At 43.8% G+C, this 288,358-nt stretch overlaps 6 protein-coding genes across 23 annotated transcripts in view; 3 read left to right on the top strand and 3 right to left on the bottom strand.

Moving 5' to 3' along the window:
• PPP1R13B (protein phosphatase 1 regulatory subunit 13B) overlaps window positions 1-59,895 on the top strand; it is a 115,661-nt gene extending 55,766 nt beyond the window's left edge. For 2 of the 7 annotated variants that reach the window (XM_014596436.3, XM_059723268.1), the window contains exons 4-18: window positions 6,172-6,239; window positions 32,578-32,679; window positions 33,680-33,854; window positions 34,757-34,953; window positions 37,299-37,463; window positions 38,236-38,416; window positions 42,297-42,410; window positions 44,528-44,697; window positions 45,630-46,131; window positions 47,568-48,334; window positions 50,938-51,075; window positions 51,162-51,295; window positions 55,645-55,811; window positions 56,831-57,030; window positions 58,391-59,895. In XM_014596436.3, the coding sequence (XP_014451922.1) occupies window positions 6,172-6,239; window positions 32,578-32,679; window positions 33,680-33,854; window positions 34,757-34,953; window positions 37,299-37,463; window positions 38,236-38,416; window positions 42,297-42,410; window positions 44,528-44,697; window positions 45,630-46,131; window positions 47,568-48,334; window positions 50,938-51,075; window positions 51,162-51,295; window positions 55,645-55,811; window positions 56,831-57,030; window positions 58,391-58,432 (3,122 nt within the window). In that variant the 3' untranslated portion in view covers window positions 58,433-59,895. Of the gene's footprint in view, window positions 1-6,171; window positions 6,240-23,793; window positions 24,205-32,577; window positions 32,680-33,679; window positions 33,855-34,756; window positions 34,954-37,298; window positions 37,464-38,235; window positions 38,417-42,296; window positions 42,411-44,527; window positions 44,698-45,629; window positions 46,132-47,567; window positions 48,335-50,937; window positions 51,076-51,161; window positions 51,296-55,644; window positions 55,812-56,830; window positions 57,031-58,390 lie in introns of those variants that run through there. The other 5 variants (XM_059723269.1, XM_014596440.3, XM_059723271.1 and 2 more) reach the window with 5 other exon arrangements.
• Window positions 59,896-60,506: 611 nt separating this feature from the next.
• ZFYVE21 (zinc finger FYVE-type containing 21) lies at window positions 60,507-90,995 on the bottom strand. Of its 2 annotated transcripts, XM_006258003.3 has the most exons (8): window positions 90,817-90,995; window positions 80,449-80,499; window positions 73,587-73,755; window positions 71,635-71,710; window positions 69,696-69,787; window positions 68,923-68,976; window positions 63,186-63,328; window positions 60,507-61,289 (listed from the first exon to the last, which is right to left on the bottom strand). In XM_006258003.3, the coding sequence occupies exons 1-8, from the start codon at window positions 90,946-90,948 to the stop codon at window positions 61,254-61,256; spliced, it is 753 nt and encodes a 250-aa protein (XP_006258065.1). In that variant the 5' UTR covers window positions 90,949-90,995; the 3' UTR covers window positions 60,507-61,253. The 2 variants fall into 2 exon arrangements, with proteins under 2 accessions (XP_006258065.1, XP_006258066.1); XM_006258004.3 differs by lacking the exon at window positions 68,923-68,976 and having other exon boundaries at window positions 90,817-90,993.
• Window positions 90,996-91,601: 606 nt separating this feature from the next.
• XRCC3 (X-ray repair cross complementing 3) lies at window positions 91,602-124,360 on the top strand. Its single transcript, XM_006258002.4, has 9 exons — window positions 91,602-92,146; window positions 92,232-92,352; window positions 92,538-92,606; window positions 93,263-93,400; window positions 94,347-94,559; window positions 114,309-114,463; window positions 118,558-118,770; window positions 121,144-121,190; window positions 123,995-124,360. The coding sequence occupies exons 3-9, from the start codon at window positions 92,552-92,554 to the stop codon at window positions 124,230-124,232; spliced, it is 1,059 nt and encodes a 352-aa protein (XP_006258064.1). The 5' UTR covers window positions 91,602-92,146; window positions 92,232-92,352; window positions 92,538-92,551; the 3' UTR covers window positions 124,233-124,360.
• Window positions 124,361-127,410: 3,050 nt separating this feature from the next.
• On the bottom strand, window positions 127,411-202,023 carry KLC1 (kinesin light chain 1). Of its 9 annotated transcripts, none has more exons than XM_059723260.1 (16): window positions 202,004-202,023; window positions 173,868-174,129; window positions 165,709-165,939; window positions 164,746-164,824; window positions 163,308-163,533; window positions 162,635-162,722; window positions 161,773-161,874; window positions 157,555-157,728; window positions 157,271-157,370; window positions 156,309-156,358; window positions 156,134-156,201; window positions 153,366-153,474; window positions 145,464-145,625; window positions 140,930-141,060; window positions 135,449-135,515; window positions 127,411-134,041 (listed from the first exon to the last, which is right to left on the bottom strand). In XM_059723260.1, exons 2-16 carry the CDS (start codon window positions 174,126-174,128, stop codon window positions 133,976-133,978), a joined length of 1,914 nt encoding a protein of 637 aa, XP_059579243.1. In that variant the 5' UTR covers window position 174,129; window positions 202,004-202,023; the 3' UTR covers window positions 127,411-133,975. The 9 variants fall into 9 exon arrangements, with proteins under 9 accessions (XP_059579243.1, XP_059579245.1, XP_059579242.1 ...); XM_059723262.1 differs by lacking the exon at window positions 202,004-202,023 and adding an exon at window positions 196,079-196,194 and having other exon boundaries at window positions 145,491-145,625; XM_059723259.1 differs by lacking the exon at window positions 202,004-202,023 and adding an exon at window positions 196,079-196,193.
• A 15,000-nt stretch (window positions 202,024-217,023) lies between these two features.
• On the bottom strand, window positions 217,024-231,926 carry LOC102561745 (cytochrome c oxidase assembly factor 8). Of its 2 annotated transcripts, none has more exons than XM_006258012.4 (5): window positions 231,772-231,926; window positions 230,042-230,239; window positions 228,636-228,699; window positions 225,731-225,821; window positions 217,024-219,266 (listed from the first exon to the last, which is right to left on the bottom strand). In XM_006258012.4, the coding sequence occupies exons 1-5, from the start codon at window positions 231,880-231,882 to the stop codon at window positions 219,161-219,163; spliced, it is 570 nt and encodes a 189-aa protein (XP_006258074.3). In that variant the 5' UTR covers window positions 231,883-231,926; the 3' UTR covers window positions 217,024-219,160. The 2 variants fall into 2 exon arrangements, with proteins under 2 accessions (XP_006258074.3, XP_014451965.1); XM_014596479.3 differs by lacking the exon at window positions 231,772-231,926 and adding an exon at window positions 231,492-231,761.
• A 43-nt stretch (window positions 231,927-231,969) lies between these two features.
• On the top strand, window positions 231,970-236,879 carry BAG5 (BAG cochaperone 5). Of its 2 annotated transcripts, none has more exons than XM_006258000.4 (2): window positions 231,970-232,115; window positions 232,387-236,879. In XM_006258000.4, the coding sequence occupies exon 2, from the start codon at window positions 232,415-232,417 to the stop codon at window positions 233,765-233,767; it is 1,353 nt and encodes a 450-aa protein (XP_006258062.2). In that variant the 5' UTR covers window positions 231,970-232,115; window positions 232,387-232,414; the 3' UTR covers window positions 233,768-236,879. The 2 variants fall into 2 exon arrangements, with proteins under 2 accessions (XP_006258062.2, XP_019337096.1); XM_019481551.2 differs by having other exon boundaries at window positions 231,970-232,119.
• Window positions 236,880-288,358: the final 51,479 nt, after the last annotated feature.

Raw genomic sequence — 288,358 nt, 5'->3', positions numbered from 1 at the left:
CAGCATATAAAGTTGTGTCTGAAGTGATCTGTGCCTTTTGTGTGCTGTCTCTCTTGGAGCAGCAGCGTCTGAAAGGCTCTGGCTTGCTAGCTTGTCTCTTGCTAGCTAGTCTCTCTTTTTGTAAATTTTATATCCAATCCTTTCCTACTTACCCTTGCCAACAATCCCGATTGTTATCCCTATCCATTCCTTTCAACTTATTCTTCCCCCACAATCCTCTTATTTGTTCTTGTTAATCTGCCTTGATTCTTCCCCCCCACCAAAAGAAATCTGTGTTTTCCCTGACAGTGTGTCATCACCAGGGATCCTGGTTTTCTCAGATTAAAAATTGCAAATTCTCTGATTTTGAAAACCCAAAATACATGATAAAAATTAAGGCCCCCCAGCTTCCCCCTCCAGTGCTGCTGGTGCCCCACCATCCCCTCCACAGTGTCAGCAGTCCTCCTGATGCCCCTCACAACATCCCCTCAGACCCACAGACATCCAGACACTGACACCCACCCCAGCAGGTAAGCGTGTGGGGGGAACGGGCAGGGCAGGGTGTGGGAAAGGGAAGGTGTTGGCGGCGTAGATCAAGAAGTGGGGGAGTGTGCCCCTGTGCCCACCCCCATGAGCAGAGCCAGGGGGTGAGGGCAAGGGTGCGACTCTGTGGGCCACACACATGCCGGCTGGCCGGACAGGAGGGTTGCACATGGTGGCCACCACCGCAACTCTGCCACTGTACCCTGCGCTACCATCCCAAGAACACCTGCATGGTTTTGTGGGCAAGTGGCACAGGGCGTGGCAGCAGCAGCAGTGCAGTGGCAATCACCGTGTGTGGGCCACACACATGCCGCCCAGCTGGGGGGTGAAAAGGGGGGCTTGCATGCAGGGGAATGCCCTGCACCTGGCTGCATGGCTCTGCAGTGGTGTGGGGTGGTGGTGGCTACATGCAGGGTTGTGGGGGCTTTGTGGGCAAGCACTGCCACCACAGAGCCCTTCGCCCCTGGATCCTAGAGGTAAGTGGGGCTTGGGGGCTGTGGGGCAAGGCTGGGGAAGATGGTTGGGGGCTGAGGGAGTGGGGGGTGCTGCCGGCCCCAGGCGGCACATCTCAGCTGGGAGCAGGGCCAGGGGATGAGGACAGGGTGCCCCTTTGTGGGGGGGCTTTGCGGGCAAGCGATGCAGGGCGCAGTGTGGTGGTGCCCACCACGTGCGGGCCACACACATGCTGTCCAGGCGCCTGCCCAGGGAAGGGGGAGAGGGAGGCTGGCATGCGGCCGGAGCACAGCTCTGTGGCTGGCTCTGCAGTCACAGCGAGGGATGGGGGCGTGGGGGATGGGGCTGGCTTACACACGGCGGCTGCTGCTGCTTACCTGGAGGCCTGTGATGGTGGTGATGGCCACTGCCTACAAAACCTCCTGCTGCTGCCACGGTGTCAGCGAGAGGTTTTGTAGGCAGCAGCAGTCACTGCTGGCATGGGCGCCTGCTGCTGCTTACCCGTGGGGCTGCCTGTGCCAGTAGTGACTGCTGCTGTATACAAAACCTCTTGCTGCCGCTGTGGAGCCACGGCTGGAGCTGTGCGACTGGTGGCAGCGGTGCAGCACAGGGTGGTGGTAGCTAGATGGCACGCAGCCATTCCCATCCCCACCACCACCCCAAAGTGTGCCACTGCCACCAGCCGCACAGTTCTGGGCCTGGCTCCGTGGTGGCAGTGGGAGGTTTTGTATGCAGCGGCAGTCACCGCTGGCCCACGCGGCCCCACAGGTAAGTGTCAATGGCTGCCCATGCCAGCAGTGACTGCCGCTGCCTACAAAATCTCCCACTGCCACTGCGGAGCCATGCTCAGAGCTGTGGGGCACGGGGTGGTGGTGGGGATGACTGCGTGCCACCTGGCCACCACCATGCTGCCGCTGCCGCCCAGCAGCTGGCCACACAGCTCCCGGCATGTCTCTGCAACAGCAACGGGAGGTTTTGTAGGCAGCGGCTGTCACCGCTGTCACGGGTCTCCAGGTAAGCGGCAGCGGCCACCACGTGCAAGCCCAAGCCCCCCTCCCCAACCCCCGGTGCCCTCATCCCTCGCCGTGGAGCATAGAGGTAAGTGGGGCTGCGGGGCACATTCCCAAGGTGAGAAAGGTCACCCAGAGCATTGGGGAGATGCTTGCTCTGGATGGCCAGCCCTTCTCCTTTATTGAGCTTCCAGGGTACAGGTGGTTCATAGCGCTCGTGGTCCCATCTTACCAAGTGCCCACATGCACCACCTTTAGCAGGGCAGTGGTGCCCTCCCTGTATGAGGCATGCAAGGATTACTTGAAAGAGGAGCTGCACAAGGCAGGTCCACAGACAGTTTTGCACTTCACCTTGAACATCTGGAACAGCCGGGGTGAAGATCGTGCTCCCTCTCCCTCACAGAGCACTGGTGCGATCAGTCAGGGTGTCGGTGGGCTCTCCTTCAAGCAGAGGTGATGAGCGAGTCCCATAGCAAGGGAGATCATGGTGGCCATGAACCGCATGGTGCAGGGGTGGCTCGTTGGGCAGGGCAAGTTCACCCATGGGTTCATGGTCACCATCAATGGGGCCAATACAGGTTTCCCTCGCCAACCATGGTTTTGCCAACCACGGTTTTGACTATCTGCAGTTAATATTCTGTATACCATTTTGCCTACCACAGTATACAGTTCTGAGTAACCATGATTTTCTGTAGTTACTCATATGTGGAGGGAGGAAAAAAAATTGTGGGGGCACACTCCCTGTCCAGGTGGGAGAGTCTGCAGGGGAAGGGGCGGGAGGAGGGGAAAGGGCCAGGGGGAGGAAGGGCTGCAGCAGTGAAGCACATATGCTGAACCCAGGTGCAGCCTGCCCATGCCCCATTCAAAGATCAGGCGCCCACGTGCCCCCTCCACTCCTTGGCTCCATGACACACCGCTGCCTCTGGAGGAGCTGCTGGGCTCCAATTGTCCCATGACCTGGCCCAGCCTGGCTGGGGGCCCATTCACAGTGAATCAGGCCCTGGCTGGGCTGACTCGTAGGCCAGTCTGAGCCCAGTGGCACCTCCAGAGGTGGCACAGTGGGCCTCCGATCTTTGCACAGGGGTGAGCCACAGCTGGGCTCAGTTTCTGCTCCTTGCGTCCGCACCTCACTGCTGCCTTGCTGCCGGAACTGCCCTATCCACGGTGGCAGGGAACAACAGGCCCACTTGCTGCTGTGCCCTGCTGCCCTGCTTCCCTCCTCAAATTTGAATTGGCTGAATCGAATTGGGACAGTGATTTGAATCACTGAATCGAATCACTGTCCCTCCGAATGGGCCGAATCTGAAGAGACTACTCGCTGTTTTGCACAGACCTACTGGATATACCAAGAGGGGCAAGTGGGGAGATTCTTGTTTCCTTTGGAATTTAAAAAAAACAAACCCAACACCCAATTGCTTCTCCTACAGCATCTACTAAACTGATGCATGTGTGCCTTGGTGCCCCTACTAGCTCTGCCCCTGGCCATACCTCTGGAAACATCTTTCCCTCCCTCCTTCCCCCCCAGTTTATTCTGCCTTCTCAAAAACAAGCATCTTATTTGGTGTGTGGTATCTGAGAAAATGTGGTAATTTCCTCCTTCCTGCTGAGATAGTCCACATTCCAGTCTGATGAAATGTAAAGACTATTTTCAAGTAACTCAGCCTTTTGACTCAGTCTTAGTCTTGCTGCACCCTCCCCTGCTCCCCAGTCCTTCCTAATCTCAGGATGTCTAGCAATTTCTACTCTGGATGTTTATATATATATAGTAGATAGGATTTTGCTGGTCAATTAATCAGTTAGATTGAGTGGTGGGCAGCGCCCAGAATAAGCAGGAAAAATAGGGGTAATTCATGGTAACTATCTCCTCTTTCCTAAAGGTCGACTGCTTTTGAAGTGACATAATTCAGGAACTGTTCAAGAGTGTTATAGGAAAACATTTTGATGGGGGATATGAAGGTAGGGACAGGGAATAAAATCTGTTACAAAATATCCACAGTAGAGCTCTCTGTTAACTCATGTAGCTAGATTAAAAAAAAAAAAATGGTGAGTGACAGTTTCTATCATACAGCCCTGCTATTCTGCTTGCTTCTTTCTAAAAGTCTTTACATTGAGTAGTGTTGTATTAAATTGAGACCAGTTTTAAGGGACTGGTGTAAGTGAGAGAATCTTATTTATCCAGTCATCATAGGATCGATCATGGTTAATTTGCAAAAATACTTTCAGGCTATAATTGTACATACAGGGTTTGTGGTGGTCAAATGATGTGAAGGGATTGTTAAGTGAGAGACACATTCACATGCTCAGTTCTCTCAAGTCATTCAACAAATTTGGCCATTTGTGAAAACTGGGTTTTTAGTTTTGATTAACCTTCTATCAGTCCCCTTTGAATTTATTTTAATTGTTCAATTTGTTTATTTTTTTGCTAATCAGTTTAACAATGGTGGGCACTTAGAGCATAATAGTGGTTTAGGAAAAGTTGAAAAGGTTTCAAGGCTAGATTAACTTGTTTATCATATTTGCAAAGGAATGTTATATGTATCCTTGAGGCATTGATGTCTTGATCCTTTGTGATGATAAAACTGCTATGATGCTGTTAACAGAGAGAATAATATCTGTGGTGCCAAAGCCAATTTCAATACAGTTGTTTTCTTTACCAAAATTATATCTGCAGCTTCACAGGAACTAGGGGTTTGTCAGTGTATCTCCTTGAAGTTTCACAGGGGTGTGGAGTGGTCACAGGTCATTTCCATCACCAGACAAAGCATGTTGGAGTAATAATACATAAAGATTTCAGCACATGCAGATTTATTTATGCATTTTAAATGTTTGGCAATCCTCTATGATTAAAAGTGCAATGTCCATTTAAGATGTACAAGATCAGGGTGGCCAGTCTGTGATAAGAAGTGGCATAGGCAGTGTCTGGGTGGCACATGACAGATCAAGGGAGGGACAGACAGCACAGTGGCTTATAAGGCAGGGAGCCAAAAGCAGAGCAGGAGACGGGGTTGGAGAAAGGGGATCAAAGTGGCACTTGGGGACAGTGGAAGGCTAATCTGCAGCACACCTGCCATAAAGGTTGCCCCCCTCTGTACTAACATATGATTTAGACCCTAGGGTTTTGTACGTGGAAAACATTCTTGTTCTCTCTAAATTAGGTGTGCAAAGCTTTTAATGTAATTACTGCAAGATGAATCGGGTTTTATAGTAAGAGACTATACAAGGCATTTAGGAAATGGTTTCCAAGATGTATTTGCAAAGTCAGCAACAGTTAATGCTCCTTGTGAACACAGAAATACATGACTTTCATAGTCAAACTGTGGCAACTTGGTGCACAGTTCATTACCTTTTGCAAACACTATTTCCTGGATGTTTGAATTGTAAAAATGCAGACACATGGATACAGATTTTAAGAAGAGGGCTCTGAAATCTGCATTTTCTATTTTTGCTTACTCCACCAACAGAGGGTAACATAATGAAAATATGGATTAATGTAGGTGGGACTGATGGGACTAGTACTTACAGGGAAACTTTATGTAATTACAATCAGATAGGATAGTTCAGTGTTTAAAATGATCATAGACCCAGCTGCTTTTATGTGTTGTCACTATGATTTTATAAATCTCTTATCAAAATACTACTTGAGCTTCTGAACTTCTTTTGGAATGTGTAGTATTTTATTGAAAACATTATCTTCTCCCACCATCTCTGAAACAGGGAAAAAATCTTTAATAGGCTATCAACTCCAATTGCTTTTGAATTGTTTTACTAAATGACTGAAGCAAGTGTGGGTAACCTGCGGTTCATGGCCCAGGCCTAGCCTGCAGAACCATTTGATCAAGCCCACGATTATGGGGCTTTAGTGGTGTTTGGAGGCAAGGTGCTTCTGCAGCAGTCACTTTCTTTTGCTGTTGCAGGAGACCCTGTGGTGCTGCAAGGTGAAGTGGCAGCTGTTGTCCACCCCTGACCCAAACCGGGTCCTTCTGACCCACAGCCAAAAAATGTTGCTGGCTACTGGACTAAAGTATTGTGAATATTCAAAAGAACAAATAACTTCATACAAATCAATTTTTTAAAATGTTTGTAAATTGTTCCTGATACTTTAATAGTTCCTACCATGAAAGCATTCTGAATTAAAAAAAAAAAAAGGAAAAAAACCTCACTAGTAAGATTGATACTTTATTTCTAGGTGGACGTCAGACCCAAAATCAAAGAAATGGAATAAATATACCGGTGGAGAAACGTACAGAAAATGGGGTATGTAACATATGATGAAGTGTTTTAATGCAGATCATCATTTAATTGTTGGATATTCTTTTAAAAGTTGATATCAAGATCATCTACTATTATTGGGATTGGTAGAATCCTAAAAATACTGGTGCTTCACATTTTTGACAGCAGGTCTAAGATTACAGTTCAAACCCTAGATTCAGAGAATAGTTTATCCTTCTGCCTGTATCCATTTCCTTTCTCCCTCAAACTGTTTGGTGGGGTATCATCCATATTGCATGTACATCAGACACTATCCCATCCATATCTCTCTTCTTACATGGGTTACTTCTCTGCTACTGGTTCCTGACCTGGCAAGTCCCTTTACATGATGGTTAACATGGAAACGTATCTATGGATTAGGAGGTTTTGAGACAGTAGTTAAGTAGGTTGAGATTCCCTTCCAGTCACCTCTATTTATATTGTGTTAATCTTGTAACAGCTGCTTGGATTTTTTATGTCTGTTCTTAACTCTGTAAAATTTTTGAAGTATTTTTCTACTCTAAAAGAATGTGTGTACTGTGAAGATTGCCAGTTCAGCGCGTTTCAATTATTACTAGCTTAAATTTGCTGCCTTTTACCCACGTTACTTAGCACCTGGCATCTAAAACTGCACTTGTGCATGTTTATACAGACACGTATTTATCCTGTTTTTTTGTTAGTTTTTATTCAGACATGTACTAAAGCCTTATTCTCATAGGTGCGTTGCATATTGAGGGTCCCCACGAGGGCTTGGTGGAAGGAAGTTTTTCTTGATGCACACAACCATTTTATTGTAGAGTTACAGGACACTTACTGCTAATACTTCAAGCATTGGCTCTGCCTTCCCTGCTTAAATTTCCTTGGTGATGGTTCAGAGAGAGCACAGCACTGTGGTGAGCAAAGAACATACAAGCCCTTGATAGCTTCCCCAAAGCAGCGCATCGCTATGATTAATTTTCACTCGGAACCTCTGTGTCTTTGAAATTTGGGGGTGGCAAACATGACTGGTGATGTAATTGCCTCTTCTGTCTAGTTTCACAGTGAATGGAAGTGCAGCTCTGTGCCTAATTTGATACAGTTTAACATTTCTAACTCAGGCCCCATAGTATTATTTAAGTAATTGTCTCCATTGTTACGGCTGATTTAAGCTTTGTTAAAAAATAAACACGTAAATAAGTCAACCTTAAAAAAGAAATCAAACTCCAACTTATAAACACAAACTGACTGTGTAGGAACTGCAACTGAAATTCCACTCAGATTTACAAACCTGACATTTTGTGATTTAATTTGAGATTTTCCATTCATAAACATTTCAACAGTTGGCATTAAGCAATTCAACTAGTAATTGTCACGGTGCCTATGAAAATAGACGCAAATGGTAATTACATGAATAATACAGGTTCTGAAGAGCATAGAGCACTATGACTGTGACAAGTTTGAAACTGGTGGGGGAGGGGGAAAGAGGTAGTTTTAGGATCAAGGGTTTAATCAGCTTACTCTTACGTAATGCATTAGGCTTATTCATTGTTACTGGAATGTCGAGTATTACACTGGCTACAGATGGACACCGAAGACGCTTACAAAATTTGGAGTTAGCAAATATTCTGTAATCAGGTATATATTTTACTGAATGCTTATAATGTTAAGAATAAGGAAATACTGATTTTTCAAAATAATGTTATTGGGGTAAAGCTGAAAGAGTGACTAGATTGAATGCTACGTAGGAAAAATTAAAAAATGTTTTTCTTAAAGTTTAAATCAATGCTTTTTGAAATGACAGTAAATCAGTTTTATTATCATTCAATATCGGTTTATGGTAACAGCAGCTTGTCATCTATAGTGGGTTTTATGTTCTTTGAAACTGTTTGCATAATCTCCACTTTTTGAATTTGAAATGGTGATTTTTAAAGTTACAGGCTTAAAAGTATACTCTTGATTCTGTCATTTCATTTTTAGAATAGATTTTAGGGTAGGTCTCTTCAAAAGGTCAGACATTCATTGTTGTAAAAGAAATACTTTATCCATATGTCTTTCTGTCTGAGAAACAAAGTATATTTAAAAAAAAAGGAAGTTTAAGTTGCCACATTCACAGGTACTGAAGAAAGCGTGGCTTTCCATGGGTTAGGTTTTATTTTCAGTCTTGCAAACCCTACTCTTTGGAGGGAATTGTTAATGAACCCGTGACCCAATTTCTTTCCACTCTTATGAAGAAGGCATCCTGTTGGAAGAAAGGATTTGTGTAACCAGACTTTTTGCCTTGACTTGGGGACATGAGGTAGCTTCTTCAAACTGATTCTTCTTTTTCTTTGCAAAATGTCAGCTTTCAGGTTTTCTAAGTGGAAATTGTATTTCCAAATTGAACTGAAGATTGCTATTTTTTTTCTATTTATGTGATAAGATTTTAGTTTTATTGCCTACATTGTGAAATTGAATAATACTACTTTTTTGCAGTGTTTTTTGATATGATCTTTTTAGTTTTTATTTTGAAAAGATTAAACAAATCAGTCTTGTCCTAGTGTTGTAATGAGTTTTATTTGAAAAATTGAGTTTGATAATCAGTGTGGCTATTTGTAGGGTTTAATTCATGTTGTGAATGGATTGTTGCTTGGTAACTGTTATTCAGCTAGGTAATGCAGTTAACTGGAAAAGCACCTTAATATTTTTAGAGGAGCCATTTCTTAATGGACCCAACATTTAGAACAGGCTTTAGAGTTGGATCTAGTACCAGGCACTCCTTGAGGTCATGGTCAAACCTTCTTTAGCTTGAATAAGACTTCAGGTGAATAAGACTAGAAAACCTTTATTGTACAGCAGAGAGAGAGAGCAACCCTCCTTCTGTTGTTGAATGGCATCCATATTACTGGGTAGCTGGCTCTCCCTTTCTCTCACTCAAGTACTTGAGCAAGTCTGGTTGTCAAGATTTTGATGCCCTAGAAATATGTGTGCCACAAGAAACACTTTCATTTTATAACAATGATTTTGAAACAATGGTCTATAGAAAATGAATTGGTCATAGGATATTGGCTTTTGCTTGTTTCCAGTTGCTTCCACAGCTCTTCCTCCTAAAGGGTCTGATTGCCTGTTAAATTTTCTGGAAATAGGAAACAGGGAGGAAGATGATCATAGTTGTATCCACTAGAGGCCACTGGTACATAGGAGAGGAAATGGCAGACACCCATGGGACTGGAGCTGCCAGCTCTCAGGAGGAATTGCAGCTTGGGAGTTTCCCAGAGGAAGCAGAAAAAAGAGCAGACGGTCAGATGCGTCCAGGTGAGAAAGGAACCAAATAACGGATGCATGTGAGAGGACCAGGAAGGCAGGGGTTAGGTTAGAGGAGAAAAAGGCCAGGTATCAAGGAGCATTGGAAAAGTGAAGGGAAGGAGGAGGATGTGAAAGGTGAATTAAAAAAGTAGATCATAGTGATTAACAAATCAAAAGGAAAACACTGGGTGCATCTACACATGCCCCTATGGTGCCATTGTTACTGAGCCATCATTTAGTATTTCTTTCTCAGCACATGGTTATTTTTAGCCCCTGCATCACCGTAGCAATGTGCTGTACTGAGGGAGCGTATTGCTAGGCAGTGTAGTGGCAGCATCGTGGTTTTTGCCCGCAGATGCTAAGTCACAATAGCATGTTGCTATGGTAATGTAGCATCACATGTAGACATGCCCGCTGATTACATTGAAGATGGGGGAAAAAAAATCAGTTCATGGGGATAGTTTATTATTATTGACTCAGAGATACTGTGAGAATACAAATGGAAGGGAGGTGACAACTGAGATGGTCTCTTGGTCAAGAAGTGGCAGTCACTGTGAAATAGAAAATATATAATGTGAATCACCATAGCACCTTTCTTCAAGAGGGAAGGGAAGCAGCATGTGGAAATTGGAGTAGGTCTCTGCAATTTATTTTGCTTTTCCTAATGCCAGATTCCTCTCTACCAAATTGGAAGGAAGATCTGTTCATCTTTTCCTGGATGTGCCCTGGGAGGGACCTTGTTGCCCGGGAGTGCATGATAGAACCTAAGGTTGATCTTATGTGCTGCTTTGGGTTTTGGAGTTAAAGGTCCACCCAAGGCTAGATGTCTCATCAAGCTAACACCTGTCACTTTTTTCCCAATGACACAGGAGAGTGGTGTAGCTAAGCAGTGTATCTCGCTTGCTGTGACTCCTCAGCTTGAATGACCAAGTACCCATTTACAGCGGGGTTAATCAGGAGTAAGCTTTGGTTTGAGTCTTAAGTGAGGTTCAAATTGATGTCCATGGTTCCATAGCAAGATATCTCTTAGTGCTCCATGCCTTGGGCATTTTGGAGCACTGTTAATGAGTGTAGGGGAATCTCACATAGAAGAGAGAACTTTTGGAGAGAAACCTTTATTTTCTTGCCAAATGGAAATTAATTTCTTAAAGCCTTCCTAATTTGGAAGTGTTTGTCATTAGAAAGAAATGGGAGTTGACAATCTATTTTGGAAGTGGGTAGTAAACTCTTCTTCAGTTTCAAATAGCATTTTGCAGTAAAGGGGTTGCTGTGCATTGTGCTAAAACCTTGACAAACAGATTGGGTTCAAGTACTCTATCATTCGGAGAAGATAATAGACATCATGCTATCTTTAGACTGGAAGGGGGTAGGGGAAGACTGGCTGTCATGAGAAATCAGTTTTTGGACAGGAAAACTCTATTACTTTCTATATTTATATAGGCAGGGAGCAGCTTCTCTTAGTATTTCATTTGACATGAGGGAACGTAAAATCTCCTTAGGGAATTTGCTGTTTCTCCATCTGTGGTTTGCCCCTTTAATGAAGTAACAGTATGGACAGCCCTCAGCTTGGCAAATCCTTTACCTGAGACCAGGATCAGCTGAACATGAAAATGCTGGCATTTGAAAATTGATGAACAGAAAAGGATTTAGCAGTTTAGAATTCTAATAATCATTTGCTTCTTCTGTGATGCTCTTTGGTGGCATAATAGCCAACATTTTATGACTTATTTTGTTACACTGCTGCACTGCTTGAAGTATGCAGAGTAGTGTATATAGATTATATGCAAGACTTTGTTTTTTTTTAATTTCTTTTTTATTTTATTTTTTTTAGATTGTCATAACATTTCAGGTTGATTTAGTATAATGCTCTGTCAGACTTAAATGAATAGGAAGTTGTACAACTTTACATTTAATGCACACAAATAAATCAACAGACTATTTAGTTGGTCTAATAAAAGGTATCACATTTACCCAAAGACCCTTGTCTGCCTAAACCTAAGGATAGGACTTCATCTGAAACAAGATTTAAAAACAAAAATACTAGAAGCATTGTAGTGACAGTCTTAAAAGCAGGTGGTTTATAAGCTATAATTTTGTAGAAATGTTCCTGCTTAAAATGACAGCATAAGCAAGAGAAGTTACTGCTTGAAAAATATGTAGTCTTTCCAGACAGATTCTAAATACAGTGTAGGTGCTTGGTGGGGGTAGTGAGAGGGTGGAGGGATGGCTTACTATTTGTAGAGTAAGGAAATGAAAGAATGCATTTCCTTTTGGCTACAGCTCTCAAGAAATTATTGTGGAGCTTAAATAGGAATTGAGTCTAAATACAGAGTACAGCAACCCAAACAGTAGTTCATTATGTGCTGTTCCTAGCATACATTCCAACACTTTTTCTCCCTGGGATTTAAAGAATTTTTAAGAGTCTAGTTTTGGAAAAATTTAGAAGTTGTGGAACTGCTTGCTGAGAATAAGCTTAAAACAAGAGCTCTGAAGGACTACCTACACCCTTCTATCCTATACAATAGGAGTGAGCCATTGGCAGTGCTCATAAAACCTGTGAATTTTTAGCATTGGCCTATATAACAGAAAAGTTGCTTGTTTAGATCTGTAGCGTATGCAAAACTTTTTGAGCATTTGACTCTTGTCCTACTGTAGCTTCCATGTAGACCTTTAAATACATGAGGAAGATTGTTTTGCACTTGTGATTTGCTGTCAGAGCTCACAGCAGAATTGCAGCTTACTAATTCATTAAAAAATTTAGCTTACTGCATAGAAGTATACAAGAAAAAGTAGAGAACATGTTCTTTGAACGTTACTACTACAGGTTGTATTAAAGCAGTTATTAAAGCAGTTCTACATAATCTAATCTTCATTGTCTGAGTGTTTGGGGGATATATGTTGTTTGATATAGAATGTAATTTATAACTTTTGTGATAAAAAGACATTTTTTAAAGAGAGGCTAAAAGATGATGTAATCGTAGTTGAGACGTATACATACACAGGGGAAAAATACCTGAAACTACAGGATTTTTTAGTCCGGCGAAGAGATACCATGCAATGGCAGGGAGTAGAATCTAGAAAAATTCCAACTGGATAAGAAGTGCATTTTTAATAGGAAAATTAACTATTGGATGTAGCAAATTCTCCATTTCCAGAAGTCTTTGCCAAAACTTTGAAGATCAAAGAACTTTTGTCTAGAAAGAAACCCTGTTCTTCAGATCTGAACTGTAGCAAATCAGAATTAATGCAGATTATGAGAATCTAGTGAGTTGCCCGTCAAGAATGACAGGGGGGTGGGGTTGGGGAGGGAGTGCCACCACCCACCACCCCACAGCGCCGCTGCCTCGCAGGAGCGAGGTGGGGGGAGAGCTTCCACACAGTGACTGCTGCCACCCACAGCTCCATGCTGATTCCACTCCGCATCCAGCCGTGTGCCACCACCCACCGCGTGCTGCCACCCCTCTCTCCCCTGCTCCGCATCCGGCTCCATGCCACTCCCTGCCTTCCCCCTGCTCCATGCCACTGCCGCCTTTCGGGTGGGGAAGCATGCATGTGGCCGGATGCAGTGGTGGCAGCTCAGTGTGGTGGTGGTGGTGGCAGCGGTGGCCACGTGCAAGCTTCCCCCCCACTCCTGGGAGGTGGTGGTACAGGGTGGTGAGTGGCGGTGTTCTGTCCCTGCTCGCCCTGCCCGTCATTCTTGACTCAGCCCTGGCTGCAGCCATGCCCTGCCAGGAGCCACGGCCCCCAAGAGCATTACAAACAGACACACAGACTAAGCCCTTTATAGAACTGCTAAAGTTAATTTTTACTCCAAAGGGCATTGTTGAACGTTGTGGTCTTCATAGAAGGCTGACATTATGGAGTTGTTTAAAAAAACAGCAACCCCTTTATTCACAGAATGAGGCTGGGAAGTTTAGGCTTATTTTATTTAGATCCAGCTACACCAGGGGTGGGCAAAATATGGCCAATGGGCCGGATCCAGCCCACCAAGGGTTTTTATCTAGCCTGCAGTGGGTCCCTTGGCCCTGTCCGGCCCAGGTGCTGGGGGCAGCCCAGGCTGTGGTACGTGCCCGCTGCCCCCAGCCACACAGCGGGGCTTGGGCTAGGGTGGCATGGCAGCTGGATTCTGCTTCCTGGAAGCCCCAGTGGCAGCAGCTCCTTCTGACTGATGCTGCTAGTGTCACCACTGCTGCCAGACCTGGCCTGTCTGCCCCGCACCCACCACCAGGGGCGCCTGATGGAGAGGGCAGAATTTCCATAGAGACTGGCCTGGGACCCACATAAGTAAGGCACATTTGGCCAAGGAAATGGGATGGGGCCACGGGCGGGTAGGAAGCAGTGTCTGGGAGCAGGATGGGTGGTCAGGCCCAGAGCTGGGGCTGGGATCGCGGGACAGTGTGGGGTCAGGGTCTGGTGCAGAGCCACAATCCGCTGCCTGCACATCCCTGTGTTGGGCACTGGTTCTGTGGGCAAGGGACTCATGGTCCTGCCCTGGGCCTTTGCCCCATACTATCACCACCCCACAATCATGGCCCCAGCCCTGGCTTCACCTGCCCATCCTGCTTCTGGACACTGGTCCTCACCCCAGAGCATCCCATCAGCCCAGCCAAGCACACCCTGCCTGCGCAGGTCCTGGGACAGTCTCCATGGAGACCCCAGGGCCCAGATCACTAGGCAGTGACAGCGCAAGGCCAGGCCCTGGGGCAGAGCCACTTAGGGAGTTTCAGTGAGCTGTTGCAGGTTGAGTCAGCACCCCCAAGCCTGCAACAGCTCACCAAAACTCCCTAAGTGGTTCTCTGCCTCAAAAAATTGCCCACCCCTGAGCTACACCATCTTGCTGCCTCAAATGTGTGAAACCCAACATGGGGTAAATACTGTTCTCTGTCAATAGCAAGTCTTTAACTGAACAAAGGTTATGTAGAATTCTCTCCAATATTCAGTTCGTATACAGAGCCAGATTTGCTCAGCCTGTCATGTAAGGGTGGAAGAGTATAGAATAATGTAACAGAGTTGTTTATCTGGAATGTAACAGGCTGAGTGCATAATAACTCACAAAATAGACATTACTTTTAATCACAAATATCTTCATAATTGTATAATTATTCAAGGAGTACAATTGTATATTCATGCCCTTGGAGATTTGGTGACTCCCATCCCTTTCCTCAAAGCCTTGTCCTTTAGGAACTTCACAGCTGCACTTTCATGAGACCCAGTATTTTCACAGCACAAAGAGCTTGGCTTTCAAACACCTCAGTTCATTTCTTAATGTGGTATGTAAAAAGGAATGTCTCTTTGTGCCTGGAATTTGAGAATGTGACTTCATAAAACTTGGAACCCTCTTACATGAATAATGTATATTCTTGTTTTTCTTAAAATCATAATAACTTTCAGTATAGTTTTGGTATAGTTTGCAGCTAGGCCACTGCTGTACAATTCAGTAGTGCCGCTACAGCAAACTAGCTCTAAGCAAATGGAGTACTGAATGTTATACTTCTAGTGCATCTGATGCTTCACCAGGTGTGTTGTTTTCTTTGGTCTGGATTGGCTATTCTCCTGACCACTCCAAGTTATGTGAGAGCCCCTCACCATGGGGTCTGAAAGGATTGCCCAGTCAGACTGGGGCCCTTTTGATTCAGAGGACCCTTCAGCCCAAACCATAGAACAGAGACTGGTTACGGTTAAGGTCCTTTTCAGGTATAAAACCCTAACGGTTCAAGAAACAGCTAGCACCCTTTGTGATGCTAAAACCCAAAACTGCTGTTGAGTTCTAGTTTTTCTCTAAAGTAGTGTATAAAGAATTTAGCAGTAACCTCCAAAGTATTCAAGAAATTCTAGTGTCCCTGAGTGTGAAAAATAAAGTGAAGTCTCCCGTGTTGGTGTCAGACTCCCAACAACACAGTTGTCATTGATTTTTGGAATGGGCCCTTCTTTCTGTGGGAACTGGAAGAACTGCTGAAGACAGCGCCAAGATTCCTGCCTTACTTTCTGAAAAGTTGGTGAGGTCTAGGGTCCTACCTGTTACGGTTTTATAAGTCTAGGCTTGGGCCTCCAAGATCAGTTTGGAAAGTCTGAATATGTTGTGGCTTCTTCAGATTCGATCTCCTTGGTTCTGAAGCAGAAAGGGGAAGTGGAAGTGTTCATATCAAAACAACTGTTCTTTGGGTCTAGGGCCTGAAAAGAGGAAAGAAATGTCAAGAAGTTTCACCGCTCATATTCAAGTGGTGCTGTCCCAGCGATCTTGAAGCTCCTTCATATGCTCAGAAAAATTGGTTTCAAAGAAATGAACTAGGTTGCTGGTGCAGCCTTGTAGGCTGCTCCAATTTCAGATCTCATTCTAAATTAGGGAATCCTTGCAAGGCTCTTGATTATCCAAATTATAAGCTCCACCTTGGTTGTCTTAAAGCAGACTTGTAACTAAAATTAAGCCCATTTTAAAATGGGATCAGGGGGCTCATTATTTGTGAACATGCCTGAATGTTCTCATCATTACTTGTCCTTCAGCTGCTGCTGTTTTCAGGGGTCATCTATTCCTTTCAAGACAACCTTCCACAGTCTCCTTGACTCTTGTATTGTTCCTCAAATTGGTTGTAGCTTGTTTTTCCTGGGGCCTTTACCTTTTGTGCAGGTGCCAAGTAGCCTCTTGAACTACTTGCTCTAACATGTCAATCACTTTGGTATAAACTTATACGCTGTTGTTTTCTAGTCTATGCTGTGTGCATCTCACCTGCCTGCTTTCCACCCACACGCCTCAGGTTGCACCTTCCTTCCTTCGTTTTGTGACCTTCTCATTGGCCAACTCCATCAGGTCAGGCAGTAATAACGTGGAAGCCCATCTTTGTCTTATTTAGAATCACCATATTTACTCACATACACATGTGCCTTTTCTCCAAAAATCAGCCTCCCAAAATTAGGAAAGCTGATTTTCAGCACCAGAATGAAGGAATTGAATGGATGGCAGCTGTAATGACTGCTGTGCTTCTCTCCCTGCCAGTGCCAGGGAGGCAGAGAAGGAGTTCACTGTTCAGGGCCAGAGCTACAGTGTTAACCTTTTCCCAGCAACTGCTGAAATACATGTCAGCCAAAAGCTACTGCTAAAGCAGAGGTCGGCAACGTTTTTGGGCAGAGTGCCTAAAACACCCGCAACCTTGACTTGTAAGATGTTGGCATGCCAGGGGCAGATGGTGGGGGAGTCGCAAGAGCCCAATCCTTGTTGTGGCAGTGTAGCTCTGGCCCCTTCCCCAAGGTGTGCGTGCCAAGCAAAATGCTTGTGTGCCACACTCTGACACGCACGCCAGCGGTTTCATACTCCAGTTGTAAAGTATACTCTTCCTCAGGTCAGGACTCAGCCATGACTCTGGAAAAAATCTATTTCCCCTTTATTTTGCTTTTCCAAAACAATGTATGTATTTGGGGGGCATGTGGTATGTGTATAGTAAACTAGTTATCTTTATTAGTCTTATTCTTGTATTACTGGCTGAACTTAGCCAGAGATTCCTAGCTAGCCTCTCTTACTTGTCTTTTTATTCAGTCAAAGATGCTTATTATTGTGCTTGAACACACATTCTTTAGTGTCCTTTTGGAAAGTGACTTTTCTGGACATCTTGTTTATGTAGACATGATCATGCTTCAGTTCTCTTCCTGAAAGAAAAAAAACGGGGGGGGGGGGGTTGGTTCTGATTCTTGGGTGTTTGCAAAATAGCAGCCTTTTTATGTTTTTATGATCTCTAATATTAGAGTTGTGCTGTGCTAGAGAACCATAGTAACCATACATCCCATAGAGATATGCGAAACAGGCTGTATTCAATTTGGATTCAGCCCAAATCAGGGACAGTGATTCAATTAGTTGATTCACTGACAGATCACTGTCCCCAATTTCGATTTGTCCGAGTCCAAATCTGAAGAGTCGATGCTGATTCAGAGTATCAGCAATTCGGCCATAGACACAACTTTAAATGTTTTTTTTTCTACATACCTTGAGGTACCAGGCATGGCTTGTGAACGCTGTGATGCTGGGGCATGGGGGGTGCCCCCGTGTGCTTGGCAGCAAACCCGAAAGCAGACCTGAAGTACTACCAGTCCACTTCCCAGTCCACCGGGGAGTGTGCTGGGGGGGCCCCCGCACCCCCACAGCTCAGCGATTGGCCGGGGGCAGACCCCGGGTGCTCCTCCAGACCCAGGAGACACCAGTTGCTGAGCTGGGGGCCCCCTTGCACACTCCCTGGAGGACCCAGAAGTGGACCAGAAGTGCTTCTGGTCCAATACCGGGTCTGCTGCCAAGTGTGCTGGGGAGCCCCCCACGCTTTATCTGCCCCACCACTGCAGCATTCACGAGCCGCCTGGTACCTTGAGGTATGTAGAAAAAACATTTAAAGCTGTGTCTATGTCCAAATCAACAAATCTTTCCAAATTGATTCGGAGGGTTCTGATTCGATTTGGAGAAATTAAAGGGTCTCCTGATTCGATTCAGATTTGGAGATTCGACCTCTGAATCAGGCCGAATCTTTGCTGAATGGAACTAGGGACTGAAGCTTCACACAGCCTTAACATCCCATTTTCACTTGGACAGTCCTATTTGCTCTGGGGTCCTGTTGGTTCAATCAAACATTATTGTCCCATTTTCAGCAGGGCACCCAGGATATGTGTTTAAAACAGGATTACTTGCCAGCACTCCACACCACCCAAGATAGCTGAGCATGCTAGAGAGCAAGGGAGAATAGACTGTCCTGTTTTTTGATACCCCATGTATACAGTTAGAGAATTAAGGCATAGGGAATGTGATTACATTTTTGGGGAAGAATTTGAGTTGATTAAATAATCAACAGTATTTGGTTCTGGGATTGACGATTTACCGTTAGCAATAATACATGCAATAATTCATGCAATAATACAGAAGTATGATACAATTTCTTGGCTTGTATTATTGCATGAATGATATATTCTTGGCTGTTTTGAGATATGTTGTGCATATTTTAAGAACAAACAAATTGTTGGATTAAAAAAAATATGTGCTATTGCTAAGCGTACCATGGACAACTTGCACAAGATTGTACCATATTTCTTTTACATGTACTATTTACTTTTTGTCTTGCACAGTAAGCTTCTCTTGATTAAAGCAACAGATTTCAGTACAGTCTAATCAGAATGGTTCTCCATTAGTCTAATCAGCAAATATTAGCGGTATAAAAAGTAGTATTTGGATTTTTAACTGACTAGTAAATATTGCAGAACTGAAAAGGAAACTTTCTACTGTCTTTTTAAACCTAAGTTGTCTACATTTTGTATAACTAAAAGAAAAAAGTAATGCTTAACATTTTCCATTGAATATGAAAAGTGCAATGCATCAAGCTGATCAGACTGATCACAGTTGACAGCTGGCTTGATCTTGCCATGATTAGGTCTTTCACTGCTGGCAAAATCCAGTAACCTTTTCCGTTCGCTGATTGCTGATGAGTGTAGAGAGAGGCAGCTTTCCATATCAATAAAGCATTGGGGGGCAACCCCTTATTTAGGGGAGGAAAAGATTTTTAATAATCTTTCCTATTATTGATTGCACTTAGCCAGAAAGCCCTGAGAGAGTGCTCATTTTGTAAGATTTCTTTGATCACTTACTGACTTTGCTTATTGACAGCAAGCAATTAACACAGGGCTAGGCAGAAAATAACAGAAAAATGGAGCTGAAGCAGGTTGAAGCAATGAAGGAGTTGACAGCTGATGGTGAATGCAGCAAAATAAAGGTGTGCTTACTTACAGTTACATGGGAAAGTACCTTGCAGGTAATTAATTACTTTGCAAACACTGTTTTACACTTTAACGGACTTCTGTAGAACAAAATATTATTTCAACTATTGTGTTGCTTTCTCACTTGAGCTTAAAGTCACATGACCAATATGCTAACTTCCTTGTTCTAATAACTATAGCTTTTAGCACTGAAAATGCAATACTGAAAAGCATTGTTTTTCCAAGTTAAGTTCATTTTAAAACCTTGCTATCAAGTTTTTCTTTAATTTAGTTAGGACCTTTGTGTGGGAGATGCAAGTTATGCTTAGTCTTTAAACATTGCTTTAAATTGCAGGATATTTATTTTCAGTACTTTTATGTTTGTTTTTGGAAATGTTTTATTATATTGTTTGCATGTAAACAGTATTACATCACTACTGTAAAACAAGGCACTGAAACTATCACTTAGGGGAAGAATAAACACATGGTTGATACTAAGCTTACTATTCAGGAGGCCTGTGATGAAATACTTTTCAACCATAATAGACTGGCATATCAAAATAAGATGTTGTTTTTCTTTGTTACCAGAAAATCTAGTTACAAAAACCTATCTTTAAAGAAACTTGAAATTATTTGTTTTGAAAACTTAATGAGACATGACTTTTGCTCATAATTACTCTTAACTAAAGTATTGGGATTGTAAACATGTTTGAAGGTTTATGTGTTACAGGTCTCAATTCTTTCTGTATGTGCTTCAATTTTTTAAAGACCTGATATTCTGCTCTGCCAGGAGGATAAGACTGAACTATATGTGTCTGTCTCTTGCCTCAAATCAAACTAATGATATCTCCAACTTTCAGATAAAGTTCTCTCAAAAAAAAAAAAAAGCTTGGGTTTTTGTTTGTTAAGGATTTCTACAGTATGAGGTGGGCAAAAATAAATATTTTAAATGAAATCACTCTTAGTTTAACTTCCTTATAAGGAGAACTTGTTTACAAGCATTCTTGTTTTATTACTAGCAAGTGTTTACTATATGCTTGGATATATTTTCCTATTTTACATTTCTAGTTTGTTTTTTGTTTGGTTGGGTTTTGGTTTTTAATTGTTGTGGACTTTGTTCCTGGTTCTGGTTTTTAATTCATTTTAGTTTTCTTTTATGAGGGCAGCTGCTATCTTGAGTTCACAGTTAAAATAAGGGAACATCTCATTTGAAAGTCTAAAAGAAAACATGGAGTAACCAGTAGTAAATGACATGATACCCAGAGGCTGGCATTTATTCTGTACCTTAAACTTTTGTTCCGTAGATTGGCTGGTCAGCACGTTATATAGGTGGTAGTCATAGAATTGTCCGTTTCAGTGAGAGCTATTGAGACTTACAAATGTGGGTAAGGTAAGTTAGTCAGAAAATTATGATGCAATACAGTGGTCAGGTATTTTGTTTGTCAAAGGAATTGTGTCTGTAGTGACTTGCACAAATAAAATAACTCAGTGTAATGTCATTGTAGGCTGCTAAATAAAGTGACCAGATTAAATCTATGTTTTGATCGCAATCCAACTGTCAAAATACTTAATGATAGTCTTCAGATAGTTTGCTAATCATGGGGTTTTTTTTTTTCCTTTCTTTCCCAAAATTCTGGTTGCTTTATCTGTGTTCAGTTAGGTTTTACATTTTCATTAAGCTAAAAAGGGCACATGGCATTATCACTGGAGTTTTAAATGGATTTCTGCTGCTGGCATTTTTCTGACCCAATTAAAAAAAAAAAAAAAAAGGCAGAGTTGTGGATAAAACCACTAAACTGGAAATAATGTCATCTACATGGAGATCAGCAGACATTCTGTTTTTAATTTAACTAGAACCAAATACTCCTTTTGTAGTATTAAGTATGGGTCTGCATACCTGCCTTCCAAATTGTACCATGTAGCTTCTGTACGAAATGCAGGCAAATGGAATTACAAGCCTTCTTCCCAGCAAAGCCTCGTCTCTTCAGTCAGTCTCAGGGTTGTGTGAATGTATATGTGTTCGCTGTTGCCCTTGACATTTTATATGAATATTTTGGAACAGTTTCTGTGTCCTTTGATGCTCCCTTTGTCTTCAGGTAGCAAAAAGGCAAATGAAACAGAGGTCAGTGCTAGTGTATAGAGAGTCAGGATAACATCTCTCTTACTTTCAGCTGCATCACACTTTATTGCACCGACATTAAGATTGTGTTGAGGGTGGAAAAGGGTGCCACATGTCTGTATGTTGGTTATTCCCAACCGTTGTTTCCCTGGAGATCAGAGGCAGATGAGTCAAGTTAAAGCAGCCACAACTCTGTCTATATATATGTATATAATTAGGACAGAAAAATGCCAGCAGCAAAAATCCATTTAAATCCGTGGTAATACCATGTGCTAGAGTACTTGCACTACAGCCAAAACAAAGTTGCAATTGGTGACTCAGCTACTTTTCTCACTCCTGAGCTAGGTACTGCAGGTACCACCAATCAAGCTCCTGTCCTGCTTTTCTTTGTGGTTTCCACAAAGAAAAACACAAGTCTGAAAAGGATGCAGGCAATGGAGCAACAAGCCTGGCTACCCTGTTCAGATAGACGATAGGAAGAGTTGTGTGGGAGCAGAGATGTGGGGGAGATCACGACATTTTGGGGGGCTTAGGAGCTTCATCTGTAGTCTGGACATCCCTGGGTGGATGTGACTCTTCTACCAATCTCATTCTGCTCTTGCCTACTCATTTTTATAAATGTTTGTGTGTAAATCAAACCTCCATTCTGGATTCTTACATTTCCTCATTCTGCAAACATTTCTCCACCATCTCGCATGTGGTTGTCTACAATCTCAGACTTGCCTGCTCTGTGGATTCCCCAATAGCCTGGATCCAGTCCATGGATGACCCACGTCCACCCATGGGGGCAGCAGTTTGCTGGTGTGGTTCCATATCATAACTCAGGGGATGAATGGTGCCACTGCCACTTCTACCCTCCGCTTTTTTCCCGCCACTGATTTTTAGTTGCCAGTGGCACCCAAAGACCCTGAACTCAGTGATGAGAGAGGGGATGGGCGGGGAGTGAGCAACACTGATATTCACCTCCCTGGGTACTGGAGCCACACCAATGCAACAGCTCCAGCAGCAGCATTGACAAATCCCATGGGCTGCGGTTTAACCCCTTACAGACCACCAGTAGGATAGCCCTGCCGTAGGTAATGGTTTTCATTTCCATCAGTACTTTTTTGTCTGCCTATAAGTATATAAGGGGTGTACATCAGGATCTGGGGAATTCCTGTTCACCAGAGTTCCCCATGGGATGACAAGGTCAAATCATCACAAACTCCTCCAAGAGAGTTTCAGGCTGGACATAAGGAAGAAGTTCTTTACTGTCTGAGTCCCCAAGGCCTGGAACAGACTGCCTCCAGAGGTGGTGCAAACACCTACTCTGGACTCCTTTAAGAGACATTTGGATGCTTATCTTGCTGGGATCCTTTGACCCCAGCTGACTTCCTGCCCCTGGAGTAGGAGGCTGGACTTACGATCTTCCGAGGTGTCTTCCATCCTTAATGTCTATGAAATCTATGAAATTTTGCAAAAGTGAATTGTTTGGCTGTGTTTCCCCATTTGCTCACTTTGCAGGATAGGGCAGCCAGTCGGAACTGCTACTTCTTGTCAAGGAAATTCTGTATTGGGTTGAAAAGGAGATACGCAGTGTTTCCTTTGAGATTCTCAAAGGCTTTCTGTAAATGAGCCTTTCATTATGACTTAGAAGAGTACTGTTCAGATCATTGGTTCTAGAAAGGAAGGCAGAGAGGGATGAGCACTACTAGAAGATAGATCACAGGAGGGAGACCAGTATAGTTTGGCAACAGAAGTTAAAGGAAGAAAAGAGAAGAAATTGAAGAAGATAGAGTGCAGAATATTTATTGAAATGTAGAAGCCATTACCGGTATTCAAGCAGATATTTATAAATGAACAAAACTTTCAGTGGTATCTCACATCTTTGGGCTGGTTAGTACTTGACATATTTTAGAGATTGGCTTAGAATGTGATTTTTAGTTGTTATTGTCAGTGCCACAAATATTGCTGGTCAAATCTTGAAATAGTAGCCAACAGTAGGAAAATAATAAGTCCATTCCTGTTTTACATGGTAAATTGCTCTTGTCATGATGATAAACTAAGTAAAAGGGTTCAACATTTTTTTTGAACATTCTTGCCTGCTGTAAGCACTTAGTGGGCATAGACACTTCTTTTACGGCTAATTCCTCAATTTCTGTAATGTTTGGTAAGTGAGCCAATACTTTATTTAGGAGTTCAGCTTGGGGTGCATCATGAAAGGTTACGTAAAGAAAGTTGCAAGTCAGCAAAACTCCCTGTTGAATACAGCACTGTGGAGCAAGTGAATTCGTGGAATCTGGAGGAGTAAATACTTGCAGCCTGTTTAAGCTTTCTCCCTCCCTTTCAAGCATAATTACATAGGAGCAGGAGCAAGGGGGATGTTTTGTGTTTTCAATGTGATAGGCTCACATTTGTTGTGAAAAGTAAGTGATGTCATGTATAAAATTACTGATAACTAGTCTGAGTGGAACAAACTTAAAAGCATTCTGAGAAACAGATGGCCTTGTTGAGGAATTGAGATGAGACACTGGGCTCCTACAACAGTAGTTTCTGAAGACGTATTTAAACAGACTTAAACTGTTCTAAACTTTCCTTGTCTTCCAAGGAGTTTTGTTCATGTACAGATTATTATAAACTGCATCAGCTAAGAGGAAGTGCTGTGAACAAATGGCCTCATTGAAGTAGATCTTTAGACGAAAAAGTCTTCTGGAGTGTTTCCTTTTATTGATGTCCTGATGTTTCTAAGACGATATTCCCTTATTTTGGAGATCTAATATACCTTGGTTATAATCTTTTTGAAAATTAATTAACTTGACACTGAAGAGGAATTTTGCCGCATGTGTTTGATTTGCCATGTGGATGAAAAGAAAGCACCAGCGAGTGAAGTTACAGGTTTAAACTTTTTTTCCTTTGTCACCTTCAACCTTTTCTCAAATGCTATGTAATTGTTTTTACTGTGAAAACCCTTCACAGGGTTATTTTAGTAAAATAAGCATTAAACTTCTTATATAAGGTTTGCATCAAAATGGTAGGCTGCCAGTTGTCTTTGCTTAGATTTGTGCTTTTTTACAGTATATATAGACAGGTTTTTTTAACCACCATGTGTTTAAATTGAATGCCTTTTGCAGTCTAAGAGTAATTTATATCTAGATATTCTCTCTGTTTCTATAAGGAAAAGCTAATATGGGAATTTACCTCGCACTTCTGTTTGTATATGATTTTAAATATGTTGCAGCATTTGCAGCTTTTAAAAGATATTCCTCAAACATTTGGATGTAGGGCATCACTGCATTTTGAGTCCTCAGGCATCAAATTGGTTTGCAACAAACAAAACAGTATTTTTTCCCTTAAAGATTGTCATTCTGTACTCCAGGACAGAGAACTTTATTTTGAAAAAAAAAAAAAAGGCTTTTATGTCCGGGACAATCATATTTTCAAGGTTAAGAAAACGTAATCTGAAGAGGTCTTCCTAAGTCTTCAGATATTTTGAAACAAGAGTTCTGAATTATATGGTTTACCTCTGTATATCTTAGGCTTTAGAGTAAACACCCTTCAATGGTGATTATTTAAATGTCAGCATTGTTAACTTTCACGGCTAATCAAAGCAAGCAAGAAAGAGGTTTTCTGAATTATTTTCTGCAAGTGTTATTTCATTTGAGTATCAAGCATGTTATGTCTGGGAGAATGCAACTAGTATTTTGACTTTTTTGGAGCCAGTGAATTGGAGTCATTTGACACCCTGCCAATTGGGGGTCAAACCTAAGGAGTGCAATGCAAACATTGGACACCTTAGCCCCATGAGAGAAATCCTTGGCCAGGGAAATCAGGAAAGCCTAGGGAGTATTTGAACCCTATCGATGGAGGGGCATACCCCTGGAAGCCAAGGGGAAGTATGTATGCTTATTTATATTTTGAACTCCCACACAATGGATTGGAAGCAGCATCTTAGTTTTCATCTCAGTGACAGATCTTGATTTGTAGATAAAACTCAGCAAAGGACCCCTTACTTCTCTCCTCCATTTGAAGTCTTGCTTTGTATTTAACTTGGGGTAGCTGATCTTTGGTGTGGGTGTCACAAATAGCATGCACAATCTCTGTGTGTGGCGTATGGCACATTGGACAGGGCACAGGCAGCAGAGTGGCAGATAAGGCAGGGAGCAGAAAGCAAAGCAACATGTTGGGCAGGGAGCCTATAGGCAAGGAAGCAGAAAGCAGAGTAGCACATCAGGAAGGGAGTATAGAACTGGGAGCAGAAAGCAGAACAGCAGATTGGGCACGAGAAGGGTATTGTAATGGCACTTGGGGAAGGTCCAGGACTAATTTATGGAATACCTGCTAAAAAGGTTGTCCTTCCCGATTTATAACTTATGATAAAATGTAGGGTTGGGTATTTGACTGGTCTAATAAAGTATCGGTCAACAATTATTTTTTAAAAATTGCCAATATGTCCCAATATTACACAGAAAAAGCACAATTTTTGTTCCATTAAGAAACATGCCAAAACGATAAAATGCATCATATTTCTGTTAAGAAAACTACAAAAAATGTAGGGGTATAGGTTGTGTCCATGTTGATCTAAGGACATAGGCAGACAAGAACCTTGTCTACAAAAAATGTAGTTTGGGGGGGGTGGGGGAGTTGTAAAATTGCTATAATCTTTGAATGGTCAAAAATATGCTATCAGTTGACTGGTCAATTCAATATTTTCCCAGAAAATGACTGGCTTGCCACCCCTAAAAAAATGGATCTGAAACATATGGTGATAATAGTAAAAAGAAATTGCAGAGAAAGTATAAAACCTATAAAGGAGAATACTATAGAGGAAAGTATCTACATTGGTCATGCTACTAAGTGAAATTAGTGCAGGCTGCTTTATAGTTGGAAATTTTCTTGAATCAGCCTACCCATACTTCTCCCATTCAGTTCTCTACTGATCTGCTAGAAAGAGTTTCCACCCCTGTGTGTTGTTCAGTGGGATTTAGAGTGCTTCCATTACTGTTTGAGAGGTAGGTGAGTCGCATCTACGTTATATTTAAGCCTTATCAGCTTGAAAAGCATGAGTTCCAAATTAGATCTCCTTAGTGACTGAACTGCAATCCTGTGGCTGAGGAGGTTATTTAAGTGCACAGAAATATTGTTCAAGTCATTTGAAGGATTATTTAAGCATTTTCCCCTATGCCTTGGTAATTATGAAGTGACCTATCAACTTAATATTATGTTGATAGTGGGGAGTAGGGGAACTGGGCCAGTTCTTTCTGAGGCTCTAAGACAAGACTGTCCAACTCCAGGGACCACCTCCAGCCTCCACTGCAGGGGCACCAAGCTCCTTCTCTCTCTGCCTGGCTGCACACACAGTACAGCTCCTTTCCCCTCGCCTCCCGGCCACACACTCTACATGGGCAGCCTGGCTTCCTGCTGCCAAGTGTACAACACCCTTACTCCCTCCTGGCCTCATGTGTCATGCAGACAGCCCACCTGCAGCACATAACACAATCAGCCTAACTCCCTTCTTTGCTGCACAGTAGGCAGCCTGAACCCCTCTTGCTGCACTGCACTGCCCTACCCCAAGGAGCAGGGGTGGAAATGAGAAGCTGGAGGAGGGAGGGGCTTGGAGACCCTGGTCACCACTGCCACAGGAACAATGGGAGCAGGCTGGGTAGGAGCCCACAACCGCATGTTAAACCTCCTGAGCTGCCAGTTGGACACCCGTACCCTAAGATGTGTTGTGTTTGACTTAGATTTCTGTGTGACTGTTGTTTTGCCTTGTCTGTGAATCCTCAGACCTAACTTCTCTTGCCTAAGCATTCTTCTGAAAATGAGCTTCAGCTCACAACACTTCTATTTCTACATTTTTACTTGGCTTTTCTTGCAGGATTAGTTGCAATTGGGATAGGAAGGGGTGTAAATTTTAGCTTGATTTATTAATTGTACAGTCTTGTGTTTTGCCTCAAGTGTTGCATAGAGTGTATAATGTGAAAATGTCAGCCATTTTCACATTATACAGCCAGCCTGCAATTTTTTCACTGCTCAAATCCACTGATTGCAAATAGTGCAATTATTGAACTTAATCCAACCTTTTCTACTACAATTCTTCAAGTGTTAGTAATGCTGTCTTCTGGACAGAGTAGTGCAATTTTAAGATTAATTTATCCAAATATACCAGAGTAGTTTGAGAGGTCTAAAGCAATTTAATTGTTTGGCTTTTGTTTCTAGATTTCTTTTCTCTCCCCCTCCCTTTCATTTCTTTCTGAGCACATTTCATAAAGAATTGATAAATGTGCATATGCGTAGAAATGACTAATTTTTATTTATAAAACTATGAAACTGAATTTGACTGCTGTATTATATTCCTGCTTAAAACATGTAATTTCAATTTCAGATCTTCAAGTGATATTACACATTGTAGCTATTATTCAGAAACTGCTATGCTACAATAATTTTGCTTTATTTTAGTGATGTCAATTTTTAAATATCAAAAAGTTAAAACATTTAAAAATACTGCATTAGCGCCCCATAACACTTAAAATAATGGCTCATCACAAATGGGTGTCTTCCTATTTTTGTTTTGTATTGATATTGTCAGGACTCTGAAGTTTTAAAATGTTTTATTTTAACTGGAAAGTTTTTAAAAACAAACAAAAAAATTAATTACGTGGGTTGATCTCTTTATTGGGTAAAGTCAGAACTGTTTTAGATTTTCTTTTGGAAAGCCATTAAAATGATCATAAAATTAGCAGTCCTCTATCAGTGGTTTCAAAGTTTTCCTTGGTTCTGGAGCCTAGAGTACTACCACTTATTATAAAGCTCTCTCTCCATCTATCTGGGACTCCAAGATCTGAGTCCCACTCCAGGTGTCAGTGACTTCAAATAAATAGTATCCTTTGAGGAATTGTTACTGCAGTTTTTTTTGCCACCTCCAGCAAGAATCCTTCTGCACAATCAGAATCATTTCTCCTAATCTATCAAGAGACCCAGATCACCAAACTAATATGCCATGTTCTTTCTATAGAGATCATATGCCAGGTATTTCTTGCATCTTTGTGCCAAGGAGATGGCATCCATACCATAACCTGATGCTTTCAAGACTCGTTCATAGTGGTCTTTGTGGATAACATAGTCTTCGTATCTGGATCATTTTAATATTCTTCATTGTAAATCCAGAGTCAAGTTGCTGTGCTGATGGCCAAAAGATCTCTAGGCTACTCTGGCATCAATTCCTGAGGATCCTGAATGCATAGACTGATCTGTAGTCATGACAATCATGGATGAGCAGTCCAGACTCTCTGGCCTATCTGAATTTCTCTCAAAAGATGGAACTAAGGAGTGATGTCTTTAGTAGGAAAGTTTATTTTTCAACCACTTTACATGTTGGAATAACAGACTATCTGGCTTTGCTAACCAGATAAGACAATTTGCAATGGGTCACGCAGTTTATTGACAAGTTTCAACAGATCTTACAGGAATTCAAGTCCATCTTATTGCCAAAACAATTCTTCAATAAGAGTAAAATCCCTGGTCACTGGGCTTACAGCAGGGAGGGCCTGCTGGTTTGTTGCAACTTGATTTATATAAGGAAATTCAGAGCAAGCTTTCCTTTTGATGAACAGAACATGTGTAGCATGAAGACCAAGGATGCTTTATGTCGATTAGAAGACTAAGAGTCTTTGTGCTTATACATCTTGTCCTGTAGGATAAAATGATTTCTGATATGTCATTTTCTCAGTCTCAGTTTTCATCTTCCTATTTCAATAATTGTAAACACTGAGTCTCAGGGGGAAGACCACATTATCAAAAGAGAAGGTCGTCCTCTTCCTCTTACTGTTGGTGGCAGCAATCTCTCACAGTTCAGGATGATCACTCCCACAAGTCAAGTAAAGGGTTGTAGATGAGTCTGTTGATGGCTAAGGCGGCCAGTCCTAGAGCTGCAGACTCTCTGGCAGATGCCACAGGTGGCAGTTAAAGAGGTCTTGTTTTTTTCCCTTCCATTTCTGTCATTTTTCTGCCTCCAGGGCAAGATGGTTTTCTTCAGAGTAAAATGTACTTTCTCTCACAAAGCATCACCATGTAACCCTGTCCTGAGCTAGTTTTTCCAAAGTTGTGATGTCAATGCCCCACTTAATGTTCACCTTGAAGTGTTTCCTCTGGTCCCTGTGTGTCCTTTGTCCTTGGCTGAGTTGGGAGCATAACAGTTGTTTTGGTAAATGTACATCAAGAATGCATTCACAATGCCCTGTCAACCACAGTCTATGTTGAATAATCAATGTTTCCATATTGCTGGTGTTAGCGTCACTGAGGACACTGGCATTTGTGCAACAATCCTCCCACTTTATACCAAGGATCTTCCAGAGGTAGCGCTGGTGAAAGCGTACCAGGCTTTTCAGGTGGTCCCTATAGGTTACCCAAGCTTCACAGCTGTAGAGAAAAGTTGGGGTTACCACAGCCTTTTATAATAGAAACTTTGTTCGAGTCCTGATGTCATGATCGTTGAACATGTGATGATACAGTCTTCTGAAGGCAGAGCTTGCAGTTTGGATCCTATGCTGGATCTCCTCATCAGTGTTGGCCTGTTCAGCGTTCTCCAACTCCTCTCTGTCAGTGAGGATCTTTGCTGGGGAAGTTAATTGGCCTGCATCAGGGTGGTGAAGCAAACACCTTTTGCTTTTCTGATGTTAAGGGTCAGTACCAGGCACTGGTGTGCTTGAGAGAAGCAGCTAAGGGCTGTTTGTAGATCCTCCTCAGTATGTGCAATGACAGCACAATCGTTGGCGTACTGTAGTTCCATAATCAAGGTTGATTTAACTTTTGGTTTTGGCACAGAGGTGGGAAGGATTGAAAAGATTCCCATCCATCCTGTACTCGCTGCCAGTGCCATGTGGCAGATGGTCATGGATGAGCTTCTTGATGACCACAAGCAAGATGGAAAGCAGAATTGGTGCGATCATGTAGCCCTGCTCGATGCCAGTTTGAATAGCAAAGGGCTTCATAGTGGAGCCACTGCATGGGATGGAGGTTTTTGTCTGGTCATGAAGGAGTCTTAGGATGGTGATAAATTTCCCTGGGCAACAAAACTTAGATAAGATCTTCCATAAAGCCTCATGGTAAACAGTGTCAAAGGTTTTGATCAAACTGATAAAGGCCACATATAGTTCCTGGTCTTGTTCTCAGAATTATTCCTGGCATTTTTCACTCCTCTTACTGTAATGTGATTCTACAATTCATGATTCTATGAAGGTGACTGATCTAGTTCTATAAGGAGCTCTTTCCTTGCTCTCTTTGGTACCTGTCCTTTTATTTTTCAAGATTGCTTGATCAGGGGTTATGGTGGACCAATGACTTCTGCAGTGACTCAAGAAGGTTGTGTAATCCAGTTCCATGCTCTGCCTTCTCCCTATCCTACCCCAAGCTGTGTTTGTAAACCACTCTTGTGAGGGTCTCTTACAGCAAGTGGTAGATTTTCCCTTTGGAGTTGATGCAATGGAACTAGTGTTTCCAGGGAAGCTTGCAAACTTCTCACATAGGTCTTCCAGTATAAATCTTAGCCTCTGTACAAAATTGAACAAATCCACAAGATGCATGTTGGTGATAACATGGGGTGGAAGACTTACCTAGACCTTCGACAGACTCATGGCCCAAGGTCCTTGTTGAACTCTCAAGGTCTTATAATGGCAGTGGAGCTCAGAGCAGTACAACTGACATACAGATTGCTTCTGCATCTAGGAAAAGACTAACGGCCCAGGTCCTAACTGACAAGATAAGTGTTTTGCCCAAGTAGACAGGGAAAAGTAAGATCAAAACTCTTTGTGAAGAGACCGTACTTCTGTGGGAATGGGGCATTCAAAATTGTATCAACCTTTGGACAGTACATCTGCCAGAGCAAATCAGTGGTTTGGCAGATAATTTAAGCAGGACAACTTTGTCATCGTGTAAGATATAGATCTTCTGGAAACGTGGAGTTCCTTGTAACTGTTTTTGCAGCCAGTGATAACAAGCTGCCACAACTTCTGTTGGCACTCTCAAGACCAGTCTAGTTCTCCACCAAGACCACTTGTCCTAGCATTTGATAGCATGGAAATTATGTGGCTAATATCAGTGGACAGAAGTTGTTCAGTATAATTTCAAGAAAATCTATTGTAGAGTGGTGGGGGGGAGGAACCTTTACCGGATGCATATGCAGTGCAAGTGGAAGGATTTTTCATTGTGGATTTCTCAGCATGGAATGGCTCATTGGAATCTCCAGTTCCTGAAACACTGAACTAATTTGCTTGGTTTTAAAAGTAGTTAGGACTGTCGCTTTGTTCAGAGTTCAGTTAATTGCATCTGTATACAAGTCCCCTGTCCAAAATGGACAATTTACCCATTTTAGACAATCTGCAGTCTTTTCTCATTCAGTTGTTCAGATTTTTTAAAGATTTTTGTCATGGATTTTCCACTTGTTAGAAAAATTTCCTCCTCTTGGGATTGGTATTTAGTACCTTCCTTCATTGATGAAGCTTCCACTTGAATTCATGACATCGTAGTCAAATATTGCCCATGACTGAAGTTAGTATTCTTGATGGGGATTGCCTCTGCCAGGAAAGAGGGTGAGACTCATGCTGTGATGGCTGTTGATTTAAAGATTGGTATCCTGTGCATGGGATGAATGTACACCAAGAGTGGGATCCCCTTGTATAAAATAGTCATAGTTCACTGTAAAGTAAGGCATCCTTTTTTTTCCTCTTCAGTCTTTTCCTTACACATTTGTTTCCCTTCTGCTTCATCTTCCTTACTTTCTTATATTAATCCCTCTCTCTATGTCTCTGTCCCCCCCAATTCTAATCTCCTTGGTGCATGTGTTTTTTTTCCTTCTTTTCCCCAACCCCTTTCCCCACATAGGAGTTTTTGCCTCTTTTTTTCCTAGGGATTCTGCAACTACAGATTAGAGATGGGGTCATATTCTTGCCTCTTAGTAAGTTTTTACAGTGTGCAGCAGAATGTGCTCTGCTGTTTTAATACCCTTGCCCACCAGGAGCTGCTTTGACAGTTCAGATTGGAAGCAGAGTGGTCTCAGCAACATGCAGCGTGCTGGTCTGTGCAGGAACTTGTAGTAGTTTTAGCATCCCTGGTGGGAGCCAAAGTGCAAATTTATCTTTGATGCTAAATGGGACGGTTTAAGTAGAAACCTTTATAAAAAATTTAAAAACTACTGCTACATGGCTTCTAATGTCAAAATATCAGTGTGTATAAACAGGTGAAAACTTTAATGAATTGTTTTTGTGCTTTCTCTAGGTTGGGAATCCACGTGTTGAGCTCACATTTTCAGAGCTTCAAGATATGGCTGCCAGACAACAACAACAAATTGAAAATCAGCAGCAAATGTTGGTTGCTAAGGTAAGAATACTAGGACAAATAAAAACTGCGGTGGTCTAAATACACAGGTAAAATTTAATTGGGGATTCCCTTCTGCAAATGCAAATATAAGTTTTGTCAAGATAGAAAATACTGTCAGTGAAGTAGAGAAATCTTCTGCATTAAGAAGTGTATGTTCCTATGAGCAATATAGAATATTACAATTTAATAAACACAATGTGTGCAAAATGGTTTCAGACATCTCCATAAAGATTGGTAGGTTATATTTTTCCTTTTTGCTAGACTTGCCTCTATTGAGATAGATATAGATATGTTTGAAGCATTTTGTGATGCTGTAACAGATTGTATAAAAGTACAGTATATATTGCATGCCTGGATTGAAGTACATTTAAAAGGATTCAAGCTAACAATTTCATTTGCAATTGTATTTTCACTTTTCTAAAAGAAATTATATAGAAAATAAGGAACGTTTCCCCTATTTGCCCAGGACAAGGACTGTAATTTAGAGGCCTGGAACTTTATCTTACAGTAGATCTCTTTATCTTAGCTAGCCTAAAATCCTTTACTGGTCTTTGTTTGTTTCCTTTGGGAAATTGAGTAATGGAGTGTTGGAAACCATCTTGCTGCAGCAGGAAGCATGTTACTAGCAGCAGGAAACAAATACTGGAGGAAGTTTCACAGATGTTTTGGAAGTAATGTTTAAGCTGGAATTGTTTTTGTGTGAGTTCAAAGTTTTATCTATGAGCTTCAAAAGCAGTATGCTCTGTTTTTCATTTTTGAAGACAAATGTGTGCAAACAAATATTTAATACTAGCCTTTTCTAGGTCTATTAGTGGACATCTTAATTAATTTTTTGTCATCAGAACTAACTTTTTTCCCCCATGCAGAGAAGATGCACAGGAAAGAAAACTGTCTATTCATAGTGATATTTTAGTTTCTCTAAAGCCACGCTTTGTTGCTATTTTTGTAGATAGTTGGCTAGCAGGTAAATTCTTTTGAAATCAGATAATATGTTTGACAGGAACAACGCTTACGTTATCTGAAGCAGCAAGAACGTCGTCAGCAGCAGTCCATTTCTGAGAGTGAAAAGCTTCAAAAACTTAAGGAACGAGTGGAGACCCAGGAGACAAAGCTGAAAAAAATCCGTGCCATGAGAGGGCAAGTGGACTATAGCAAGATCATGAACGGCAACCTGTGTATGTGGATTTTTCAAATCTGCTTCCATAATTCAGGGTTGTCCATCTTTTCCGTGGCCAGGAGACCGAGCATCCTGCACTGGATGGAGAACAGCACCCTGTGCAGACTGCAGTAGTACAAGCCAAGGGCCCCCCCAGGTGTCCCCCACTGGTGCATGGTGCAAAGCCAGCCCTTCCACTGCTCCACCACACACACACACAGATGGCCCCTCTCCCAGTGCTCCACTGGCATGGACAGCCACGCCCCACTACACATGTGGGCAGGTGGCCCCCTCACCATGCACCTGTGCCACTGCACACATGGCGGGGAGGGTGCACTGGGGGCTGCCCACTCCTACCACACCACAGCATGGGCTCCTGCATGCTGCCTCACCCCTTGGGGCAGGTGCAGGAAGCCAGAGCCAGAGGGAAAGCCCACAGGTCTTGACTGCTGCTATTGGCTGCAGAACTGTAGGGGGAACAGTGGCCAGGTGGGAGCCTGGGAGGTAAGGGAGAAGGTTGCAGAGAAGAGGCATTGAATAATCTCTCACAGCTCTGCTATAATTCATTTCACTTATACTCTGGATTAGAGCTAGCAAATTATTAGCATAGCAGTAGAATATTGAATAATTTGTTCTATTGTTAATAAAGTAGTATTCTGAGGGAATTTTATAATAAATATATAGTACTTTTAATAAACATGTTTTAACTTTTAGCAAACTATCATAGGTTAAATACATAATTTTGTATGTTATGTGGTAAAGTTAAATTCATGGAGATGTCTCTTCTGTATTTTTAGAACATTTTTAGGACTAGTTTCCCATTGCTCCCAATAGCTCTATAATTAAAACTATGGAAATATATAGGGAAATCATACTGGTATTCCATTTAACCACTTTTTACAAATTTGTTATTCATCATAGCTACTGAAATTGAGCACATCAGTGCAATGTTCCAGGAAAAGCAGCAGGAGCTACAAGCTGCAGTGTTAAAAGTGGATCAACTCACTCAGCAACTGGAAGACTTGCGGAAAGGGAAATTGAATGGCTTCCAGTCTTACAATGGACAGATGACAGGGCCTGCAGCTGTAGAACTAAAAAAGTTGTATCAGGAGCTGCAGGTAAACCATTAATGGATACAGTTTTACAGTGTTTGTAGCTTAATACTTACTGCTGCACATCTGGTGCTGCCAGGGCATTTGATTCTGTGAAATTCCATTACTGATATGATGGAATATTGTTAACTTTCAAGGGCATATTAAATATATAAACCTGTGGGACCTTCTTTACTTTTTCAAAAGCACTTCGGAATCACTTACATTACTCAGACTAAGTACTTAAGTCTGAGTAAATGTTTGAAGAGGATTGCTAAGGGAAAAGAAAGTGTGTATACAAAATTTCAACATGTAAACTAGTACTAGTTTCAAGTTTTTCCTTTTTCCTAAAATTATCATCTTATCTAAAATTATCATCATTTTCTCTTGTGAGGTTGTGGTGAAGTGAGCAAAGTATGTTACAAGCTTTTATAACTAGAAAGCATGATTAAATAGTGCAATACAGAATACAAAGACAAAAGCATAGTTATCTAGTAGAATTCAGATACTGCATGGGGTTAGGTGTCATACCCATATGGCATTGTGGGTTTGTGAACTGGTGTGAAAGTCCTACAAAGCCAGAGTAAACAGGTGATTGCTGTAGCTTTTATTTCAGTGGGCACCACTTCTCCAGTCAGCTATCTGGGATTACTGATCGGCTGTGACTGAGTGGAGAAGCAGCGTCCTTTGAATTAAAAGCCACAGCAGAGAGCTGTGTGCCTCAGCCTTTCCTCAGTAACCTCTTGCAAATTGAGCAGGTTGTGAACCATCTAGATACAAATGCCCTCAGTTCTACTGTACTGCACGTGTGGTATAATCCTCACGTACATACATTAACTATGTGTACGTGTACCTGCCCTGACTTGTATTTTAAACGCACAACAGAGCAATATAGACAATGCTCATATAAAAATGTACAATTACCTCTTTCCCGAGATAGTGGTTATAGCTACAGTGTAGGTTTTAATTCAAAAGGTAAGATGTATTTTTTACATTGATTTGTCATCTACATGACACGTATAAAATTACAGCTGTTTAGTGACTTTCTAGTTTGCCAGGATTTTGAGTTCCAATTTGTTTATAATGTCCCGAGTTTGAGATGACTACTGAAACAGGGTATGTGTGTGAGAAAGAGAGGGAGAAAAATATGAATAACTCTTGGGAGGGAGAGAGAAATATATGAGTAATGCTTTGGGGTGGGGAAGTAAGGGAAGAGAAAAAAATATGAGTAACCCTTACAAATTTTTACTCCTTTAGGATGCATTAATATTTTACCCTTGATTACCTTGTGCACAGATTGACATGATGTTCTTTAAAATGAGGCCTTTTTGTATAATAACTTTAATGTAATTGGCTAGTAGGTGTTAATTTTACAATAAAATGATATTTATCTCTGAAGAGGAGTGGGAGAGGGTTCATTTGAATTATTATATCAAGTTTGACAATGAGGCCCAAATTAATCCTTCCACTATATTTTTTTTATTTAATTGAGAAATGATAGCTTTTTTCCCCTGCCACTTGCATTAGGTGCATCTCCACTCCTGAAGTAATTTTTAAGATGCTTAACAGATGGTTGAGCTGTCTATGTTGCTTTTTGTCACATTGACCCCCTATATATTCATAAAGATTGAAATTTGCCTCAGTTTCTTGCATGTAACATCAACACGAGAAGTGGAAAATTGGGACAAACTGTCAGAATTATTGAAGGTGCCAAAGAGCCAGTGAGGAAGCAGGAGAAATAATTGTGAAGAACGACATGATTGATTTAAACTGTAGAGGTAACCCACCCCATAAGCCATCAGAAGCCTTCAAATGAAGGTTTCCCTTTAATCCCAATGTAGAGAGGAAAATCAGTGTCTAGCCTGTGCACCAGCAGTTCAGTTAGCATCGCATTCATGCATCAAGAGGTTTCATTTGGAATTGGAAGTAGAATCAGTGGTATAACTAATGTTGAAAATGACACCTTCTTTTAGTGTTGTTTACCTTCCATGATGTTAAAAAATGCATCTCTGAAATAAGAAGGTTTGACCAAATCAGCTTACTAACAAATTTTATGTATGTTTTGTTTTTCACTTCAGTATTCCCTTATGAAACATCTTTATGCTTAGATGCTTCATCCAGTTGATACAAATTGGATGGATTCTACATATATTCATAAGTGGTCAATTGCTTCCTAGGACATACTTTATTTTGCTGTTTTAAGAGTTGTACTTGAATGCAAATGTTTATCGACTAGGCTGTGTAGAAGTGTAGACTTAGACTTGAAAACTTAGTTGTTTTACATTATTTTATATCTTTTGACACCTTACTGCTACAACAACAACAGGTAAAATGAAATGTCTACCTTAACTATAACCATTGTTTTTTTAAAGATCCGTAACAGGCTTAATCAAGAACAGAACTCCAAGCTGCAGCAGCAGAAGGAACTTTTAAACAAACGCAACACGGAGGTGGCTATGATGGACAAGCGAATCAATGAGCTGCGCGAGCGCCTGTACAAGAAAAAAGTTGAGGCACGTCAAAAAGAAAACATCCCTGTAAGATAAACTATTAAAAGGGCCACACCTCAGTGGTTTCCACAACCTGTACAAATCTTCATAAGATGTAACTTTTCTCCAGCTGACAAACAATTACAAAAAAGAAAACTTTTGAAAGTAGCAAACTTTTTAAATTTTAATTTTTTACAGGCTTTCCATAGACATTAAGAAACCCTCAAATGGCAATGTGTTGCCATTATATTAGGAACTATAAAGATTTGCAACAGTTACAGTAATGCAGAAAGGAAGGATTAATCTAGGGCTATGCATTGACATAGAAGTTTGATTTGGTTTGTTAATAAAATATTCTTAAATGTTGAAATTATTACCTCCCTGCCCAGAGTAAAGCATTATTTAAATAGAAGCGGTTTAATAAAGTTGGCCAGAGCGGTTTCCAGCAACCTAGTTAGTTGCCTGGTAGACAAGAGATTAGGTAGAGTTTCTCTGAATTACCAAGTAGAATCTCAGGTAGAGGGAATACTTGCAGGTTTTTGCTTTCCATTATTCAAGGCCGCTCACTAGGCCACAAACCTATGAAGGCTGAAGGTGAAAAGAGTTCTTGGACAGCAGAACAGTTTCCTGATGGGAAAATTTGTATCATGGTAAAAAAAAAAAATTAATAGTTTTTAGGTGAACAAAGTTTGTTTTATATGGACTAGAACTGTGACAACAATATTGTGCAGTTCTAGATTATTTAACCACACTTTATCTTGACACCAAATGTTCCAAGATAAATAGAGGTTCACACAACTTTTGGTTTGTCTATTTTTAGTTAAATCGTATTAACGGAACCTCATCGCCACAGTCATCCTTGAGTGCTTCAGGAAGAGTAGCAGCAGTGGGACCTTACATCCAGGTTCCCAGTGCAGGCAGTTATGCTGTACCAGTGGACCCAGTGAAACCACAGTCTCTCACCATTGCTTCCAGTTCAACCCATGGAAGATCAAAATCTGGTGAGTTACAACAGCTGTTTAAGTATTTGCTCTGAGAGAGGGGCAAGGAATAGTTCTTGCAAATCCTGTGTTTTGACAGTTCTATCTCAGGTTGAATGAATTTGGCTTCTCAGTACAGTTCTGTGATAGCTTGATAGTCATTTGAGCAACATGAAGTGTTTTGTATCTCTCTACCTACCCTTGTTCAGTGGCTGAGCATGCTGCCTTCTCAGTTTTGCTTGAATTCGAACAGAATATGGAATCTACAAAAGAGCATGTGTCAATTGACTGAATAATTCCTACCCTAGGAGTGTTTGCTTCCAAGATTTTTTTTTAATGTAACTAGTTGCTGTAATTTTTTAATTTCCATTTGTTTACAGAAGGCTGCTTATCTTACATACAACATATGTATATACTTGGTCTAGTAAAAAACACACTGCTTCTAAAATAAAAAAAAGAAAAGAGTGCTTTCTGATAGCAAGAGGAAGGTGGTTAGTTCCAGCCTGTGGTGTCTTGTGTTGCAGTGGAATAGTTTTTAGTGTTCCAGTTGTCTATCCCTTTCTCACTGGGGTTAGTGAAGGAGGCAAAATAGAATTATTCATAATTTGTTCTTCAGCGCTATGGTCCCAGTGTTGTCTCCCACCGTAAACAATTCTAGATGTATTGTAAAACAGAAAATATTCTTTCTCATATTTAACATCTGAGGGGACCACCTACCTTAATGGTATGTCAGCTGTCCTGAAGTCTTTGAGCCAATTTGCTTTCGTTTTGCAGTATGTGCCTTGCTAAAGTCAGAACTCTGAAGAGTAGTTTGACTACAAACACAGATAAATGCAGTCCCAAGCATCTGGGCATGATGCCTAGTTGTAGTGAAGAGTTTTAAGAGCAGGGGGCAGCCACCAGTGCAAACTACCTGTGATTTGCCACATTGTTCCAAAAATGTTTTTGTGGTTGGAATTGAAAACTTCCTCAAGGTTTATACTTTGCTTCTGTGGCAGGGAGAGAAGATGCTGAACCATTCTGTACGACATATGCAAAGAGTTACTTTGCAGTCTGCTGAAGGCAGTAGGGGCCAACCTTTTTGGCAGGCATACCACAAATTAGCCCTGAACCCTCCTCATGTACCACTCTGATCCCTTTCCCTTACCTGATTTGCTGCTCAGCTTTCTGTTCCCTGCTTTGTGCTCCCTGCCTGATCTGAAGCTCTGCTTTCTGCTCCCTTCCCCATCTGCCACTCTGCTGCCTGTCCCCTCTCCCATTTTGCCACATGCCATACACAAATATTGCCTGTGCCACTTGTGGCACCTGTTGCACATGTTGGCCACCCCTGGCCTAAAGCATACTCCTAGGCAGTATTGCATGTTGCACCCTCTGGTATTAGTAATCTGTTAATCAAGTTCAAGTCCTGGAAATTGAAGTACACTGCCTTTGGTATCAGATCCAGAAGTTAATTCCATGCAAGATATACTAAGTTTTAGATCCTTCCTCAGACCCAGTGGTGGAGTAGGCTTTCCCCATCTTACTGCTTTTTTGGGGAAATTCAAAGTGGATATTTGAAATGACTTAAACATGAGGTGAAATGACAGATTTGTCACAATATTCATGTTTCCTTTGGTTGTGTGTGTATTTAATTCGTTAATCTCATATGAAAATAATTCACAGGTCACAGTTTAATTGCTGCTGTTTGCAAATCTCACTTGTTGGGTGACTGTCCGTGCACTGTGGGAGTTTCCATATTCTACTACAAGGAGTAACTCTGCATGAGAGACTTCTGATAGTGGAAAAGAGTGATTGTTTTCTCCAGAGACTGATTTTTATATGTTGATTATAGTGAGTGTAGTTATATGATTTTCTCAGAGTTTAAGAGAATAGAAAGTAGATCAAATCTTGGGGATTTTTTTTCTCCCATGTGTCATTCTTTTATTTATTCATTTCTAAGTTTTTAAGTTCTAATTTCTCCATTGCCATTACTTTGTAATCTTTCCACCACTTTTTTTTTTCTCCCCACCCCTTTCTTTCTTTCTTTCTTTCTTTATCTCTGTGACTGGACCTGCCTCGGTATGTTCTGTAGAGACTGACTATGGGTGTGTGAAAAAATCTCCAGGCACCTGGAAGATTTCTGATTTAGACATAATAGTGGATCCTATTCTGTCAGCTTCCACTTCTTCTCTTCAGTCTGCTGTTCACAGTGTCATCTGCCTGGCATCTACTCTTTCTGACACCCAGCACTGTGAGTCTCTACAAGATCTTTGGTTATCTAAGAATGCCAAGTTTTAATATGATCATCTGAGCTCTTTCATGCAGATACATATTAAACAGCATTTTTAGAAATCACTCTCCATCCTGGTAAAAATATAAAATTGCTTGGAGATTAACCTGCAGATTAAAAGGAAGAATGGAAACAAACAGATTTTGAGCAAATTGATCCTTTGAGTGTCACCAGTGGAATTACCCTAGGGATGAGTTTCTGCAATTGAGGTTTTGATTGTAAAGATACTGAAATAAGTTACTAGGCGCCTTGTTGCTGCTAATCAGACTGTCAGGGGAAATTTATGAGTTATTGGCATGTGAGGATTTATTCTGGAGACACTATTCCCTGCATAGCTTACATAGGTATTCATGGTCTACTGGCCTGGGAACTAGGAGATCTGAGTCTGATCTCAGGGTAAAATCCTGGCTGCAGTGAAGTCCATGGCAGAATTCCCATTGCCTCAATGGGACCAGGATTCTATTCTTGGTTTTGCAGTTCATGTGCTCTATTGCTGTGGGTCATTTATTCCTTTGTCTTGCCTTCACCAGCTATAAAATGCAATAAGCATTTTCTCATGTTTTAAATGATCCAAGATCTATCAATGCAAAATGGTATGAAAGTTATTCCAAAGACCGACTGCTGTTATTGGGCCTTGGTTGCTATTAGGAAACCCGTAGAGGTAGCTGGTACCAAAGCAATAGGAACTTCGTGGCATGGTGCCCAGAAACAGTATTTTGCTTGACATCAGTTGGATAGACAAGGTGAGCAGGGAGGCTGCTCACTGGATGGGAAGTGGTGTCAGGGGTAGAGCTGGGAAGCCAAAGTTTGGATTCTTTCAACATCTCTGCTTCCTTTGGCCTCTGCTTGCTGCAGCTTCTGCTCTCATTGTTCCTTGTCCATCACAGCTGATCCTTCCTTGCTGAGACCCAAGGGAGGGAACAACAGAGAGAAGCTGCTTGGCGGCCTGCTTGCCACAGCAGCTACTGGCTGTCATGAGTTGCAATTGCAGGCTGTTACAGCAGCTTGGTATGTATGGCATTCAGTTTGGGGTGCAAGAAGAAAATGTAGGGTGTTTGGTAGGTCTGCTCAAGTAGGATATGATGGGGCGGGAAGGTGGGAGTAGCTGCATTCTGAAGCTGAAGGCAACAGAAAGAATGAAAGTTGGAACAAATGGGACCTTTATTGAGTTCCTGTTTACCACCTTTGAATGCTAAGGATAAGCACCTATTGTTGCATTTTTGGAGTTTTAAGGATTATACGGCATTCAGTGTATGACTTTTATGAGTTCTCTGAGGTTTCGTTGTAAATCTGTGTGCATCTTTGTAAGAGAATGGAAGATGTTTTGGCATTTTCTACTGTTCTATCATATTTTTAGCCTCAAAATTTTAATGTTTCCTTCTTGGGCACTAAGCTTATAATTTTAAGATGTCTCTCTCTGCTTAGTATGAATTGGGTAGAATGGCTTCATTTATTTTGTGAAATTGTTCTGCCAAACCTTAACAAAGTGCTAGAATTAAAGAATGTCTTGAATGTATCATGTAGTAAACTTTAATCCAAAGCAGTACTCGCATTTAGAAAAGTTCTCGATATAAGGGTTAGTTGTTTGTTTGTTTTTTTTACTTCATTTCTTCTGGTCTTATTCTTAACTAGATGGTGGAAAAATAAGCAAGGTGCATGGCTCCTGGACAGAGTCAGATCTTGATGCTGGGCCTGACTACAGCTCTTCCGGGCAATCTACAAACTGTGAAAAACAATTTCTAGACTGTATGTTTTGCAAAGTGCTTTAAGCAAAAATAAATAAATAAATGCCTACAATGATCTTTACTTCCAATTAACAATCAATAATCCTTTCCTATCCCTCACATTCAATTATTTCTCAAAATTCAACTTCAGTTGATTTGAAATTAAAAAGTTAATTACATTTTAAATAGTTTTGTGTGGAACTTTTGGAAAAGATCATTCAAAGATGATTAGTAGGACAGCTCAGATGTAGAGGGTATAACTTCAAATAAGCAAAGGATAGAAAATAGATGACCTAATCATTTGAGCAAGATAAAGACACATTCATGAGCTAACAGACTGATCATTCTTTGATAGGGTAGAAACATGGGGTGCCAAATAGTCTCCAGATTGTTACTTCTTCAGAAATTGGGTGTTCAGTAGAATTGGTTTGACTTTTTTAGGCAGAAAGAGAAACAAGAATGTTAAATGCATTGTATATAGCCCACCCTTATGTGGCCTGTTTAAGGGGTAAAATTATCGTTTTATTTAATTATATTAATACAATAGAATATATTTCAACCAAATTATGTCTAAGTCTTCAAATACAGAGTTGTTTTATAAAGAGGATGATTGTCAGTTTTTTCTCTGGGTACAGGGGGTCAAACAAGAAGTAATAACCTTAAATTGCAACAAGGGAAACTTTAGGTTAGATATTAGTGAGAAAACTCTGTGGGGTTGGTTAGGCTCTGGAACTGATTTCCTTAGAGATGTTGTGGAATCCCTGCCATTGGAAGTTAAAGCACAGATCAGATACCAACTTGGTTGGGAAGGTTTAGACATGTATTCCTGGGCTGAGCAGGGTGTTGGACTAGATGATGTCCTGAGGTCCCTCACAGCCTTTTTTTTCTCCTATGATCTTATAACTGTTTTTGCAGAAACTCTATTATGTGAGCATGGCAAGGAATGTGCAATTAGAAAGAAACTCTCACAGATCTTCTAAGGGGCCTTGGCAGATGGAATTTTTTCTCTGAAGTTTGAATATTTGCTGTGTACATTTTATTTGGTCTCATTAAAATGGAGTTCTAGGAATCTAAATAAATCTTCTCTAGATCTGTCTAAAACTGCACCCTGGGTGCCACCCTCTAGAGACTAAGTCTGTGTGTCAGTTCTATTATTAAATTGTTTTGCTTTGGGTAGTACAGAGGAATGAAGGGAGGCAAACAGCTTCTCCATCCCATGGAGCAACAACAACAGAACTAGGAAATGAAATTTGACCTAAACAGCAGCTCAAAGCAGTAATTCAGAATTGTTTTATAATAACTGCAAAGATTTCACTTCAGATCTTTTAATCTTGTATCTTTTAGAAAATGGAAAGGAAACCATTTCTTCCAAGTACTAAAATAGTACACTAAAGCATCAAGGAATTAACGAAGTGCTGGTTCCTTTAGTTTACATGCAGTTATGCATGTTTTTGCATACAATGAATGGATATGCCTGTGGCTTGGTGTTTTGACTGATTTTGAGATTCATTTCTGGAAAATTAAATCTTTAACGAGGAAATGTTTTTATAATCAGTGAGCATAGGGAAGGAGGCAGAAAAGCATTGATGTCTTGCAGCATAATAATGTTTTTGTTTTTTTCCACCACATAGCTACAATGAGTCTTTATGGTATACAGCCCTTACACTTCTGTGACTGTAGGTCAGATTCTGCTCACAGATATACAGGTGTAAGTTTAGAATTACTCTACTAAGTGACTGCAGGTACTCAAAATTTAATAGCAAGAATTTGCCCTTTCATGTTGATGATACACAATGTATCAAAAACTGAATGCGGGCAAAGTATTCTTATAAATAAACTTTAAAAAAATCTTGGTCTGATTTCTGCACTTGATCAAAATTTTGGAGCTAGGTCTGCAATATCTGCTATCTCATGCATTAAAATCAGCTCTAATGAAATTTGAATATCAAATGGTAACAGATAGCATGCAATGCCTAATGATTAAGCTTTTAGTCTCTTCTTCTGAATCAGATGCTGACATTAGTATGGGTTTATCTAATTTTTGGAATCAAATTTAATCCTGTTGTAATTAAACTAACTTATTTGTTTACAGCGATGGGCACAGATAATCTTAAATATTACATTTTTCTTTGTTTCAAGCTACTGAAGGAAACTGGCCAACACTTAAGCAAAGCTCAGCCCCTGTCGTAAAACCCTCCCAGCTCTCCAACGCAGACTGGAAAGAATCAAGCATGGATACAGCTTTAAAACAAGGAACTATATCCAGTCAGCCTTTGCCATCTTCTTTATTAGGAAGTACTGATAAGCTGGTGCGTTTAATTAATGGTCTCTGCACATTTTGCTTCCATTCTGATGTTTATCAAAAATGTCACTAACGAAGTACATTTCATCTCCTTTTTTAATTTCTTCATTGCCATCCTATCTCTTCTCCCATTAAGTGCCATACACCCCTGAAGGCAAGGGAGTATGTGAATCTCCATCTGTCTGCATCTTGGTTCTTGTTTCTCCCAATTTTCTCCCTCAATTCCTTTGCTGCTCTTGATCTCCTCTGAAACGCTTTGTTCCCTCCTCTCTCTTTGGCCTCAGACCTCTTACAGGTTGCCACTGGCTGCTTAATTAAACTCATATTTACTCAGTGCTTTTCCTCCTCTGATTGTTAAATTATTTAAAAGAATAAAGTTATCCCTGAAATTCCTTAAACTCGTCCCATAGTGAGCTTGTCAGGTTTCCTTGTGTCCTCCTGTGTGTTGCTCAACAGTTTGTCCTGAACTGTTAGCTCTAAGCAGCAAACGACTTTATTTTAAAATGTGAAGTGTTAGAGTACTAAAACCACACTGTATTGTCTCATGAATTTTGGAGGCCCTTGTTTCATTTTTTACTAGTCACTCAAGCTTCCAATTATGCAGATTCCATAATATAAATTATGGAGATGGTATAATTATGTAGAGAGTATAAATTCATATTAACATATTAGACACAGCCTTATAATTCCAATGTGTCAAGACATCTCAGAGTATATCTCAAACCTATGGTGCTCACTCTGTTAAGCGGTGGTGTTGTACCTAATATATAAGAAATCTATTCATAGTTTTGTGTACATGTAAATATAAACAGTTTATTCTGTAACAGTCAAGAACATTAATCAGCATCGTTAAGCTGTGGGTGTTTTTGCTTTTGATTTGTACTTGTGAAATGGTGCAGTCTGCTTAATTTTTCTTATGCTACTTGTGTTCTCATTTAGGGCCTTGATATGGGGAAGGTGCCACCAACCATTCCTGGTGTGAGCAAGCAGTTGCCTCAAAACTATGGGACCTATCCAAGCCCTATTCCTTTAGGAACAAGTTCTACAAATTCTCTGGAGAGGCGGAAGGATGGCAGCCTGCCAAGACCTGGTTCCAGTATAATAAGTCGGCAAAGATCTGTTCCATTACCACCATCAAGCAACATACATCAACCCAGTTCCTCACAACAGATCCAACAGAGAATTTCCGTACCTCCTAGCCCTACATATCAGCCTTCTGGCCCCCCCTTATTTCCTGGAGGAGATGGAAGGCCTGACCTTCCTTTAACTGTGGCTATCAGACCTTTCCTAGCTGATAAAGGATCAAGGCCTCAGTCTCCCAGAAAAGGACCACAAACAGTAAACTCAAGTTCCATCTACTCAATGTATCTTCAGCAAGCAACCCCACCCAAAAACTATCAACAAGCTGTATACAACACCCTAAATAAGTCAGTAAAAGCAGGTAGAAAATATATTTGCCTTTCTTTTTTAAATAGATTAACTACTACTTGTTGGCCTAACACTTCCATTGAGACTAACATAAATAGTTGTTGCATGAATAGCTTTTCTAAATTTTGGAAAGGGGACAAAGTTTGTTTTTTGTTTAAACAGTGTGATGTTGCAATTTAATTTGATCATAGTTGTGGTATTTGAGATGGCAAAGAGGCACATGAGTTATCTTTTTTTCTGAAATGTGCTAATTATTGGAACAATAACATCAATATATATAACACCAAATGTTATCCATATACAAGCAGTCCTCAACTTACAACGTTTTGAGTTACAATGTTTCACACTTGCAACGTTTCTAAATTGACACCCTGTTCCAAATTTCTGACCTCAGTTTCGACTTTACAATGCTTGGTCTGATGTGATGCCATGACAGTGAATAAGTCACTGTCGCCCATCTCCCTGGAGAACATCTGTCCAAACTTCCTTGCACACTTTCTTTAAGAAAGCAGACAAGACTCCATAAAAATCTGCAGCCAAGGCTCCTGAGAAGAATTCAGCCAAGAGCCCTTCAAAAAGTCCAGCAAAATCACCTCAAAGAAGTCATAGATTCATAGATGCTAGGGTCGGAAGGGACCTCAATAGATCATCGAGTCTGACCACCTGCATAAGCAGGAAAGAGTGCTGGGTTTAGATGACCCCAGCTAGATGCTTATCTAACCTCCTCTTGAAGACCCCCAGGGTAGGGGAGAGCACCACCTCCCTTGGAAGCCCATTCCAGACCTTGGCCACTCGAACTGTGAAGAAGTTCTTCCTAATGTCTAGTCTAAATCTGCTCTCTGCTAGCTTGTGGCCATTATTTCTTGTAACCCCCGGGGGCGCCTTGGTGAATAAAACCTCACCAAGTCCTGCCAAATCAATATGATTGCTATTTACAATATAAATACATTAATGTAGCTATATTACTCATCTATAATAGATTTGAGTACAAAATTCTGAGTTATTTTTGGTGAAAACAGGGTATCAGGCCTTGGTTCAGGAACCAATCCCCCATTTATAACATTGTTTCCTATGGGAAAATCGGTTCCGAGTCGCAACGTTTCGACTTAAGACACTGCTTTCAGGAACCAATTGTGTTGTAAATCCTCAGGACTGCCTGTGTTACTTACAGGTTTTTCTTGATCATTTCACTAAATTGTCTGGAGAGATTTTCCTCCCTGTATTACCATTTGTGTTCAAGTAGTTTATAATTGTCAAAAATACCGATGGCTAACAAATTATTTTTTTTTCTAGTTTGCATTTGGTAGGCCAACTGGGAGATTATGACATAAACCAGATACTCAAATTCTTTTCTTCTCTATTGGCATTGCTATGCAGCAACTGATTGCATGACCTTTTTGTTACAATTTCAGAACAATTGCTCACTGTGTTTTGTTTTCTTCTTTCTAGTTTATGGAAAACCTGTTCTACAATCTGGCTCAACTTCTCCATCACCTTTACCATTCCTTCATGGTTCTTTGCCTGCACACCCTTCTTCACAGCCACAGTCTCAGCCTCAGGCTGAGCTCACTGAAAAAGATCAAGAGCTAGAAAATATTCCTTCCTCTGGTGAAAATAGCAATGTAGAAAACATTCCTCGCCCTCTCAGTCCTACCAAGCTTACACCTATTGTCCATTCACCCCTCCGATATCAAAGCGATGCTGATCTTGAAGCTCTTAGAAGAAAATTAGCCAATGCTCCCAGGCCATTAAAGAAGCGTAGTTCTATCACTGAACCTGAAGGACCCAGTGGGCCAAATATACAGAAGTTATTGTATCAGCGTTTTAATACACTTGCTGGAGGAATAGAAAGTGCTCCGTTTTATCAGCCAAGCAATGCACAGGACTTCATAGGCATCTTAGCAGATGTTGATAATGGAAACACTAGTACCAATGGCAATATTGAAGAACCTATTTCTGTGCAACCTACAGTTCCTCTTCCTGATGAACCTCCTCCTTCATCAGATGCCAATGATAATGAATTACCTTCTCCTGCCACTGAAGAATTGATCAGTATTGAAACCACTAACCAAACCTCTGAGACAACTGAAGATAGTAATAATAATCCTGCTATACTCCCTTCCACTGAGCAGCCACCTAGCCCTGTACCTGAGGTTAGTTCCCCAGTAGAAGATGAAGTTCCTGTGCCACCAGCTGTTCCTCCTCCTCTTCCTCCAGTAAGTGACTACACAAGCATTATTACAATGCATACATTGACACTCAGTCTATGCAAGTAACTTTATTCAGTTGTTTATGCAGTGAATGGAAGGCAGTGGGATTAGGTTAAATGACTGTAATGCAAGATATGTGATACTAAAGAAATAAAGGGAAATCCAACACAATACCAATGAAGATACCCATGGAAAATGTACTAGTTCTGTTTCTTATGCAAGTCCTGACTAGGTGATCAGGACATGATGCAAGTATTTTGTAGCTGGTTCTCCATGATTAGAATCCTATGTGGGTTGGGGCTGCAAACCTTGCTGTGGCATTTACTTGTTGTCATAGAGTTAAATTTCAAAACCTGAGATTTAATTTAAAAGCTTGCATTAAGAACTCATGTTTTTAAAGACAGTTCTTGCAGTGAGGCTTTCCTTGTTTTGCAGACAGTCTGAAAGGGTGACTCTGGAAGGTGTTATATACCCATATTTCCCTCAATGGATTGTTGTCTGAAACCTCAAAAGACAACAAATGTCAAGGTTGCTGCGTCATTTCAGCTGCAAATTCCCTTAATATGCTGATCCCACAATCTGAACAGCTTTCCATGTTGCCCCCTTCGTCACTGACAAAACCTCTGGCTTCACCCTGACACTGTCCATTAGGCTTTGTCATTAGGAAAATGTTGAATTGAATATTGAGAATTGAAAAAGTAGGGACAGAAATGCTTAAGCAGTACACTAGATTTTATGGCTACATTCAGTAGGAAGGTGCACAGTACAGTGAGCACTGCCACTTTCTCACTTACCTAAAGTTGTCACAGAATCCAAAGACCTTACTGAAGATTTGGGTCCCACTAGACTGCAGTGAACATGAAATCTTACATATGCTCTGTGCAGGCCGGGCCTCGATCCCGCCGCCAAGTGCGAGTCGGGAGGGGCGATCCGCGGCCCGTCTTTGTGCATGTGGGCTGTGGCCAGCAGCCTGGGCACGCGGGGTCGGAGAAAACCGGTGGCGAGCTAGAATTATTCACAAACGCGTAGTGGTTGATTGAAAAGATTATTTACTTACACCCAAAGATGGTAGTGGTGTAGGTTGGACAGTTTTCCAGGTGCAGCTCCGCTTAAATCCTCGCTGGAGGACTACGACAAATTCCTTTCCACGGAGTTGTTTAGGCTCCGCGGGTTCCGCAATTCTTTCCCACAGAGTTGTTTAGGCTCCACAGGTTCGGTTCGGTTCCCTGGTCCCCCAGAGTTGTTTAGGCTCCGTGGGTTCGAAAATTGGGTTTACAGGAAAGGGATACGTCTTGGATTGCGATCGGCGACGGGGAGAGGCTAGAGGCGGTTTGTTCTTTTGTTTCCCCTCCGGAGTAGTTAAAGCTCCGTGGGTTCGATTGTTAAGCCTCTATTGCCTGTTTGAGAAAAGCGTTGGGTCCGTAAGGATCCGCAGTGCTTAGAGATCTTCATACTGGGTGAAGTCTCCTCCTCCTGGTGTTCGTGGAGTCCTCCAGTTTTTCTCTCTCTCTCTCTCTCCGACTTGGGCGGAAACTACCCAAGCCTTTTGTACGGCTAGCAAGCCAATAGCTAGCTGCCACGTGTGCCTACATTTAGAACTGGCCAATAATGTGGCGCGAATCCAAATACAAATGGCGGGAACTCCTTTGCACCGTACATCTCTGAGATGCAAAAGAAATGCACTATGCAAAGAAGCTGCAATTTGGCGGGAAAGCCTTTTGCACCCGGGGTTCTGTCCCGCAGCAGAGAACTCTACCGTGCAAAGAAAGCTACAATTTAGGCAGGAACATAATTTAGTATTGCCGAAGCACACACAAACAAAAACCACAACTTTGGGTTGTGACACGCTCCATCTGTAAACAGGTACAGGATGTTTGGAGGAAAAGGGGAGATCCTAGCAGTGGATATTCTTCTAATGAAAGCTTTTTATTTTTAGAAATGCAAGTAATAAACATAAGAGTAACTTAAAAATTACAACTACAAGCTGTAGCCTACATGAAGCACAAATTGCTTTATTTTGCATGTTTTGTTGGATGCTGGGAATGATGTTATGTATTTCAGATCATCTGCCTGTTTCTTTTGAAATTACCAGGCAGAACCATGCAAAGAGTACTTTTCTGAGCTATTTGAAGCGAGGAAAACCTTGTACAGTACTAATGTACTTTAGTCCTGACCTGCAGGGAGCACTGCTGCTAGTTCAGACCTGAGATTCCTTCTAAATAGAGACTGCCAGTAATACTGAATTGTGTAAACTTTGTAATATTAACCAAAGTCTTGATGGTGTCTAAGATGAGCCCACATAATTCGCTTTCACTTGTGATACCATTTAAAACTACAGTACTCTGAATGATGGGCTCAGGTATCATTGGACCTTGTAATCACAATTTCTGAACACATCTCTTGGCTGTGTTGGAATGCTTTTCAGATTTCTACTTGGCACAAGTTATGGTGGCAAAAATAGCAAGTCCTACAAATTGGGGATTTACAGTAGATGTTGGCAGGCCCTTACCTAACACTTCAGGAACACAGGAATGTTTATTTAAGAAGTAATGAAATGATTGGACATACGTGTCATCTAGAATGACAACTGTGTTTTCTCTTCCACCCAGACCAAACGTACCAACCTGAAGAAACCTAATTCTGAGAGGACAGGACATGGTTTGAGAGTGAAGTTCAATCCTTTGGCCCTCTTGCTTGATGCTTCTTTGGAGGGAGAATTTGACCTGGTACAAAGGATCATATATGAGGTGAACTTCTAAAAATAGATAGGTTTTCCCATTATTTTCAATGAAGTAAAAGGTTTGTGCTGAAATATTTTATTTTGTTCCAATAGGTTGATGATCCCAGCAAACCCAATGATGAAGGAATTACCCCTTTGCATAATGCAGTATGTGCTGGCCATCACCACATTGTAAAGTTCCTGCTTGATTTTGGTGTAAATGTGAATGCAGCAGACAGCGATGGATGGTAAGAGTCCTGTCCCTTTTAACTTCAGTGTCTCCTCTCTGCCATTTTTATGTGGCAATAAGTAAATGTTCAATATAGTTCTAATGTTATACACAATCTGAATTGCTAACTTCATTGCTCATCTGTTTCAGCATTTCAAGCCAAAATGTAACGATTAAAATGTAAGAACATGACCTTCCTTGTTTATAGGAAAATATTTGGATTCAGTATCATTGGATTTTGTTATAATTGAAAATGCACAGTGTGCATCAAGACTGATAAGAGTCTTACTGCATCAGTGGTCTTTTCCTTGTTTAAAAAACCAATCTGTTAACAGTTTTGTTTGTCTAAGCCAGAGATGTGGGTTTTCCAGAAAATTTTGAATTGGAAATTTTTCCAATGCACTAAATAGAGCATGATCTGATTTAACATGCTTATTTGACTTATATTTAGTAAACAAAACCCAAAAAAGGCCCCCATGTTAATTTTTTGTCCCAATAGCCACAAGTATTTGAACTAAAATATTTGATTAGGAAATAAATGAAATACAGCACACTTAACGGGCAAGCACATGTGCTTGCAGCAGCTCAAAATCCCTGATTTAAAAAAAAATCACAAAGTCACTCTGTAAAATACCCCAAAATCCATGTTCCTCCACAATTAAAACAAAAGACCACTTTAAAGAGACAGAGAGAGTGAGACAGAGACAGCAATCAGTTGGGAAATGTTTTTATCTACAGCGTTAAACCAGTATGGAAGCCTACCAGTGTCTCTATCATAATAATAAAATGAAGTCTATATACATGTTTCATGAATACATGAATATATATTTTCCTGCCCCCTCAACCAGGGTTACGGCCCCCATACAAGGGCGACAGCCCCCCAACAGGGACTATGACCCCCATAGAGGGGCTACCGCCTCCCCCCTGCAAAGCCCACATGCCCCACCCCAGCCTCTTGATTGCTGCCCCACCTGGCCCCATCCCCCCACCAGCTGCTGCAGCCCCCCCAATGGCTGCCCCAGGCCCCCCACCAATGGCTGCCCTGCCCAACCCCACCCCCCACTTACACCCCCAAGCCCCCATGGTTGCCCCCCCAACCCCAAGCATCATCACTTTAAAAAAAAAAGCAAAGAAAAAAAAAGCCTCTACTTACCCTAGAATCAGGGGCTGAGAGGGCTCCGGGGCCTCCTGGCAGAGTCCCCCCAGGCACCACAGGGCAGCGGGGGGCAGGAGGGCCTGGGCTGGGGCCATCCCTCTGTCCCACACTGTGGATGGGGTCCCAGTGACACAGATGGCAGCTGGACTGCCAGTAAGTGCTGGGAGTTTTTGTTTTTTTGCTTTTTTTTTTGCCTATGGGGATGCTGGAGTGGGGGAGGCAGGGATATGGGGCCTCAGGGGGGCTGGGGGGAAGCTAGGGCCAGGCAGGGCAGGGATCAGGGGGGCTTGGAGGGCAGGCAGGGGGTGGGGCCAGGCAGAGCAGGGATTGGGGACATCGGGGGACTGGAGCCAGGCAGAGTAGGGATCAGGGGCCTTGGGGGATGGGGCTGGGCAGGATAGGGATTGGGGCCTGCGGGGGCTGGACAGGGCAGGGATCAGGGGTCTTGGGGTGGGGGTGGGGGCGCAGCTAGGACTAGGCAGGGAAGAGATCGGGACTGTGCCCTGCCTTGCTTTTTTAAACTCCGTTTTTTTTTAGACTTCTGGATATCCAAGGGTCTAATTTTCTCCCCGCGCTGAACAGAGCCCCCCAAGTTTGCAGCGCAGGGAACATTTGTTCATTCCCGCACATGTCTCTTGCTCCATCTCAAAGGGGTTTGAGAGGGGCAAGAGGCATGTGCATGCTCATCTGCATGCACCCAGTGTGGTTTAAATGTTATATTCAAATAAATTCAAAGCTTTATGTAGAAAGAAATGATTGGTATTGGAATACTTGTAAAAATGTAAAGTCCAATACACAATAGCATGTACTTCCCTTACATTGTTTGTTTAAATTTAAGAAAAAAAATAAAGGCACTGAAAATTGTTGACACAGTCATTTTAGCACACCCAAAGAACTGTGCATGATATGTCATGCTTTGGTTTTGATTTGACCTGCACAGCTCATTAGGTGAATTCATAACTTGCTTTTTGGTTTGGATTATTCTGTGAGTGTATTTACCGTCCTGTTTACAAATCAGTAAAACACATGTACTCTCTCATGCACTTCCTAGGGATAATCACCTGAAAAACATTAATTACAATTTTGAAACTGCCAAGCTTGCCTAATATTGTATTGGCATCCATTCATTAATGAGTTTTATGAAACAATTAATTTTTAGAAATGGAAAATTTCCCACAGAAAAATAAAACACTGGAAAATTTTCTGCCCTACATATCTGGTTTAAGCTGATCCTTAATATCTAAGCACATTATTACCTAATAATTTTGTAATGTCTGAGGGCTAGAGAGCTTGCCATACTGAACTGTTTCTCTCCCTTTCTTTGTCTTCCAACTCCTCACCAGCAAACACAGCTCTCTGCCCTTTAAATCCAACAGCTTTGCAAATTGTCACTTATAGATTCATAGATTTGTAAATTGTAGAGTCGGAAGGGACCACAATGGATCGTCGTGTCTGACCCCCTGCCCCTGGCAGGAAAGAGGACCGAGGTCAGATGACTCCAGCCAAGTGACTGTCTAGCCTCCTCTTGAAGACCTCTAAGCTAGGTGAAAGCACCACCTCTCTTGGACGCCCATTCCAGATCTTGGCCATAATTGCTGTGAAAAATTTCTTCCCAATATGTAACCTAAATCCACTCTCATCAACTAGTTTACACCCGTTATTCCTAGTCACTCCCTGGGGCACCCTAGTAAACAGCGCTTCCCCTATTCCTTGTTGACCTCCCCTAATAAATTTATAGGCAGTCACAAGATCTCCCCTCAGCCGTCTCTTGTGAAGGCTGAAGAGATTCAGCTCTCTCAACCTCCCCCCATAGGGTCTTTCACAAAGGCCACTAATCATGTGAGGGGCCCTCCTCTGGACCCTTTCGAGATTCCCTGTGTCGCTCTTGAAGTGCGGCGCCCAAAACTGTACACAGTACTCCAACTGCGGCCTGACCAGTGCCACGTAGAGGGGGAGCATCACCTCCTTTGATCTATTAGTCATGCACCTGCTAATGCATGACAAGGTGCGATTGGCTTTGTTGATGGCCTCGTTACACTGCCGGCTCATGTTCATCTTGGAGTCAATTATGACTCCAAGATCCCTCTCTGCCTCGGAGCTGCTGAGAAGGACATTCCCCAACCTATAGGAGTGCTGAGGGTTCCTCCTTCCCAGGTGGAGTACCTTACATTTATCTTTATTAAATTGCATCCTATTTCTCTCTTCCCATTGATCCAACCTGTCCAGGTCAGCCTGAATCTGCTCCCTGCCCTCCAGTGTACTAACTTTGCCCCATAACTTGGTATCACCAGTGAACTTGGAGAGGGTGCTCTCCATGCCCTCGTCCAAATCACTGATGAAGATATTGAATGATATTGGTCCGAGGACCGAACCCTGCGAGACCCCACTGCCCACCTCCCTCCAGGCCGAGAAGGAACCATCCACCACCACTCTCTGGGTGCGGTCCCTAAGCCAGTTGGCCACCCACCTGACCGTGTAGGTGTCCACTCCACAGTCTGCTAGCTTCCCGAGGATAGGGTGCAAGACTGTGTCGAAGGCCTTCCTAAAGTCCAGGAAGATGACATCAGCCTCAGCTCCCGCATCCACGCAGTGTGTGACCTGATCATAGAAGGCTACAAGGTTTGTCAGGCAGAATCTACCTGCGACGAACCCGTGCTGGTTTCCCCTCAGCATTGTTTCCCCTGCTGGGCCTTCACAAATGTGTTCTTTGATTATTTTCTCTAGCATTTTCCCAGGGATAGAGGTAAGACTGACTGGTCTAAAGTTACCCGGCTCATCCTTTCTCCCTTTCTTGAATATGGGCACCACATTGGCCCTTCTCCAGTCCTCAGGGACCTGGCCGGAGCACCACAGGCGCTCGAACAGCTGTGCCAGTGGCTCAGCTATGACACTGGCCAATTCTTTCAGCAGCAGTGAATGGAGGTCATCCGGGCCTGCTGACTTGTACCCATCCAGCTCCTCCAGGAGCTTCTTAACTATTTCAGAACTAACCGTAGGCAGACACTTACACTATCTCTATTTCCTCCCTTTTTGACTTTGTGGGGTCTGGATTTCACTCCATGTTATTTGACTTGGGCACAGAATGTCTGTAATATGACTTGTAAGATAATGTAATGCTCCGTAAATGTAACTTCCAGAGGGTGACTGATCCCTACATGCAGTTGTAGAATTTTTGGCTTTTTTTGATGCCTTCGTGTTTTGTTTGGTTTCAGGACACCTTTGCATTGCGCAGCTTCTTGCAATAGTGTTCACCTCTGTAAACTACTGGTGGAATCTGGGGCAGCAATTTTTGCTTCAACTATAAGTGATATAGAAACTGCTGCAGACAAGTGTGAAGAGATGGAGGAGGGTTATATTCAGTGTTCCCAGTTCTTGTACGGTATGTTGCAAAATGCGTACACTCAGTAATTCCTACACACTCCTTTCATCTTCCCTAAAATTCAGCCCTTTCCTTTCTGACCCACTTACCAAGTCCTGTCCCACGCCAACTACAGCAGTAGCCTCTTTACATTATCATTGCCCTTCTGGTTCGTTCAAAATGCCAGTGCTAGCCTACTGTTGGCTGTGGCATTGCTCATCTCATTCTCTTCCTTTGCTTAAGTTCCTTATGATTCTTTTCTGTCATTTCAAGGGAACGTTTCCAAGATGGTAAGGTTTTGGCTGGTAGAGGGGAGTTGTCACATTTGGTATGGAGTTCTTATCAAGAAATCCTAAATTACAGATTTGTAGCAGCCCACGAGTAGCTTAAAATCCATACCTGAGTTATGAGTAGCTCCACCTGTTTGGTGCACTGAATTGCTTTACAGCAGATATGCATTGAACATTGAAACTACAGGTTATCTCACAGAAGCATCTTCCTTGATGCAGCAACTTGAAAAAAAATTCAGGGACAAACTTTTCAGTTAAGAAAATATTTCTCATGTGTCCCACTGAAATTGTCAGGGACCTCTGGGCAATGCGATATTACACTTGATCTGAGCCTTCAGGAGGCTGAGAAGCAATAACCCGCAATACCTAGATGTTGCTGAAAGACTGACAGATTTTGGAAACAAGTTTGCTTAAGTGTGCGTATAAGACAAGTATGACACACTTTCATCCTTACTTTGACTAAATTAAAGCCATTAACATTTCTCTCGCATATTATCAAAACAAGAAAAAATCATATTCTCAAGATGTTCCAACAAATTACCCATCATATGTGGTGTTATGATCAAATTATATTACTGAAAGAATTTTAAAATGGAAAGTTGAGACAGCAGCATGAATGCAGTTTAAGAGCTGTTGTGGGCAAAATGAAAGTTTATGAATGTGCTACACTGAAGAGAGCCCCCAGATCCCAAATGCAGGTTGTTTCACCACCCATCATGTTTTTATTTACCTTTTATCTCTTGGAAACAGGTGTACAAGAGAAATTGGGAGTCATGAATAAAGGAGTAGTATATGCACTCTGGGATTATGAAGCCCAGAATAATGATGAGTTGTCATTCCATGAGGGTGATGCCATTACTATTCTGAGACGCAAGGATGACAATGAAACGGAATGGTGGTGGGCTCGCCTCAATGATAAAGAAGGCTACGTGCCTAAAAATCTTCTGGGGGTAAGTGCCTTCAGGTTGTTTCTTCCTTTTCCCTTTACCTCTGAAGTGGGAGACTAGACCCTGGAGGATCCATCTGCAAAATGTCTAGGTGCAATAGCTGCAGTGACAAAAAGCAGCCATCCTTCCCTGCCCCTCCCTCCCCCACTTTTTAAGGGTCTGCATGCATTTTCTCTGTAACACTATTGCTATGGGAAAAGACAGACAAAAACTAGGGGGTATAAATCCAGTATACTAACCAAAACAGAAAACTCAAAAGACAATTATTTTAGATTATAATTTTAATCTTTAACACAAGGGTATGAAAAGGTGAAATATTTCCCTTACGTTGTTTAAATATATATTGGCTCCCCCAGTAAAACCTGATAGGCGGAGGGAGGACTGTTCTAAAGACAGATTAAGAAGAGTTTCTCAAGCCTGTGGTGTGGATTAGTCCTGTAAACACTTTGGAAAATGTGTTCTGTTTGCCTGGCCACAAGCTAGACAGTCACCGAGCAGAATGATGCAGTAAAGAAAGTCAGCATTCTTGTACAAAATGGTGGGAAGCCACTTCTGGCCACTTCCTGGCTCCTGCTTTAAAGGATTTAAAAAATCCAAAAACCATTTGCTTTGTTTAGATAAAGGACATGATGCAAAGATGGCTGCATCTTTTAGAGTTTGTTAGACACTATTATCTACCCCTCCTGTCCCTTTGTCTAATTAAAAAATCTTTCATTTGAGGTTGGAAAGAAGACTTCTTTTTTCAGTACTTAAAAAGCACTCAGTACAGGAGGTATACTCTCCATGCTTTACAACACGCTTCAGATAAAAAGCCTGAACGATGCACTTGTAAACTGTATAATCTTACCAGTTAATTAACCTTTGGGACTTGATACCACAGGAGACCATCAATTTAGGATTATATAGAGACATCTAGATGATAGCATATGATTATTAGATAGAAAGAGAAATAGACTTTTGTCCCTAGGGAATAGCCACCTTCTGGCAGATTCTGTAATTCCTGGTTGATTGTACCTTCTTTGAAAGCATGTCTTGATCACTGTGGGCAGGATTCCAGTCTTGAAGGGTCAGTAGCCTGATTTTTAGAATGGCAGATCTGTTGTTTGCCGAGGCGTAAACCTGCCAGGTTAAATCTCCCATTGCCAACTCTTCTCTGAATATTTCACCGAATGTCTTTTTGAACGTCACTACCTTTCCAATAGGTTACAACAAAAAAAATAAATCAGGCATTTAGGAGACTACCTTGCCCCTGAAATTTACCTTTTGGTGTACAATTGACTTTTGTAATCAAAAGTTGCTCTAATTAAGCTAATGTATTAGCTTCATAGTAACAGAGACCTAATTTTGATTTTGTTTTTTACAGTTATACCCACGAATAAAGCCTAGGCAGCGAACCCTGGCTTGAACTCAGTCATATGGCAGTCCGATACATCTTTCTGGTAACTGGAAACTTAAAACATACACTGGAACCATTCTTTTAAATCGTATTTCACCTGGAGAAATAAAGCTATAATCTTTGTTTTTAATGGTGCTTTCTCTTGTTAGTGGACAGCATTCAAGGTTTTAAAATCTGTAGTTTGTAAATAATTATTCCGTGTGATCCACTACTAACAAGGAGAGCGACCTACACAACCTACAGTATTTTGCCAACTGCAGTCTAAAAACCAAAACCACAAGTCCCAGCTGTTGAAGGTCCTGTGGTTGGAACTTTCTGTCGAAGTGTTCAGAAGTGTCATTTGCAAAATGCAGATGTGCTGTTCTCTGTTCCAATCCCACAGCAACTGTCCCATGTGTCAAGATTTTAGATATTGTTTTTGTCTGACACCAGTGAAAGTTGAGTTTACTCATTACTGATTTAACTCCTTGAGTGCCAGGATGGAAAATAAGCTACGTGAATAGTCACCAAAGCTTTATGGAGACTAGGATTTAAATATAGGAGTCTGCTTAAGTAACACTTACATTCTAATTTAGACATCCCAAAATTAAACTTCAGATATCCTAGCATCAAGATATTGTTTGCATTTAGTGACAAGCTAGGAGGAAGATCAGCAGTATTTGTACACCTTCTTGGAACCCCTACAGTAGTTCACTTAGTATTTATTTTCTTGATTTTCATCTCATAGCACCAATTTACCTCTACTAATTAAAACATTTCCCCTACTAACCACACGAATTTAAAAAAAAAAAAAAGAACTAAACTTGCAGTTAAAGGGATTTGTATGTCTGCATGGATGAAAGTGCAATAGTTGAGAAGGGTAAGAGTCTGATTTAACTTAAAGTCTGCCTTAGTTATGGTAGGAAGACTTCGAAGGACCGAATAGAAGTGGAGAGAGTTGATTGTGTTTAGGTATAAGGTCAAGGAGAGAAAAAGTAACCAAGTTCACAGTAGGATTTGAAAAGTGATAATAGTCTGTATCAATGAGGACAGTTCCTGTGGTTCTTGGCAGCCCCACACCTATAGCCAGGGTGAGTTATGCAATAACCTACATCACGATATTGTAGTTTCAAGCAAACAGCACTTCACTGGAGTTTTAAATGTACATGGGTTTTATATACCAAAAGTATATTTTGGATTTCCCATAATAAGCTGTAGCCATGTTTCTTGCAATTTTTTCTCCCATTAAGCTGTAGGCCACTTTGCTTTAAATCTTCATGTACGTCTTGTGTATAATTTATAATATACATTTATGCAGTGCTGTAACATGCTTCTACCACAGGTTAGCATAAATTGTATATATTGTGGTGATGAAAAGTGAAAGGGTATTATTGTTAAAGAATTTGCTACATGAATGTGACAATTTCAAGACCTATGATGCACTAAATTTGGAAGAACATGTAAAATGTGCACAATAAAGTACTGCTAAGGCATGGCTGCATTTATGTGTTTGCGTAATCAAGGACAAGGTTGTTTTTCTCCAACTATTAAGACTGGCTGAAGCTTATATCTACACTGCAAAAAGTAGTCTGCTAGTGGTGTAACAGAAAGAATTCAAGCCTTTGAAAAGCCTGGACTTTTTTTAGCTTTAGCTGCTCACTCAAGTTACTTTGTCTTCACTGTTTTTAACAGAGTAAGAACCTGAGTTTGCAATTCCATCTTTATTGCACTGCAGACATACTTTAATACCCAACAGGTCATAATCACTCACTTACAAAATTTATTTCCTATACCTGAAGCAGGAAGATTTTAAAGACTTCATACACTTAAGTGGTAGTGGGGTCCAGCATTAGGCAGTATCAGGCTTTTCTGCAGTTCAGTCCATCTCTTGAACCATCAGGTGAACATATCTTCTAGTCTCATTGACATGAAAATAATGTACAGTTTAGACAGGAGGTGCAAAGTATGTGTTAGGACAGTAAGGAGCCTTGCAATTTTTATTACTACTTCTGCTGGAACACTTGAAGCTGGTATCAAAGTCTTCATTGGTGAAGAGGTTTAACAGTCAATTCAGCATAGTGTAAAAAAGAAAAGCCATCTTAAGTTTGCCTTTTGAATAAGTATGAATTCATTTATTCCATTTTTGTACATTTCAAACTGTATACAATGTCCAAATAACATTAGTTACAATTAGATTAGCAAAAGCAAGAGTTACCACAAGTAAAATATAAAATTTCAAAATCACTCTGGAAGCTTACTTTTCTAGAGAAGGGTGGTTCTAAGATCATGTTCAGACGCCCAATTTGTAGTATTTGGTGAAACTTTAAAAAAGTGAGAACCCAAAAAAAATGACTTCTATAAAACGTGATCTAAGGCAGATTTTATTGTACATGGATCTTAAACATTTGGATAAGAGGGAAAAACCTGAGATCTATACCCCAAAGCTATTCTCTGTAGAAGAGATATACAAATTTGTTTGCTGTTTGTGGCAAACACATACAATATACATAATTGGTGCTACAAAAAGTTGTGCTGTACATTTAGCTGTAGTGCACATCATACTTTCATAATAAGTGGCTAAGTGCCAAAGATTTAACAAAATATACAAAGTCGTAAAAGGTGAGGCTGTTTTAAAGCATTAATTGTATACATATTGCACACTAGATAAGTGAATACTCATGGTTCAAATACTCACATTGCATTTGCCAGTACTTACATAATGAACCACACCTGGAATACAAGAGGGGTCAATAATACCAAGTATTACCATGTGTCAAATATAATTAGCATAAGCAAGAAGCAGACTTTTCTTAGAGCTGGTCTCTTCTAAATCTCAAGCAACTTGCTGCTGTTATTGGTCCCGGGATTCATAAAGCAGTTTTGCTGCCTAGGATTACAAAAACCAACACATTGTTAGAGGGTGTTGTTTGCCACTGCAGTACCTAAAACACTCTCCCCAACAAGACAAGCAGACAGTTTTTAAAACCTGGCCACTTTTCTCAGCTCTGAATAAACATCTATAGGAGAAACATTGAATGCAGTTCTCACTTGGCAGCATCAGCTTTTACAGCATCACTTTTTCAATTTAATGTTCTTTAGGGGTTAATTTCCACATACAGGATTTTAGTTATCTTTAGAACAGTTTGCTGTGACAGAAGTGCCAGGTGACTTATATAATTTCCTTTGGGAAAAAAGATTTAGTGGTGTTGCCTAGGTAATGGTAATCTAAAAGTTGCTTGGATCTCATGCAGACATGCACCTTGTTGTTTTCCTTCAGGCATTTTTTCTTCCAGTACTTCAGCCTTGGCACTAGCACAGAAAAGAAACGGCTGCTGGGAGACCCCTTTTAAAATGCAAAGTGCTTTAACTATATGTCAGCCCCATAAGCGGTGATGCCAGCTGACCATGACACATTTCAGCATCCCAGTCAACAGTTCAGCTGCTGACACTGGCCTTTCTTTCTGACGTTCTCTACAACTGGTCCTCTGCCTAGGAACACTGTCAAGCTGAATGTTAAGTAGTTAATACATTATTCACCGAGATCCCTTGTGAGCAGGTCCCGCACCCAGCTTTCTTATTAAGGCCAGTTCACTCTGTCCTGGGTTTCTGGCCAGTTTATTTTTCAGGGGGAAAAAAACTTGTCTCCACAGAAAAAAGCAAGCATTAAAACAAACAAGTATACAAAACAGCAGCTTAAAGCCACAAGCCTGCAGTCTTTCCTCCGACCCTTTGTTAAAGACGGGACTTATTTTTTTTTTTTTATTTTTACTCTTTGGAAGGTAATTATGAATATTAAACTAAGCTGCACAGGACTCAAACACTCATCCAGCATCAACTCACTTCCATCTGCTCTGTACCCCTTTTTTCTTTCTGATAGAGGAACCCAACTGCCACGTTACACAATTCATTACAGCAGTATTCTCTTATAATCGGCATTTTAAGCATCTTTAATATGTCAGATGCATAGGCAATGCTAAACTCAAAGAGCTTCAATATACAGGGGATATTATCTGCAGCATGGATTCAGATTGGAAAGAGTTGTTGAAACAGGGATGAGGTTCTGGCCCAGACCATAAAAGGCAGCACAATCTCCTACATTTAGCAAGGCAGGTTTTCTTTTATAGGTAAAGACCTACCCCAGTCATGGCAAGACAAAGGCTGATTTTGTGGCAGCCCCACTCCTCACCACTGATTGGTGGAGGGGCATGGCAGCCCCACCACCACTGCTGATTGGCAGAGGGCACCTTTACTCAGTATATGATACAACTGTTTGCCCCGTCCCTTGCCACTGATTATGAAACCACCCTCCACCAGTTTCACTACTGCTTTTTATCCAGCTGATTTGGCGGGAAGTCACGGCCAATGCCGGATTTCCCAGTCATAACACTGTCTTTCACCATTTTCACGAAATCCACAAAACTGTGATTCAGGTAGGTCCCTATTTATAGGCCAGTCTGATAGTGTATCCCTCTGGAACATCGTGTTTGTGACTTAAGTGAAATGAGATAAAAACTAATACAGTATTTTAGCATATTTTATAAAAGTTAGATTACTCATCTCTGTTGAATCACCTCCAAAATCCTTTAGCTATTTGCAAAAGCTATTTATGTTATAGCTATTTGCAAAATTAACATTTTGGGATTTCCTTAGGCTTTCACAGCTGAGACTATATAAAAAATTACAGTATTTGAAACAGTAGAGCAAGTGTTTGTTAGCCTTGTTTTCCATTAATCTGGTAAGGCAAATGTGTTCAGTTTGACTCTCTCCATGTCTTTTTACACACCTTATGCATAGCTGCTAGCCAGGCTGCTGAGAGCTTCTTATTAGAATTGAAGTCTTCAGTGGCAGTAAACTTCAGCTGTACAAGCTCCTCTGACCCTGGAGCCTTATACTGTAGAATCATACCTGTGGCACGAGTATTGCCTCCTGGGGGAGAAAAAAAAAAACCCAAAGAAAAACAGTCTTAAACAAGGACTAGGAGAACCAGGTTTTAAACCAGCTAACAGTTGTTCTCTCCATAACAACCAGGTAACTCATTCCTAAAACCATTTAAATATAGTACCTTAATTCAAAGCATTACTGTCTGATGCACTTGCACACTGAAAACAAAGACCACAAAAACACAGATCAGAATTTGTCACTCATTCAGGGACTTACTGCTGGATCCCAGCACTTACAGGCTTAGCAAGTTTAAACACCACACTCCACCCTGCTGTGCTGAAGCAGCACATGTGTATGTTCTCAGCTAAAGTTGCTTTATTACATGGACCAAGAGAACCACTTTCTGGCTTAATATCTCTACCCATTTAAAAAAAAAAAGTCTTAAGTGACATCCTGGTAATTCACTTCACACAGTATTGTAGTTTGCAAATGAAGAACATTACTACCTCTCATCACTGCTGGAGCTTAGTAATTACTAGGGATCCTGGTTTTCTGTTTAAAAATTGCAAATTCTCTGATAAACAACCCAAAATCTGTGATTAAAATGAAACACTGATATATAGATATAGGTTTCAACTGAACACAATGTTTTATTGATATATTTACAAATTTAAAGCAATTTGGTAGCCTACCAGTGCCTCAATCACTATAATAAAATACATTCTAAATACATATAAATTCTGGTATTTGATTTTGGGTTATCATGGAAAATCAGAGCTCCCTTTGCTCACAGGACATAGGTCCAGGGCCCTCACTTTCCAGCCACAGCCCTGCAGGTACCACTCACTCACAACCCCGTCCTGCCTCAGCCCTGTTGGAGGGGGCCCCCAGCTGCCAGGGCTACAGGGCCAGTGACCTGGGTTCACAGCCCTTTTCCCCCTGCAGCAGCACCCACAGGAAGTGGAGTCTGCTGCGGTGGAGTGGAGCCCGTGGGGAAAGGGTGGGTGTGGGCTGCCCACTGTGGGCTCAGGGCTCTCCTCCCACAAGGCCTCTGCAGCCCAGTGGGCAGGGTGGGAAAGCTCCACGCCACCCTGGCGAGGCGCCCTCTGCCTGCCCCACAGCAGCAAGGGGCACAACTCCGTGCCACTGCCCCCACTGCTACCAGGTGGGCAGGGGGTGCTTTGCCAGGGCAGCATAGAGTTTGCAGCAGCAAGGAGCTTCCCTGCCTGGCCCCACTGTGGCAGGTCCTGCCGACTGGGCTGCCAAGTCCCTGGCAGGAGGGCAGCAAGGTGGGTAGCCCCAAGTTCACACCCACCCAGCACACAGATCTGGGGTGCATGTGCCCTCCAATGCCCTCCTGGGAGTGTACACAGTAGAGCCAGCCCCACCTCCTGCCTCCCAGACAAGTGGCCTGCAGCCCCATCCTGCTCCCTGGCCAGGCCCTGTAGCCACGCATCCCAGCCCTGGGCCCCAAGCTCCATGCACCACCCAGCTGGGCAGCATCCCCAGCCCTGCCCAACTCCCTCCCTCCTTCCCTTTGGGAGCCTCAACCCCCCACCCTGCTCTTACCTCCAGGAACTGTTCTCCAGGCTGCCTGGTGGCCATGTGCATCTATACATGCACACAGCGCCCCCTGCCTGACTGCCCTCCTCCTGCTCCCCCCCCCAGCCCCTTGCAGGCTGGAACTCTATCAGCCTGCAGAAAGCTCATTTCAAAACTCCAAAATCCATGTGCTTCTCCACTAAAATGAGAAATCTGTGTATTTTTCAGTTAAAAGGGAAAATCCATGTTTTTTCCCCCATGGGAAACAGAAAATGTGGATTCCTGGTAGTTATTGTGCTCCAGCAGACTCCAGCATCATGTGCATCAGCATCCACATGCTGAAACATGTAGGCAGGGGTGCTTTAGTGAAAATGTCCCCACCACCATTTTTCAGCGTGGGGACACTGATGCAAGTGATGCTCCAGGGCTTTATTTAAAGCAGCTCTCAGAGCTACTCTAATTAAAGTGCCCCTCCCCAAGCATGTCTATAAATGCCCAATGGGGGTGTCTACATGTGCACTTTAATACACATTAGCTTATGCATTAAAGCATCACAAAAAAACTGTGTGCTTTCGCTAGTAGGCATTAAAATAGACCAATGTGCCTTTTTCTAGTACCTCACAACAAAGGTACTAAATTGAATGTGCATTAACAAAAGCACATTAATGAATGTGTAGATGTGCCCAATGATTGTCAGTTCACTTACAGCACAAAAGCATTTCCAACCAGTACTCAGTTTTAACCTGATGTTTGATGACTACATTGGTCTAGAAATTGGCCCCATCATTGCTGTGTTTAAAGCACAGATGTACAATGAAACTATGCATTATCAGCTTGCTCTCTGATTCCAAAATAATACTGAATCTGTTTCAGTTTCTGTCTGAAGTATCCATTTTACTATCTGGTAGGGCTGTACAAAGCTTTGGGTGCTGATTTGATTTGGAGGAGATTTTGGCCACCGAATCGGGCCAATCGCTGAATCCGAATTAAGCAGGAGACCAAAGATCCAAATCAATTTGAAGCTCTCCGAATAGATTCGGAAAAGTTTCGGAGAGCTTTGGAGATTTGGGCAGTCCCTGATGGCTGCCGCAGGGAGCTGGACCTGGACTCTGAGCTGGTAAGTAGGGGGTGGGGGAGGGGAGGCTGGAGGAATGAGGAGGGGATCATGGGGGGACCCCCTGCCAGGCCCCACCCCTGCCTGCTCCCCCAGGCCCTCCCCCCACCCCAAGTGCCTCCTGCCCCGCCCCTCCCCACAGCTGCCCCACCTGGCCCCAGCTCCCGGCTCTTTAAAAAATCTCTGCACTCACCGGATGTTGCAGCAGCCTCAGGGGTTCTGCGGGCTCATGGCAGAGCCCCCCATACAGCGCAGGGCAGTGGGGGGCAGCAGGGATCGCCCCCCACCAGGCAGCATTCAGTCAGTGGGGGCTTTATTTTTATTTTTTTAAGAGCCAGGAGCTGGGGCAGGCAGGGCAGCCATGGGAGCTGGGAGAGTGGGCGGGGGACCAGTGGCAGAGCTCCCTATGCAGCGTGGGGCAACAGGGGGCAGCGGGGATCACTGCCCCTGCCTGGCAGCAGTTGGTGAGTGGGGGCTTTTTTTTAAAAAGCTGGGAGCTGGGAGAGCGGGCAGGGCATCCATTGAGAGCGGGCAGGGGTGGGGCCAGTTCGGAGATTCGGCGGTGGCCAAATCTCCAAATCAGATTCGACCAAATCGATTCAGGACAGTGATTTGAATCACCGTCCCCCAAATCAGCCAAATCTGAATCGAATACTAGCCACTTTGTATAGGCCTACTATCTGGCCTGTTTTATTCTGGGTATTTTTTGTGGCTGTTACAGCGATGCATCAGACTGTAGAACAGGTCCCAATGCTAAGTATAGTTCCTCCCTCCGAGGAATGAAAGATTTCCAGCATACACGAACACTGCAAAGAGTTGCGCTTGCCCCTGCATAGGTGTATCCAAGCCAGCTTTAAACGTAGCAAAAAAGCTCAGGTAACAGCAGCAATGAAAATATGGCAGGATGGACTTTACAGGCTACCTGGAGTCCAGAACACTTGCTTTCAACGCATACCTTCAGGACTGACGAAAGGGTACGTATTTATTCAGGCTGCGTGAAGCTTCGGGTGGTGATTCAATTCAGAGGAGATTCAGCCCAGTTCAGTGGCTGAATCTCTGAATCCGAATCGAATCAGGGGACCAATGTAAAGGTCTGAATCAATTCAAAGCTCTTCAAATCTTTGGAAAACATTCGGAGCTTTCATGAGTCGGGCAGTCCCTGGTGGCTGCAGCAGGGAGCTGCAGCTGACTCTGAACTGGTAAGTACTAGGGGCAAGGGAGGAGGAGCTGGGAGAGGGGACCATAGGGGGACCCCTGCCAGCCCCCCCAAGCCCTGTCTGCTCCCCCATTGGCTGCCCTGCCCACCCCAGCTCCTGGTTCTTGAAAAAAAACAAAAAGCCCTGGTGCTCACCGGGTGCTGCTGGGCAGGGGGCAATCCCCACTGCCCCACGCTGCATGGGGAGCTCTGCCACGAGCCCCCTGCTCCCCCCTCGTTCCCCCAGCCCCCCCACAGGTGCCCTACCTGGGCCAGCTCCGGCCCTTTAAGGAAAAAGGAAAAAAAGCCAAGAAAAGCCCTGGGAATCACTGCTCTTGCAGCGGCCTCGGGGCTTTGGGGCTCGTGCAGAGCCCCCCCATGTGGCGGGGGGGCAGCAGAGATCGGCCACCCGGCCAGCAGAAGCGGCGAGTCCCGGGGTTTGTTTTTTTTCCTTTAAGGGCTGGAGCTGGCCTGGGCGGGGCACCTGTGGGAGCAAGGTGGGGGAGTTAGGGGGCTTGTGCAGAGCCCCCCATGCAGCGTGGGGCAGCGAGGATTGCCCCCCACCTGGCAGCACCAGCTGAGCCAGGGCTCCTCCCCCCCCCAAGTGCCAGGAGCTGCGGCAGCCGTTGCTGGGCTGGGAGAGAGGCAGGGGATGGGCCTGGCTGATTTGGAGATTCGGCAGCGGCTGAATCTCCAAATTAGATTCAGCCAAATCGAATTGGGGCAGTGATTCAAATCACTGAATCGAATCAGTGTCCCCTGAAATCGGCTGAATCTGAAGCAAATACTAGCCACTTCGCACAGGCCTAGTATTTATCTGAATTTCATATAAACCATGTTTTTTAAGGACATACTCATCATCACAACTGCTGTCAGTGCTGTGATAGTAGCAGTCCCAAAATTCTCTAGTTCCTGTTATTTTTTAAGGCTCTTAGTATCACCCTTGACAGCTCCTTCCTCTTCACTCTTTCTAGCAACAATTATGCAATTAAACAGGGTACAGTTACATAACAAAATAGAGACAGGAGCCAAAAGATGCTATGCCCTTAAGCTGTTAATAATATACTTAACAAATATGCAGATAATGTTAAAATGTAAGCAAGAGGCAGGAAAAAAAGAAAAGAAACTGGACCTGGCTTGTGCAATTTAATTCAGCAAGTTATGCACTTACCCAGTATGCCTAAGTGAGGGCTCTGGCAGACTTTGTATGTCACTTAATCCCATGCCAGTGACATTGTTACCCAAGCTACCAAAGATATGCCTGCCTATGCTGCCAGACCACCTACCAACTACATCTTAGGCCAAGTACTCTCCCTTTTCTCTTTCCACCCCTTAAGTATTCCTCTCATCTGCCCTTTTTCACTTATTCCCCTTTCTTTCCCCTAATTCCTCTCCCCACTTCAGCAGGAGCTGAAGGTAACCCAAGCAAGTGACCCACAGCTCACTCACCTGCACAGCAGGCACTATAGTTATTTATGCCTATCTGCCAGGTGCCTGGCCATACAGGCCTGTAAAATGTAAGGGTACCTTGATTGAGGCTAGAGTGTATTTATTCCCTCCCTGATAATTAAACTATTATCCAGCCAGCCCAACAACACATGGAGATAATATATGTGTTTCTCTCCTTTCAGATATCATGCAAAACAGTTTAAATTGATCATTGGGCAAGTTACATTTAAATGTTGCAACACCCCCTATATAAGGTAAGGCAGGGAGAAAGAAAGCAGTACTGAAGAGGGGTCACAACAGCACACTTAGGCGAGTTATGCTCACAAAGATTTTGCTGACCTTCAGTAATGTGTTGGCTCTCCAGAAGGCTGGTGTAAGTGTGAATATCTTTTTCTACATCAAGGAGGCAGGCAAGCAAGGAGAAGAGAATTAGAAGAGAAGTGAACAAAGGAACCAGAGGAGCATTATTAGCCACATATCCAGCTGATCTGAATACAGAAGTTAGTTCCTTGAACTAAGTTAACATCCAAATGTTCCAGAGATGTGACATTTGCAGTGAAAAGCCAAGTAGCATGTGACAAAATTGACAACAGTCACTGAACCTCCTGTTCCTACTTGTCATCTTGTATTTCAATACTGGACTCAATTCCTTGATGCAATCTTATGCAAGTCTTTACTTGCTTTCTCTTGTCCAATTTTGCAAAATTTTCATAAATAGTGGTCACCCGCATTCACTTGTTTTCCAATTTCACTTGGCCACAACTACTGTGAAAATGAAGATCAAAACCCAGCCTGAGGGGCCCATTAACTATACACACCATTCAGATGAGATTAACATCTTGCTTATTTGTTAAGCTAGTTAGTCCTGATCTGTATTTAAACACTCAGCATGTTACACGCAACAACCTGATAATTGCACACCTCCTTTTTCTTCTACAAAGAGCTTGCAGCATAACCTCTTCATAGCTGGTAGCTCCAACTGAAAGCAAACCCACAGCTGCATTTCAACACCAAGACACTGGTACCCAAGTTGCCAGTACTACAGAAGGTGTTTAGTAAAAGGTTTAATTCCTAACTTGCAGCGTTTAGTTTGTATTCATTGTAAGATTTACCTCCAGGAGTAAATCCCTCTGTAAGTATCTGGACAGTTGAAATCTGTGCAATTTCAATTTCATAATGGTTGTCTCCATCCAGAAATAGATATCTACACAACAGAAGAAAACAATGCTTCTTTCAAACCTGTTGGTTTTCCAGTCTACAAAAACCAAGTCTGAATCGAGAAAAGGATGTTACCAATAGTATCCCTGATAGTTTATGCACTTTCAAACCTAATGGGCATTAATTACTGCATATTCCTCAACGCAAGGGGGGGGAGGGGGAGAGCACTTAAAAACAATTTTAAGTACAATTCTTCAGCAAAAGCTAAGTGAAAGCTTAGGGCCAAATTGCTATTTGGCCCTTGCAAAAATTCCTACAGATCAACCTCAAGAGGGAATGTGGACAGGAGTTTTGCAATACCTCATAACCATCCAAATCCCAGGGTGTGCTTCAGTGCTGCAGGGAATGCAGTGTTAAACCTAACTCTTGAAACAAGTTTGTCAATGTTTTTTTTCCTACAGTGCCCTCTTCTAGGTCCTAGTACTGTTGGGGTTTTTGCATCCCCAGTAGCACCTTACAGGCACTATATAAAACAGCAGAAAAATGGTCCTGCCCTAAAAATATTTTTATTTAATAACAGACACAGATAACAGGCAGTTTGTTGCCAGAAACAGCACAGAGGCCAGCTCTCACTTCTTGGGACACAGGTGCAGCTTGGGAATGTGCTTCCCAGGGGTCATGAACTCCTAAATTCAGAAGAAGGCTGGGCATTGACCTATTGGAGGAAATAAGTATGGAAGGGAGGGCACTTAGGGTCCATGAGATGGACTGGCAGGCAGCTGGACAGAGAAGGGTTGAGGAGGCTGTGAGCAGAAGGCAAAGCAGAGTGGTGTTCAGATTTCAGATGAAGGGTCAAAAAAAATGTACACGATCACATCCTCAAACATCCCTCAGCAGCTTCAGCTCCCACCTACTCCCATTATTCTTGGAAGGGAAAGGCCCCTTGCTACATATCCAGGCTTTATGCTATCTCAGTCCAGAGCCTTTGGGTCAGGTGCCACTCCCTCAAACAGATCCAACCTAAAGTCCAGTTTTTTCTTTCCCCAAATCCCTAAAATTCAGCCCTTCAACTTCGTTATGAGACTGCTAGTCCACACCTACAGGTCTCTTCCACTACAACAACTCCAAGATGTTTCTGTTTTCACCCCAAGGGGTTTGGATGGATACTGTACCTCTTTATCCAACCCTTCTAGCTTGTGCAAGTCTTTGTAGGTTAAAAAAAAAAATAAAAAAAAAATCAATAATTTATTTTTTTCTTTGTGTGCGCACAAACATTTTGGGGGTACCACTATGTAAATAAACATAGTTTTGTAGTCTGTACAGAGAGCAGTATATGTGTGTGCATGCACACGTGCGCATGTGCCTGCATATGTGAGAGAGACAAAAATAAGCAGTCGATAAGGGCAGTCTGATAAGCAGTCTGAACTTGTCTGGGAGGTAGTGACAGACTAGTGACCTGCATGTCAAACTCCACAACAGCCCATCACCAATCAACGCACTCAGCATAAAATTTTGCTCTGATCAGCAGGTTTTCATTATAGCTGTTTTCTTTAAAAAAGATACTTCTTAATGATGCAGCATATTTAAGGATAAGTCCATACAGGCTTACTGTCTGCCTACCCACACATAACTTGCTGATTCTGGAAATATGTTAGAGCATGTAAACCAGTGGAAATGCCCTCTGTAGAGACGAAGGGCAAAAAGATGTCTCTTTATGCAACAATACTGACCTGTAGCACTGACAAATTCAACCCAACCCAGCCCAATAAAAGATAGTAGCAACTTATCATGAATAACCAGTAATAATATTCTAACTATATGAAGCTATTTTTAGTCTGGTTAGTGAAAAACTAAATACAATTTAAAAACGCAGTTTCCATGCATACTTCTCACCTCTGGTTGTTGGAAAGTCGACAAACCATCATCTCAGACTTTTCTGATGTTCCCCGAGTTACAAAGAAAGTAGCACCTTGAAATATGCAATTCAACAAAGAATTTAGGAAGCAAAAATTAGAGTATCAAAAACTTTATCATAAAACTTTTGCACCTCCTGATCCTATACAGCTCAAGGATTGAGTTGAGTGGATTTGGAATAAGGGAATGGCTAGAACTAAGTACTTTTAGCTTAATATCTTCAGAACATAGAGGATCATAGATAGTCTAGGAAGTTGCGTTTTAAATTGTGATTAATAATGTGACAGCAACTTGTATAGAATGTACCTTCAAGAAAAAAGAAGATTTTTCTTGACAAATCATTTAGAGATAGCAGAATAACAAGTAATGAACAGTGTCTTGCCAGTGTAACAACTATGGTATTTTCTTAAACATCAGTTGAGATTTTGCATAAAAAGAAGTCAGCGGCAGGCAAGGACTTGTATCTGTTACAGCAGAAAGCTCAGAAAGGGTTTTCCCTTCCTATTTGGGAACCCGGCTCTCCCTCACTTGGCAATCAACTAGTATCATCCTGAACAACTCAAACCTCCACACTAGTGTTATTCTGTCCCCTGGCCTTCATCTCTACACTGTTGTCACTGTCTTTGCTTTCACCTCTACGCTCATATCAGTTCTCACAGTCAAACAAACATTCGTTTGACCTTGGGCAAGTTCTTAGTTACACTAATCAGGAGTAGCTCAATTGAACTTTGTCAGAATTAAACATCTGTAAGTGAAATATATTCCATTAAAAAAATCCAACTGTCCTGCTCCATTAGAACATATAAAATAAACTAGCCCTTATACTTTTACATACAATTCCTGTATGACTGTAGGTAGGCAGCAGGTTTCCGATTCCATAAGGATATCGCGTTGTGGTTTGTTAGAGACCCTCAGACCAAGTTGTAACGTATCTTTTATAGAGATAAGACATGTGCAATGACCAGTCTGATTGGGTGTGTTCTTGCTTATCCATTATAAATGTTTAAAGTCATCTCATACATGCCAACTGTATCCCTAAAGGATGTTGAATACGGGTCACAGGATATTTAAAAAAAACTTAAGAATTAGAGTCTTAAAAACAGAATATAGGAGACCCTTGTTCTCGTATCCCCCGCGAATGGTGAAATCTGCAAATAAGGCACTGCGTTCATGAACGCCATGCCCCCGGCAGCTGGGGGGGGGGGGGGGTGGCCACGGCTGTGCTGGCAACAGCAGGAGCGTGGCAGAGGCAGCGGCAAGCACGGAGCTCTTAAGGAGCTCCTTTAAGTGTATTTAAGATGCAGGTTTGGCACTCGCCGATATCTGAAACCGTGAATGCCAAATCCGCAAATGGCAAGGGTTTCTTGTAACTCAAAGCTTCACTTATATCATAATTTAATGTTGGACTTCAGAACTGACAATTCAGTGGCAGTCACTGCCACCAATGCAGCCTGTTGTTATAGACAAGATCAAAGGCTCAGAGGAAATGAAGTCTGAGAAAAGTACTCTCTCTTGCAATAGTGCTTCAGAATTTTTTTTTGCTAAATATTCTTGATCCTTTTTATCTGTACAGAAGTGTAACTAAGGGAAAGGTACAATATCACAAAACAAACAAACAAAACTCAACCTGCCTGCAAGCATTCATCCTCTTAAGAGGCATTCAAGTTCCTCTGACTGTAACAACACTATTTTTTAAATAAGCATAAAAAAAAAACTTCTCTCTGAATTAAATATTAAAAGTGAAAAATCACAGAATTAAGCAGTAAATAAAAAAGAAGCGACAGCAGGAAAGAATTTCACACAGATCTTCAGACTACAACAGCAGCTTGCTTGACAAGGAATTAGTTTTTCGCTTTATCAATATGATTTATGTGACAACACTGGAATAACTATACAGGAGATCAAAACACTGATTTATGCATACTACTTACCATTCATAAGCACTTTAAGTTGCTTGTCATAAAACTCCGTTTCTTTCTGAGAAATGAGGGCACATTCAGCGCACTGGCGTACAGGGTCTACAAAGCACATGCGAGGCAGAGGCACTTTTTTACTGCAACACTTGTCACAAAAGCACTTTCCACATCTCCGGCAGTGATGCTAAGAAAAAGAGCATATTGCAAAACAAGCAATTAAGAAGGAAACTCATCAAGAACACTACTTCCCCTGCAGGTTGGAATGCACATGAGAAGATAGGTAACTAAGTAAGAGCCAAAAGTCATGGGCTGATCAAAGTTATGTACAGGACATGTATGTGGGAGTGATCGTGTGGTTGTCTTTTGGGTGTGGTATTTTATCTTCTGCTTTCCATCTGTTACTAGCAAACCTTGTCCAATGCCAAGATTGAGCTCCTGAACAGGAAGAATCATGTGCGAGAGAACGCTGAACAACAGTACAAACTTGTTTTCCATATTATGAATTGATTGAGCTATGGGTTCAAGCAGTGTCTTGAGTTTGTCATGCAATGATGATCATTACTGTTAGTGAAGATTAGTCAGGGATGTATGTAATCTTCCTGGAGTTGAAGGGGTCATCTCTTCCACAGCAGCTGATTAAGTGCCTTTTTGCAAAACTGACAATCTTGAGCAAACCATAAAACAGAGTGAGGCTACTTAGTGTGGCAAAAAGCAAGTGGTATGCTCAGTGATGCTGAATTATGGCTTTTTCGGGCAGGGGGGGAAAGAGAAGGAGTTATTACTTTTCACTTGACACAAGAAAGCAGTCAGATCTTCAACATCACCTGTGAAGAGCTGCATTATATGGGTAGCAATCACATCCACAGCACAGAAGGCATAGATTAGATATGTATTAACAAATATGAACAGCTGTCATACTAGTTGTATTGTCATAATCAGCCACAAATGAAATACATTTCTGCGGATCAAAGTCATCAGTTATATTTTAAAACTGGTCAGATTTGTACTAAGCTATGTCTGATGCTCATTTTTTCACTGGAATAAGACTAACGGTTTTAAAGCGTTACTGGGAAGTTGATGATACCTTCATTTTAAATATTGCTCCATCTATTAGATACCAGAAACATACCAACTCTTTTTCACATCTCCTGCTTCAGCATTCAAGAGACTTCCTGTAATGCTGTTTTGTACTTGGACCTTCCTAAATTGAAAGATATTTATGACAAAATTCTAAAGTCAGGCTTTTCATGTATATGAAATAGTGGGTTAATGATATAAAAACCTCTAGCAAGAAAATGTCAGATTCATTTTTATGGCCATGTGAAATCTGCTCCAAAAACTTCTTCACACTAATTAGATGAACATTTGGAGACCTTCCAGGATTAGGAATTTTTGATACCCAAGTACATAGTGTGGCAAACATTTTATTAGAAGATGAAGGAATGAAATTAGCTTTATTTCCACTGCCACTCGTATAGTCCTGAAAATACTGTTGTGTAATAATACTGCCAAGGCAAAAGTGGATGAAGAATGCAAAGAAGAAAAATGTTGATCCAGACCAGTTTTCACTTTCTTGTTTTTTGACTGCTATAATCTTTGACAGTAGCTGTATCCCTACCACCCAGGCGATGTTTCTGCATTCTAGCTACAAGCATCACATATTCTGAACAGCAGTCAGTCTTAGCTTGCAGTTTTTCTATGCTATTTGTTGGTGAAGACAAAATTCAATGCAAGCCACTTCAGCCTTCTCAGACTCTCCATACTGTATCAGTGTCTCAGTTGCTGGAATGAAAATATCAAGATCAGGGACGTCAAATTAATTTTACCCCATGGGCTGGATTAAAGTCAGATCAGGCCCACAGACCTCCTGCCCTCATGCATCACCTGTCCTAGCCGGTCTGGGACACCAGCCACAGGGAATACTAGATGTAGCAGCCTGGGACCTGGCCTCAATGAGTGCTGTGGGCATTTTTCAGTCACCATCTTGTTCCAGCAATGATTGGTTTTTGATTCTCTGGGTGCCTGGCTCAGCAGTGTGTGCGTGTACCCGGCTCAGCAGCGTATACGGGTTGTGTAGGGGTGCATCTCCTTTAACTGGTGCAAACTAGGATGTCTATGCAGTTCCTTTTTTCCCAGCCCAGCAGGCAGCTTGGCCCAGCCCTGCCCTTGCCAGCTGCTCTCCAGCAGCACAGCCCAGAACCCAGCCCCAGCGAGTGCTGTGGGCAGCACAGGGCCAGCCCAGCACAGCACTTGGGTCACTGAGACAGTACCAGGGGCTGGGTTGTAGGATTTCATGGGCCATACGTCTGACACTCCTGCTCTAGATTATGAATCATCTCTTGAATCCCAGTCAAGCCTGTAGCTATTCAATGCTGTTTCTAACTGCGACTGATTCCAACCAATCAAGATGCATTCAGGCAAGCTGCTCCTTCCCTGCAACAAGCATGCTGAACGCACAGCACTGGTGCTGGGCACCCCTTTAGGAGCTTCCTCTGCTGCAGGACAGAGCTACCTGTAGTTGCAGCACATGACCAGGAAGATGCTCAGCAAATGCAGTTGCAAAGGGACACCCCTTTGACAGCACAGTGGTAACTGCTGCAGCCCGTCCAAGCACGTTTCTGGGCAGAGCACCAGTGGGCAGTGTCCGCCAGCTCCTTGGATGCCTTTGAGGAGTGGTAGGTGCGTCCCAGAGGGCTCTGCTCAATGTCTTCCTCCAGAGAATTTATGTTCACATTTTGACCCTTTGACCCCCTCCCCCCCATCACTCCTATCCTGTTTTTGCTTCTGTTGTCTCAAGAAATTAGTTGCCTCTTTCACCCTTTGCCTCCAAAGGGGCTATTAGTTAGCTGGGTGAGCCTTAAAGCCCACGTTAATATGGAAGACACAAATAGATAGGCACAAGGAGGGGATGGGGGACGCTGGAACTTGGAAGAGGAGCAGTGCCTAAATGTAAGGTCAGCTGTACTACGGGGGAGTATAAGGGGGGAGCTTGATGGATGTAGATATCCGACTCCTGCAGGGCTAGAGATGGACACTCCCTCCTGCCCTTGCCGCCTACATCCAGCCTTTTTTGGCCAGCTGAACTAACAGTATTTCATAATCAACATGTGCTCAACCAGACCGTTCAGCCAGACAACTGGCCAGCTTACACGTCCCAAGTGTGAACAAACAGTAGCTGGAATTTATGTATGTGAGGAAGTAAAACTCATATCCAAACTCACCAACTCCAAAGTGTCCAGTTCCCCCATGACCACCCTCTCTTAGTTACCACCGTGAACCCCAAGGAAATGCTCTTGGGCCTCCCAAACATTTTCAGCCATCCATACTACTCAAATCCAAGACAAGGTTTTTTCCTTCAAATCAGCAGGAGGGGGTCTGTTCCTGGATTTGAGCAGTGACCCAGGGCAGGTGGCAGCTCAGCTCCAGTTTTGGCCCTACACTTGGGGTTGAAGCGAGAGCTGAGCCATTGCCTGCCCTGGCTGGAAGGGCTCGTTTCTGGGTAGAGATGCACCAATAAAGAATGTTGGGGCTGATTCTGAGGGCCGATTATTGTCCATCCCCAGGGGTGTGCGTAGCGGCAGGAGCTGCCCCCTCCACACCCCCTGGAGGAGCTGCCCATGGCTCTGTCCCACACCCCACTCTGGCTGGGCAGTGCCTGCCCCTGCCCCTGCCCTAGCCCCTTCTTTACCACAGGGGCCTCGATCTGCCCCTACACCCCCACCACAGAGTTATCAGCCGGACGCTGTTCGCCACGCTGCTGAACTGCACTCGTGTGTGCATGCACATGGCATTTATTGGCAAGATTACTGGCCACATCAGCCAAAAAAAGCCAACTGCCAATTTTCCTTTTATCGGTGCCTACACAATATGGACTAATGTATCTGTGCACCTCTACTTCTGGGCCCCTGGGCAGAAGAAGACGGTATGCAACTCGGGCCCTGGGCTGGAGGAGGGAGGAAACTTTGAAGCTTGCCCCTGCCCCCCATGCCTGCACCTGCCCTCTCAACCCCTGCCCCAGCCCTGCCCTCCCTTGCAGCCTGCCTTCCTGAACCCCTGCTCTCCCCATCCAGCTTGCCCCCTCTCCCGTTACTTTCTGCTCCTTCTGGTCCCCCCCAGCCCTGACCCAGCCCTGCCAGAAGCTGCTGCCATTTCTTCCTGGCTCGGCTGGGCTGGGACTAGGCCAGGGCACACTGCTGCTGACTGCCCCAGAGGAATGGCTGGGCATGGGGAAAGGGATGGTTCCCTTCCACTCTGCAGTCTCCTCCAGCTCGACCAAACAAGCCATTCCAGCACAGGGCAGGTGACAGCTCAGCTGTGGCTTCAGGAAGGGGCAAGCTGCAGAGATGAACAGGGGGTGGGGAGACAGGGTGCAGCTGAGAGAGGGAAAAGGTATGGGGGGTGGGCAACAGGAGAGGGGGCAGGGGACAAGCAGAGGCAAAGGGACAGATGACAGGGGGACGTGGCAGGGGGGCAGGTAGGGAGGGCAGGGGAGCAAAGGGTTGGGGTCTGGCCCTTTGCCTCCCACTGCTGCTTTCCCTGCCACGGCAGTGGGAGATACAAACTTAAGACGAACTTCAACTAATTCAACTAGCCAGAGGTTCCTGGCTAGAGGGTCTTCCCCTCTGCTCAGGGTCAGACCAATCACCACATTTAAGGTCAGAAAGGAATTTTACCCAGTGGTCAGATTGGTATGGACTATCAGGGTTTTTGCCTTCCTGTGTAGCAGGGGACATGACCCTCTACCTGGGATCTCTTGAGTATATACTGGTAACATTTCATAGGAGCAGGATGCTGGCTGCTCTGGTTCCTCTGCTTTACCTAAGCTGGAGCGTTAGATCTGTATTATGTCAGGGTTGATGGTAGTCTTACGCAGAGTTTAAGTTATGGATTTGTATGGGTTGGTTTGGATAGGGATGATCCTGACTCAGATAAGGGGATGGACTAGATGACCTCTGGAGGTCCCTTCCAGCCCGACTTCTCTACAATTCTACTTTTCCCCAGCTTAACTCCTCCTGGGGGCTAGCGGTAGAGCCGAGGAAAGAGACCAGGGTTAACCCCAGTTTTGTCAAGTGTTTGGGGGTAGCTATTCCCCCACTCCTACAAACCAGGAGATGAGAGGAGCAGCAGCCAGCACTCACTGCTCCTTCCTCAAACCAGGTAGTCCCGTTTCAGGAAGCAGCAGGGGGCTTTGCCAGGTCCTTCTAGCTTCCACTTGCTGCCCCCAACATCTGGCTGAGTGGTAGCGTGCCAACAGATCAGGGTTTCTCAACCAGTGGGTCATGTCCCTCTAGGTGGGACTTGGGTCGCGGCAGCAAAACCAGAAATGCCATGGCAGGACTTTCGGTTTCGATTCTGCACGCTTCGATTGCCCGCTGGGGGATCCCCACCCCCCCACTCATCAACCGGTGGGACCAGGATTTTTTGACCGTACATAGGTGGAACGTAAGGTGCAAAAGGTTGAGAACCACTGGCTTAGATAACTTGCTGCACTAAGTGGCAGGGGCTGGGGCGGGGAAGCAAGGGAAAGCTAGAGTGGCTGGGAGCTGGATATATGGAGACTTTCCCCAACCTAGCTCCCAGGCTCCCAGCCCCTCTGGTTCTTCTTTGCCCCCCACATCACCCAATGCCCCCCACACCCCTCACAATTGCCAGAATGGGGGAACAGGAACATTCTCCCAGGGCAGGAACCCTTCCCAACTCTCTGTGACAGCTGCTGCTTTTCAGCAAGTGCCAAATGCCACCTAATAGCCTGCCCCCTTCCCAGGCAGGGGAGAAGACAGGTTGTCAAGTAATGGGTTCTCCTAAGGCCAGGGGTGGCCCCAGGAGCATCCCTCTTGTGGACAGTTTACCTGTGAAGCTCTCCAGCCCTGGGACTGGAGAAACATCTGTACATTTTGGCCCCGAGCTATTTTTCTACCAGAAGAAATTTGTTCTGGTAGAAATGAATGTCTGTACATAGCATAAGTGGGTCGCCACAGAAGAGATCAGGAATCAGTGATCTGGAATGAGGCAACCTCTCCTTGAAGGAGAGACACCAGATTTCAAGCAACATGTTTTCACTCCTCTGACAATGGCTTGGAGTAAAAACTGAGCGCAGTCTAGGGGGCTTACTACAAAGTGAAAGTTTGTTCAATGAAAGACAACATAAAAAGTGAACTACAAATTTACATTAAAAAAAACAAACAAACTACCCTTACCCATCCAGAGCAAGATTTTTGTTCACTTTTAGAAAAAGAAGGATTTCTCCTTTTTCTAAAACCAAAATATTGCACATTTTACCTAGGACTTATGTTATTTTTAGGCTCTCCCAAACATCATCCTCTTTTGCTCAGATAACCAATTTTACCCAGTTTGGAGCATGGTAAAATAACACAATGGTGTCATGATGGCAGCATCAGTGGCAGCACCTGATGAAGTAAGCTCTGCTTATGAAAGTTTGTTATACACCAATGATCTAGTTAGTCTATATAAGGTGCAAACTTGCCCTGCCTTCAGCATATTGGCAGCATATTTTGGCAAAAGCATTACTTGCATGTTGCCTAAGAACCAGGGGAAGCATAAAGTATCTTAGTCCTGAGAACAGCATTTTTATATGGCTGTGGAGCTTAGGAACCCTACTCGTGGGGCAGAACCACACTACTAGGCAGGGGAAAAATGTGAACAAAAAGACAGTGAGAGAAAGGAGTTAAAACTGAAGGGCCTGTTCCTTGGGGGAGGGGAAAACTACTTTAAGATACATCAAGTTTGGGAGTAAGGTATTTGGTGGTCTCCTTTCGAAAGCATTCAACCCATTTTAGAATAGTGCTGGTCACAAAAATGTTTCATATATTGAACATAGCCAAGGGTTTTTTTTTATTTTTCTGCAGCTTTGTCTTACCTTTCTGGTTATAAAGTCAAATTTTGTGTCACACTGCATACATCTTGGACACTAGGAGAGAATAAACGTTACTGTCAGTTTACAAGATTTGTGTACAAGGATGCATTTTCAAACACTGATGTGTTTTGAAACAACACTAAAGACTAAAAATGTTATGGTAGCTTCAATGAAGAGCTTAAATGAGTTCTCATTCACTGCCTGCCCAAAATGCTCACTTTTTAATTATCTTAATCCCTTCATTAGTTACAGGGTGGGCAAATGTTGTCACCATGTATAAGAAGTGGGGAGGGTAAAGAAAGGGAACAACTAAAAACTGACTGGCCTCACACACACAGCAAATTAGGGGCAATCAGGATTACAAACTCAAAAGTCATCATGCTTCATCCGCTAAATTACACAGCAACTTGCTTTGCAGGCTGCATTAGGTAGGCTACACAAAATAACTATCCTCAACTTACTATCTGATGCTTGTCACCATGAGGTTACCAAAGTGGTATTTTTGCATTTGAAGTTGTTATCAATAGTTAATACACTTTTTACTTTTCAGACATCTCGGAAGTCTTGTTTTTCTTCCAAATCACAAGTGCTGAATCTATATTTGATCTGCCAAACTTCACTAAGAGCTTGGCCAAAGAAAATGTCTGAAGCCACTTTTCGCTCTCTCTTAAAACAAAAGTTGATAAGCACCGGCTCCTTGAGGTTTTCTAAACTGATGAATGCTTAAGATGAGCTGCAATCCTGTGTCAGAGGCCCCGACAGACAGCCCAACCCAGCCCTCCCCTTGCTGGGCTAGTTGCCTGGTTAGTCTGGCAGCCCTACCCCAGTTAATGATCCAGCTGGCGACCTTCGGACCTCCTGACCGGCCGGGAGACCAGCATCCCGTTTACTTCCACCCGTGACAGCAGGCCACAGGCTACAGCCAACAGCTCTGCTGAAGATCTGCTCTGGTAAGGCTTGCTGAAACCTGACAATCCCGATTCTTTGACTTTTCGCCCTGTTTGGCTCTTCTCTGCCTCTGGACCTTGGCTTTTTGGATATTCCCCTTGGATCTAGTAGTTTAGCCTCCGACTCCTGGTTCACCCTAAAACTTTGGCTCCGACTTCCTGATGTGCTCTAACTTTGGCTCTGACTTCCAGCTCATCCCAACTTCAGCATTGGCTTCTGATTCCTGGACCTCCTCCCAGCCTGTGACTTGGACTCTGCTCCTGGATTTCCCTTTGGATCTAATAACTTGGTCTTGGATTCCTGACCCCTGCCTTGGCCTGTGGTTTGGTTCCTTACTACTAGGCTAAACCATTCATGACCCCAGTCCTTACATCCAGACCCTTTCTGCACAGAAAGAAGCTGCCTGCTGATCTACAACATTGTTTTATACTGCTGGCAGCTTCTGTGAAGACCCACCTATTTCTACATCTAGCTGCAGTTCAATGCGTCTGACAGGAACTATTCACAAGATTTAACACTAACTTGGTACATAATATATTTATTATTAATACAATGTTTCCCTTGATATTGGAACCAAAAGAGCATACAGCCAGGTTTGAAATAGGCTTTGCAATTCTGAAGATAAAAGCTATCAAAGCACACCCAAGGCTGGGGTGGGATGGGCTTCACCTCTCCCCTAATGGCAGACGTATCTTTTCCTCTAGGTTGGCTGATCTCGTTTGGCGGGCTTTAAACTAGCTTTGCGAGTGGAAGGGGCTGCTTCAAGTGGAGAGGATGCTTCACCAGCACGCAGGGGGACAAGAGGAAGGGAAGCACAGGCAAGTATCAATGTCCAAGGAGCAGAGGGCCACAACTGTCCTGGGAGTGGGAGGAAGGCACAAGCACCCTCAGGAGGCCTCAGGTGCCTCTACACTAATGGTCGTAGTATGGGGTGTAAGCAGGAGGAACTATGCCTCCTGATTGCAAGCAAGAACCCAGACTTAGTAGGGCTCACAGAAACCTGGACAGAGAGGAAAGGTGGGGGGGGGGTTGCGCTCTATGTCAAAGAGCACCTCACATCATCAAGGATTAGCTTTGGGTTAGAGGAGGGTCAGGCAGAGACACTATGGGTCAAACTACAAGGGGGCGTGGCAAAAGGGACCTTACGGTGGGTGTCTACTACAGACCACCCAACCAGGGGGAGGAGCTAGACCAGGACTTCTCCAGTCAGCTTATGGAGGCGGTTAGGTCAAGGGATGTTACTGTCATGGGTGACCTAAACTACCCAGACTTTTGCTGGGAGGAACAGACAGCCAGGTCCGACCGCGCGTGTAGGTCCCTGGCTGTATTACAGGACCTTTGCCTTATCCAGGTGGTGCACAGCCCCACTAGGAGTAACGTCTTGCTGGACCAGGTCCTGGCCATGGGGGATGACCTGGTGAGGGGACTGCAGGTCCTTGACCACCTGGGCAATAGCGATCATCACCTGCTGGATTTTACTATCCAACACAGGGCGTCTAGGGCTCACACCAAGGCTAAAGCCCTTGACTTCAGAAGGGCCAAATTCAATGAGCTTAGGAGACTAGTAGGGGAGGCACTAAGGGCCCAGAAGGTAGAGGAGATGGGAGCCCACGAGGGATGGTCATACCTTAACAGGGCGATCCTCCAGGCCCAAAGGATAACTGTCCCTGAGAAAAGCAAGGGGGGCAAGAGTGCTCAGAAACCCCCTTGGCTCAGCAAGGGCATTCAGCAACGCCTGAGGACTAAAAGGGAGGTGTACAACCAGTGCAAGGGAGGAACTATCACCAAGTGCTCCTCCTCGGCCCAGGAGCGTAGGAGGGCTATTAGGAAGGCCAAGGCAGAGATGGAGCTCAGGCTACCGTCCAAGATTAAGGACAAAAAAAGTCCTTTTTCAAGCACAATGGGAGCAAGAAGAGGGCACCAGGCAATGTAGAGCCCCTGCAAGATGCTAACGGTAATCTGGTGGCCACGCCAGACAAGAAAGCTGATATTTTTAATAGTTTCTTTGCCTCTGTTTTCTTGAACAGGGACCGGGATATCCCACCTACCAGAGGTAGGGACAATCTTGGGGATAGCTCTATCAAGCCTTCAGTCAGTGCAGATGTAGTTGAGGATCTTCTGGAAGGGCTGGACATTTTAAATCTGCAGGTCCAGATGCCCTCCACACAAGGGTGTTGAGGGAGCTGGCAGGGGTCATCGCGGAGCCCTTGGCCCGGCTGTATGAGCATTCGTGGTCATCTGGCCAGGTGCCAGGGGATCGGATACTGGCTAATGTGGTCCCTATTTTTAAGAAGGGGAGGAAGGAGAACCCAAGTAATTATAGGCCTGTAAGCCTCACCTTGGTGCTCGGGAAGCTCTTGGAGAGGATCATCAAGGAGCATATCTGTGGGGGGCCTGGAGGGGAGATCATGCTCAGGGGCAATCAGCATGGGTTCATCAAAGGCAGGTCCTGCCTGACCAACCTGATTGCCTTTTATGACCAAGTAACTAAATCCTTGGATGATGGTGTCGCTGTGGACATAGTCTTTCTAGACTTTAAGAAGGCCTTTGACACTGTCTCTCACCCCATCTTCATCAATAAATTAAGTGACTGCAGCATTGATGCCTGCACAGTTGGATGGGTAAAAAATTGGCAGATGGGGCGCACTCAGAGAGTAGTGGTGGATGGGTCATACTCAACCTGGAGAGATGTGAGCAGTGGGGTACCCCAGGTCTCGGTCCCGCACTGTTTAACATCTTCATCAGCGACTTGGACGAGAGGGTGGAAAGCACGCTGTCCAAGTTTGCTGATGACACTAAGATGTGGGGCAAGGTGGACACACTTGAAGGGAGAGAGAGGCTGCAACTAGATTTAGACAGACTACAAAAGTGGGCAGACGAGAAAAGGATGGGGTTCAATGTAGACAAATGCAGGGTGCTGCACCTTGGGAGAAGGAATCCACAGCATACACACAGGCGGGGGAGTTCCCTTCTTGAAAGCACAGAGGCAGAAAAGGATCTTGGAGTCATTACGGACTCCAAGATGAACATGAAACGCCAATGCCAGACCGCAGCCAGCAAGGCCAGCCATACCTTGTCATGCATCCAAAGATGCATCTCAAGCTGGTCCAGAGAGGTGATACTCCCCCTCTATGCGACTTTGGTCAGGCCAAAGTTGGAGTACTGCGTCCAGTACTGGGCGCTGCACTTCAAAAGGGATGTGGCCAGCCTGGGGAGGGTTCAGAGGAGGGCCACCTGCTTGGTGAGAGGGCAGCAGGACAGGTCCTAGAGGAGAGACTGAAGGACCTCAACTTGTTCAGCCTCAGCAAGAGGAGGCTGAGGGGGGACCTGGTGGCTGCCTACAAACTCATCAGGGGAGATCAACAGCAAATAGGCAGAGCCCTTTTCTCCCCAGCACCACCTGGGGTGACAATGAACAATGGCCATAAGCTGATAGAGAATAGGTTTAGGTTGGAGATCAGAAGGCAATATTTTACAGTTAGGGTGGCCAAAATCTGGAACCAACTTCCCAGGGAGGTGGTCCTCACCCCTACCTTGGGCAAATTCAAGAGGAGGTTGGACGAGCACCTGTCTGGGGTCTTGTGAACCCAGCATTCATTCCTGCCTGTGGCAGGGGGTCAGGCTAGGTGATCTTTTCAGGTCCCTCCTGATCCTAGCTACTATGAAACACCCCATATCTTCACTATATGTCGCATTTAGCAGAACAATGCTCTGCAACTGGGGGCCCTGAATGATAAAGCAATACACAATATATTCAAAACACAGCACAATGCAACTGGACCGAAGGCAAACAAAGACTGCTGCAGGATTAGCAGTGCCTTGGATGATTTATGTAAGAGGCTGCTCCTACTTTAGTGACTCATAGGGATGACTGCTTGTGCTCTTGATAATATTGCCGTTCAACAGGGACCAAGCAGAACAACAGGGCTTAAAGCAGATTTTAATAGCCAAAGCTAAGTACGAGATGTTTGCTAAGCACACAACAGATGAGATGTTTGCTAAGCACACAATAGTCGCTGTTTGCCTACAGTTACCACGCTCCATGCATTTAACTCCTTGCCTGCTAACAATCTTAGAGAAACAATGAAACCTATTATTTCAGACTCATTTCTCTGAGCAGATCACAAAGCAGCATAATAGCAAATTCAGTAACACAACCAGCTAAATTCAACATTTCTTAAGACATTTTTAAAACAAACTGCACCAACTCTTCCAACACTGCTTTTGTCTTTAAATACAACGCATAGTGCAAAAGGAGCAGAGCCAGAGCTGCCTTTCACTGGGTTGGAAAGTCAAGTTCCTCTTGTCTGTTCTCTCTCTGGTGCCTTTTTGTATCTCTTTCTGGATAGTGGCTCACCTTACCAAGAAGGGTGGAGAAACCACTCAGCCTGCTAGTTACAGCACTGTCCTAAGAGGTGAGCTTGAATTCCCTTAGGCCGAGGTGGACTTGAAACCCAGGCTTCCCAATTCCTGGGTCGGTGCTCTAACCATTAGGCTATTCAGGTGGGAACAGCACAGTGCTTTCAAAGGAAAGGAGCCAGTCAGTCATACACCCAGGGACAATTTCAGTGCCAGTGTCCAAATATGGGTCTCAGACTGTGAATCCTAGTCTCCCACAGATACTTGACTCAAGCACCCACCTGCAGCCCTAAGTCTGGGGGAGAGGCAAGGTTTCCAACAGCTCCATTCAGGGTTTCCCATTAGCTGGCTTAGGTACTGCCTCCCTCATCTTGCTGAGCACTGTAAATCCCATCCCCAGACACCAAATGCCTCTCTTTTAAAAAAGGGATGGGACTCATGTACCTAACCAAGCTGAGTGTGGGTCTGGGAAGTCCCTGCCACAGCCGGCACCCAAAGAGCTAGGCACGGGAATACCGTGGTGCAAGTCCTTTTTAGGGTCTGGCCCTCAGTTTGTGCAGTCTCTGTATACATCAACCTCTGTACAAAGTAGGGCTGTAAATATCATTAAAAAAATTATTCGTTTGATCTCCTCTAATTACACCAGTTAAATGGTTAACAGATAACAGGGCAGCTCAGACATAGCTGCTGCTGGGAGCTGCTCCTGGGACCCTTGGGGGGGGACGGGGACAAGGGGGGAGGCACTGACAAGCCCAGCAAGCCAGTACAACCCACTTAAGCCCTGCAGGCCCCTACTGGGAGGGAGGAAGCACCTGTGAACCAGCAGCTAATTCCTTAATTGAACAGTGGTTAGCCTACCCCCATCTTTAACCTCATAGTTATGGGTACTAATCCCCCTTCCCCCTCCTCCTCCTTCCTGGGGCACTGCATGGCTTCCCTTGTCCCCTTCCCTGCCAGACTGCACCTGGCTGGCAGGGAAGGTGGGGAAGCGCTGGCATTTTCCAAGGGGTGCTTGAGCCTAGCAAGGAGTGCCTGGAGTCTAAACAATAACTGGTAAAGATAACTGGTTATCACTGGGCCTACTGGTTAAACAACAAATAGTTTAACCTGTCACATCCCTAATACAAAGCAGAACTACTGCTGATCACCAAGAGGAATGTCCAGCAGTTTTTACTTGAAAAATACAATTTAAAAAGTTACTCTCATGAAATACCAAATTCACTATAAATAGAATGAAACTGCTGTTAGCAGCTTGCCCAAATACTGCAACAGGTTAAACCAGCGATTCTTAACCAGGGAGCCATGGCACCCTAGGGTGCATGAGATCCTTGCAAAGGGGATGCAGAACACCATGCAACATTAGCACTATTAGGTGTACAAATGTGTTTCACAAGATAAACCCAGAGATTTCAAATAGGAATGTATAATGATAAAAACATTCTGTCCTGCTGTGGTTTTTCTGAGTTCTCTGCAATAGAAAAATTGCTATAATAAGTTTTCACTCTTCTTTTTTGACTGTGAAAAAAAACAGCTGGCATTTTCCAAAGGGTGCCTTAAGCCTAGCAAGGAGTGTCTGGGAGTCTAAAAAGGTTGAGAGCTGCTAGGTTAAACAGTTTAAGTGCTTTGGTGTGGCTAACACACAAAAGCTAAAACGGTTTGCTTACAGATGGTTTGTTAGGTAATATCTATTACCACAGCAGCCCCTCATGAAGATTTCCCACCACGGCTACCACTATTTCAGCTCCACTCTCGAGTACCTACGGGAGCTCAAGTTTAGGCAAGAGACTGCTTACCACCAATATTTTAAGCTGTGTCACATTTAGTCTTGCTCAACAAGACTACGTGACTGCTTAGAAAGCTGTTATCTACCCCAGTGCCTCACAGTTGTCACTACCCATTTCAGTTTTGTTGGTGGAAGAGACAGTTGGGAAAGAAAACCCCCCCTAAAAAACTGGTTTTGCAAGCTCACTGAAGAGGCCTTCATTAAAGAGAGATTAATAGTGTTGTTTAAACATTGATTATGCACAATTTAAAAAAGCAGCCTATTCAAACGTGAAATTGTGACAACTCATATTAAGGGCTAAAATGAGTATAATCTATTAAAATAGATTGATTAGTACATTTTTTCTTTAAACTTCATCAGTAAATAAGAAAAGAAAAAGAATAATTCACTAAACTGATGAAAATCATTTGCCAAACAGCTGGAACTAGCTAGAACTAGAGTTTGCTAATGTTGCTACTCAACTTTTGACAGCAATAATCCCTTTTGCAGGTGCAAAGTAGAATATTTCTTCTTTTCAGTTTATTGAACTGAACTAGTTTGACAACTAGCCCAAAGTTGAGAAACTGACTGAGCGTTGAAAAAAGCAGTTAAGCTTGTTTTTTGTCTTCCAATCTATGATTAAGATTACATGGACGAGATTGTCATCCGCTAGTCCTGAGACCCTGAATGACACAATATCCAGTTTAGTCAATTTAATTCACTAGCTGCAGATAATATGTTGTTAAACAAGTCAACTTGAAAAGCAAAAGCTGGTTTACAGTTTTGTTCTACATTAAAGACTGTTTTAATTAAGAATAATCTTTAAAATCTGTTTGTGTCCACAGGAAATGAATTCTAATTTCCATCCAAACAAAGCTTCGCATATTAACAAAAAAAATTTCCGATTTTACAATAAAATATGTAAACATTAAGACTATAAATCAATACAAATAGTTGCTTAAATTAACAAGTCTATTCCTAGTCATTATATGTAGTATTAAATTATATTAGTTTCAAGTCAGCATGCTTTAATAACTAGAGAGAATCAATTTCTCTCTAGAAAAGTAAAAATGAATAACAAAATTAAAATCAGTTACACAAATCAATCCACCTCATCTTGCTTTAAAAATATATATACACTGTATAAGCAGGTTAGGCGCGGGGGAAGAAGGAATCTTCCTTGACTGAAAAGTCATCTGCATTTTAAGAATTACCCATTGCTGATATTACCCAAAACACTTAATCAGTTCACTGCTTCTATACTCACAGAAAAGTTATAGTGGACTGTAACTGCCATTTTCAGTAGTCAACAAGAGGATTTTTTTGGTAGTAAAAAAAAATAATAATAATAAAAAAAAATAATAATAATAAAAAAATAATAATAATACCAAGCTGGATAAAAGACAAAAAGTATCTTGCACTGCTGGGCAAACTAACCAGAAGAGGCCAGCCAGAAAAACAAGATCCCATTTTGACTAGAAAGGTACTGGTATACCTATAACACCAAACCTTCTTAGTAGTCACACAGGTGATACCAACAGAATAGTCCTTTTACCAGCAAAATGTATTCCAGTTCCCCAAACTAAGGCAGTTATATCAGCAGCAGAAGTTTGCCAGCATAACTAAACCTACACTGTCCAGCTTTCAGGTAGGGTTGTGATTTTTCCCCCGAACTCCCAACCAATACAGCTATTCCAACAAAACTCAAGTGCCAACAACCCCTCAAATGTTGTATTCAAGAAAGAGTTCTTTCATTAAAAATGCCAGCCATACCAGCCTCTGGGCTGGAAGCAAAAACAAATAACATAGTAGTGTTTAATGAAACAGGCAAGAAAGCAAATATTGGTCTAGCACTATCTAAAGCAAAGTCTTCTAAATGCTGGTGTTGGCATGTATCCATCAGCAATCCCTGGATACAATTATCCACCCCATTAAACACCGGTAACAAAAGGCAGTATGAACTACTGATTACATTCATCTCTTTTATTAGACAGTTATGCTCGTTAGACTCTAGATGCAACACTTGTCAAGCAGCATTCACAGACATAGATACAGGCCTGAATGCATTTTTGGCAAAGTTTGACCCCTACTTCCCCATTTTGACATGGCATTATATTTGGGCGATTTACTTACAACTGCATTAAAATAAAAATATGGAACGAGCCACTTGCTGCGTCTGCAGTTAGTGCAGAGTAAGCCAGCCGGCTGCAAACTGTCATCCCAATTTACTTTACAGTTACTTCCCCTTGGAGACTAGTCTCCACACCAGTGATTGTCAAGCAAAGTGCTGTGACACCCGAAAGCGCCTTGAGATCTTTGCAAGGGTGACTTGGGGTGCTACGGCAATGTTAGCACTGCTGTGTATGTAAACGCGATTCGCAAGATAAACCTAGAGATTCTGCCCTGTGGCATTTTTCTGAGCTCTTTGCAGCAGAATTGCTCTATTATTTTTCTGTAGTCAAAAAAGAGAGCGAAAGCTTAGGAGCTGGCATTTTCCGAGGGGTGCCTCAAGTCTCTTGAGGGCTGCCTGAATCTATCAAGGGGGGCTTCAACTCTAGAAAGGTTGAGACTCGCTGCTTTAGACATTAGCTACATTTTGGTTTTAAAGTTCATGTAATCACAACCCGTGTTTCCTTTAACGAGCTTTCTACCATCACAGCCCTTTCATTTCAGCACCTGCTTCGGTGACAGAAACTTGGTCCAAGGGGTGCAACCCTGCAGGACGGTCCCTATTCCCGGGGTGGCCAGCCTGCGGCAGGGGCTGCCTGTGCGAGTGGCAGGATCAGGAAGGGGACAAGTGGCAAAACGGCAGATAAGGCAGAGGGCAGAAAGCAGAGCGACAGACTGGACGGGGAGCGCAAAGGAGGGATCAGGAAAAAAAACAAAAACAAAGTGAGCAGAGAGCACAGGGCCTGGTGGCAGGCGGGGCACGGAGCAGAGAGCAGGGTGGCAGATCAGGCAGGGAGCAGAAAGCAGAGCAGATCAGACCAGATGCAAAGGGCAGGGAGCAGAGTAGCAGACTGGGCACAGAACATGGGGCAGGGAGCAAAAGCAGAGTGGCAGGTCGGGCGCGCGGGGCGGGGCACGGCAGAAAGCAGAGCGGCAGATCGGGCAGGGAACGCAGGGCACCGAGCAAGAAGCAGTGCAAGTCAGAGAGGGAGCAGGAAGCAGAGCAGCAGCTCGGGCAGGGAGCAGAAAGCAGAGCAGATCAAACCAGGAGCACGGGGTAGGGAGCAGGGCAGAGCAGCAGCTCGGGCGCGGAGCAGACAGCAGAGCAGCAGCTCGGAGCCCCCCGCCGTTACCTCCTTGTCCGGCACCCAGGGCGGCTCGTCCAGGCCGAAGGGGCTGCGCAGGGCGCGCTGCGCGGGCACCATGCGCAGGCCGCTGGGGGAGCGCACCAGCGTCTTGGCGTCGCGCGCCTCCCGACCCGACATCTTCCCTCGGCGCCGCAGCCGCAGCCACCGCCAGCGGCCCCTCCCAATCCCCGCCGCCCTCCCCAGAACGAGCTCCTCGCTCCGCCAATAGGGAGCCGAGTCGGAGCCGAGGCCCGCCCCCCCGCCCAATAGGAGCCGGTGTCCACAGGGTGCCCACCAGTTCCTTGTGGCGAGGCCTGATCGCGCGGTGGCAGCGCATGCGCAGCTGCAAAAGGCACGGACCCAAGCCGGAAGCGCCTCCTAGGAGGTGCTCCGCCTGGTGCCTATTGTAGCCAATCAGCAAACCGGAGCGCCCGTAGGCCACACCCATTGGTTGGTTTCTGATCCGGTCCCCAGCTTGGAGCACTCTGATTGGTCGTCACTATGGTAGAGACCCCCCCCCGCTCTGATTAGAGGGTGCTCCACAGGGCTTTGTGAGTGCTTGTCGCTTCGCGGCTGACGGGGCCGCGGGGACACCCCCATTCCGCGCTGGGCTCCTCGCCTTCTGTGCCGCGATGTCCTCCGATTGGCCGACGTGCTGGCAGGACTCGCCTTAGACGCTCCAATTGGCCCTCGCCCGACGACGTCTCTGGCAAGTCGCTCTCTGATTGGCTCGCATTGGGCGGCCCGCGCGCCTGGTGGCCGGGACGCTTCAGAGGGGCTGGGGGGCGTGGCCGGGGCCCCTTAGTGCGAAGGCAGTGCAGAGGTGCACCTTGTAGGTTAACTAAGTCAGGTGGCTGGAGAGAGTCAGGGCAGGAGCTTTCCTGAGCCCCAGCCGGTGCCAACAAGCAGCGTGGGAGGAACTGGAAAGCGGAAGAGAAGCGGGTGAAGAAGACGGGGAAAGAAAAACAAAGGAGCAGCCAAGCCCCAGGGGCAAAGCGGGTTGCCAGAGCTCTGGGCGAGTCCCTGTTGAGGCCTGGCCTGTAGTCCGGCGTGCGGACAGGTTCCTGTGTTCAAACTGGTGCTTTAAGGGTGATTCTGCCCCAGGTCAGCAGTGGGGCGTCCCAGGAGGCGCACACGTCCTGTGGCTTTCTGTGTCCCTCCCGGCCTCGCAGGACCGCCTGGATCCAGGGCCCTGGGCTCCCCACACGTCTTCCCCAAGGGCTGAGACGGGACGTGCAAGACCTGAGGCTCCAGGAATGCAGCTGGAGGGCGCCTGGGCAGGAATTGGGGGCGCTGCAGTTCAGGCCATGCAAGTCACCAGATGGACAGCCCTGTTGTAAGCTGTTAGTTGGCAAATGTTTCGGTAAATCATTCAACCCGAGTAACAAAAATAACTCATAACTATCAAAATTTCTCTCTAGGGCGAGAAGATGTTTGCCAAGACAGCCCAAAACAACTGGCCTATAGCAGATCTGCAAGCAACTGAAAACAGAAGTAATTCCCAACCCTGAATTACATCAGTGTTACTGGAAACCTCAGAAGGTCTGTTAGAGAAAAACAATTGCCTGCAGACTAGTGCTGTCTTTCTAAAATTATGGATAAATATATTGTTAGGAATGAATAGGCTTTCCCCACAAAGTTGCTTACATAAATCATATTCAATAGTCTGCATTTTATGTCAAGTTAATAATACTTTAACTGACAGCAAATCCTTTGGCTTATTACAGTACCATATCAAGAAATGGACTGGGACCAGTTTGATATGAACCCAAAAGTTATTGCTGCTATTAAGAAAGGTAACAATCTCCCTGTCTTTGCCCTCCTGTTGTATTTATCATTCTGGTATCTACCTGCTCATGTGGAAATGTAATAAATATTTGGTGGGCCACGCCTGTAAGGCTTTGATAAACTCAAAATGCATATTGCTGTTAGGTTCAGGGCACATCACGTGCAGTCTGTTGGCTTCTCTTGAAGACTGTGGAAATCTGAAGTTTGTTCCATTAGGAAAGAAACAAGTGGACACAGACTCAGAATACTCCTTTCTTATTCGCAGTGCACATGTAGTCCCTGTTGTTGCCTTGATCAAGAAGACATTAGAAAGTAAAGGACAGTACTGCACAGTAGCTCCCCATTCAAGACACCAGAACATTGGTTTCTTTTCCTAGATACTGTTTCCAGCTGATGTGTCTTAAAGCCATCCAGAAACTCAAAAATTCACCTGTAAAAACCTGTGCTGGTCCTGCCACTCAAGATAACTAATAATTATAATGCAGAAAAGAATGGTAATTCATTTTTTTTTTTTTACCAATACTTGAACAACCAGAAGTAGAAAATCTTTTTTTCTAGGAGCAAGATGACAGACCTAGTTGTTCCAATAAGAGAGATCACCCTAAGAAATCCTTGCCTCTCAGTCTATCTGAAAGTATTTATATAAGACTTTCTCTAATTTCAGCTAATATAAAATCAATAAAAGAGATTCTGAATCTTTCTGGAGCGGATTTGCAAAGACTGACAAAATTATCCAGCATGGATGTACAGTGCTTACTGAAAACAGTCTCTCATGCAGTGAGGAAAAATTGTATGCTTACAGGTAATATTGTCATTTAAAACAAAGGTTTTAATTTAAATAGAATTCTGACTTATGACAAGAGGTTTCTATATATTGATCAGAGATCTGCTGTTGGTGAGGTAAGGCACCAAGTATTTTAATGCCTAGCCATTAACAATGTATTGAAAAATTATTTTTCAAGTCGGTGCTTTTGGGAAATCTTCTCTGCTGTGCATGCCTAGCAAAGCAGGAGCCAGGTGGGGACTACAGATAACAAATGCTGATAAGTACAGTCCAGGAAACAGTTGTGCCATTTACAATGCTGAATATAAATGGCAATGGCTGGCAGTTGGTTTTCAGAATCAGGCCTGCATAGAGGATGAAAGTATTCCTCTACTTGGAAAAAACTTGCCCAAAGGATGAACTCTGAAAGGTTCCCTCATCTCTCTCTCTCTCTCTCTCTCTCTCTCCTTCAGAGAGTTTCCACTAAATTACTACAGGGGGATTCAGGGGTAAACATCCCAGCTGCCTACCAGACTCATTAAGTGCAGTAGTTTGGGAGTACTCCCAGAACCTATGGTTTCCTGTGATCTGCATAGATCTTTGGGACTTGGCCAGAAGTCTTCTCTGGCTTCACACAGATTCCTGGCCTGCAGCTCCCTTCCATTATGCAGTTGGAGCCATGCAGACAAGACTTCCCTTGCTTTCAGCTGTCCACAACACAAAATGTTGATAAAAGGAAGAAAGTCCATGTGCAAGGAGGGGGTAAATATGGGCTATATCCATTTGCAAGCAGATTCCTTGGTGCAGATGATTACTGGGTGGTGGTATGGGAGGGAAACTGGCTGAATCTGAAAATTAGACTTTTTTTTTTTTTTTAAGTGTCACATAGAGTTAACTTGAATATGGCAGCTCTGTATTATTGTCTTTCATTAGGAAAATGCTAAGTGGAACTCTTCTCTTTTTCTTTTTTTTTAATATTGTCCAGCACTTCAGCTCTACCAAGACAAAGATCATCACACCTCCCAACACCAGAAACTGAGCCTGGGGTGCTCAGTACTAGATGACTTATTAAGAGGTGGCATTCCTCTGGTGGGAATTACAGAGCTGGCTGGTGAGAGCTCTGCTGGGAAGACCCAGATTGGTTTGCAGCTGAGCCTTTCTGTGCAATATCCTTACAGCTGTGGTGGATTAGAATCTGGTAAGTACTCTGTGGGCATAGCTGCATGTGCTTATTAATGCTGGTGCCCAGGACCACAGCATGTTGAGCCAGGTCAGAGTACCCCTGGCTGGCAGGGGACCTGGGGAGGTCAGCCTACCAGTCCCAGGCTTCTCTGACCTGGCTCAGTGTGCTATGGAGGGGCTGACTAGGGTGTGACAGTGCTTCAGTGCAGTGTTAGCTGGCAGGCAGTCTCTGCACTGAGGAACCCTCATGCCCCAGCCAGCCAGGTCAGCCTCTACACTTGCGTTGCTGCGCACAAAAAAACCCTGTAGGAGGACAGTGTTTGTATACAAGTACTAACCTGCTGTGGAGTTTATTAGTTTCTGTGGCCTAGTAGGACCACATGTGTAAATGCCAAGATGTTTACTGCAGAGCTAATTAGGCAACTCAGCAGTAAATGTCTTGTGTAGATGTGTCCTATATGTGCAGATATACTGTTTGTTTGAAGGTGTATGCTGTCTTTCCAATGCATCAGCATCATATGTTCCAAGTTTACTATTAGCTGTGGACAGAGTAGGCATCTGTGGAAGTAAACCAGAAATGACTTTTTTGGTTGTTTCACCAACAGTCATGAGTTGTATGAAGCTTGTTCAAAAGTCGCATAAAATGCAGTATGCAGGGCAAGAATGCATACCCTTCATAACCCTCCTGTGACTGTAAAAACTGGCAGGAAGAAGAGTAAGCCTAATAGAGATCAGGAGGTCGTTTTATCTAACCCCCTGCTCAAGGCAAGATCATCCCTATTCAAAACATCCCAAGCAAATCCTTGCCTAACCTATTACTAAAACTTCACAGGTGACCCTGCCATGCAACTACAAAGTTTAGCAATCTAACCTGTTACATGTAAAGCAGGGGGACAACAGTGGCCAGTGCCCTGCTGCAGAGGAAGGCAACCCCACCACAGTCCATACCAGTCTGACCATGGGGTAAAATTCCTTCCTGGTCCCAAATGTGGTGATCAATACTGATGTCTCTGGCATATGCTCTGTATTCCGTGGCAGGGGTTGCAATATCACAAAACATTTTGTTGTGCAAATGGCAAAACTGTTGAAAATACAGTAGAAAAAGGAAGTAATGGATATTGTTTGGTACCCAGCTTTTCCTGGCTTTTTTGCAAGTAAGTAGAGTGAGCTTTGATATCTAGAGACAGTTGTCATTCCAGAGCCAACACTAGTGTCACCTGACACTAAGTCTTAGTGGTTTTCTTTCTTTTTTGAATTCACTAGCCTGGCATTCAGCCTCACTAGAATTTTGGCTGGGTTCCCGTTCTGCCTCCCATGCAGCACCCAGTTTCACTTGGCAGCTCAGAGATTTGCTGTGAAAAAAATGGCTTAGCTGTCTCTCAGCCTGTCTGTCCATGTGGAAAAATCCTGAAATGTCAAAATGCAGGGATTGCTTTTAGGGCAGAAGTTAGCCCTTGGTATACACTGCTTTGCTGTTGATTATGTCATTATTCAGAGCAGGAACAAATATATTATACTCTTCTCTTTGTTTCTTCCTGTGTTGCTCCTAACTGCTACATGTAGCATAGGTTTAAGTGCGTCCTTATTCATGCTTCAGGGGGTATTGGTTGTAGCCGTGTTGGTCCAAGGACATAGGCAGACAAGGTTCTTTGGGTAAATCCAAAATATTTTATTACTGATACTACTAAAATAGTTGGAAAAATTCTTCTTTGCAAGCTTTTGGGTACAAATACCCTTCTTCAGGCTGAGGAAGTGTCTGAATTTTTCCAACTATTTCACTTGGTCTAATAAAAGATATTGGATTTACCCAAAGAACTTTGTCTCCTTATTCATGCCCCATTTATGCTGGAGGAAAGGAGTTAAATGAAGTGGATCTAAGGTGTGAAAAGGGAGGCAAAGTCTCTCTGCAGAAATTTTCCAATAGAATTTCCCCCTTGCAGGGCTACTGAAGGGCAAGTTTTCCCACTGTTGGTGTGGAAAAATAATGTTTGTATTTCACAACATGCTGCCCCTTTGGTGCTTGGTGTACTTCTGTTGCTTGCTCTGGATGTGTTAATCTCCTCCCTTCTCCACGGCCAAGAGAGATTTGTGGAGCATCAGTAGACAGAGTCATGGGTAAGAAAGCTCTCTCAAGAGAAAAATAGAAATAGTATATGAAGAATGGGGAGGAAAAGCAGGTTATGGACCATTGATTAGAGTACAGAGAAAGTATTAAATTCCTGTCTTTAAACGGGGCTAATTTTCTGATGTGGTCATTGAAAGGCACTCCAGGTTGGCATCTGGATGACTCGCAATTTGACTGATGGTCACTCCATATTGCTTGCATGTTAGCACATCTATTGGAAGGTTTTGTTTTTAAATTCTCCACCAAAATAAAAATCTTATAACTGCAGTGTTGTGTCCTTTAAACTCATTTAGACTCACCAGTGAAAAATAAATGACAGAGTTGAAGGACATTGTGCAGCACAGAACACTGCTGGTGTCTTCAGATTTCTGTTGAACGTGATAACTAAAATGTTAGCTCTTCTGAATAAGGTTTCATTCCTTTTTTGCTTGTCCTTCTGTTTACTAGTTACTATAACCTGATTGCTAGGGTTTGAAAAAATTCTCTTATCTGTGGCAAATTGAGAGCATTCTCAGATTGCCACTGTTAACGTCTTAGAATCCAAGCTTCCATTTTTTTTTAAAGAATTATTTATTTCCCTGGAAGTGGGTGAAGAAAAAATGTCAAATGCCTGTGAAAATAATCAGTGTAGTGATGTCTTCTCAAGTCTTCTGACAGCTCTATTACTGCTCGTAGTTCTGTAACAGAACACTGTTTCCATGATAGTCTAGGAAATACGAGAGGCAAGAATTCTTCTGGGTGTGATATATTTTATTGGACCAACTGCATGGTTGTGATAGACCAGTGATTCTCAATCAGGGTGTCACAGCGCCTTGGGTTGCTTCAAGATCTTTTTGGTGCCACACAAGGTTAACACTGTTCAATTTGCAAAGATAAGCCCAGAGATTTCAAATAGGAATCTATACTTGTGGTTTTTCTGAGTTTTTAGCAACAGAAAAACTGCTCTATTGTCTTTCTCTAGAAAAAAAAGTAAAAACTGAAAGCTGGCATCCTCCAAGGGGCGCTTCAAGTCTTTGCAGGGGTGCCTCAAGTCTAAAAAGTTGAGAACTACTGGGATAGACATTGGCAAGCTTTCAGGTATCACAGTATCCTTCCTCAGGCCCCTGGGAAACAGGCAGACACAGCAGAGCTAAGTAGCAGATAAAGGAACTCCAGAACAATCTTGTTCTTCCATCGGGTTTTTACTGCATCTCTTTTGCCTGTTGGCTACCTAACAGTTTTTCTTATATCCTTTATTATTTATATCTGGAGTTTTCCATATGTTTTTGTTCTGTCTGCTGCTTACTTTCCTGTGTCTGCTTCTCTCCCAGAGGCCTGAGGCAGGGTACTGTGATACCCAAAAGCTTGCCTGTGCCTATCCCAATCATGCAGTTGGTCTAATAAAAGATATTACCTACAATAATTCTTGCCTCTCTGGATTTATGTGTGTACTTACTCCAACTTGCAATATCATAAAATCTGTCCAATCCTTGGTAAATCTTTGTACTGCTATTTCAAGCTCTTTGGGCAGCATTGAAAGCATCAAGAATCAGGTCAATTTTACCTGCTTGCGCTTGGGAAAGCTGTGAGCAGCTACAAAACAAGCTTGATGCCATTCCCTGGGGAGGGGGACTAGCCTGGGAAGGTATAAAGTTATACAGACTTCTTACCCCCATCTCCCGTGATGGGTAAAAACGTGCAGGTTTTCACCAACCAGATGAAACACTTGTCCAGCTGTAGCAAGGAGAGGGGGAACTTACCATGGTGCAGCTCAGTCTGGAGTAACTTGTCTGTCCACTCCTAGCTCAGAATACATGAAGCTAAACCACAATAACATTATTTCTGTTTCATTTGCATGTAATATTACTCTTACTTCAAGTTAGGTGCAGACAAACCAAAACAGTTGCACCAGATTAGTAACTTGCATTTTACACTTGTATAATCAAATATATCTTGAGGGAGGAGTGGAATCCCATCTCTTGCAGCAACTACATTTATTACTCTCACTGAGGTATCTTATAATTACATTGTAAGACTTTTGGGACAGGTCTCATCTCCTCCAATTGGTTAACACAGCATTCAGAAAAACGGGACCTTGATCCTGGCTAGCATTAACATCCTATGGGTGCTGATTCATTATAAATAAAAAATGCAATAAGCTTTACTTTGAAAAAAATATGAAATGAGAAAAGCAATATGATGTTTTAAGTGGTTATGAGCTGTTTTATTCAGTGGTGCTGTAAGTACGTTACATCCTCAATAGTAAGTATCATATAAATCAAACTTGGGTAATGAATTGGACAATATTAATTAATAAGTCTATTGAACCTTTAAAAATCATACCATCTTGCTAAGAATTCCGTTGCCTTTTTGGGTTGGTGACACTGAAATGCATAGTGCATCTCTTATCTCCTTGCAAATGTCTTTTTTTCATTTGACTTTGTGCTAATCTTGTTTACTGTTCTTCTCAATGCTGGGATCTTGGCAGCATACCAGGAAATTAGGACACCCTTTGCCTCAAGGTTAGCTTTGTGCCAGGCTAAAAAGAATGTTAGCTGCGTTCTGCTGCTTATTTGGCTGGATTCATTTTATATGTGCATATTTATAGATAACCCATGTGAGCATAATATAATAAGCCCACAGCCATGTAAGTGTTGTAAATTAAGGACCAGCAACAAATATCCTAACTATCCATATATTCTGCAGGATTTGTTTGTGTGTGTATGCATGTTTGCATTTAAACCACAGGCTGCAACGAGTATCTGCCAGGTAGATATTCCCCACAGTCTGAAGCAGCCCATTTATATCATTCCTTTTTTGCTGTAGCCTTTCGAATTGTGTTAATGTTGTAGAGCAACATATTTATCATCTTCATCATCATAAATGCAGATAGACTGTTGGAGTTTGAAGGAGTTTACTTCTAGATCAGTGGTTCTCAGCCTTTTCGGACTAGAAGCATTCCTCCAGAAAATGCCAGCTCTTAGCTTTCTCTTCTTCATAGTCAAAAAAGGAAATAGAGCAATCTTCTGTTGCAAAGAACTCGGAAAGTTTACAGCAGAGCTAAATGTTCTGGACACTATGATTTCTTGTTTGAAGGCTCGGCATTTCTTTAGTGAATCAGTGCACACCTAACAGTACTAATATTGAGTGGGACCCCACAGCAGCCTTAAAAGAATCTTGCAGTATCCTAATTGAGAATCGCTGTTCTAGATACTTATACCTGGCGGTTGTGGAGTATGAAGATACTCGGGCATCCAGTGGAAACATGCCATTCTGTTGGTTGTGTGGAAAAATGCTCTTATTGGAACAGTCTCTATTCAAAACCACAAAAACTAAAATGCTAATTTCAGTGTGTGTCTTAAAAGTGAGGAAAGCCTCAGCGTAATGGTGAGGTCATATGTCAAGTGGTTTTTTTTTTTTGGTTTTTTTTGTTTTTTTTCCCCGTGCAGTAACATTGTTCTAATAGTCTTGTGTCTGTTTAGATTCTGATACCATGCGCATCACTCTGGTATTTGACCACAACTAGAATGGAGGGAAGGACATATTTTCATTATTGAGTTATTTGTCAAAGTCACTTGTCTCTCTTAATTTTACAGTTCCACTCTAAACAGCCTAAAATATTTGTAATATTTATGTTCCATGTGAACATTAATGTAGTGCTGTATTTATTCAAATCTAAAACAAGGTTTTTTTCCCCCAGTCTACAAAGGAGGGTGGAAAAGCCCCTTGTCTTATATTTGCATACAAGGAAGCCTCACTAAATACTTTGTCTGTCATTAAACTGCTGCAAAAAGCAACATGTGCTCAGTAATGGAAACCAGTGCTAGCTGCATTTAATCAACTTAAGAGTTGAACATGACTATAAAACCTATAGCCCATGTGGGCTAAACATACTGATAGAAACTTCTTTTTTTGTGTGGCCCTTAAAAAAAACCATCAGTGCTGACTCTTTTTCAGGTTATAGTGAGCTACTACATTAAATATATTTTGACTTCCTCTTCACTCCCACAGTTGAACTGTACTTTTCTTTCCCATTTCCAGCGAGTCCTGTTTTTAACCAGCCTCAAATGTCTGGCAAACATCACCAAGCAGGGCCCAAAGAGGGACAGAATCCCTCTATCATCCCCTCTCTCATCCCCTCTCTCAGCCTATCACATATCCTTAGTGTGGCCTCTACCCCTCCAGAAATGGGCCCAGGCTAGGTTGCCCTGTGCCTCATCTACATATACATTTTTGGAGGATCCCAGGACTTGTGACAAGAACACCAGTTAAGAATGGGGGGATATTAGTACATGGATTATTTGTGGGGCCTATCTGGAGTATATGTACACGCTGAACTGTGGGGTCACCATGGCTTGAAACTGTTGCCTCTGCTAAGACCCAGCCTTATCAACTACATAGTAAATCAGGAGCCTTTAGGCTTTGGACTAATGTCATGCATAGTTTGTAGTATATATAAGTAGGAATGAAAATGCTGCTTAAAAGCTTGTATATGGGGTACCTGTGCTGAAACTTGCAGCAGTTTCAAAAGAGAGAAACTACTTCAATTCTGGATGAACTAAGTCTATGGGTACCTGTAATAATTTCCACTGTACGCAAGTTCCTACAGGTATATTTATTTCTAGGTTAGTGTCTGTCTCTTGGGGAAGGAAGAGAAGGTCCCGCCGGGCAGCTGGCTGCACTGCCACAGATGTTTAAAGCCCATTGACCCCACTCTGCCCAGCTCTGACCAGGATGTGGCCTGGTGCTTGTCCCTACCCAGTGTCAGCTGAAGGCTGATGCAGAAGGAGTTGAGGTCCCTGCATAGCGTGCACCCCTGGCTTCCAACCATAGAGCTTGACTGCAGTGGAACAGGATCCCAAAGGAGGGAGGGGGTGCTCGAGCCTCACACCTGCTGTGCCACGTTCTCTCAAGGCTGCACAGTGCAGAGAACGGCAGAGATGTGGGATATGTGAAACCATGATGCAGGGGGAGCAAGGCAAGTCTCCCTGCTGGCTGAGCTGCAAGACTCACAAACTTGCTGTGAATCCTAGCACTTCCTTTCCCCTATTTTACAGGGTGCTTTGCATTCATCAGTTTTGGGCTAATGGACCAAATAGCGGTCTTTTTTCTGTGGCCCTGCCCCTTGCTTCTGATTGGCTTAGGGGCCCAGTGGCTCCACCCCTTGCTGCTGATAGGCCAAGGAGGCAGTAGTCCTGCCCCTCACCAAGGGGATGTCCTGTATAGGTTTCCCTTGATTTATGCTGTACATGCGTTCCTGGAGAATGGTGCATAAATCGAATTCACAAAGCGAACCCACTTTACAATGTAACAAATAGGGATAGGTTTCCACGGCAGGGAGGGAGGGAGGGAGTGAGGCTGGAACTAGGGAAGGGGCAGGTGGAGGGGTGCCGTTTCCAGGGCTGCACAAGGCAGCAAGCAGAGGGAACAGAGCAGTGCTCACCCCAGCCCCAGCTGCGGCAGCCCCCAGAGCAGCTGACACCAGCTGCTGGGCTGCACCGTGCTCCACCTGTCCCCACTCATCTCTGCTCCTGGGCTGTACTGTGCCCTGGTGCAGGCAGCTGCTCCTAGGGCCACTGCAGCTGGGGCTGGGGTGTGTGCTGTGCCCTGTGCCACCCAGGACTCCAATTGTCTACACTCACCCAAGCCCATGCTGGAGCGGCCCCAGGAGCAGCCGACACCAGCTGCCTGCACCACGGCATGGTGCAGCCCAGGAGCTGAGGTGAGCCCAGTTTTGGGGGGACAGATGGAGCACAGTGAAGCCCAGCAGCTGCAGGCAGCTGGTGCCGGCTGCTCCCAGGGCTGCTGCAGCTGGGGCTGGGTTGAGTGGGGCCACAGCCCTTTCCCCTCCCCCCACAGACTTACCTGCTTGGGCAAGGGGCATCTATTCTGACTGCATAAGAGCGAATTTACCTCCCATATAACAAATTAGGGGTCTAAATGCGCTCATGGCATAAGAGCAAATTCGCATATAAAATACCCACATAAATCGAGGGAAACCTGTATTCTGGAGATGCACCAGTGGCCACCCTAATTATGTAGCTCTTGCCCCTGGGTTGCAAAGGGTTAAGCAGAGAGGTGTGGGGCCACTCCAGGCCCAGGAAAACCAGATCCAGGGAGCTAAGCTGAACTACAGCTGCACCCTGCCTTGGGACCTGGCAGGAAGTTGTCACCAGTCAGTAGGAGAGGGATTAGGCGGGGCTACAAAAACCCAGCAAAAATGAAAAATGGGCCAGTGGGTTGAACTAGAGCCCCAAGGCTGATTTGAGGACTAGTAAAAGGGGAAATGGGAAAGAAGCTGCAAATGCGAGAGCCATTTTGTCCAGAATCAGTGTGGTTGGCGCAGGAGAGAGGCCTTGCTCCCTGCTATGCTCCAAGCACATGCTCCAAAGTCCCAGGGAGATTGTGGAAGAGCCTGGTCTGACTACACCTGGGGAAAGGATTGACTTTCTCACAGAGGAGACCCCTGCAGAGAGAAAAACTAACTGTTGCTACAGAGCAGGACCTGAGTAGGGTGCACTTAAAAGGCTGCATAAGTTAGTGTGTTCAGTAGGATTGTGAAGTGCAAGCTCTTGTGCCCCTGGGGCAGCTTAGCTGTGCACAAAGTGAAGATTCTCACCCCCAAGAGTCCTTGGGAGACTGTTTGGTGTTGGGGTTTTAAGTTGCACTGTTAAGAGGACTAATGGTGTTATCTGGCTTCTGTGCTGGGCTGGTGGATTGAATGGCAGAATGCTGGTCTGATGCTTAGGAGTGTGAATAAAATATTCTGGTGTGTACCCTCCTGTTAAACTGGTATACTGTTGGGGAAACTGAGTCACCACAGCCATATACCCACACTCCCTCTTGCGAGGGTTACAGTTATAATTTTGCAAGGGAACTAATCCTTATACATCTTTTTTTTCTTGACTAAAATGCTACCAATACAGTTAGCAAACCTGAACAGATGCCACCTTCTGTTATTGAACCTTAGGCGATATAGATTCATAGATGTTAGGGTCGGAAGGGACCTCAATAGATCATCAAGTCCGACCCCCTGCATAGGCAGGAAAGAGTGCTGGGTCTAGATGACCCCAGCTAGATACTCATCTAACCTCCTCTTGAAGATCCCCAGGGTAGGGGAGAGCACCACCTCCCTTGGGAGCCCGTTCCATTGTTTCTGGTCAGTTTGTTCTAACAATTTTAAGAGGAGACCTCTCTCCAATATTTTGTTTTCTTCCTCCAATCCATGATTTAAAATGAATTGTCCTGGTATTACAACTTCCAATCAACTGGCCTGCCAACTGTCAACAAACTAGACATTGAATTGAATTAGTTAGACTAAAACGAACAAATTTTCTCTCTGCACCTCCGCAAGAAGCTACTCCTCTAAGAAGGCATTTCTATACTTCAGCTGTACTTTCAGGAATTTAACCCATGACTTCCACCACCTCTGAGGATAAATTTTCTTTAACATTTTGGTAAAATAAGACAAATATCAACTTTATTTTTTTTATTTAAATGATTTTGAGTATAATAAAGTTTAGGGTGTAATGTAGGCTGATATAATTTTAAATTTTAAGAAGGCAGGTTTATACTTAATATAAATAAAGGATTCATTTAATTTTATCCAGCCTGTCTGGAAGAGAAAACGTGTGGTGATAAGAAAGTCTTTCACACCTTTGTGGGCTTACTTTAGATAGACCAGTCTTTTTCAGCCATAATTCCAAGAGTGTCTCTAACCCAGCAAAATACAACAAAATGGCCTTCCTGGTTTAAAATCTTATTTTCAAGGATGGATGTGTGTGTGTGACTTACTTTAAAGATCATCCAAAGTTACATGCTTTAATTTATAAAGCATGTAACTTTGGATGATCTTTAAAGTAAGTCACACAATATGCTATGTTTTTTTCAAAAACAGGTGGAATGTGAAGAATCACTCAGGAGTTTTATATCCAGGTCAGTGGGCAATAAGTAATAACACCTCTCAGGACCAGATTTTTCTTGCCCCGGTTGCTGGCTAATAGGACTTGTCTGAATATATTCCAAGATAGAGTCCCCTGGCTTGCACGTGATACAACTTTGCACAAGTAACAGATAATAATGAACTTGTGGTGGTGGATGGATTAAACTTCCATGGAACTCTGTGCTCAAATTATTGGTTTGTGGTGTCCAGAATTGGTGCTGTTTGCTTTTATTATTTTGGTTACATGTAGCTGTACTCTTACAGCTTCTGTACTTTACTTCTGTTCTATAACCTCCACGTCTGAAAGGCTTGTTGAATTTCTGTCTGAGAAATTGTTTTAGCCATAACAGCTGTACCTGGATACCTTTCCCTGTAAAGTTACAAGTCTTATTTCATTTTTCCAGACTAAATTCATCTCCCTGGTGAACTGACAAAGCAATAAGAAATTTGTTGTTCTCAGTGAGAGTCTTGTTCCCCTTTGTTGTAGTATATTGTTGGGCACAGAAATGGCTCTGGACTGAAGTAAAATGGTTTGTTAATGGAGTTTGATCTAGTTCAGTGATTCTTAACCAGGTTGTAGCAGCACCCTGGGGTGCCTTGAGATCTTTTCAGGAGTGCCCTCAAGTGCCACACTGTTATCACTGTTAGGTGTGCGAACATGAGTCACAAGATAAACCCAGAGGTTTCAAATATGAATTCATAGTGTTAAAAACATTCTGCACTGCTGTGGTCTTTCTGAGTTGTGGTTTTTTTAACATAAGAATTCCTCTTTTTTTTTGTAGTCAAAATGTGTGAAAACTAAGAGCTGGTATTTTCTGAGGGGTGCCTCAAGTGTAATGAGGGGTGCCTTGAGCTTACAAAGTTTGAGAATCACAGATCTAGTTATTATCTCAAGGGTAACATTTCTCATTTGAATCTCCTCAAACACAAACATCCCCCTCTGTCAGACAACTGTAGAGAGTACAAAGGACACATTGCTTAAGGCAAGTCTAATTTTAAAAAGCAGATGTTCTCTCTGTAAGCCAATATTCATGGTAAAGCTAATCCTTGTCTTATAGAGTTAGGCAGTTCTGTGCTAATCAGCTGAAAATAAGAACGGTAGCTGAAAAATCTAGGATGTTTGTTCTTCTAAAAATGTTCTCGCCTTAAGATGTTTTCAGCACAGGTTAGCATAGCTTTCATTACTGTGAGATACAGTAACCACATTGGAATAAAGAGGCTGCATTTCAGAAAGATAAAAACTTTGCAGAATACCCAACTGATTCAAAGCTATGAATATGCACAACGACAGCCTGGGTTTTCTCTTACTGACATTTCCTGACCATATGAACAAATATTGTTGTATTTCCATAGCATAGGCCAAATTTATCAGAAGTAATCTGTTTAGGAGTCACAATTTTCTTAGGCTTCTTGAAGCTCTTTGAAGCTCCTTTCCCTGGAAAAATCCATAAAGCTTCTGACTTCTGTTTCCTATCCCTACTCCATATCCAATATGAAAATGATTAAATGAATTAAATAGCAAAGGGTTGCTAGTTGTAGCCGTGTTGGTCTGAGGACATAGGCAGGCAAAGTTCTTTGAGTAGATGTAATATCTTTTATTAAACCAACTAAATAGTTGGAAAAAAATTCTTTGCAAGCTTTAGGGCACAAGTTTTCACGAGTCTCCCTATGCCTGATGAAGGATGCTTGTGCCCAAAAGCTTGCAAAAAACTTTTTTCCAACTGTTTAGTTAGTCTAATCAAAGATATCACATCTACCCAAAGAACCTTGCCTGCCTAAATAGCAAAGGGCATGTAGAGAAGCAACCAGGGAAGGTGATTACCATTGTCTCCTACCCTTGTTTGTTTCCTTATGATTCAGATTCTTTGGGTCATGGATTTTTATGTATCTGGATAGTCTCTAGCATGTTATGGATGCTGCTGTAACTACAAAGTCCATCAAAATAGATTCAAGTGTGTGGGGATTTCTTTTCAAAAGCATCCTCATTCTGATTATTTTCTTTTTTGTGTAGGTTCAGTTTTGTATGTGCAAGTCTTACCAGTGGATTCAGTCAGATCTCAAAATAACAAGACTGCTGTCTACTGATTGTGAACTCAAAATTGCACCCACTCAAACAGATGTGGGGAAAATGCTAGGGGTGCACCGATAGAGATCTTTGGGGCCAATACCATGATGGATTTTTAACAAGCCATATCAGTTGATACTGATCTGTTTGCTGATATGGAAGCCCAGCACCTTGGGGAGCAGTGTCTGGCGGTAAGTCTGATGTGGGGGAAGGGGTGGGGAGAAAGGAAGGAGTGTGGGGAGAGGACAGATTAAGGCCCCTGCTGTGAAGGAGAGAGTGGGGCTGGGGCTGGGGCAGAGGCCGACACTGCCCAGCCAGGGGAGGAGGGAGCACGGCACAGGACAGAGCTGCCAGCAGCTTGTCCAGGAGTGCAAAGAGGGGGAGGCCGCTCCCCCCATGACATGCACCCTGGGAAGTCATGGGGGGCATGTACCACCCAGATCTGCACCCAAGGCGAGGGTGGGCTGCCGCTGCAGGTTGGGACTGTGCTGGGGTCTTCCCAGCGTGGGCTGGGTCAGGTTGTTCTTGGGGTAGGTGGCATTGGCGCTGGGAGGGGAGCTATGTAGGGGGCTGCAGTCACCCCAGAATTAACTGTAGCCTCCCCCACAGCACCGCTGCTGCCTGCCCCAAGTGCAGCCCGGCCCAGCCCCATTCCCTCCCTCACCGCAGGGGCCTCAATCTGCACCCCCACACCCCTTTCCTTGCCCCATCCTTCCTCCACAACAGACTTGCCAGCCGGACATTGCTCTCCACGCTGCTGGGCTGCACTCCTGGCTGCCTGCATGTTGCACTGCGACTGCACATGCACAGGGCATTTATTGGCGACATTGTCAACCACATCAGCCAAAAAAAGCCGATTGCCGATACTGTCAATTTTCCTTCTATAAGTGCCAATCTGATATGGGACCAGTGTATCGGTGTACGTCTAGAAAATGCTGAAAACCTGGCCTGAAATTATTCATTGCTCCTGGAACATAATAGACAGAAATAATCTGGCAGTATGCAACAGCCATTTCTTCACATCTCTCCTCAGCAGCACTTAATCTTTCTCTCTCACCATCCTGATTAGCTAAGTATAGGTAAGCCTGCAAATCCTGGGCAAGATGAATAGAAAAGCTGATAAGGAATTCATTTCCTAATCATGAATAAGTGAATAGAACTAATGAAGTCAGTAGACTTTTATGGAAAACATACTGTGTCAAACAAGCCTGATTTATTACTGTACTTTGAGATCCTGAATTTGTCAAAGGTAACTGCCTTCTACTGACTTAATGACCACACATGACATTATGATTAAAATAAGAGCTATACAACATCAAAGAAGCATCCATTAAATTGATTGCAAATCAGCTAAATGACAAGTATCAAAAAGTGATAGTTGTGCTATTTCATAGCTCAGGAAAGGGCAGGGAGACTTCTTGCTCTCAAGGGCTTTAGTGCAACAACTAACACACACACAAAGATGACTGATGGCTTCATATTGATGTCATCATGTCAGCCCTTAGGAAGGGAGTTAGCCCTTACTACTGCAATTGTCAACAGGGAATTATCATGAAATAAGGGTGATTGTTGGGTTTTGCAGGGATCAATACTAGGCCTAAAATAATACAATATTTTCATTAGTAATCTAGCTGTAAATATAAATTCATTGCTGATATAACTGGAAGATAATACAAAGATTGGTATTTCTTATACAGGTTGGTGTATCTTGACAGGGCAGTTACGTAAAGTGAATCTTTAAAATATGGACAGCAGAACTGTATGCAATATTCTAGTATCTTGTCTTGTGCTACAAGTAGAGGTCAAATCATCTCCTTCTTTTCTACTTCCAGTGTGATTCTGCTGCTAAAAGGACGTGTTTTAAAAAGGATGTTGGAAAATTTGGAGAGAGTGGAGGAAAGGGACGTAAAAATGAGGGTCCATAAAGATGCCTGGCAGTGAGAGACCCACACACAACCCAGTCTCTTTAGTAGAGCAGACGGAAGAGTGACAAGTGAACTGTTACAGTGCATAAAGACTGCGTGCTAAGGGCTTTTTAATCCAGTGGAGAAAGATGTAACAAAAACCAGAAGTTGGATGTTAAAGACCAACAAATTCTAGCTAGAAATGAGGCCCACGTTTTAACACGGTAGCTCACTTACCATTGGAGAAAACTACCAAGGAAGTAGGGATTGTCCATCTCTTAATTGTCATAGATTCATAGATGTAGGGTCAGAAGGGACCTTGTAGATCTTCTAGTCCGACCCCCTGCCCTGGGCAGGAGAGAAAACGGGGCTCAAATGACCCCAGCTATGTAAACATCGAGCCTCCTCTTAAAGACCCCCAGGGTAGGAGTCATCACCACTTCCCTTGGAAGTTGGGTTCAGATCCTAGCCGCCCTAACTGTGAAGTAGTGCCTTCTAATGTCTAGTCTAAACCTACTCTCTAGCAACTTATGGCCGTTATTCCTTGTTACTCCAGGAGGCGCTCGGGGGGACGGGGGGAACAAGGTCTCTCCCAAACCCTGCTAGTCCCCCCCTAGTAGGTTTATAGATGGCCACCAGGTCCCCCCTCAGCCTTCTCTTGCAAAGGCTGAACAGGTTAAGGTCCCATAGCCTCTCCTCATAGGGTCTGCCCTGCTGTCCCCGGATCATGTGAGTGGCCCTCCTCTGGACCCTCTCCGTGTTGTCCACATCCCTCCTGAAATGCAGCGCCCAGAACTGGATGCAGTACTTCAGCTGCGGCCTGACCAGTGTCGCATAGGATCACCTCCTTGGCCCTGCTTGTGATGCATCTGTGAATGCACGACAAGGTACGGTTAGCCCTACTGACCATGTTCTCACATTGTCGGCCCATGTTCATCTCCAAGATCTCTTTATGCCACCGTGCTTTCGAGAAGGGAGTTCCCCAACCTATAGGTATGCTGCTGGTTCCTACTGCCCAAGTGCAGTACCCTGCACTTGTCAGTATTGAATCCCATCCTGTTTTCATTTGCCCACCCCTGTAACCTGTCCAGGTCCTGCTGTAATCTGTCCTTCCCTTCTAGCATGCCCACCTCACCCCAAATCTTGGTGTCATCTGCGAATTTAAACAGACTGCTCTTCACCCCATCGTCCAAGTCGCTAATAAAGAAATTGAACAGTGTGGGCCTGAGGACTGAGCCCTGGGGGACCCCACTGCCCACTTCTCTCCAGGTCGAAAATGACCTGTCCACCACCACGCTCTGAGTACAACCCCTCAGCCAATTTGCTGTCCATATGACTGTGTAGGCATCACTGCCGCAGTCATCTAGATTTTTAATGAGAATGGGGTGGGAGACAGTGTTAAAGGCCTTCCTGAAGTCCAGAAAGACTACATCCACTGCGACACCTGTGTCCAATGATTTTGTGACCTGATCGTAGAAGGCAATCAGGTTGTTCTGACAGGACCTGCCCCTAATGAAACCATGCTGATTGCCCTTGACCATCATCCCTGCTGCTGGCCCTTCACAGATGTGCTCTTTGATAATCTTCTCAAAGAGCTTCCCCAGGATTGAAGTAAGACTAATGTTACCCGGGTCCTCCCTCTTCCCTTTTTTAAAGATGGGGACCACACTGGCCCTCTTCCAGTCGTCTAGCACCTGGCCAGAGCACCATAAGTGCTCGTAAAGCTGTACCAGGGGCCCCGCGATAACCCCTGCCAATTCCCTCAACACCCTGGGGTGGAGAGCATCTTGACCTGCTGATTTGAACATGTCCAGCCCCTCCAGAAATTCTCTAATCTGGTCCTCCCTGACCCTAGACTTGACAGAGTTTCTCCTGAGTCCATCCTGAATCTCGGTAGGGGAGTCCCAGTACCTGCACAAGAAAATAGAGGTGAAGAAGTTGTTAAAGAGGTCTGCTTTCTCCTCTGGTGCAACCACCAGATTGCCAAGCATATCCTGCAGGGGCCCCACATTACCCAGGGTCTTCATTCTCCCTATGTATTTAAAAAAGGACTTTTTGTTATCCTTGATGCTAGCCCTAGTTCCGTATCTGCCTTAGCTTTCCTAACAGCCCCCCTACAAACCCGAGCGGTGGAGGTATACTCCTCTTTGGTGATAGCCCCTCCCTTCCACTGGGTGTACGCCTCCTTTTTGGCAATCAGGCATTCCCGAATGCCCTTGGTGAGCCAGGGGGCCTTTTGGGCACTCTTGCCCCCTTTGCTTCTTGTTGGGATTGTCACCCCTTGGGCTCCGAGTATCGTCTCCTTAAGGAACGACCACTCATCTTGGACACCCAGTTCCCCTACTCTCTAGGACCCTAGTGCCTCCCCCAATAATTTCCAGGTGGTCAAGGACCTGGAGTCCCCTTTCCGCCTCTGTGCTTTCAAGAGTGGAACTCCCCAGCCTGTATGTATGCTGTGGATTCCTTCTCCCAAGGTGCAGCACCCTCATTTGTCTACGTTGAACCCCATCCTATTCTCATCTGTCCACTTTTAGACAGACTACAAATCTATTTGCAGCCTCTCTCTCCCTTCAAGTGTGTCCACCTCGCCCCACATCTTAGTGTCATCAGCAAACTTGGACAGCGTGCTTTCCACCCCCTCATCCAAGTCGCTGATGAAGATGTTAAACTGTGCGGGCCCAAGGACTGAGTCCTGGGGTACCCCACTGCTCACATCTCACCAGGTTGAATACAACCTGTCTCTGTTCAAGAAAACAGAGGCAAAGAAACTGTTAAAAATATCAGCTTTCTTGTCTGGCGTAGCCACAAGATTACAGTTAGCATCTTGCAGGGGCCCTACATTGCCTGGTGCCCTCTTCTTGCTCCCAGTGTGCTTAAAAAAAGGACTTTTTGTTGTCCTTGATCCTGGACGCTAGCCTGAGTTCCATCTCTGCCTTGGCCTTCCTAATAGCCCTCCTACACTCACGGGCCAAGGAGGAGTGTACTCCTTGGTGATAGCTCCTCCCTTCCACTGGTTGTACGCTTCCCTTTTAGTCCTCAGGCATTGCTGAATGCCCTTGCTGAGCCAAGGGGGTTTCTGAGCACTCTTGCCCCCCTTGCTTCTCTCAGGGACTGTTATCCTTTGGGTCTGGAGGATCGCCCCCTTAAGGTACGACCATCCCTCGTGGACTCCCATCTCCTCTACCTTCTGGGCCCTTGGTGCCTCCCCTACTAGTCTCCTAAGCTCATTGAAGTTGGCCCTTAGTCTGAAGTCAAGGGCTTTAGCTTTGGTGTAAGCCCTTGACATCCTGCGTTGGATAGTGAAATCCAGCAGGTAATGATCGCTATTGCCCAGGTGGTCAAGGACCTGCAGTCTCCTCACCAGGTCATCCCCCATGGCCAGGACCAGGTCCAGCACGGCATTACCTCTAGTGGGGCTGTGCACTTCCTGGATAAGGCAAAGGTCATGTAATACAGCCAGGAGCCTATGCAAGTGGTCAGACCTGGCTGTCTGCTTCTCCCAGCAAATGCCTGGGTAGTTTAGGTCACCCATGACAATGACATCCCTTGACCTAACCGCCTCCATAAGCTGACTGGATCATCTAACAGTATCATCTGACCTCAAACTCTGTGAATTGTGGCAGCAACTTCTGTGAATCCTGCTGTTAAAGGATCTTTGACAGTGGCTGAGCAATAACCTTGATGAAATCTTCCTTAAGCTGCTGCTCAAGGAACTCATCTGAGGTTGGCAGATGACAGAATACGGTTTTGGTCTTTAAACATTCTGGGTCCCCCGCCAAAGGGGAGGTTGGGCAGCTGTCGAGACGTTCCTGGGATTTTGTTAATGTCTTCCAACTCTACCGGCTCTCCAGTTTGGGTTGTGGGGAACTTGTAAGGATGAGACCAACTCCAGACACCTGCGCGTGAGAAGCTTGGGGTGCCATGCACAAATTAACAACATGCAACAGAATAAACACCAGACAGAAAAGAAGCTAGATTGATCGGCAGTCAGATCATCTTAATTTAAAAGATCTTGCCATAAAAGAGAACTAGGAAGACACTTTTAGAGTGACACAAAGAGGCATCTGTGGTGAAGGCGTTATCCTGTACTTACTGTCTTCTTTAGGAATAGCCACTTGTAATTTAAGTGACTGAGCTTTTCTTTGCAGTATAACTCAAAATCACTTCATAACTGGACCAGTGGGAGCTGTTTCCTAGTAAATAAGTGAGTTAAAAAATTTACTCAACTACCAGAAATGTAACAGTATGTCTGGCGAGTAATGATCCCTGAAACTCTGCCTTAATGAGACCAAAAACAATTGTATTGTTCAAAAGTAAACATTTGTGAAGAGATGTTGTTCATTTTTTTAGACTAAACAGTACAAATATTACAGCATTTGAATATCAAATCAGTACAGCACTCTCCAGGTTTGGTTTGGTTTTCTTTTTTTAGGGGAGTTTCTTATTTAAACGGTATTTATTTTAGATACTTATTATCTAAAAATAATAATCATTAAATTAATCATCATTATCACTTAAACTTACTCTCACCTACATATTTAAAATAAGGAGCTTTCCAGATTATCGGAGAAATAACTGGAATTTTTTTTTAACACAATGTTTGCGTGTGAAGGAACTGGTGGGATGTACATCTCTGAATGAAGACCGCATCGAGGGAGAGTACAAGCTGAGAGAATGAGTTTCATTTTGAACAAAGTGAGGTGTGTGGTCACGCTCATCTGCTAAGGAAGAGTCATGAAATTGTGTGCCCTGTGTTACGTATGGGGATCTACTGAAATCGCAATTTTGTGATTTTCGTGAAAACTCTGATTTCAGGCTGGCTTCATGAAAAAGCATGGGCTCCATGCTTTTGGTGGGTTCCCTGAAAGAAAAAACTTACCAAAAATAAAATGCTGCCTGCCTCTGGGGAGCCAAGAGTCCTTCTGGCCACTGCAGCCAGGGAAGGGAAGAGGAGGGCTGCCGGCACAGCAGGATGGCTGCTGCCTCTTGCTGCTGATTGGCTGTGAGGGCTGCCCGTCATATGGCCCTGCCCCTCCCCCAGGTGGTGGCAAGGGGCAGAGCCTCATGACGAACAGCTCTCAGAGCCAATTAGCAGTGAGGAGCAGGGCCACTGGGGGCCCTCAGTCAATGAGAGGCATGGTGGAGGCTATGCACTTACTATGTGCTCCTTCATAGTAAGTTTGCCTTAGCTGATGATGGAGTATAGTCCTTCGCATTCAATAACTACTGTTTTCAGGAAAAGCAATTCAGAGGGTGTTTGAGTGATGGGTTCTGTCTAAATTCAGGGAGGGATTGATGCAATTTCTGGTGTGCAAAGGGAGGCAAAAGCATGCATCCATTTGTAAAGTTGATACTTGTGAAAGTTAACAGTCAGTGGTATTCATCAGTTACTGGAATAAGATAAACGATATGCAGTATTGTGCATTTTTCATGGGGCACAGCATGATCTGGATAATGAGTTCATTCAGGGCTATTCCTAAATGCTAGACAGCTGCTATGCAGTCACTCCGGAAGTGTTGTGGGCTAGTGGAAATTGCAGAGAAGGTTTTGTGAAACAAGAGGCTGTATACCTTCTATGAGCCAGCCAGCGTGTACTTAGAGCGGTTCCATTTAACAGTGTTAACATTATGTGAGAAGTTTTTCTCTAAGAAAACACTTCCTAACCTGAGGGTGTGGTGTTAAAAACAGAAAAAACTAAGTTTGCGTCAGAGCCATTGTGTAACATTAGAGATCATGTTGTTTGATTGCAGGAGCTGTCTACATTTGTACAGAAGATGTTTTCCCAAATAAACGTTTGCAGCAACTGGTTGATCAACAGCACAGACTGAGAGCAGAGGTTCCACGTGAGATCATTCAGAAAATAAGATTTGGAAATAGCATTTTCATTGAGCATGCAGCAGACCTAGTAAGTATCAGCACAACGTATTTATTACTCAGAACACTAAGTCGGTTAGTGGGGATGTTAACTAATAGTTCAGGGTCCCGACTGAGGTAGAAGAGCTCGTAAAGACTATAGATAATTAAGGTGATTTGCTGTGAATACCAGTTTCTTAATCTCTTCAAACTGTAGAGATTGATGTTAGTGATAAGAGGTTGTCTCGTACCGAATTTCATTTTGACAAGGTTAGGAGATATTTAAAGACTAGTCTGCAGCTTTTTACAAAATCCAGTGCACTTGCTGTAGCATGCCAGAAGCATCCTTGTTGTTTGATTTGCATTAGTGCCTAGAGAATCCAGCACCTCACAGATCCATGCACTGAACAATACATCATAAAAAGATGGTCCCTGTCCCAGATAACAATGAGATGACCTGGGTCAACTGGATAAACAGTGGCCGCATTGAAAGTGCATGCATATTGAGGTGGGGGCACATTGTAAATATTGCATTGGAACTGAGTTTTAAAGATGTGTGTGGGACAACTTGCATGATTTAAAACTAAACATAAGCTTAGTTTCATGGTAGGTAGCCTGCTGGGCTTAGTGTTGGAATATTAGAAATAAAACAATTGTACAGTGTCATCGCTTTTTAAAATCACATACAAATACAGCTGAATATTTCTGTTCCTATTTATTCTTGACAAATCCAAAGAACCCATCTGCAAACTGTATGTGCTTGTTATCGTTTCCATTGTTTGTTCTCTAAACTGCTCTGTAATAAATAGCAGACTCCAGGATAGAAAAAGGCAGCTATTTTTTTACATGCATACGATTCTTATAAAGTAAGGTGAGAGGCTAAAATTACCAAGGGCAAGAAAAGGCTACAGACAGTGACTTTGCAAACAGCAATTAATACCTACAATAAAGGTGTGAAATAAATCACAGCAATTGCACACAAAATGTTGTGATTTTATTTTGATGAGTCAAAAGAAAATTTTAATTCCTCCTTTCTGTGTTTGCAAAAGCTCTTCAGAACTTTAAAAAATGTAGCTTCAACTGTGAAGTTTGTTACCTCTGCTAAGACTTAAAGAGACTCGAGTCATGTTTAAATCTTAGGAAATCTGGAAGTAGTTGCTGAGGGCTTGATCCTATATTGGGACATATTAGCATAGATCCCCTGTCCTCAGGTAGAACACCTTTGGAGGTCAGTGAGGGTCTGCATTCAGTTCAGGACTGAGACCTTCCTACTGAAAAAAATATTTTGCTTTTATACTTACCATTCCTTAGGAATAATTGTCCTTAGGAATGATAAGTGGAGTAACGTGACCTTGTTTAACACAACATCTGTATGGGGAAATGAGTGATTGAACTTTCCTAGCTCAAATAAGCTTGCTCATATATAAGTTGTATTAGTTAAAAAGTTGCTTGGGAGAAAATTACTAGTCTTTTTATTTAATGCTCCATGGCATTTAAAGATACAGTTTAAAAAAAAATCTAATTCCTTTATAAATAGGGCCATTTTTCTACATCGAAGTCTTAGAAGCATTCCCAGTAATTTGCTTATGGCCACCATTATGTTAATGAACTGTTATGAATAATTATTATTTAGTCTTTAACATATCTATCTAAGATGATTGAGTTCCTTAAGTACTGTTTGTATGCCCTGGTAAACCCTCCCATATTCATGAGTAGCATATCAGAACATAGCATGTTTTTGGAACAAGGCATCATCTTTCACTCAGTGAGGAATGTAATTTATAATGTTCTCTAAGGGGTAAAAGTACAGTTGTTAAAAATACTAGAACAGGAATTTTTATCATGGCTTGGTGCAAACATAAGAGCACACAGTGCATCATAGGTGTTACTGTGACCTATGTTCTAAATGACATCCTCACTCAATGCTGTTTAACCATGCAACTGGTCCAGCCCATCATGCTATCCTCTTGTGGGATATTGGTAAAGTCTTAAATATTAGAGGAAATCTGCATAACAGCAGATGAGAAAAGAGGTTGTGATAAGAGATGCATAGCTCCTGAGCACCCCCAAAGGTAAAATGTTATACACATTGGTAAGGCAAGCAACTCCCTGAGAAATTGTAAGCATTGAAGTAGAAACCTGAATGGACAGCACATAAATAAATATACCTATTGTGACAGTTGCTCCAAGTGTTGCTTCTCCTCTTGTCCCAAATGGGTCAACTGCTGCTATCTGCACCCTCTGTAAAGCTCTACTTGTTTCCTCAGGGAAAGGTAAGTTGCTATTAAAAGAAATCCAGCTCAACTTCATTACCTGCCCCATAAAATGGAACGATCCTCATTTTAAGGCAGTGATACATGAACAAGTAACTGCACGGTAAAAAAGGCTGAGGTTTGCACAGCTGCTCTGTGGTATTCATCCATGTGCATTTTCTTCTTCCACTGTGATATGTGACAGTAGCTTGGCCCTCAATAAAAGCAGGGTAAGTGGCTATGAGTTAGCTTCTTCATGGGCTGGGGACAGACATTTAAAAAGCCCAAGCCTAAATTGATTCAATCTTTGCAGTTTAGTCTAGCCTGCAGAGATTGAACCAGGTTGCAAGTGGATAGATGTTCTCTTTTCGTTTCAGAAATGCGGACACATGGCTGCAGTGGCTCAGGCCAGAAGCCCAAGGGCGCTAGAGCAGGCCTCCCTTCCCTTCCACGGGAAGCTGATCTGGGAGAGGAGGGCATGGCCAGGCCCGGGCAGGCTTGAGTAAGACTGAGGAGGGGTTTAAAACCCAGCCTAGGCCTGCAGGGCTCAGGGGGTGGGGGAAGAGGGAGAACTCTGCCCACCTCAACGGCTTCCTGACAGCCGGGAGCAATCCCAGCACGCAGTGCTGCCTGGCCCCAGAGGGCAACTCTTCCCCCTCCTCCCTCTCCCCCTCTGCTGTAGGGTGGGGAGTGGGGCACTGTTCAGTGCTGGGGGGGAGGGGGGGACTCTTCCCCCTCCTCCCCTGCTGCCATGGGGTAGGGAGGGGGGCTCTGGGAGGCTGCCTGGCCTCTGGACAGGGACTCTTCTCCCTGCTCCTCTCCCCCTGCCAAGGGGTGGGGAGCGGGGCTCTGTTCAGTGCTGGGGGGGGGACTCTTCCCCCTTGTTCTCCCCCCAGGGTGGGGGTGGGCTCTCTGCGGCGGTGGGGGGGGCTCCTCCTCCTCCCACCCTGGGCTGGGGAGGGGGGCTCTTCAAGGCTGCCCAGCTCCCGGAGGGAGACTCTTCCCCCTGCTCCTCCTGCCATGGGGTGGGGAGGGGGGCTCTGTTCAGTGCTGGAGGGGCTCTTCCCCCTCCTTCTCCCTCTGCTTCCCACCGCTATGGGAGGGTGGGCTCTGTGCGGCACTGCCTGGCCCAGTTAGGGCGGGTGGAGCAGCTGTCACTGAGCTGCAGCTGTCGGGGGTGGCCCGGACTGGCCTCACTCAGCCCTGGACAAGGCCGCACGTTGGGGCCAGGCTGGGCCACGGGGGGGAGGCCACCCCCAGCAGTTGCGGCTCAGTGACAGGGACGCTGAGCCCTGTCAGTGAGTGCAGCCTTGTCGTTGAGTCTTCCTTGCCAAGATAAAGAGCTTTAACTTGCGATAGAAGGAGGTTAAACTACTTGACAGGCATCCAGTAGAGAATAACCCGTCACCAGAAATGTTCTGGGGACTTAAGAAACATTTGGATAGAATTCTGCATGAACAAGGGATCTCAGATATTGTTAACTTTTAATAGTTTTGGTTACTATAGTTTAATATAGCAACGGTATATTGTGCTATCACAGATCCATTGTCATTGCCTTGCCACTTACTAATAACCTGAGGACTTTGACTACTCTCAAGTCAAGTCCCATCCATTTATTGAAAGCTTGACTGCCAAAAGTGGTGGCTCAAGATTGCACTATTGAGTTCCTTGTTTTTGGAGCTTTGTGTATGACTGAAAACCCCGTGAGAAACGTTGCCATAACTTACACCCTATGAAATGCTAAAGACTTCCATTGGCTACAGATGGTGTAAGTTCAGCCAGCCTTTCATCTCCTTTAATTAATGAATACAGTTCCATAAATGGTAGAATTGTATAGGAAGCTATATATATCCTAAGCAACTTTAACACTGAATGCTTTTGTGTTTTGTGGTAGGACACCTTCTCCAGCTGCATTACGAAAAGAATTCCCTTGCTGCTTGCAAGAGGCATGATACGCCTCGTGATCATTGACTCTATTGCTGCTTTGTTTCGATGTGAATTTGGAGCACAAGATTCTGTTGTGAAAGCCCAGTATTTGCAGACATTTGGAGCACAGCTTCATGGTTTAAGTACGAGATTCAGGACTCCAATAGTGTGTATCAATCAGGTATGAAGTCAGAAACTACTTCCTACTGTGCAGAACCATTGAATGGGCTGAATAGAAGAATCAGAAACCAAAGGGAAGCCAACAGCTTTCTGCAGGAACATGTACATTTATTTTATACTCAAACAAATGGAGCAGAGTTTTGCACTGCTTGTAGCAATTTCCATAGATGCACTGAAGGAAGGTTCCTGGGTATTTTGGCAGTAGTATGTGGGAAGAATTTCTCCAGTGCCTTGTCTCAATGGTGTTGATTCTCACCCATCTCCTAGGAGCAGAGGATATGAAATACTCTTTGGGTTTGTGATTTTGGCTACACAGGTAATTTTTTGCTTCTTCAGAAGAGGGTAGTTTATTTTCAGTGAATTGGCATTATAGGTAGAGAAGAGTTTTTTGGGGGGCAAGTCAGAATTATAAATTCACTGCACCATGCAGCCTCTCAGCAGAGCCAAGTACTACTTTAAGGCAGTGACACTGCTTCTGGTTCAGGAAGTAGGATGTGCAAAGCACATCTTGCCTGGCGCATTAAGATATGTTTTTTGAGCCGCAGCTTGGATCTTCCTCTTGCAAAAGCATCAGAAAGCAAGCCAGATGTTGTCTTGAGTAATCAGTGACTTAAGAGTTTGGGGTTTTGACTCAAGTGCTTTTACCTGTTAAAAGGGAAATCGGGCCTCTCAGATTCCAGCTTTTTGGCCTTTCCCCTGAAGAGCTTGGTGATGAGGGTCTGTTTTGTGGACTTCTGAAAGCTGAAGGAGGTTGATGTATCCTTCAAAGGTCTCTTTAGAAATCTTGGCTGGTGTGAGAGTCACAGAGGCAGAGTCTCTTAAGTAATCCAGACCAAGGGCAAGATGCATGAAAGCACTTAAGTGTTTGCTATTGCAGCACTTAAGCACCTGGTATTCACTGGACTGTAACCCAGGTTGAGTGCCCTAGTCATTGGGTTGGGGTTACCAAATAGTGGTCCACCAGGCCATGAGAAGTGGACTGTGGTGTTAACTGGACTTGTGCACCTTTAAAAGTCTAATAAGGGCATACAGACGTTGTCTGAGGGCTGGCAGCGGTCCAAAATGTTTGGGAGCAAGTTATATTGAATTAGAGTTGTGTTCACCCTCCCTCAGGTCTAATGAGTGAATAATGAGTTATTTTATGCAAATTGGAATGGCTTCAGCAAGAAGGAATGAGAGAAGCCTATCTCAAAAAAATCCTCTTACCCTGTGCTTAGAGCCCTCGCTTGCATGGGCCATGCCAGTAAAAATCTTCATGGGCAGAGGAAGCCAGTACACCCATATCCTGAGATGAGAGTGGCCAGGTATTGGATCAGGCTACCTGGACAAGTTGTGGAGTATCCATGCTTAGAAACTTTCAAAAGCAGGTTAGACAGACTTGGCTGGGATGGTTTAGTCGGGGATGGTCCTGTCGAGAGCAGGAGGCTGGACTAGATGATCTTGGGAGGTCCTTCCCAGCCTTTCTTTCCTATAATCCAATGGGAGAGTGCTCTAAATATTGAACTATTGGATGAAAGTGCACAGCCATCACTGCCTCCTCCTGCCATGGCTTATACGAGGGCCTATCTGGTATGCATGTTATGAGAGGAAAACCTAGTTTCTAGCTCCCAGTGGGGCTCAGTTGTGCAGCTGTTCAGCAGTGTCAGGAATTAGGCAGTTCTGGACATGCCCAGAAGCAGATCATTGGGTTCCCAGGGAACTTTGCTAGAATAAACTTAAACCCTGTGGACTTCAGGCTTCTCCAGTTAGGCAGTAGGTAAGTAGGAGCTTTCAGAGTTTGAATATTAATCATAGGAGTTTCCTCCTAGCCCCATGCATCAACCAGCCAAGCCCAGAAGCATGGGGAATACCCAAAGTAGAGCATAGGCACAGCTATACCTAGATCACCCCCAACCAGTGGTGTCTGACCTCTTGAACACCTCCAGGGATGGAGAGTCCACAACTTCCCTAGGCAGTCCAGTGCACTGCTGTGCTCTTGTGACACTGAAGAAGTTTTTTCCTGATCTCCAGTCTAAACTGAAATTGCTGCAATTTCAAGGCATTTGTCTGCATCCTACTCTGCAGCAAGAGAGAAAAGGTGTTTTCCTTCTTCTTTATGGCATCCCTTCAAGCATTTGAAGACTGCTATCATATCCCCTCTTAACTGCCTGTTTCACAAGCAGAACATGCCTAGTTCCTTTAGCCTCTCCCTGTATGACTTGCTTTCCAAGCCTTTTATCATCTTTTTATACTCCAGTCCAGTTCAGCTTCAGGCTTGAATAAGCAAGTGTTTGACTTGGCTTAAGTCAGCTGCAGTTAAATAAACTTGCTTTTGATAAATGCAAATATGTATTCATAGAGCACTTTTACTGAAACTTTGTATTTTATGATTTAGGTAACTGATGCAGTGAGTGAGACAAATGTAGCTCAGTGCAGTTTTAGGTAAGTGGTTTTCTGCACACTGACCTGCAACAGTTAATCCAGAAAGATGACTTGACCCCAGGTTTGTTTCCCTTGTGTTAGTATGTCCTAAATGCAATTTATAAAGGAGCGTAATTGTTTTGCCCCAGCAGACGGGTGAACCATGTAATTCAGTTTTCTGTAACTGCTAGAAATCTGTACCTGCTGCAGTAAAAAGTAGAAGAAATTCCCTGGTATGCACTTATGGAATAACGTTCGTTTTTCCTTAGTCTCCAGGACTTGATGTCCAGTTTGCAGCTTGGCACAGGAAGGTTTATATCTTTTTGTGTATGTATAAAAATAAAACACTTTGCATCTTTTTTGAAGCCTGCTGAGACCTAATAATAGAATTTCATTCCCACAAGATATTTTTGAAGCCATAAACTTGACGGGGTTCAAATAATGCCTACATATTTATATGACTAATGACAGTATTCCCTGTTGCTTGAGTAAGGAGACAAAGATGAATGTACTTTTCTAGGGGAGATGTGCCCTGAATCATATAGTTTGTAAGTCAATGGCCTGTCAGCTGTGCCGAAGATAAAACTCTTCAGTAAGGTTATTTCCTAGCTGTCTGATGGAATATTATTTCTGCTCTTCTCCAAAACAAAGGTTATAAATGATAAATTGAGAAAAGAAAACTGTGAAATCCACCCCCTCCCACGATGTTGCAGGAGTAGACATCCCTGTGACTTATCAAATGGCTGACAGATACTTGAATTTGACTACTGTAATTTTTAATGAAACAGAGAGGATTTGTCAAGGGAAAGAAGTTAACTGTCAGTAACTGAAGTTTTTCAAAATCTGTTGTCTGCCTGCAGCTCCTCAGTGTGCGGGGCATACACCATAGTATTTGAGCTTGGAGACCTTCTTTGCCTTAGCAGTACCTGAAGGGTATTCATAGCTCTGCCCTTTCTCTGCTGTACGAGGGGATAAAGAGAAAAACACACTATATTCTGTTTAATTTTTCAATCCCTTGTTCCATCTTTCCATGGAAGTGGTTTAAGAGTCTAAATTGCACAGGATTAAGGAGCAGAGTGATCTGTATATATGAAAAACATAGTTCAGAGAGCTCTGCTTATGGGTAACATCTCTAACTCCTTTGACTGCTTGTCCAGATGGACACCCTTGTTGTGGACAGCTCCACAGCAGTGCCTACATATCTGGAGATGGATCTTGGAGTCATTGTGGCAAAGAGTAACTGATGTCCCCAATTTAAAATGCTGACGGAGGCCGAATTCAGTGACTGTCTTGGGTAAGAACATGAGGTGGGTTCTTAAGGACGCTATCTGGCTAGAGCACAGTGTATACAGGATCCACCTCAAGGGCTTGGATCTTGTCCACTTTCCTTGCAACAACCGTAGCTGTTTAGAAAAGCCCACTTCCATGGAAAGATGGAACAATGGGTTCAAAAGGCAACCTCCTCAGATGCATGAGAACCAGGTTTGTTCCCCTGTGGGGCAGAAATCTTTTGGTCAGTCATTTGAGGAATTTTAGAGCTGCTGGGTGAGAAAAGTTAGATGGACTTTGACCAAGCTGATGGGCAAGGGTACATGTTTAAAAGATGTAGCAGATGTTACAGTATAGTTGAAATAGCTGCTAGAGAAATGCAGAAGTATAAGAGACTCTCCTGGGAGCAACTTCTGCCAGGTTGCAGGTGGGTTAGTTTTCTCCTGGAACTGCCAGTTTTAGTCTGGGAGAAACTTTTGTGAACATCTGTATGCTTGGGGTTTCTACCTGGAGAATTGGGATTCTCCTTGTAAAAATGCAACGCTTGTACATGGCCAAGGGCTGGCTGTCAACATCCAAAGACCTATAATCTTTTTCTATGTGGAGACAAATTAGACTTGGGACTTACCAACAGTTGTAAAGGGTGAAACATTTGTCGTGATGAAGAAGGTGTCAGAACAGCAGCTGGGAGAAGGGCCTTTTCCCTTGCCTGTTGCCTTGGTACAGATTGACTGACTGCTGCCTCTTGCTGTCTGAAGTACATGGCTACTACTATGAGAACCTGGGTGAAGACTCTTGGGATTACGAATAGGCTTTATTGGATGAGCAGTGTTCCTGAGCAGTACAAATCTCAGGTATCTATGGGACCTTCCTGTTAGGGCTGACCGCAGTAGGGAAATGGATTTGCACTCACCACCATTACACCATCTGGGTAGACCTCCAGGACATCTAAGTGGTACATTTTATGAGATCAGTGATGGAGAAAACAACTTCTGTAGAACCTTTTTTTTTCCTGAGATGCAAAGATGCTTTTTTAAATTGTCTGAAGCAGTCACCCTTAAGACTTGAGTTTTTGAGTCTTCTCTTCCTTTGAGTCAGTGCTGCAGTGTCAACCAGCAAGAGACCAGCTTACTTCCTCCCACATTTGCATCAGGTCCTGATAACCATCTAATGAGGATGACAATGGAATAATCCCTTGGAAGCCACACTAATGTGAACCAAAAGCAGCTGAAAGGAAAAGAAGAATGCACAGCCTGTTTCCCCTCAGCACTGAGCATAAGGATAGGAGGGGCTAGAGCACACCTGAGGTACTGCTAAGGAAAAGAAAAAATCTGATTTCCACTTCTATGGCACAGGCATAGCTAGAGAGGATGTGCATAAAGTACAGTCACCCGACGTTCCAGCCCTCAGTCTCTAGAGCACGACTTTAAGGTAGCAAAACTTTTAAAAGACATGGGGAGTTTAATTTCTAGTGGATGTTTACTTGCAGACTCCTACCAGGTGTGCAAAACATCAAGTTTTTATGCACGTAAAGTTTACTTATGTTTTTCTTCTAGCTCATTGGATAAGAGAGTTTCTCCAGCACTTGGGATAACATGGTCCAATCAACTGTTGATGAGATTGATGGTCAGCCGAACACCACAGGCAGAGAATTTGCAGAGACCTGCACTGCAGCATCCTGGAGGCGTGAGAACTTTAAGAGTAGCTTTTGCTCCTCATCTGCCTCTATCTTTTTGCCTCTATACAGTAAATTTGGAAGGGGTCAAGGGAGTAAGTGTAAAAAGCCCACTATGAAAATGTTACAGGGGATCTCCTCCAGAAATTCATACCAATGAAGAAAGGCATTTCCCTTCAGGTATTCACGCGGGATTGCCCGATATGTACATACAGTATTCCAGCAATAAAAGTTTTTTATGAATATACACAGCCTTGGGGTGAGATTCACTGTCTGTATCTAGCTTTATGTCTATGAACCTTCCACCTGAGAGAGTGATCAGGGAAGAGAAGAGTTTGATCGATTGTCTGCATCTTTGCAACTGTTACTAGATACTGGTCTGCATTATCAAAGAGCTAACAAGGTTATATAGGGGCTTCCAACCTTTTTTCACAAGTGTAGCTCTTCAGTCTCAGAGTTTCAGCTTGTGTACCCCTTTATATTTTTGTCTTGTTTTAAAAGGTGGGGGGCAGGAAAAGAGGGAGAGTGGGGCTGGGGCAGGTGCTGCACAGGTGGGGGAGGGCTGAGCACACATGCATACCCCCCCCCCCAACCGGGTAAGTCTGCGGGGGCAGGGAGAGGGGAAGGGGCTGCGGCAGGGGACAGATCGAGGCCCCTGCGATGAGGGAGGGTGTACAGCACAGGTGCAAGCAGGGTCTGGAGTGAGTGGGGCCCTGGCCAGGCTGGGTGGTAGAACAAGTGGAGGCCCACGGTTGCCCCCTGGGCTTCCACTTGTCCCACCACCTGGCCCAGCCAGGGCCCCACTCACCCCAGCCCCTGCTCCTCCCCTGCTCCCTCCTTCACCATGGGGGCCTTAATTTGCTCCTCCCCCACAGCAGGGAGGGAAGAGTGGAGCTAGGGCTCAAGACCCCCCCAGTGCAGGAAGGAGTGAGGAGGGGTGAATCATCCCATGATCTGGCCCAGCCGAGACTGCATTCATGATGAGTGCAGCCCCAGACCCGCAGGGTGGTGGGACAATTGGAGCCCAGTGGCTTGTCCAGTGGTGCAGTACGAAGGAGCCAAGAGTGGGAGGGGCACATACCCCACCCCCTGGCTCCCCCTCAGTGAGCACAGCAGCAGAAGCTGTCCACCAGTGCCCCGGATGAGCCAGAGGCAGTGGGGCAATGGGAGGGGCCGCAGCCTCCCCCCAATCTCCTCCCAGTCCAGCCTGACTCAACACCCCTGCCGGGAACAGCCTGGCACCAGCCTGCAGTGGCCCAGGGGCATGCACCCCATGCCCTCCCAGCCGCGCTCAGAGGGTGAGGTGAACAGGGGGCTCATGCGGTGGCTACTGCATCTCAGATGTTTCTCATTTACCTATTCCAGACCTGGTAAACTACCTTCAACTGAAGGGCCTGGTGGAAATGTGGCAGGGCTACATGTGGTACAGTAGTTTCTTTAAAATACCAGTGTTGCAACCTCCAGGGTAAGGTGAGTATAGACCTTAAACCCCTAGCCCCCCACTGCCTTGCAAGTACTCCTTGGTTGGAAAAGCACAAAGGACCATCACCCTGACAGAACTGTGCCCTCGCAGCAGCTACAACCATTAAGGCACCAAACATCTTGACTTGGCCTGGCCTTCAGCTTCTGTCTCAGTGGTCTGAAGGGGGGATGGCAGATCTTGGGCAGCCTCCACTCCTCCACACTCTGGCCTAGGCATACATGTTGACAGTCTTGATTTGATGGTCATGGACCTCTTCCCTGTACACCATAATCCAGAGGATCAACAGTTGCCTACATACTTGCTATGCAGTGGAAAAGATGTTACACCCAGAAGTTTGTGGTCACATACAAATGATTAGAAACAAAGGGAAGGATTTTTTTTCCATGGCTCCTAGTTCATAACCACTTTTACCATACTGCACACTAGGTGAATTACATCAGTACATGTTACTGCACCACAGCAACACAATGCAGGGAGTTGCTTTTTAATATGTTTCCATTACAGGGTTCTGTAGGATGGCAGTAACGTGAGAGTGACTTCTGTCTGGAAAAGTGCGATCTCTCAAGTAAAATATCCCTTCACGTTTCCAGATCTGCAAGACCTTCCATCTCCTAGCAGCAGACAGATTCACCAAGTGAAAAATTGAACTGTGTTTTTTGATAAAACTCAAATTAATGTTACATAGTTACATACTTTTTCTTGTTCACAAACTTGGTACAGTGTCTAGCATCACAGGTCTAGTCTGTTTTGCTTGTCTCTAGTCGCTAGCTATTTGCAGAAAAAAAGTGGTAGGGCTATTGAACACAGCATTCCCAAGAATCTAAAAGCTGCTTTGGTCATGTCATTTTAGAAACTGAAGTGTAAGATTTACTACAATGCCCTGTCCTCACATACATTATTAGAGAGGCTGATTGCTGCTGTTTTGGTAAGCATATCAGAGCAACTCTTAGTTTAGGCCCGAACTACATCTACATGGCAGAAGGTAGGGCAGGGTGGCACTTCAGACTGGTTAATAAGGTAACCAGTTAGTTTCCTACCTTTTACCTAACTTCAGACTAACACAGCTACCCAATTCTTTCCATCTAAATAAAATAGGTGTAGGGACTTCCTCTAAGCAGGTTTTTCTTCTTAAACCACAACACATCTGGAGAATTGTGTGTATCTGCAACTGCTGTGGTCTGCTAATACCAGTGGTACTGACTTTTTGGTCTAGAAAGTCAGGTGGGAATGGTTAGGAAGATGCAGGCCCTGAAGATGACAATAATAAAGACAAAATTCATGCATCAGAGACTCCTGCACACCTGCAAAGCCTGGGAACACAAGTGGCAATACCAGCAGCTCTAAAACTCAGGGGAAACAAGTGATTTTGGCCCCTGTAAGAGTACTCCACAGCAGAGGAACCTCATGGACCTTGTCTAAACATCATTGCAACCAGTATGATCCAGAATGCAATGCAAAACCCAACTTAAATCTTTTCAACTTTCAGTCTAATTTTAAGCTACAAATTTCCAGATAGTATTTGAAAAGAGGCTTTGTATTTTGTTTATTCTGCATTACCTCTTTTTAAGGTTTGTGTAATTTAGAACTATATGCCTTGTAACAATGTAGTTGCACAATTAGTACATGACTCCAAGACATGTCAGGCTGTGTCAAGCCCAGGAAAGCTGGCTTTACTAAGCAGTTATTTCAGGGGGAGCTAGAAGGGGAATTTATTTCAGCAGAATTTAAGACTGGGTAATTCTCCACTGCAAGTCCTGGGTGTTCCAGCGGTAGCCTCTTCTGTTAAGTAAGAAATGCACTTTTATTTAGAAACCTTCCCTTCGTACAACTTTATTCATCTTTGGGTTTCACAACTGAGGTTTGCTTCTGTACAGGAAAAGTCCACACTACGTGCTTTACATGATTTACATTCAAAAATGCACAAACATGCCCAATTTAACATATAGAACTATTGTTAAGACTCCATTTAAATATTTTATTTTTGCACTTTGCAAATAAATGCTACACAACACTTTAGAAATGTCTAAACAGCTTCAAATCAGACCACAGCTCTGTAACAAGATACAAACAAGAGGCGTTCAAAGAAAACACAATATGCACTTCTTGGAACAGGTTGCTTTTGAAAACTAGAACTGCAAGACAAAATTATTGTTCTCTGCAAAGAAAATGACGGTCATAAGGAAAAGTGCATTACAAAACTAGTGTCTGTCACACACACACACACACACACACACACAAAAAATAGAGCTGGCTAAAAAGCCTCAATTTTTATTTCATACCAAGTTCTGTGTTTAAATCTCAGTGAATTACTGCTCTTACATTTAAGGGTTTTTTTTAAAAGAAGCTTTTTAGTTCTTCTCTCTCCTCAGCTGAAATCAGAATCCTGTTCTCCGTCAGCACTTGTAACAAAGGGTAAGATACTCAGTGACTGAGATACAAAGCCCTGAAATCAGTCTTGGAAGATTTTAAACTAGGTGGGTTTTCTGTTCATTCGTTTGTTTTTATAAATCCAGTCCGCACATTTGAAAACTAAAAATCTTTGTCAGTTCTTCCTAAAAAGAAAAAGTGCCATGATTATCTTTCAGGATGCTATCGCTCTCTCATCCCACAGATACACAAAATACTCTGTGATCTCATAGAGCCTCAGCTCTGTTTGACTATTGTACTATATATAGTCTCCAAATTCTGTAAGACATTTACATACATTTCAAATAAAAAGAAAACAAACACTTGCAGCCATAAATTCAAGAACAACACATCCGATGAATGTAGAGACCCCAAAGATTTCTCATTTTTATTTTAGAAATTTTCACCATGTTTATCCCAAACTGTATGCAACTCAAATCTAATTTGGCTTTTGCTGTTGTATAATTAAATTTCCAAATATGCAGTCCTAGGTCATTTCAGTGCTAAGATGTAGCTATAGCGATAACTGAAATTTAGCTATGATTTTTTAATACTGTTTATCTGGAAGCTATAACAAATTAATGGGATATAAACAGTTTTGCCATTTGTCTATCAACACAAGCCTTCATTTTCTCAAAAGCATGTACCTTAGACCTTCTGAGCTTAATTAATACATGCATGGGTGACTAGTTAGCCTTGTAAAAGCCTTTAACAAACCCCTCCCCCGATGATTATTACCATTTGAAGTACTGAGGCAGCAAATGCCCCAAAGTAATCGAGTTTAAAGCATCACAATTCCCCCCAAACTAACCAGTTTTAAAAGAGCATCTGTATCAATATTTCAAATGTGCATTTGTACGATATGCAAAGTCTGTACAGCAGAACTGTAAACATCTTGCCTTCCGTGCGGTTCGTATTCCTTCAGGTTCAGCAGCCGTGGAAATACAAGAACCCGACTTGACTCCTAGCAGCTTTCAGATCAAAGTCAATGACTTGTGTAACAAAACCTAAACTGTGCGCTTTGAACCTATCACCCCACAAACGCACTTTTGGAGAATCGCTGCCTGCCCCATTTAACAACACACACACACACACACACAAAACGCAGCCATACCTTGTTTCCTGTTTTCAAAATCAGTGGAATTAACTGTACAGTTTAACCATAGATATTTGTCAAGCTTTAACCTTCGTGAATTACCATCATTTAGCTATAAAAGGAAGCAAAAAAAAAGCAAAAGCAGTGCAATGAGAAGGTATTTCTCACATTTGTGAGAGCCCCGCAGGGCAAATTATGCTGAGGGGAAACCAGCATGGGTTTGTGGCGGGCAGATCGTGCCTGACTAATCTAGTCTCTTTTTATGACCAGGTTACGAAACACCTGGACACAGGAGGAGGGGTGGATGTCGTATACTTAAACTTCAGGAAGGCCTTCGATACGGTATCCCACCCCATACTGGTGAACAAGTTAAGAGGCTGTGATGTGGATGACTACACAGTCTGGTGGGTGGCGAATTGGCTGGAGGGTCGCACCCAGAGAGTCATGGTGGATGGGTCGGTCTCGACCTGGAAGGGTGTGGGCAGTGGGGTCCCGCAGGGTTCGGTCCTTGGACCGATACTCTTTAATGTCTTCATCAGCGACTTGGACGTGGGAGTGAAATGTACTCTGTCCAAGTTTGCAGATGACACAAAGCTATGGGGAGAAGTGGACACGCCGGAGGGCAGGGAACAGCTGCAGGCAGACCTGGATAGGTTGGACAAGTGGGCAGAAAACAACAGGATGCAGTTCAACAAGGAGAAATGCAAAGTGCTGCACCTAGGGAGGAAAAATGTCCAGCACACCTACAGCCTAGGGAATGACCTGCTGGGTGGCACGGAAGTGGAAAGGGATCTTGGAGTCCTAGTGGGCTCCAAGATGAACATGAGCCGGCAGTGTGACAAAGCCATCAGAAAAGCCAATGGCACTTTATCGTGCATCAGCAGATGCATGACAAATAGGTCCAGGGAGGTGATACTTCCCCTCTATCGGGCGCTGGTCAGACCGCAGTTGGAGTACTGCGTGCAATTCTGGGCGCCGCACTTCAAGAAGGATGCGGATAACCTGGAGAGGGTCCAGAGAAGGGCAACTCGTCAAGGGCCTGCAGACCAAGCCCTAAGAGGAGAGACTAGAGAAACTGGACCTTTTCAGCCTCCGCAAGAGAAGGTTGAGAGGCGACCTTGTGGCTGCCTATAAGTTCATCACGGGGGCACAGAAGGGAATTGGTGAGGATTTATTCACCAAGGCGCCCCCGGGGGTTACAAGAAATAATGGCCACAAGCTAGCAGAGAGCAGATTTAGACTAGACATTAGGAAGAACTTCTTCACAGTTCGAGTGGCCAAGGTCTGGAACGGGCTCCCAAGGGAGGTGGTGCTCTCCCCTACCCTGGGGGTCTTCAAGAGGAGGTTAGACGAGTATCTAGCTGGGGTCATCTAGACCCAGCACTCTTTCCTGCTTGTGCAGGGGGTCAGACTTGATGATCTATTGAGGTCCCTTCCGACCCTAACATCTATGAATCTATGTATCTAAATCTGGTCTCCATGGTTTGTTTTAAATGCTTTGCTGAGGATCAACGGTAAATAAACCTTTTGTTCGATCAAAAATCCCAAAAGGAAGCTAACAGTTATGAGAGAGAGTGCCACATTTACAGTATTTCGTTGGATCTTAACTCAAGAAAAATGCTGGCAGTACTGCTAGCAACTAGTACGTGACAGGAAAGATGCAGGGGTGATGAGCACCTTTGGATCATTAATCTCTTATGTCTGATACTTTCATAACTTAAATCCTAAGAAGAAACAACTCTGATGTAGCATAGGAAGAATTAGAAGAAACTGGCCCTCTTTAAAATGATCCATCTTCAATTTTTTAGTTGACCCCACTATACTGAGCAAGCAGGGACCAGGGCAGGGAAGTGCTGCACAGGGTTCGCACCTTCCCTCTACTTCATTCAATTCAGAGGGTCTAACTATTCGCTTTTGGTCAGCAAGATCCAGGAACCATCCTCCAGTCACAACCCAGGCATCCATCATGGGGTCAGCTAGAACTGGAGCAGGGCAGGGAATATAACAAACTGAAAATGGAAATGTTTCTGCCCAAACCAGGTAAATTCAGACAGCCACTCAGAATAGATGTGTGAGTTTTTAATAATTTAAACACAAGAAGAAACTGAGGCTAAGATCTATTTTCAGACTTTACAAAGTTCTTCTCTTACCTGCAAGTAGCATATTGGCTTAAGATGAACACTGTAGTGCTGTTCAACAGTTTCTCTCATTTGGCTACTGTTATAGGGGTTTGTGTGTTAAGAAAGAACAGTGCCTTGAGATTCATGTGTCTCTGAACAGGGGCATGAGCAAGCATTACACACTTCTGCAAACAGACACAGGAGCGGTTTTGTCTGATGGGTTACAGGCCTACATTTTATGCTCATCATCCCCTGCAAGAATTCTTTGTAAGCACTCCAGACACATTTGAAAGCTCAGGAGGACAAGGGCTATTTAAAAACCTAAAATAACAAGGTTCCCCACACTCGAAGCTCCGTACTACAGCCGTCAGTTGTCAAAAACATAACAATAGTCCTATTTTTGCTAGCCCAACCTATGTTTCAATACATCTAACAATTTCTATTTACACAAATTCCAGTTGTGATAAGAGGTTTCAAAACTATTTTCATTCATATTTGAAAGACAAAGGCTTGGAAGCAAGTTCTTAGATTGCACTGAGAAATGACCTGTTTGGGTCAGACTAGCTCAATTTCTAGGAAGTCAGGCTCCTATAGAGGCTCTTCCCAGGACTGAAACATCTTATTCTGTGTAAATGACTTGAGCAAGGCTCTCCCCTATGCCACTCCTACTGGACTGGCTTTGTGCAGGTGCTGGAACAACAGCTTTTTAGGTGCCACCGCACCAGAAACCCCTCACAGTTACTGCCAAAGGGACAGGGCGTTCCAGACCACAGGACAGACAGCAACTGGGTGGAGATCTCTGCTGTGAGCCTGTGCAACTAGCACACGACAGGAAAGACGTCCATCTGCCCGTCCCAGAGGTCTGCCCAGCCTAGCAAGTCCTACAGAGCTGGACATTCAGACTTTGAGCAGATCATTGAATTCATCCACAAATATGTTTGAGACATTACTAAAAGGAAAAAAAAAATATATAAAAACCTCTTTAAAAATTTTAAAAAACTCAAGTCCCCTTTAGCTATGTCTAAAAGAGTAGAGCAATAACTTGTTCTCCCTCAGGTTCATCAATGAATTGCACTATTCTGCACTACACTCTCTATGCATTAGCAGCATCATGTCTCAGCATGTTAAAACAGTCTTCATGGTGAGCATACCCTCTACCTAACAGTTTTTTCTTTAGAGATGCTTAGGAAGTACCTCATGGTACACAGTCAAGTGCATTACATACACAGCTTTTCGCATCAGCCATTGTACATTTTAAAACCAGATGCAAATTGGTCAAATTCTGACATTTAAAAAGTTCTCATTCTAATGACTGTTTCACAGCGAAACAAATAAATGTTGTTGCCACCTTCTATCCCACTTCCCTTGGTGCTAGGCTGATCTTGGCATAGCAGTCCAGCTTCTCTCCAATGTTAATGTTGTTCTGTACTTTCCAGCTCCGTAACTATACTTACAAATACAGACACACATTTATTTTCTCCTCCAACTTGCATGTAAGTAGCAAAACTTTGCAAAAGATGAAAACTTAAATGTTTTGATTTAAAAATCATGTTTCATAGAAAAACAAAACCAAAAATGTTAGTGTCTACAAAATACTTTGATGTTCTATACTCTGTTCCAGCAGCAATCCAATATGCAGACAACAGATCTATTCATTGCATATAGAAAAAACCAAGGGTGGGTGATCAAAAGTGTGATCTGTCCACTAGATAAAGCCATGATGCTTTCAGTGGGGCCCCCACATGTCTTAAACAAACATCAGCAGAGTTTTACAAGTAGTCCTCTTCACAGTATAACAGCCTAGAGTCACCTGCTTCATTTGCTCCTGGTGCCATCAACAGGAAGAGGCAAGAGTTTGATCATCAGAGAAAAATTAGGAGCATTTCCAGCCCAACAAGGCTGCTAAGAGTTAAGAACTCCAGTGGACAGGCAAGAAAAGAGTTAGCAACCTGAGTCAGGGAAGTTTATCTTAGCAGCAGCAGCTGCTCTGGGACAGTTGCAACCCAAAGCCTAAATATGCACTGACTGTATGAAATATAGGTTATAATGATTATTTCCCCTCCCCCCATCAGAACAACCTATACTCTCCCCCCATTGATTACTTTAAAATCTGCAACAAAAGTGCCTTATTTCAAAGCTAGTGGTGTTGCTGTATATGCCTTCTAGGAGTGAAGGTAGCTAACCGTTTTGGTGACAAAATGTAGTATCTAGACCTGTTGGTTAAGGAACCCATGTTTCAGCTCTGTTTTTTACATGAAGTATCTAGAGTGGAGACCATCAGTGATGCAAGGGAAAGCCCCCCAGCAGTACAGCACACAGCTGGGAATTTATACAGCAATGCACACATTTATACTTTTCTTGTCCCAGCACTATATACATTTACTGCTACATATTCCATTTTTACTGTGTTTTCAAATATCAGTTGGAAGCTGTTATACTCCGTTGCATGTTAATGCATTGTAAAGAGTTGTCTTTTTCCAATTTCTGACTGCTGTGAAATTCAGATCTGTTAACAGAAATCAGTGTAAGTAACATGACTGATAGCAGTGCAACGAACAATATATACGTTTTCTTTAGAAGAAAATATTCCCTAACGCTATATTTAAAATAGTCACTGTTTAGAAAAGTAAAAACAAGAGTCCATTGCAACAGTCTATGAACTAGATGTTCCTATAGTGAGTGAGGAGGAACCAAAGCTTTGAGTCTCAGTGCTTCTTTATTCACAAAGGAATTTTAGCTAGCTTCTGTCCAAGAACCTCAACGTGCCAAATCAGTGTGACTGGCACTCAGCGCTCTTGAGTCTGTCAGACAATTATTTCGTTCCTGTATGAAAATAAATAAGAAAAAAAAAATATTTATGCAGGAGTCCAGATCTCTAGCATTTTTATCGAGTCTGATTTTTAAAAATGTTAAGAAACTCAAGACCTGCTGAAATTGATGAAATCTGTATTGCTTACCTTCACATCCTGTGACAGCAGGATATGAAAAGGAACCTTACATAAGCATTTTTCCCTGACACAATCACCAATACTAAATAGTCCTCTTGCGATTGCACCCCTTCTATACCTCACTCAGATGCTTATTAGAGAAACAGCTGACCACCTGGAGGTACTGTCAAGTGTCTCTGCGCTTGGCAAAGAGGGAATTTGTAAAAACTTCATCAGTACTTCACACATTACATATGATAGCTATACCTCACTGACACGGCATCGATCATATACAGTAGAAAAGACCCATTATTATAAGGCCCCTAAGGCCAGACGGTCAAATTTTGAAAGTCCCAGGCATTTCTTTATCACTGGTTGCAGAGTTATGGTTTACCTCAGTGGATTTTTTTGGTCAAAGTTCATATTAAGAACATCTTTACATAAATTTTAGAGAACTGGAAAATTGCAGTAAAGCCTTTAAGGCTAACGCTGGAAAGACACCTTTATGCCACTCAACAGTGAAATGAGATTCACGCAGTGTGGGCATTTTTTTCTTGTTTTATTACCCTGGGGTAAATAAAGATGTGGACCCTACACTACAGCATGTTAGTTATGAAGTGATTAATATTCCCCCCAGAAGTTAGTTGCAGTTACTGTGTTAGTAAGATGCACAACACTGCTTAGAGCACAGAACATTATTGGCTTACCTTGACAACATATGAAATGGTGACTTTATTATGTGAAAACAGATATGGGAAGCAGTGCTCAGGCACACTGAATAGTTAGGCAAAATATGAAGATTAGGTTTTGGCAGACAAACACCTACCATCACAGATTAGACAAATTTAAGCCCTGCTCTTGTGTACCCTCAGAAGCCACTCAAGTGCTGGGACTTGAGGAAGCCCACTGTCTGGAGTCACTGGCCATTTGGGAGATGCTGCTTTAAACAAAATACTTAACACTTAACTTTCGCAAGTTTTCCTTTATAAATGACTATAATGCAAGTATGCGAGATTCCAGAACTTTGCATCCACTCCACCAGGCAATGCAGGTTTCAATTCAGAATCTGTTTGGGATATGATAAGCACCTGTTTGCCATTAACTGAATGGAGACAGGTACTTCCAAATTAAGCAGGTGCCTAAACGTTTAAATGGAAACGGACTTCAGCACATTCTTAGAGTGCTCTGCTGTACTATAGCTTTAATGATACCCAAAAGGTTAACACCTTACTATTTCTCATGCTCTGCAGCCCGAACCCTGCTAATGCATCTACTTGTGTAAGAATATCAGAGGGCTTCTTACTTGAAAACGATCTTCAGTAGCCTTGCCACCCATGTTAAGAACATTCAGAGAACTGGCACGCTTCATGCTGCAACCGGGACAGTGAACATGCAAGGATAAACCAATCAGAATAACTGAAAGCTAAGAGCTCTAAACACAAGTAAAAACAAGATTAATGCAAATGTAAAATAGCTTTGATCTAACCCCTGACATGAAGAATGGTCTTTAAAAAAAAATAAAAGAAGATAAAATACAAACATAACCCCTTGCTCCCTAGGGCTTCACACACATTAGGTGTGTGATTGTAGTTTAAATCATTCAAGACAATTTTCATTCTAAGTGTCATAACAGCAAATCAATGCTCAACCTGACGGCTTAGTCTTAAATTGTGCAGCATTTGATTAAAACAAAGTAAAATTATTCATATCGTTTCTGAAAACTCTTACTGCATAAATTCATCACAGAGAGGCTGCATTTAGCTTGCAAAATATTAAAATAGATAGATGAATCTATTATTTTTGCCTTAGTTATGTGAAAAGATTACCACTGAAATTCTTATAAACTAAATTTAAAAGTTTGCTAAATTCATTTCATTTCAGTCATTTTGAAGTGAAGGGGGATGGGAAGAGTGAGATTGATCATACTTGTGGACATACTGTTTAAGGCATCAGCAGCCCTGAAATAGTATTCTGACAGTGGAAGGACCATTAATAGTCAAGGTATCACTGTATTAAACTATTCTATATCCAAAACTCTTTGGGCTAAGGGACAATAACTGCTTTCTGGCTGGTGTATAAGTTTACATAAACATAATGGCATTCAAGACTTAACTATCCTGAAGTGTGTAGTAGTAAGGGGAATTCAGGATTACAAGTTTAAATAATCGCCATGTCAGATTTCACTGAAATACGCTGCACTGCTATCTGAAAAAGCATGTACGTGATCCTCAGCAGGCTCTTTTATGATCTGTCTGTGTCCAAAGCACCACTTTAAAGAAGTGATTATGTTTGTCAAACTAACACCGACTGCAATGTAATCTGCCCAGGTGAACACGTGCAGAACCCTAGTGACACTGACAGGTCTACCCTCAAAAATCACATTGCACAGCAAGCACATTACAAACCCCTAGACATAAGCACAGTTTAAGTGTGCTGATAGTAATGTGCATCTAATGGCTTTAAACGGAAATGTGTAGGTCTGCAACACGATAAAAATCAAAAGAATCTACACTAATGAATGCGGCAAGAAAAGGATGTTACATTTTTAAAAGTTTCAGACAGCTTAATGCACACACATTTAAATATCTGACATAAGTGTTAGCAACAAAAAGAAGCAATGAATCATGCATGGGTTTTTCACCTCTCTGTTATTTATTCATATAAAATATACAATAAAGGTTATACATTGGAAAAAAAAAATCAAAGTTTGTTAATCTGCAAAAACGCATACAAAATACCACAAATGAAAATCTCTCTTCCAGAAGTTAGAGCATAACGGTTTATCAAAAACAAAACCCAAACTACACAAAAACAAAAAATTCCACAGGTACAAATCTATACAAGTATTTGTTATATCTTTGCTGAAGTGCGAATAGCAAAGCTAAATAAATAAGCACATTTTATCATGCCTAAATTTCAACTTTTAAATATGTATTAGCAGCCAATTTACTTTAGAAGTAATTAGTTTTTCACCTACATACTTAGAAGAATTAGTTTGGCAAATGCACTTGTAGCATTTTTCAAGTTAAACACAGGATTGCAAAAATAGTAGGGATGCATGCATCACTTCAGTCGTCATAAGCCAGAGATACAAGAAAAAGCTGTGCTTTTCTTTTCCTTTTCTTTTTTTTAAAGCAATATCAACTTAGTTAGTTATTACCCTGTTCTATTGGTCAAACTGATCACATCAGATCATCACACCCAATCACCTGTCAGCAAATCAGAATGAAAAATTTGAAAGCAAAATAAAAATGAAACAAGTGCCCAGAAAAAGTATGTTACTCCAAGTTTCAAACTGCTATATATTTTTAAAGACCCAACTTTGATAGACATCCTGTTACCTTATGAAAAACTTTGCATATTCTATTTGGGAACACATTAGAGCAGGGGTGGCCAACCTGTAGTACAGGTAGCCTTTGTGTGGCATATAGCAGCTTGGGGAGGAGACGGGCAGCACAGTGGAGAAAACAAAGCATCAGGTCAGGTAAGGAGTACAGGGCAGAAAGGAGAAAGAAGAGCAGCAGCTTGGTCAAGGAGCACAGGGTAGGGAGCAGAAAGTGCAGCAGATCAGGTAGAGGAGAGGAGTGGCACTCAGGGAGGATGCAGGGCTCATTTGCAGAACACCAGCCAAAAAGGTTTGGCACTCGCAAAAGAAATATTATTTCCTCCTTCCTTCAGTTTTCTATCAAGAACTGCACAAAGACTAGGTCTTTAATACTCTGGAGTTCATCTGCTCTTCTGCTTATTCATTAACTCAAGTAATAAAACTAATGTGACAGCCTAATCACTGATGAGAAGGAAGAGAGAGGGAGGGAGGGGGTAAGGAAAAAAGGAAGTTGCTAGATTTCTCATGGAAAATTTGAGAACAATTTTCCTGGCAAGCCAGCAGCTCTTACAATAGCGATTCTGCATTCAGCTATTTGCAGCGCACGTAAAAGTATATCAAATAGCCAGTTTTAAAAGCAACAGTAATAAAATAATATGAGCATCTTAAACTGAATGTAACAAATGACTGTGGGAAAACAATAAAGTTGAAATAACCTGTTATGGATCAAGAATTTATTGGGAAGTATTTTTGTACATATATATGAATGCTTTATTAAACCTTATCTTGCGCTTTTGTAATTTTGAATGAAGGGGTAAGAATTTCACTTTTATAAGCAGGATGCTCACCTTGTTAAAAACAGGTAAATAAATTAATTTTTTAAATAGTTGTACTCTGCAAAAAATGCAGAGTGTATGGTGTATTCTCACTGACTTCCACAAGGAATTTGCTTGGTTACAAGTCACAAAAGGTGAATTTCAAGTCTCCCACTTTTACAAATTCATCCTACAACTTGGAAAAAAAAAAATCAAAAAACTGTTCTTTCCAATAAGTAAATTTTTATCATAATAAATTCCCCAAATCAGAAGTGTACATGACTATTGTTCACGGAGAAAGCACATAAAATCTCATGAAGTTTTCCTTTAATGAGCAGTTTTCCAGAGTACAGCCTTGTTTGTGAACACTGCCGCAGCACTTTATCAGTATCATAAACACCACACATTTGGTGGCATACGCGCTAAAAAATGGTTTGCATTTGTGTGGGTAGATTATATGACAAAAGTTAAAACTAAATGCTTCAAAAATACATCAAAGACACAAAGAGTTTTCAGTGCAGACTACAAGCCAGGAAGCTAAACTTGAATACTGGACCAAACTATAGAAATACTCTTTAGTCTTTGATTAAGGAGGGGAAAAGAAAGCAATCTGCAGTTTATTTACTTATTAATTTCAAGAAACAAGCATTAGAGCCCTGCTTCTGTAAAGACACTGAGAAATTATTTAAATATTGCAAAAATTAGGGAATAAGGTGGTAATTTGATATAGTTAAAGATATGGGTTCATAAAAAACCCAATTACATAACTATGCTATCTGTGTAGTTTATACAGAATTGTATAAAAATAAGCAACAATTTATAACTATTAAATTGGAAGAATGAGACTCATTTAGTTCCACGCCTGGCCTTTTGCTTATTTCTTTTACTAAGCTCTGTTGCAGTTCTGCATTACTTTGAACTACATATTTTTTGAATTTCAGTCAGTCCCCAGGCTACCTTAACTGAAAAAAACCCTCAAACTCTCATAATTGTGCACCAATAAATTCAACCGAAGTTCTGCAATGGACTTCACCAAGTGTAGGATTATATCTTTACCATCACACAAACGAACTGCTCACTAAATAATTGCTATCATCTGACTGGGTGTAAAGTTGGATATACTTCCAAGTCAGACATCAGTGAGGTAGAGAATTCAAAACATTAAATAGCAACAGGTATCATTACTCTCACAGGTTTGCAAGATGTTTTACAAAAACAAAAACAAAGAGCAAACAAAACAAAACAAAAGAAAGAAGTGAGGCAGACCTTCACTGGAGCTCCGATGACCTGCATTAGTTGAAGACCTGCTTCCAAATCATTGCCCCAGATATCACATGGAATTTTAAACCACTATAACCATTTCTAATAATAAATTAATAGATCCATATACTACTCATCCCTCTGGATGAAGACCACAAATGCTCTTCCTTAGAATGGTTTCAGGCAGAAGTTCAATAAAGGAATGCTATTCAAACTGATTTACTGGGAACCAGTGTAGTTTGTTTTAAAAGTATAAAAACTATTAATTCGACTAAGCGGCTAGGAATGAGGCTGCTAAAACTGGAGTTCTATGGGGTGTGGGGTGGAAGGGACAGTGCAGTGATGAATATTTCTGTTTGCATACAAACATTTTTGTGCATCTAGTGGACATATTACATCAAAAGTAATAATAAAAACACATGGCATGAAAGCCTGGCCCTTTGAAAGTCAAGGAAATGTTTGCCATTGAATTAATTGAGATCAAGATTTAACCCAGATGTGTAGCCTGTTTCAAGATTTTCAGCAGATGTGTAGCCTGTTTCAAGGTTTTTTTGCCTTTTGAAATTTAGATTTTTTTCAGTGTTAATACTTCTTAGGCTTTAAGTAGCACTTAAACAATAACTATTCATGCTTTGATCCCCAGAAAACTTCTCAACACTAAGGATTACAGAGGCAAATACATAATGTCCCCTTCTGTATGAGCAGATTTCCCTTTTCATATTCCTAACAACAGGAAATTTAAGTGTTAGCAGAAAGGCAATTAAAATAACATAAAACAGATGTGTTCAGTGTATAGATTACAAGATTTTTCATTCAGAAGAGTTTAATACCATACTGTGTCAACACTGAAGTTCAGTTTTAATACAAGAAACATTTTTAAAGCTATGCTAGTTGTGGGTTCTGCTGAACCAATTATCTTTTTTGAGGTTAGAATAAATTAAGTTGACCATACTTTAACTTTGTGCAAAAAAATAATTTAGCAGTTTAATAAAGTACAATAATAATACTATGATGGTCTAAAAAGGTAATAGGGCTACAAAATATATACAAATGTTCCAAATGAAGACTCTCCTTACAGCTGCCACAGTATTAAGTATTCCACACTAAAACCACAGGTTCTGTCAAAGATCGGATTATAAATACCAAAAACAAGTCACAATTTTCCAGCAGTTAACATTAGAGAATTTTCAAATATATGATTAAGAAATTTGCCCTATATTTCTTTTTAGTAAAGAAGTGGAATTCAAGACCTCCTTACATAGCACAGTTCTACACAAAGGAAAAGTAGACAGCCACAAGAGAAAGGCTACTTGGGTCACAGTGCTAGGTTACAAAACGGGCACAAATTGGGAGCATTCCAGTACAGCTAAGAATAGATAATTACCCAGGATTCTTTGGTTCACTGTCTCGTGAACTTCCTCCCTTCAGCTTTCTAACCAGCTTCTCACTGCTGCGTCTAATTGAAGCACGAAGTTTGCTAAATGAACCACTGCGCTTTAAAGATCCAGTGCCATCCTGAAAAAAATTTGAACAAATGTGAAACTGCAAGAGTTTATGCCCTTCTCCTACAACTGAGTAATATGCCTACACTCTAAAATACTTATGTCCTGTCACCACTCAGCAACAGTACCAAATTAGATTAAATATTTAATAATGCCATATATAAATTGTACTTTATCCAGAAGACTGTCAGCACTCAGGTTGAATAGTGCTTTTGTCCTAGCCTACTAATAAACGTTTCAGAAGTTTGAAGACTTGTCCAAGATACGGTTCAATATGATTCATAACAATTAAAAATAAATCTGAGAAGTGCATGCACTTTCACCACCACCACCACCACCGTCCAGCCACGATGCAGTCGTGAGAAAGGCGAGTACAGCACCAAGTGAAAGCATTTTGTCAGGGTGTGAACAAACCAGCCATTTCCTTCTCTTGGTTCAAATGCCTAGGCCATGAATTCTAAGTATTTTCAGTGAATTCCATATTTCAAATTCAATATAGAGAGTATTTAATGTTCAGAAAGCTTGTATCCAAATTCTTTCAATTGCAATTAATCTTTCACTATGTTTCAGAAAAAAAGGTGAAATAAAGTGATACTCTTCTGCACATAAAAATCATGTTTTATGCTATATTATTTGATCCACAGAAGTTTCCAACTCAAGTACAATTTGACTGGCAAAGAACCATTGTTTTACTCTTAAATATAATAGCTTAGTAAGATTAGAAGTAATCATCTCCTACTTCTAGAAATTCTACATGGCTACTGTACAAAAGGAAGAACTGTCAAAGAAGGAAGTACTACTGAGCAGACAGAGACAGACATCAGTTGGAGTGAGTTTATTAGAAGTTAGAAAGACAAATACACAAATCACTGAACACCAAAGATTAGTAGAGAAAAGCATAATTGCCAAAATTTCACACAAAGACTAAACAGCAATGCTACTTTAGAATAAGTGAAGACATCCAGGGTTCCATATTGATGTTAACCATATTACAGGCCTCTAAATACATTTAAAGCACTTGGAGAACATGCCTTACTTTTACGTTTTATTCTGTAAAGGTAACCATCATGCCATTTTAATAATACCTTGTGTGATACTTTTAACTACCTTTTTTCATAGTGAACAGCTACTTAAAAGTTCATTCTTACTTTTTACTTATGTATTACACAGCAAATGGTTGTATTAACATATTTTGTATGACTAGATACATATCTGGCAAAGCTACACAGGTACAGAAACAGGAAACCAAAAAAAGGGCACCAGCACTGAAGGAATGGCCAGTTTACAAGGAAGTGTAGCTCTGACAAGAATCGTAAGGGATTTGCTAAAACACAGCAGTCAGTACTGAAGAGAGAAGTTAAAGCTTGAAGATGGTGCACGCCCGTCATGCAGGAGACAGTTTAAGAATCACAAAAGGCATCTAGGCCTGTCAGACAGAAATGGAGAGAGAAAAACTGAATGAAACTGTTGGGAAAAAGTTCAACAGTTCTCACGTTTGAACAGTTACGTTTACAGTATTTCTAGGTCATATCCCAGGCAGCTTTTTTAATAAACATTTGGGACTCCATGTCCAAAGGCTGCCATTTACAGACATCTGTAATCATCAGAAAATTATGTACTTTATTTCAGGAAAATGCACTAAACAAACGACCAAGAGAGATCCCATGTTCGTATTAAATTAGTATTTGCACAAAAAAACCCAAAAATAAAACAGGGAAAAAATTAACCAGAGATTGTTTTTACAAATATATTGTGTGTGTAGTATATGAGGAGGATAGAGTAGTTTTCAGGTTAAAAAGAATATAAAATGTCAAAATGAAGAGGAAAAAACCAGAAGATTTAAAAAAAAGGAAAAAAAGAACAGAACAAGGTGCAATCACTTAAGCTTTAACTTCTGCTAGGATTTTTTCCCCACAGCGCTATAAAAGGAAGAGGATTTTCCATATCCCTCCAAACAAAATTCTACTTACAGCTTTAAGGCAACAGGACTCAATGGAATTGTTGATTTGGTCACAGGTATATTTTTATAAATGTAATCTAGAAAAAAGATATACTGTAGCACAAGCCTCCCCAACACTGCACTACCTAAAAAGCCTCAAATCTCAGCTGAAAGCAACAAGCTAAACAAGTGACTGGGTAGGTCAACCTCTAGGCTTCCTATTCACTGCTCTGGTAAAGGATATTAAAGACGCTGATTTGGTTAAAAGGACATTTGTCTCTAGGAACTACAGTGAACCCCAGCAGGATGTACTGAAATACACCAGTGCCTGTACCTGCCGTTTCGATCAAAACTTTACCTGATAACACAGATTCAGCTTAATCTAAACGAGGTGAAATCTAATATAAAAAGACAGCAGACTTAAAATAATTCAACCAGTATCCAGTAATTGCCTCAACTACTCTGAAAGTACCCCTCTGCTTCTATCGGACAGCCAAGTTCAAGGGCCAACTTCTGATGTGCATCTGTACTTAAATATTAACCAAAACAGGCTGTTTCTTCAGACTCTGTAAATAGAAGAAATTGCCTACCAACAGAAGTTCAGCAGCTTTTCCTGCTTGCCAAGTAGAATATTTGCAAGGAGGGAACAGAGGAAAGGAAAAGGTAAAGCATACCCTACAGGTATAGAAGAGAACAGCACTGAGGTAGAAAACAGAGGGAGAAGGGGAAGGAGTTTGTTTGAACAAACTACCTCCAGAGTGAGGAAGAAAATGTGAATGTGAACAGTCCCATGTAAATCAAAAAAGTTATACCACATATGTTAAGCAAATGCAGAAAGTACCAGACTTTGTAAAAATTCTAGTCCTTAATACCAGTCTCGATGGACAAACTCACCCTTCAGATCCAAATTTTTAGCACTATGGGCATCAAGTATTGACCTAGAAATACTGCCTAGTATTTTTCGAGAAAAGTCCTTTATCAATCCCAACCCTGCATGCTTGTTTTAATTAAAAGCAAATAGTAGAAATAAGGGTTTAATTCATTTAGAACATACAAAGTCATGCAAAGTATGGCAGAAATTTAGGGAGGAGTACAGTACACAGTTCTAACACTGAGTGGGTAAAATTAAGATAAAAGGAGCTATCCAACCTTTTTTTTTTTTTTTAGATGATGCAATGTTAATTATTCACAATAGATGCTGATTGACTGTCTTGGCACTGAGAAAATACCAATGCCAAGAAAACGTCATTTGATAAATGACAAAAGCACAGACAGAGAACACTCTCCACTCAGGTCCAGTAAGTCTGAGCTTTTGCCAAGTATTTTTAGAATCCTAAATCTTGTCACAGGGGACTGGAGAGCTGGGGCTATTGTAAGAGAATACCTTGGAAGCTCAATTCAAGTTCGCAGTACAGGCTAACCCCTCTAGAGCAAAAGCAAAGGCAGTCAGACAAGCATTATTAATATGCAATTTAACAGACCAGGTCAAGGTTTTTAGCAGCAAACACAAATTAGGTTTAATTAGCAGATGGTGCAGCCTATCCACATACATCCCACTGGTAGCAATGGAATATCCACTAGAAAAACACAACGGCTGAAGCAACTAATTAAACCAGATTTATACAAGTAAAAGCTTGGATTATCTTCACTTGAATGAGAAATAACATAGAAAATGCACAGCTTGTCACACGTTACAAACATCGCTTCTATTTTAGAACATTTATATTATTCTAACTTGTGTGACACAATATGCATTAGAGTCAGAAGTCACAAGCCAGAATAAGCCCTCTATTTAAGCTGCAAATTTTACCAGGCTACATTGAAAACTGATGTGACCATTTCATTTCAGGGATGTACAGTTATTTTCATGAAATTGTAGTGGCCAACTGTGCAGCAGATTATGCATCATCCTTAAGTCAGGACTGAAAGGAATGGAGAAGTTGCCTCCCAGAAATTTGAAAGAAGTCACTGGAATAATTTTTAAATCCAATTCCAAAAAGAGAGCAAAAAAAGGGCAAGGATTTTGAAAATATTTTGATGTTATATTTTTCCATGCCAATCTAAAGTAAAGTAATTCCACAGCAACATCTGTAAGGTTATCAGTGAAATGGAAACATGTAGACAAGAAGCAAAGATAAAGCAGCAAAAGTAAGGTAACTGCCAATCTATTGCTACTACTAAGAAAAACAATAACCAGGACATTCAATCAGCATTTAAATGCTCAGAGTTAACTCCAGCCAGTTGATATCCCTAAAGAAATTTCACCACTAACAACAGAAAACTGTATCAAATTGAAAGTGTTAATAAAAGGTATACAACTTACAAAAAGCAAAGTTCTTTAATTTTTAATTGATTCTGAAAAATTGCAAAGTAAATAAACTAGTAAAACTACTAAAAACAATGGAAGGATGACTGGACAAGTTTGATATAGTGGCTTATTGCCTAGGCTAGTCTCTTAAACTGTGTACTGTACTTACCCCATTCCACTCTACGCTCATACTCACTTCCTCGCCTCCATCAGGCCCACTCTCGTACTTTACCACATCAACGTTGAGGCTCTCTCGGCTTCGCCTTTTTTCTATGCTCTCAGGGTCATTTAGCACTTCAGCAACTCTCTGTTTGTGAACATTGTCAAGACCCTAGGAGCCAAGCAAAGGGGAAAGTTTTACTTCACAATGGATTTTCTAAATATTTGGTGCTGTACATGAAAAACAAGGTTAGTACACAGTTAACTCACTCCAAACCCAATACAACTGTCAAGACTCCGCGAGGTGGGGAAAAAGAGGGGACCAACTGTTCTTGATATTATACAAACATCACTATAACAATGCAGACAAAGTATTACCAGAATCCACGACAACTTCATATTTAAGGGGACCCCCTCCAATAATTATTCTATACATGGAAAATTACACCAGACTTATAATTTTCCATATACAGAATCTAATCGGTAAGAGGTCATCTCAGTTTCTTCCTGCCCACTACTGTGGTGAGGAAAACAGCAGGGGGAGGGCAGGGAGCCAGACCCCCGCCCCTTATTCTCCTGCCCTTTGTCCTGCCATGGCTCTCTCCTGCCACGCACCCTCCCGCTGCCTGCTCCACACACCCTGCTTCCCCCACCCTCTGTTCTCCCCTCTGCACCTTCTGCTGCAGCTCTGCTTTGGCTCCAGGGCAATCAGCAGCAGAAGAGGCTGCCCCAACCTGGCCAGGGGGAAGCGGTGGCAGTTCCCAGCTGGGCCAGGGCTGGAGGGATTGGAGTGGAGCAGAAGGTAAGGTGGGGAGGAGAAGGGTAACTAGATGGGGGGGAAGCAGATGAGAAGGCAGGCTGCAGGGCTGGGGGAGGCCAGGGACAGGCTGTAGTCCTCCCCCCCGACCACGTCCCCCCAGCCACATGTCCCTCCTCTGCCAAACAAGCCATTCTGGTCCACAGCAAGCAGCAGTTCAGCTCTTGTTTCAACCCCAAGCCTGGGGCCAAAGTCAGCACTGAGCTGCTGCTTGCCCCAGATCACACTCAAATCCAAGATGAGGCTTTTCTCCCCCAATGCTGATTGGGGAAAAAAATCCTTGTCTTGGATTCAAGCAAGTATGATAGATTTGGGAATTAGATGACTCAGGTGATTAGATATTCTTGAAATCTGTCACGTGCCGCCTTAACAAATCATCCACCTTAAGTACATCACTTACCAGCTTTGTAATTTAGCACTTGTTAGATCACTAAACATGGCAGTACACACCCAAATTATGCCCGAATTGTGTGTTTTATAATATTTACCTAGCTCTGAAACAAATACTGAGCTTGTTCACAAGTAGTGCACGAAGCTAAATATTCATTTGTTCCAATTTTAGGAGTAATGAATTTCAATATAAAGTTTAAACTGAAATACTACGGCAGGATCATAGTAGAAGTGGAAGAGGCTTATAGATTTCTTTCCTTTGGAAATAATTTTTCAGAATGTTTATAAATCAACTCAAGTTTGGTTTACTACCTAGGACGCAGGAATGTGCTTTTCTAATCCCAGGACCATATTCCAACCAAATATTAAGTACTGGCTCCAAAATCAGAAAGCCATTATTTATTTTTTTTTAAATAATTTGAATCATTTTTTTTCTTTTTTAAACACCGGTGAAACTATTTTCCTTCAACTTTATTCTCAGTAATAGACAAACCACGTGCGCTAAACCACAAGAAAAATCTAGCCTTAGACAAACAAAAAGCATAACAAAATTTCAACCTAAATGATATATATCTACCAAGCTTATAAGCAGCAGCTCACAATGTAGTGTTGGGCAACCTTAACTGTAGATCTACCTACCAGGTCTGTCCCTCTCTCCATCTCTCCTTGTCCCTCTCAACACTTCCTGACATTCAGCTTGGTTACCTGCCCTAGTTTTTTTTATGTGTATGTAATCACTTAGTAGCAGAGGTGCACTGGTACATTGGTTCATATCGTATCAGTACTGATAAAAGGAAAATTGACATTATTGGCAATCGGCCTTCTTTGGCTGATGTGGCCAATAATGTTGGCGATAAATGCCGCATGCATGCACACAGCCAGGAATGCAGCTTGGAAAGCAGCATCCAACTGATAAGTCTGTGCAGGGGCAAAGGGCCATGGTTGGACAGATCAAGGCCCCCACGGTGAGAGAGGGAGTTGGGCTGAGGCAGGCACTGCCCAACCAGGCTGGGGTGGGGTGCAGGATCAAGCTGGAGGCTCAACTGTGGGGCACAGGGGGGCAGAGCAGCTCCTGCTGCTGTGCGCACCCCCAGGGGAGGTATGGGGGGCATGTACTCCTCCCCCGGATCTGTGCATGGAACGACAGCAGACTGCACACTTGGTGTCAGGGCTGCATCAGTCTCTTCCCGGTGGCTGCACTCAGGCCAAGCGGGCAGGCGGCATTGGGAGGGGAGGTTTTGGAGGAGAGGGGGGAGGCCTAGTGCCACCCCAAAATTCACCATAGCCCCCCCTCCCAGCACCACTTCCTACCCCACCTGAGCATAGCCGTTAGGAAAAGGCTAGAACTGCCCCAGGCCCAAGCACACAGCCTGCCCTCACCCCACGCACAGATGGGGGGGGGAGGGGGGGGCGGGCACAAGCCGCCCATGCCTCCCCTGGGGGTGCGTGTAGTGGCAGGAGCCACCACCTGCTTCCTGCCCCTCCCACACCCCCTGGATGAGCCACTGGCTCTGTCTGGTGCCCTGCTCCATCCTGGCTGAGCAACACCTGCCCCTGCCCTAGCCCCACTCCCTCCCTCCCTCACTATGTAGGCCTCCATCTGCCCCCCCGCACCCCTTCCCTCCCCTCCCACTCTCTTTCCCACCCCCAAAAGACTTACCAGCTGGATGCTGCTCTCCATGTTGCCAGGCTGAATATTGGCAATCGGATCAGTATCAGCCAATATAACTGGTCAATAATCAGCCATCGGTATTGGTCCAAAAAATCTTTATTGGTGTATCCCTACTGAGTAGTATTATCAAAACTAAACAACAAAGTGAAAATCATCTTGCTTAAGAGAGAATATTTATATCTGTTATTTATCTTCAAATTGCTAAACGCGTATCAAAAGATAATAGTTTATATAGACAGACAGGGTTCCTTGGGTGAATTTGATATTTTTTATTAGACCAACCCAAATAGTTGGAGAAAAGTTATTAAGCAAGCTTTCGGGTTCAAAAACCCTTTGTCAGGCTAAGGAAGTGTCAGCAGTCGGTGTGTGCTCTTCCTGGATGGAATGAAAAGTAAACAAGCCAGGGGCTGGGCTGGGGAGTCAGTTGCCAGGCAGATTGTAATGTATCAAAAATCCAATGTCTATGTTTAGTCCCTGATCTCTAGTATCCAGCAGGTTGATGAAATGGAGCTCATAGGCTCGTCTCGGGGAAGTGTTGTGTAAGTTTCCCTTGAGGATCAGGACTGAGAGATTGGAGAGAGAGTGGCCCTCCTGTGAGAAATGTGCCCCACCGGTAATTAAGTGTTTCTGTCTTTGATGGATTTCCGGTGTGCGTTCATTCTGGTGCGCAGTTGTTGTTTGGTCTCTCCAACATATTTTCCATCAGGGCATTTGGTGCATTGGATGAGGTATACTACATTCCTGGAGGTGCAGCTGTAAGATCCTGGGATGCTGATGGCTCTGTTGTGGGGTGTAGTAATAGTGGGGGTGGTGGAGATGTGGGGGCAGGTTTTGCATTTCTTGTCATGGCACGGTCTGGATCCTTTTGGTGTGTTCTGGGCTTGAGGAAGTTTGCTTCTGGTGGTGAGGTTGGCGAGGTTCGGTGCTTGTCTGAAGGCTAGGATGGGTGGCTCTGGGAAGATCTTTTTAAGAATAGGGTCTCTGTCTAGTATGGGTTGCAATTTTTTGAGGATTTTCCGTACAGGTTCAAGGGATGGGTGATAGGTCATAACCAGCAGTGTGCGATTTGTGGGGGTTTTCTTCTGTACTGCAGCAATTCTTCACATGCTATCCGGGTGGCTCTTTCAAACGTGCGATCTACCTCTCTGGAGGAGTGTCCTTGTTGGGTGAAAGCCTCTTTAAGATTGGTGAGGTGGCGATCCCGGGTGTTCTCTTCAGTACAAATACGGTGGCATCTGAGGGCTTGGCTGTATATCACAGCTTTTTTGGTGTTTCGGGTGATTGCTGGTTCTGTGCAGATACGTATGTTGGTCTGTGGGTTTCTTGTATACTGTAGTCTGTATTTTACCCTTCTGGATACTGATCATTGTGTCTAAAAAGGAGATGTTGGTGCTGGAGTATTCTAGAGAAAGTCGGATGGAGGAATGGTGATTGTTGAATTTCTGATGGAACTCAATCAGAGATTGCAGGTTCTCAGTCCAAATGATGAAGATGTCATCAATATATCGTAAGTACAGCAAGGGTTTGATGGTGCAGTTCTTAAGGAAATCTTCTTCCAGGTGGCTCATAAAAAGGTTGGCATACTGTGGGACCATTTTAGTGCCCTTAGCTGTTCCCATCATTTGGAGGAAGTGTTGATTATTAAAAGTGAAATTGTTGTGTGTGAGGATGAAGTGTATAAGGTCAGTAATATCTTTGGGGCTGTATTCTGAGTTGTAATCTTGTTCCTGTAGATATGCAAGGCAGGCCTGGATGCCATCCTGGTGTGGGTTGTTGGCATATAGGCTGGTAATGTCCATGGTGGCTAGGAGTGTGTTGTTGGGAAGGTGGTCTATCTTTTTAAGTTTCTGTAGAAAGTCTGTGGTGTCTTGTACAAAACTTGCTCTGTGGGTGACGGGCGGTTTTAGGATTGATTCAACGAAACCTGATATTTCCTGTTAGGGTCCCATGGTTGGATATGATAGGTCTGCCAGGGTTCCCTTGTTTGTGGATTTTAGGGAGCATGTAAAAAGTCCCCAGGTTAGGTAGCAGGGGGATCAAGGTCTGTAGTTTTTCTTGTAGTCTTGATGGAAATGATTTGATGGTATTGTTGAGTTTTTTGGTGAAAAGGGGAGTAGGATCTTCTTGTAGTTCTTTGTAGTAGGTGGTGTCAGAGAGCTGTCTCTTGGCTTCCTTTATGTAATCCTCACGGTTTAGGATGACTATGGCTCCTCCTTTATCTGCTGGTTTTATTACTATTTGGTGGTTAGATCTTAGAGATTCTATGGCCTTTTTCTCTGGTAGAGAGAGGTTGTTGTGGTGGCGCGTGTTGCCGATTATTTCATTGTTCATTCTTTCCCTGAAGCAGTCAACGTAGCGGTCAAGGTTAGGGTTTCATCCACTGTGAGGTGTCCAATCTGATGTTTTTTTGGGCTTGTTGGCATCGATCCTTTCCTGAATGCTGTCAGAGGATGAGTTGTTGCTGGGAGTGGGTTCAGTTTGGTCGTGGAAATATTCTTTGAGGCGCAGGCGTCGGAAGAATTCTTCTAGTTCTCCACATTGAAGTATTTTATTAGGGTATTTTTCTGGACAGAAATTTAGGCCTTTAGAAAGGACAGATTCTTCAGTTTTGATAAGCGTGTGTGTGGAGAGATTGATAATATTTGTGGCTTGGTTACTGCTTTATATAGAAGCATTTTCACATGTAAAAAATTAAACTGGGAACTTCCAAGTGATTTCTCCCCTTCAATTATTTTCACTTCAGTAGCTTCCTCTACACTTGACATGTTCTCTTATGGTTTTTATTTTTTTTTTCTATTTGGCAAATCACTCTGCTTTCTTTTCATTTCCCAGAGGAATGGATTGGGCACTGCCATGTATTCTAGAAGACTCACTGTTGATGTCATTAGCAAGGAATGAGGTTTGTCAGTAATTCCTGCTCTTATTTCCGGTAGTCTGCTTCTACAGCAGCAAAAACAGTGCAGAATAATGCTTTAAAAACAACTCAGCCACAATTTGATGGATTTAAAAAAACTTACAAGAGGTATTTTATCCGCAAGACATGGGCAACCACCATATTTCACTTTCTTCTAAACCAATGTACTTGTTCTTTGAATTACAGCATGCATACACTCCCCCCCCCCCACTATTTTTACTTTATTTCAGCCACCAAAATTTAATTAAAAACTGAATGTTCAAAGTTCTATTCTTTTTGATTATTTGTACTTCATTCTTATGCTTTGCATTTAATTCAGTTTGGACAATGAACTAGTCTGTTCACGGTCACATTTGTTTATAGGCAATCCCTATTAAAGTTACTAAGGAAAAAAATTGTTTCTTTCCTTCCTCCATTTGGAAAGATGAAGTAGTAAAGAACGATGTTTACAATTTCTATGTTAGACAGAGACTGAGCCCCTATCTATATCAGAAGGGTTAGAACATTTCTAAATCAAAATCTAGGATGTTCACTTCAATAGATTAAAGAATGTGTTGTATCCGTGCCCAAAGCATTGGGGACTATCAATCAGTTTAACTTACTCTCAAGTTTTTCTAAGGAAATAAATCAGTGCAGCCTAAATTGATGACTATTAAATCAACTGCATATGAAAGTGAACAACCCACAGGCACAAGTCAAACCCAAGGGCTCCCACGCCCTGACAGGTGTCAGAGATGACAGTTCCTTCAGCTGGCAAACCTCCCATGGTCATCATTTGCGACGCGTCTCTTAGCTCCCCCTCCAGAAATACTAATCTATGGCACCCCCTTCTATGACTACTGAAGACACAACTCTAAACAACTGTGAACCACTGGCTGTGACCGCAACCTCTGTCCTCCCTTCATACCCTTCTCATGACTTCCCTTCATGATAACCTAGACTAGGACAGCAGCCTGGTATGAAGGTATGTTGCCCTCTATTGTGCCATTCTAACTGTGCACATAGATTCATAGATGTTAGGGTTGGAAGTGACCTCAATAGATCATCGAGTCCAACCCCCTGCATAAGCAGGAAAGAGTGCTGGGTCTAGATGACCCCAGCTAGATACTCATTTAACCTCCTCTTGAAGACCCCCAGGGTAGGGGAGAGCACCACCTCCCCTTGGGAGCCTGTTCCAGACCTTGGCCACTAACTGTGAAGAAGTTCCTCCTAATGTCCAATCTAAATCTGCTCTCTGCTAGCTTGTGGCCATTGTTTCTTGTAACCCCCGGGGGCGCCTTGGTGAATAAAACCTCATCAATTCCCTTCTGTGCCCCCATGATGAATTTATAGGCAGCCACAAGGTCGCCTCTCAACCTTCACTTGCGGAGGCTGAAAAGGTCCAGTTTCTCTAGTCTCTCCTCGTAGGGCTTGGTCTGTAGGCCCTTAACTATACGAGTGGCCCTTCTCTGGACCCTCTCCAGGTTATCCGCATCCTTCTTGAAGTGTGGCGCCCAGAACTGCACACAGTACTCCAACTGCGGTCTGACCAGTGCCCGATAGAGGGGAAGTATCACCTCCTTGGACCTATTCGTCATGCATCTGCTGATGCACGATAAAATGCCACTGGCTTTTTTGATGGCTTTGTCACACTGCCAACTCATGTTCATCTTGGAGTCCACTAGGACTCCAAGATCCCTTTCCACTTCTGTGCCACCCAGCAGGTCATTTCCTAGGCTGTAGGTGTGCTGGACATTTTTCCTCCCTAGGTGCAGCACTTTGCATTTCTCCTTGTTGAACTGCATTCTGTTGTTTTCTGCCCACTTGTCCAACCTGTCCAGGTCTGCTTGCATCTCCAAGCTGTTCTCCTGCTGGACCTCAAAACTGTTAGCCAGGTACCTGGCATCAACCTAGAAATTAGCCAGTTGTCTGGGGACTAACATGGTGCCTGTACAGTTTCATTTCAAAATAAAAATTGAGATGTTTTGTTAATAAGATAATAAACAGGAAATAATCTCTAAAATACACTGCCATATAATGAGCAGTTAGAACTTAACCACATGAAAAAACATGAGTGGAAGTCAAAATGTTAACAAAATACAAACACAGCGACTAAGAAGAAAGAAATGTCCATACTTGCCTGTTTACGAGACCTCATTGCTGCCTCTTCTAATGTTTCAGCAGCTTCAAATTTGCCTTGACGTCTGTAAAGTGCCCCAAGGTTCTTTAAGGTAGTTGTTACTGTTGGACTATAAAAATATACACACACACACACACACACACAAATTATTGTCAATTCACAAAAACTCAGAAACCAGAAAGCTAAGTGGCTAATACTAGAGTCACCACTACCAAAGAATCTTTAAAAAGTATGATATGCTAGTATTAAATATATGAAAAATCCTGGGTAAAATCTCTTTCAAATTGCATTTATGGCTCACAAAAGGTAATAAACAAACAGCCCTGGGAACTAAGTACTAACTACATCCTCTGGAGCCAGGGAACATGAGACTGAAGTACTAACTTCTTGTGTGCCTCAGACTCACCCCTAGAAGTGAAATGCTAGCTCAATCTCCATACACAGTCAAACTTTAGCAAGTGATGAAGGAAAAATTCCAGATTTTTTTTTTGGCTACGTGGACTAAATACTAGTTTAAAACTAACAATTCCTTTCATCAGCCTTTATGTGTTATGTATCCAGGCCACATGTGAATTAACCATGTCTACAGGGAAGGCTCAACATCCCATTAACAATTCTTGCAGACATGTAGTCACATAAAGCAACAAAAATATTTTGATTCAACAACATGTCACTCCAGTTAATTATGAATCTTAACCCAATCAATAAGGGTTTTTGTTCCAGCAATGTTGCTTGAGCATCTCTATTCAGATAAGTTAAGCTGCTATTTAAAGAAACAAGGAACATTTGTGAGTCACAGAAGAATCTAAGACAGGAAGGAAGGGGGCAACAAGATTAGGTTTATGATTGAACAATACTTCAGGTGCATGCAACTAAATAATTCAGTTGTGCATTTTTTTCTTCCCCCAAATTTATAGCTTGTTTGAACAGATAAGTTTAATAAAAACAGTGATAACCCTATGTTTTTAGATTTAAATTACATCATCTGTAATTCCATAATATAAATGCAAAACCAAATACATAAAGTGCAAATGTTTTGTGCAGAAAATATTTGATATTATATCTAATATGTACATAGTAACATAAGACAGATTACAATTTTAAATTTAATCTAAGAAGAGCGTAACTGAAACACTGCTGTACAGTGCTAGTATAAGAGAACACAAATGTGAAACTAGAAACATGAGACAGTTTCCCTAAGTAGAGACATTCAGGATATTAAATCGAGTTAAAAATGGCCACCCAATTTAAAAATGGCTCATCCTGGTGCCGACCTAACACTTACAGACCTGGTCTCAGTGACTGGCAGTCAATCTAAATCTATAACAGAAAAGAAGTTCCATGCACACAAACAGATCTAAAAGTTGCAGAACCTGGTTTACGATAACCTGGATCTATGTACTATCAGACTCATTTAATTGAGGTCAAACCGGTGCATGGAACTTCTGTACGCTTCCCCTGTGCAGCCCCGAGGCTGGGAAAACCCAGCCGCTGGCCGCAGTCAAAGCTGCTCTTTTCACTCCTCCCTTACCCTGCACTGGTTTAATTTTTGCCTCACCCAGCCCCTTGCTCCCCACCCCCTAACCAGCACTCTCAACCCCCATCCCATAACCTGCTCCAGGTGCAGCTGTTTTTAATCAGTATTCACCACTGCTAGAGTCAAGCAGGTAAGTCCCCGTTGGCAGAGTGGTGTGAGGGATGGGGAGATCCATGCATCCCCTCCACAGGTCACACCTGCTCCCCCTATGCCTCAAAGGTCATGCCTGCCCCCCAACCTGCTGGATGCACCTGCCCTGCCCCCCCATCCTCCAGCAGACCTCTGATCCCCTACAGCCTGCTGGACCCCCAACCCCTGGTTAGCCTCGCTCCCCCATCCTGACTTACCTGGTACCAGGCAACCATTTTGAATCAGTTTAACCTCCCCCTATTGCCCCCAAATGTCTGCACTTAGCCTCTACACTTAATGAAATGCAAGACAATTAAAGCAGTTAAGATTCTCTGGCCTGCTCTACTCTTATAATTTCTAGGAGGGGATAGCAAATTCACAGATGTACTGAAGACTTGCCAAGCGAAAACCACTTGGAAATGCTCCAGATAGGAAACACTTCAGTGAGTGTGTGCACACACCCTTGTATACCATTCCTTGCTGGAATGTTTTAGTGCTTCAACCTCCTGTAGCTGGAGAGCGCTGAAAGCTAGAAGAGAGGATGTCACAAGGACTCCCAAACCCTAGAAACCTCTCCTTTCATAGGAGAGGACTCAGTTCTAGCACTGATGAGGCCCCCAGGGGTCTAGCAGGAAAAGTGGGTTAAACTTGGCTCTAGCTACATCCCTAGCCCATCCTGCTTCCATGTGCTCCAAGGCATAAATAACTATAAATGAAATGCTCCAAAATAGTAGTGCTTCATGTAAAGAGGTGTGAGTTTCAAGTGTTTCAACCACTTATTGAACATTTTCAAGTATTTGTACATGTGCCCAGCTGGCCCTCCGAAACCTTTCAATTATTTTATGTGTTCATACTCTCAAAGTATTCTGCTCTCTACTCATCACCAGATCCTTTGGGCACTATTACTAGCCAATGCAATTTTGATCAGGTTAGGGTAAAACCAGCTCATCTTCTCTTGTGTCCACCAACCATGGCTTTGAACCTCTATGTTATAGTTATAATAATATAATACATAGATTTGGGGAAGGTTTGTAGACTTTTCGACCCTGTATTTCTGGATGGTATAAACTGTCAAGTTAAAATGTTTAAAGAATACACCTACCTATCTACTTTGCAAGCTTTGTACCAGCCACCATACTCGCCAAAAGATGTGCCATCTTTCTGTTTTCCCTAAATGGAAAATGACAGTGTTAAAAAAGAAGAAAAAGAAAAAAAAAGGGGTCTGTAAACCCTAACAACAGAAGTTCTGAAAAACAATTATTTAAGATTGGTCTTACTTTGCATTCTTCCCTCTCCTCAGCATGCATCCAGATGGGCTTATTTTCATCTGGTAAAGATATGAAACAAATATTTAAACACAACCCTGCCATTCTGTTTGATTTTCAACTTTTTGAAGTTGGAGTCAATGAACAATGGTTCTGGCAACATTAATGGTATTCTTGACACAGTGAAGAAAGAATAACTAGATTAACAAAGTACCTATCTTTCCTTCCCTAACTTCAGAAGAAGAAATTCCACTTTACAATATAGACTGTAGATAGAAAGTTATTCCTTTGATGTCATCCAGTTGGCATCTGTACATACTGACAAGAGCTTAGTCATTTGATAATTTACATGAATGTACTGCTTTCATCATAATGATGGTTTTGACAACTACTGAAGGCTACATGCTATATAACATCTTATAACAATGTAACATAAATACCACACTAGAATTAGTAGCTTATGAAATGCATTTGAATACAACAACATCCAAACAGAATGCTGACCGTCTCGTTTTACAGCAGCTTCATATTCCACTGTCTAAGAAAGATGACAAGTCTTTCTGCATTAATTAATGACAGATGAACCCATACACTCATTTTACTATTCTTTTTACTCTGTCATTTAAAATCCTGTGCTGGGCTATTAAGCGTGACTCAGTGACAGCAAACTTACTATGTCTCTACTACATTTTAAGCATTACAGTTTGCGGTGGAAAAGAACTATAAACTGTTGAACAATCACCTAAGACTTACTCATTTGGTAAAATGCCCCATTTTGGATTAATTATGTCGAAGTGCATAAAGTCTTTCCTTCTTATGATGGATTTTACAGTATGGATCAATTATACTCTTTAAAACTCCCTCACTCAGTCACAGCTTTAAGCAGAAAATAATTATTCTTACTCAGATATTTTATTTCAAAATTATAATAAAATGAATAATATATTCAAGTGTTGGAGGACCAAGTTCCTTACCATCTACAGAACCAAATTCGCGTTCATGTGCACGAGTAAGAATCTCCTTGTATAAAGTTTCTGCTTGCTTAAACTTGCCCTGTTTTAGATAGCAGGATGCCTTGGGGGGGAGGAAAGGGAGGGGGAAAAAAGAAAGAAAAAAATTGCAACAACAAAAATGAATATCTTGCAAAGATAAAATATGTTTCTCTAAAGCATGTACTGCTTGAACAAGCCAACATCTTGGCACACCAGGAAAAGTAAAGCTTACATTTCTTATGTTTACTTCATATTTACAAACTTACCAGGTTATTTTTTGTTTTTGCTACATTTGGATCATCAGGCCCCAGTTTAGTTTGGTAAATCTCAAGTGCCCGTTGGTAGTAGTATTCCACCTCTTCATATTTACCCTGGTTCTGGCACAGTAAGGCCAGGTTATTCAACTGTTTGGCAACATCTGGGTGATCCTTCCCCAGGACCTACAAATGAAGGTCAAAAGTCACCTTCTCCATTCATCTCACACATCTGAAGAAAAGTAAAATCAAATATGATCTTTCACAGCTCTGTTTAATTCCAATATCAATCTACCCAAATTCAGGCTATGTTATTTTGCGACTCATACGTTTTTATAATTAGGATTCAATCCCTATTTTACTAGACGTTCCATATTTATGGTTCAAAGTACAGGATCCCATTTATATTAACGAAATACTAAACCTGCTCTGGGCTGACATTACAAGTGGGGTCTGCATTTAGGAATCTGATGCTATGGACACATGAACAGAGAAGTGAAGTTTGGGTCATAAGCCAGAAGCAAACTGCTCTGTAGTTGTTGTGCACAAGTAAGCCAACTATAAAACTGAAAACCTGAGAAAAGATCAGGCTGTACAGGGAAAGGCAGGCATTTGAAAGCATGAAAAACACAGACCCAGTTCATCCAGGGGTAGTCTGCCACCATTCAGTCACAGCCTTGTTGCTTTTAGTGTTTATATCACGGGAATGGACAAAATATGATCCCATGGGCTGGATCTGGACAAGGGATTTTGTCTGGACTGCAGCATGTCCCTTGGCCTCACCTGGCCCAGGTACAGGGTGGGCAAGAGAGAGGGGAGTGGTGGCACTGCATGCAGCTGGTCCTACAGCCCAGAGGAGCGCAGCAGGGCTGGGGTGGTGCAGCAGCCAGATTCACTTCCCAGCAGCCCCCAAAGTGGTGGCTCCATCCAGCTGCCACTGCCAAACCCAAACCCACTGCCTAGGCTCCCCAGCTCATCCATCCCACACTTATTGCCATAGGCAGGACCTGCACGGGCAGGGTGCGCAGCTGGGTGGATGGGACGGGGCTACAGGCAGGCAGGTAGCAGCATCCAGGAGCAGGATGGGCAGACAGGGCTGGGATCACAGAGTGGTGACAGTGTAGGACCAGGGCCTGGGGCAGAGCCATGATCTGTTGCCCACACATCCCTGCAATGGGTGCCAGTTCCACGGGCAGGGTGGCCAGGGAGCAGACGACAGCTCTGCCCTGGCCCTGTGCTGTCACCACCCCAAGATCCCAGATGTGGCCCTGCCTACCCACTGCACTCCTGGACGCAGCTCCTCACTTGCAGTCCCATCCCGTCCACCTGGCTGCATGCCCTACCCACATGGGTCCCAGCCGGTCTCCAGAGACCCCAGGATTGCAGAGCAGTGATAGCTGAGGGCTGCAGCAGAACTGTGATCTACTCCCCACAAGCCCCAGGCCACAGAACTGGCACCCGTCACAGGGGTGTAATGGATCATGGCTCTGCCCAGCCCCACACTGCCATGACCCCATGTTCCCAGCCCCAGTTGCTCATCTCATTCCTGGATGCCACTCCCCACCTGCCCTGGGCCCCATCCCACCTGCCCAGCTGAGTGTGGAGCAGAGGCACTTAGGGACTTTCGGTGACCTGTTGCAGGGAGGGTACTGACCCAGCCCATTTCAGCTTACCAAAACTCCCTAAGTTGCCCTTAGGCCCAAATAACTGCCTACCCCTGTTATATCATATTCACAGCTTTTTAAAATTAAGACAGCTTGACTTGCCCCGATTTCAGTTCTTTATGTGCCCATGGCCTATTCTTCAACTACTTTCATAGAAAATCAAGCACTATACACATTTTCTCTTTATACCGAGTTGTTTTCTACACCCTTAATGATGTTTTGTTAAGGACATTTTCCAGCCCTGTTTCCAAAAAAATCCTACACCTGAAAAATGTTGCAAGTTTTAGAATATTTTTCAGACCCTGAAAGCAAACTATTCAGTTAGCAGCAGTTTTCTGGATGCCATCAAATAATGCAAACTGGGGGGGAAAAAAGCCAAGTACTATCATTTTATCAGTAACTATGTTTTTGTTGATTTGTCATCTTGTGAGGTAAAGGCACTATCGTAGATTTTTTTTTAACTAATCACATCCAATTACTCTCAGTTCCTATGCTACTCCCTATGACCAAGACTCCGTGTACTTTGCACAATTCATGGTTTGACTATGGAAATCAAACTGATCGTACACTTTCTAGCTACATGGGTGACAAAGAAGAGACTTGAAACGAACACAAACCAATGTAGCAACTTCTTGCTGACTGTCTCTGCTTTGTGCTTTTCCTCCCCATGAAAAACATCTTCCCCAATTACTTTGTTGTCAGTAGAGCATTATCAGTGGTAACAAGCAGTGAGTGCTGGGGATAAAGGCTAGAAGAGAAGGCAGTAGAAATGCTGACAAGCCTTTTAAACCAGTATTCCCACCACTGCAAGCAGAAGTGAAATACTGACATAAAAACTTCAGGACAGACCCAGTCTCCGTTCATGCATAAAGCCTGAGGGACGGGCCCTGAAAAAAAATGAGAATTTCCCCATTCATATGAGCATAAATGCTTAAATTATGACTATTTAAATCTTAACATTGTTGCTGCACCAGAGCTGATCATTTTAGTACCCATCTAAAATGTTATTTACCTGAATGAAATGGCCTCTATTTGTTGAAGGGTCAAAAGCCCAGATTTGCTTCTTATCCCATTACCACAACCTTGAACTTCCTTGACACCTTTTTATAAATACTGTTATGCATGTGCAGCTCAATAACTTACTCCACCTTAAAGCTTAAGATTTACAATCTAAACAAATAAATGTGTCAGATAAAACAAGTGTAGTATAAGGGGAGTATTATTCAGTCAATTCAATAAAAATGTTCCAGCAGATAGAAAGTTATGCAGATTATAAAATCCATGAAAAATTAAGAATTACAATGTTTGGTTACTGAATCAAATTCAGTTACTGGATAAATTAATCCAAGATCAGCAATTATTTTTTATAAAGATATAACATGTATAAACAGCACAAAATAAAGTATGTCAATTTCTTTCTAATTCCTAAATTTTAAGGCATTCCATAAAGGTGTGAAAAATATATATGAATTAAATTTGATTCAAATTGATGGAGCAAGAAAATGTAAATCATAGTAAGCAGAGCAATTTTCAAGTAACTAATTTATTTTTAAAGTATACTGTATACTAAGGAAGCTTAAAAAGGTGCTGCATGCAGATATCCATACTAATGGACTGGAATAAATATTTTAACACTGCTGCAGAACAGCAACTAAACTTAAGTAGCATACTTTTTTATTCAAATGATGTAGTCATCTCAGTACAAGAGAATCCAAAAGCCCTTCACCTATAGATTTCTTTTTACCCGACAGTTATTTGGCAATTTTAGAATACACCCAAATCTCTTTAAAACCTCTTAAAATTTAAAATTAAATTGTTTTAAGAAGTTGCCTTATTCTTCCCAAGAGATACATTAACGAACAAAAATACCAGACTGAAATAATCAAGAAAATTAGGGTTGGATGGTAGCATAGCAATTCAAATAGTCCAGTGATGCTCAAACATTTGGCCCCATGTGCCAGATGAGTAGGACAGGGCCCATCTGCAGGCCAAATTGGGCCCTGGGGCCAGGCACCACCACCTCCCTCCCCCACGCACCTGGACTGGACCCTGGGAAGTCCATCACCACTCGCTCCCACCCTCTATATGTGAGGACTGGGTCCCAGGGGTGCAGCACCACATCATGCCCCCAATCACACAGCAGCACTGGGTTCCAGGGGCCTGGCACCACCCCTGCTGTGCTGAGATTGGGCCCTGGGGCCCCAACACATCCCAATATGCAGGGCCAGATAGGGGCAAAGGCACCAGATCCAGCACACTCTGCCTGAGTCCAGAGCTTTGGCAGCAAGGGAGCAGTGCCACCACTCCCCTGCTGCCAAATTTACAGACCCTTGGGGAGCCCTGTATGCTGCATGACATGGCACCACAAGCCAAATCTGGCCTGCAGACTGGAGGCTGAGCACCCCTGAGCTACTCTATTCAGGACAGGAACATCCCTGTTCTAAAGTGTTTGATCATAACCTTCTCTTAAAAACTTCCAAAAGATGGCGGTTTCTTCACCTCTCAAAGTCATCTGTTCCAAAATGTAACCACCCTGGTATGTGAAGGGTGGTTTCTCATTCTGTACCTTTTCTCTGATCTCCAAAGCTCTCTTACATAAAGGTTCAGCTTCTTTGTACTTTCCCCGTTTACCATAAAGCACTGCAAGATTGTTTAGAGTAGCTGCCACCTGTGAATAGTGGAAAAATATTTAGTATGCTGGAACACGCTGATGTGAATACCTGGTGAAAAATAAAAAAAAGTCCAAAGTATTTTAACAGAGTATTGACATTTTCATATCTTCCATGTACAGTGAAGGTCTCTTGAAAAATTTATTGAAAGAAATAAAAATTCTTTAACAAAAACACATCGGCAAACCATGAAATATATTTACCCAGTCTGCAGAAAGGTAACTGAATGCATATATTTATTCCTGTCACATCTACAGCGATTATTTTACATTAACCATATCCAGAGTTGCTCCACTGTAACATAGCCTATATGAAGCAATACATTACCAAATTAAAGTGACTTAAATATGAAAATTTGATTTGAATTATGCTTTTTTGAACAGAAACAGTAAAGCAAAATCAGAAGTACAGCTTCAACATGAAATCAGCAATTGATTTTTTCCAGAGTAAGCAATTTAAAATATTCCTTCAGAAGCTATATTTTTCACAGAAAGATCATGCAATCTGATTCAGAATCAAATAAACGTGACAGCAGAGTAACCTGTGTCTGAAATAGCTTTACATGGATAAATGCTTGAAGGCATACATTAAGTATTAAAAGAATGCAGAACATTATAGTGGGGCCTCCTACCTGTACTGTTTAGTGATAAGCCAGGTCTTAATTTTTTTTCCTGTTGAGTTTAATATTAGAATAAGTTTAAAGAAAATTAGTAAAACACACACAGACAAACTAAAATCATAACATTGCCATGTACAAACCGCTGGATGATCTTTGCCCAAAGTCTTTTCACGAATTGCCAAGGCATCATTCAGAAGATTTGCTGCATCTTTGTATTTGTTTTGGTCCCTAGATTTAAAAAAAAAACAAACAAAAACAAAAAAACCCACATATAAATTGACGTTTTCCTATGTTACATACAAATGCATTTAAATAATGATTAATCTCCTATGGTTAACAGTGGCAAAAATAATAGCTAGCTCCAGCATACCAGCCAAAATGCTTGAGCACAAAAGACCCAACCTGAAAAGAAGACTCAACCTTTCACTTCATGAGTTAAAAAAAGTTATAATTAATTTCAGGTAGTTTGCTATGGGAATAAAAAGGAACTATCTGCATCCTGCCTCCCAATATGAAATGGCTCACTAGTGTTACCAAAGAGGTGGTCACTTGGCTACTTGCTCAAGAGTTGAGGATGGAAGGATAATTAGGTTTTAAAAGAAAGAGGGCTCAAACTGAGACGTGGAAGTATATTCGGGAACTTATCAAAAGCCTAATGTAAAGAACTCCCATGGGTCATAGATGCACAGGGTACTCCAACAAATTCAAATATATCATATATTATAGAACACAGTCACATTACGGGTCTCTAGCTAACTTTCCCAAAAATAAGTTTTTAGTTAATGGGCAACTTGGATGCATGAGAATACCAACCTGTATACCAAAGCAAGTATGTTTAGCATTGTAGCAACATCAGGATGATCATGACCCGAAGTCTTCTCCAAATCTTCAAGTGCTTGTTTACAGAGTGGTACAGCAACCTCATATCTACCTTGGGAAGCATACTGGATAACAAGATTATGAAGGGTCCTTAACCTTGCTGGAATTTCATAACCACCTTGCTGGGCAGCTGCTGCCGCACTGCTATGCTGCTGTTGGACTGCAGAAAGAAAGCCAATACATTTTGAATTTATTCTGAAAGAAAGCTAGAATTTGAGATTCTAACATGCCATTAACAAAGAGAGAGAAAGTTTTAATATCAGATTCACAACGCTCAAATTAATTTAATTGTTTCAGAGAAGAGTCTGAGTTGAAAAGTGACAGTAACAAATGATCCTGCTTTACTAGATAGATGTTCTCCTGGTGAAAGTAAGTCTTCATAGCCAGCAGCAGCCCCTCGATTTTGTTCACCATCCCTCTAAGATATCCTCCTCCTTTCCCCCTGCTTCTTTTCCCAACTGTTGCATTTCCAGCCCAGAACCAGGAAAGTTGTCCCTTTTTCTCTACACAAACTCTGGGAGGACAATGAAAACCAGCTCCAGTTCAACACGAAACTGGATTTCAGACACAGAACACAAAGGAAAATGACTAGCACTGCCAGCCTGGCTTTCTGTTCTCCTCTGTCCCTACTAAACCAGGAATACTTTCAGTCATGGCAACTGCCTAGTCCCAGTGCAATCACATAACTACAAACTACACGCTGCACTTATGTCTGACAACTGCTATCCAATTTTGCAATAGGGGGGCATATAGATTTGACTAATTATGTAGGCATGAAATCAGGCATCAGTAGCAGCATCACATGAAGACAGCAGGTTCTGGGCATTTTGTCTAGTGGTCAGGAGAACCCGCTGCAGAGTACCTTTTTCTGACAGACTAAACAAAAAGTGGACAGAGCTATTCAGATATGTCACTTGGACAGATGCCCAAGACACCTCTGGGGTTGACTAAAGTAAGTCTTGAATTTAGGTCCCAAATGTGTCCAGAGTATTAAAACAGCTTCATTTTGTGTTAAAATATATTCCTAACGAATGGCTGGGAGGGGTAGTGCGAGGCTATCAAAGTTTCTCTAAAATTACAATCAAGCCAGCTCTAGGCCCCCCAACATAGTGAGAGCAGCAGAGATTGGTCTTCGTGTCTTGCCCCCTGAAAGGGAAAAATCCCATCAGTCTAGGCTGGCATAAAAAGCTAAAAAGCATATTAGGAAGGAGTTTTATCATAGTTTACTGCATAAAATAAATTTTGAAAAAACTACAGTTGTCCTTTTGCTGCACAACAGTGGTCCAGAGCTCTTAAACTTTCCAGTCAGCTCTCCAAAGAAAAGCAAATTTTGTTTTGTAGAAGAGTTTCATATAATCTGAAGCTCACTTACTTCCTTGCCCTTGATCATCTTCGTCATTGGGGAAAAGGTCATCCAGGGGTTCTTTGGTGGAATCCGTGTCTTTATCTTCCTATACAACCCCCAAACCCCAAACAAAATGTTTTATCATTACATGTAAGATAATTACAACAACTGCATGTAGAAAAAAGTACGCTTGAAGAACACTTATCAAGCCAAATGCTCAAAGTTAGGAAAATGCTAGAAATAAGATTATGCACAACAAAATTCAGCTCTTATGCATATGCACTGCAACAGTCTTTTACACAGAAATGGATACCTAAACTCCTACATCCTAATAGAGTGGCTTGACCATATGAGAACATCCTTCCTCTTCTTCCAATCTCCATTTCATTACACTGTTCAATAGAATAAATATCTGATTTACATTAACAAAGGCCAGTGTAATACATATATAGGCAGAAGGCTGCTCAAACATCTTAGTTCTACCACTGCCCAACATTAATTTTTAAAGCATAATTTCAAAATCAAAGGAATGCTGTAATTTCCAAGATTTAAAAAGAACAAATTTAAAACGAAAACTCAAAACACAAATTCTACTCCCTCTTGTATGAGCTATATGCTCATTCTTACTTTAATTGTGGGATTTAAAAGAAGATGCTTTATGACTTTCTGAAGACATTTTTTAAACAAATTTAAAGCCAATGCACTGTTCAGCACAGTACTTTACTACAAACAGTTTTTGACCCTCCCTCAAGTCTATCACCTGCAGAAAATTGCACATACTTTCTTAAAATAAAGATTCTAGGAAGTTGTTTTCTAGTACATGAACTATGCAAAATAAGAAAAGGTAAACAGAGATAAATTAGTTTCTAAATGTACCTGTAAACAAATAAAAGCTTAATAGCACCTTTTTGACAAGTTAGAAGAAACTATCAAGAAAAAGTTTGATGTTAAATATAATATAAAATGCTTTTCAAATGTACAGCTACTTACTGATGGAGAAATATCATCATCATATTTTTTTAACTGATTCATGAATTCTAGATGTTTCTTTTCTTCTTCCAGCTGAGCCACAGACTGCTCACTCTTCTGTAATTTTTGTTGGGTATTGGCTAGTTCATCCCGCAGCCACTGATTTTCCTGGCATAACCGGCGAACTTGAGCTCGCAATTTCTGCTTCTCCGATTCCACTGCATTTAAGTGATTTGACAAGGCCATCATCACCTAAAAAGCACATAAGATTACAAGGCATTCTTCCTGTATAACGTATTTCACTGTTAACATTTAAGACTTTTCATATGTAAGTGCCGGTGTACTTCTGAAATCTAGTAAGTGTTTTTCCGCTTTCGTAATTTCTATTTGGCTCTCAATCTCTTCCCATTTCTGCCATCTTTAACATTTACTCACTAGGAATTAATCAGGAGGAGTTTTTACCAATATTATATAATTGCTTTTGCTGACTTAACATATATTTATTTAGCAGTATTTACTACAATGAATTGTTGTTCATAGTAAAAGTTCCTCAATGCCCATAATAGGTTACATATATTCCTAACTCATGCAAAAGCTTACATTAATACAACACTGAGTTGCAAAGTGGAATACAAAATGAACAAATTAAAATCGTAAATGAAGTTGGAAAAAATCTTATGAACACATGCTTCCATTAAAATACGCATGTTAAATTCCTTGTGAGTGTAAGGACAATCTTTCAAACACAAACCAAAGAGGAGCTCTAGATCACCGTAGTTCAAGGATGGGCAATTATTTTGACTGAGGGCCACTTGGTTCTGATGAGCTGTTGAGGGCAGCACATATACAATCTTTCAGAAGAGATCATTTTTAAAAATTATAGATGAAAAACAATTCATATACTAAAAATCAAACATCGACTATAAAATATTTTATTTAAAAGTGATTTTTGTTCTGATTTATGTTTTTTTAATAGTGTATATAGAGGTAATTGCATAATAGCTCAACATAAAGTCTTATTCTTGTATATACCTTATACCTTGTGTGGAGGGGGTGGGGGTGTGGAGGGTTGGGGAAGATGTGTGTGCAGGTGTGTGCATGTGTGTGTGTGTGTGTGGGGGGGGGGGGGGGGGACGACTGCTGACACACTAAGTCAGGGGCAGGCAAAACATGGCCCGTGGGCCATATCTGGCCTGCCAGACCATTCTATCCAGCCTGCAGGGCCCCTAAAAAAATTTAGAAAGTTAATATTTATCTGTCCCTGGCTACCTGTCAAAGATGACAGGAGCCAGGGGCAGTGAGACCCAGGGAAAGCCATCAGCAGGATCAAGCGGTTGCAGAAGCAAGGCCTGGCATCCCGCCTACCACCAGCCAGAAACCCCATGCCAAGCAGAGGCTTCTGGCCTGGGCCCCTGGGGCTGTTACTGCCTCCCTGCGCTGGACAGAAGTTTAGATAAGAAGGGGGCTGGCAGGTGGGAGGTAGGGGAGGACTATCAGCAATCGCCCCAGTCCTCAGGGTCAGGCCAAGCTGGATGCTGCGGTCCCAGTGCTGTAGCCAGGAGCCACGTGGTACCAGAGCGGTCAGTGTAGGGTGGAAAGGAACAGTGGCATCTGCAGGCAGGAGAGTGCTGAAAGCAGCAGCTGGCAGTGGGGAGGAAGGGGCAGCAAGCGGGCACGCGGAGCACAGCTACTGCCGGTGCACCGAGGCCAGGGCCAGCAGAGGCCCAGAGCGGGGTGGCAGTAGTAGAGGGTCCAGGCCAGCAGGGGCTCTAGAGCAGAGCCAGCTCCCTCCTCTCCCAGCTAGTGCAGCCTGGCCCAGCTCCACAGAGACCTACTGGCTTGTGTCCCGCACTCCTGCTGTCCCACCCTGGGCCCTACCACCACCGGCCCCAGTGTACTACGCGGGCCCCGTGCTCCTTCCCAGCTGTCACTGCACTCCCAGCCACATGCCTGCTTGCTCCCACTTGCCCCCCACCCTGCCCTGCCCCGCCACAGCCATTTGCCCACCACTGCCACTGCTTCCCTCCACCCCCTACTGGTTGCTCTGGCACCACGTAGTTCCCAGCTGCAGCACAGGGCCACAGGACACAGCAGGAGCCAGCTGGCCCCAGAAATTCTCAGCTGGCTCCATGCAGTGCTGGCTAGGCCAGTCCAGCTCCTGCTGCGTCCTGCAGTCTCTGCCATACAGCTAGGAGATGGTGCCAGAGCGACAGAGGGACAAGGAAACAGAAGGGCAGCAAGCAGCACCACAGGGCCACACTGGTGCCCTGGGAACAGGAGTGGCAGGAGCATGAAGCCGGGGCTTGGAGGAGCACTGGAGGGGCTCTACGAGTAAATCTTCCCCTTCCACACATGCCACAACCCTCCCCAGCCAACCTCCCCCCACACACTCACAACTCCCCACAAACCCCATGATCCCTCATCCCGCACCTATCCATTGTCCCACAAAACACACACACAAACCAACACCCTCCCCCACACCCTACAAACCTATACCCACCCACCCACAATATATAAGAGTAAGACTTAATTTTAAGCTATTGTGCAATCACCTCTAGGTACACTACACAAACACATGTAAATCAGGACAAAAATATTTTTTGAAATTAAATTAATGAACATTGTAGTAGGCGGTTGATTTTTAGAATATAATTTGGTATTTTTCAGGTTCTGAGATGGCAAATCCTTGCTGAAAGGAGTACTTCTGGAGAGGTAAGGGGAGGGAATTCCAGTGGCAAAGGTCAAGGTTTAGGGGAGGAACTTCTCATCCCAGGATGGTGACCTAGGGGCAGGGCACCTGTCAAGGGGCAGGGCTACCCTTTCTGCCCTTGACAGCTTGCCAAAACTCAGTAACAAGCCCTCCACCCAAAATAACTGCCTGCCCCTGCACTAAGTCCAGGGAACCGGCTGGGAGTGGGGGGAAGAGCGAGGAAGGGAGGAGGGCCAGGAGCATTTGCAGCAGAGCTCACTCAGGCATTCCAGGTGCAGTCTGTGCCCCCATCCCCCATCCAGTTTGCAGCTGCCCCCACTGTGCTGCACATGGGGCCAAGGCCCACCAGCTCCTACCCAGAACAGCCCATGCTGCACTCCTGCCTGCACCTGCCAGCCCCAGCCAGTATTCACAGCTTCCCAGCAGGGCTGCTCCCAGTATAGCTTTAGCTGCTGTTCAGCTCCCCCCACCTCAGTGCCTCCTCCTCCTCCCCCTACTGAGCTGCTCTGAGCAGGGGGAAGCTGCAGTCAGGTGGTGCCTGCCCCAGCACTCAGAGCTCCAGCTCCAGCCACTTTCTACCTACCCTACCTGCTCAACATAATCAGTAGCCACCTGCTGGCGGCCAAGTGGGTGGAAGGCAACTGGGAGCTAGAGCCTCGCACGCTGGGGCAGGAGCTGCCCAGCTGCAGCTTCTCCCTACCTGACTGGGCATCTGCCCCCTACCTGGCTGGGCATCTGCTGCCTGGCATGTGCCCCCACAGCTTCCCTCCACTGCCTACTCCCTGAAGCGGTGCAGGAAGGGCAGAAGGAGGAAGAGCTGTCACTGGAGACAGGGGAAGCTGAGCAGTACCCAGGCAGAAGCAGCCCCACCAAGAAGCTATGTGGGAGCTGGCATGGGTGGAAGTGCAGTGTGGGCTGCCTTGGGCAGGTCTGGCTCCATGCAGAGCACTTCAGGCTGGATACAGTTCATTTGAGAGTACCCACCCATAAGCCAGATCCAATCAGTTGGAAGGCCGGATCCAGCCAGTGGACCATATTTTGCCCACCCCTGGTCTAGTTCAAACTCCGGGAAATCCTTATGAACTACCCACATTCATGTCAATATTTTTTATCAGAGACTTGTAGGTCAGGGGTGCTCAAAACAGTGTCGTCCAGCCTGTGGGACTTCCTACAGGTCCAGATATTTGGCAGAGGGAAAGCAATGGCAGCAACTGCCACCCTCTTGCTGCCAAATTTTTGAATCCATGGGGAATCCTGTGGGCCAGATAACATATCCCTGCATGTTATCTGGCCTACCTATGGGGGACCACAGGGACAGGACCTGCTCCGATCCATGGGCTGGCCCCACACCATTCATCTGGCCCACAGGGCCAAAAAGGTAGAGTACCTCTGTTGTATAACAAAACTTTAATCACACACACCATTTAGTCTACGTATCAAACATGTCTGTTAGCAGGCTTTTTTCCAATTTAAAAAAGTGTACCTATGTAAATACAGGTCAACTAACTATCATATTTACTCGAATCCAAGATGAGCTACCTTTCCCTATCCCCAATCAGCACCTGGATTCAGCATCTTGGATTCAAATACCAACTCAGCTGCTGCCACTTCTCCCTGGCTAGGCTGAGCTGAGGCCAGACCAGGGCCACCACTGCTGCTGACTGCACCAATATGAAGCATAGCTGCAGCAGAAGTTGAAGGGGAGGAAAGGTAGGGTTGTAGGGAACGGAGCAGGGTGCAGAGGGGCAGACAGGCACAGAGGGACAGGTGGCAGAGGGGAACGTGGCAGCAGGGCACATGGCAGTGGGACAAGGGGTAGGAGTCTGGCATCTCCTTCCCCCTTCCCCCCGCTACTGTCTTCCCTGCCACAGCAGTAGGAGGGAGAAGAGGAAGGGAGGTAATTAAGATTATAACAAATTTGTAATATATATCTATATAGAATTACTGGAGGGGGGTCTCCTTTAATTCAGTCAACTTGGTTTCAGGTAAATGCGTGTGAACAGTTGCATCTGAAACATTTACAAGGTTACTTGGGAAAGCAAAGTTAAAATGTGGCCCAATGTATTCAAAATGCCTGCAGTTATCAAATCATGACCTATTACATTGAACTGAAATCTTTTATGAACTTATTCTCTGGAGAAAATTTAGCGGCAGGGGGATGGGAGGACCAGGCGGCAAAAGAAATGTCCTTATTCCTTTAATCAAATCTATTTCATCTTCAGAGAAAGAACTTCTGATTCAATATATGATTGCCATCACTAAATGAATTTACACATACAACTCTCTTCCCAACCCCTTAGGATTGCAAGATCATATTAATTTTATCTATTGTAAACTGAGGCACGGAAATGTTAAACTGTTGGAACAGTTTGGAGAGCAGTGTCCAGCTGGTAAGTCTGTTGTGGGGAAGGGGTGGGAAGAGGGAAAGTACATGGGGTGGGCAGGAGCAGATCGAGGCCACCACAGTGAGGGAGTGGGACAGGGATAGGGACAGAGGCAGGAGCTGCCCAGCCAGGGTGGGGAGGGGCCTAGGACAGAGTTACAAGCAGCTCATCCAGGGGGTAGCGCCTGCTGCTGCACGCGTGCCTGGGGGAGGCATGGGGCCGTATGCCACCCGGATCTGTGCGCGGGGTGCTGCTGCAGGCTGTGACCGGCACCGGGCTCTTCTTGGCAGGGGGAGTTCGGGGCAGGCAGCAGCGGTGGCACTGGGAGGGGTAGCTACCGGGGATGGGGGGAGCTACAGCCACTCCAAAGTTCACCATAGAGTCCTCCTGCCCCCAAACATCCCCTCCCAGTGCTGCTGCTCACCCTGAACACAGCCCCAGCTCAACCCCCTCCCCCATTGGAAACAGCTTGGCACCATCCCTGCTGGCAGCCCACCCTTGCCCTGTGCACAGATCTGGAAGGCATGTGTCCTCCTGCCTCCCCTGAGGGTGCCTGCAGTGGCAAGAGTCACCCTCCTCCCTCCCCTCGGACAAGCCACTCACAGGTCAATCCTGTGCCCCGTCTTGCCTGGGCAGCACCTGCCCCTGCCCCAGTCCCACTCCCTCCCTCATTGTGGGGGCCTTGATCTGCCCCCACCCATAACCTGTCCCTCCAACAGATTTACCAGCCAGATGCTGCTCTCCAAGCTGCCAGGCTGCATAAATCAGCAATTGGATCGGTATCTGCTGATATGGTTTGTTGATAATCAGCCATCGGTATCGGCCCAAAAAATCTTTATCAGTGCCCCCCAGTAGTTAATATCTTTTCGTCTAGTGCTTTATCTATACAAATTTTTCTATAAATACTATCAAAAGACAATTAAGAGACCTTTAGAAACGGTGAGTCACTTATCTATTGATATTTTCTTCTTTTATGAAGGATTGAAAGTGTCATGCTGTCCAAGGACTGTGAAGTCAGACTAATTTGTTTCTGTTCCCTGTGGGGGTCTGTCACACACATGCTTCTGTCCACTCTCCCCATAACATTTTCTGATACTAAGCCTTTAATTTAAAAGCTTTTTTTTTTTATATTCTAGTAAACATTGGGTAAATATTAAAGACTGCCTTAAAATTAGCACCAAGTACTTACATAATAAATCTCATGTTCAAGTAAGAAAAAAGGATGGATTTAAGACAACAGCAGGAGACTCAAAAGATAAGCGACACACCACGGTTTAAGGCTGTGTCTGACCCTTGGCAATGTACTTCATTTCTCTCTCTCAGATCCCCATGTTTAGCAAGGATAACATGTTAACTCTGATGTATATTATCAGGGCAGGTTTGATTTAAATCAAATCGATTTAAATCATGACTTAAAACACTGGTCAGGAAGCCTCAATTTAATAACCGTTTTCTACAAAAGGTGCATCCTTGTTGTTTGATATAACCTTAATACATATTATTCACAACTCGGAGATAGATGTACGTTTCATTTTTAGAAGGTATATACTATACACTTTAAAGCAGTGATTTATTTTTATATTTTTCAGATTAATTGTGCAGCTACATAAGAAAACTGAATTAGGATTTGGTTATTTTATTTACCAAAGCTAATTGAAGCAGATACTTGTGAAGTCACTAGGAGGTGAACTATCTCCAATTTGCTAGATTAATCATGGGCATTTGGAGGATATTTCTGCCATACTACATTAGGAAGACATCAAATGAGCACTGCAGCCATATGTTAGTAGCTTGGGGCTTTCTTCACTTTCTTCTAGATTTCTTCTCATCTTTGCTTTCTTCTTTTATAGCTTGGCGAGTCTGCTGCCATGATAGGTTTTCCCTTCTACCGTACCATTCCCTCAGATCTCAAATCAATGGAAAGGCTATACTCACAAACTTCTCTCTCAAGGCTTCTGGAATATTCTGCTCAAAATGTTTTTCTTTTGCTTTTACTGCCCCTCCCTACTTGCATTTATCTCGACTCCTCCTCCTTGTCCAGATCTACTCCACCCCCAACAATCCTTTATTCATTTAACTTCTTGAAATTGCACATTTAGAGAGAGGTAGGGGCTTGAAACTGTGTACACTAACTTACAGAGAGACAATAAGGCTGGTGGGTAGGCAATCAGGTCTCTTATCTCTTGTCTCCATATACTGCTGTTAGCAAGGATGTTATCTCTGGAGACACAAATCCACAGTTTGAGAACTGAAACTAAGCATCACAGAGATGCTTAATGGGATCTTCTAGACTCAGCACTGAATCCCACTGGGTAAAGCAGTTTTCTTGAATCTTTACTAATCTATAGAGGAGCATCTTGGAACCCCATAAGACTGGGCCCCTAATACAGTCCATGGCCTGTTGTGACCTATTTATAAAATTTATCTAAAAAGGTTACATGAATATATTGTCCCAAAAATATATATAATTAGAAGTTATAACCCTTTTTCCATGATGATACATTTGAGCTTTAACAGATCTTAAATCAAAACTAGCTTTATATAGCCTTATTTTTAAAGCATCTTGATAAAAAATAAAAATACAATTAAATAAAAAATATCCAATTTAAATTTTAAAAAATTTTGATTTTTTTTAAAAGCTGATTTTTATCCACCCCGATATTAATTATGCTCTCAAAAACAAGGCACTCATATACTACATGACAAGTGGCATGGAAAAGCCTATCCATTAAATAATAAAAGTGCATCCCTCACTGAAGTCAATGGAGTTTTGATGTTTATTCTAGTAGGATCAAGATTTTTACTCCCCATTTATGGTTAATTTCAGAATCCAATAAAACAGCCAGTGTCAGACTCTCTTTCTAGTTTCACCCATCCCCTTCCCTACACGGCCTGATAATATTTAAATATCTCCTCTGCAGAAACAGATGCTGCTATTTTTTATTGTATACAAGTCTTTAAAAAATGCTTTGCTCTGCATTTCTGAGTCCCCCAAAAGAAATGAGTTTGTGGGGTTTTTTTTGTTTTGTTTTGTTTTTTTAACTGCAGTCATGGTTTGAAATGGGTTACTCTTGCTCCTATTTTACCTGTGCTTCACTAAGTCCAAGTTCCAACATTTCTAGTGACTTTCGAATCATGTTTGATTTTTCTTCAACCAGATTAGTTTCGTCATCTTTCTTCAAACATTTCAGTGTCTCAAGTAAGCTCTGTAAAATTGAATTGTGTTCATTCTTCAGTGCCTCCAGTCCCTGAATCACTTGCTTTGTCTTAGCAATAATTTCATCTTGGGTAAGCTTCTCCAACTTCTCTTCTTTTAGATACACCATTGTGGACATGTTGTCATACATCCTGTAATGAAGAAGTACAAACAGTCAACCAAACAGCATAAGTAAAGTAATAACAAGCTTATAAATCTGAGAATTAAAATGTTTTAAATTTAAAAACTCCTCCCTAAAAAAAACAAACAAAAAACCTCCAAAACAAAAAAGACAAACTTTATACACATATATTTTTACATTTAAAGTGACAATGATAAATAATAGTCAGGTATGGCTGTCTACACAGTACAACTGCAAGATGCACTCTATCAGAAGTTCTTGATGTTTTCTCTTTCAAAAGTTTATATTAAAACACTTGCATGAGCAAAAACAACTGCATCTATTCTGCATCTTCTTTAGATTAGATTTGCATATCCTGGATTCTATAGAAAGCTGCACAGACTAAAACGATCTCTGGCACGAGTTAAAAATCAGCAACAGGGCTGCTATAAGCTGTACCTACCCCTTATAGCTGACCGTGTATTGCTGCCCCAAGTCCCCAGGCTATAAAGCACAAAAGGCACAATCCCTCCTCCCCTAGCCCACCACATCCCTCATCAGAGGTGCAAGAGGAGCACTGGGAGCCCAGGACAGCAATAATTGCCAGCTGCTCCTGCTGCCGACAGGGCTGCCCTGCTGAGGCAGCAGCTGTTATTTTTCTGCTTATCCCCTCTCCCTGCCCCACCTAGGTGCCTAGGACTGCTGCCCCAGTTACCACCCTCCTTTAGTTATGCTACCGTCTCTTATGCTGGGCTTGCAAATCTGTCAGCTCTACAGTGAAGTATTCTCTCCCAGCTGATTGCAGCTCCTTTAAAAGAATACGTGGGAATGGGATTGGGAACAGAGACGCGCCAACATATTTCCACAACCATACAACTCCAAGGAATAGTAACTAAGCCTCTTTCCATCAAGATGACTGACTAGTCAAAATCCTTCTTTCCAACGCTCCCACTAAAAATACAAATACCACCTTCCCCTTTCAGCAGCCAGCCGTGGGGATCATGAAACCAGAACAGCACTCCACAATTAGCCTATATTTCTTAACTTGATTAATATCAAACCTGACATCATTCATTTTTAAAGACGCATTTGAAACTATCATTACATGCAACTGTTTTAAAATCTCCTAATGAAAGGACTAACACTTTGCACATTACAAAAGGATGAGTGGACCAGTTAGCCCTCAGCATATTTGCAGATGAAATATCCATATCAAACTAGCATTCAAAAGCTATGGGAGGCAGTGCAACCTGCAGACCACTTAGCAGGGCCTCAGGGGCCATAGTCTGGGAACAAATGGCTTAAATAATTTATTATTTGAAGACAGCCTTCATAAGCGCTTTTTACTAGGTCACACAACACATTAAAGCCACAATATTTAAAGCAATTCTGAAATCAACTATTGAAAAGGATTAAGAATAACAACAAGCATATATTGCTACATAGATTTAAGACAACATGGAAAAATGTAAGAGAAACATTCTGAACTTGTCAAATTCTTATTCAATAAGATAAGAGTAAGTATGATAGTGTGGAAATAAAATACAGATGACACAAGATACTCCAGCAAAATGCCCTGCAAGACTTCATGCTAAAACGAAAAGAAAAACTGCCTTACGTTGAAGCAAGGTAACTTTTTTCTTGTGTGTCCCAGTGGACTGATATAAGAGAAGACAGAAGGAAAAGATAGTGTGAAATATCATCATTCTACTTCAGCTAATTCGATTTAAGAAAACGACATAACTTATTGTATATCAAAAATACACTTCATAAGAATATTCCCAGGAATGAAGCAGGTGAAAGCAACACATATGCCACTTAAAAGTAAAGTTTTCAAAATGTACTAGCTAAGACTTTCAAAACCCATCAATTATTTTGGGTGCCAAATTTAAGAGACAACAACAGGCATTTTTGTCAGAATGCTGAGTGCACAGCCTCCTGAAAGTCAGGCAAGTTTATTATGGCACAAGCTGAACCCCACCGGCTCTTGAAGATCGTGGACATTCTACATCTATAGACTAGCTTTACACGGAAAGTCAGGAATATTAATTGGAATTACCCTTCCAAGTAAATTAATTCAACTGCATAAAATCATTGAATGGATAGACTAGAATCAGTTGGTCTAATAGTTCTGGATCCCCCTCTCTCATAAAAGCTCCTAATTTTGAATGAATGTCTCCACCGCAGTTTAAATAACCCCCTTTACATGCACATCATTAGGCCATGGATACACAAAATTTAGGACATCATAGGATACCAGGTGTCCCAAGAAGAAAAAGTTAACAGCCACATAATACAACCCCTTGAACCAAGGTAAAACCGCCTTAATCCTGGAAATTTTACCCCAGTTCTAATCCAGGATAATTTCTTTCTGTTCACAGCCATTCATTTGCATTCAGTTTTCCCAAGGAAGTTACCTCCAGCTACCTGTATCGAGGATCTTGATCTCAGGGGAACTCTATACTTGTGTTAGCCATGGCCATTGTCTTTTAGAATTAACACTTTGGATTGCACTATATATGCTCTTACGGTATTATCTGTGTTGCCCCCTGCTTTATCTGTGCCTTGTAGTTGTACAACAGGGTTGAATCTGTAGTTTTAGCAATAGGTTAGACCAGAAGTGCCAAACTCATCTGGCCCTGTAGACCAGATGAGTGGTGTGGGGCCAATCCATAAGCCAGATCAGGCCCACAACCCTCCCACCAACCATGCCTGATCCAGCGAGTGCAGCAAGCACCACAGCACAGGATGCTGACCCCAACAGGCACCACAGAGCCAGCCAGAGCATGTGGGTCAACAGGGTAGCACTGGGAGTCAAACTGTGAGGCTCTGCAGGTTGGATATTTGATACCCCTGGGTTAGACAAAAATTTGTATGGGATTGTTTGGATAGCGATGATCCTGACTCAGGCAGGAGGTTGGGCTGGATGACCAGAGAAGGTCCCTTGAAGCCCTACTTTTTCTATAACTCTTTGATCTAGGAAATAAACCTGTCAATCTTTAACTAACAAAATAATGCTGTTAGTCATGCTTGTAGGTCTCAGAGGAATGTTAATTAGCAGCCTAAAAATGTTTAAAAAAAAAGATTTTGTATTTTTATTTCATGAACATAATTTTGACAAGCAACATTCCTGAAACTACTTCATTTTAAACTAAGTAAATACTAATTTAATAGAAACAAGATTTGTAGAGAGATGTCTCCAAAAGACAATCTTATATTGGAAACTTTTATGTGCTGGTTTTGTTTAATGAATATTTGGAGGTTTGAAACTGTAAGTACCTTAAAGCTGCAAGAAAATACTGCACCATACCCAATTCCACCTATAAATGCAACATGATTTGTTTTCCCTAAAAATCTTTCTCCCCCTCTTAAATGCAAGTCATTTAATCCTCTCCTAATAAGGAAATGAAAACAAGTAGAAGATATCTGGCCAGTTAAGTAATAAACATGCCTCAAAGTTTCAAGGAAAAAGCCCTGCACTGTGGCACATTACTACTTATACCTTGACATGCTTGCTTTCCCTAGAATTAATCTGCTTCACACCTACCAATAAAAAAAAATTAACTGACCTCCATTTCTGTACTGATGGAAAGTAGTTAAATACTTCTAGTCAGCACAGATTTTTCAAATCAAATTAGCCCTGAAAGGCCTGATTTTAAAGATTTTTTTTTTTCAGGTCTTTGGAGTGTTTCTGACATTTTTGTAAATACATGCAAAAATATCCCCATATTCTACACAACAAGGGTAGAGTTTGGCACATTTTAACAGAAAGACAGTAAACTCGCAGCATGGAATGTTTTGGTTCAGTTGTACATTTTATCCATTACAGTAGAAGTGAACTGGATTCTGGATAGTTTAGACAGACAAAGGAACCGTCATTTGTTGCTATAAAATGCCATAAATTAAAAAAAGAAGTACAAATCCATTACAAAGCATGTTAGGTATTGCAAAAGGTTATGGAAAAAACAAACTAGCATATCAAGTATGTATCATTAACTAGAACTTTTCCTATGGGACATAATTTGTGTGCAATTAAATCATGTGTGCGAAATGGATGCTGTGATTTGTTGCTATGGGGAAAAGGGATGATACAGAACGTAGAAACTGGAACAGTTTGGAGTGAATGTATTAAAGTAGTATTAGGAAAGGCAAACCTAGCTGCTGCATCTGATCTAACAAAGCAGTATGTAATGCTTGTAATATAACCTACGCAGAACAGGAACGCTCAACAACAAATGCATTTTTACAAATTAAGTTTAAATGCATTTGTTGACATTAAATTTAAAGCAGAGACGTAACTTGTAGACCAGTCTCTGCCTGTGCTAAAAACCATGTTCTTCTCTTCACATGTCCCTCAATGCTCAGCTTTTAAAAAGAATACAAGCACATTTTAAAAGGTGAATGCTAACAAACAGCCCCAGATCTGCTGATCAGTGACCTATGAATTATCAATCCAAGAAGCTGAAATGAGGGGTATTTCAGATTGACAACCTATGTGCAATCTGAAGACAAGACAACAGTAATATGAAGGCATGCAGAATTTCCTGTATTAGAAATGTAATAATTCAGAATTACAATGTCTTTCTACTACCAGGAAGGGAACATAATCATAATTTTTTCCAGATCTGTAAAGAACGTCCACTTACATAATGTTTCGACATAATGTTCATCTGTGCAATTGCATGCAATTACAGAAGACAGACAGTCATCATAAGGCAAGACAAAAGTACCCAAGAGAATGATTTATACTAGAGGAACAGGGGAGGCTCATCTAATAACACCGAAATAATGGAATGACATTTTCAAAGAGCAAAACGGCAAATTTAATTGGACGTTACATTTCAGGCATATCTGAAATTTAACTAAACAACATTCTATTAGTAGTTGCCAGGAAAGAAACACTCATTTTTTTGACATGAAGGAAAACAAAGGAAATTTTACCAACTTTTTAGATTTAAAAAAAAATAAAAAAGATAAAATTGTTTATTCAAAGACAAATATCAGTACAATTATCTTAATCATTCTAACTCAGAAAAGTTTTGGTTCAGATGAATTCTTGCTGCTACAGTTCACTGTTTTATGTTGGGTTACTTTAAGATACATGGGCATTTAGCTCTGTAACTACATTGTCCTTCGATTATCATTAAAATACCCATATGGAAACTAGAAGAGATAACTTAAAAGATATACTAAAAATACTAGAGGTGCATTGATGTATTGGTCCATATTGTATTGGCACCAATAAAAGAAAAATTTACATTATCAGCAATCGGGTTTTTTTGACCAATGCAGCTGATGTCACCAATAAATGCTCCATGCATTGACACGGCCAGGAATGCAGCCTAGCAGCTTGGAGAGCAGTGCCCAACTGGTAAGTCTGTGGGGGGTGGGGAACAGACTGAGGCACCCCACAGTGAGGGAGGAAGTGGGGCTGGTGCAAGGGCAGGGGGTGGGGTAAGGTGCAGGACAGAGCCACAAAGTGGCTTATCTGAGGGGCAGGTCCCACCACCGCATGTACCCCTGTGGGAGGCATGGGCCCTCCAGATTTGTGCGTGGGGCAAGGCTGGGCTGCCTGCTGTCTCTCTTCACAGTCAGAGTGCTGGGCCGGGACTGCACTCAGGGCGGTGGACGGGGTGGGCAGTAGCACTGGGAGGTGGCTACAGTGAATTCTGGGGTGGCTGTAGCCCACCCCGTGGCCAACGTTGCCTGCCCACCTCACAAGAAAGATGCTGGTGCAGCCTCCCATCCTGAGCCCACAGCAGGCAGCCCACCCTCACCCCATGTACAAATCTGGGAGGCCTCCTGCAGGGGTGCGCACAGCAGCAGGAGCTGCCCCTCCCAGCCAAGCTCCACTCCATCCTGGCAGTGCCTGCCCCTGCCCAAGCTCCACTCCCTCCCCTCACCATGGGGGGGAGGAGGGGGTGTCTTGATCTGTATCCCTCCCCTCCCCCACAGACTTACCAGCCGGATGCTGCTCTCCGAGCTGCCAGGTTTTATATTGGCTATCGGATCAGTATCGGCTGATATGGCTGGTTAATAATCAGTCATTGATATCAGCCAAAAAAATCTTTATCAGTGCACCCCTAAAACATGCTAGAATGACAGCCTGGAACTTGTCACAAATAAAGTATTTCTTTTTTTAAAGTAATACACCTCACTGTTAAAGCTCTTGCTGGTCTAGATCAGGGGTGTTCAACCTCTTTACCCAGTGGGCTGGATGGGTGGTGTTCATTCTGTTTGCAAAGTAGACCCAGTTGGTGGTCTCATTCTGGCACCTGAGGCAGGTGCAGTGGGGCTCCATCCAGCTGCAAATAGGTGGTGGGAGGGGGAGCGGGGTACAGCCTGGCTCCCATCCAGCTTCATGGGGGAAGGGGTTTTGGCCCAACCCCAATCTGGCCTTGTTGATGGAAAGGGACATGGTCCAGCCATCCAGGGGCCGGGGGGGCACAGTTCAGTCCCAAATCAGCTGCATGGGGCTAGGGAATTTCACAGTGGGGAAGGATAGTGGCATTAATTGCCACTGCCTCCCTGCAGCCAAATTTCCCAACCCATAGGGAGCCTTGTGGGCTGGATGCCACAGCTCCAGGGGCCAGATTTGCCACTGGGCCAGAGATTGAGCACCTCAGTTGCATCCTTGATGCCCAGACTTAGAACCTCCAATTTGGGCATCATCTCTTCTCATATCGCCTTTTTGAGGCTAGGACTTAGTATCTGTGTGTCTGCAACATTCAGCACAAGGAACTCAGACCTGGTTGGCTTCTAGCCACTACTGCAATACAAGTGGTAAATAATAAAGCCACTATAAGAAACACAATAACGTTATGATTTAGATTTTAAGTAAACACACATTATGCAATTCAAATTAACAGTTCGGGCTGAAATCCCCTAAACCTGGCCTCTGTAGCGTACACACACTATAGACTTTAAATATTATAGTTACACAAAGTATAACATACAGTAATGAAAATCATTTAACTTACAGTTACCATCTTTTGTCCTTGACCATCAACAAAATGGCTTTCAAGTATCCCCTGTAGTCACTACGGTGTAAAGATTGAAGCAACAGATGAATATGATGTGTTAGAACCTGAGCAGAAGTCACACTTCATGTTTGAATGATGATGCAAACAGATAAAAATCTGCATCTGAGTGGTAAAGGTGAAGGAAATTCTCTTTTCCAATTTCATTCACAAAGTTGTGCTCAGAACTGTTGGATATCGTTTATGACCTGGTAGATCCAAAAATAAAATTGTTTTCATGTTGTGAGGATTACCATGTTAGACTGACCAATACCACTATCTTGGATACAGCAGCATCTGCTGATTTCTGGTAGATACGGCGCATCAAGTTTCTAAAGGTATTTAAGCATACAAGCAGAGGTTGGATGCTTGCCCATCTTTTGAGTGGAAGAAAGGAAATCACTGGGAACCTCACAGATACACAGCAATTGTTATCACCTCTCTCTGGAAGGACTGAGAGCAGACTTTACACCTATTATTTTAATTGCAAGGTTGAACGTAGCAAAAAAAGGCTAGGGACATTTAAAGCATCTCTAGCACTTACAAATAAGAAGTAAAATCTTTTCAGCTGATTATTTCAAGCTCTTTGCTTATGCAAAGGCCAAATGCATTTCAATCTACCGAGGGAACTTCAATTACATTCTCTAATGCAAAACTGCATGTTAAAATAATTATGGAAGAAGTGTGCTGGGAGCTGGAAGGAGCTGGCTGCTAATGGCTCCAATGGAGCGACAACCTCAGCAGAGCAACATCCCACTTTGAGGTAAGGCATCTTGCCTCCACCACAGAGAAATCACAGAGAAAAGAAAAGGAGAGAAATCCTGGCCTATAGCTTACTCCTCCCTGCAGAAAGACATACAACTTCTGCAATGGATCTGACTCAAGACCCACGATTGAGCTGTAGTAGAGACTTGATTAATCGAGCCTGCTTCTGCGCACTGTAATTACAGCGCATCAAAACAGCCTCACTGCATATGTATAGGCACCCACTGAGTACTATATGTAAATTATTGCAGGTATATTTATTTCAAGGTCAGTGTTTTTGAATTTCTCACTTCCATGTACTCAGAGAGTGCAGGGTTTGACAGTACGGAGAGAGGGAAGGGGCTGCAAGAGGAGGAAGTTGGGGGGCACAGCAATGGGGTTGACCCCCCCAGAATTGTTTTTCCTGCTGTGGCAGTGGGAGGGGGGCATATTCAAGGCAAACCTTGAATAACTGGATAGTATACCTGGAAAATTATAACAAATGTATAAGTTTTCCACCTACAAAAACTACTTATTATGGTGTTGTCTTATACTTGAGTAAATACAGTAGTAGTATTTAACTTTTGTTCAGTTCAACTCTAACAGTATTTTGCTCATCTAACAACTGTAGGATTTGGCACATGGCCTCTCACCCACAAAAAAGATCAATAAACCTTCTGAATTTTCAAGGTCAAATAGTAGGGAATTTACCAGTGTTGTATACTTTAGAAAAATCTGTGGGCACTTACATTTTATCTTTAAAATGTTCACATATTTAAACTGAAAAGCTTAGGAAAGATTTCAATCGTTACATTTAAATTCAGTTAAATTAAATACACCGTCATGTACTTAATGCTTAAGCTTCCTTCAAAATACAAAAAAAAAAAATTGAGACAAGTCAAAAATGTATCCTTTTTCTGAATAACTTTCCCCATTACATGTGTATATAGCAGGTGGGGATGGAGCACTGCCATCTACCACCCTGCATTCCTGCTGGCTCCCAGAAGGGGGGGGGAGGGGGTGTCAGGTCGGTGTGGGTGTGGAAAGCTTGCTCCACCGACTCCTCCATCCCCCTTGGCCAGCACCCCATGCTGCCACTGCTGCCTCCTGGGAGCAGGGGCGGGGAGGGGTCCCAAGGCCAGCAGTGCTGTCCTGGCCCCCCCCCCACATATTGTGGCAGCACTCCGCCACACAGCCTTCTGTTTGGAATGCTCTTGGAGCACACTGATTGGTTGTTTCAGTCAGCATTGTGACTGGCTGCCAAGACAACCAATCAGAGTGTGACTAAAGCGTTAGACAGACAGACTAAGGCTTTTATTATATTAGAATGACTCACATATGATTTTACTACTGACTATAAAATAGAAACTGTTCAAGAGATTAATCCAGTCCAACTGTTTTGATGTACGAGCTGCCTGTGACATACGTATATGTATACATCTTTTATATTTTTGAATGGCAATGTGTAATATTCTTCTGACAAAACTTTTGTTAAAAAACAAACAAACAACAGTTTCTATCTATCTAAGTTTCATTGCTAGCTTTTCCCTGTTCGTCAGAGATTCCTAACGTTTAAAGTCTGACTTATACTTGTTTAACTTGCATCCACTGCAATTTTCATGGAATCGCCAATTTTCATCAGCAGTATTTTGCCTCAGATTTACATGAGTCCAAGAACTTTGTTCATAAGTTGTTCTTTGTTGTAACTTTGTTCGTATGCAGAACCCACAGCATATGTGAAGAAACTGAAATGTAACTGGTATTCTCTAGTACACATCTATTATAAGGCAATTTTTCAAAAAACTCCACTAGTAGTAAATTCACTAAGCCTGGAGATAAAGAATTCCACAGAAAAACAAAAGCTTAAGACTAGGTGAAGGAAGGCTAGAAATAAATTCTGCCAATCAGAGAATTGGAGACTTCATGGCAAATCTCCCCAGTTCAAAAAGCCTTCAGTGACTTACTCCCCTCACCCCCCTCCATACATATACCCAATGGACACTTCTGTGGAAGATGAACTAGTGAAAACAGGTGTTGCCAAAGGTTTCTATATTTCAACCTGTCATCATTTAAAACTAAAACAAAACTTTTGCATCAACCAAGTCCAGGACAGGTGCAACTCAAGCTTTTTGGTTCTTAAAGTTCTTTTTTAAAGAGTATCCCTTAAAATATACTGCAAGTTTTGCTAAAATTCTCTCTCTCTCTTGCTTTTCCTTCAGAGACCCAATTTTCGTTCTGTCATGATTTTACATGGACTTTGTGGTCCCGTACAAGTAAAACTGTACGGACTAAATATCAGGCCTTAAGCATATTTTGAAGGAACTTGACTTCACACTGAATATAGGGTAAGCCTGTTCTTAATTCCTCGTCCTTGAAAGATTAAGTATTCTTTGAATACCAGCTACAAGAAATATTTTAAGTGCATTTGGGGATGGGTAGTCTATTGCTTTACAGTAAATACTATAATAAAGGACAGTGTTGTCAAATCTTGATGCAAGTATTAGGTTATATATAAATAAAGCCCTGGACTTACAACATTGATGTTACAAAGTATCATGTATATTGGATATAGGTCATAAATCCCAGCATGGGCAAACATACTTTCATTTTTTATTTTTTTTTAGAGCTTTATATTTTATGGGGATGAACACAGCAACTCTTAAAATCTCACACACTGAATATAGCTATTATTCAGATGGATAGCTTCACTACTACATATAAGCAAGCTACAAACATTAAATATGTTGCAGCACATGATTCTACTGATAAAATACCAGGGCTTTCATTAAGACTATGTATTGACATAATTTAAGTTTAAGTGGAAAGCATTTCTTCTTATCTAGCTAAAGAACACTGTTACTGTACAGTTTGCTTCATCCATGCTTGGAGTTTTAATGCCCTAAGCTTGTTGAAAAAATATATTTTGTATGAAAATCCTTGGGGCTTAGTAAATAATTGAAGATTATATTCAATAAGAAATAAACAGTTCAGGAAAGACAAAGCCAGTAGATCTACCAGAAAAGTATTGTTAAAATTGTATTTGATGGCTAATATAACAGACTGCAGAGAGCAAGGTCTTGTCTAATTTCTTCAATAAGGTACACTTAAGATGTGTATATATGGAGTTTTACACAGACTACTCTTCTTTCTATTCATTACTTAGCTCAAGCTGTGCCTGCTTCTCAGATCCAGAGAAGAGTCATTTGAGCTCAAAAGCTTGTCTAAATCTCTCCCCCACCATGCAGTTAGTTCAACAAAAGATTTATCACCACCTCCCAAAATATCCTCGCCTTTTGAAGACAGTTTTCATCATTTTCAAATTTGTAAATGCACTTATTCCGAGTTCTACATCATATTCAATAACAGGGAAATACAATGTGTTACTTCCTATGTGCATGCAGGTGCTGTTATTAAAATTATCTTAAGAATGAAAGTGATATGCAGTAGAATCCCAAACACGTTCCAATCAAATGCATTTTGCTGCTGTGTGAAGCGTCAAACTCAGTCTGTGGGCCACAACCAGCTTGCAGAGCCACTTTATCCAGGCCATTAAAAGTTAGGAGGGGTTGAGGTCAGAGGAGGAGTGTTGTATTACAGCATCTGGGGCTCTTGGGCCCCCAAGTAAACATGGCTATCTGCAGCAGGAAGACAGGCAAGGGCTGATACAGCTCCAGGCACCCTCCAGCTGCTTCACCTGTCACCGCTGATGCAGCCCCATCTCTTAGGCCACGTGGCTTGGCCTGGAGCCAGAGCTGCCACCACTGCATGACTTGAGATCGGGCCATCCTGTACTTTGGGCTGCATCTAGTTTGTGAGGAGCCCCATGGGTCCAGATCTGGGCTGGGACGCAAAGTGAGCTTGAAGCCCCTATGCTATGGCCCAATGCATCTTCTGAGCCCTTCAAAAGGGATCTGGAGGGCATATGGCCTTTTACATTGTAACTGTACCTCTGCATGCCCCTGTGGAGATACAAACCAGACAAATCCATATAAATTTAACCCTGAATGAAACAGGATTAAAGTGCAATGGTTTTGCTATACTTGTATAGCTATCAGAGCATGCCAATGTAAACAGTTACATCATACAATTGTCAATAAACCACGTTTTCACCACACAGGGGTCAGTCCCCATTAGTGAGGTTGGTCATGGTCTATTGCATTTATGCTGAATTGCATTCTGGCTGTATCTCTTTTTGTGAAGAGACAGGCTGACATTCAGCATGAGTGGCTACAGCCATAAATACCATATTACCTCAAAAACTCAGGAAACTGCGGGTTTCTCCCTGCAGGCTCGCAGAGCTCAACCCTGCAAGGGGTTGTGGGGAGCGAGGAGTATGAGCTGAGGCAGGGGGCATGACATGCATGTGTGCATGCATATGCATGTGGCAGACAAGCAACGGTGGAGAACAGCTCTCACAGTTCCCACCAGGTAAGTCTATGGGGGCAGGGGGAGAGGGGGATGAGGTATAAAAGATGCATCGGGGAGGGCATGGCAATGATGGGGGACCAGAACTGTGTCCCTGCTGCTACCAGGCAGGGCACCTCACCATGGCAGCCATGGCGCTCCCTCCTGTGCCAGGTCCTGTCCGCAGAGACAGCTCCTGCCCAGAGCTGGTTTGGCCCAGCTGCAGTCCTGCGCCCCACTGTAAGAGCAGGAATCTGAGGGGACACAAATCCCTCCACCGCCCTGCCACATCACCTGTGCCCACACCCCACCCCCTTCCCCACACACTGGCAGACTGGGGGTGGGGGACACATGTCCATTATCTTAGCTCCTCCCTCACTGGCAAAAAAAATAAGTTGGCTCCTATGGCAAGTAGCATTAAAAACAAAACAAAAAAAAAGACGAGACTTCATGAACATTAGGAGGTTTACACTCAAGTCCCAAGCAGGAGTAAGTTCTCTAACTGGCAGTTATCTATGTAAGAGCCTTCTGAGGAATCTGAAAGTCCACTGGATGAAAAAAATAAATAAAAAATGAAAGCATGACTACAAAAAGACAGCAAGCCCAAACTGCTATGGGCTGGAGCCTAAACAGAACTGAATGAAGGTCTGTTTGAAGAGTAATAGGTAAACCAAGAATCTACATCATAAAGGCCTGAACTGGGTCCAAATAATGTTGGCTGCCCATATCAACAAAATTCCCTATACAGCCTTTGGATACATGGAGCATCAGTGCACAGCTGGAGGTGGTGGTGGTGATCCCTCATGGTCGAGGATGATCACTCCTATGGATCAAGCAAAGGGTTGTAAATGAGTCCCTCGGTGGCTCTAGAATTGGCTTTTTTAGCCACAGACCCTCTTGCAAATGCCATAGGTGGTGGTTCAAGGGAGGGTCAAACTGGGGATTTCTCCATCTTGTTTCCTTTGCTCCCATTTCTGTCATTTTTCTACCTCCAGGGCAAGACAGTTTTCTTCAAAATAAGATGAGTGTGACCAAATCATAGTAACCAGTAAGGTGAGTGTGGCCAAGGAGCCATACAAATAGTGGTTTGAATGGGGCTAATGAGCCCACTGCTACTCATGTCTTATTTGAGGCCAAGTTTAGAATGACAACTCTTTGAACCATGCCTGTGGAGGGAGAAAGGGGTCACCTTCTCAGCACAGAACTAACCAAGAAAAAGCATGTCAGCAACCATAATGAGAAGTCTATTTTTTCCTTGAATGACACCCTGTGACATCAGTAACATTTCCACAGACTTTTTTTGGGCTCTGTCATATATACCAGCACCAAGGTTGACACAAAGTCCCTTGTGCTGCTGCAGTTCTGATCAAAGGATTGTAACTTAATTCCTCCAAAGACAGAGTTTCAGTTCTGGGAGTTCGGAGGCTGCAGCTGTGTTTAGGCTCAATGGGACAGAATCAATGTTGCCTTTGTGTGGGCACAGGTATAGGCTTCACTGCTTGGGGTACTAATGCAATTGCTGGAGCCACTGGTGCTAAAACCGCCAGCTCCAAGATTTTTGGCAGTGAGGTAGTCAGTATTTAAACTGCTGGTGCCCGTTTCACCATCATCCTCTTTGTCTTTTTCCTTCTGTCTAGTTATCAAGGATTAATTTGTGCTCCAAGGAGCACCGGATAACGCTGATTTAAAAGATCTTGCATTAGCAGTAACCAGCATCTTCTGCAACCAAAGCAACCCACAGACCGGTCTACCCACCTCCGAATCTGCTCATCATGATGAAAACAAATCTGGGGCATGGCTGGCTAGGTGAACCCTTGAGATGTACTGTCCAGCATGGAAGTGGGCAGGACTTGAACCTAGAAGGTTAACCTTTCCTTTGAAGTATGACAGCTGTCATTAAGTGATTTGCCATAAAAGTGGGGGCAGCAATTATCTTTTAAAAAACAAACAAAATAAACAACACCTTAGATGGGAAGGAGAGGGGGATGGGACAAAGAGCTCTAAAGAGTAGAAACACTCACTGATCTGTCAAGTTGTCATGCAAAATTAAACTGAAAGAAAGCCACAGCTCTTCCCCCTTTACATCCTTCTATTGTAGCACAAGGAGGCACAGGATGCAAGCACAGCTCTGAGGGATACTGCTCTTCAAAGGACTCAGATCTCATGCCCATGAGCTCCTACAGTGGGAGCCACAATGACTTGAAGCAGCATTGCTACCTGCAGGGATGAAAACTAAAGATATGATCATAAAATCACACAACTTAATGTTCATAATATATAAGTGCTTCTCAACCCTTTTAGACTCAAGAGACTCCTTGGAAAATGCCAGCTCTTCATTTTCATTCTTTTTTTGTCTACGGAAAAATATCTGAGTAATTCTACTGTTTCAAAGGACTTGGAAAGACCACAGCAGAGCAAAATGTTTTTAAAATACAGATTCCTATTTGGAACCTTGAAGCTTATCTTGTGAACCATGTTTGCATACCTAACCGAGCTAACATTTCTTGGCACCCCATAGCTCCTTCGAAAGGATCTCAAGGCACCCTGGGGTGCCACAACCCCCCTGCTGGGAATCACTGTACTATGTTAATTAAAATATGCACACAGTAGCATAAATTATGACAGTTTTAAAGTTCTAAGAACAGCTGTAAATCAGAATGAAATGTTTTCACCTGTTTACAAAAAAAAATTAACAGCTGAATGATTTTACAGACAAATCAGATGTATTTACATTAAACTATTAAAATAAAATGTATCATAGGAAATCATACAGGGAAGCTTATTATGAGTTTTTGCATTTATTTTTTCTGTGGAAACTGCAGTCGTTTGCATAGTTATGTTAAACTAATACCAATTGTGTGCCTCATATAATCTAAAGCTGTGGCACTGCTGGATCTGACCCACAGAGCTGGGGGGCTCCAGTGGCATTCTGACTTTGCCCATGCCACTGTCAGGTCCTAGTGCCAGCCTTCCTCAGACTCTAGCTGAATCATTTTAACCCGCTGCTAAAAGACATTGCCAAATGCTGATCTAGAACTGTTCTTGAAAAACCAGACTGAAAGAAAAGTGCTTCTGCTCAAAATTTTTAGAGGAAAACTGTCAAAAGAATGGTTTAAAAATAAATTTCACTATAGTTTTTACCCAAGAACCTGTAAGTATCCCTTTCTCCTTTCTTGGGTGGGAAAGGAAAGGGATCCGATATGACAGTCCAGGAATTCACAGTAAAAAATACATCCATGTTTTTGGTGAGCTGAGTGGTAAGTTGTTTTTATGAGATATATAGTGTTGATAAATAAACAAAATGTACTAGAGAGAGATTTTTGTTATGCTTAAAGTTTTGTATTGAAGGCCTAATCTTGTGAGTTTTGTAACCTTAAGCTTTGAAGTTGGAATAGGAAGATAGGGTTTTGATAAAAATGTTTGATAGTGAAAAAATGCACACAATTTTAATCTAATACTGCAAAATACATGCTTCTTTATCCAGCTTAACTAAAGCTTTGTAATGACTGCATATTGATGTGTTGTAGATCTTTTAAAGAGCATATGATTGCCAAGTAAGTTCTTTTCATGTCTTTTGCCTATCTTATTTAATCTGAAACTGTGATCACAAGGATCATTTCCATGTAGTACCCACCTTAAGTCCTGTTCCAGCTAGCCTCTTTTTAAAAGCTATTTTTTGTCACTTGGCTATTCATGCTAAATAAAACATTGATTTTAGTCATAACCTGTCATTTCCTAGCTTCCTTTGCCAGACAGAACTAATCATTGTACTTGCACCCAAAACACTTTTTTTCAGTTCACATTTTAAATCACTCAGTTAGAATTGTTAGGTATCAGTTCTTGTACCCACTGAATGATCTGAAAAGATTTAGGTATGGACAGAAAAAATGTTTGCATCAATGTGAAAAACAAACAAAAAACCCCCAAAAGCCACAACCCAGCAGACAGCTGACCAACCACTAAAGCAAACTAACTATGCCCAATCTAATAAGAATTCTCTCTGAAAATCAAGGGTAGTACTCCACCAGTATAAATACATCAGGTTAGCTTTCATCTATTCACTTATATTCTGGGGTAGGCAAATGCAAGATGCAAACAGCGTATTACCACTCCCCAGTAACCCATTAGCAAGGTGATATAATAGTGTGTACTGCCCTATGATGCATCTATTCATTCCTGAACCCAGTTATAATGTACAGTGGTGTACAAACATCTCTCCACATCCTTTGCCTTTCAAAACAGGAAATAGACATAGACCTGCCAAAGGAAGGATTACTTCAGCTACAGATTTGCAGAGGACAAATCTTTTATTTCTTTATTAAGTGCATGTAATATGCCTGGACAACCACTGAAATTAAAGCTAAAACTACCTCTTTTACCAGCTCTAAACTAGGCTGCCACACAGTAATATAGGCATACTTGTCCAAGGTAGATTTTCAAAATATGTTGGCAAAACTGTTAACATTTTCTATTATTAGACCTTTAAATCCTAGTCTGGGTTTACATCACAATATATTTTGCAGGCATAACTACTCAGGTTAAAAGGGGGGGGAGGGGAGGGAAAGGGGAGTGAAAGAAGGGACACTTACATCATAAATATGCTAGCGAGACCTTCTAAAGGCATCCCATATAAATACAACTTATACTGGCAAATTAACTTCAACCTCCCCAAAGAACATAAAGTATGCCAGTAAATAAGACAAGGGTTATAGGAAAAATTTTGCCACATTCATTGAGCATCACCACACAGCAGAGAACTGCTTTCTGTTTAAAGGTAGCCTTTTCCTGATGCTCTAAAATCTGCAATTACTTGGATCATCTTGAAATGGTCCAAGTACCACACTGTGCTGCGTAAGTGTGCAAGGCAGAATTAGTGATCCAAATTTAGGATTGTTTGAGCAAAATAAAGACCCACCCCCCTCCCCCGGTTTTATAGTCACTTAGTTTGATTTTTGTACATATGAGCACCTGGGGTTAATTCATGTTCTAACCATTCCCCAACTGATCTCAGTCACTCAGCATTTATCTTGACTACTGTCATAGCACCCACTGCCCCTTTAAGGTTAAATTTTTTTTTCAATAATCTTTCGTCAGGGTTTAGATTTACATTCATATGGCAAAGAGACATATCTACACATGCAGCAGAATCAGGGCTCTTAATAGCCAAAGAGCTTCATGACACTTGTGCAACAGTGAGTGATGTGTTCACATCCCTTGCTCTCAGCTTGCTTTCTATAATGACTCTTTTGTAGAAATCTTAAATCAGAATGAAAGTCCTCTAAAATCAAAATGCAGTTTGGTTTTATTTTGGAATAGTTTAAAAGTTAATGAGACAAAGGGAAGTTGAAAGACTATTAGGACAAATGACTCACAATCATCACCCCTTTCCTGAACAATAGAACCAAAATGCTTTCCTTTGATAACATATCACTGGGTCATTTGATCAAGGGATCTGAATACATAACCCCATTACATGAGCTGCTTGCAAAATAATGAAATTGTGTGTGTGTGTGTTGGGAGAGAGGGGAGGGGACATGTATATAATCCTTTATTGATATATACATTTTTAAAAGAAAAACAAGATCTCAGTTACAAAAAATAAAATACTGAAAGGTTACTTTCAAGGTTGAATGTGTAACCTTAACTCTGATATTCCCCAAGTTTCAGAATGACTGCTAGTGCAATGCAACCCTTTTTAGCATAATTGTGTGTGGTACATTCAAGGCTGTAAGTTAAAATATGACAGCTAGCCACCACTCTATAATTCCGCAGTTTGTATCAGCAGGTATAGTCAATCTACCTAATTATTTCCTTTGTCATGAGTATTTTACTTAAAATTATTAAATCAGAATTACAGTTCTGACTTGATCCAAAAATGGAATCTTAATTAAGAGATAGTCTTTGTATACAGATAGATGTTTTGTAAGAGAACTCACATAGCGAACTGCTCATTTGCAAAATAACAAAGCCTGCTTCATGAAAGATGTCTCCTAGCTCCTTTAGCAACATGCAAGACAAGCTAATTGAGAAATGTCTGAGAAGTCTGTTTGTCTAGGCAGACAGCAGTGGAAAAACCTATTTGAAATGGGCATCAGTTTGCTGTCACTGGGGAAGTAAAATGTAAAAGGAAAGATTGAAATGATGTACCAATTCCAAAGAAAATGTAATGTTGTCTATCCCCCAATTTCAAGTAGGAAGATGACCTACTAAAATAATTTAATATTTGACACAAATAAAGAGAACAATTTTTAATCATGCAGTTTCTAAGATGACATCATTCTATGTCACACTCAAAGTTAATTACTACAGTCTTAGAGACATTAACTGAATTTAAAGAGACTAATCTTAAACATTATAGGACAATTTAAGTTATTCCTGCATGTATCTGCTGTCTTTTGTCTGAAATCCAGAAGTGCTGAACGAAACTTTATCAAATATCTGAGAAAAATGTATTCTCCTTTGAAATCTGTAATTTGCTAACCACCCTTAAACAGAGTACCTTGGGTACTGATGTTGTGTATTCTCTGTTCTCCTCGCTCTTACTGAACCACTCTAGCTAATCTTTATTGTACGTTATCTGTACACAAATAGTGTGCATGGACTCAATTTCCTAAAATGAATATTTTGTTATCTTTAATCTGTAAAGCACATCACACAACAGTGCAGAAATAAAAACATCTCGTACCATTCAACAATCCATAATGCTAGATCCTCCTCCAGTTGTGAAAACCTTTGTCCAAGAGCCCTACTGAAATCCTCAGGAGTTCAAAAACAGATACCACAAACAGAAGCATGTCAGCAGATCTAAGCTATCACAGGGATATAAAGAATGATCCATATCTTTCTAGTCAAGCATGCATCGAGTGTGGATTGCTGCTGGCTTACTTATGAATGGAGTCATACTCCATTGCACAACTGACTGCTACTTCAGAAAGATAAATGTTAAAAAAATACTTTTACTTGGAAAGTCTTACTACTTTCATTAAATCATCAGAATTTGAGTGAAACTAAGTAACGGACTGATGTACTGCAGATGGTTTTATGTTGCAAGCATGAGAAATTTTTTATGAAGGTAAGAGAGTTTGCTTTTAGGTAATAATATATGTGGGTAGAAGCTGGTCTGCATTATGTCAATGTTTCTGCATAAAAAAAAAAAAAAAAAAAATGTTGAAAGGAAACACTTGTGTAACTTTGAGTAACTAAGTGGTTTGTTAGAGAATTTAATTTACCCTGACCAAAGATGGAAAAGTACTCTCCAAAACAAGAATATCATTTTAGCTTGGGCTAAGTGGCCCAAACAGGCCCCTTTTCTAGCAGCAAGAAAAACTGTCATTTCATACCCAATTAAGACAACTGTCATATCTTCACAGTCTCTCAGTTGTTTGAAAAGGTTGGATTCATTTCTCTCTTACCTATGGATCCCAACAGACTGACTCAGAAAATAAAGCAAGAATTAGGTAAATTTAATTTTTCTCTTATCTTCCATTTATGCAGATATGCTTTAAAGCAATCTTAAAGAGATGTAGAAGCAATGTTCTCAAAAGACTGGGTTTCCTCTAAAAACTAACAGCTACACTGTATTTTAAAGCTGTATTTGTCTGCCTCAAGCTGGAGAGAAAAATGAAAACTGAACTGCAAGTTTATGTCTCAAGGGAACCAGAGCCAGCACAGAAAGAGCCCAAGACTGAACTGAACCAAAAAATACAATTACATCTTCCCAGAGCGCGTGTGCCCACACACACGGCATGGCACAGAGAGACAGAAAGAATGGAAGTAAGAATACAAGGATTTTGTGACAGCCTCACAGAAATATCCTCACAAGCAGCAACTACTCCAGTACTGTAAAAGTGCCAGGGCATGAGCGCTTCCCCCATCCAACCCCAGCCATCAGATCCGGTTCTGGATTCTTGCTCAAAAGCTTGGCTGGTTCCTTCATATTTTGTATCCTATCGCTTTTTTACAGAGAGATTTCTCTCTTAATCTGGTTCCACTACTAGGCTACCTTTACTCTCTCACCATACCTCAAAAAAACCCAGCAAGTGCAAATACTTCACAACTTAAAAAGCTTACAGAACATTTTAAAATGTATATTAAAACATACCAGTTTTTCCTTGATTTTAGTTAGTATTTACTAAAAAACACCCCAAGAAATAAATCAGCACATCACTGTTGTTAATGGAACTGTCCAGCCCCCTCACCATCCTCCCTGAAACAGAAATGTTGCCAAACTTTCTAACTGCAACATGATGCAGAAGTGATACTGCATTCTTGCCACTCCAAGAAATTCCCTATTTCCATTTTCTGCCCCTGCCCAGACTGTTCTGCATTATTTGCAAACAGTTCCAAATGCGACAGGCTGAATACTTAATCTGATACTTCTCCAAATTCACAATCCTTTCACAGCAATTTCCTATTAAGCAATATGTCAAGTACAGAACTGTTCTGCTGACTTACAGAACATGAAGGCCTCGCGCTCCGAGTCATCTAAGGGATCTGCTTTCTATTGTCAGCGAAAGCTGAATCTGTAACTGTTCATGCTGATGATGATCTTGTGTGTTTCAGGGGTCCTGGCACATTATAATCTGCTTGCCATCAACCCCAGGTAACCGCTCTACATTTTACCAGCTACATTTTATTACTGGTTAACATGCCCCTCGCGTCCTGTCCCCTCCCCCCTCAGCACCCATTTACCCCCATCCCCTCTGCTCTTCCCTGCCGCACATCTGCATTTTCACGACCTGCATTGTCGTATTGGCTTTAGCTTCTATCCCCCCCCACCCCAAGAGATCGCACAAACACCAGCAGACTCTCCCCGTGCCTGAAGAAGGGCGTTTGTGCCCCAAAGCCTACAAAGAACATTTTTCCAACTCTTTAGTTGGTCTAATAAAAGATACTGCATCTACCCGAACAACCCTGTCTGCCACTGATAATCATGTTTTCATCATCTTCTATCACGCTTCATCCCAGTTTAGGAATGCATAATCAGTTAAACCTATTTGCCAAATGAGATTTTGAAACAAAACTAAATTCTTTTTTTTTTTTAGCCAATATTATTTAGACTCTTTGGATCTGGAAGGTTTTTTCTAGATTTCTAAATCACAGCCTGCCATGCTAACAGGAGCACGTTTCTTGTGCAAGTACCATCCCAGCAGAAAGCAAAAAAAAAAGTACTCCTCAAAGCAAACAGGACAGGTCAAATGCTATTTTAAGCATTTCCGCTTTTTGTGAAGGCCTTTCGTATTGCAAAAAAATGAAAGCGATGGCGACGATGCTGTGGAGAAAGGGGGCGGGGGTCACTCCCTTCTCCCCCGCTTCGGGGAGCGACAGCCGTGTTTCCGTGGGTCTGGGTCTTCGGTTTTGCACCATCACGCTGCCCCGCGCAGGCATCGCCGCTCCGCGACAGGGGGGAGTTGGGGGGGGAAAAAAAATAAAAAAAAAATATATATATAAAAACAAGGAAACCCGTTTGTTTGAGCGGGTCGGAGAGAAAAGAAACGACACCACACACACACAGACACTCATCTACCGCGGGCTCCATCGCAGTGACGCTACCCGGCTCTGCCCGCGATCACCCCTCACGGCGGGGCGCAAGGCGCGGCCGGGTCTCGGCGCTGCGGGCGCGGGGCAGCGTCCCGGCCGGGGCTACTCGATCGCGGCGCGACACGACACGACACGCGGGTTTTCCTTCTCTCCTGACGGGCCCGGAGCCCCACCCCCGCGGGCCCCGGGGCCGGGGACAGCGAACCCGCGGGCGGCGCTGCGGGGGCGAGGGACAAAGCGCCGCGGCGGCCCCGCCCCGGCCCCGGCGCTCACCGCTCGGTGCTGCAGGCTGGGCGACGTGCGCAGGACGCGGTCGGGGCGAGCGATCCCCGCGGCGCGGCTCGGCTCGGCTCGGCCCGGCCCGGCCCAGCCCACCCGCCGCGCCCGGGCAGCGGCGCTGACAGCGGTGGGACGCGCTAGATCCGCCGCACGCTTCCTGCCGCCGCCGCCGCTGCCCCTCCCCCCGCCCCGCCCCGCGCAAAATGGCGGCCCCTCCCGACCCACAATGCTCCGCGCGCGCCGAGCGCATGATGTCACCCTGGGGTGGGGCCGCCGTCTCCCCGCTCCCCCCCGGGCGGCTGTTGCAGCGGAGGCCGAGCTCGAGCGCATGCGCCTCACTTCCGGGGGGGCCGTGGGCGTCCCTTGATCGCCCCCGCGGGACCGGGCCGGCTTGGCCCCTCGGGGCGCACGCCTCTGCTCCCCGCACGGATACGAGACCGCGATTCGCAGCCAGGCCCCGGAGCCGCCCGCCAGGCCCTCCCCAGGGGGCTGGCAGCACAAGGACCGCGCCTGGGCCGCAGCGCCTTGAGCGCCCCAGGCCTTGCACCTCCCCGGGGCCGCCCGGCCTGCCCAGCAGGGCTGCAGCCCCCAGCCGGGGAAGAGCTCCTCCCCGCCGCTGGACGCGAGCTGGCTGCTGCGCTGGGAGGGCAGGCGCGCGGGCACCGGCGGCGGCGACGCGGTCCCTGGCCCGTGGAGCGGGGAGGGGATCGTCCCCCCACGTCCAGCGGCCGCCCGAGGTGGTGGCGGATGAACAAGGACGAGGAGCTGAACAAGCTGCTGGGGGAGGCTCTGTGGCACCGCGCAGGGTCCTGCCCCACGTCCAGACAGTGCCGCTGCCTAACAAAACGGCTGCAAATCCACTGGCGAGTGAGACCGGTGCAGATTTGGAGCCTCAGAACCATTCAGAACAGGAAGGCCCCGCATGCTTTTGTTTACATGGTCCCTGTCCGCAGCCCCTCCACGTGCTAGGCCCCCCTGGCCCTCACCGAGCTTGCAGTCCGTGGAGCCAGGGAGGAGGTGGACCTTGCAGGGCGCTGTTCCCATCCCTCATACAATCACATCTCCAGGCGCATTTGAGGACCTGCAGTTTCAAGATGCATCCAAGGTCCAGTAGGCACAAATCCCCGTTTGCACACTGGGACTGTACTGCATTACAAAATACTAAATGGTGTAGGGAAAGCAAACATCATGCACAAGTTACATCCAGAGATTTCAAATCAGAATTCATAGTATGAAAAACATTCTGACCCATTTTAGTCTTTCTGTGGTTCTTACAGAAAAAAAAAAAAAGAGAATAGAGCAATTCTCCTTGCCGCAGTCAAAAAAAGTCAAAGCTAAGAGCTGGCATTTTCTGAGGGCTGCCTCAAGTCTCTGAAGGTTAAGAACCACTGATACAAGGTCTGCACTGAAGGGCTTGCACAATATTAAGTGGACATGTCAAACCAAAAATCAACTTTCACCAGAATGACAGTGTCACTGTGCAATGAAAGCTTGTCTAGCTTTATCCCAGCTACATAGTTGGTCCAATAAAAGGTATCACCCTAAGAAATTCTTGCTGCCGTCACATTTTTGCTCACACTTCAAGTCACCTCTGGACAGAGACCAAGCTGATAACCAGTGGGTTGATGGCTTGAGAGGAAAGAGGAGAAGCTTGTCCTTGAGATGCATGGTAAATGAAGCAATAGTAGGTTGTCACTCGACAGCCCAACTTGTAAGAAATCTGGACAGGCACTTGTGGTAACATAGCACAGCATCCAAATTCCTTGGTAGATAGTGGAAGGGAGAGAAAGGGGAGAAAGAATATCAGTATAAAGGTGCTGAAACTACTCAGATGACTAGTATTTAACAGGGGAAAAAAAAAGGGGAGGACCCAAAGATAGACTGCTCAGGAACCAACAGAAAGGGAGGAGGCAGCGGCAGTGGCAGAAGAGGACCCAGTGAAAGACTGAGCCATAAAAGTCCCACCCAAAACAATGAGAAGCTATTAGTGCTGCCCATGGCAGCTGTAAGAGGGAGCAACATTGAAGAGAATGGGAGTGTTACAGCATACATTAGAGTTGGATACTGCTGATTCTTATGGTAGTAGAAGTCTAACTTGGCCTCAGAAAGTGGTTATGACATCAGTGCCATAGAACAAGAATGTCTTGTACCCTTTTTCTCAATTTAAAATTAATTTGGCAATTCCATATTAACATTTTATATATGGGTATGTCTGCAGGGAGCTCTGTTACATTTCAGCTAGTTAGGTGGCAGGTTATAATACTTTGCATTATATTACAGGGGTGGGCAAAATCTGTCCCATGGCTGCCCCTGCAGTGTGCCACATGGGGCTGAGCCCACCTGCTTCCATCTAGGGCAGCATGTGCCTTGCTGGTGCCCATGCCTGCCAACTGTACCACCCCAGTCCCAACCCCAGCTGGTGTGCACAGCTTCCCAGTAGGGCTGCTGTCGCTGCTGCTGCAGCCAGCCAGGTACTGCTCAGCTCCCCTGCCTCCAGCGGTTCCACCTCCTGCCCCTGCTGTACCACTTCAGGCATCAGGTAGTGTGGGGAAGCGGTGGCAACCATGTGGGCACATACCAGGCACTACACACCCAGCCAGGTGGGGGAAGGAAGCTGCAGCCAGACAGCTCCTGCCCCAGCATGTGGGGCTCCAGCTCCAGGCCACCTTCCACCTACTCACAAGTGGCTGTTCATCATGCCAGGCAGGCAGAGTGGGTAGAAGGTGGCCTGGAGCTAGAGCTAGAGCCCTGCACACTGGGGCAGGAGTCACCAGGCTGCAGCTTCCCCCCAAATTGGCTGGGCGTGTGATGCCCAGTACTTATCCCATTTTTCCGCACTACTTTCTGCCTGGAGCAGTACAGCAGGGGCAGGAGGAGATGCTGGGGGGGGGGGGGGGGGGGGGGGGGAAAGGGGAGGAGCAGTACCTAGGTAGTTAAACCAGCAGCTGCAGGACCCCCACTGGGAAACTGTGTGCACTGGTCAGGGCCAGGGTGACGCAGTCAGTGGGTGTAGTGTGGGTTCAAGCAGGAGCATGGCCTGTACTAGGCAGGAGTGGCTGGGGTTTGGCACCACATGGAGTGCTGCGGGGGCACCTGTGGGCCAGATGGGGAGGTGGTGATTGGGGAAGAGCACCCACACCTGCACCACACTGCCCAGGTGAGCTCTGCTGCATGTGCCCCCTCCCTCCCTCCCATCCCCAACCCCTGGCCTGCTCCCAGAAGCAAAGACACAGGCACCTCCCCCCCAATCTTACCCTCTTTTCTTTGTCAAAGTAAGTAAGACTTGACTTTGAGCTATTATGCAATTGCCTCTATATAAACTAACCAAACAACAACAACAACAAACCCCATAAAAATCAGGACACATTATTTTTTGAAATACACTAAGAAAACCAAACACTACTATAACATCTTTTGATTTTTAGTATAGGATTTATTGATTTTTATTTATTTATTTTTTTAAAGTAAATCGGTCATTTGTTAAAATTATATCTTCTGAAAGATTGTGTGCGTGCTGCCCTCAACAGCTCATCAGAACTTAAGTGGCCCACCAGTAGAAATAATTGCCCATCCCTGTTAGGTGGGTGTGTGGTTTAGTAGTAATCTGAAAGAAAAGGGGAATGAAGGACAATCCTGTATCCAAGCTGAACTTTAGATGGAAAAAAAAAAAAAGGCAGGGCAGGGGGAGAAGAGAATTACATCTTTACTGAGTGCGGAAATTCAATGAGGTTTCATGCATATGCAAGAGAATTAAAAGTAGAACACATCCTAATTATGTAATTATGCAAGAGAGCTGATCCAAAGGATCTGCTCCTGTCTTTTGGCTAAACAGTAGTCATTACCTCCTCCCTATTACATGTGCTTTAAAAGAATTCCTGTAATTACTTGCTTGCCCCAGAGACCCGAGTGGCTCTGAACAAAACAACTACTCCAGCATGCCCTGGTTCACAACACAGTTTGCCTAATGAAGCACGTATATGGCTGTGGTCCCTTGCATAAGTAGTACATATTTTATAATCATCTTGACTGAGAGAAACTTTTAGACTGCTCAGTCTAAGGGGCTACATGTTCCTTTCTACTCCAGGCACACAGCAGAATCATGGTATTCAAAGACACTTTGTTGTAAGTGTCCACTTTACCTCCTGTCATAGAAGTTCCTCCTCCAAATTGCCTGCTGGGTCAAGTTTAAAAGCCTAATGGGGACAGGAGGTAGAATGGCTACCTACACAAGACTCACTTCTACATCCACCAGCAGTAAACCACATCTTGGCCCACTCCCAGCAGCCCTGCAGGAACTGCATGGGGCACAGAGTAGTGTTGTTCTTACCCCGAGAGACTAGAGGTTTGTCAGAAATTGCAATGAATGGCTATGATTAGACCAGGTCTGCCTGCTTCTCTATAGACTTTGTTTTTTTTTTTTTTAAATCAAAACATCCTTATCCTTTCCTTTGTGAACCTAGGAAGCAACTTGTACCTTTAGCTCACAGTTGGACAAAGGTAGCAATAGTTCAACAAACGCAATACCAAAATTGGTGTTTGGAGAAGAGCAGCTTATGCAATAAACAAATACATCCAGGAAATTTACAATTCAGTCTGACTGACACTCTAGGGTTTATAGCCTTTGATCCACAGTAAAATTAATATTCCTGTCAGTAAGTAGTGTGCCCCATTCCATTAACAATTTAAACCACTGTGACTTTCAAAAATAATCTTCCTTTCTCAAGGGAGCCAATGGCTTTTACAAACCTAGCCTGATCCTGCAGTTCATGCACACAGAAAAAAAAAAATCCCAAATGACTTCAGCTGATGAATATTGACTGCTCTGTGGAACTACACTGAAATAACTTCAGCCACCATTGAAATGCAGTAGCTGTTTAAGAGTCCTGACAGCATTATTCAGCAGCATGTCTGTATCCCCTTTCTCCTCCCCACCCCCTTTTTTCTTTATCAGGCCCAAAGCTGCCAATCTTAAAGTGTTTCTGCCAGCTTCACTGATCAATTTCTTGACAGTTTCATAAACCTTTAGTAAACATTCCATACAAGAAAAATCTATGCTACATACATAGATAAAGTGCTCAAGAGTCAGAACATGGAAAGTACACTGTTCTCTGTACAATTGTACCCTCTTTTCTTTGTGGTGCATGTACTGTAGTTATTGGATGAAAAATCTCAGAATCGTTGAGGTCAGGAGCTCAAGAGCAGAAAGACTACATAGACACTGGCAGCAGATCGTCATCTGATTCATCATCACAACCATCAAGATATCTGAGCTTGTCATAGGGAACCTATTACTGAAGGGTTCACTTAAAAACAAAACAAGCCAACATTGAACTGATCCTATTCTCTTAAAAGCCAATATAGTTGTCATATATAAGTGAAATCTCCCTCTGTTTTTAAGTCATAAAGAGCTGTAGAAATCCACTGAAATCAAGAACTACTGTATTTTCCATTATCTTTAGTAGGCATATAGTAATAGACAAGAAGAAAATACACAATATACTTCAAATATATACAGAGAATGTTTCAATAATTGGTTTCTCAATCAGGGCAGGATACTCAATGTGGTCATTTGTTTTTAATTACCCAGAATTCCATTGCCTCTCACAGCTATTATGCAACAGTACTGTTGTCCAAGCCCATGAGATGCACCAAAAGATTAAAGAGACTTTTGAATGGCCTGAATTTTTTTGAAGTTTCTCTGTTTTCTTTAGGATTACAAGGCTTTAAATTTTGCAGTGGAAACATTTTTAAAGTATATGAAAGTCAAACAAAACCCCTAAACTCACATCCTTGTGCAAGTTTCTCTCATCTATAGTTCTCAGTTGCTACTTTTGTGTTCACTAAGCTCTATATCCAGGATCACATCTTTTCCTAACCACTGATTTCCAGAAAGTTATATTTGCTTCATTTTTCACCTACCTGAGTCATGCAAAAGTCACATCGCAAATCAGAACCCTAAATGGAATAAGAAGCCAGTGTTCATTGGCGGAATATCACACTTATCTTAACCAGTGCTGCATTAAGGTCCCTAGGCATGCATTGGCATGAACTCTCCCAGGTCTTCACGGCCACATCCCCATTTAGGGTGCCATAAATCTCCCCCCATCCCCTCCCCTTTCCAGAGAAGTACAGATTCCCCTCCCTTTAGAAGTAGCTAAAGTGGCAATAAGACTTCCCACCCCCTACCAGCTGCCCCCTCACCCCAAATCATCTTCCAAGAGGAAAATTTGGCAGTGCAGGGCTCCTCAGGACTGATATGACAGCAGAGGTATATCTGCTCCTGTTTTAAGCAAAAACCACTGCACTCTTCTTCTTCCATGCTGCGTATGCAGGCACTGCAAGTTGAAAAAGTGATTGCAGCATAGACACAATGTACATAAACAAATAAATAATAGTAATAGTAACTCTCATGCAATTTAGGACACTTGCAAATTCTTTACTCACTTTCTTACCCCACTTTCCCTTGTGCTTGGCAAGCATCCAGGTCCCTCACTTCTCTCCTCTAAACCACTTGCATTGCACAGCTTTCTGCCATCTGGAAATAGATGGTTGTAAGCTGCTGGAGAGCTGTTTACTAATGCACTGGTGAAAAGGTGGGAGCAATAGGCTACTATATAGTGAAAGGGATGGAAGAAGAGATTAGAGAAACAACAAATTTCTCAATGTAGAAAGCAATACCTCCAAAGCATACAAGTTTCACAAGCTACAGTAAGAACCAAAGAAGCCCAAAAAAACAAGAACACCACCCTAACCCATAGAGTCAAGGTTACTATTTTTAAAGTTAAAGCAAACTCTATTTTAATTTTTGTTAAATGAAAGTTTTCTTTTAAGGGAACCAGAGTAACAGCAGTAAAGACACAAGAGGCTTGCATAGCTAGGTTTCATATCAGCTTTGTTAGGGAACCAGTTCACAAACCATCATCAGAGAAAAACCTCCTTAACACCAAAGTTTCCAACCAGAAGCTCCCAAACAACTGATTTCAAAATCAGGGACAGACTCCTTCAGCTGAATGCAAGGAAGAAGTTAGAGGACATTAACATCTTCTCACCTTCACATATTTCTAAATGCCCCTCCCACCCAGGTGCTTGTTACCTATATGGCTTGTCAGCAGGCCTCTATAGCTGTTTTGCTGACACATTAGGTCTTGCTGCCAGATTACCTGCAATCAGATCAGGTGAAGATGCTTACCTCTATAATGTTGGTAATGATTTCAGGGGCATCTGTGTGAGTATGGGAGTTTGGCTTTTAACTTCTTTTTGAGCTCCTCAAAGTTCTCTTATTGAAACTATTAATTTTCCTGCATTTTTTATAAAGACATTTTAAAGGTGCCAAGACGGATTCTGATTGCAGTTTCAAGTCACTGTAAATCTGGAGTAATTAACTTATGAAGTTACTCTGGATTTACACCAGTATTCAATCAGAACCTGGGCTGCCAACTGCTCAATGCTTTTCTGTGTTGAGAATCAAGAACTTCGAGAAAAGAATCTCTGAAAAACGTGAAGATAGATTATCTTTTCCCCTCTGATACTTGGCAGAGATGCAAATTGAGATCTGATCTTTATAATCACACAGATGTGGGCTTGAATTTCCTGATGAAAACTGAGTCCCTTGAATCTCATTAAGATTTTAAATTGACATTTTCATACACATATGGACCTACAAAAGAGAGGGAAGGAATGGTTTTCCAGCTTTTCTATTGCAACACATATCAATATTAATCACAACTAGTATTAATCATTCAGCACTTGCCTGCATTGGACCTTGTATATACAGAAAGTTACACCCATTTATCTAATAGTGTACATATTTAAATTGATTTGAAATTTAAATTGAAACAGTATAATCCCCTGCATTCATATCTTTTTCAGTTTTCAAATTATTTATTTCACCATGTTTTAAGCCAATTAGGAACAGATTTTTAATTAAAAAAAAGTAAGTTACTTGAACCAAGACACAAGTGTGTAAATAGGAGGTTGCACCAAGTTAACTAAACTGGACTAGGAACTGTGACTGGGTCTTCAGAGTCACTGGGCACATCTACACATGCACTAATGTGCATTAGCCTATTTTAATGCACATGAAAGTATCACAAAAAATCATGCTCATTTGCTAATGGACATTAAAATGGCTAATGTGCCTTTTTCTAGTACCTCACATTGGAGACTGTGTCTATACGTGCACTTTAATGTGCATTAGCTTATTTTAATGCACATTAAAACATCACCAAAAAACATGCTCTTTAGTTATGTGCATTAAAATAGGTTAATGTGTACTTTTCTAGTACCTCACAATGGAGGTACTCAATTTAATGCACAGTACCTAAGGCGCATTAATGAATATGTAGACACACCCACTGAGTCTACACACCCACCATTCTATGTGGGGAAACCAGGTCATATAATCCTTTAATTTTTTTCAAACTTGTTCTTAGGACTAATTATATTTCTTTGCCCTGCTCCTATTGAGAGGTTCTTTTAGGACATCATTGCTCTGGTTAGAAGCTTGCCTCGATTTTCTAGCCTACATTTATTTATGGCCACTTTATACCCATTTGTTCTTGGGCCAAAGATATTTATTAGCTTTAATAGCTCTTCTCCCTCCCTGGTGTTTACCCCTTGATAGCTCTGTATTTATGTGGATTACTTTTTTTGTTGTTGTATTAGGGTCAGGACACTTCATTGTCCCTGTGTAACCTGTTTGTGGGGCCCTTCCTCCTCCTGGCATCCTGAACAGTAAGAAAGAGAAGAGCTTTGGATGGACTCTCCTCTCTCAGCCTTCATTTTTCTAAGCTAAACAACCCAGAGCCTTTTGGTCTTATGTTGCATGATTGGTTCCCCACTCCCCGATCATCTTTCCCTGCACTTGATTCAGTTTGAACTCATCTTTTTAAATAAAGCACACTTGTATTTTTTGTGCCAAGGTCACTAATAAAAGCAAAAACAAAACAAAACATGATCAATCCCAGGACTGATCCTTGAGAAATCCCAGTAGTAACTTCTGAGTATGCTGATACTTTTTATTTCACCATATACCACTGTAGCCTCCCCTTTAGCCAGTTCTTTCCCCACTTTACAATTCTTGTACTAAACACCATCTTCTCAAGTTAAACTAATAGTTGCTCATGTGGCATTGTACCAAAAACCTTAATGAAGTCTAGAGAGAGACTATATTTCCTTTGTTTGGGAAATCAGTTATACAGTCAGTACAGCATGATCTACCTTGGATAAACTCATGTTGCACTATATATTATTTTCCATTTATGTCAATTTTTTAAAAGTGTCCTTCAAAATTTGTTCAAATGTCCCGCAATACTACTGAGTTCAGACTAACAGGGTAGTTGACTCAACACTTCTCCCAGCCCTTTTTTGATAGGCATGCTGTATTTGCTATGCACCTACCATACAGTATCATCCATGACTAGATACCATACATCTATTACAAGTTCTTGCTACTGACTTGCAATTTCATATGCCATCTCTTTCATAATTTCAGGATGGAGATTATTTGGCCTTTCTGACTCAGATGCATTAAATTCTTAAGCCTTGCTTCTACCTCAGATGTGGCAACACTTATTTTCATACTCTCATTCCTGTTACTCATCCTGTCCTTACACCCATGTTCAAGCATCTTCCATACTGAGAACTGAAAAATCCCCCCTCCTTTAGTATATGGACCCCAATTTTAATGTCTTTTTCATCCTGCTATACAGCAGCTCCAATTCCTTTCTTGTTCTTGTAATGTATTTATTTCTTATTTATCTAGCTGAAACATCTTTTGTATTCATTCTAATTTCTTTTGCAATGTGGAACTCAGCCTAACTTGTGGTTCATTTAAACCAGCATAAATCTGTATGTAGATAAGGCCATAAACTCCCAACTAGGCTCTGGTTTCCCCTACATGTTTTAGGTGAAGACACAGCAATCCTCTACCCTATTCCAGTGTATCTGGGAACAGAAGTAGCCCTACTCTTCATTCTCTGGACAATATTTTCTTCCTTCCGTTTAATTTTGCCCTTCTGGAATTTCTAATGCTTTCCCTGCCTCCTGTCATTCACCATCCTTCTGCTTTTTCTGCTCATGGTTCCCACATCTTAACTTTTCACTTCCTTCTCTGCTATCTCGCCTGACTTCCTCTCATCACTGCTGCAGTGAGAGGAAGTAAAAGAGCCAGCTGGGTCCATGAGAATTTGGCTGAGATGTAATATCTGTGGCAGATGCAGATAACAGATACAAAGCACTGAGAGTCCAGGTCAGAGATGTAGCTAAGAAAGATGTGAGGCTGATCAGAAAGTCGCAGGCCTGGCCAAACTGAGACTATTGGTTTCTCCTGGGGAAGAAAGCTCAGGGGACAGGAACAGATGCTACCTTTTTTGGGTAGGATGGCATACAGGCTTCAATGCTCATTTCTTCTCATTGGTCGCTTATAGATAGGAATGAAGTGTACGAGGGAGACAAAGCAGGGTACTGCAAGTCTCTTTGCTCCTGGCAAGAGGAGGTGTTCCTTGTATTTGCCACTGCTTTCAATTACAGGATATAAACACATTGTGAATTGTCAGTCACCAGCTCTGCAAAAATAATCAGGGCACAGTGGCATTTACATCATCAAGCTTCAGAATTAAAATATTACATCATGATTAGGACATATGATTCCTCTAACAAGAAGAGATTTTGTGCTACACCTCCAAGGGCTTCTATACCATGGAGTTACTAAGAAACATGTGCATGGAAGGATGATTATCCTTGGTTCTCAATGATTCCCTCTGCAGACAAATCCTAAGAGACCCAGTAGAGAATCTGATATTTAAGGGAGCTGTTAGTGACCCTGTACATTACTCCAACCCTTTCTGTAGTATGCAAGGATCAGTATTGGGGTGCATCTGACCCAGTATTTATTTGCAGATTATGCCTGCACAGGCAGATTAACGCATGGGCCAGCATCAGCCAGGCCCAGGGGCCCCCAGCTGCATGGGTTCCCTTGGGAAATGATAGTTTCTCTTTGCAGGCAGGTAGTATTCCAGCCTACAAGGGGTCCTGCTTGGGGCTGCCGGGAAATGCAGGGAGAGTACCAGCCTCTTCCTGGTAGGGGGCTGGGCCGGGCCAGGAGCGCTGCCACGCCTCTGCGAGCTGTGGGCATGAGTGGGGTGGGCAGGTGGCAGTGACAGTCCTGGGAGGGGTTGCTATGTGGGGGCTAAGGTGAGTTTTGGGATGGTTATAGCCACCCTGAGCCTCCCCTAGTACCATCCCTGTGCATGTGTGTGGCTGCATGTGGCCAGGAACACAGCCAGGCAGCCAGCTCCCTGCAGGTAAGTCTAATGGGGGACAGGGGCGTAGGGGAGGGAAGGGGTAGGGGGGCAGATTGAGGCCCCCATAGTGAGGGAGGGAGTGAGGTAGGGGCCAGAACAGTGCATGGGACCCAGGGCAGGGAGCGGGATGGAGCTACAGATGGCTCATCCAGGGGGACCGGGGGGGGGGAGGAGGGGGGAGAGCCTCGAGCCCACAGTGGCCAGCCTACACCTGCCCTTGCCCTGCTGGGCTCCACTCTTGCTGTGGTGGGGGGCTGGGGGAGCAGGGAGGAGAGGCAGGCATGCGCCACTCCGCCCCCAGTCCACCCAGCCTCCCCTGCGGGGCACAGAGGCCCCCAACCCTTGGCAGTGGCAGCAAGAGGAGGGAGAGGGGCCCCTCGCCTCACTGGAGTCCAGCTCCCATGGGAGGTAGGGGGCCTCTAATTTTGTGTCTGCCCAGGGCCCCAGTAAATCCTAATCCGCCTCGGTGTGGCAGCGATAACTGTGTCAAGGCACAATCTGAAAGCATTCCTCAAACCAGGAAGGCTAGATTTAAATTATGCAGAAACAGGCTGCGAAGAGGCAGTTACCTCACCCTGAATGTGGGTCATGGTAGCATGATGCAACACAGCTATCATTTTGAGGCTATTATTTTTTTCCAGTTGATTGAAGCAACCGTAGTCAGTGCTGTCTGACTTTATTACAGTGACTTTTGGAGCACCTACACAATCAGAAGAATTGAAAACAATATACTGAAACTATATTTTAGAGAACTAGAACATGTCTCAGTACACAATGGGAGGATGCTGGGAGCAAGAGAGAGAAATAACAATGATACTGAGATACTGCACATATCATGTTACAGTTGTTCACATGTGCTGCAGGGCCACAAAAGATACAGTGTGATCATACTGTTGAAAACTCTCAGGCTGAAGAGTTTCCCACCTTTATCAATATGCAACATTTATCAGAAATCTACCCAATAAAGAATTCAATTCTATGCAACAATTTGACATTTTTCTCCCCAAAAACATTTACCATAAAGCTGTAAAACTGCAAGGATAGTAGAATCATAGGGCATTAAATTCATAAAGGAAAGATCAGACATTTTTTCTCTGTCATTTACTAGCACAAAATAATCCTGGGCTAGACTTCCGTGTTATGGACACTGCCATTAATCTGACTGACTTTTTCCTTCATGTGGCTTTGATTGTGAACTGTAATATATGGTGCTTTATTAACAAGTGAATGCTGTAAATAAGTGCACTTTCTGTTCTTATTTCCATAGTAGTGTATAATAGAACCCAAAGTTAAAATGTAATTGTTAATTATATGATAAATTAATCACAGGCTTCTGCATAATGACTTTGATCAGTATAAGCTTAAGCTAGCAAACAACAATTTTCCATGATGGCTGGTTTTGCAGAAACAGTGCAAACCTCCTGGGCTTCAAGAAATGTCAGAGGCAGCTTCCTATCCCAAGGAGGAAGTATGCATCCTCTGATAGCTATTCTACAGCTAGCCTCTCTCAGGAGAAAAGGCTGTGATTTCACTGGCTCAATTACCAGGTAAAAATAGATTCACCGCAGGAATGGTGGGGGGAATTATTGAGCATGCTTCTGTAAGCATCCCCTGCCAATACAATGGGAAGATCACCAGAGAGCAAAAAAATATTTTTTTACACTTTTCTGGAAATGTAATTTTTTTTAAAGTGCTAGGTGGCTGGAATAGTATCAGTGGCCCTTTGCAGAGCTGGAAGTAAGGTGAGGTCTTTTCTTCTGAAATGGCATGAAACTGGCACATGTGCCTATTTACAGCTAGATCATCTAACTTCTTCAGAGCCCAGTCAGCTGGGCATTTCAGTCTGCTTTCTTCCTGCTAGAATTTTGTGAGGCCTTCAGAAACAGAAAGCTACCCAAGAGCTGGTGCTGAGGGAGAAGATGGTTTTGATAAATATCAGAGGGAAACATTGCTTCCCTTTCACTCACTCCCACATACCTGTGGGCAAATGAAATAGCTTCTTACTAGGGATGTACTGATAAAGATTTTCTTGGCCGATACCAATGATCGATTATTAACCAGCTATATTGGCTGATCCCAATCTGATAGCTGATTTACAGGAAAGGAGCCTGGCAACATGGAGAACAGTGTCTGGCCAGTAGGTCTCCGGGGGTGGGGGGAGGGGTGGGCATGGGGAGTGCAGATTGAGGCGCCCATGGGAGGGAGAGAGTGGGGCAGGGGCAGGGGCAGGCGCTGCCCAGCCAGGATGGTGAATGTGACCTCAGGAGTGGGACAGAGCCATGGGTAGCTCATCCAGGGGGTGCCAGGGGGTAGAGAGACAGGGCGGCTCCCTGCGTGTGCCCCATGCCTGCCCTGGAGTGCATGTGGCCCCCTGGATTTGTGTGTAGGGCGAGGGTGGGCTGCCCACTGTGGGCTCAGAGCTAGGGGCTGTGCTGGCCTCTTCCTGGTGGGGGCGCTGAGCTAGGGCTGGGCTTAGGGTGGGGGCAGAGCAGCGTTGGTGGCACTGGGAGGGGTGGTTACGAGGAATTTTGGGGTGGCTATAGCCCACCCCATAGCCACCCCTCCCAGCACTGCTGCTTGCCTCACCCCTGCCTGCTTGGAGGCCAGGCCTGACACACGCCCCCCCTTTCCCCCCCCACTCGGGAAGAGGCTAGCACAGCCCCTGGCCCCAAGCTCACAGTAGGCAGCCTGCCTCTGCCCTGTGCACAAATCCAGGGGGCCACATGCGCCCCATGCCTCCCCTGAGGGTGTGAAGAGTGGTGGGGAGCAGCTCCCCCTCCCCACCCCAACTGCACCCCTTGGATGAGACACCCACAGCTCCATCCCACTCCTGGGATCGCATTCACTGCCCTGGCTGGGCAGGACCTGCCCCTGCCCTTGCCCCACTCTTCCCCCCCCCCCCCCAACTTACCAGCAGGAAGCTCCTCTCCAAGCTGCCAGGCTGCATTCTGGTTGTGTGCATGCTGCGGCTGCATGCATGCATGCTGCATTTATCAATGATAGTATCGGCTACATCGCCCCAAAAAAGCTGATTGCTGATAATGTTAATTTTCCTGTTATCAGTGCCAATCCAAAATGTAACCGATATATCAATGCACCTCTACTTCTTACATATTAATAACACATCAATGTGGATGATGGACATGACTGTTTTGCCTTAGCTTTCTAGAAAATATTTTATGCTGCATCATGCCATTTATTTTGCATATAACATGCCTAACATTGTGATAAATCAAGTTAGACAGCTACCAAGCTCTCTGACTAATCTGTTCTGAAGTTCAGAATACACTTCATGGGCTTCATCCTATAAAATATCATTAGTCAAAAAACAGACCACATTTTGCAGTACATATGCATAAATTTAATAATTCTAGAAATAACTTGTTACTACAAAAGTCCTTTAAAATATTCTATCATGGTTAATGAAATCCAACATTCCTTCTTGGTGCCAGCAGCTACCTAACCTTATAGAAAAGTGTGGACCTGAGGTTTCTACCAAACTGCAAATGAGTTCTTCAGTTGGGCTAAATAAGGATGCCTTAATGGATTCTTTTCACTGCATAGTAATGGGACACTGAAAACTTGTTGCAGTACAGTACTCCTAAAACGATGAGTTTATGAAAGATTTGAGCCAAAAACATTAGCTTTTGAATGAAAACTCTTCATTTGTGACCCAGAGATTTTTATTTCACATGAAGTTTTCAATGAAATTTGGAAAATATTATCACAGTAGTAACTGACATTCCTCTCAAGCTAGGTTTATCAATATGTAGGGTATCTGACACACAACTTTGCTTGGGCTAAATTATTTGGAGAATTATAAAACTTCTGTATGCCTAACAAGGGAGCTACCACTGCTCGGAGCTATTCAAACACTCTATTAACTAATCTCCCTTCTTATTCCTGTTTGACACTTCCACCTCCTCTTCTGTTCTTCTGAAACCTCTCAATAGAGAGGTTTTGTGAATAGCAGGAAATGCAGAGAATTTTAGAACAGAAGCATTCCCATCACAGTGTAAACCACTTAACATAATTAACCGCCTGAATATTACTAAAACAATGTTGCTTTGTTAGGTCTTACCAGAGGAGACACAGATTAAAAAGGTATATGCTGACAGTCCTGAATATGAAAACACTGTTTACTATGTCTTGATAGGTTTAGTTTAATACCCATTGGTAAAAGCTCCTCTGCATTTTTTCCCCTTCAATTTTCCTGTATTTTTTCCAAAGATAAGTTACTCTTTGATCTATTTCACCATTTTTCGTTGCTGTAATAGTCTTCTGTGTATATAAGGAATTATTTTTCAACTGTCTATGGGCATTTTCTGTTATTTTGATGCCTGCAGGATTTGTAGTCAGCAATATCTGAATACAGTAGGCCTTATTAAAATTCTGTCCTGACTCAAAAAAAAAATTAACATAAGCCTGGCAAAAAAAATATATGGCTTTTAGCTGCTCAAAAAACATAATTATATCAGTAAATGTGGATTATTTTTAATACTCTCTTTTTATGTTGCATTATTATCTTTTCTGAATTGAACCTTGACATTTAGATAATAAACTAAGGCTTTCAATGAGCTCTAAAAGACTAGGACCCCAAACCCATGTAGATCTGTAATGAAGGCAGTGGAATGCCACTTGTATATAGCGTTTTATCTTCAAGGGGCTCACTGCAGGATTGGGGCCTTAATGCAGTGTATCATATATTCATTGTTATCCATTCCTAAGAAAACACAATCAGTAAAATTGTACTCTGGTGAACCATGAAAGCAACTGGGTCCTTGCTGATGAAATCCCTGACTTGGGCACCTAGCCTCCCGAGTGGAATCCAGAACCCTGTGTCAGATGCCTATGTTCCCTATTCACTGCTTGGGGAGAATCAGGCACTCCATCAATGGCTCTAAACTAGCCAGCACCATGAGTGCACTGCAGTAAGGGCCAGATTAGGAAGCACCATGGACAGCACCTCCACAGAGTATAGTAGGGGTGGGCAATTATTTTGGCTGGAGGTCTGCTTAATGAGCTTTGCTGAGCTGTCAAGGGCCACATGGTTAGCCCCTAAACCCTGACCTTTGCCACCATCAGTCCCTCCCCTTGACCCGGAAGTACTCTCGGGGGGGGGGGGGGAGCTTGCCATCTTGAAACTGGGAAAAAAGCCAAAAAGCCATATACTACAAAAATCAGACATTATAACTTTTTTTTAATGTCCTGATTTATGTGTGTTTGCATTGTGTATCTAGAGGCAACTGCATAATAACTCAAAATACACTCTTACTTTTGCATATTGTATATGGGGCAGTTAAGGGGGTGTATGTGGGGGTTGTGTGAGGAGGAATAGGTGTGAGGTGTGTGTATGTGGGTATGGTGACTGGGGTGTGTGGGGGAGAGTTGGGGGGAGGTATGGAGGGGTATGGGTGTAGAGTGTGTGGGAAGATGTGGGTATGGGTGTGGTAGGAGTGGGAGTGTGTGGGGGCTCTGGAAGGATGTGGGTGTGTTTGGGGGTATGTTGGTGGGGGTATGGTGGTTACTTTTGTTCAAGTAACCCCCTACGCTACTTTGTTCTGGAGCTAGTACAAGTATCTTGGCAACATGTCTAGTAAACAGATTATGAAGAAAGTGGACTGAGGAGCCATGTGTGAGGTTGAAGGGAGATGGGCTGTGCATGAGAGAGAGAGAGAAGTGGGCAGTGGAGCTGCACACAAAGGATAAAAGAGCATTGTGGGATTGTGTTTGGGGTTGGAGGGGAGCTGGCCATTTGGACTATGCAGGGCACTGTGGGGTAACTGGGCTTTGGGACTGTAGCAAGAAACAAGAAACCTTTTTTTTTGCCTGCCCCTCCCCACTCTCCTATGTGAAATCCCTCCATATAGCAAAAAGCCCCTTTTGCAGCATTTGCCCCCTTTTGGGGATGCTTTCCCTTTTCAACCCTTTCTTCCTTCCTCCCTCTTCTTTTATTATATTATTATTATTTTTATAGCATATAAGGTGTACTTGTAATAAAAATATAGTTTGTAAATGCTTTTTTGGGTATAAAATAGTATTCTGCATCAGTATGTCCTGTCCCCCCTATTGTATTTGGTCTGTTTGTTGTATGTGCCATGGCATTTCACCCTTTTATGTTTTATAGTCTATGCTTTTTAACTTTGTAACAAATGTACTTTAAGTTTAAAAGTAAGTTGTACCATGTAACAATGTTAGCAAGGGTGGGAATCGAACCACAGTTTCTCTGTATGGAACCAGTCCCTGAACGAATCTTGATTGATTGCGTAACACAGTAGCTAGACAGGATAACATGTTAATGAGCGGCAATTAACACCTACCAAACCACAGACTAAGGAGAGGAGAGGATCAGTACAGAGCCAGGAACTCCCTGAAACTTCACTGTTAAAGGTAAAGAAGCCCCCATTTGAACTAATCACAGCAGTGAATTAATCAAACTTCATCAACGGACTCCCGAGACTGCACATACCTGCGGACATGACCCATGGGGCTGACAGCTGCCGTCCAGCAACCACCAAGGGGGACGTCCCACAAGGTCAACGACCCCTGGATTGGGTAAGCCTGAAAATTGGGGAGTCAGCAAAGTCTGCCAGAGAGGGATAAAAGGCAGTGAAGAATGACCCCCAATGGCACCCTCTTCGACCTGACCAGCATTGCCTGCCCAGCCAGAAGGACCAGCCGGCGACCTCCTTCTGAAACAACATTGCGCTGAAAGAAGCCTCGACTGGCCATCGCCGGCAGACTCCAGCACTTGGGGATAGGTATATCTTGACACCGGTGCTTAGTGTTCATACCTAGCTACTGTGAGTGTGTGTGTGTGCATGAATGTGTGTGTGTTTGAGGGGATCAGCCCCAAGTTTTATGATCTGACATTTGCATCCATCTAATAAACTAGAATTTTATGATGATTCTGTGAGTTGGTCCTTTGTAGCCAACAGGATCACATGGGGTTGGGACAGGCGGAGGGTGGGACTATACAGGAGGCAGCAAAGGAGGCTCAGGGTGTTCTGGAGAAAGTACGCTTAGAGTAAGGTGCTGGATGTGGATGCCAAGCACTAAACAATGGGTGTTGGGGTTCTGGGATAGTTGGGCTATAGGCGGCAGGGTGAAAATAGGGCTAAGAGGCAACTGGACTGAAAGGTGATGGGTAAGGCACCTGAAAGTAATGCACATTAACTAGTTTAACACAAAACTCTTTGATATAAAATGTTCACTGAATAATTACAGAAACACCTCTGGAAGTAGGAACTGGAGCCCAGCTGATTGCCTACCCAGTAAGCTCCTGAATCATGCTTTGCCTTATGATTAGCCAGTGAATATTGCAATAAATATATTTCCCTCTGCACAGCTTCAACAGGAGAAGTGGAGTGCTCCCCCAAACTCAAGTCTGTGGAGTACTTCTTTAGGAGTGGGAAGCGTGAGCTTGAGCCCCTTCATGCCAAGGAGGCAACTGAACCTGGATCTTATGGTTTCTGAGCAAGTGGTGCAGGAAGGGGGCCCCTATGGTTTTCAGAAGAAGCAATAGCTGCCACTGCATGTTGCAGGGAGTGCAATTCTGTCAGTGGGTGCTGAGTGGGCTCTGAGAATGCCTTTTTGATCTAGTCTTTAGAGAAGGGGTGGGGAATTATTTGGGCCGGGGGCCACTTATGGAGCTTTGGTAAGCTGTTGTGGGCTGGGTCACCACCCCTCCTCCCCCTGCCCCAGCAACAGCTCACCAAAACTCCCTAAGGGGTAGATTACTAGACCAGTCTAGGGGCACTGGACTGAGCAGACAGGTGGGAGGGCTTTCCATGGAGACCCACCCAGGACTTCCGCAGGCCAGGTACACTCAACGAGGCAGGTAGGCAGGTGGGAAGTAGCATCCAGGAGTAGGACTGGCAGGCAGGGCCAGGGCCTCAGGGCAGTGACAGCATGGAGCCAGGGTCCGCTCCCAGCATGGGCCTGTGTTGTCACTACCCTGCAATCCCAGCCTTGGCCCTGGCCCTGCTCCCAGATGCCACTCCTTGCCTGCCCACAACTCCATCCCATCCACTCGGCCAAGCACATCTTGCTCACAGGGGTCCCTGGCTGGTCTCCCTGGAGACCCCACCCACCCACTTGCTCCATCTGACACCTGTGGCAGCGAGTGTAGGGCAGACGGGCCAGGGTACCTGGCAGTGGGCCTGGGGCTAGCAGTGGCAGTATTGACACTGGCAGTAACAGCTAGAAGGAGCCACCACTGCTGGGAAGCTGAGTCTGGCTGCCATGCTGCCCTAGCTGTTGTGCACCTGGGGCAGCAAGCCCAGCCACATGTATCACAGCTCAGGCTGACCTCCTACACGTGGGCTGGGTGAGGCCAAGGGACCCACCACAGGATGTATTAAATCCCTTGGTGGGCTGGATCCGGTCCACAGGCTGTATTTTGCCCACCCCTGCTTTAGAGGCTTGGATAGAGTTGCACCTACTTTCTGAATCCCATTTGGGCATACATACAGAGATGTTCAGCTGTCAGGACTGCAGCAGTTCTGGGCACATGCAGAACCATGGTTCTAAGAATGCCTTTTAGATCTAGTCAATTCTGCCTAGGCAGACTTGCATCTACTTTCTGAATCCCATTTGGGCTTATGTAGAGATGTTCAGCTGTCAGGAACCACAGCTCCAAGCACCTCTGGAGTTTAGATACCACCTAGATTAGAGAGTAGCTGAGCCAGGATTCTGAAGATCACAATTTGGATTTAGGCAGAATTTAGACACCTAAGCCCCCTGTTTTGGTGTCTCACAGGTTCTGTTTGCCTCATATGAGACCCTTTCAATCTGATTCTCAGACTAGCTATGCAGTGGGAGCTCCTCTTGAGTCAGTTTGAAAATGAGAACCCAAGTGTTTCACACTGTGAATCCAAAAAAATGGAAGTAATCAAAATAAATATCCACTTTTGAAAACACTGATCTTTGTTTTTTGTCCTAAGAAAGGACAGTAAAACCATTTCAACTGATTTAAGAATCCAAAAGTTGCACAGCTGAAGCTGCCTAGAAAAATCTCTAGTTTTTTTTTTCTTAAGGTAGACAATAGAAGACAGGACAACTTCAGTACATCTGGTTAAGTATCTCAAACCCAATCCTGATCTCACTCAGCAAACATACTTATGATATGCTAGACTCCAAAAATCAGAGATAGGCTACTCCCAAAACATTTGTTGGATGAGACTTTTACATTTTTTCCTTCAGAAAGCAAAAAGGGGGAACCTGTCAACGTATCAGGCAAATGGCTAACAGATCCCAACCCTGTGCTGATCCACCTGTCCCAAACCCAGTCTAAGAGGGAAAGGAGCTGTGAAGGAATATAAATGTGAACACTAGCTATAAACTCAGTCTAAAAGGGGGAGGGCATATATGCTACACCATAAGTGTTCCTCTATTCAGCAAATGCCAGATACAATCTGGCTATTCACTATTACATTGGATGCTGAAGCCTGATGCTGATTTCACAGTGCTTCTGAACATTAAAAAATAATTTTAGTGGAGTTGTCCTTGTTTTTCAGAACAGAATTATTTGAAATGTAATGTAAAGATAATTTTAGTGATAATATAGTCTAAGTTTGTATGGTATAAGATACGCCGTAGCCGAGTTCATTTAAACACTGAGCATTACACATTGCATATGCACATTTGATGCTTTATTTCAGAAAAATATATATATTTAAAAATAGGGCATTTCAAACATATTTTAACAAACATATAACAGGGTCAATTCCAATTGTATATCAATGCTGTAAAGGTATGTCAGTTTAATGGGAAAGAAAAGAATAACACATTGGCAACTACAGTAATTGAAATGAAAATAAATCTATCAATAAAGTTTACCAGCACAAATCAGTGACAATTTGAAGTTCACTAATGTAAAAAGCATTAAAAAAATATTAGCCCAGACACAAATCCAGTTGCCCCAGTCAGTCACAACTGACTACATATTTTTCAACAAAAGAAAATGTGTCAGTAACAGTTGGTCTGCTACTTATAAAACCAAAGCATTCCCCCGAGAATGCTGGTTTAATTCTGTTCCAGGGAGGCAGTGATTGAAAGTGCCAACATCTGAAAGCTGTTTTAGGGGTGTGTCTATGTGAAATGAGTTTGGTAATTATGACCCAGACAAAAACCTCTATCATACCAGACGGAGAATGAGCAAATGGTTGACACTTCCTTACAGTGCTGCCAGAAATAAAAAGCCCAGTATAGGATGGTTCACTTGGGTATTTAAGTTTGTGTGTGAATGTATGTAAGATCACATTATTGAAACATATTGCACTACGGTTCTTGAAGTTGCAGCTTATAAATTAATTATTAATTTAGCCAGTCATCTATACCAACTGGAGCAGTTTTGAGGCCATATTGCACATATTTATTGCAGTTTTGAGGCTGTACTACACATATCTAATGATTCACTTCTACAATAAAGCAGCATAGGCCTGAATCATGCTCATAAACAGAAAATTCTGGGACTTAATTAAGTAACATAGAAACCCCCAAGTTTCCAACTTGTCACTCTATCAAGCATTATGGTGATAATTTGGAACGTCACCCTCCAAATCCATGGATGCCCTGAACATCCAGATCATTGTGCAGATTTCAAAATATCTTGAGGGCTGGAGCAGTGAGCTATGGCCTCTACAGCTATTTTCAAAGAGTCTGAAAAGCACAATGAATGTAGTTTTCAGAGGGTCTGAATGAATACTGGGAAAGGATGCTTTACAGAGACATTGCCCTTTCTTTCTACAGATCTAAACCTGCTGAATTCCAAGAGCAACCAGACAAGAAGGCACTGTAGCCGGGTCACTGGCCTTTAGGGAACTGTGAGCAGGTGGTGCCTAAGGAGAGCAATTTAGCAGAGGTAGGGAGCTTTAAATGCACACTTTTGTTCAAGTACACAGACAAATTCAGCAAAATCAATTTCTCAGGCATCATAGCAAGGATCCATCTGTTCAGCTGGATAAGTGGACAGGGCACACATTCACTGCAATATCATCTCTTTCAAACCATGTATGAATGGTACAATTACAATGTAGAGAGAGAGAGAGAGAGAGAGTGTGTGTGTGCGTGCAGGATCAAAACTCCCTCTCAAGCTAAAAAGGACTTCTGTGCATCCAAGGAAGCTACTGAGAACATCAAACTTCTACTATGTAGATAACAGATATGGCTGTTACTAGTTACTAACACTGTTTACCTCACTTACAGCCAGGCAGACATTCCTCTCTCTTTCCCTCATGGCTGGTAAATGAGTTCTGACAACAGGGACAAATTGCTTACTTGATGTATTTTACTCTGTTAAAGACAAAAATGAGATTTAGAAGACTATTGTTTTGGTCATTTATGGGAGTATTAAATCAAGGCTTACTTAAAAAGAAGAAAAGCAGTATTTCGATCATTCTAAGATGGGCTGATTCAACGTATAATCACAAATTGCACTGATCTCTTCATTCAAACATACCTCTACATTAACTAGTATGAGAAAATAGTTAACCAAGTGCATCTAAAATGCAAATTCAGTGTGGTCTCTGGGGCTGCTGGTAAGTAGCCAATATAGTTATTTGTTGGCCAGATTTGGGGATATTAAACGGGAATATACATGTGAACAATAGCTATAAATTCAAGAGCAAGAATAATTCTCATTTATGTGGCCTAATATTTAAGATAAACATAAATCTTGATAATGACTATCTTAGCAGTTTAGATTTTGAATGACAGACAGCATGTGGACAGGCTTCACTATATTGTTGTATTTTCCATAGGGTGGTGAGCTTTAGTTTCCATTGTTTGTCTCTTTCCATCCAAGCCTCCTCAAAGCTCTTTCAAGTGCCACTTGTCCCATGAGGAACGTGATAGTAAAATTACGTTTATACCAATCTCTGCATTCCAACGTGAAAAAAGCAATCAGCCCCAAAAGAAAACAGAAGAGACAGATACACAATTACAATTAAGGATCTTTAAACACTGATACATGACAATTCACTAATGACGCACCTTTCTCTTTTCTGGCAGCCTTGTTTCTCCTGCCTAATTAGAACTTGCCTCTGAAAATTTGTATTTCCTGCTATTAAGTACTAAGTCACACATTGTATAATCAGCCTGTGGAATGTATGGCTGCAAGCAATCAGAGGTTAATGATGTAATGGAGTTAAAAGGGGGTTGAATAATCTAATGAACAATTATATTTAATATTATGCAATCTAAGATAAGGGTAATAAACCTCACATTTCAGAAGGAAGCTGATCATTAAGCAGTTGGGGGAAACTTCCTTCATGAACAGCACTGTGCTACTGGTTGTCTGTGTGTCTGCTTGCCTATACATTTGTTGACATGGGTGAATTTGACCACCCTTCAAGGCAGAAAGGAGGCTTTGCTTTGGCCAGTGTCATAGCTGAGCCATTGGCACAGCTGTTTGAACACTTATTGTGCTCCAGCCAGGTCCCTGAGGACTGGAGAAGGGCCAATGTGGTGTCCATTTTCAAGAAAGGGAGAAGGGATGAGCCTGGTAACTTCAGGCCAGTCAGTCTTACCTCTATCCCTGGGAAAATGCTAGAGAAAATAATCAAAGAACACATTTGTGAAGGCCCAGCAGGGGAAACAATGCTGAGGGGAAACCAGCACGGGTTTGTCAGGTAGATCCTGCCTGACAAACCTTGTAGCCTTCTATGACCAGGTCACACGCTGCCTGGACACAGGAGCTGAGGCTGATGTTATCTTCCTGGACGTTAGGAAGGCCTTTGACACAGTCTCGCACCCTATCCTCATTGGGAAACTAGCAGACTGTGGAGTGGACACCTACATGGTCAGGTGGGTGGCCAACTGGCTTAGGGACCGCGCCCAGAGAGTGGTGGTGGATGGTTCCTTCTTGGCCTGGAGGGAGGTGGGCAGTGGGGTCCTGCAGGGTCCGGTCCTCGGACCGGCATTACTTAATACCTTCATCAGTGATTTGGATGAGGATGTGGAGAGCACCCTCTCCAAGTTCGCTGATGATACCAAGTTATGGGGCAAAGTTAGTACGCCAGAGGGCAGGGAGCAGATTCAGGCTGACCTGGACAGGTTGGATCAATGGGCAGAGAGAAATAGGATGTCATTTAATAAAGATAAATGTAAGGTACTCCACCTGGGAAGAAGGAACCCTCAGCACACCTATAGGTTGGGGAGTGTCCTTCTCAGCAGCTCCGAGGCAGAGAGGGATCTTGGAGTCATAATTGACTCCAGGATGAACATGAACCAGCAGTGTAACGAGGCCATCAACAAGGCCAATCGTACCTTGTCGTACATTAGCAGGTGCATGACTAATAGATCAAAGGAGGTGATGCTCTCCCTCTACGTGGCACTGGTCAGGCCACAGTTGGAGTACTGTGTCCAGTTTTGGGCGCCACACTTCAAGAGGGACGCAGGGAATCTCGAAAGGGTCCAGAGGAGGGCCACTCACATGATTAGTGGCCTTCGGGAAAGACCCTATGGGGGGAGGTTGAGAGAGCTGAATCTCTTCAGCCTTCACAAGAGACGGCTGAGGGGAGATCTTGTGGCCACCTATAAATTTATTAGGGGAGGTCAACAAGGAATAGGTGATGCGCTGTTTACTAGGGCGCCCCAGGGAGTGACTAGGAATAATGGGTGTAAACTAGTTGAGAATGGATTTAGGTTAGATATTAGGAAGAAATTTTTCACAGCAATGGTGGCCAGGATCTGGAATGGGCTTCCAAGAGAGGTGGTGCTTTCACCTAGCTTGAAGGTCTTCAAGAAGAGGCTAGACAGTCACTTGGCTGGAGTCATCTGACCTCGGTCCTCTTTCGTGTCAGGGGCAGGGGGTCAGACATGATGATCCATTGCGGTCCCTTCCGACTCTACAATCTATGAATCTATGATTCATGTAGTAAATGCGCAGTTCCCAAGTCAGTATATATATTTGGTTAGGACTATAGCTACTATATTTTCAAAGTTCATGTTACATACTAACTTTTTGTTTAGATGGGCTTTTGAAGCATGGCTTTTAGAACTGAGTCAAGGTCTATGTACAATGACCCATCCCAGTCTTTCATTTCTGGAGAGCTTGTCTCAAATCCCTGCCCTTGTTACAAATTAAAAATAAATTTTGTCATTTCCTTCTTATTCCCAATGGCTCTTTGTCCATGTCACAAAATGTTGCACAATTAACAGGATATGTTAAAAAAAAGACTTAGAACTGGAATGCCAGGGGGTGTTAAAGATCAGGATTGTGGTCTTTTGGCAGAACTCTGTGGGAAAGCTTATACGCACATGCCTGGCACAAGCCAGTGCTATTAGCTCTACAATAAGGGCCCAATCTAAGAGAAGGCTCTTAATTAGCCTTACATTACACACAAAAACATATTATGAAATCAACTTAATTAATAAAGGAATTACTTCCTTCTCCTCTTGTTTCCAGAATTATGCATATAAAACTTTCAATAAACATGAAAAAAGGCAAAGCTAACAATCCTACTCCAGTTTTCAGAATTAGACATTTTCCAGTATAAATATTCCCAAATACATATTCATGAACCAGTGCGCAGTCATACTACACTAAATAGCACTGTAGAGTTCAAATTCAATACTATGACAGTCACAACTTTGAATCCAGCTGGCAAGGCTGTGAGAGAACATTGAGTTGAATGCATAAATACCAGATTCTACAAGCGAGGCTCCTGGAAGCCAGAATACCTACAATGCATGCCATTGTTTCCAAGACTGTATAATTACACTTGTTAATTAAAATGATGTAACTTCAGCAGATGAACTGATGGCAGGGTAATAACAAGGAGGGCCCCATCCGGGAACAGATTCTGAATGCTCTTTACCAGGTGGATGGATACCAGCCACAGTTCACCCCACTAAACCTTCCCATCGGCTAGTTAGTGTGTAGCAGTCTGCCTTCTCAACCATCAGTTAATATAATGTTTGCTATGTTTGTTACCATCTTGTTATTAAAAATTAATAACATTTTTTTTTTTAATGCCTGTGTTTTGATGATGTTTCTGTGGTGTTTTCTGTGACTGACTAACTGCAAAGTTTCATGCAATTGTTACTGTAAATACAGGGAAAAGTTTCTCTACAAACTTCAATTTACTGTAAATGTGTAATATGAAAAATTAGTTTCATGGTTGGAAGGGTCATGACCAGATCATCAAGTCCAACCCCTGAAAAAATGCTGGGGTCAAATGACCCTAGCTAGGTGATTATCTAGCCTCCTTTTGAAGACCCCCAGGGTAGAAGTGAGCACCACTTCCCTTGAAAGTCGGTTCCAGATCCTAGCTGCCCTGACTGTGAAGTAATGCTTCCTGATGTCTGGCCTGATCTCTCAATCAATTTGTGGCTGTTATTCCTAGTTACTCCTGGTAGTGCTCATGGGAACAGGGACTCCCTCGTTCCCTGCAGGTCCCCTATAGTAAGTTTACAGATGGCCACCATGTCTCCTCTCAGCCTTCTCTTGCGGAGGCTGAACAGGTTCAGGTCCCATAGCCTTTCTTCTGCCTGCTGTCCCCGATCATGCGAGTGGCCCAACTCTGGACCCTCTCAATGCTGTTCACATCCCTCCGAAGCGCAGTGCCCAGAACTGGGCGCAGTACTCCAACTACAGCCTGACCAATGTTGCATAGAGGGGGAGGATCACCTCCTTGGACCTGTTCGTGCTGCATCTGTGGATGCATGACAAGGTGCGATTAGCCTTCCTGACCGCATCCTCACATTGGCGGCCCATGTTCATCTTGGAATCAATAATGACTCCAAGATCCCTTTCTGCCTCTGTGCTGATGAGAAGGGAGTTCCCCAGCCTATAAATATACTACTACTTCTTTCTCCCTAGGTGCAGTACCCTGCACATGTCACTATTGAACCCCATCCTATTCTCATCCACCTACCCTTGTAACCTGTCCAGATCTAGTTGTAGCCTGTCCCTCCCTTCTATTGTGCCCACCTCTCCCCATATCTTAGTGTCAACTATGAATTTGAACAAGGTGCTTTTTACCCTCATCCAAATTGCTGATAAAGCAAGGCATTTCCCCTAGTGGGACTGTGCATTTCCTGGGTTAGGTGGAGGTCGTGTATCTCGGCTAGGAACCTACATGAGTGGTCAGACCTGACTGACTGCTCCTCTCAGATGTCTGGGTAGTTTAGCTCATCCATGACGACCACATCCCTTGACTTAACTGCCTCCACGAGCTGACCTGAGAATTCCCGGTTCAGCTCCTCCCACTGGTTGGGTAGTCTGTAGTAGACACCCACCATTAAGTCCCTTTCCCCACAACCCCCATGTATTCTTACCCATAGGTAAACATGAAATTAAACCCATTTAAATTATATTTCAGTAATGAAATTTTATTTAGCCACGTACCTTTTCAATAAATTGAATAAGGCAGTAATTTAAAAAGTCATGTCAGTTGTATTATTTTAGGTATTGCAATGTTGCCCATAACCTTGCGGAGGTGAAACTGATTGGTACTGTTTTGTTGGGGGTGTGAGAAGTTGTGTGAGTTTTTTCCTTTTGCTGGCTGTGACTGTGCGAAGCTTCAGGTGCCGAATTGGTTCAGAGGTGCTGAATTGATTCTGTCTACCCCTCCTCTGACCCTGTGCCATTTGTTGAGGACGTGTATTGCTCTTTGACGCAGAGCGCCACACCCCTGTCTTTCCTCCCCATTCTATCTGCCTGTACAGTCTGTAGCCCCTAATGTTTACCGCCTAATTGTTCATTAGAAGCTTGTAAAGTAATAGTTCTAGTAACATGAATCCCTTTGATTCCAATAACTCTTCAACACAACCCAAAGAAACAGACTCCACAACATGGGTGAGAAAAGGTGCCGAGATGCTCCATCAGGTGCAATATTGAATTAAGTTCACAGTAGGCCTGTGCAAAGCAGATAGTATTCACTTTGGATCTGAATTCAGCCAATTCAGGGGACAGTGATTCAATTCGGTGATTTGATGGACGATCCCAACTGTCCCACACTGCATGGGGGCCTCTGCACAAGCCCCCCTGCCAAACCCCCATCCAAGCCCTCCCATGGCTGTCCCGCCTGCCCCAGCTCTGGCCCTATAAGAAAAAAAACAAAAAGCCCCCCAGACTCGCTGGCTCTTGTCTGGCATGGGGTGATCCCTGCTGCCCCGCATTGCCCCATGCTGCATGGGGAGCTCTGCACAAGGCCCCCAAAGCCCCAAGGCCACTGCAGGAATCGTTAAGTCCAGGGGGTTTTGGGGGTTTGTTTTTTTTCTTAAAGGGCCAGAGCTGTGGTGAGTGGGCAGCCATAAGGGGGCTGGGGGAAGTGAGGCGGGAGGGGGTCAGGGGGCTCGTAGCAGGACCCCCCCATGCAGTGTGGGACAGTGGGGATTATCCCACTGCTGGGTAGCACCCAGTGAGTGGGGGCTTTTTTTTTTTTTTTTAAAGAACCGGGATCTAGGGGGGATGGGGCAGCCATGGGTGGCGACTGGGGGAGCAAGTAGGGGATGGGGCCTGGCAGGGGTCCCCCCATGGTCCCCTCCCCTCCCGCTCCCTACTTACCAGCTCCAAGTCCAGCTCCAGCACCCTGCTGCAGCAGGTGGGGACTGCACGAATCATTGAAGCTCTCCAAACCTTTTCCGAAGGGATTCGGAGAGCTTCAAATTGGTTCAGACCTTTTTATTGGTCTGCTGATTTGATTTGGATTTGGAGATTCAGCCACCAAATTGGGCCGAATCTCCTCTGAATCAATTCAGCACCTGAAGCTTCGCACAGTCACAGCCAGCAAAAGGAAAGCTAGTTTACAGCTAGCAAAAGGAAAACTCACACAGCTTCTCATACCCCCAACAAAACAGTACCAATCAGTTTCACCTCCTCAAGATTATGGGCAACATTGCGATACCAAAATTAATGCAACTGACATGACTTTTTAAATTACTGCCTTATTCGATTTATTGAAAAGGTACGTGGCTAAATAAAATCTCATTACTGAAATATAATTAAAATGGGTTTAATTTCACGTTTACCTATGTTGACTTTTCCCCTTCCATGTTACTGTGTGAAATACCCACATAATAAAAGAGGAAACTAACTAGCTGAACACGTGTCCCAGCTCCTATTGAAGTCTGTAGCAAGACTAACAGTGATTCAGGGAAGCTGCATTTAACCATAAAGGAAGTACTCAAAGGGATTATCCATAAACAGTTGTTAAATGCAAAGTAAATAATGGTGGAAAAAAAGAGAATGTATGCATCTTTTCTAGCCTTTATCAGTAATCTTCATCATAGTTGTTATTTGTAACAATAGCAGGAGAAACATTTCAGACCGAAGAATACTTTAGGTTGATAGTGTCCCTTCAAAGTAGCTGATAAGATGTAGCATTCAACATACCTGTTATAACACATATGCTTTTTAAAATTTTTACTTAAAAACTCCTTGTAAAAGTCAGCCATTTCTTCTGCATTCAGTGTTATTTTGTGACCTGAAAGTACATTTAAATATAAAATTGTTAATACAATGGATTGGACTTCAAGGGACCTATGTTCAGTTACTGTGCTGCCACTCAAATTCCTATGTGACCTTGAGTCACTGAGTTTTTTGCGACTCACTTTTACATCTCTCACCCTTTGTCTCTGCACAGTGCCTAGCACAGTTGGCCCTGTGACCTGTAGGCACAACTATAATAACTCTGAAGCCAAAGGTTAAACTACAGTCTAACTATAGCAATTTCTGTTTTTGTATTTCTTACTCTGTGAAAGACTTAATAGCTCATGCGTTCTTCTAAGACACAGAGGAGTAATGAAGTCAGTCCCAACCTTTTATATAATAGAGCAATTCACCTGTTGTAAGGCACTCAAAAAGATCACAATAAGTCTGAATGTTTTGAACACTAAGAATTTCTATTTGAAATTTCTCTCTGAGTTTATCTTGTGAAACACGTTTGCACACCTAATAGTGCCAACATCATGCAGCACCCCAAAAGGACCTTAAGGAACCCCTTGAGAGTTTTTTAGTTAAAAGATAATTTCCACCTCAGGAGTCGATCTGTAATCTGAACTATCCTCAGCCAGAGACAATTCATTTCCATTCCTCCAACCTACCAGGAGAGCACCCTAATCACACTGTAGGCTAGACTGGGATGAAGACATTTTCAACCCTCTCAGTGCTGGCACCGCTACTTCCTCTTTTTGCTGTTATTTTTTAATGTAAATAGTCATAGCTGTGTGCTTTGTTGCTCAAGTCATTGTCACTGGCATGTGTGAGGTATGCTCCGAGCATAATTACTGGACTGGTCCCCATGCCTAAGTGCGTGAAAGGCACTGAGCAGCTGCAATCACATGAATGTGCTAACCATGGGCATGCACAGCAACAGCATTTTAGGCATCTAAGCAAGTGTTTTCAGGGAAAACTCATGTACTTACAGTGAGGCAGGATTCCTGTGTATCATTCACTCAAACCTGAGCACTTAAATAACACCTTTTTTTAAGCCACTCAAAAAACTTGAAACGTTAAGTATTATTCTTAGTCATTATTATGATAGCATTCACAGCTCTGAAATACTGCAGGGGATTAAGGTGTCATGAGAGTAATATAGAGCGAGACAATTTGAAGGTTACATCATTGTTTACAAGATTTCTTTTCGTTTTTTCTCAATTTACTTCTTGATTCTGATAGCAGTAGAGCAGACTCTCTTGCATCTGGGTGAAAAGAATGCCTGATGTATAAATGATTAATGTATTTAAGTAACCTGTTACATTAATAGAAACTCCCAAACAAGTAAATTGTGGACAGACAAGCATTCATTTAAGCTTCAGTTCTCTTCTTCATTGTTCTTAAATTACTGTATGGGAAAATGTTTGCTCCAGCACTTGTACAAAGTACATCTCTACTAGTTGATGAGTTCCAGGAAATATACAAATTTATTATTTCTGTTATTTCTGTAATCTAAATAAAACAATAAAAAGTGAAAACTAACACTGTGATATAAATTTAAATTCTGGTATTTTAAAAAACATGACAGAAATTCAATTTATCTAATTAGTCTAATTTATCTAATTAATCAAACAAACAAGATACTGAATTAAAAACAAGAATAAGTAGGAGAAATGTAATGATCTGTAAAATACAGGTCAGACTAGATGCTTTCATGGCCTCCTCTGACAATACAATCTATCAAATGATTCTTTTCAGGCATGCTTAGTACCATGCTCTACAGATCCCCTGTATTAGTATCTTATTTTTAGTTCCATCTCATTAAACAGACATGCAACCATTTTCCAGAAACTGGGTTCAGGCAAGTAAACTTGGGAAATAGCTGTTCCTTCCTCAGAAGTTGACTCCCTCTTCCTCAAGGAAGCATGTTGTATGTATAAGCCAGGGCTGTCCAATTTTTGGACAGTGTGGGGGGGGGCACACGCTGCATGGGCTGTAGACCCCCAGGTCACATGCCTGGACAGCCTAGCTGCCTTCCCAGCCACATGGGCAGCACAGGTAAACCAGCCTCTCTCTTATCACAGACAGCCCAAATTTGTGAGGCTAGCAGCCCCAGCATAATGTGTGTTCAGGAGCAAACTCTCTCCAACACTCAGCTCCACTACTTCACTGGAGTGAGTATGTGTGAGGGGGAGAAGGGTTGCTTTAACTTGGACTACCAAGTAATTATGGATTCCCTTCCTGGGAACAGAGATCTCAGGCTGCCAGAGCTCCTAGAGGCACAGCGTACCCCTGCAGCCACAGAGGTGGCTGGATTTGCTTTTGAGCACTGGTCTCCAAACTTTTTATGTAGAAGATCACTTTTGGCATTTAAAAAAGAACCCAAGATCTACTGTGCACCGCCACTGCCCCCACCCCCAGAAGGTAAGTCCATGGGGAAGAAAGGAGGAGTGGGGCAAATCGAGGCAGAGGGAGAAAAAAAAAATATTTGGGGATGTGCCTCCCCGGCAGGTAAGTCTCACCCGGCCAGGGCACCACTCAATTTACCCCTGCTCCTGCCTCCGTGGCACTGTCCCTCACCACAGAGGCCTTGATCTAGCCCCCACTCCTTCCCTCCCCCACAGACCGACCCGCTGGGCTGGGGTGCTCACGTGCATACATGCAGGCACTCACCCCTCCACCCCAGCCTCAGATTGACTCCAAGAGGCTCCGAGATCTACTGCAAGAGGTTCTGAGATCTACTGGTGGATTGAGATCCATTGGTTGGTGACCACTGCTCTTGAGCTTTCTGGGGAACTGAAATTAGCAAAACCCAAAGGTAAAACAGAAGACACACTAAACTACATACAACAGCCTCACTGACCTGTTTCATCTCTTGTTTGCAGACCTTTAGCTTTCAGTCTTGAATAAATGAATTCTTCTTTTCCCTAAAACACATGTTTCCACACATTAACACACTTAGTCTTTGAAGTTAGCCAACCTATACCACCTACCAGCTTACTGAGCAAGTTTCAAGAACATGTAAAAGGACCATTTCTAGACCTTACTAAACCTGGTAATGACAACAGTGTTTGTTGCTTAATCCAATAATAAGTTAATTTGATCCTCTTAAGGAAACAGTCACTGAGCCCTGATCCTGCACACTGTTACATGTGTGTATGAGTTTATTTATATACAGAATCCCACAGAAATAAATGTGATTTGTTTGTGTAAGTTATATACGTGCGCAAGTTCACAGGATCAGGACCTTACATTGCAAGTTTTAAATAAGGCAATTTATCAAATTAGGTCTTGTTGCTTTATACACAAAGTTGAGTCCAAATAATACATGTAGCTTCCCCTTTAAATTAATTCAAAGCTACTTAAACAGCCAAAAAAAAGTTTTAAAACTAAAAAAAGAACGGAACCCCCAAAATTTTCTTTTGACATTTAAAGGAAGCAAACTTTTCTCTTGTTTAGAGAACTTTATCACTTTCTGGAGAACCTTGGAAAAGGTCATCAGAGCTGGGGGTTAATAGTTAAGCTGCTGTTGCTCCCTCAACCTAAAATTCAGTATCTCCTCCCCAGTGTGCAACCATATAAAAAAACCTGAGAGAGACTAGGAGTGAAAATGACCTGCCCAAAGTCATGGTCAGGAAGATATATTGGGACAGAAAAGCTCTTGCTTATTCTCCCTCTATAACTGCATCTATGCTCCCACTCATCGTGGAGTTATCAGGCTTGCAGCTCGGGTTTCAATAACCAGCTTGAATGCCAGGTTCTCCAGGATAAAAGAGGACAATCATACACTGATATTTGTTAAATAAAAAGCCAGAAAAAAGGGAGAATATTTTTATACTGCATTAAACAGCAGCTAGACATACACTGGTTAACTATGTAGTTGATCTTTAAATGTGCTCTTTAGTATTGAGAAGACAATATAACAACGGCAAAAACAGAAACTGACAAAAACAGACGCATTAGAAACTGGTTTTCTTTGACATTACTCAGGCTGAATCAGCTACAAAATCAAATTTAAAAGCACAGGATAAAGAACTGCAGAGACATAATTTAATAATATTTTTGAAGACAAATACTTTGCATTACCTCAACTATTTTGAGGAGTTATATAATAAAGAACAATCATGCTTCAAGGTCACTCTGCAGTGCAGCTGTGAAAATCTTCCACGTAAGAAACATAATTCCATTTATCTATCAGCTATTAACACGGCAAGCTCTTAAAGAAACTCAGCACCACCAAGTGGCTTAGTACCTCATCTACACGCTCACCTGCTGGAATGACACATTCTGGTTTGCCCAGAATTGTTGATTCCACATTTGAGTTTCTTGTCTAAATTCCCTAAGTCTTTGTTCCAGTGATGATTCATTTTTAGGAACATAAAATATTATTGGCCGGAGGTTTGAATATCTGTCAGGAGGGCCGATCCAATCATTACAAGAACGTGCCGGAGGGCAGAAGCTTGAAACCTCAGGGAAAAAGAAAAGAAAGGAATAACAAGCATTTTGAATTATTTAGGTTTTGTACATAAGTTCACAGAAAAATATCATAACACTTCACACAGCTGAGTATAACTTCAAAACATGTAACTGAATAGTTGAAAAAAGAATGCGAGTTTGGTTTAATCCGATTTAAATTTTCTACAGTAATTCATGATTCACTTTTATGCTTGGCAACATGACACAGATGCACAAGTGACCTCTGAGTCATACAACAAACGTGGATTAGATACACAACAAATGACTGTTTCACTTGACATGTTGTCCCGTTATTTGATAGCAATGAGTGACTGCAGTGTCCCCTTCCATTGTATTTAAATTCCCTTCTACTAAACACCCTTTATTTCTGCGAGTCCATGTATACAGCCTGATGAAGCAGGCTGTAGGTTACGAAAGCTCATGCTTCTCAGAACCAGTTAGTGTCCAGAGGGCCACCCGGCCCCGCCTTCCACCTTAAAAAACTTTTGTGGTATTATTTTCTATTTATTCTTTGCTTCTGCATGTCTAATAATAGCAAGCAAAGACTCCCCAGGGAGCTGTCAAAGCTGGAGCAGGGAAAACACCCGATTTCTAGCACACCTTGTTAATGACTCATTGCTTGGTTTAGAAAAATAATTACTTTTTTGTGGTTTAGTTTCCCAAACTGTGCGACAGGCAGGGATTTCTTAGCGTGATATCTTTCATTGGACCAACCACATAGCTGCGACGGAGTCAGACAAGCTTTTGAAAGCTCAGAGCTGACGAAGGCAGCCTTGCATTCAAATGCTTGTCTAATTCTATCCCAGCTCGGCGGCTGGTCCGGTAAGAGATACCGCCCTAAGAAACCCTCGCCTCTTGCACGAGTCCTGGCCCGCCACAGCCTCAGCATCAATCCAACGCTCCCATTTTCCCCAAGCGCGAACAAGCGAGCTTGTCCCTGCCGGGGGCGTTCACGGCTCCCTCAAGCACGCCGAGCTGCCCACGGGAAAGGCACAACAGAAACAAACTGGCCACCAACTGATTGAGAGCAGGGTCAGGGTTGATATCAGGAGGCATCGCTTCCTGGTGAGGGCTGCCAGGCGCTGGAAGGGGCTCCCCAGGGAGGCAGCGGCGCTCTCCCCTACCCGGCCGGCCTTCAAGAGACAGATATCTGGCTGGGGTGTTACGATCCCAGCACTCGTTGCTGCCCAGGGCAGGGGCGGACTTGATAATCTGCTCGGGGCCCTCCGACTGGAGAACCTACGAGCATGGCATGACAGCGTCCACCTCCAGAGCCAATCCCGGTTCGTTCAATCCGTGAGTTGTGGGGGAGCTCGTAGCCCAGGGTGCTTATGAAGCGCTCGGGCTGGACGGTCCGTCAGGAGAGCCAGCCCAAACCCGCTCCAGCACGGCCCAGCTAGGAGAGGCCCGTGTCGCACATCCCGTCAATTACGGTAGGGCGGGGCCTGCGACAGCGTTACCGCCCATTACGGTAGGGCGGGGCCAACGGCCACACAGCCCCGCGCCCTTCCCGCCACACCTACCCCGCCGCGCGTCCGGTCGCCTAGCCCCGCCCCCTGGGCGCGTGCCGGCCCCGAGCAGCGGCAGCTGCTGCAGTAGCAACGGCACGGGACGCTTCGCAACGCGGCCGCCATTAGCCTCTCAGCGGCGGCTGCTGCTTTACGGCACTGTCGTAAGAGCGCAGCGGACCAACCGAAGCGGCTCGCGGGGTTCCGCCCCCAGAGCCCCGTGAGGGGTAGGGCGGGACTGGACGCAGCGGCCTCTCCCCTCCCCCCCATCCCTTCGGGCTCGCCGCCGGTTGGCCACTGCCGGGCCTGGCCGTTTCGTGCCCCGCTGTGACGTCACGGCCGGCGGGCTAACGCGGCAGGTAGGTAGCGAGCGAGCGGGCGGGGGGCGGTGGCGCAAGGCGCCCGCGCGGGGCCCGCGGGTAAGGGGGGGCGGCGGGGGGGGGCTCGCTCGCGACCGTTGAGGAGCCCGGGGGGGCGCAGGGCGTGCTGTGCCCCGCAGCAGGGCCCGGGCCAGGAGCTGGGGGTGGCGGAGGTCGGATCCCCAGCCCAGGCCCACGATGGTGTGGGGCGAGAGGGAGGGCGGCTTGTCGAACTGGTGCCAAGCCCCGTGTGTCGCTCTGTCTCTCTCAGTTCACGTGGAGCCGGATGAGGGAAGAGCATGGATATGGGTAACCAACACCCTGCCATCAGACGGCTCCAGGAGATCCAGAAGGAAGTCAAGGACCTGGAGCAGCAGGTGGCGGCCTTCAGCGGCTTGTCCGCGGACCGGGAGTACAAGAAGCTGGAGCGGGCCCTGACCAGGCAGCTGTTTGAGATCGATTCTGTGGACACGGAGGGCCGAGGGGACGTCCAGCAAGCCCGCAACCGGGCGGCCCAGGAAACAGAGAGGCTGCTGAAGGAGCTGGAGCAAAACGCCAACCACCCGCACAGGCTGGAGATCGAGGCCATCTACAAGGAGGCGCAGTCCCTCGTGGAACGGGAAATCACCCCTTTCTACAAAGGCGCCAACTGCATCAGCGACGAGTTCGAAGAGGGTCTTCAGGACATCATCCTGAGACTCACTCAGGTGAAAACCGGAGGGAAAGTCTCCTTGCGGAAAGCGAGGTACCGCACGGTGACAAAAGTGTGTATGGTTCAGGAGATCATAGAAAGCTGCGTCAAGCAGCAGCCTTCGCTGCCGCTGTCCGACGACGTGCATCCCTCCATTTCTAAAATTAACTCTGTCCTGTGCGACGTGAACAAAGCTAGAGGGACGCTTATTGCGCTCCTCATGGGAGTAAATAACAACGAAACCTGCAGGCACTTAGCATGCGTGCTTACCGGCTTGATGGCTGATCTGGATGCTTTGGATGTTTGTGGCCGCGTAGAAATAAGAAATTACAGGAAGGAAGTGGTGGAAGAGATCAATAAGTTACAGAAATACCTGGATTTGGAAGAGGAAGCTGACACAACTTCAGCTTATGACTTGGCCCAAAATCAGTCCATTCTGAAAATAGAAGAGATCCGCAAAAAAATGAAAGAAGTTCATTCTGTACTTTTAAGAGTGGAAAATGCTTCTGACTTGTATTTGGGATCTAAGGCAGAACTGCAAGGATTAATCACGTGCTTGGATGAAGTGAGTCCAGGAAAGAATCCATGTATCAGAGAAGCCAGGAGAAGAGCAGTGATTGAAGTGCAAACTCTTATAACATACATTGATTTAAAAGAAGCGTTAGAAAAAAGGCGAATGCACAGTGATCAAGTTAATGCTGAACATCACTCCCACAAAGCAGTCTGGAGTGTGCTTGGAAGTCTCTCTCAGATTCAGCAGGAGGTGCTGTCATTTGATGGAAACCGAGCTGATAAGAACTACATGAGACTGGAAGAGCTGCTCACGAAGCAGCTGTTAGCCCTTGATGCTGTTGACCCTCAAGGAGATGAACGCTGTAAGGCTGCCAGAAAGCAGGCAGTAAAGCTTGCCCAGAATACTCTTTACTATCTAGACATGAAAACAGATGAGTGGGAGTACTGAAACAGCTGTGGTCCCTGTGAGATATTGCTTTCTCTTTTTTTGCACTTTATATAAACTGATAGTCCCATGAGCAGCAGATAATTAAAATTTGTGTTGTTTTAATATTTGCTCAAGTTACAGAGACTGCATAAATAGTTGGCTTGACGGCTATCCCACGCTTTCACTCGTTTGCCATGGCAACTGTCCGCCTACCCTTAACCATTCAGTTTTTATCACTGCAGTATGTAGATGATGATTTCTTGAGTTGCTGAGTGATGATCAGAGTGTCTTATGTTGGGCCAAGTTTTTGTTTAAAGAAACATAATATAAAATTTAGGGGCTGCAGACTTCTCAAAGAGGCAGGGGCTTCCTTGAAGTAAATTACTGGGAAAAGTACCAAAAGAAGGCAGGGAACTAAAACTATTGACCAAATTCAAGATTAGATCTAGCAACTGTATAGCAGCATGGACATGCTTTTAATGTGCTGTTCCAATCAGAAGGATTAAATGCAAAAAAAAATGTTGGTTTTTCCTTTGTGCTTGATTTTATTCCAGCTATTTCATTCTACTGTGTTTGGTGTCATTTCATAACAGTATTACAAGACAGCTTGCAAATTAACATTTACATACATAATGCCCAGCTGGTTGGTACTACAAGAAAATGGATGGACCTAGGGAAAAGTTCCTGTTCTCATTTTGTTTTAAAGTAATTATGATACTTTAAGGAACAGAAAAAAATTATAGCAGGCGCTGAGTGGAGAAATGTGAAATCTATAGGGTTTTATACTGGCATCCATAAAGCCTGGACTGGATCTTGTGCAGGTGCCATTTAGATCCTTTCTAACCCTGTTCTTGAGGGTGGATGTCATGAATCTTCTCAACAGTCTATGAGTATGGAAACCACTTTTACTATTGCTTGTGGATGCATCTGATTTAACCTTGTAAAACTAGGTAGTTACAATGTTGTCTGTGCTTTTATACCTAAGTTACAGATCTCATACTGGTATCTTCAGATGCTAACACTCAAAAGACTTGTAGCATAATGTCTCTTCTCTTAATTCACCAGTTATTGGTTTGGTTCTTCAGCTGTTTAAATAAAGCTGATTATGCTGCTTTCTGCAGTACCCTTTTCTTCTGGCCATGGGAACTAATTAGCCAGCACAAATCATGTTTCCACTGTAGCAAATGTTTGGTGGTGCACAGACAGCTGCATTAAATGGCCTTAATGGATCAAAATATGTTTAAATATAGCCCTCATCTGAATAACTCCTTTACAGACCTGTCACTCGTAAATCAAACTTAAAAAGATTATTTCACAGATTCACAGAAGTTCGCAACATTTTAACAAGTGCAACCCATCTCAGTTATTAATTAAAGTAAATTATTTTTTAAACTAATTTGAGCCCAAAGTACTTTCTGTGAGAGACAAGTGCCTTTCTAATTTCACCTGGAGTTAATATCAATGTAGGAACTATTAATTTATTGTCAGTATGACGCATCTACACCAGCAGGATTATCCAATGTATTATTCAACTAATCCGTATCAAATTAATACAAGGTGACTGCCACGATTTAGAGGCTTAGATGGGACTTTGACTCTGCTTCAGGAGTTCTGAGTTTCGTTTGCAAACCAAGTTATAATGTGAAGGATTGAGATTGTTGGCAAATCTTTCTATTCCTCAGATTGTATGAAGGGGACGACCCTGTCTTTACTTCATCTTTACCTCATCTTTACTTGCTGAATTTTGCCCATGATGTCTTTAAACATCACCTGCCAAAGAAAATGTATGGAGGGTTTATTTATTTTTTAAAATAGCTATAGTAGATTGTAATATGTTAGATGCTAGAGGTTTCTGCCTATATTTTACACTTATAGAGGGCAATTCCTGTAGCTTTCCCTCCCTTATTTGAAAAAAATTGCTTCAGCTATGTGACACTGTAGTTTCAGTCTATTTTTGTAGTATTGGCAAAAAGGAATTGTGATTAGTGGTATTTAACATCTGAATTATTTTGCTTATGTTTAGAAAGGACATTTCAGTTTCCTGCCTACTTGAATTGTAGTCTCCAATGAACATTTGTAACTTTCATGAGATGTAACATTTTTATTGTGGTGTATTGTGTTTGATTCTTTAATCCAGACATTTTTGTTACCATCCCAAGTTTTCAGTTTTACAGCTATTGTTTAACAGCTTGGTTTTATCATTCATATTCCTCTTAGTTCTGTACACATTTTGACATTTCTGAATCACTTGTGTAGCAATGTATAATAAAAGTTTCTATTGTGAAATCAGTAGCACCTTGATGGGTTTAAGAATGATTAGCTGAATAAGGTTTCAGTAACAACATTTTGTATGAACTTTGCTTTTTTCATCTTTTGACAGTCATCTAGTCAGTGCAGCATTTAAAACTTGTGGTGAGAGCCCTCTCTGGTATATTATTAGTAATTTGTTTCTGCATGGATGGAAATAGTAAACTAAATAAGCTAAACCAAAAAAGTATGGTGCATGATTTTTAAGGAATCCTGCTTCTGTGCTGAAGAATGTAATTTATCTTTGTTTTGTATGCAAAATAGCTCGAGTACACAAATGCTTTTTTTCTTTCCATTCTTGGGGATTGAAATTTAATTATCCAGCAAAGTGTAAAAGGACCAACTCACAAAAGGCTGCATTTCATAATTAAATGGAATTTAATGGCTTTTGTGTGCTATGCCTTTACATTGTAGCAAAAGAAATGTGTTTAATGTGTGTTTTGAGAAAGTCATTAAATCATGATACTTGCTTGCTTTTGTATTGATTTATGAGTGAGTTTGCCTTGAAGCACCTTATATTCAACTTGGTAACACTAACCTTTTTGCTCCTTTGTCAGTGTGGAGAGGGGTATCAGGTTGATTTATGCTTTAGGGGTATTAGGTTGATTTATGCTTTAGGGGTATTAGGTTGATTTATGCTTTTTGTTTTGTTTAAGTAGGGTTTCTATTTTTTTAACTTAATGGAAATGTGTGTTACTAATGAATGTACATGATCTATAAAATGTCTATCTCAGTTTGTATACATATAGTTACATTAGAGTGTAAAAGGTTAACAATTGTTTGGTTATCCCTAATTAATAATAAAATATTTTATTGCCTTGTACAAGCTGTTTATTTAAATGTGCCACCATATTGCACCTTTCTCTTTTTTAACTAATGTTCAAAATACATTTTATCAGGGTATAATTGATTTTCCTGCCAGAAAACTCAGAACTTGTTTAAGGTAGAGAGAGGCAAGTTTCTGCATTATTTTCAAATTCATACTCCTAAAATACAGCAGTAAAGAAAACTACATTTCAAAATGCCAGGTGTGGGAGTTCTAACATCTCCTCCTGGACTAACTTTTGCTGCTTTGATCTGCTTTTATACTCACATTTCCATTAGAATATCTAAACATGGTCTCGCCCTTTTTATTTTACTGCCTTGGTGCAAATTTTTTGAGGTTTACTTTGATGCACAATTTGGATAATGACCAGCTCTTAGGGCCCCACTATACATGCAGGTAAAGGCACGATGGGATCTAATGCATGAGCCACACAGTTACGCCTCCTGCCGTGCCACACATGCATGGTAAGAGGTGTGATTGTGGGATGGCACATTAGATCCCATTACACCTTATTTTCAGTGCAGAGGAGCCCAAATGGACTTTCTCTGCATCAGTAGGAAGAACCAAGCTCCTACAGCTGAGAGCTCCTTCAGTTGAGGAGCTCCCAGCCATGGAGGTGTTCTGTGCACCCCTGCAGCTGGAAGATGCAGCTGCTTTGATCTTTCAGCCCTGGGGGTGCCTGAAACCCCCAGGGCTGGGTGATCATGGCTACTGGGATCTCCCAGCCCCGGGGTTTTCATGCACTTTCAAGGCTGGGAGACTGTAGAAGTATCCCAAGGCTGCCCGCCACTGGGAAGCATGCTCCTAGGACCCAGCATACACAGCTGTGGGACGCTGGGTCTGGGGAGCTGCTGGGACTCAGAGTTGAGGGCTTCTGGGGCTCAGCTGTGGGACTCCCAGCCCTGGCTGGGAGTGGTACACACCTGAAAATTAAATCTCAATAGCAACCAGCTAGAAAGTTAGTACATATTTATAGCTGGTTGGAGTGTAGCTGGGTTGCCTAGGGGTAATTGTGCAACTAAACCGCTAATTGCGTGATACCTGTAATGTGTAAGAGGGGGGCCTCAGACTCATCCTGACAGAATGGAATGGCTCTTTCCCCACTGGTGTCTGTGAAAAATTCAATAAAGCATATATCCAAATTGAGAAATACATATGTAACAGCTTCAGTATTATCTCAATGTTATGATTCCATCTCAAATACCATATTTAGTTCTAACTGGCTTATTCAAAAAGGCAAAACCAAGGAGGGGAGGGAGGAAGAGGGAGGTGGAAATGTGTGGTGGAAATTAATAGTAACATGCAAAGATTTTTATTACAGGTTGGAGTATTGTTGTCAAATGTTGAGAGGCAAGAGGCAGGGTCTTTCTGTAAAATCTTTCATTGGGCCAACTGCTTCGTTTGGAGAGCTGTTGGACAAGCTTTCAGCATCAAATGCCTTTCCTCAAATGATCCAAAGCTTGTCCAATAGCTCTTCCCAACTATAAGGTAGGTCCAGTAAAAGATATCACAAGATTTTTATAGAATGAGAATGGATAGTTTAGCAAAAGGAGGATGATAAAAGCATATGCATGAAGTATATAGAGAAAATAAATTGGGCACTGTTACTTTTGAATAATACAAATCAAAGGCTCATCCAAGGCTGAGAGCCTCTGCTGTGCCATGGGGCAGCATGTTCTGGGATGATCCCCTGCTATGCTACCTGTAACAAGAACATCAGTGGTTAGTTGTTAACTGCATATACAGTACTTTCATTCTTCAAGCTGCAAGGCAATTGTTAGCTGAGGAGTGTCAGGTAGAAATATTTCCTCAGATGAGGCTATTTCACAGTATCCATGCTCTTCCTCTGAAGCATCTGGTAGTAGACGCCCTTAGAAAAAGAATTATGGATCACTGGCTGGATCCACTAATTCTGATGTTTCCTTATTTGTCTGTAAGCTCCTATAGAAAACAGCCTTAGAAAGATCCATCCTTAGTAACGGAAAATTTACACGGCACTTCTGAACTGGGCCATTTCTCCACATTCAGTTGTGTTAGGCCAGCTTGTGAGACAGAGGAACTCCTTATGAAACCTGGATTTCAGGAAGCTAATCAGAAATCATCTCACGAGGGAGCAGTATAACAACTCAGGGCCTTGTCCTTGATAAAGTCCTGCCTACTTTAGTTCTCAAAATGTATTCCATGCCTAGATTTCTTATGAAAAGTAGCATCAGTTGCACCAGAAATATGCAGTAGAGCATCTCTTACACATCCACCAAAGAGACCAACAAAATCAGTTGTTTAGGTGCTCTAATAATCCTGTGAAGTATTGCGTCCCATCAATTTTAATGGGAGCTGAGGGCAGTCAGTACTTTACAGGTCACAGCATCTTGTAGTACGGCATTGATTCATCCTGGCTGGCATCAATAGAAAGCTCCCATTCATGGTCAGATCAAGGATTTTGAAAAAAGGGTGCAGATGGTGTGGCATATCATCACATATAATGCAATACGTTTTTCTCCACTTAGAAACTAGAAGGTTTACTAATATGCTAGGGAGCTAGCACTATATTACTCAGTTTAAAAACATATAATTAGTGGAATGCATGCTAATTTGCCAGATGAATATATTAAGTTTAAAAAAACACAAACTAGATAAAAAAGTATCAAAAAGTCAGAAAGATATTGTGTGATTAGTCCCATATTCAATATAGGTAAATGTATGTCTCTTATTCAGATTTATAAAACAACATCTAGCCCTTTTGAGCATTTTGACAGTGCCTCCAATACTTCACTGTCAGTCGTGTTAAGGTAATATTACCACACCTGAGTTAAAGTTTTTAGCTAGAGCCAAAACAGTTTCAAGGCTGTGAAATAGCAGAGAGAGATTACCAGAGATGGCTAACAGACATCAAAATAGAAGAAGAAAAGATAGTTTGAATAGTGGAACATCAAGACCATTAAAAGGATCGAGGGTGGATAGGGATTAGCAGAAATTAGGGAGATGATAATGAGACAGGAGGTTAACTGATTCTTTCAACACTGCCTGAAGAGAAATACTGAAGTTCCTCCTAGGCAGTTGGTTTTGGAGTTCAGATGGAGCAGAAATCAAAGTGGGGTGCAACTGCACCCCCATGGATCCACTCCTGCTCCCTTTTATATTAGTGGGATTTGGATAGACCCTGCATGTCTCACAAAATTGTACTGTAACCATATGTAAGTAGACTAATAAGCTTTTAGGGCTAGAAGAAATCCTCTATTCCAGTAGTTCTCGACATTTTTAGACTTGAAGCACCCCTCAGAAAATGCCAGTTCTTAATTTTCACTCATTTTTTTACTACAAAAAAATAATAGAGCAATTCTTCTGTTGCAAAGAACAAAAAGGCCACAGCAGGGCAGAATGTTTTTAAAGCTACGGATTCTTATTTGAAATCTCGGTATATCTTGTGAATCATGCTTGCACACCGAACAGTGCTACCATTGTGTGGCAGCCCACGGCACTCTTGAAAGGATCTCAAAACATCCCAGGATGCCATGGCACCTTGGTTGAGACTAACTGCTCTATTCTGACATCCTGCTAAGTTCAGGCTATAGGAGAGCAGCTTCTAAACTAGGGGTTGCAACCCCCAGTTAGGTCACAGCCCTTTAAGTGGTGTCATGAGCCTCACAGAAATTCAGTTGTGAAACCTGGGCATGCACTGCTAGTGGAGTGTGAGCCCAGAAAGTCTGGGAACTGCTGCCATAAGACTTTCCTGCTTCAAATCCCAAAGCTATCAGTGTGTTACAGCATTAATTTTAGGAAAACATCCAGTCTTGATTTCAATAGAGCCTATTATGGAGAATCCACCAGAGTTAAGTACTTCAAAAGCATTGTTCAAGATGGGTGTGGTCCTGAGGGCAGGTTCTATTATAGGGTAGAAGAGTGTTTATGCTGAGATGATGGTTCCTTGATAGACAGCAAAACTACACACAAATCCTTTAAAAAATCTACAGATTCAGTCTCAGCCTCAATTAAAAAAAGATAAATTGATCTTTTTAATTTTAATAAATAAATACAGGTGCATGGGCACACTCATCTATGTGAAGACTGTACTTTGAATAGAGTTGTGGCAAATCAGATAAATCATCTTTTTAAAAAGGTCTATTGTTATGCAATTATATATGCAGGTTCTTTTGGTGAGAGAGTCATCAAAGTTCCCCAGCCTCTGCTCAGACTCAGCACTTTGGAATAGTCAATTTTCCTTTGTGTCAGGGGAAGAGACAAGTAATTGACCCTTTCATTGCTACAAAATCTATTAAATTTCTGATGTCCTGTAATTTGTCTCCAAATTTTGTTACCTCCCTTTAATTCAGTTTCTGTTATAAACCATTAAATTTTTTATTCTAGCCCATCTTGTTCTTTTGATGCATAGACTGTTATTATTTCTCTTTAAGGGTACTATTTTCATTGCCTCATAAATACCTGAACCCTTTTGTAGTCTCAGAGAAAACATCATGTCTTAGCTCTAGGAAAGGGTTAGCAATCATGGCTGGAACTCAGATAATGAAAGGTATGTATGCTTCAGGCAAAGGTAAAGACAATTGGGCAGCAGTGCATGTTAATGATGTGATAGACTGGAAAGATAAGAAGAGATAGCATGGATACAGCTGTCAAAATCTTAATGGGAATGACATAAAAAGTTCTATTAGTGTAGTGCCAAGAATCACCTATGGACCTCCAAGGTCTGATTTGGATAAAAAGAGAGGTCTTTCTAGTATTAAAGGGTGAAAACTATATAGAAAGAGATTTCAGATGAATGGTTGCCTGTGAATGCAAGGACTGGACATTGTAGTCTAAGGGGCCTCTTCCAGTCATATGTGCTTAAAAATGTAATGAGAATTATATCATCATGGAAGACATTAGCTTCCCAGATACAGATTTGAGAACAAATGTTACTAATGATAGTATGGCCCACATATTCCTAGATATGATAGTCAATGCATTTCTTCACCAGATAGGCATAGAAACAGTTAGATATAATGCTTTTTTACATTCAGCTTTGAGAAGTCGAGGAGCAGTACAAGTTGGCTCAGTGTAAATCAAATATAAGGATAAACAAAAACAGGTTTGTAAGTAACAGAGCAAGTTAAACTAGGATATGTTTCATAGTTTCATAGTAGCTAGGGTCAGGAGGGACCTGAACAGATCATCTAGCCTGACCCCCTGCCACAGGCAGGAATGAATGCTGGGTTCACAAGACCCCAGACAGGTGATTGTCCAACCTCCTCTTGAATATGCCCAAGGTAGGGGCGAGGAAGTTGGTTCCAGATTTTGGCCACCCTAACTGTAAAATATTGCCTTCTGATCTCTAACCTAAACCTATTCTCCAGCAGCTTATGACCATTGTTCCTTGTCACCCCAGGTGGTGCTGGGGAGAAAAGGGCTCTGCCTATTTGCTGTTGATCTCCCCTGATGAGCTTGTAGGCAGCCACCAGGTCCCCCCTCAGCCTCCTCTTGCTGAGGCTGAACAGGTTCAGGTCCCTCAGTCTCTCCTCGTAGGGCCTGTCCTGCTGCCCTCTCACCAAGCAGGTGGCCCTCCTCTGAACCCTCCCCAGGCTGGCCACATCCCTTTTGAAGTGCGGCGCCCAGTACTGGACACAGTACTCCAACTGCGGCCTGACCAAAGTCGCATAGAGGGGGAGGATCACCTCTCTGGACCAGCTTGAGATGCACCTTTGGATGCATGACAAGGTATGGCTGGCCTTGCTGGCTGCGGTCTGGCATTGGTGGCTCATGTTCATCTTGGAGTCAATAATGACTCCAAAATCCCTTTCCGCCTCTGTGCTTTCAAGAAGGGAGCTCCCCAGCCTGTATGTATGCTGTGGTTTCCTTCTCCCAAGGTGCAGCACCCTGCATTTGTCTACGTTGAACCCCATCCTAATCTCATCTGCCCACTTTTGTAGTCTGTCTGGTTTTGGAAACTAGTTTGTGAAGTCAACTAGACGAGCAGGTCTGGGACTTCTTTAAGTCAAAGATCAAGAGCTTTCTGAAATGTTATCCAAAGCAAGGAGAAAATCACATAAAGAAGGCACTCTAGATTTAATTTTGATGACTAACTCTTTCAAGAGGACTTTAGGAACACTCAGAGAGCCTAAAGAGAATGGAAAAGGCCTGATCAGCAAAGAAAGCTCAGAGATCAGGAAGTATAAGGATAAAGTTCAGGGCTTAAATGTAAGGATGGCTTAGAGAGCCATCTCAGTACTCGATGAGGCTTTAGAACAAATTTTGAATTTTGAAATTTTGGAAGATTTTGCCAGGTTAACCTAAAATCTTTAAAAACTAATTTCATAGACAAAGAAAATACAATCGAGTGAATTTACCTGGACTTCTCTAAAGCATTTGGTTCAGAATTATTAGTTAAACTGGAGAATATGGGATATAAACAGAGTATTATAAAGTGAGTAAGGAACTGCCTCCTGCATGGATATAGCAAGTTGTGTTGAAATGAGAAATATCAGGCTGGAGGGAGGTTAATAATGCAGTTCCTCAGGGATCAATTTTGGGACTGATCTCATTTAATATTTTAATGAGCAACTGTGCCACTAAAAGTAGCTGTGCATTAATGAAATATGCTAATGATGCAAATTTACAATGTATCATCAATACAGGGGGAGATTGGAATAGCACATAGAAGGAAATGGGTGACCTTGAAGGATGGAGTAATAAATATGGGATGAGATTTAACAGTACAAAATTGCAATGTCATGTGCTTGAGGGATAGGAGTGGGAAATTCTGCTATATGCTGGAAACTCATCAGTTGGAAAACAAGAGAAAAGGAGAAAGATCAAGGTGTACCAGCCAATCACAGAATGACTATGACCCAACAAAATGATGCAGCCACAAATTTGAGGTGAAGTCTTTCTACTAGAGAGAGACAATTATTATTCCCACTACTCTTTATTCTATCAGCCAAGTCATCAGTAAAACAGTGAATAAAGCTGAGCCCGGGAGAGATCCCTGAGGGCTCAAAATTACATATATTTCCCTAAATTAATTCTGAGAAATGACACCACTGTTTTAGTTGAATCTTCCTCCAGAAATGTAGCTTGAAGCCAAGACCCAACATAGAAGGTTTCAGCTGACATGTTCAAGTTTGGCAAACTTATAAGCAACTAAGAACAACATCTTAAAATGGAAACAATTGGACAGCCTTAACTACAGGCAACATTACCAGCTCTCCTGCAGTACTTTGATGCTATATATGTTCTTCAGATATGCCTCCCCTTTGGGCACAGCTTTGGGGCTGGACTTACATTTGTTGGCTTTTAAGTAGCATACAGTCGCATCCCCATTCCACGTTTTCCTGACAAGTGGATGATTGGCAAGTTGATCTTTATGGTTTATTACTATTTGTTGCTGCTGTGCTGGTTCTGACAAGCTCTTTAGCTTTTCTATATCATGTCATATGGCCTTTATCATAACTTCACTTAGGTTTTGCTTCATCCTCCACATCAGTGCAAATACTTTTCCTTTACATACATATACAATTATACTTACTCATCTTCTGGGGGACTGACTTGAGTACTTTTGTTATCTGATCTAATAGAACTGTAGGGCTCTATCTAAGCCTCTCAACAGATATAGTAACAGCAGCAAAGCAATTTATTGATTCTAGCAGAGGTTTACAAAATTTGTAGAAATTTGGAGTGTCTCAAGTTACAGGTGTGCAACTGGAGCTACTTTAAGGAGGCCTGATTTCCAGAGTGGTCCCTCAGAATTTTCTGGGGAAAAAAATACTAGGATGTCTCTTTAAGATGCGTAGGCTGGGAACTTGATCATTGAAAAACTCAAAGTTGAGATACTCAAAGAAACCTTTGACAATCTTGGCCTCTTCCTTTTGCTGAGCTTTTAGCTTGTTCTGCCCACACCCTCCCTTAGCTTTATGTGTTCAACTGTTGAAAATAGGTGTGTCTCCTGTTCTATTGCATACTCTTCTTTCTGTGTAATAAAACATTCCCTTTCTTGTGTTTTATAGGATTGCGTAGGCCCCTGACATTAGATACAATAATTTTTTCCATAAGTATCAGCTAAGTTGGATGGTGCATCATATCATCTGAATAAGTTGCTATCTTATACTTTTAAGGTGGAGTGTTCTCTTATTTCACTGTTTATTATTTGAGTTATAATTTCAGAAAGAACAGCATCTAGTGGTGAGATCATAGGATCTGGGAGTCATAATTACTGTGTGCTTGGATGTATCATAAAGCCAGCTCTGACCTTTGGACTGTAAGTTTTTTAGGGAAGCAACTATGTCTTGTGTGTTTGTACAACACCTGACAGTGGGGACCTGACCCTGACTGAGGCTTTTATGTACTACCAAAGTATGGGGAATAAATAGTAGCCATAAGGGGTGCCTATGACTCCAGTGTCTCCCTCTCCATCACTTCCCAGGCTGAGTACAGACTCTCCCTGCTATGTCTGCATTCAGTCATGGGTTCAGCTTGGAGTGTGTGGGGGGAATCCAGATGCAGGGTCTAGCTCTAGGTTAAGAGATGCAGGGTCTAGCTCTAGGTCAAGGTGTAACAAATGTCCAAATAAGCCCATCTAAAGCAACTTGGGAGCAGTCTCTGGGCTTTGCATGTGATTGTAAAAAAGTGGATATTTATTGCTACTGTTTGTCCTTTTCTTGCCCTCCATTTCCCCTCTGCCCCATCACATAAGCTGTTCCTTATACCTGTTCTCAAACCTAACCTCAGTTCCTTGTGGCTTTGCCAGCCTTCAAAGGATAAGCCCCTTCTTCCTGTACCTCATGCGAATGGAAGGTCACTAGACTACCCGAGGGAACCAGACCAGCACACTGTGCAGTCATTAATTGTCTGTGCAACCTAGATGGATAACAGCAGTCCCTTTTACTCATGCCAAAGGGAGAGGGACTGATCTTCTCTTCACAGTGGATACAATATGACCCTCAGACACCTCTAGCTTTGAGTGATCTTACTCTCTGCTGCAGGAAGCCTTTGTCTCCAGCAGGAAGCACCCTGCTTTGGACAGCAATCGTGCACCATCTGTTGCAGGCTTGTCTCATCTTGTGTCTTTGGTGCAGGCACTGCCTTGTGGTTGGCACGGCTCACAGATTCTCTTTCCAGTTTGGAATCTGCTGGGTCTTTTATGTTTCAAAGACATTTTTGCTCTGAAGAAATAATTTGTGCTTCTCCTCTGTTAGATGCTGTGCTTCTCCAGTTTGATGGAAGCTGCTTTCATTGTGGGAGTAGAAGATCCTGCCTCTGTGCTGCAATCCTAGACCCTAAATAATGTAATTCATCATGTCCAATGACTGCCTGACTGAGTGTATTGGGAAATTCCATGTCATCTCTTTCCTTTTGTTCCTGCTGATTATTTCTGACATTTCTGACACTTACACTGCAGACTCAAAGCTCATCCCCTAAATCCCAAGAGGGCCATGAAAGAGGCTGGGCACTGCCTAAGATGATGTCTTCTGAGCATAACTGGAATGCATGACATTTCCCAAAATAAACCACAGTACCTTGCCATTGATGCACTGGTGGGGGAGAAGGGGACGGAGAGGAACCAGTGTTGCAGCATTTTGGTTTGCAGGAGGGCTTTAGTAGGCAATTAGACTTGCAATTCTGCTTACTAGACGCATCAGGGATCTTACATCTTTGCTTGCCTCATGCCTTATAAAACACAAATAGTAAATCTAATAAAAGCTTAATGGCTTGCTGGCAGCTGCTGCTCTTAGGCAATGGGTGTGATCCTGGCCTCAGTCTGAGGGAATTCTGTCATTGACTTTAATGGGAGTGGGAATTTAATGTGAAGAACTCAGCTCCAAGTTTCCTTTCATTTTGTATGAATTTGTGTATTTTAGCAAGGCTTTTGGCCGTTGGTAGATGACACTTTTTAGTAGGTTTAAAGTGGGTTAAATGCCTTTTGCATCACTTTCATGGCATTGCTGTTTGCACATTTGGCAGTGTATTGCGCGTTAATTCCAGCTGCTGTAGCACATTCAGTGGCATACTGCACCTTAAATGACTTTGGGGCACTGCAAAGTAAAACACCTCTGAGGAGTTCTAGTTTCTTACCCTACAGCCACGGAGAGAAGCACTGGGCTCTGTTCGGCTCAGGAGTTGTGCAGGCAGACTGTGCAGGCAGCCCTATGATATGGTCTCCCACAACATTCTCGCAGGCAAGCTAAGGAAGTCTGGGTTGAATGAATGGACTGTAAGGTGGATAGAAAACTGGCTGGAACATTGGGCTCAGAGAGTAGTAATCAATGGCTTGATGTCTAGTTGGCAGCCAGTATCATGTGGAGTGCCCCAGGGGTCAGTCCTGGGGCCGGTTTAGTTCAATGTCTTCATCAGTGACCTGGAAGATGGCACAGAGTGCACCCTCAGCAAGTTTGCAGATGCTACCAAGCTGCGGGGAGTGGTAGATATGCTGGAGGGTAGGGCTAGGGTTCAGAGTGGCTGTGACAGATTAGAGGATTGGACCAAAATAAATCTCCTGAGGTTCAACAAGGACAAGTGCAAAGTCCTGCACTTAGGATAGAACAATCCCATGCAACAATACAGGCTGGGGGCTGACTGGCTGGGCAGTAGCTCTGCAGAAAAGGACCTGGGGGTTACAGTGGACAATAAGCTGGATATGAGCCAGCAGTGTGCCCTTGTTGCCAAGAAGACTAACGGCATGCTAGACTGCATTGGTAGGTGTGTTGCCAGCAGGCCAAGGGAAGAGATAATTCCTCTCTATTCAGCACCGGTTAGACCACATCTGGAGTACTGTGTTTGTCCAAAGGATGTGGACAAATCAGAGAGTCCAGCACAGGGCAACAAAAATGTTGAGTGGGCTGGGGCAAATGACTTATGAGGAGAGGTTAAGGGAACTGGGCTTATTTAGTGTAGAGAAGAGAAGACTGAGGGGGCTTTAATAGCAGCCTTCAGTTACCTGAAGGGGGGTTCGAAAGAGGATGGAGCTGGACTGTTCTCAGTGGTGGCAGATGATAGAGCAAGTTGCAGCAAGATGGATGGGGCCGCAGGAGGACTTGAGGACACCTCCCAACCAAGACAGGTGATGTGCACAAGGAGTACCCAGGTAAGCAACAGGGGTCCAGATAGTCTTGGGAATCAGGGGGTGGCACTCACACCAATTCAAGGCCTTAAATGCCTCTACACCAACGCATATAGTATGAGGAATAAGCAGGAGGAACTCACCTTCCGGATAGCTAGTTCAAACCCAGACATAGTAGGGCTCACAGAAACCTGGTAGGATTCATCCCATGACTGGGCGGTCAACATTAGGGGCTATAGGCTATACAAGTGGGATAGAACGGGGAGGAAAGGCAGGGGTGTGGTGCTCTACATCAAAGAGCAATACACATCCTCAACTAGCAGGATGGGGTCAGAGGAGGGGCAGGCTGAAGAGCTCTGGGTCAGGATACAGGGGGGTCATGGGGAAATGGACTTAATGGTTGGGATCTACTACAGACCTCCCAACCAAGGGGAAGAGCTGGACTGTGAATTCTTGGGTTGGCTTGCGGAGGCAATTAAGGCAAGGGAAGTAGTTGTCTCAGAGCCCAAGAGGTGACAATCCCAACGAGAAGCAAAGGGGGCAAGAGTGCCCAAAAGCCCCCCTGGCTCACCAAGGGCATTTGGGAATGCCTGATTGCCAAAAAGGAGGTGTAGACCCAGTGGAAGGGAGGGGCTATCACCAAAGAGGAGTATACCTCCACCGCTCGGGTCTGTAGGGGGGCTGCTAGGAAAGCGAAGGCAGATACGGAACTAGGGCTAGCATCAAGGATAACAAAAAGTCCTTTTTTAAATACATAGGGAGCATGAAGAAGGCACCGGTTAAGGTGGGGCCCCTGCAGGATATGCTTGGCAATCTGGTCGTCACACCAGAGGAGAAAGCAGACCACTTTAACAATTTCTTTGTCTCCATTTTCTTGTGCAGGGACCGGGACTCCCCTACCGAGATTCAGGACAGACTCAGGAGAAACTCCACCAGGCCTAGGGTCAGGGAGGACCGGGTTAGAGAACTTCTGGAGGGGCTGGACGTGTTCAAGTCAGCAGGTCCAGATGCTCTCCACCCCAGGGTGTTGAGGGAATTGGCAGGGGTTATTGCGGGGCCCCTGGCACAGCTTTACGAGTACTCGTGGTGCTCTGGCCAGGTGCCAGATGACTGGAAGAAGGCCAATGTGGTCCCCATCTTTAAAAAAAGGGAAGAGGGAGGACCCGGGCAACTATAGGCCCGTTAGTCTTACTTCAATCCTGGGGAAGCTCTTTGACAAGATTACCAAAGAGCACATCTGTGATGGGCCAGCAGCAGGGATGATGGTCATGGGCAATCAGCACAGTTTCATTAGGGGCAGGTCCTGTCAGACCAACCTGATTGCCTTCTATGATCAGGTCACAAAATCATTGGACACAGGTGTCATGGTGGATGTAGTCTTTCTGGACTTCAGGAAGGCCTTTGACACTGTCTCCCACCCCATTCTCATTAAAAAGCTAGATGACTGTGGCAGTGATGCCTACACAGTCAAATGGACAGCAAATTGGCTGAGGGGTTGTATTCAGAGTGTGGTGGTGGACGGGTCATTTTTGACCTGGAGAGAAGTGGGCAGTGGGGTCCCCCAGGGCTCAGTCCTCGGGCCCACACTGTTCAATTTCTTTATTAGCGACTTGGACGATGGGGTGAAGAGCAGTCTGTTTAAATTCGCAGATGACACCAAGATTTGGGGTGAGGTGGGCACGCTAGAGGGGAGGGACAGGATACAGCTGGACCTGGACAGGTAACAGGAGTGGGCAAATGAAAATAGGATGGGATTCAATATGGACAAGTGCAGGGTACTGCACTTAGGCAGTAGGAACCAGCAGCATACCTATAGGCTGGGAAATTCCCTTCTCGAAAGCATGGTGGCAGAAAGGGATCTTGGAGTCATTGACTCCAAGATGAACATGGGCTGATAATGCGAGAACATGGTCAGTAGGGCTAACCGTACCTTGTCATGCATCCACAGATGCATCTCAAGCAGGGCCAAGGAGGTGATCCTGCCCCTCTATGTGACACTGGTCAGGCCGCAGCTGGAGTACTGCGTCCAGTTCTGGGTGCCGCATTTCAGGAGGGATGTGGACAGCACTGAGAGGGTCCAAAGGAGGGCCACTCGCATGATCTGGGGACAGCAGGGCAGACCCTACAAGGAGAGGCTACGGGACCTTAACCTATTCAGCCTTCACAAGAGAAGGCTGAGAGGGGACCTGGTGGCCATCTATAAACTTACTAGGGGGGACCAGTGGGGATTGGGAGAGACCTTGTTTCCCCCCCCCCCCCGCCCCGAGTGCCTCCCAGAGTAACAAGGAATAATGGCCATAAGCTGTTAGAGAGTAGGTTTAGACTAGACATTAGAAGACACTACTTCACAGTCAGGGCAGCTAGGATCTGGAACCAACTTCCAAGGGAAGTGGTGCTGGCTTTTACCTTGGGGTCTTTAAGAGGAGGCTTGACAATTATCTAGCTGGGGTCATTTGAGCCCAGTTTTCTCTCCTGCCCAGGGCAGGGGGTCGGACTAGAAAATCTACAAGGTCCCTTCTGACCCTACATCTATGAATCTATGAAAGTTTTGGTTAGATATTAAGAAGAATTTTCTCACCAGGAGGGTAGGAAAACACTGGAACAGGTTAACCAGAGAGGTGGGGGAAGCTCCATCCTTGGAGGTTTTCAAGTCCCGGCTATATAAAGCTTTGGCTGGGATGGTCTAGTTGGGGCTGGTCCTGCTCTGAGCAGGGGGTTGGACTGGTTGACCTCCTGAGGTTTAGGCCTGTGCGAAGCAGCTAGTATTCACTTCAGATTCAGATTCGGCCGATTCGGGGAACAGTGATTTGATTCGGTGATTCGAATCACCGTCCTGATTTGATTCAGCTGAATCTGATTTGGAAATTCGACTGCTGCCGAATCTCCAAATCAGCTAGGCCAGGCCCATCCCCCACCCCTCTCCCAGCCTGGCAATGGCTGCCCCAGCTCCTGGCACTTGGGGAAAAAAAAGCCCTGGCTCAGCGGGTGCTGCCGGGAGGAGGGGTGACTCCTGGGGCTTTTCTCAGCTTTTTTTTTCCTTAAAGAGCCAGCGCTGGCCCAGGCGGGGCACCCATGGGGGGGCTGGAGGAGCGAGGGGGGGTTTGGGGGGCTTGTGGCAGAGGCCCCATGCAATGTGGGGCAGTGGGGTTCAGTGGGGATCGCCCCTCTGCCTGGCAGCACCTGGTGAGTAGGGCTTTTTTTTTTAAGTACTGGGAGCTGGGGTAGGCAGTTCAGCCATAGGGGGGAGGGGCTGGGGGAGTGGGGGGGTTGGGGGGGCTGGCAGGGGTTCCCCCATGGTCCCCTCTCCTGCTCCTAGTGCTTACCAGCTTGGAGTGGCTACAGCTCCTTGCTGCAACCACCAGGGACTGTCCAAATCACCAAAGCTCTCAGAATCTTTTCTGAATATTCGGAGAGCTTTGATTCGATTCAGACCTTTAAATTGGTCCCCTGATTTGATCTGGATTTGGAGATTCAGTCACTGAATCAGGCTGAATCTCCTCCGCATCGAATCACCAACCGAAGCTTCGTACAGCCCTACTGAGGTCATTTTCTATGATTCTATGATCTCAGGGACCCAATCCCACAAAGGCCCCTGTTCCTATTGACTCATGCTATATTCCATGCACGGGAGGTAAAGCTTCCATGGTTAAACCAAAGGCACAGCTCAAAACATATCAATGAGGGTGCTGGTATGTTTCTGGCCTGTAGCACTGGCTGGTAATTTTTTTGATCTTGTAGATGGAAAATTGTGAGATTATGATGAAGAGTATAGACAGGACACTGCTAATATTTACTTCTAGGTACAGAATAGTTCTTATTTTGACTTTTAAAAACTTTATTATATAAATATTAAAAACAAACAGTGAAAGTGCAAAAGCATGTGGATTCCCAGGGGTTGAGCATGAAATACTTCCCAGCACAAGATACAGTGAAATTGGTTTACAGGCCTGTTTTCTGAGTTTCTAACATAAATGCCAGACAGGAGATTTCTTTTAAAATATACCTTCACAAATACAGGTGGTGGAAGGAACAGAAGAAAGGGAATAAACAGGAAGCTTGCATTGGTAATGTCCCTTTAAAAGTTATGTACATGTACACACCTACGTACAGAAAGATTAATTACTTTTTGTGGAGTTTGATACCTTCAACTGATTGTACCTTCATTAGATATGCTGTACTTATGTGAATGTAGCCATAGATCACAAGTTCTCCAATGTATCAGCCTGCCTAATTAGTTAAGTGTGAGCTGTATGTTGCATAAATAAATAGCTTTCCGTCACTAAATGGCAGTGCGGCACCGTGTTAGCTGGGTGTCAGGCAACAGAAAGGAATTAATGTTAACACTTCTGTGGTTTTTTCCCCTCTCAGGCTAGCAATGCTTTCAGTGTTGGTAAATGGATTGAATTTATGAGCAAATCACCTACACTTAATAGCTCCCCCATTGCTTCTCTCAGTGACCTCTCACAGGACTGTATCTTTGCCCTTGTTCTGCTGTTATGCCCTGACTGCCTCCTCTTTAGCTCTCTGTAGTCAGGAAAATGTCACCTAAACAAACTGAAGCACACATAAATATTAATTAAAAAGGCCACATAGATGTTTTCCTCATTCTCCACACCTTCATTCCCCGCTTCTTGCATGTTGTCCTGTGCACTGGCTTTTTACTCACTGTGCAAAGGCATGAATGACTGTACAGGAGCACTGCAGAACCAGGTTTCTCCATCCTGCAGAGACAGGCTGGGGTGGCTGCCCCCATGTCCCCAAAGAGACTGAACACAAACAGGCAGGTGTAATGGGTGTGCATGCATAAGTCAACTGAGTTGTCAAAATGCTGTGTGATGGCTGCTCTAGGGCATGTGCCATAATTGGGTCAGAGGAAACTGGCATGAAAATATGTTTGTGCATGTGGTGCAGCTAGAGCGAAGGACAGGACCCACTTACCTGCACTCCAGTGCAAAGAGCTATTTAAGAAGCCTGTCTCATCCTTACTGGGTGTGTCTACACATGCATTTTAATGCCTAGTAGCCTACTTTACTGCGCATTGGCAATGTGTAAGGGATGCACGCAGGTGCAGGTGCATGTGCACCCCCTGAGATTGGCAATGCACCCCCTGAAAGAAGTGCTGCCGATGGTACTGGCAGCACCTGTGGGTGGTCGGTGCTCACCGCCATCCCCCCTCGCTGCCAACACTGCTGGCAGCATTTGTGGACAGTCACCAATCTCCACTGCCGGCGGCATCTGCGGCCACCCTCCCTCCCTCCCCCCACCATTGCTAACATCACTGCAGCTGTCTGTGGGAGCTTCCCACTTGCTGCTGCCATGCCCCCGCTGCTGCCCCTGCTGCTGCCACTGCCACTGCCACCCACAGGTGGTCGCCATGCCCCCCCAACCTCTGGGGGCATACATTGTTCATATTACTGTGCATTACAGAGTCATGGCAAAAACTGTGCTAATATGCTAATGTGCAGTAAAATTAGGCTATTTCACATTAAGCATCACTAAAAAAGCATGTGTTTTCACTACTGCACTTTAGGACAGCCTAAGGCGCATTTAGTTAGTACTTCATATTAAAGGTACTAAATTTAATGGTCAGTAGCAAAAGTGCATTAATTAACACGTAGATGCTCCCACTGACTAGAATTGCATTAATTCTCATTTCTCCCCCCATCTCTGGGTCACTCTCTACCCAGAGCAATGTTCACAGGGCTCTAAGCCTGTGGCATGATAACCTTGTTCTCAGCCCCTGTTGCAGATGCCTGGTATCTTCATAGATTTCATAGACATTAGGGCTGGAAGGGACCTCGTGAGACCATTGGGTCCAGTCCCCTGCCCAAGGGACAGGAAGTCAGCAGGGGTCAGATCACCCCAGCAAGTTAAGCATCCGAATGTAACTTGAGCATATCCAGAGTAGGTGCTTGCACCACCTCTGGGGGAAGTCTGTTCCAGACTCTGGAGACTTGGACAGTAAAGAAGTTTTTCCTTATGTCCAGTCTAAAACAGTTTTCAAAGCAGTTTGTGACCACTGGACCTAGTCTTCTCTATGGGAGCCCTGGTGAACAGACATTCTCCCAGGTCCTTATGTACACTCCTGATGTACTTATAGGCTGCCTTATCTTCTTTGTGGGAAGAGTGTAAGTACAGGTGGATCCTCTCCAAGGAGCAATATCCCTTTCATTTGAGAAGAAATTACACAGCTGACAGCATTAGCATTGGGATTTCTTTATGAGAATAAATATGGAGGCAAGAAGAGTTGTTACACTTGAGCTGAACTGACTCAAATAAAAGCACAAGCTATCCAGCAGCTATTGATCCTGCTGTAACTCCCTGCACAGGTTTTGCTACGCTTACATTTTTTTCATTGCCCTTTAAAAGCAATAATCCAATGTTATGGAAGCATATGAGCAAGTGATTCACCTCCTATGCCCAAGCAGGCCCGTCTCTGGGCTGCTCACCCATTCTAGGCAGAGTGAAAGACAAGTAGATCTGACAGGCTGTCTGCGGAGCATGACAGGGCTGGGCATTTGGCAGGTGGCTGGTGTGTCAGTGTCACTCTAAGGCATAAGAAAGACAGGAATGGGAGTTAGTGCCTTAGCTCACAGCTGGCAGTGTAAGCACAGCTCACGTATTAGTCCCATCAGTAATGCAGGCTTCAGCCAGGGTCACTCTTTCTGTCGTTGTTTTCCACATGAGTTCAAATGGGACAATGCAAGGTACAAGCCTAAGGGAGGTATTTAAATGGTCCAGCTGTAACTAGGTCACATAAAGAAACTGGTGTTCTCCTTTCTCTTTGAAGCAGGAGAAGAGACCGGCTGGGTAGATGGAGCACTGTCCCCCAGGAATGGATTGTTTACTGGGTTGACAAGGACAGAGGAGGGGAAACAAAAGGGATATGGAAAACAGCAGGGAACAGGAGAGAGGGAGAATCTTTCACTTCACCTTCCCTCCTGTACACTGACTTGCTGCCTGTTGTGCAGCCTCGGCCTTGCATTTAAGGACATCACAAAGTGTGATGAGGGGATAAGGGGGAGGGGAATCCTTCCATGATTTCTTTTAAATGCTGAAATATGGGAACATTTTGCTTTATTGCCTTGTTTTTAAAAAGTCCCCTGCTCTGCACATACTGCAAACTCTGGGGTGGGGGATAAACCCTGCAGCCATGCCTTACCCATTGACACTAAACAGCAGTGATAATAGCTCTTCTCTTGTCCTTTTCACTAGCAGGTTGCAGAGGGTTATACAGAAGAAAGCAATCTTATCTGAATTGTGCAGAAGAGATGCGACTTGCTCAGGGTCCTCCAGCAGACCTGTGGCAGACCTAGGAATAGAGATCAGGTCTCCCGAGTCCCCGCCCCAGAGGTCACACTACTGCTATCACCAGCTAAACCCTTAGAAAACTGAAAATGCTTCACTTTGCCACGGCATCATTCTTCACAGTGTTTTCCTCTCTCTTTTTTCCTAAAAGCCCCCAGGAACAGACAAGCCTTGTTGCATACCCAGTCTCAACAGGTTTGAAAGATTTCCGCCAAAGGCTAAGATTTCCCAAGATTTCAGAGCGTTAAGGGATTTCTACATCAAACTAACTCTAGCTGGCAAACCACGGGCAGGTACTTTAAACACAGTGGTTTGAGAAGCACCACTTAGCTAGTGGTTTCAGTTTCTGGGGGCACTGAAGGTGCATACTGTGTGCGCCAGGTCTGGCCCCGGGTCGCTTTCGTCGCTCTGCATGCAGGCTGTGGCCAGCAGCCCGGGCAGGCCGGGTAGGAGAGGGCGGGCGCCGAGCTAGAATTAGGCACAGACACATAACGGTTGATTTTAAGATTATTTTACTTACACCAAGATGGTCGTGGTGGAGGCTGAGAACTTGCTTGAGTTGCAGTTACAACAAAAAACACGAACACACGTGGAGGTTGCAAGGCTCCACGCAGACAGAACACGAACAATCACGTGGAGTTTGCTAGGCTCCACGCAGACAAACTCCGGATGTCCAGGACAAGCGCGCATAAAACTCGTCGTTACGTCTTATAGTAGGCTCCGTTCGAAGACAGGAAGAGGTGGGCGGTGGATCAGGCCGCCAAACTCCTCTGAGCGACACAGGGTTTTTATTACCCTGCCGCGCACACCCAGAGTCCCCACGAGATGGATGCGGAGTCCTCTTCGGCTTGGGCGGAAACTGCTCAAGCCTCTTATACGGCTAGCAGGCCAATCGCTAGCCGCCATGTGTGAATAATTTAGCACTAGCCAATTGCGGGGCACAAATTTGCATACGACGAGCGGGAAATCTTTGCACCGTGCATTTCTGTGTTGCAAAGGGAAATGCACCCTGCAAAGATCGCTGCAAAGTGGCGGGAACACTCCCCTGCATGCAGGTTCTCTGCGCAGCAGAACTCCTCCGTGCAACGAAGCGGTAAACCCACGGGGATAATTCGAGTGCCGAAGCACACACAAAAAAAATCAGACCTTTGGGTCATGACATCCCCCCTTGCTGAAGGCACAATAGAATTATACTTCAAACCTATCATCCGGGTTATTCACAGCTCTGTCAATGGTTCGCGAAATTAAACGAGCAAAAACAAAATCAGTCAACAATAAAAGTTCGTCCTCAAGGGATCGAATCAAATAATAACCGACACACACACTTATACATAAAATCACATTCATAACAAAAAACTGGACGATCATGACTTCGGTGGGCGTCATGGTGGAATCGCGCGTCAGGCCTTCGTTCCTCTCTGTGATGTTGTCCCTCTTGGGCCTCTCTCCACCACGCACTCCGAATCCCAGATCTGTAAAAGAACTCTCTTAAAATGGTTATTCACTACTATTTACAAAATCACACGGGACCACACGATAATGCAGTCGATTAAACTTATCAGTACTATTAAATACAAATACATAAACATGATTTTATACTAGACAGCTCTCTTTCTTTTCCGACTCAGCAACTTGATGAAATCGTCGAAGAGTCATCGTTGCCTTCTTCTAGATAGTGAAAACCCAACTCATAGGCTAGCTGCCATTGTCCCGCGTCTCCTAAAATCCGAAGCTGTCTCTTATTAAGTCCAGAACGCTGCAGGAGGTATCCAAACATATATCTCTCCTCCTGTGTTCTCTGGCGTAATACTGGACGCTCGGATTCATGGTGTTTCGTGTTCTGAGCCTCAGTCGGGCGTTGACACTCCCGATCACTGGATAGTCTTGGCTCCATGAGGACGCGCAGTCTTGACAACTGATGAAGAAGACTACTCACAGGATGATCGACCAGTGGGTTCAGCACAATTCACAGAACCACGATGTTTCTTTGCCCATAAACTTTAAGACAACTATTTATGCTGTTGAGGGTCACTGGAACGGTTCCAGGGTCTCGCAGGTGACGGTGAGGCCACGGTCGCATTCGTTGGAGCGGTGTTAGTCCCAACGTGCATTCTCTTGGGTTCCAGGCGCAGTACGAAACTCCGATAATAGCCAGTACAAGCTGTTCTGCACCGGTGTGCTCTGGTCGGCCGTCACGCCATGCGTGGGCCTTCTGTTCAATCACTCCTGCCACAAGCGCTGGAATCGGAATAGGCCAGTGGACGCTAAACGCCACCGTGTCGATGTCGGTGACATGTCCCCTACTCCATGAAGCTTGTCTCACCAAGAAGCTTGCTTCCTCCTGGTCCAGGAGGTCGGACCCAAGTTCCACGACCAGACGTCCCAACCACACAGCCAGAGTTTCGTTGGATCGGATCCTGGATTCTCTACACAAATTCTGCAGTTCGGCTCTGGAACGAGCGTAATAGGTGGTAGCTTGAACTGCACTCTGCGGACCGATGACTGGGCTGCTTGATACTGCAGGCTGATCTATTTCCTCATGAGTTGTCGTTGCCGTTGCTGTTTCTGTCGGAGCTGCAGTCATTGTTACAGTGGGAGTCGTCGCTGTCTCAGGCGGGAGGGGCGGATGCACTCCTCCGCTCGACTCCCCCTCCCTTCGGCGGAGGGGCGTGGTCGGCAGAACCGACGCTGCGTCGCTGGGCGGAGTCACCGGCCGAACCCTCGCGGGCTCTCCCGAAGCTCCATCCCTCACTTCCGGCTCCTCCACGCGGTCTTCCCTCTGCTCGGCGCCATCTTGTTGGGGCTTTTCAAGATCCCTTTTCTTAGCCGCTTCTCCGACCGCTCGAACGGCCATATGCAGCTGGGTCTTTAAACTTAAAGTTTCAGTCATTAAATCAGCCATAGTTTGAAAGGCGGCATTCAGTTTTCCCCCCTTGTTGCACCGTAGGACCACTCTCTCATTTATGGCGCGATCCTCCATCTCCGGGTCTTCGCGGAGCTCGGACGGATACTCACGACCCCTCAGTCTAGGCACCACCATGCAAGGGGAAAACCAGCCAATTGGCATCGTCTCTCTCATCTCTCGGGCACACCGTGAGCAACGGACACACTCCCGGGTGGGGGTCGGGCTTACTGCACTCGCCGGGTCGACTTCGGCAAGGGTTACAGCCTCGAGGGGCCTATACAGGACCCGCTCATCGCCCATGATACACCCGAACGCCGCGGGGTGAAGATATATCTCTTTCCCTTCTAGGGCTCCGACTTCTGGAGTTCCCTCTTCTCCCCTTAATGAAAGGTGTCCTCGGACACATCTCCGGCCCATTCCGCCCGCCTGGTAGTACGCGAGGTGCGCCTCCAGTTCTGCGACGCTTGCTACGCTGCGTCTCCCACTTCTCCAAGGGCAGTTCTCCACTAATTCTAACTCTAGCAAGCCCTCTCCTGATCCCATCGGCATGTGCCGCGGTGATCCCGATCCCATCCTCGTCGCCATGCGCGCGGTGAGGATTTCGCTGGATCCCATCCTCGTCGCCATGTCTCGGCTGGGCTGAACCAACTCGAGGTGATTCAGAAACTACTCGTTCGTCAGGGCGGGCTGGTGAATAGAGAGGCCGACAAGGCTTAATGGTTGCAAAAAATTTTACTTATGTCGCGGGTGGCTGCGATGGAAATGGTTCGGTCGTCTGGACAACAATGTGAGTTGCTCCAGCTGGCGAGGCCAATGCCAGTAAACTCGTCCGTAATTCAAGCCGGCGGGAAAAGGGTACGTCTGGGACTGCGTTCGGCGACGGGAAGAAGGATTGATAGGTGATCAGTCTATCGATCAGCTAGCCGCAAGTCGGATCTCTAAGTGGCACTCTGCAGCATGCTCAAAGCTCTTCGACTTGGGCGGAAGTCGCGCTAATTTTTAAACGGCCAGCAAGCCAATTACCGGCCGCCACGTGTGAATAATTTAGCACTAGCCAATTGCGGGGCACGAATTTGCATCCGAATGGCGGGAACTCTTTGCACCGTGCATTTCTGTGCTGCAAAGGGAATGCATCCTGCAAAGACAGCTGCAAAGTGGCGGGAACTCTCTCCTGCACGCGGGTTCTTTATGCAGCAAAAACCCTCGCTGTGCAAGAGGCTCTCGTGTGTCAAGAAAATTCCATAGTGCCGAGGCACCAAACTCACTGGGTTATGACACATACCACAGAGAGTACTTTGCTGTAGTCTAGTCCTAAAGCGAGTCATGAGATAGCAGATTTCAGAGACAAGAGATGAAAACAACCCCGGCTCCACACAGACAAACCAGACGGTGCTGCCCATCCAAACGGCAACTAGGAATCTCACCAGGTTGTAAACTTGAGTAACAAATGGCAGACACACCACCAGCTGTGATCTTTCCTGGTTCAGCCCCCCCTGGTTAGCACCACTTGGTTTTACACACAACTGAACTGAGTGGACTCATTGCTACAGTCCCCTGAGTATTAATCTGCAGGTCTCCAGGTACCTTAGCAAATACACCTTCAAATCCAGACAAGTTCAGCTTTGCTGTCCAGGCTGATTGCCTCAGAAGGAAGAACAGCCATCATTTAGCTGGGTGTGGGGCTTGTGGATGGGATATACTGTTGTCCCTTTTGAGGGGAAGCTGATTTTTGAGGCCTATAGTCCCTCCTGTGAAGAACTTAATATAAAAGAACTTAAGAGAGACTCGGCAGGCATGACTGCATCCAGCTCCATTCCCTGTTTAAAGCAGAAATCGGAGGTATGGAGCACGAGAATTTTCCTCACGTGGTTAATTTATTTATAAAATATACACTGCCATATTTCCTCAGGTAAACATGGTTAACTGCATGCAGAAAACTCTTTCTTGTAAGAGCTTAACATTAGGCCGCAATTTTCTGTCATAAAAAGTGGTTGACTTGGGCCTCTCTCTCAAAACTCAGAGCGATCCAGCTGCCCTTTTTCATGCCCCATTTTCCCTGTACTTTGTACCTGTGCAGCTCTCCTTGGACTATATTATCTGGAAAGGAGGCCATTAGCTCTATTTTTGGACAGCTACTCTGCAGTACAAAAGATGCTTGGAAGAGACCCAGGGCCCAGATGGAGCGAGGTGGTTTCGACCCTGCAGTTCCCTTTTGTGACTTTCTTAGGGCAGTTACTACCCAGCTTCTTAAACTCTTTCTGTGGCGAGTTTCATCCTGGGCACTTACGTGTTAGCCTCTAACATGCAAGCCATTAGCAGCATTTCAGAGCACCAATGTGCAGGCCTTGCTCCACGTGGAAATCAAAGTTGGTTTTGTGCTGGATACCCTGTTGTCCTCAAAAGCCAGCTGACATTTGTGACCATCCTGAGGCACCTCAGGGTAATCTGCTGCCCCCTAGTGGTCAATCCTAGCCTGCTGGCCCTCCCCTCATCCCAAAGTGCCTATCTGCCTCTCTCCTGCCACGACTTAATAATATTGAGAATTAGGAAGTAGACCCACAGTCCTGTAGGAGAGGAGCACCTTTAGGTAACTTTCTCTCTATAAGCACATCCCTGCCCTGTCCCTTATGGTCCCAGGAGCTCTCTGGCCCCATTTAGTAGTCCAGCAACTGGACTCTTTGAGCAGGCTGGAACAAAACTGCTTAGACCAGGCCAGGATGAGCGCCTGGCCTTGTTACCTTGCAATTGCTTCTCCCTCTTGGCCTACTCCTACAATTCCTGCCATCTCCTGCCAATAGCCCCAGTGGGCTTGGCTGCTGTGCAGTCAGTTCCAGCCAGGGTACCTTTCCCTGGCCGTTCTCTGACTTCCCCCCTAAACTGCTGTGACTCTCCCTACTACAGCCCACCTGTACCTACTCACAGCATTCAGTCCCCAGCACTGCTTCCATTAGCTCCCAGCATGGAGCTCCTGCCTCCAACGCTGCCCAGGTCAGACTGCCCCACTCTGCTCCTGGAGCTGGGCTCGTACCCCCAAGACCTGCCTCTTCCAGCTTCCCAGCTGCTCACCTCAAAGGCATAGTCCTCTTACTCTTCATCTGATTTTCTAGTAACAGGGCAGGGTCCCCTGTTACACAATTTTTCACCATGCAGCAGGCCAGGAGATCCTGCTCCTGATCTACATAACCTGTCCTTTATCAAGGACTTTGTCTATGCAAAATTTTACATATCCCCTTGATAGGTTAGGTTATTGATGCTAGCTTGCAGCATGTCTGCAGTATAGAGTACTGCTGAAGATCCTTCCTGCCTCCATCTTATGCCTTTACACATGATCATGGTAGTCATGTGTTCAGTCATGGTTTTGGAAGGAGAGCTTTGCAGACCTGGAGCAGCACTGGACTCATGGAAGTAGCAACAAAGTCACTGGTAGGCACAAAAGATGAAGAGTGCACATGGGAGCCTCTTCAGTCAGCCTTAGACTATTCAAATCCTCCCATGCTTGGTCCTTGATTTTCATCCTTAGGTTTCCATAAATTTAGGTGTCCTCACAGCAGGTAAACCAAACACCAAGGAGTAATTTGCATCAGGGCTATTCTAGCTGCACTAATCTCATTGTCATTAATGAAGCTGGGATTCCCCCCCTGTCCCATGCCCCAAGGGCCTAACATCCAAGAACTTAAGGGAGAATCCCAGCAGACATTCCCACAGCTAGCTCACTGTCTAGCATATTGAACATCTGCCAAGTAAAGTTGCCACGAGTCTTAGCAGCCCCTCCAACTACTCAGTTTACCTCCCACAGAAAGATGAAGGGTTAAGTTGACTCCAGTGAGATGTGAATCTCAGGATCCAGGGAATGCAGTTGTGCTAATGCTTAGATCTCTAAATCAGGATCTCTTAAACCAAGCTATGTGTACCTTTTCGGGGGATGCAACAACCTGCAGCCCAAGTGCCACATGTGGCACAGGTGGTCTGTGTGTATGGCACTGCAGACTGGTGATGGGACAAGTAGTACAGCAATAGATAGGGCAAGGATCAGAAAACAAAGCAGGAACACAGTACAGGAAGCAGAAAACAGTGGAGGAGATTGGGAAGAACTCATGGAAGAGGGAACAGAAAGCTGAGCAGCAGATTGGGCAGAGGAAGGGGATCAGAGTGGCACTTGTGGAGGGTGCAGGGCTCCTTTGTGACCTGCCTGCTAAAAATATTGGCCCTCACGGTTCTAGGTTATCCCCTCTACCTTATACAAAGGCTTCTCTAGCTCTAGGCCCTCTCTAACAGTGAATTAAGAGCTCTGCATTGTCATCACTAATTATTCCAGAGTAGATCTCCCTCCCTCTCTAGTTCAGTTGTACTGGAATGGCTGTTGTGGTTTTCAAGGATGCCCTACAGCCATTTACATGTGCTAATGAAAAGAAGTGATGTCAGTTATAAACTCAGTCCTTATATTGCTGGTATTTGCTTTGACTTGCATCAGTGCTATATGCCTCAGCTGGAATCATTTGTCTCAGGCTGCTTTGAAAAGGAAAGAATTTCAGGAAATAGAAACCCTTGCATTAGAATAAATTCACCTCCAGAAATGCTGGGGCAGTTCATATTGTGCTGGGTGACAATGGCTTTCAGTTCCCATTTAGACTCAGCATTTTCAGTGATGAACAAAGTTTGATTAGAAGAAGGATAGCAGGCTATATTCTACCATTAGGTTATTTAAAAGCACAAGTGTGTAATCAGGTATTCTTGAGATCTTTGTTGAGCCAAGATCAACATCAGGCATAAAGTCCTATCCAAGCTGACGAAGCTGAGACTCTGCAGGGATTGTTTAATTCACCTCTGAACTGCAGCCGCTCTTTTTGTCTACACAGTGTTAAGGCAGCATATTTTTCACCTGTGCCTAGTAATTCTACACTAGACAGGATGTCACAAGCTTCAGTCCCAGTAGACACACATTTGCATAATAGGAGAAAAGAATTCCCCCCACTACTAGTGGAAATTTTGTGGCATCTGCTGTGCAGCAGGTCAGACTTGATGATTGCAAGGGTCCCTCATGGCTTTAAATATCTATGAATAATGTATCCGACAAAGAATGTAAGCAGAAATCCAGATGTGTGGGTCTAGCAGGGTTCTGTTACACACCAGTCTGGACCTTCAGCTGTGGAAACACTATCAGGGAGGAAATAGTCTGTAGATAGGGTGACCATAAGGAAATCTGGGAAATCTGGAACACTGCCCCTCCTCCCCCCCGTCAGCATCACTACTGAGGCAGTGGTAGAAGCCAGCAGGCAGGGGCAAAGGTACAGTCCTGCTGGGAGGTGGAGCTGTCTGGTGCACCCTGTTGCTCTGCCTCCCTGACAGACAGTGCCCCACACCCCTGCGATTCCACGACTGTCCCATGCAAACTGGGGCATATGGTCACCCTATCTATAGATGAAGCGTACAGAGAATGAAGGTTAAACTCAATCAAAGAAGCTTATGGTGCTTCCTAAAGAATGAGCCTACCTGACATGCCTGCTAAGTGAGCCAACTACTCTCTTGCTTCATGATCTGTCTGACCTTCCTGGGGGAAGATGCAAAATTAATTTCTCTGTCTGCTGGCAGGAGTTAAAATAAGGGTGGAAAGACACATTCCAGCAGGGAAAGGACAAAGGAAGTTCTTATTTTCCTCTGCTGCAAGTTACCTGAAAATATGCTCTCCTAATTATTTTTACACAAGGCTTTACTTTTACAAGAGTTGCGCTATGGGATCTCAGCCTTTAAAGAACCTTACATAAAGGTCATTGTATTTGATCTAGGCTCTGTATAGACACAGTCTTAATTAATATTTTCTCCATACTTCTGCTTCCTGCTCAGCTTCATCTTTTGGGAGGAAAGAAAGGAGATGTGTCATGCTTGCCTCTCTGCTTTCACTGTGTGCTATCCTAGATAAAAGGAGTTACATCTATAAAATAAACAACCAAATCAGCAGTTTCATCCTTGTTGTCTTCTGGAGAGGGCTAAAGAGATAATTAGTGTACTTCAGCATCGCCTGTCTTTTGATGTTACAATCACAGAAATGTAAACCAGTAAAGGAATATTTCATAACTGCTATCACTCATTACGCTAACAAGTCAAGCAGCCTCTAGAACAGATATTCACTGGTACTGACAGTCTTTTTCACCTGCAGAGCAAAACTATGGGCTGAGTCATGTCCCCCACAACGAGAGCCAAGTGGAATCACACTCTTGGAGAAGCAGAGGGCAAAAAGGGGGAAATCCTGTCCCAGCTGAACTCTGTTGGAATTTGGCCATTGACTTCAAGAGGGCCGAGATCTCACCCTTTGCCCCCCAAGGATTCCACATATGCAAGCCCAATGATACACCCCTTAAAAGGTGGAGTGTAGGCGGTACACTCTGCTGATGGGCTCAGAAGAAGATACCATGATCCCCTGAGTTGGCAATAACCTACAGGGATATTGTTAGGGAATGAAAATGCTCTGAGGACTGCAGTTGTATTTGACTCCTACATGCAGATTTAAAGGGAGAGGATCCTTGTGCCCCATCTGCCAAGACCAGACATAATCTCCTGTTCACTCTACTGCTTTGGTAAATCTCAACTGAATCTGTGATGTAATGGGGAGGATTTTAACTAGGGAGGGATGCAGCAACACTGCAAAAGAGAGATTTATTTCCCTATCTGAAGCTCCAGGGAAATCTTAGGGGATGGGTGGGAGAATGCAACGTGATCCAAACTGTCAGGTGTTCAAGCTCCTGGGTTAACTCTGAGCCCTGGGAAAAATGACCTGGAATCCTGAATGATCACACAAGGTCAGGGCTTCCTTTTCTCATCACATCCAAAGACAATCAAGCTCTTCAAACACTGTAGCACCTGATGCTGTCCCTGTGGATTTCCAATTAAACTACATAGCCGGTGCCTATGTCATTATATTTGTCAGTATCGCAGTTCATGATTTCAATAAAGCATTTTTTGGGTTCAAGAGAACAATAAGGAAGGTTCATGGACAACCATCATATTTCTGAGGTGGGTGGGCAAGAAGGCAGAGCTGTGCCACAAGGTGTCACTCTTAGCATATGGTTCAGCTGAGACATTTCTCTACAAGCTTAAGGTTCTAGAAACTCCTTCTCTCCAGTAAAGCAGCAGAAACTTGAGGGGCAGTGATTCATTTAAAAGTGAATCTTACAGGTATTTTCACAAAAGCGTTCCCACCTAAACAGTGCATACATTTATTTCAGTGTTTCAAATTGGGGCATGAAAGCACATCAACTTAGCATTTCCATAATGTTCCCTTATCTAATTATTTATTATTAGCCAAATATTGCTTCCCTGGGGGCCTCATTCTTCTTCATATTCTCTGCAGTAAAGTAGCACTGCTTGGCATCTGTTTTGAATTTGTATCTGTCTTCCTTTGGTGTAATGGTCTCCTGGCATCTAGCTGATCTCAGAATAATAATTTGAATCCTGGTTTTTCAGACAAATCCCTTCATAACCCTCTTAGCCATCTAACTTTGTTTATATGAGATTTCACTAGGGAAGAATGTCATTTCTTCTTCAGAGAGTATCATTGCAGTGTCCAGCACTTTTCTGGGATTAAATGTCTAGACTTAAACACAATATTTGAAATGTCTTTTCCATTAATCCATTTGAGTTTGCAATGGAGCATTTACTATGCATATAGATATATAAGTATCAGAGACAATCATAGAGAAGTAGGGCTGGAAGGGACCTTGGGAGGTCATCTTGTCCGACCTCCTGCCTGAGGCAGGATCAGCCCTATCCAAACCACTCCATACTAATCCATTGTCTAGCCTCTTAGCAAAACTACAGTCAAAACAAGATGTAACGCCCTAATCTGCCACAAATCAAGCAGGGGGAATGCCACAGCCTATGCCCTGCTGCTGCAAAAGTTGTTAAAATACACGTGAGATCTCAGGAGGAGGGCCATGTCCCTCACTACAGAGGAACATGAAAGTAGCAGTAGGCTACTGTATTATCAATATATGATTGTACCTCTAAGGGGAAAGTTGAAGAAATGGTAATAGAAAAATGGAATAACAACAACATTAAAGAGCTGCTGGCCAGCCAAATGGAATGGCAATGTAAACTAGCAAGAAATCATAGAAGCAGGCATATTATGGTAAAGAAAAGGACACTTAGGCCTCATCCAAGCATGGCACAAGATAATAACTACCGGCTTGCACTATGTCACAGCAAAGTATAATTTCAAATAAGCATGTTAACAATTGCCCTTCCTCATAAACTCTCTGTAGTTTTCACTTTCAGCAAAGTGAAATGAAAAATGAGCCAATCTCGCTCCTATTGAAGCCAGAACCTGCCATATATATCAATGGGAGTGAAATAAACCTCAAAGGGTATATAGTACATATACAAATATCGTACGCTGGGAGAAGAAAGCAAGGGGTGTAATGAGTTTTGCAGGAGGACCCCATCTTTGTGTGTGTGTGTGCTTGCACAGTCTGCTTTTTAACATCCCTAAGTGACCACTGAAAAGAATTCACTTATTCTGAACCTCAGTTCTTACTCCTGCACCATCTGACTGCAAACCCTCAATCTATTCCCAGCCATTCACAAGGCTCCACTCTCTGAAGGAGTGAACAATACCGTGCTTGTTACAAGCAAAGGCATGAGCTCATCCATTGTTATCATTCTGCTGCTTTGGCTACTATTCCAAAAGGAGGTTTTGTGGAAATTTCTGAATGTGTACAGAGGAGCTGCTGCTACATAAACTTTGGTTAAATCTTCAGAGAATAAAACTGAGTGGATTAAGTCCTCATCTGCTGTAAGAATAGCATTTCTGAATGCAGGGAAACACTGGCTGTTAATATAATGCTGTGAGGTTTCAGTTCAAAATGCAAAATCTCACAAGGGACTGGGGAAGCCGTGTCAGGGTCTAATTTTCAAGCATCCATACAATCTGACACTCCGATAATCCTTTGATCCTTTGACATTTGGGACTGGAGGGAAACAAAAGTGAGAAAAGGAGTAATGCAAATTGGCAAGTTTAAAAATGTGAAGGACTCAACTTGCTGAGGCCTAAACTCTCAAGACATCTTTGCAGAACAGCTGCATTTCAGGCAGAGAAGCTGTCAGTGAATATGAATGACATATTTTAATGGGATAAGCTGTTGCTTTCAGGTCAGTATCTCAGGAATAGTGTTTCTCCTCCAGCTCTAGCTGGGCACAAGTGAAAGGCTTGCAGATACGATGCTTGCTCCCTGGTTCCCTGCAGTGCAGCCCCTGATGCCTGCTAAGGAAGATCCTGGCATGACAAAACAACCACAGGACAAGCTAATGACTTGCTCTGGCAGATGCTTACTACCAAGAGGAGTGCTAGCTAGCACCCACAGGACCAGCCAGCTCATGTTTGCCAGATGGGCTCTAACTCCATCTCATATCATAACGTCCAGAGGGTTTTGACCTTGGTACTACCTAGATAAGAAATGCATCCAATGTGGAGGGCTTGAGGCTGAGACTTAGCAAAGCTCTGTTCTGTTTCCTGGTCTATTCCTGACCTGCTGTGTGATTTGGGAAGAACTCATTTCACTCCTCTTCCCCTTCTTTGCAAGAACAAGGTTCCTATTTTCTCTTAGAAACTTTTAGAACAGTTTTAGCTCAAGCCCATTGAAGGCAGTGGAAAGCCTGGGAAAGAATTCAATGGGACTCTAGCTCAGGCTTTTGTTATACAGGGTGGGGAAACCAAAGGGGCAGAAACTATTTTCCCCTTTGTAATTCAGTATTGCAACTTCATCATGATTATGATGAGCCTGAAAACAAAATCTCAGATGTAGATGTCCTTGCACTTGGCTCAGTGGGTTTCAAAAGTTGCACCTGTATCTAGATCTAAAAATTTGCAGCTCAGGCTCATTTTTAAACTGTGTTATTAATGAGAACAGTAATCTCTTTACATAACACATGGAAACAGCATAACTCCACAGGTAGCAGTGAACTGGATATGGAGCAGAGTGCTCAGATGCTTAATTTTCTGACTTGATACAAGCTGCTTGGCAGCCATTTTCTTATGGTCTCCCATGAGACACCCTTTCACAGTTCCCCCACACTCAGCATTTATTCAAATAATGAACTATTTCATTTAGAAATGTTGTGAGGGCCGGGCTGCAAAAATACAGTAACAGAAGTATATACATCACTACATTCAGTCTGTGCCCCTCATTGGGATACCACTCAGATCCTTCTGCTACAAGAGTGTACAGCACATACCAACTGAGATAAAGAGGACTCTCCCTTGGCAATATAGGACCTATGAAACACAGTTGAGAAATTCTTATTCTAAACAGGAGGAGGCAATGGCACACAGAGACTAGCCAGTTCATTGCAAAAGGTTGCATGCTGATAGCACCTGTCATTCAAAGATCACTGATATTTTAGATAATGAAGCCTTTGTGACACTCCACTGTAGCAGGTAAATATTGCAATATTATCACCAGCTTGCAAGCAAGTAGGAAAGTGAAGCACTTCCCACCCGTTGCAAAATAAAACTCTGCCAGAACCAAGCAAGGAACTCCAAACTCCTTTCTCTGAGTCTCATGCTTGTGACACAAGCCCTGCTTTCTTCCCCCATGAAGGTAAAACATATTTCCATAAGTTGCTTTGCCAGTCAGCTCCAAATTCTCAGTTGCATCATAGTTACATCCAAAAACAAACATGATCTGCCCAAGAATGGCCGTCCATTCATAAGTGGCAAATATTATATGAAGAAGGCAACAAAGAGTATTTCATGTTTTGTTCCTTTCAAGAACTAAACAATGCAGTCAGAGAATTCAGGAAACACTACTGCTAAGTATGGCCTGTTTAATAACACAGTTACCAGCAGACAAAGACAGAACGCCCCTAATATATGTCCTTAAGTAGATTACAATGCAAGTCTTGTGCAGAGAAATTTAGCATTCTGCTTGCACTGTGGCTTCTGAACGTGGCTCGTTAGGCAAAGGCTGCCTATATTCTGTTTATGTCACTAGTAGCCACTAGGTGATCTTCAAGCACCTTATTTGCTGTTCCATTTTGAAAGAAAGATGTAAACAGCCAACAAAATTTTCCACAGAGATGCTATTCATGAAAATATTTGGTGATGCTTTGCAGAGTGTGAGCTGCAGTTTTTAGTTTCCTGGGAATAAAGCCTATTAAGCAGCCTTCGGTTGGAATTGCCATGGCAACCCTCATACAATGCCAGTGCCCTAGATTTCCCCCAGCCCCTTGTTTCTGAACTGACAGCAGTGATTTTAATGCTCCTTGAACCAAATCTTCACATGTGGAGACTGCTTTAGAGAAAAAAAATGCTTTTAATCAGGGCGGGTTGTTCTCTTTTCTTTACGCCTGAGAAGAGAGCAGGGAAAGCTTTTAGCACAGCGTCCCTCTCAACCTCCTTAAAGGCACAGTTGGATAAGGACCATAAAGCCATGCCAGCTGCTGTGACTTCAATATCACTCAGTGTGATGAGACACCATGAAAATGACGCTTTCATTTGTGGGAGGCTTTTCCATGGATATTTTGCCTCTGCAGGCTGGGAGGTGGGAAGAGGGGGTGCGGGGAGCACTGGTGTAGGAAGGGAAGCGATGGGCTAATTGCTGGTGCGGTGTCTCTCGCAGTTCTGACCATAAAAGAGCACAAATTACGGCCTCAATCCAACTCCCATTTAAATCAATGGAAGGCTGGGACTTGGCATAGCAACACCCCATAAAGCAGAGTGGTTTCTCTCTTGATTTTAAGCATCTCCAAAAGCTGAATGTGACCAGTGGTGGGAAAACCTCCCTCAACCTTTGGCAGGCATAACTCAATAGCAGGTCTAACAGGCAGCAAAACGGGGTGATGTGTGAGGGCAGATCAGCAAAAGTCGCCCTTGAGGAATACTGTTCAGGGTCGGAAAGATCATGCAGCATCTGACTCCACACTAATGAGGCAAGGCTTCCCCAACACTGTGGGGGGGCGGAAGAAGCTGAGAAATCACGAACATCTGGCTAGAAAGCTATGTTACAAATACATTCCCTGGTTTGAAACATCAGTAACCAATGGGAACTTATAAAAATGGCCATGTCTGGATAGAAAACAAGGGTACTGTGTCTGACAGAGCAACCTAGCCAGCCACCTCAGCTACCCCATATGCATCCTCCTCAAATAAAATCAATTGAAGACAAGAATGCTCAGCATTGCAATTAAATAGTCATGTTTGCTAAAGGGCAGGTGTGAGCCTCTTAGTCACAACAGGGCTGCAGTTAATTGTGTGAGTTCATACTGTCCCTCAAGCAAGTAACTGCTCCTTGTAAGAAAGTGGTTCATGCCTGTCCCTTAGCAGACAGGACAGTTCAGTGACCACCCCTTACCCTGCTGCTCCAGGATCAGTGCTGCACAGACACGAGGGACAAAGGACTGGAGGGAATCTCCTGAGCCTTTGAGTCCAGTCTCCTGCTATTGCAGGCAACCACATAACATGCATGAAGCAATCTTCATAGTGAGCCCCAGAGGTGGGGACATGCTCTGCTGACCCACTCACAGGGTTGACTGGTACAAATCAGCAGGAGCAAACCAGCAATAGGCCTGGGAGTATTGAAATGATGCTGCCTATTACATACTTGATAAAGGAAGTTATCACAGCTGAAATACAAGCCTGAAAAGACTCTTCAGGCACTGTCCCCAAACGTAGCACGGATACAGTAGTGAGGACAAAGGGAATTATCCTTTGGGGAAGAGTACTGAGTGCCTATTCCTGCTTCCATGCACAAAATCACGGCAGTTTATTAGGGCTCCTGTCAGGGTTGGAGGAACAGAATTGTCTCCCAGGCCCAGCACAGCCACCCTGGAGTTGCTCCTGCAGCCTGTGCCACAAAGAACAAAACTTTGTGGCATGTTGTGTATTCAGGTCCACTTACTGGCTTGTCTGTATCCTGATTTCCCACTCCTCACCCCCACCCCTGTGCAGATGGGCAGTATCCTGATTTCCTGACCAGGCTCGTGACAGCGGCGGGGCCTGTCTTCCCAAATAGAACATGGCCTTTGGCTTCTGCAACCCCCTTCTTGCACTTTCTTGCACAGTTATTCTTGCTGCATACAGAGTAGGTGCGGGAGAAGTGCTGCAAATTCCCCTGAGCCATAAGCATGTATCACCCAGCCAACCTAAACCCAGAGGGAAACATTTAGTAAGGCACGTACCTGGAAACTAGACCTTTTTACGACTCACCTCACTGTGTTGAACTAAACGCAGAGAAAAGTTAGGTTATAAGGAAGGGACCTCAAAAGGTCATCTAGTTCAACCCCCTGACAGAGGCAGGATGATCCCTGTCCGAATCATCCCTTACAAATCCTTGTCTAACTTGTTACTAAAACTACACAGTCAAACCTGTTCACACAAAGGTACAGCATTGTAACCTGCCACAGGTAAAGCAGTGTGACAGTGGTGGCCAGAGTCCTGCTGCTGCACAGGTTATTAAAATAAGCTTGAGAGGAAGAGGACTGCTCCTCCTGCTACCAAGGAAGACAAAACCCCCTACACTCTGTACCTGTCTGACCATGGGGTAAACTTGCTTCATGACTCCAAATGTGGTGATTGGTCTGACCCTGAGCAGAGAGGCATGACCCTCCAGCCAGAATCCTCCTGGTTTCAGTCCCAGCAGGAGCATTTGCACAGTCCAGTCAAAATTTACAGCTTTGGCTGCAGCCAACACCTCTCAAGAAGGCCAGAAAACCACCCCTAACATAGCAGCACAAGGGGAAATAAATAAATAAATCCTTTCCAGCTCCATGTGACAACCAACAACAGCCATAATCATGGGAGATGCCCACAGTATAGTATAGGCATAGCTGTGCCTAGATCAGGGGTGTCAAGCTCATCCAACCCTGTGGGCTGGATGAGTGGCACCTGGCTGGTCGATGGGCTGTACTGAACCCATGGACCCTCCCTGCTTTCCCCCCTGCCGCTCATGCTGGATCCAGTGCACATGACACTTTGTCCTGCACCCCATCCCAGACTAGTGGGGGTAGGGTGCCACATGCAGCCGGGTCCCAAGATGCTCACTGCACACAGTGCCACTCCAGCCAGACCAGGATTTGCACTGCACACAGCACCTGTCCTAGTTGTTCTGGGATCTGCACCCCATGTGGTGCAGTCTTGGGGGGTGGAGGGGGGCTTCATGGATGGCGTGGATCCAGGACTGGCAGGGGTGAATGCCATGTGCAACACAGGTCCTGGAGTGGGCACCCTGTGTAACATGGATCCCAGGCAGGGTGTCGCATGTGGCGTGCATTCTAGGCCTTGTGCATGGGGGCAGTCTGGTGGCCTATGGGTCTGCTCAGACCCAGGGCAGCCCCAGGGACCAGATGAGGCCTGTGGGCCACATATTATTAACAGCCTTAGCCTAGATCATCCCTGACCATGATCAATGTTTGTCCAACTTCTTGAGCATATCCAATGATGGAGACTCCACAGCTTCCCTAGGCAGTCTATTCCACTGCCTCACTTTCCAATAGTGAAGAAGTTTTTCCTGATATTGTGTCTAAACCTACTTTGCTACAACTTCAAGCTATTGGTTTGTGTCCTGCTTCTGTAGCAAGAGAGAAAAGGTGTTCTCCCCCTTCCTTATGGCAGTGCTTCAGATACTGGCAGACTGCTATCATGTCCCTCTTAAGTGCCTTTTTCTGCAAGCTGAACTTGCCTATGTCTTTCAACCTCTCCTCATATGGCTTGCCTTCCAAGTCCTTTATCCTCTCTAACTTGTACACATCCTTTTTTAAAATGTGGAGCCCAAAACTGTAAAGATACTCTAGATCAGCGGTAGGCAACTCCCAGCACAGGTGCCAGAGCATGACACATGAAAGCATTTTGTCTGGCAAATGGGTGGATGGCAGGAAAGGGGCCAGGGCCATGCTGCCATAACAAGGACTGGGCCCCTTGTGGCTCCCCCTGCCATCTGACCTTGCCATGCCAACATCATACAAGTTGAGGTTGTGGGTGTTTTTGACACTCTGCCAAAAAAACATTGCTGAGCCCTGCTCTAGATGAGGCCTAACCAGTGCCAAGTAGAGGCACTATTACCTCCTGTGTTTTGCATCTAATGCTCCTGTTGAAGCAATCCAAAACCTCAATTTTTAAACTAGAGGTTTAATGATCCATATACTCCCTTTTCTCTGGCATTCCTGTAGAAGCTACTGCAACAGTGGGGTGGTGGGAAAGAAAATTAAGTGATCTTTTATTTGATAGAGGTTTACTGATACCGACATATTGACCAAGATGCTGAAAGCCTGGGCATTGATTTCCTTTCCATAGTGGCTGCAGGAGCTCCCTCTGATCATCCCTTTCTCAACAGAAGGCGAGGTCTGCCCGAGAGTCGCACGGTCCTAATGCTCCCGACCGGCCCCATAGAATCCTTCTAAACCTGAAAGCCAAGATAAGGGGATGAGCTACAGGATCTTCTCTTCCCACCTAAGCATCATTTTTGTATTGTTGCTATGGTGACAATGATCCAAACATATTCTGGGGGTAACTTCACTGTAGAGTTTGAGCCAATGTAAAAAAAAGTACCTTTCTTCCATTCCAAAGGGTGACAGACCCTCATTAGGGTGAAGTTAAATGTAACACAGATTTTCTTTCTCAGCGGTAGGCTTCTTTCCAATTTCAGTGCTGGTCTGATAGCTCTCCTAGCTGAGGCAGTGTAGCTCTATCTACAATAGCTGATCAAAAACCTAAGAAATAGGCCACTGTCTCAGGGAACAAGAAATCTCCCGTTACTTGAGAGGAAACTGCAGCAGGGGGAGCTGCCTCAGGGAAAGCTAGCAACTAGGAACTAGCTACCTGCTAACTGAGTTGTAGCCAAAAGCCAGCAGTAACAGGCACAAGGGACAGATAGCCAGGCTCCTCAGGGGCTAAGAGCTGCAAAGAGCAGCTAAGCAGCTGCAAAGGCAGGCAGGTAAGGCCTTAGGGTCAGGGTGAACAGAAGGGGACAGGGCTTAGCATGTATATAAGCTCAGGGCCTGAGCTTGCACAGTCTGTTTGGCCTGGGAGGCTGCAGAGGCAAGAGCTCCAGAGGAGGAAATGCAGGAGAGCTCCTATCTGGCACCAGGGCTATCTTTCATAGTTTCATAGTAGGTAGGGTCAGAAGGGACCTGAGCAGATCATCAAGTCTGACCCCCTGCCATGGCAGGAAAGAGTACTGGGGTCAAACGATCCTGGCAAGGTGTTCATCCAGCCTCCTCCTAAAGACCCCCAGGGTAGGAGCCAGCACCACTTCTCTTGGAAGTTGGTTTCAGATCCTAGCCGCCCTGACGGTGAAGTAGCGGGTCCTGATGTCTAGCCTGAATCTACCCTCTGCCAGCTTGTGACCATTATTTCTAGTCACTCCTAGTAGTGCTTGGGGGAACAGGGACTCCCCCAATGCCTGCTGGTCCTCCCTGACTAGTTTGTAAATGGCCACTAGATCCCCCCTCAGCCTTCTCTTGTGAAGGTTGAACAGGTTCAGGTCCCTTAGCCTCTCCTCGTAGGGCCTGCCCCGCTAACCCCTGATCATGCAGGTGGCCCTCCTCTGGACCCTCTCCAAGTTGTCCACATCCCTCCTGAAGTGCGGCGCCCAGAACTGGATGCAGTACTCCAACTGCGGCCTGACCTGTGTCGCATAGAGAGGGAGGATCACCTCCTTGGACCTGCTTGAGATGCATCTGTGGATGCATGACAAGGTACGGTTGGCCTTCCTGACTGCGTCCTCACACTGTTGGCCCATGTTCATTTTGGCATCAATAATGACTCCAAGATCCTTTTCTGCCTCTGCACTAACGAGAAGGGAGTTCCCCCGCCTGTAGGTATGCTGCTGCTTCTTCCTCCTCAGGTGCAGCACCCTACACTTGTCAGTGTTGAAACCCATCCTGTTCTCATCTGCCCACCCCTGTAGCCTGTCCAGGTCTGATTGCAGCCTATTCCTTCCTTCTATGCATGCCCACTTCACCCCACAGCTTAGTGCCATCTGCAAATTTGAACAGGGTACATTTTACCCCTTTGTTCAAGTCACTGATGAAGGTGTTGAAGAGTGCAGGCCTGAGGACCAAGCCCTGGGGAAACCCACTGCCCACATCCCTCCAGGTTGAATAAGACCCATCCACCACCACTCTCTGGGTGCGGCCCTCTAGCCATTTAGTGACCCATCTGACTGTGTAGGCATTGACACCACAGTCCCATAGTTTTTTTAATGAGAATGGGGTGAGAGACCGTGTTGAAGGCCTTCCTAAAGTCCAGAAAGACTATATCCACTGTGTTTATCTTCAGGAAGGTAAACAGAGTGCTGCTACCCTACAGGGGAACATTACCTGGGGTAAGGGGAAGCCTTATGTTCATCTTCCAGTCGATTGTGACCCTCAGGTCTCATTCAGATGCTGTGCCAGCCAGTGGCCCACCACCCATCATGTAGCTATGCTGAAGGTTCTTCCTACCCAGATGAAGAACCTTGGACTTCTCCCTGTTGAACCTCATCTGATTCTGTTCCGCCCTTAAAACCATCTGTCAAAGTCATCCTGGATCTTTGCCCTATCCTCTTATGTGCCTGCATTTCCCCACAGCTTGGTATCATCCACAAACTTAATCACTGAGATTTCCACCCCCCTCATCCAAGTCATTAATAAATATTTTAAAGAGCACGAGTCCAAGCACCAATCTCTGTGGGATACATCTAGAGACAGCCCTCCAGGATGAGGCCATCCCACCAATTACAACGCTCTGGGGACCCTCTAAGTCAGTTGTCCTCCCACCTCACTGTAGGCTGGTCCAGCCCAGTACCCTCCAGTTTGGTTGAGAGAATCATGTGGGAAACGGAATCAAAGGCTTTACTGAAGTCTAAGTAAATGACATCAACCTCTTGTCCCACATCCAGATGGTTAATTACCTGGTCACAGAAGGACACCAGGTTTGTCAGGCATGATCTCACCTCAACAAAGCCGTGCTGATTACTTCTTAACACCTCATCAGTTACCAGCTTGTAATTGATGACCTCCTTAACAAATTTTTCAAGTTTTAGCCAGGACTGAAGTCAGACTGACTAGTCTGTAGTTTCCAGGGTCATCCCTCTTCCCTTTCTTAAAGACAGGCACCACGTTGGCCCTCTTCCAGTCGTCCGTGACCACTCCCGAGTTCCACAGGTCTTTGAACAACTTTGCTAGTGGCTATAGGGAGGCTATAACTTCAAAGCTCTTGAGAATTGTCCCCTCAGTGAAAATGGGAGAGATGTCATTCCTTCATTCTTGGAGAGGTTAAATAAAATCTGTTTTAAAACTAGTTGGGGGCCCTTATGTGATCTTGAACCAGCTCTGGCTTTTGTAGAGCTGGTATACCTTAGAAGAGTCCTGCCAGGTGGGCATTCTGAAAAGGAGTCCTAAATACAAATCAGCTCCTGTTTCCGCAGAGAACAGATAGGCTGTGGAAGACATTTTTCCAGCCAGCTTACTTGCAATACCATTTCCTTTATGGAGGTGGAACTTGCCCATCAGTGCCACCAAGAAGTGTTGCTGGAAATGGCCACAAGGCCACTGGGCCTGTGCTGTGAGTCTGGACATGTAGCACTTTCTAATGTGATTGCAAAAACTCCCTGAGCTCACAGACATCGAAGAAAGAATTAGAAGTGGCCCCTTTTATTACACTTATTAAAATACTATACATTGTTTGGAAAAGCATTAGGGGGGAATAGGAAAGGACTAGGCTCAGCTTTTCAGTGCTTGTCACTTACAGTGTTTTATTTTCTAACATGAATGACCCAAGTCGAAAGATGATTAGTAGAGACCTATTTAAATCACAGCTTTGTGATTTTCATGGAAACTGCAAAAACCAGCAGTTTCCTTGATCACGGTAAAAAATGGAGTTTCCGGTGATGTGTGGAATTGCTCTCCCTCACTACATGCTGATGGCAGGATGCTGTTACCCAACACCTTATGGAAGATGCTGGTTTTACAGATGAACCCTTTCTGTATGTCCTATTCCACTGCCTATGCTTGCTGGCCATCCAGAAGAGGAATGGCAGGCAGGGTCCTTGTCCAACTTTGAAGTCCATCTTTCCCCACCACTGACAATTTTTCGTGTGGATATGCCTTTCTCAGCCAGAAGGAGACACAAGCCTTGTGGAGTAGAGGGGACTGTGTTTCCCAGACTCTTCCCCTCTGAACTCACATCCCTTCCATCCTGACTGACCAGGTGTTCACCTAGCCTCCTGCTGCAAAGATAAAGGGTATGTCAAAGAATAGTTAGTAATGAGGAAAGCTTGTTCTGCTAACAGTATTATTCCCCAAATTCTGTGCCTCCCTCCTCCCCCCCACTCCAGAGAAGCCTCCTATCCTGATCCCAATTATAGTTCACACTGAACCTCCTCCAAGGTTGACATTTGGATAAAAACCTCCCAAAGTCAAAAGATGGAGTGAGGCAGAACGGATGATGAAGGGCCAGGTAAGGCCAAGGAGAGAGACTATATCTGTAGACACCAAGGTGATAGGTACACCTTATCAGTATTTCAGCTAGTTAGTGTGATAAAGAAAAGGTGACCAAACGCCAGACATGAGAGCAAGTTATGCTCACGGCGTGGGGAAAGCAGCGGGGTGCAGCCTAATAGCCGCGCAATCAATGCATGCAGCAAAATCCCCAGCTTACGCAGCCCGTTGAGCACGCGAAAAAGGACCTGATCCCATTGGCTATTGGGGCAGTATAAAAGGCAGACCCCGCGAAAAAGAAGGCGGGACCTACACAACATCAGAGAGGCTTGATCACCCTCACCGAGGTCCTGCGTCCACGGCTCCTTTCCCCCCCGGACGCCCCCATATCGGTTAATTGCATCTTTTGGATGCGAGAAATGCTCTTGGGTTCCCTGCGGTTTGTTTTGTTTTTGGAAGTTATTGTAAAAGGGAACTGCCGGCGCAGAATTGTGAACGGAGCATTTATGTGCTCCACAGTGTAACTCTTACTGAAGGTGCCTACACTCTGTACATCGACAGCGCGAGTCCGTGTACTTCAGTAGTGTGAGTAAAGTATTCATTTGTTATATTGCCTTCGGATTCTTCTTGGGCGGGAAGAGTAAAGGAAAAGGGAAACAAGATTCCAAACCCTTTCGTCCCCGGCCTGCTCGGATCCAGGGGTTAATCAATCACCCCCTCGTATCTGTACCACATGGCATCACGAACAGGATCCTCGGGGCAAAGGGGGAACGAAGGAGGTCCCGACGAGTTGGTCAAGTACTGCCCATGGGGAAATCATCACAGGCCCCTGACCACTGATGCTGATACTTTGCGGGTCCATGTGGCGTATCACCAGGGCGGGCAAGGCGGAAAGATGGGGGGATATGTCTCTATTCGCCCAACTGAGGACAGCGAGGAGCCGCTTAAGGAGTGGGTCGTATCCGGGCTTAGCCCCGCAGCCCTGGGATGTCTTCTTTCTAGCCCCGCGGTCCTTTATCATCCGCCTGATGTAAAATCAGAGGCATCGCTTAGCCGCGTCAAGCCCAAGGGCACAGATGACTACACCCCTGAGAAGGAGTACGACAGGTGCGTCCAGTACCTGAAAGAGGGGAGCGGCTGCGAGGTTCCCCTCGACAAGGTTAGATGCCCCAACCTTGAGCCCGGAGGTACCGAAGGCGAAATTTTAACACTCCGTGAGGGTCTCAAGACCGATGGGCGGGACGCCACAGGGTGGACATGGCAAAAGTGGAATAAGGGGAAGATAATTAATGTCCTGTTTCGCTCAGTGACTACTCTACTGCGACATGCGGTGAACCAAGCCAGCATAATAGATGTGCTGACTGAGGCAGCCGCACGGCGGAGTACCTTGCAGCCCGAGCCGCCGCTTAAAGATGGCGCTGCAGAAGAAGAAGGGGGAGTGGCCGGGAAGTCTTGGGGAGGAAGCTCTGATGTCAGCGAGGCCCTGACGGCCCCGCCTGAGGAACCACCCCCGTATGATACCTCAACGGGGTTATACTCTGCCCTCCCCGCTGATGCAGGCGCGCCCATTTTACATACAAACCCCGTAGCCTTAGTGAAAACAGTCACCGATGGCACAGGAACCCGCACCCTCACTACCTTCCGCACACGCACCAGAGGGGAACTCCAAGAGTTGGTAAGAGATACCCGACTGAACCCGGGTGAAACACTGGTAATGTGGTTGGGACGATTAATATTAGAACACGGGACAGATTTAGTAGACCCTGAGGAGTGTACTACCCTAATGCGCCAACCTGCATGGAGTGGAGGAGCGTGTAGTGACACGACTCAAGTGCTGCGCAACAGGATTTGGCCAATCCCTCTGTGCGCTGCTGTAGTTCCAGCACTACTGACCTGAGCTCACGCTTGGCATGCGGATCCACCCAGTGACTCATCACCCGCACAGCTTTTGTATGCGATAGCGGGAGCCAGTTACTTAACCTGGGACGCAGGACGTCACCCATTAAACCTGACGTTACAACAGGCGAACAGTGTTTGGCCGCATCGCTGGTGTAACGATCCCGGTAAAGTCCCTGTGTCAGTGTCAGTGGTGGAAGCCTGTGTTGAAGTTTACGGAGGCCTGAATACACCCATGTTCTGTCTGTTGTTACATCCACTGACAGGGGGACCGATAGGGAACGTCCTGAGTAGCTTGGGAAAGCTCGCCACAGCATGGAAAGCGGAGTCTAAGCTCACTCCGCCAGCGGCAGTGCAAGCGGTCGGAGCGAGGAGAGAACCGCCTGACAAATCTCGAGCTGGTCGCTCACCGCACGGACGACTGCTGGACCACACACCTGAGGAGCGTGCCATGTTCGGGTTTCTGCTGAATAGAAGTGGCCTAACAATGAGCCAGCTTCGCGGGTTAGGAGATGAGGGACAAAAGAGACTGGCGCAGAATCTATCTTTTTTTAGATATATTGGGAGTAAAAGGAAGGCCCAGGGAGGAATAGGACCGCTGCTAAATGGGCAGAAACAATTGGTGACAGACAGGGGGGGACAAGGCTGAACTCCTCAACGAGTTCTTTGGCTCAGTGTTCCTAAGCGAGGGGCACGACAAGTCTCTCACTGGGGTTGTAGAGAGGCAGCAGCAGCAAGGCGCCAGACTGCCATGCATAGATCCTGAGATGGTGCAGAGTCACTTGGAAGAACTGGATGCCTTTAAGTCGGCAGGCCCGGATGGGCTCCATCCGAGGGTGCTGAAGGCACTGGCCGACGTCATTGCAGAGCCACTGGCGGGAATATTCGAATGCTCGTGGCGCATGGGCCAAGTCCCGGAGGACTGGAAAAGGGCTAATGTGGTCCCCATTTTCAAAAAGGGGAGGAAGGAGGACCCGGGCAACTATAGGCTGGTCAGTCTCACCTCCATCCTTGGTAAAGTATTTGAAAAAATTATCAAGGCTCACATTTGTGAGAGCCCGGCAGGACAAATTATGCTGAGGGGAAACCAGCATGGGTTTGTGGCGGGCAGATCGTGCCTGACCAACCTAGTCTCTTTCTATGACCAGGTTACAAAACGCCTGGACACAGGAGGAGGGGTGGATGTCGTATACTTAGACTTCAGGAAGGCCTTCGATACGGTATCCCACCCCATACTGGTGAACAAGTTAAGAGGCTGTGATGTGGATGACTGCACGGTCCGGTGGGTGGCGAATTGGCTAGAGGGTCGCACCCAAAGAGTCGTGGTAGATGGGTCGGTCTTGACCTGGAAGGGTGTGGGCAGTGGGGTCCCGCAGGGTTCGGTCCTTGGACCGATACTCTTTAATGTCTTCATCAGCGACTTGGACGTGGGAGTGAAATGTACTCTGTCCAAGTTTGCAGATGACACAAAGCTATGGGGAGAAGTGGACACGCTGGAGGGCAGGGAACAGCTGCAGGCAGACCTGGATAGGTTGGACAAGTGGGCAGAAAACAACAGGATGCAGTTCAACAAGGAGAAATGCAAAGTGCTGCACCTAGGGAGGAAAAATGTCCAGCACACCTACAGCCTAGGGAATGACCTGCTGGGTGGCACAGAGGTGGAAAGGGATCTTGGAGTCCTAGTGGACTCCAAGATGAACATGAGCCGGCAGTGTGACGAAGCCATCAGAAAAGCCAATGGCACTTTATCGTGCATCAGCAGATGCATGACAAATAGGTCCAGGGAGGTGATACTTCCCCTCTATAGGGCGCTGGTCAGACCGCAGTTGGAGTACTGCGTGCAATTCTGGGCGCCACACTTCAAGAAGGATGTGGATAACCTGGAGAGGGTACAGCGAAGGGCAACTCATATGGTCAAGGGCCTGCAGACCAAGCCCTACGAGGAGAGACTAGAGAAACTGGACCTTTTCAGCCTCCGCAAGAGAAGGTTGAGAGGCGACCTTGTAGCTGCCTATAAGTTCATCACGGGGGCACAGAAGGGAATTGGTGAGGATTTATTCACCAAGGCGCCCCCGGGGGTTACAAGAAACAATGGCCACAAGCTAGCAGAGAGCAGATTTAGACTGGACATAAGGAAGAACTTCTTCACAGTTCGAGTGGCCAAGGTCTGGAACGGGCTCCCAAGGGGGGTGGTGCTCTCCCCTACCCTGGGGGTCTTCAAGAGGAGGTTAGACGAGTATCTAGCTGGGGTCATCTAGACCCAGCACTCTTTCCTGCTTATGCAGAGGGTCGGACTTGATGATCTATTGAGGTCCCTTCCGACCCTAACATCTATGAATCTATGAATCTAGGCTTTAAACCTGGGGGGCAGGAATCAGACAACGAAAAAAACGAATAGCGGCCGTCGATACGGGCAACGACGACCGACTTATCAATGATGAATGCCCATATGCAATTTATGATGTGAGTGCGACTGCAGATTCTACTCCCATCCCCACACACTTTTTGTTGGACACGGGAGCCTAAGTAAACATGTTAAGACCTGAAACGCCTCATGTCAAGACATCCAGAGTCATTTTTGTACGAGGGCTGAACGCCACAACACGTGCGCCCGTGGTCAAGTTTTGCATCAACAAAAAGACCCTGCATGGAGTCTTAGGGGGCATAAACATCTTGGGCATCCCCGCAATTAAGGCACTGGCCTTAAAGAACACCATATACCTAGCACTCCCATTGACTGTGATACCAGGTGAAAGACACCAACCAGTGCTAGTGAACTCTACACCCTGGCGGTACCAGCCAATCCCAACGTGCACCGACTTGCAGCCTCAGATCCGAAGCCTTTTAGCTGACTTGTGTGAGTGAGGATGTATCCAGCCTGTAAAATCCTCCACCTACCTTTCGGCTGGGTGGGGCATTCCTAAACCAGGAAAGCCAGCGGAGGCTTGTCTAGTGGTGGACTACCGAAAGGCAAATCGTCATTGCAAGCCACTCCAGATGCCTGCTGCGCAAACCGTCTTGGATATCCTCGATGGTATAACCAAGATGCAGAGAGGCGGAGAATGGTTTGCCACCACACTAGACCTAAAGAACATGTTTTATTCAATCCCCATACATGACCCACATGGGACCCTTAACATGTGAGTAGGCAGACAGATGTTTTCATGGAAGGTTTGCCCACAAGGTAACGCACCGGCATTGGCAACCACAGCGATGAATGAGACAATTGATAGTTTCATTTGCCTCCACCCGGAGACCGGAGATGCTCGCATCTGGGACTATGTCGACGATATTATTGTTATAGGACATGATGGCGCCGTAGTCCGCACCACCACGGCGGACCTAAAATACCACCTGAGTAATCAAGAATGGATGGTAAACCTGGCCAAATCCATGAGCGAGCCATCCTCGGACATTAAATTTTTGGGAACACGATTTACAGGACAATGGCGATCAGGGACAGCGCATAATGCTACCCCTGAGTTATCCTTGCCTTGACCGACTACACAGGCAGATTTCCAAGGCCTGTTAGGCCAGCTGAATTGGTTCCGTCATTTCATAACACCATCGCACCTAAGAGTCATCCAACGATTACAGTATCAAATTCGCAAGAAAACGCGGCGTAGAGCTCCATGGAGTGAACATGACCAAACCGCGCTGGAAAAGGTTGTGGCAGAGGTTAAAGAGATGCGCCTAATCGCACCTCCCGCTGGCAGCCTCCTAACAGTTCATATAAGCTACACCACGGAGCATATCTGGTTCATGGCCAGTGATGCCAAGACAGGAGACCTCGCATATACCGGTCATCACACATTTCAGAGCTACCAGCACCGATATGGCTGTTTAGGGAAGATCATGCTTGCAGCCCAGCTGGGGGAACACCTCACAGTGAACCCAGGTGTACTTGTTGCACCTGGCGGCACTACACTGGAGCTACTTGACTCTGCCAGAATCCACCCAGAGTATCAAGGCACGGCGAAAACTTGGAGCACCCTAGTACTCCGTCATCAATATCACTGGTCGACGTGGCAAGTTGCTGACGGAGAGATGACTTCGACCATCGAAGAAGATGATCTTACTGTACCACGACTGTACGGGACTACATCCCCAGCGTGGATAGCCTCAGATGGTACATCCCGTGATAATGGAGGATATGGATATTACTGTGACCCTTGCCACGACTATGAGCTCCGAACATCTCATCCAGGAGAATCAGTTCAAGCATCTGAATTACGAGGCTTCCAGTTGGCTCTCGAGCATACTTACCAACACCACGATGGGACGCTCCCAGTACCCATTATAGCCGTAGACTCCGAATATATATATATATATAGAATTGTCACTGGAATGGCACAAGCTACAGAACACACGGTCCTTTGGGACGATGTTAAGGCTATCTTGCTAAGATTCTCCATCCGTCCCTTGATCAAGCATACACGATCCCACCTACCCGATACGGACCCGGTACATGCCATCATAAATCAATTGCTGGCCCATCAAGGACCCTTAAGTCAAGAGGACATGCTTTAGTTACATGTCACTGATATTATAGACACCGACCCTTTTCTAACTTGGCTCCATGAACACTGGGGACACCCTGGAGCAAGAAGGGCGCAAACTTGCTGGAGGGAGCAAGGCAACAAAGGACCAAATATAGAACAATAGACAAAAATAATTCAAGCCTGTTCTGCCTGTGCACTAGAAAAACCGGTGCACCACAGACATCAAAAGGGCACCTGTAACCCGGCACACTTTGCCCCAAGTAAGGTGTGGCAAGCGGACTTGCTTGGGCCACTCCCAGGAGCCAAGCCACCAAACAAAGGATTAGCAATTGTAGATTTGGGAACCCGACAAATCCTCATCCTCCCCACAAGGAAGACCACTACTTTCGTAATTCAAGGATGCCTACAGCTTGCTTTTGCTCATTGGCAAGTACCCCATATTATACACTCTGATGGAGGACCACCTTTTAACTCCAAAGGCTTAGAACGGTTTGCAGCAGAGCATAACGTCCAATGGCATCATCATTTACCCTATCATCTACAGTCCAACGGCATTGTAGAGCGTCAAATAGGACTGTATAAGGAACAGTTGAGACTGAAGGAGAATGGATCATTTAAGAACTGGACCAAGTACAACAATGATGTATTAATTGCCATGAACGCTACTAAAGCTTTGTGGGATGAGCGTGTCCCTATGCCACATCCACCTTGGAAACCATGTTACTCAGCCCAAGAAACAGTGTGGCTAGCCATCCCCACAGCTACCAGCAAGCGTCCAGGTCCAGTTCCGGGTGTTGTACTTGAACCCGGTGAATACCTGAACACTTATTTGGTTTCTCTCAAAGCAGTCTCACCCACACGCACCATCTTGGCCCACCATAATTAGCTGAGCCGACATAGAACATTTGTTAATGAACCCTGAGTTTTGTTTTACAGCCCGAGATGGTATAAAACTGCCGATGCATGACGCGGCGTGAAACATCGACACCCGCCGCCGTGGGTAAATCCAGCTGTGACGAACCTCGGCAAAAGCGGACAGATTCAAGGCCATCAGAATTGTTGGGATTTTTTTATCATTGTTATGCATTTAACTGCACCTTTGACAAATTGTCAATAATGTTGTATTTCACTGGTTTAGTTATATAAGACTTAAGTATAGAAGAAGGAACTCTCGAGCTCAGTCATATCCGAATTTGGCATTTGGTCAAGGGGGCATGTGATAAAGAAAAGGTGACCAAACACCAGACATGAGAGCAAGTTATGCTCACGGCGTGGGGAAAGCAGCGAGGTGCAACCTAATAGCCGCGCGATCAATGCATGCAGCAAAATCCCCGGCTTATGCAGCCCGTTGAGCACGCGAAAAAGGACCTGATCCCATTGGCTATTGGGGCAGTATAAAAGGCAGACCCTGTGAAAAAGAAGGCGGGACCTACACAACATCGGAGAGGCTTGATCACCCTCACCGAGGTCCTGCGTCCACGGCTCCTTTCCCCCCCGGACGCCCCCATATCGGTTAATTGCATCTTTTGGATGCGAGAAGAGCTCTTGGGTTCCCTGCGGTTTGTTTTGTTTTTGGAAATTATTGTAAAAGGGAACTGCCGGCGCAGAATTGTGAACGGAGCATTTATATGCTCCACGGTGTAACTCTTACTGAAGGTGCCTACACTCTGTACATCGACAGCGCGAGTCCGTGTACTTCAGTAGTGTGAGTAAAGTATTCATTTGTTATATTGCCTTCGGATTCTTCTTGGGCGGGAAGAGTAAAGGAAAAGGGAAACAAGATTCCAAACCCTTTCGTCCCCGGCCTGCTCGGATCCAGGGGTTAATCAATCACCCCCTCGTATCTGTATCACAGTTAGTACCTTACAGGGGTCATGAATCTGGAAGAGTAGCTGGAGGTTAAGAACCCTGTATGTGGCTTTGGCTGCAATGTATAGATTTGATGTTCTATGAGAATGACCTGACACAAAAAGCCACAACCAGATCTATACTGTGAGTGGAACCAAGCAATAAATAGAAAATCACTTTTCTTGCCCCAAAACAGCACTAAACAGTAAGCTTTATGCCATTTTCTTTGAACGTTCCATCCTTCCACGCACTCTCTGCTTCTAGCAACACTTGGGTCCTAGCACATGAAATTGTGAGTGTACCTTAAGCATATATGTGATTTATACCCTCATCTGAGCATCTTCCTCATGCCAGAGTGTACAATTGATTCCTCCACAAGCTGGGAACGGATGTATTGACAATGGCTCTCTAAATCCCCCTGGCACTTTTCAAGCTTCCCCATGAGTATCAATGTAATCCCTCAGCTCCTCACAAGAGATGGAATGACCTTCTAAAAGAGTCCCCGGTGAGTCAGCAGTCACAACATTGACTGTCCTTACTAAGCCTACCAACACACATACTGGTGTTCACAAGTTCGTGTAGGCTTCTAGTGCGATGGTTAAGGTACTATTGTCTCAGCTGCCCAGAATGTGGTCATGCAGTCTGGGATGGTGACGTCTGTCCTGCTGATTCTAGAATTCTGTTACAGGTGCGATGAAACATTTAGATGCTGCAGTAAATGGATGCTAGATACAACCCTAAGATATAAATCAGTATGCTTAATGCATACTCACAATTTCATGTGCTTGGATCCACATGGTACTAGAAGCAGAGAGTATATGAAAGGATGGAGTATTCAAAGAAAATGGCAGAAAGCTTAGTGCTCAATGCTGCATTGGGGTAAGAAAAGCCATTTTCTATTGCTTGATTCCATTCACTCACAGTATATTTCTGGTTGTGGTTCTGTGGGTCAGATCATCCTTATAGAACATCAAGTCTTTATGTTGCGGCCAAAGCCACATACAAGATTCTTAACCTCCAGCTACTCTTCCAGATTTATGACACCTGTAAGGTGCTAATTAGCTGAAGTACCAATAAGGTACCTATCACCTTGGTATCTACAAATATATATTCTCTCTACTTGGCCTTACTTGGTCCTTCTTCACCCATTCTGTCTCACTCCATCTTTGCACAGCAAATTGACCAAATTTCTGCAAAGTAAGACTACACCATTTTGTTTTCTTTCTGCTTTCTAATGTTAGTGTTGGAGGATGGATATACTGGGGCCCAACATACTGGAGATCCAGGTTCTGTCTTTGGGACCTTGGCCAAGTTATTTAAATTCTATCCCTTAGTTTCCTCATCCGTGAAACAAATGCCTGCCTACTTGCCTCCTAGCAACTTTGTGTGGGTTTATCCATTAATGTTTGTAGAGAGCAGCATGTAAAGAGCAGCATAAAGAGTAAATGCATATTTATTAATTTAATATCTACAGCATTTTGTTGTACTCCCCAATTATAAGCACCTGTATCAGTGATAAGCATATTACTTATCTCTGTTCTGCATCTTGGCTACTATATGATGTGATACTTCAGGTATGTCCTAGGTTTCTCTCTCTCTCTCTCTCTCTCATTGAAAAACATTTCTAAAGGATTTTTCTGAGTAATATCATCCTCCTAAACTTGCTCTTCTTCTTGCCAAGCTGTCCATCTGCATGAGAAGGAGGCAGACTTGGCAAATGAGAATCTTCTTGATTATGAAGCCATATTAGAAACACTCATTAGAGCATCGTAGGCAGAGTTCCACCAGGCTATCACTGCTTTCCAACAAGCTTGGGTTGACCAGAAGGAGAAAAGATGATGGATTATTCCCTGTGGGTGTACTATAGCTGGAGCAGGGAACCAGACAGATGGGCCTAGAGAAAGTGCTAGGAGTGGAACAAAGATATGGCAAATCTTTAAGAATAATAATGGTTTACCAATTACTTTTGTGTGAGGAAAAAATGCAGCTTTCTGAGACTATTGCTCATTGTCTCTAGATACTCTGCTCAGCAGCTTCCTGGTTCGTTTTATTGCTTGTCCTTTCAAACACTCTGATTTTTTACAGCCACGTTCACAGATTTTAATGACATATCAGACTTTTTCAAGCTTTGAGAATTCCTTTGCAATTTGCCATAATTCAAGCTGCCATTAATGGCACAAAGCCAATTTCCCATTTGCTGGCTAGCACCTGAAGGTTGCCTCCCACATATACCTGCTGTAAATACAGCAGTCGGCCCATTAAACAAATTGATGGACCCCTGTGAGCTTTGTATTTATTCATGGCAAGAAATAAACAAAACTTAGGTTGGTAAATGAAGTATGGACAACCAGATGGGCTCACTTCTCGACTCAGACAATATATCCTAGAACATAAAATATCATCCACTAACACAACTCTTAAATAAATATACTATGACCCTGTAGATGTACAGCTTTATACCTATATATAATGAACAAAATACAAAATTTATGAAGAATTATCAACCTGTACCATGTGGTCCACATCTGCTAGCATCTTTGTTGCTGATTTCCCCAACACTCACCTCTTAGTT

The sequence above is a fragment of the Alligator mississippiensis genome, chromosome 2 (genome assembly GCF_030867095.1).
Source record: "Alligator mississippiensis isolate rAllMis1 chromosome 2, rAllMis1, whole genome shotgun sequence".
In the NCBI taxonomy this organism is placed as follows: Eukaryota; Metazoa; Chordata; order Crocodylia; family Alligatoridae; genus Alligator; species Alligator mississippiensis.
Note: the sequence above shows the minus strand (reverse complement) of the source record. Positions and strands in the feature narration are given on the sequence as shown.

Bases quoted from the DNA above. Each gene is read 5' to 3' on its own strand.
- BAG5 (XM_006258000.4), top strand. From the start codon at position 232,415: ATGGATATGGGTAACCAACACCCTGCCATCAGACGGCTCCAGGAGATC.
- XRCC3 (XM_006258002.4), top strand. From the start codon at position 92,552: ATGGACTGGGACCAGTTTGATATGAACCCAAAAGTTATTGCTGCTATT. The intron at 94,560-114,308 runs GTAAGTACTCTG...GTTTGATTGCAG, and splicing joins CTGTGGTGGATTAGAATCTG to GAGCTGTCTACATTTGTACA. The intron at 114,464-118,557 runs GTAAGTATCAGC...GTTTTGTGGTAG, and splicing joins TTGAGCATGCAGCAGACCTA to GACACCTTCTCCAGCTGCAT.
- LOC102561745 (XM_006258012.4), bottom strand. From the start codon at position 231,882: ATGGCGGCCGCGTTGCGAAGCGTCCCGTGCCGTTGCTACTGCAGCAGC. The intron at 230,240-231,771 runs GTAGGTGTGGCG...TTTTTCCCTGAG, and splicing joins GCGACCGGACGCGCGGCGGG to GTTTCAAGCTTCTGCCCTCC. The intron at 228,700-230,041 runs GTGAGCGTGTAG...CATGTGTTTTAG, and splicing joins AGAATGTGTCATTCCAGCAG to GGAAAAGAAGAATTCATTTA.
- KLC1 (XM_059723260.1), bottom strand. From the start codon at position 174,128: ATGTATGACAACATGTCCACAATGGTGTATCTAAAAGAAGAGAAGTTG. The intron at 157,371-157,554 runs GTAAGTTTGTAA...CTCCCCCCCAAG, and splicing joins CAAAAACAAAAAATAACCTG to GCATCCTGCTATCTAAAACA. The intron at 156,202-156,308 runs GTAAGACCAATC...TTTTCCATTTAG, and splicing joins AGGAGAGGGAAGAATGCAAA to GGAAAACAGAAAGATGGCAC.
- ZFYVE21 (XM_006258003.3), bottom strand. From the start codon at position 90,948: ATGTCGGGTCGGGAGGCGCGCGACGCCAAGACGCTGGTGCGCTCCCCC. The intron at 73,756-80,448 runs GTAAGACAAAGC...TCTTTTTCTTAG, and splicing joins TTGACTTTATAACCAGAAAG to CATCACTGCCGGAGATGTGG. The intron at 68,977-69,695 runs GTAAATCTTACA...TCCTTGATGTAG, and splicing joins AGAGGGATTTACTCCTGGAG to AAAAAGATATTCACACTTAC.